Source organism: Sparus aurata, chromosome 5, assembly GCF_900880675.1.
Source record: "Sparus aurata chromosome 5, fSpaAur1.1, whole genome shotgun sequence".
NCBI classification, from domain to species: Eukaryota; Metazoa; Chordata; class Actinopteri; order Spariformes; family Sparidae; genus Sparus; species Sparus aurata.
The window spans coordinates 26,135,919-26,374,821 of record NC_044191.1 but is presented as its reverse complement, the minus strand read 5'-3'; the positions used below and the strand labels follow the sequence as shown (position 1 = coordinate 26,374,821).

Here is a 238,903-nt window from a genome sequence, read left to right as displayed (position 1 = left end):
CTCCAGCTAACGGGGGCAGTTACAGGTCATCTGCAGGCTCATTTTTGCATTAGGAGAAAATTAGGCGCGAAAAAATAAATAATTCTGTGTGTTCAGAATAATCTCTGACTTCTTCTGGCAGCTTCAGGGGGGAAAAAAAAAAAATCCGCTTATAACCCTTCAAAACCAGGCCTGTGCTCCAAATGGTTCAACAACAGCTTTGAATTTACTTCAGGCTGGACTGGGATGGGCGTTCTAGGATAATTATAAATAAACCTCCAGGAACGGTAACTTTATGGCTTCTGTAAGTGTTTTGTTAGACCTCAAGGACACACAGGATCTCTTTTGGTGGATGTAAACATGACCTCTGTTTAAAATGTAAAGAAATCATGTTTATTAGCTATGAAATGGAAATATTCTGACTAGAAATAACCAAAATATTACCTTTATACTTACTACTATGGACAGTTTAAATATTCCATGATGCTGATATCGGGGCATAATGACTAAATAATATCTGACCCATTCTGTTGATAGTTTGCAGATATTTTTCAACACTACAAAAACATTTGCTCAGGTTATATCACTGTTCTTTTTTATTACATCCGTACATTTTCTGTATATAATACATCGATTTACACAATATCTTCATTATAAAATTAGAATCATCTGATCAAATTCACATTTGCAAGAGTGAAGAAGGGGGGAAAAAAGTAAAAGAGTTAGATGTGATATTTGTTTTTGTTTTTTTTATTAAGCAGAGGGAGCTTGTTCAATCGTCTCACACCCTGACGTTGTTAAACTCTTTGAGTCTTTTTGAAGGAAAATAAGCAGTCAGATAAAACTTTATTTATTCTACAGTTTCTCTAGAAGTACACATAGTTTGGCTTTGATAAAAAGTGTTTTATTCTCAAGTTACTGCAGGAGAACACATCATTTTCAGAACACACTGATGTGCGGGGGGGGGGGGAGGAACAAACAAGAAAAAAAAAAAAAAGCTATGTCGTTGTTCAAGCCCACATTAGAAAATGATACAGAAGTAAAAGGTAAACCAATAATGAGTGAAAGAAAAACAAGCAGGAAATACGATCAGTCTAGAATCCTAAATATGAACAGATTTCATAAATATACCTTTTATTTGTACACTGATATTCTTCATAGAATGGCTTTATGTCGTCACCCACGGTTCTAACACTAGCAGTAATGATTGCGCTGCCGTTAACGAGAAGCCTAGTCTATGGATCTATGTCTATACATAACTGCAATAAATCTGCTTCATCTAAAAGGTTTTCCTCAGTTTGTCCTCCCTGAAAATCAAACTAATGTACACTTGTGTCCCTACAGCAGCACGACACGGAGTTTCTGGGTAGTTGTCTTACTGGATTATACTTCTTCAGAATAAACGGTTATAGGACAATCTGAACCTCTCACTTCTTTATGTGGAAGACGCATTATATTACACACCAACCTAGATTACATGTACTGAAGGCCATGTGCTGCATTTTGGATGATATATAAAGAAAAAAAATGAAGCAAAGCCAGGTCACAAAATGAAGATGACTACAAGGTAAACAATATCATTTATCATCAAGGCAGTTTTTTTTTCTCAATCATGGTCCGTGTGGAGGATGAAAGTTTGGAGTCGAGGGAAAGAGAAGTGCATTGTTATATTGGAATAAAACACGTCCACAACAAAACAGGATATCGATTAAAACTTGTTTAACTGCTCCGTCTCGCCCCTCCTCTTCATTGTCAACAGCAAAGTTACCTGCTACATGTTCTCGAGCTTTACATCGAACGCTTCAAAACTAAATCAGAACGCAGCCAGAAAAAGCCATTACTCATGGTGTCCCATAGCAACGAGGGGCCTTTGTTAAGTTAAAGCTAGTTTGTGCAACAATGATCAATATTATCAGGATCAATATGACTGCAGTACTGAGCCAGAATGGCAGAAGTAGTTTTCAGAGATTAAGGACACTTAATAATAATAGTAATAATAAAAATAATACCACCATTGGTTAAATCTAGTCCAGGATTATCACACACTACATATCAATCTTATTACCAAAGGCTTGGACTGCTTTACTGCCGTCCAGCTAGTGTAGCTCTACGCATTGCACTACATATAATTTAGCTTAATTGTTTTTATGTGCAAATAGAGAAAGAGAAATGGCGCATTCAGGTAGTCCATGAGAAAAAAAAAAGGGAAAAAAAAGCAGCCCACATGTGAACTCGAGTCACAGCTTTAAGAACGCTTCTACGTTCCGGGGGAATTCGCTCTCTCCCGGAGAGAAGATGCTGGTTAGAAGACCGACATCACTCTCGTCATCTGCCTTGTTCAATATGAACGGGTTAGCTTAGCACGGACAGAGTAAGAGGGAACTGCTTAAACTCACTAATTAACACTTTATATTATTTGTTTTGTGGATAGACTGATTACCAGCAGATCCCATAATCAGCATTCGTCCAGTTTAATTGCGATAAATTCATTAAATTCAAAATGCTTCTCTTCTGCTCTGATGACGCCGCCGCCTCTCTGCGATCTCACTCAGCGTGCCTCCTACGATCCGATTGGTTGCGCGTCACAAATAATCCATCATCACTGAATAATTACGAATCTAGTGAATGTAAATAAATCACGTTCTCAGTGGAGTGGAAGAAAAAAGTAGAACATGATTATTGAACTCCAAAAAAAATAAAATAAAAAATTTAGAGTCAGAATTTAGATCAACAGGCGAGAGAATGTAACCAACTATTATTTGATTTAATTCAATTCAGAGGTTCTTCACTCGAATGTTTCATTTTTCTGCTACTTTATGCTTTCACTTCACTACATTTATTTAACTTTAGTTACTTTTCTTCACTTTGCTTGTGATCGGGTTGTTGGCTAGACGCTGAGTGGTGACTACAGAAGAATAAAGAAAGCTGCATCAGAGTCAAAGTGGTGCATTTTGGGCAACAATTTATATTTATCGGCAATCTGACACCAAAAAAACAAATAAAAAAACAAATGCCGGTGATTGGAATATTCTGAATACCGACCCTGATAATCTGTCTATCCTTAATTACCACTGACTTGTATCACTGTCGGCCCAGAGAAAATGGTTTTGCTCCATCTCTAGTTGGTTTATTATGCACGACAGTCTCTGAGCTGACGAGCCTCTGGCTGTAGCTCTACATGTAAGGGGACTGACATGTGAGAGATATCAATCTTCCCTGCCAGAAGCCAAATGTCACAATTCCTTAACATTTAAGATGCTTTTTATTCTTCACACTTTTATAAAATCAAAGTGTGTATTTCAAGTCAGGCTGGGAAAGGGCATCAGGCAAAAAAAAAAAAACTGCCTAAAATGAATATAATGTGATATGAAACTGACATCCTGTAATTTCTTTAAGTGAGGTCTAATGGTGACAAACACCGGCTCCTCTGCTTTTTTATTTGTGTTCAGAAATTGACATGGAGCACCAGAATGCGCCGTGAGTTCCTTGTGACCGGATATAATGTGCTTCGTATGATGTTCGTCGGCCTTTGCATTGTGCTGAGCGGGTTCAACAGTGGGCCTCCACGTGACGCACTGCACTAACAGTGTCCTGTCCTTTACCACCTCAACGCTCCAGCAGTGATTCCAGAGGAGCTTCCACCATCACGACCGCCTTTCTAACGTTAAGAAAAGGTGACGCTGTATGAGAAGAACAATGCTGCACAGTCTCTTGTCGCTCCCGCTTCTTCTACAGCTTCACTTCCTGTGCAAAAAAAAAACAAAAAAAAAAAACCTCCTGGAAACTCCCCCCACATGCTGTTCAGTAGACACGGATCACAATCCGTTCGTGTTCTCAGTTTGATTGACTGTGCCGTCGGTCGTTACCCTGTGGCCATTTTTAACTTCCACCACAGTTTAAAACACTGGTAGAGGCTCCTGCGTTTCAGTGCATGTCTCACACAAATCACAGCAGATTTTCCGTTCACTGCCATCCTCGTGGCCTGTGCATCAGACGAAAACGCTCTCGCTCAGTGACAGTCTGTAAATCCTGTGAATAATCCCCCCTACATCTACACCGATGACATCATTGTTCTTTCAAAATGAACCCATGAGGGGCTTCTCCTCCAAGCGTTCCCGCAGCTGGCATCGATCATAAAAAGCACTTCACATTATTCATTAAATTGCTTTCAACACTTTTTCCATATTTCTCTATATGATGAACTTGACATCGTTCTTGAGGTTGCCGTGGTTGTTGTTGTTGTTGACAACACTGTAACGGTTGGGGAGGATCCTCATCTTCATGGTTCCGTCGGCACCGCAGGAGAAGATGTGATTGGTCGGCCCCACCTCGATCTGCATGACGCCCGTGCCGAGGTTCCTGAACAGCGACTGGCGAGCGTGCTCGCTGGGGAAGGTGTAGAGCGGACACTGTGTGGCCAGACTCCAGACCTGCAGAGTCGGGGGGGGGGGGGGGGGAAGAAGGAGATGGTTAATGTGCTAAAGAGCTAATGTGTTTTTAAACTGAATGTTGAAAAATAAGATACTTTACATTTTTTCTTATTGTCAACAAATCCCATGAAAACATCACCAAAGATTTGTTCCAGCTAAAAAGTGTTGTTCACATGCTTAAAGCCTGAAAACATGTTTTATAATTGTGTAGCTTTGTAAGTGTAGCTGTGAACGTCCAACTGCAGGAGGAGGAAATGGAGGATGTCAGAAATTCATACTAGCTGAAGGGAGGTTGTTAACTGCCGGTGAGAGGTGGAAGGAGAAGGAGAGGGTTGGACTTGAGCTGTGACCAAAACTGATCAGAAAGGAGAGAGAGGTGCAGCCAGCGTGGTGCAACACCAGTGTCTATTCTTGTGGGTCGAGCATTTCAAGACAATCAGTACAATTTCACTTCTTCTCTGACAGTTTGAAACTTTTAAACCTCCTGGCTCATCACTATGAATTCTGAGGGCGCAGGAACAAGCTCTGGTTTTCTGATGTTAAAAACAGAAACGCAAGACTAACAATTAGAAACATAAGTAAATTAACATCTGGTGTTTCTATTCTTTTACAAACAGCACTTCGTTGGAAAGTGGCTTTCTAGAAGATGATACGTACAGATTTCGGAAGCGGTATGACGTATGACAGCTTTAAATACGTGCTGCTACACATCCACGGTTTTAAATAGCGCTCATAAAAAAATGAAACTCTATATTGCGACCTGTTTTCAAAGGTTTACATCTTCAGGAGCCGATAAGGGCCACGCTGAGCTCTGTGCATTATTTGACTCGTGTTTCCAGCCGGGGAGGTTTATTATTTGATATGTTTTTTTCATAGACGGAAGTCTCTACATATTAGCTAATCTCCCACTTCCATGGACTCTCATCAAACACTTTAAAAGCTCATATATTTGCAGCACACCCATGTAAAATTTTTAATCTGCCACTATAATGACTTCAGATGAGTAGCATCACACATGGCTTTGAAAGTTGTTTTTTTGTGTGTGTGCAATCATCCAGAATGAAAGTCATTTGAATTTCAAGAAGATGTGGCACTGCACCATTTCTGGTACGTCTGTGTGACGCAGCAGCTTCATCCTTGGAGTGACAGCTGTGGGAGCTGTGCCAACATATTCAAGTCTACAAGATGAAAGGCCCGCTGTCTCTGGAAATATACGAGCTGAAGACGGTCACGTCTCCAGCCTGCTCAGTCAAAACACAAAGTCTTTCCCTTCTTCCCATGTCACTTTAGTTTGCATTGTTCCGGCTGTTGTCCTGAGCAGGTGGTTATTAAGAAGTGTGACAGTGGATTTATTTGACTTATATGGTGCTAATCGTCTTAATGTTGATGTGGAGGAGAGACATTCACACCTGGGGGGGTTAAACACCCCTCAGGACTGTCATCCAGCGGTCAACTGTAAACAGGAAGTCATCTAAACGGTGTTCATAATCCAAATTTTTAGAATTACTGTTCCCAGTTCTCAAAATAATGCCTTTTTTTAACTCAAACAGAAAACCATGTGGTTTCTACAAACACTAATAAAATATTCATACATTCCTCTGTCTTGAATATACTTCTGAAAATGTCATGTTTAATTAATAGAAAGTTATCTAATGATGACGATGAAAGTGAACTCCGTCATAAATACCCTGATGTTGCCCTCTGATGATCCACTGATGAAGCAGTCCTCGGTCGGATCGACAGCCAGCGCTTTGAGCGAGGAGTCGTGGGCCTGGAAGCTCTGGCGCTGGTGCCTGTGGGGAAGCTCCAGGATGCTGATCCAGCCCTTCCTCCCGCCTGTGATAAGCAGCTGCTGCCTGGGGGCCATCGCGAGCACGGTAGCTCCAGACTCGTGGCAGCAGAAAGCTGGAGAGCGAGAGAGACGTTGGGGAAGGATGGGTACATTAGAAAGAACGAATCGACAGAAGCATTAAAGATGGAAATAAAACAGAAGGACAGAGAGGAGAGTGAGTAATACCTAAGGCTTCATTTGACGTTATTGATAGCCAATTCTCAAAACATCAATTAATCATTTGGTGGGTAAAAACGTTTACGATTATAGAAGATGAAGAAAAACAGCAAATATTTACATTTCAGATTTTTGCTTAAAAAAAGCAGCAACAATTAGCAGATTAATCCATTATAGAATGTGTCAAATGTTAGCTGGTTTCAGCTTCTTAAATGTGAGGATTTATTGCTTTTCTTTGTCATTTGTGATAGTAAATGAAGAGTCTTTGGGATTTGGAGTGTTGGTTGGAGAAAAGAAGCAATTTTCAATTTGACTGTAATTGTTCAAATAATCAATGATGAAAATGATCGATAGTTGCAGCCCTACTGAAATATAACCAGAGATTTGATTTGAAAATGAGTTCTTGTCTATTGCTGCTTCTTACTGTGTACAAGGCTGTTCGCAGGAGTCACCAGAGTGTCCCACAGACACACGTTCCTGTGGAGTCAAAAATCACCAAATTACTATCCATTCTGACACTTTCATCAAAAAATGTATCATTATCACAGCTTCATGTTTTAATTACAAGTTATGAAATAGAACTCATTTGAGGAGACTGGAGAGTCTCTCGCACCTGTTGTCTGTTGAAAGACCCGCAGTGGCGATGAGGGACGAGGAGCCCACAAAGACAAAGTCGTGAGCTGTCTTGTTGTGGCACTGCAACGTCTGGCACACAGAAACAGAGGAGACGGTTAGTGATGGTGACAGTAATGGAGACACAGGAGAAGAGTAAACAAAAAATGAGAATGACAGGAAGAGGGCGCGACGACACCAAGAAAAGTCTAGACAGACAAAACTCAAAACAAACCTGTGGCCCCCTGAGTTTCTTACCAGATATGGTTTGGGTGTGTTCCCGCTTGTGTTGGTCTGCCAGAGGCTCAAACCTCCATCGGAGTCTACGATACCGAACTACAGAAAACAATCAGAGAGTAGTTATCAGAAGCTGCTCAGAATAGAATTACCCTTCATTTTCCATAGACTGACAAAAACATATCGTCAGGTGCTCCTCCTGTGTTTGCACACCCCAGCTCCCCACAGGAGATCTAGATTGTGCTCAAATTATCTTCCACAACATATCACCAGTCCCATTGAGTCCAAACACCACTTACGTAACGGAAATCAACTGCTCTGCATGTCTGCTCTGTCCAATTCTTTTTAAAAAAGCATATTTCACTCTTTTGGCCAGTACAGGCAGATAAGATAGCACTGGCACAGGAGACGCGCCATCTGAGAAAATTATTAGCTCGAGGCGAGTGCCCGAGTTCAGAGCGGTTGAATCACTCAGCTGAAGAACAATATGTGCTGAAGCCAAACTCCCCACTGTGGTTCGTGCCTGAATGGCAAAGTGATGAGAGGAAGTGTGAAAATGTTGCTCAATCTGACAGGCTCCATCACTGTCCATGTTAACATGCACAAAATATTGTTTTATATTTCCGAAGAGGACAATATCCCGACAAAGCTGTCTGCATGGCTGATGAAAATGAATATTCCACCAATATTCTTGTTTACATACAGTCACCCATACACCCATTAAAGAACACAGCCTCTCTCTTTCATTCATTATCTGTAAGACTCTGTGCACCAGCGGACATTGTGCGAGCAGCGGGGTACAACCTGGACAGGTCGCAAGTTCATCACTGCTCTGACATATAGCACTCACACATACAGGGCGATTTACAGTCACCAATTAATGTGCATGTCTTTGGACTGTGGGAGGACTCTAGACAGAGAGGCCCCCAGCCGGGAATCCAACCGAGGACCCTCTTGCTGTGAGGCAACAGTGCCAACCACTGTTAATAATGGCGCGCATGTAAACATAATCAATGCAGCTTTGTTTGACGTCTGTATGGTGGCAGTGAACTGTTCAAAGTGAGTGTGAGTGTCATTTTGTAACCTTGTTCCCCTGGTGGTTGAATCGTATCCTGGTGACTCTGGAGTTGCCAGGACTTCTGAAGCAGATGATCTGCTGAGAGTGACCCCACTCGAACATCCTCACGCTACCATCCTGAGCTCCTGTCAGGTCTGACAAACAATAACAAAGAAAGAAAAAAAAAGGTTTGGTTCATTTTCCAGTGCACCTTGATGAGCATTCAGGTCCCAACATGTTAGTTTGGCACTTCTTTGTTCCACAAATCACCTATTTTATAATTGATGGGAAAAACGGTTTATTACACACGCACACACACACACAAACACACACACACACACACACTTGAACAGCCGTTCTTGCGTCCTGTTGGGAACTGATCCGGCCAAACACCTCACAACTCAAACCCTGCTCTGCGGTTTGACTGGAAAACACAAGGTCATAACAAGTAGGGCTCGTTCAGCCTTCTCTAAACATGAGAAATATCTCCGGATAACAAATTTAAGATGCGGACCCCTCTCTAAACTACTGACAGATCTGACTCGTACTTACAGTAAGGCAGTGTGGGATGGGAGGTCATTCTTCTCACATTGTTGATGTTTCTCTTGATCATCTGGGAGAAGACGAGTGAAGAAGAGAGGCCAACATGAGTAAAAATGCAGAACTTCATTATGATTCAATGGAATTCCTTATATATTCTTGATATAATATCATAAGAAATAATATTAATTATTATATATAGTAATATAATATAAAAATGCAATACTAACACAGTATTCTGAAGTCTCTTTCACACAGAATATATTCATTGCTGGCTTATTCAATTGTTAAAGTCATGGCGAAGGATGTTAATGATTAATCATCAGAAATCGGAAAAACTGCATCAAAAAAATGTAATAGCGACAGATGGATCACTGCATCTCTAATATAATCTATAATAATCTATAATGAAGTCATTATTTAGTGTTATTCAGTTTATTATTCAAGTAACTTGGCGTTTATATTTTATATCAATATATTATTATTGATTAAAGGTTATAGGTTAAAGAAATTGCTTCAAATTTGTTTGGTTTATTTGTCTTACATGTAAATAATACGTCTTCATTCACACATTAGAGCAGTGCTGAATTTTGTTCTACTAGTTTTAAGTGAGGTCTCAGCGAGCTTTTGAAGCAACTGACAACTTTTATGACCATCAGGAGGGCTGGAGGGAACAAAAAAAAACATTGTTTTGTGTCAATAATTGGACATTTAAAACCCAATTCTTGACAGTACGTTCACTTGAGACAGGTCTGTAAGGCCCCTGCCTGCACGTTCTTAAAAATGTAATATTGGAGGCTGGTAAGTAAAGGCATAAAAGACGTGCATCATGTTTACTTTCAAAGCTTCTTGAGATTTGGTGAGGGAGGCTGAGCATAAACAAAGATAAGTAAATGTACCTGTTTATTTTAATTTTGGATCATGCTTTGTTTTAAAAGTAGGAAGTAGTCACAGGGAGAAAAAGTAAATCATGTATAGAAATTGAAAATGCTGACGCATAAATATGCACGGATGACTGTTTTATAAATCGCATCGTAGCGCTGTGAGGTTCCTTGAGATTTCGTCTCCTACCATCAGCTGCATAAAGGATGCCTAACCCTGTTCGGAGTCAATCCACTGGTAAACTTTCTCATCAGCTTTCTCATCAATTATGGAAGTCTTTTACATATTTTATGAAGTCAGACTTTGCATAAGCATAAAAAGACAAGACATTACATAGGGACTCTCATTTAAGTCCCATTTTCTCACATGCTGTTTCAAGCTTCTTGTGGATATTAATGATATTAATTATTCCTCTCACGTGTATTGCTATTTAAACTTTGTTTTGGAACTAGATGGCACTGGTTTGTGGATCTCAATGTGCCGGAAACATACATTTGAAAACGTCAACAGCAAAGTCTCTCTCCAGAAATAATGACAAGATAATCATGTTTTTCTTCTAACAAACAGTGCTGACCAATCATATCACCAGGTGGAAGGAACTGTGCATCAACTCATGGATGAGAGACTTGTGCTCATGACATCACGGGATGCAAACGTTAGTGGTGTCCTCCTCTGCTGAGCTGTAATGTAATGTTATCGTCTAGTTCCATTATAATCAAGATAAGGCAGACAACTTTACGGCCGATTTCTCCAAAACTCTGGAACTCACACCAGTACAAGCACAACAAGCACTACAAGCAGGAGGGGAAATCATTTTTGGATTTTGGGGTGAACTTTTGCCAAGGTACATATTTAATGCTGGATTTAAGTCACAGCATGAATAGATGGTCGTCAACAGTTAGCATAAATTGTCCTAATATTCTGTTCATTTGGTGTTTACTGTCCAGGTGGCTGGAGAGGCGGACATTAACAGCCGTGTCTGCCAATTATTTTATTCATTATTGTCTCTGAATGTATTCTGCTCCAACCTTGAACACACTGGTTGGTAAAATAATTACGATGCAGAGTGGCTCTGCATATCGAGAGCAACAAGCGAGCTGGTTAATATCAACAAACATGACTCACAATTACTCGCATCAAAGACACTGCTATCACCAGAATCATATCAGTCACCATCCCCACCGCCAACGCCAAGTTTCTCAACTTAGTAAAACAGCTTTCCCAGATTTTCCTTTAAAAAACTCTAAAAAATGACTGAGGTTTGGGCTCCGTGTCGCACATGATGTAGTACTCGGCAACATCTTTGTTCCTTTGTAAGTCAATGAGGGAGGCCAATGTTCACAACAGGCAAACTGAACCCACATAAAGATGAATTATTTATCTAAATCACTTAAACTGCTACGAGGGTTTTGCTATGAGTATGAAAAAGGACGGATCCAGAGCAACAGACAACATAGAGGGGTACACTAAACATTTAGCAATCATCACTGTGTGGTCTATGGAAGCTTAAGGGACCACACTGATGATTTTTGAGGTTTAGTTGAAATATAAACTGAGTTGACTTGATAATGCAGCTGACCACAATTATCCAAAGTGTTTGTATTTTCAAACCATAACACAGCATCTTACTGACATTAAGTAGTTAGCCAGCTACAGTTTCTGACTAAATTCTGGTAATGCCAGAAGATGAATTATAGAAAGGGCATTTGCTTAATCTGCACCCTTGGTATTAGATATGTTGCAGAATGACTCGAAACTCAAGGACCAAATCTCAATAAATGCTTTTAAATAAAAAATGTAAGAACAAAAGCCAGAATCCTTAAGAGGTCAGTGTTTCTAATTTACTTGGATACACAACTGACTCCTAGAAATTAGCATTTCAAAATGCGACTTCTATTTGCTTTGTGTGCTTTTATGATTTTATCTCTAATAACAGTATTTGTTTTCATGCTGCTGAATGCCTCCCTTAACAAAGAGATTCTTAATCTCAAATTCTTTCTTGAAGCATCTCGTAGACCAGAAAGCAACTAAACAAATGTTTTGCTGTACAACCTCATGGCATCCATACAAAGCAAGAAGTAAAAACATCTGTTAAAAAAAAAGTTTACTGCGCTTATTTTGTTATAAGGCAGTTGTGTTGGCTGATATGCAAAGTTCGGGTATAAAAATAAAAGCGTTATTAGAACACCTTTAATTAAAACTCATACATTAAGGGATGCTCTAACATCTGAGACTCTAATTCTTTTCAATATTACGATAGCTTTATGGTCCAAAGCAAGTTTTTCCATACATGTGTCTCCAAACTGTGCCAGGATTAAATGAAGCAAAATTAAAAGCTTGAAAAAAAAAAAAAAAAAGAGATCCAATTATTTTTTTCAAATAATCAAATCATTGTTTGATGTATAAGATGTCAGGAACATAGAAAAAAAGGTTAATTACCTTGCTGAACCCCAGAGTGACGTCTTAAATATGTTGCTTTTTGTCACACCAACAGTCTGAATACCAAGATATTCAGCTTCCAATAATATAAAGACAATGAGAGGCAGCAAAAACTCACAATGGGTGAGCTGCAACCAGGGAATATCCTTCCTTTTTCCTCAAAAAATGACTTCAATAAAATGGACCCTATTAGTATGCTAGCTCACAACCCACATAGAGTTTAGCTCCCAGGGTGCAAAGTCGTTTTCTTGGGAAAACGGCTGTCATCTATGTAAAGTATTAGCAATTTGCAGTTAATGGCCGAAAACATGCAAAACAACTCATGTGGCCATTTAATCAAAGACGGAGGAGTAGAACAAATTGCTCATGTAGTATCATTGGATACAAATTGAAGTCTCACCACAGATGCGCCCCGGCCTGTCTGCACTCCCCCAAGCCAGGGCATGTTGATAGGTGTGCCGGGGCTACTGTGAGTGTACGGTGTGCTGCCGTGGATGGCGGCAAAGTCATCGCGTGCGTGGACCACCAGGAAGTCATCACCACCGACACTACAGAGACAGAGTCATAATGAGGTACTGTAGATTTTCATGAGAAAAATAACATAATAGAGACAAAATTGTGCTTTATAAGATATCAGTACTTTGTGTGCATATATAGAGACGGCTATAGAGAATGCACAACAATAATAACAGCGTATACTTTCAGCAAGATGATAAAATACTACCGTTGAATGGAGCAGGCATAAACAAACACAAATGTAGATTGTGCTTCACACCTAAATATAGACACACAATGCAGAAGCTTACTTAATATGACACCTACACGACTTCTACCGTTACTGAACCAATCACATTATCCGACGCCCACACTCAATTTAACTCTGAGGGTGAAAAGGTGAACTAATGTTACCCTTAACACTGGCCTAAACAAGTACAGTATGCAAACACACAAACACATTACTCTCCTACCCTTTTGTTTCAGCCTCATCGTCATCGATCCATGTCAAGATCTGTGTGGCCAAGATGGATGACACATCCAACTCCTGAATGTCATGGGTGGAGGCCATGACTAAACAATTACGATTTGCCTGTGAGACAGAGAGACACAGGAAATAGAGACAGGGAGAGGGGCAGGTGACAGAGAGAAGGGGAAGACAAAGGTTGAAGGTTAAATGTATGTGAAGGTCCATATGAGTGAGACAAAGACTTTTCAAAACTCTATTCTGCCCTTTAAACAACTGCTTCAAACAAGAGGATCACAGTGAAAGACAACAGGGGCTAAACAACAAAGGGGTGAGGATATGGGTTGTGCCACTGGGAAAAACAATAAATACTTTTGAATTGTATGCTTTGAATTTAAAAGGTGCATTTGCCCAAAAAAAGACGCAGTTTTCTGATATGAGTAAGGTTTGGAAATATTTCCAGGCTATATTGTGATACATAATATCTTGATATTTTACTTGACAACAAAATCAAATATCACAATATATTTTAACTAATATCTTTTATTTGTATTTTTTATAACTAGTCATCATAAATGTTGATATATTGACAAAGTGGATAAAGGCAAGAAATAGAATAGCTAGAACAGTCTAGTAAGTTCTGAAAAATAAATCACTGCTGTGATGCAGCCTTTAAAACAGGAAAAGACTACGCTAATGCCAAGTCTCTCACAATAATGACATGATACCGTTTTATTGCCAAGGGCTAAAATACACATTGTTACAATTTTTTTTGTGACATCTGCGTTAAAGAGCTGTACCTTGTTGATGGCAAAGGCTGTGATAATGTCAGATTCCTTGTGGATGATGCGTGCCTTTCCTCCAGGGCTGCCCAGATCTGACTCGGTCTGCACAGAGAAACCGACACACATACACAAAAATCACCACCATGGAGATTCAATCATTACAGAAGAAAAATTGGTTAACATTGCTGCAGACTAACAGCTACAACTTCAGATAAATTCCCCTTCATGCTACAGAACCAATGACCTGAAGAGATCAATGAGACCGGTTGATAAATGGATTGTCAAAGTATTTGCTGTAGAAGATAATGGAGTCGATGTTACAACAAGCCTACACTTTGTGTTTCTGTCAGGGTTAGGAGAGGACATGTGAGGTGCATCAAGCCACACAGTTAACCACAGCCACACACTTAACTGGGTTAGGGCCGTTAGATAGCACAAGAACCCTTGAGCACTGAGCACAAGCACACACTGTACCATAGAGGTCCTAGGGGATGTATGCAGAGTAGGCTATGCTGTGGCTCTGCATATTGTATAGAAGTTTTGATGCTGAAGATACTCACAGGCATCCTTTGAGCACGAGATTGAATTAAAGTCTTTATTGCATTTATTCGAGGGGAAAAGACCATGTCTTTTTCTGTCAGATGGAATAAAGTAAAACTTGACTTGCAGAAATCTAAATGTGGTGGTTTGCCATTTTCGCCAAGCACATAATCCCAGTGGAACGCAGATTCACTGCGACAGTGTTGGGCCCATTAATCAGAAGCTATTCAGCTTCATAGCTCGTCCTCTGAGAGACTGGGTTAATTAACACTGAGCCAAATGGAGTAGCTACAAACGTGGCAGCTTGCGCAGCGAGAGCCAGCAGATTAGAAAACCTCAGTGTACAGTGCAATTTAACATTTATGCTTCATATTCACATGAATATTTAGACAGTAAAATGTAAGATTAATATCAAACACTGACAGGAACATACAGAGTTCATGGCCCAGAAAACACACAATTACACATAATTTTAAGGTTTCTTAGATTATCTGACAGGCAGCATTAACTATTCCACACGATGTGCATGTTCCCGTATCTAATCAACGGTAAAGTTTGTACCGCCCACACTACAGTATGGTATGGTGATGTACAGAATGTTTCATAAGGTTTCATAACATCTGTACAGACTACAAGATTATTTATTAATTTATCGTGACAACTCTGAAGTGTTGTTAATAATTAAAAACATCACATATATTGTGCAACAAAAACTCTGATAAAATGATACGTACTGCAAAGCACCTCGTTTTCATACAGTTTTCAAAACCACAATCCTTTTGTAAATTGTGACCAAATAACCTACATTTTTCGAGAGATGTTTTTAAATCATATATAACAAAAATAGATAAACAACATTGTTTTATTTATAAAAAATAACATTCTTATAATAATATAATCTCCCAGACCCTCTCACACACAAGGCTGGGAATTATCAGTGCCAGTACCTTTATTTTTAGTGAATATATTAAAAAAACATTCTAAAAACAATAACTTTTTTAGAATAACATTGGAAATGTATTCTGAAATCAGGCAGTATTATATCAACGACATATCTCTAAATAAATCATACTGGTTCTTCACAGAGTTCGGTCAGTAATCAGATTCGTTACCCAGCCCATCCCCCATCCCAGCACCATGAGTCACAATTGATCTGAAGCAGCAGTACCTGATGGTTTCCTGTCTCCTCCATCCCTGAACATTTCATATTGTCAGTCTGGTCCTCACCCGACTTTAATGATTGGGGAAGCAGCACAGGGTAGTCAAACACAAACACGCACGCACGCACAAATCACACACAACATACAACAACAACAACAAACGGTGATGAACCATGCAGTCAAAGACACAGAATTATTGTGCTGTTAATCAAACAGGGTGTAATTATTTCAATAAAAATTACAGCATCAACATGCAACTGGAGGCAGTAATAACACATGTGGTTGGCATGCAGAACAAAAAAGCACAGTCGCGCCCACAGGCATATGAAAGCAATAATGATGCAGTTTGCTTGGGGGTAATTACAGAGACATGTCGTGGATTTTATCATAACAAAATAGTTAATATGTTATTTCTTACACAATGTGCCCGCTGTGCAACATGGAGACAGTTCATGCAGTGGGTTGGCATGTTGTAAACACAGTGTACCTCATTCGGGTCCCGTTTCTTGGTAAAGATGTGTCGAATGAAGGTCTCCTGTACTTCTTCCTGTTTCACCAGAAACTGCCACAGACGCTTCACTGGCAGCGCTGAAGAGTGGCTAGTCCTGAAACAAACAGAACACCTCCTGCATTTTAACACTAATGCTCATTTAATCAGCTGTATCAGTTCACTGAAGCACGACAAAATGCATTAGAAAATATTATTTCTGACTTGGGCCATTGGTGCTGTTCTAAAAAAACTTCACATATCTGGTGCTTAAAGCAAAACACAAACACGTAACCGTTGTTCCTCCAAGAACAGTAAATCCCTACAGTGTGTGCTGTATGAGACGTGGAAATCCACAGGGGTCATATATGCTGAAGGCTAAAACTTCTTGAGGAACAGCTTCGAAATACATTTTATTAGCATGGATGTGTTTTACAGAAATATTCGGTGCTGAAGGCAATCTGTAACCAACTGAACAGCGTCACGTTAACATTAATTCAAGATGTTAAGGCTGAAGGGCATATCTTGAAGCGACTTCATCAAGGGTATTTTTTTTTTTGTCTATGCAAAAACATACATACATACACATGTATATATACAGTTATCCTTTATTTAATCCATTTAAAACTGCTGTAAGCATTCTCCTTGTTTTAGCGTTGTCCTATTCGTTTTGCAGTAAGCAATCCCCACCCTCCTCTTTATGTAACCACACCGAGTCCTAGATGAGTCCTTTCTTTTCTTCAAACATTTGCCTTCAATAGTATAAAGGCTCATTTGCGCTCTATGATAGGTATGCATATGGATACAAACGGAGCCTTGTGTCTGTGTTTTTCGTCTGTATGTCTGCTTGTTACGTGAAAGCTTACAATTTGGCACAACAGAGCAGTACCTCTGGTAGTCGTGGGGGGCAGTATGGCAGGGTAGTCAATAGTTCAAGCAAGACACAACTACGGGACAAGATGAACAAGTTTAAGGTTATCAGTTGGTGAGTATCTGTATGATGTTACTTCACCCGGACGCAGAGACAAACAGCGACTACAGAGCAGCTGGGAGGAGATCGGATAGGAATTAAATGTGAATTGAACGGCGGTGAAGGAAAAGTGGAGGTTTGTGCAAGACCTCTGAGCGGCAGCGCCCTCCAGAAGTTGTATTACCTAACATCCATACCAGCGTAAAGGAGGCATGGCAGTATGTAAGCAGTGACAGCTATATGTTTGAGAGATGTAATTTTTTTCCTACATAAAAAGGGAGCATAAAAAGGTGTCACCAGAAGTGCCGGAACTAGTAGCTTAATCTGTAACCCTTACAGGAGGATCCTGCTCTCTGCATGTTCCTGTGCAGCAGTTTATTTTCTCTGTTACTGCATGAGCAGGCAGAGGACAGACATGAGATGCTGACCAAACACTCCAGCAGTGATTGATGTTGGAAAACAGAGCTAATTAACATTTTTTAATGCGTAGATAACGCTTACAGCTGCTTTAAACAGGTAAAAGCCTCATTAAGCAAAATGTTTCCTTCTCAAGAGTGAACAGGCCAAGAGGGTAGCATGCATTTTAAAAATATATATATTTCAGTGAAAATTCAAGAGCAATCACTTTTGCCAAGAGTACAATTTTTGCATTCTTTTAAAAATAGACCTCGATTCCCCCAGAGCAGCAATTTCAGGTCCTTCTGCAAATGATACTAGGAACAATGGGCAGTGTACTTAAAAGCTATTTTGCCTAAATCTGTTCTGACTCTTGGTACCAACAACAGTAGATTATCTTGAAAGCAGAGGCCATATTGATTTTTACACACAGATAAGATGGTACCAGCCCAAAGACAGATTAATTTATAAAAACATACCAAAGGGTATGTCTGTGGCTCTACACAACAGTGATAGCAGCAGCATATCGAGTACAGTGGTGTACGAGATTTCCACAGACAGTAGTAAAACTGAAAGCACAACAGTATACAATATCAAACTTCTTTAGGCACTGTTCATATGGATCCATGAAGAACGGATCGCAATAATCCAACCTGAATATTTATGAGGCCACTCAAACCTTATCATAAAATTTCTTTAACATGTGTTACCCAGCTCATGTTGTTACCTGAATGGGGTGTTGGATGGTTCAAACAGGGCCTTGTGTCTAAGCAGGGCAGGACCGGGTGAGGTTGTTTCATCCTGGAGGTGGGTGCAGATGTACTTGGAAGGGGGGCCCCCGAAGATCTCCAGCCTTTTCTGCAGCACCTGCTCCCAGCGCTGCAGCGTCTTCAGCACAGTGTGACACAGAGGAGAGCCCACGGGCAGATCTGTGGTAAATCCAAGCACAAACAAGAAGGCAATAAGATTAGCTAAGACGGGCAGTGAGATATGGAGCGCCCCTTATCTACATCTCGGACGTTAGTACATCAGAGGATGTGTGGTGCGTTTTAGTGTTTACCCAATAGATCATATCCTGCCATTGGGTAAAAGGACTTGAGGTTGACCAACACCAGCTGAACCATCGCCAGACGCATCAAACACCAACTGGAAGGAGAAAAAGCCATTTAGAAATCAGATTAGTTGGACATAAATGCTCTTAATGGGTCCAAAGCTGCCTTCAATAAAACTGGGAGCATAAAAGGTGAGTTCAGACTTAATGTGGAACAACATTTAGAGGCACAGAGATCAACACAAAGTCAATAGAAAGACATAAACACATGCAGGTTTACTTCAGGCTGCTTGAATTGAGGTTAAGATGAGTCATCCTTTGCATGAATATCCTACAATCTAACTGCTATTCCAAATCTTTCATTCCCTCTGCGTTTTGTCTTTTAAATTCTCTGTAGATTCCTTGAATCCACTGAACTCCTTGACATATTTCAGTTCATTGTATTTTATTCCTATCTTATGTATTACTCATCTATTTTTGTGTCTACATGTTACTGTATGTTTATAACAACAATAACATTGTCTGAGTCATTACCTGTATGAATTGTGGTTCGAATGTTCTCTTTGTGGAGAGTTGGGGTCAAACGCATATTCATATTCATCATCGTCGTCTTCTTCATCTTCACTGCCCTGGCTCTCCTCTGAATCGTATTCAATTCTGCTTTCTGATGGTGGCAGCGAAGGCTAAAAGCACCATGAACACAGCAACAATAATGAATATGACACACAAAAAGGAAATATAATATGATAATATGGTTAAAATATAATAATGCTGTTAAACTTGCATATGAAACCAAAAGAAGTGGTACATAATGTCGTACCTTCGCGATAAAGTAATCCCAAATGCTGAGGTCTGGAGGAACAAATCGTTCTTTAAAAATGGAGGTAGCCTCTTGCTCCACCACAGGGATAGGCCTGGGACTGGATGGACCCTCCCGATCGATGCCAGACTCCTCCTTGGATCCACTGCGCGACGAAAGGAGCCTGAATCGTCGCGACTTCCTGTCTGAGCCACTTGGTGAGGCTGGAGGGTTGAGACCAAGTGATCATTAAATTGCTGCATCTTTGATTTCAGCTGCTGTCACAACCATACCCACTTATTTTTTTATGAAATCATATACGAAACAACTACTTCAGTTTTAATTATCAACAGTAGTTTAAATGCAAACACTTCGTCAAATAAACAGGAGTAACAGTTATATTACATCAGGTTTCCTCTGCCAGCAATGAGGGAGTAGCACAGACAGGGTGTGAGGCAAATAGCTCCCACACTAATAGGTTGATGGATTTCACTACGACCTACAGATGGGAACCCAATTAATCTAGGTGGGCTGATTTGATTTAGCTCCTGGGTCACCTCCAAAAGAAGAACCCCACACAGAGAGACAGCCACTCAGGCAGACAGTCAGAGAGAAAACTAGATCAGCCAAACTAAACCCTTCTCACCTGGCGGAGGAGTTCTCATTGGGCTGTTGGGTTTCTCTATGACAGGCATCCGGGCACCTCCTCCGAACACCGTCACCCAAAGCTTGCTGTTGAGGGGGTGGGCCACGATGCGAAACAGTTCATTGCTGGAGTGAGTGGCCATGCCGTGAACAAACAGACTGAGGTAGACAGCAGTCAGGATTTCGCAGAGCAACACAGCTAAGCCCGGCTGGCTCTCCTCGCCCGCTGAGCTCAACAGGCGAATCAGAGAGGCGATACCTGAAGAGGGGTGTTGAGAAGAAAGGAGAGAGGAGAGAAAGAGAAAAAAATTAAAATCAATTACAAATTAACATAAAACATTATGCATTTGAAGACACAAAGAGCAGAATATACAGTCACTGTAAGTCATACATATCATGCTAGATATCCAGGTGTCGGTGAGCTCCTGGATCTTATCTTTTAAAGTTCACACATAGTGATCACTGCGCTGATTTGCCTCTGATTTGGGGCTTTTAGTCAGTGATCTCCAAAAACCACTACTGAATGGCAGATCAAGTCTAAAACCCTGTAGTTTGGCTTCAATTACAGGTGCAGGTCACGAAACAGCAAATGAATGATAAGTAGAGGTTGTCCAGAAACTGCAATTACAAATACATTTTTGACTTGATGTTTCAACCTATAAGGCCTGTTGTGAGTTTGTTTTTTAATGTTGTCCCCCTCTCCTTTCCTTGAAAGGAAAATGGAGACTATTTCTTGTGTCATTTTACTGTCAAGAAAGTTTATCAATCGACCAAAACAAACATAATTCTATTTTGAGTCAAACCCACACACACCGACCTGCTGCAAAAAAAAAAAAAAAAATCATTCATTCAAATGCAAATGTGCAATTATCCACAGCTGAGACTTGTCCCAGCAAATGCAATCTTTACTCATGTTTGAGTAACTCCTGTTAAAAATTAGAATGCTCAGCTATTTGGGGAAATTACAGAGCCTTCTTGTTTTTTTTTTATTTTTAAAGAAACAATATATTCTGTTTAAAATAATTAAATTAAATCCTCAGTAGGAATGGACAGAAAAGGCAGGGGAGTTGATAAGTACAGAGAGATGGACAAACATCTCACTGGGTCTTTTATTATTGACAATGAGAAATATGTGTTTTGTTTTGTTTCTTAGCTTCTGTGTCTGTTTTAGAGTGTTGTATCATGTGTTCTATTCCCCAAAAGCTTAACAAGTGACAAGGACAGCAAATTAGCCATGGCTAGAAGTTCTACATATATTGCATCAGTTGCATTCTGATAAGATGTAACAATGTCTAAATGTGTTGTCCCTGTCAAATAATCTGATAAATAAATAAAATTGTGTTAGGTCTGGCTTTTTTACCTGGCCACTGTGCAGGGGAGGTGTTGGGCTGAACAGACTCATCCATGCTGACGGTTCTGACTGGCTGCTTTTGAGACAGCAACACACTCTGATACACGATTCCTGTGAACTGGTTCACATGGCTGTGGGAGATTCAACAGACAGAAAAAAGAAACCACACACAGTCAGTATGAGAGCACAAAGAATAACACCGATGTCAAAGATGAAAACCCTGGACTGAAAAGTGAATTTTTAAAAAAATAGGTTAGGTGGTGTAAATATATAATGTGTAAATGTTTCACTTTAAATGATTTAAATTTGTTCTGAACTCTGGGATGATGTTTCTAAATATGAGGCACCGCTGAAAAGGATTGTTCTGTCAGAAAATGAAAGACTATCGGGTAGCACTGAAGTTTAGCCTATCTATGCTGTTTGCTGATAGAGAAGAAAGTGGCTTTTCAACACGTATAACAAAAACCCTTTCTATTGTTGCAGATAATATGGAAACCCACCAGGGAGACTGTTAAAGCTTCGACGAATAAAAGAAATGTGCCTCCACATCAAAAATATTTTCAAAGCCAAAGTGAATATAATGAAGAAACGGTTGTAACTGCAATATTAAAGCACTTCTAACAATAAGTTTTCACAGCCATGACTCCAGTGCTTTAGGGCTTCATATGGATGAATCTGTTGGTTGTTTTTTCAACAAAATTAACCTGAAGTCAACATGACAATAAAAAGAGAAAAGAGCACAAACCTCTCACACTCGAGAGGAAAGAAGCACAATTTCATCAAACCTCTGCAGCGACACACCAGGAGAGTTTAGATCATGATTACCATAACAAAGAGGGTGTTAAATTAGAAATAGCCTTGCTATTTTAGTGAGACTGTTCAACTCACAGTGTGTGATACTTGGTTGTGGGTGTGACTAACGTATATGGTGGAAAGGAAGTCGTAAAACCAGGTGCTTGTTTGTAAGGTCTGAAAGGGCAGAGAGCTCGCTCTGAAAAATGATGCATGAAAAAAAAAAACAGTTTCCATTTGATAAATCACTTATCTGAAACAAGCATTTCTTTCCCTGGAGTCGCATCACTGTTGCTTTAAAAGGTCACAGTCTGGTCAAGCATAAGTAAAAATGATTCTGCGCAACATCGAGCAATCAAACAGGCAATCTGGCAGAACGGTGACAGTAACTCACACAGCAGCACAGCTGGAAGCAAAATAGCTTGTTTGGAAAAAAGATTCCGACACACACACGTACGTATTCATTCATCCAAAGTTTAAATCCTACTGGGCTGTTGTCAAAGTGATTGGAAGTTATAGAACATACTTGTCTTAAATAAACAATATTCCTCCCTCCCATCTGTCAGAAACAAAAATCTGATTAAGTATTTACAATACGAATGATAAACAGCAGCCGGGTGGTTTTCATAAATCATTTTCAGCTCGGTCAAAACAGACTAGGGCTGTCACATTTTTGATAAGCAGGCTTCCAACATATTTCTCTTCCCCCATGCCTTAAATCTCACCACTATGGAGCTTTGCTAAACCTAAAACATGTGCAAAGAAGCTCCCTCATTAAAAAATCTAAAACAAATCTTGAAAAGCAGCTTTGGTATTACATTTGTAGTATTTGACTTAAGATGTGTGTGGATTACCCTTTCATCATAAGATGTGTGTATGACCCTCTCATCATAAAGCATGCTTGGTTCCCAGTAGTCATGTCCCTCCCTCCCCTCTTATCTCTTATCATTCTGCTCCAATAAGTCTAAAAACCTTCTAACACACACACACACACACACACACACATACACACACACACACACACACGAAAGCAAACCTGAGGACACAATTAACAATATTTTTGCCAGCATTTTGTGTTTTAAATGCTAAAGCTAAGAATAGGAAAACAAAGTCTGATCACTCCTGACCGGTAAATAATCTTGTGATGGCTGGTGCAGTTGCCAGGTGAATGTGGTGGAAAATGAAAAGTCGTATCAAAGAATTCAAAAAGCTTGCTCGGAGAGATGCTGCACTGTAGATACGCACTATGAGCGCAAACCTTTTGGATTCAGGCTGCATGAACGCATTTATTTTCAAATGATGCGTTGAGATCTGCAAAGATTTCTTTCTCCAGGTCCCCAAAACATTGGGGGAAAATAGCTCAAGGTTTGTGCCTTATTAAAAATAATTCTTAAGCTGCTGAGAACAAGAGTGCCAAGTGGAACAGTACATGCAGCAACAGTCTGGAGGGTTAAAAGCTTAAAAATACTAGCAACAGGTGAGTCAGATGAGACACTTACCTGTGGGTGTGTTCACACAGACACTGATATATACAGGCTGATAAGGAGGCGGCCAATGTGTGCAGCACATAAATCTGAAATAAAGCACAGGGTACAAAAATAAATTAAAAAAAATTAAATTGATATATTATTAAGACAACTAAGCATGGGTTAGCGTGTCAGGAGCAAGAACACAATCAAAACTTATTACATCTAAAAGAACAAATCAAACCTATACATCTGAGCAGTTGGTAAACATCAGCTGTGTTTCCTTTAGCATATTTGTGTGCGAGTTTTGAAGAGTTGCATTAGAAAAGGTTTATGGTGATGGAATGACATGACTGATCACTGCCCACTGTCTGTGTTTTTTGGTTATTCCTATACGATTCACATTCGCAGATTTATTCTCACATTCTCTCATAGATAGCTAAGGCAACTAGTTTTGTTTCTTTTTCTCTGAAGTTAATTGGTGGTTGAAGGTTCAGGAGCTCGAATATTTGTTTCAAACCACCTAATAGAAACGCACCTTATTCGCATTTCCTTGGTTTTCTTTTGCCAGATTTCAGAAGTTATGTTTAAATTCACTTAATAATTAGATGGAAAGACAACTATTGACACACAATAGTTTTAGTTCTAGTAACAATTATCTGAACATAAAATTGGTCCCAATAACAATTATTTTGATTTGGATTTCTGTATTGAATTCAGCATTTTACAGTTGAAAAAATATCTTTACAATGGTGTCCCTGTATCCAAAACTACTTCAAACTTCTCTTTGGCATTTTAGAACTGCAATTTCTTTTAAGTTACTGGCTGACATGCATGCTCACACAGATATAACTGCAATAAGCTAATATCATCCTTTAGATCCACCTGGATATAGACACTAAAATCCATGCCAAAAAAATAGGCCTCAGAGTTTCCTGAATACCAATGTGAAAAATGTATATATTGCGATTCAAGTTTCCCATGATCACTGGCCTCCTTCAATAAACTCAGATTCATGGCCTTTCTATCAGGAGAAATGGTCACTTTAAGCAATCAACCGTACTGGAAGAAGAGATGCATAAATAAGACTGCCTTACCTCATTGTTGACAACATCGGGATGAGGAGGAGAGTCGAGTGCATTAATGGTCTGCAAGATGTCATGAGTCAGGTTGGTCAGGTAGACCATGGGATTGGCCACAACTGTCTTGACGTTGGCTGTGCAAGCCATCAGAAGTGGGATGGAGGTTTGTGGACAACATGGCGTCACCGCTGAGTGTATGGAGTCATCCTGTGGGGAGAAAAAAGAAAGACACATACTGAATGTGGGTTCGGTCATTACAATAGGTCTGCACATGCGTTAACAAAATTGATAATTTATTACACAGTAAATAAAAACATTTAATTGTTTAGTGTTCACATAACACTCACACTATACACTGGGACATATATTCAACAACACATTGCACTTGCACCACAGCAAACTTAAAAAAATAAGAGTACATATATTCAACTTTCTCATTTCTTTTTTTGGAGGGTAAAAGTAACAGCTCACAAAGGCAGCCGAGAAAAGAACAGTGCTGCTTTGAACTCTGAAGCAACAGCCTTTTCCTTAGCCATAATAAGTCACACATGATCCCATTTTTTATAGAGTGCATAATGTCTTCTCCAGTGTATGTGTGAATGACGTTTAAAGAGCTAAAAAGAAGAGGTTGGCAAAAAGGGATGGCTGGCTTTGTTGTGTCTATGTTTGCGAGACTCTGGACAAGACACAGTGTGTAAGAATACCACAAGCTTATGTTCGTCACGCTTGATGAATCACATTCAGTTGTCACAAACCTCCTCAACTCACTCTGCACACTGGCTGAAGTTGAGACAAAAGAAGATGCTGAGAAATTTCCTCGACAACAGAGGAGAAATCTGACAACCATGGGACCAGAGCTGTGACAAAAGGAACTGCTTTTATTTCAAAACCAAAGCAGGAGAGTAGAAAGGACTCCCAGTGCCCATCGACTGTGCTAACATTTAAGAACCGTTGTTCCCACGGCGGCTCATTGAGTTGTTTACCTCCTAAAATTTGACTCAACCTTCTAATAGTCAGCCGAAGGCGGGATGTCCCTCAGGAGTTCAGAGAATCAGCACAAACTGTCAGCCTATTGCTGGAGGCGTGCCGACGATCGCCAGGGCAGAATAAGTAGGTCTGAGTGGGAGTGTGTGTGTGAGTGTGTGTGTGTGTGTGTGTGTGTGTGTCTTGAGAATCTGGTGGCATTAACACCACCTTTCAGATGTCGTCATGTTCGTCTTTCATTTGTACTTTGCCCCCTCATCTGCTACGTATCCTTCACTTCAAAGAGAATATGTGATCGCTTAAATAATACTGCAGCTCTGCTTGCTGGATTGTTTCTACGTGCAGCTGATGGCTGTTATTGCAAATCTATATTCTGTTCACATTATTCTTGTTCCCACTATAAAACCCATAATGTCACCTCTGACACAGATAAAGTCTGAGCAGGCTGCATCACATTTATTACCTCATTGTGATGAAACATCCTGGTTACAAATATGAAACAGTGTTCACAGCAGTTACTCTATTGTGAGACTGTTAGCTAGGGTTGCACCAGTCGTTATTCACTTCAACAATTATCTATTATTGGGGTCACGTGATGGCGCCGAGTAAGATGGCTGCTTAGGTTGGAGGCTGCGACACCACTAGTTTATACTTTGTGTGAATATACTGGCATTCGCTATTTTTCACATTGTTTTTTCTTTCGCAAGTGGCCGAATATTCACTTCTCCTGCCGACGACATGCCGTCCTCTCGTAAAAATGATGCAAACGCGTCTCAACAACAGCAAGGTGTCAGGGCTTCTGCTAGCTCCCGAGCTGGCCAGGCCTCTCCTGTATCGGCGACTCGAGAGGCCGCGGGCGACCCTATCTCTACTGCCCAGATACATGAACTTCTTCAGAAACTAGCAACTGACCAAACGAGAATCCTGAACGATCAAGCCAAACACTTTGCAGACGTCCATAAGGACGTGCTAGAAACAAGAAGAGCTGTTGAGGCGATGGAGGCTAAGCTAGCCGACATGCTAGCGAGAATGACTAGCGCAGAGGCTCGTCTGGACATGCTGGAGGAAGCAGAGAGGCAGCGCTGCGACTCCCCCCCGGCTTTGGCCTCCGAAGTGGAAAAATTGAACGCCAAACTAACCGAATATGAGGACCGGGAGAGGCGAGTTAATCTACGCATATATGGTTTCCCAGAACGTGTTGAAGATAAAGACACCATATCGTTCCTGAGGGCTACTCTCCCCGAGATCCTCCGGGCTGATTTCGAGGGGGGCCTGGATTTGGAGCGTGCTCATCGGTCGCTGTTACCAGCTAAGCCCGGAGCCCCACCAAGGCCCTTCATTGTTCGTTTTCTGAGGTTCCAGCAGAAGGAGAGGGTGAGACAACTTGCTAGAGAGATTGGGGATGTCCGCTGGCAGAACCATAAGATTAGCTTCTATCAAGACTTCTCCAAGGCTACACAGGAGCGTCGACACTCTTTTCTGGAGTGCAAACGTCTGCTTCACTCGGCCAAAATCCCGTTTGGCATCGGCTATCCTGCTGTGCTTTCATTCACAACTCCAAACGGGGTAAAGCATCGCTTTGAAGATCCTAAGAAGGCTTTGAAATGCATCAAAACATTTAATTGACCTTGCATTATGATGCGCCCCCCCTTTTTAATTTTGCACCTTGCAGAGTGACCTGGGTAAGACATCGTAACTTTTTTCTCTCCCCATCTCCCACCCTGACAGGCATCTAGATGAACATTTCGGTTTATATCACTGGAGGGTGGAGATGTTTTTTTTTTTTTTTTTTTTTTTTTTTTTTTTTTTTTTTTTTTTTTTCTCTTGCCCGGTCTACAGATCTCATGCCTTGCTACCTGTAACTATTTTTCAATACAAGGTCTTCTACTTTATCCTTTAGATTGTTATCATTTTTGTAGTTTTTTATAGGCCCACGCCTTTTCATACTTTGAGGACCATATGTGTGTTATTAGCAGGTGAGCATGTTATGCCTAAATTGCCGGTGGGGTGGGGGCCACGTCCAGATGTGCCTTGGTCTGTTGAAGGTGTCCCTTACTGTTTTAAGGCAGATGCTTTAATGTTGAAGAAAATATTCATACTGTTGCTGTTTAGCTTTTTGATAATTGGTGGTGTCGCTGCCACGCTTGAGTGGCCGGAAACTCTTAGTTCTTTGAGTTAGTTATCCAGTTGTGGATTATCAGGAAGGTTGATAGTATGTTGCTTCCTCATCTTCCTCTTTTTTTGTGTGTTGTTTTTAATGTTTTTTGTTGTTTTTGTTTTGGGGTGTTTTTCTTTTTTCGATCCAGAGTTCTCTCTTACCACTATTGGGGCAACTCTTTTTCTCATTTTATTTTTCCTCTCAGCGCATGACAGCTCTCAATCTCATTTCAGTCAATGCCAGGGGTCTTAATATTCCTCACAAAAGAACCAGTGTGCTAGAGTATCTCCGTAAGAAAAACATAGATTTTGCTATGATTCAGGAATCACACTTACTATGCAAAGATGCGGGTAGATTAGCCAATAGGATTTATCATCCTATTGCAACTTCATCTGCAGCCACTAAGTCTAAAGGGGTAATGGTACTGTGCAAACGCAAACTAAAATTTGATGTGATTGGCTCTTGGGTGGATGATGCGGGTCGGATAGCTATTGCCAAGATCCGTATGGATGGGAAAAACATTGCACTTATTTCCGCTTACGCTCCCAATGTGTTTGATGTCGCTTTCTATGAACTACTAACTAAATCTTTGCTTGACCTCACAGGATTTCATGTGGTTCTAGGGGCAGATTTCAATGCGGTGTGGGACCGCAGCATGGACAGAACAGGCGGCATTGAGAGTAGGGACCAACGTCTTGCGTCTGAGGCGCTCCGCCAGTGGGCAACCGATACAGGCATGGTCGATATTTGGCGTATGCTTAACCCCTCTCTAAAGGACTTTTCATTCTACTCAGGGAGGCACGGGTCCTTCTCGAGGCTGGATTTTATCTTCGTCTCGAGGGATCTGTGTCAAAATACTCATAATGCGTATTATATCCCGGTTGCTTGGTCTGATCATAAGCCAATATATTGTTCGGTTACTGTTCGCCCGTCTTCCACTAAAGCCCCTAGGTGGCGATTTAATTCCTCTCTATTGAGTGACGAAAAATTCAAAGCTCAGTTTGAAAGTAATTTTAGAGAGTTTTTGGAGTTTAATGTTGGCTCTGTTTCGGATCCAAGGATACTTTGGGAGGCAGTGAAGGGCTTTGTAAGGAGTAATACCACCTTATATGCTTCAACACGAAATAAGGAACGTGCAGCCAAATTAGAAGCTTTGGAATTAAAATATGCGACCCTTGATGCGAGCTTGCAACTTAACTTTAACGTTCATATAGCCCTGCAGAAGGAACTGATCAGGAAGGAGATTAACTCTCTTCTGAGGCGCCGCTCAGAGTTTCTTATGCATAAAACAAGGCAAACTTACTATTTCAACTCCTCCAAACCTAGTCATTTACTAGCAATGAAGCTTCGGTCTGACGAGCACTTTGCTGATATTTTTTGCATTAAAGATAAAGATGATACTCTTCAATCTGACCCAAAAAAAGTAAACGCTTCCTTTGCCTCCTTTTATCAGGAGTTATATAATTCCGATAGCAATTTCAATAAATATGTTTGTAATAATTTTTTGGATAGCACTAAACTGTCTCGCCTTAATAATGATGACTCCGCTAAACTAGATGGCCATATCACATTGCAGGAGTGTGAGGCGGCTGTTAAGGACATGCGTAAAGGTAGATCACCAGGGCCAGATGGTATCCCACCTGAATTCTACCTCGTTTTTTGGCCCTTGATTGGCCCACTGCTAGTGGACATGATTCAGTACTCAATCAAGGAGGGTTCATTTTCTAGGGATGTCAATTCGGCATTAATCTCACTACTCCTTAAAAAAGGAAAGGACCCGGTAGAGTGCTCCAGCTACAGGCCACTTTCACTATTAAACGCAGACCTAAAGATCTACGCGAAAGTATTAGCCCGGCGGCTTCAAGGCCATATGACAGAGTTGGTTCACAGTGACCAGACGGGGTTTATAAAATCTAGACTGGCCACAGATAATGTTAGAAGATTATTACATGTTATAGATGGCGCTCAAGGCTTAAGTACCCCTGCTGCTGTCCTTTCACTAGACGCGATGAAGGCTTTTGACCGCCTGGAGTGGCCTTTTTTATGGTCAGTGCTTGAGTTTATGGGGTTTGGCACGCCGTTCATTAACATGATTAAAGTACTGTATAAAAATCCAACAGCCGTAGTGCTCACAGGCAAAACTAGCTCTCCTCCCTTCCCTGTTTCGAGAGGTTCGAGACAGGGCTGTCCTCTCAGCCCTCTGTTATTTGCTCTTTCTCTCGAACCGCTAGCACAAGCTATCCGCAACTCGCCTACTATTTCTCCAATTTCTATTAACGGAACTCATCATCACATTTCACTATATGCTGATGACGTTTTATTATATTTAAACAACCCAGTGCAATGTATCCCACATGTTTTGTCAATCTTTGAACATTATGGCAGCCTCTCCGGTTTTAAAATAAATTGGCAAAAATCCGCTTTGCTACCTTTAAATCAGGCCATGTGTGGTGCTCCCATCCCTGCATCTATCCCAGTTACTAAAAACTTTATTTATCTGGGGATAGATATTTATCCCTCAATACACACACTAACTAAAAACAATTTTTGTAATACGCTTAACAAAGTTGTGGCGGACCTCGACAGGTGGTCTGGCCTCTCAAATTCACTTCGTGGTAGGGTGGCTATAATTAAAATGAATATTCTGCCCAGAGTCAATTTTGTGAGTTCGATGCTCCCCCTTCCCCCGCCCTCTCAATATTGGAGTAAATTGCAATCAGCAATAACAAAATTTCTTTGGCGTGGTAGACGACCTCGCATTAAGCTCACCACAATGCAGCGGGAGAGGCAGGCCGGTGGCCTGTCTCTCCCGAACTTCAAATTTTATAAGTGGGCCTTTACACTGAGGCCCTTATTAACTTGGTTTCGACCTGATGCACGGGTATCATGGCGAGCTCTGGAGGAGCAGAAATTGGCCCCATATTCTTTTGCTAATATCCTGCATTCTAACATTTCAGCTCGCCAGTGCCGCTTGAGGTTTGGCCCTATAATTTCATATTTGCTATTTATATGGAGGAGGGTGGAGAAATTAGCTGGTTGCTCTCCTGGATGGGGCCCATACTCTCCAATATTTAATAATGATAAGTTGCTGATTGGCAGTCGTCCTATTTGTTTTCCTGACTGGGAAAGAAAAAACATTTGTACACTTGGTGACATTTTCGGAGAGGGGGGACTACTTACTTTTCAGAACATATGTATTAAGTACGGTGTACCACGTACCTCCTTTTTCTTTTACTTGCAGCTGAGAACGGCCCTAAAAAGCAATGGTGTTCCTTTAAAGGGCCCTCTTAGGCCACACTCACTTCACAAATTGTTCCACTCAGCTAGAGGCACAAGTGGTTTTGTTTCGAGACTCTACTGGTTCTTGTTACAGCATTCTTACAGACCCCTGGCATTAGACGCGGTGTGGAGGAGAGATGTTCCAGATCTGAAACCCACATTTGACTGGGATAAAGTTTGGGCTAATGTGAGCTTAGCATCCAGAAATCCTGATCATCAGCAAATACATTACAATTTTGTACATAGGGTATATTTAACTCCTAGGAAGCTTCATTTGATGAAGGTTATTAATGATCCAACATGTACTTTATGTTCTTCCAAAGTGATTGGCAGTTTTTTTCATATGTACTGGGAGTGTTCCCCAGTGGCTGAATTTTGGAAGATGGTTGCCTTTAACCTTTCAAAGTTGTTTAAGATCAGGTTGCCCTGCTTGCCTGCTACACTAATTTTGAATGATTTGACAGAGCTGGGTTTGACACTGGACAAGAGAAGAGCACTGTTGGCTGGTCTAACAGCTGCGAAAAAACTAGTTGCCACACGTTGGAAACCTCCACACTCACTTTCTTTCCGAGTATGGGTTTTGACATATTTGGACATTGTTTATCTGGAGTTGTCGATTGCCAGAGTTCACGGAGCTAAGGAGTCGGCAATAAAGGCTTGGCATTCACTTCTTACTGCCCTCCGTGGGTTTCGGGTGTAACATGTGACTGAGGTTTGGAGTCCTGGATCCAGGGAATGGGTGGGTTATATTTGGGGTTATGATTTCGGCTCTGATTTCATTGTGCATTTGTTTTTTTTTATTTTTTTTTATTTTTAATTTTAGTTGTTTACATATGTATTTAAGCATGTGTGTAGGTATGAATATATTTTTATGATCTATTCTTGTAATGTGCAAGTACATACTTATGCCTTTCTTTCTTTAAAAATAAAATAAAAATTTGATCACAAAAAAACAATTATCTATTATTTTTCTTAATTCACTGTCATCTTTGACAAGGAATAAAAAAATCCCAAGTTTTATTTCATGTAATAATAAAAACCAGAGTGTTTGTGAAATTGTAAGTAATCAAGGGATCAACTGTGTGCTTCTTTGCCACCTGGCAACCACTTTTAAACTTTTATAGCAAATATGGACACTTAGCACAGTCACTCAGCTGCAGCAGCTACAAAGACAGACAAAAAATTATCTTACTCTGTCCATCAGTGGCCTTTAGTGTGCATCTGTCCATATTTTTAATTACCTGGTGAGACTCTTGTAGCAACAATATGAGCTCCATGCGTACAGAGGCCAGTCCTCCACCGTGGGAGCCGTGTAAGCTGCAGTAGCTCAGAAACATCCTCAGTAAGGGCTGGTTACTCTGTAGCCAATGTCTCCTGCTCCTCTGGCTGTCAACACGAGGACTCCCAGGCTGGAAAAAACAATTTTACTTCATTAGTAATGCAGACAAATCAGTCAATTTCCCTGTAAATATGCTGACGTTATCATAATGGCTACTGTCCAAACAAAACAACTGTTTTATAACAATACACATGAATCTGTTCTGTCAACAATAAACAAATAAGTGGATCTTCAAAATGCATTTTAAATGCGTAAATCAACAGTAAATCTATTTAATTTTTTATAAATGTATTTATTTTTTGTATGTATAATTTGATTTGACACAATCGAGAAAAATTTACAGCAGCATGTAAAAAGGAGATTGGTGCAAAAGTCTTATCAAACAAACACATTTTTTCAAAGTCTCTCGCTGTGCAGTTGTCTTAATTTTTTATTACAGCAAGTGTTGCATCGATTTTTCCTCATGAACATCTGACAGATCTAGAAGCAGCCAGCTATGCACACCCACCTGTTCCTCCTCCACCAACCCAGAAACAGGGGCCTCACCCTGGATGCACAGCTCTGGCAAGCAAGGCTTGTAGCTGCAGCAACGCTGGAGAGCCACCACCTGGGGAAAACAGAATTTCATTTTAGATTCATTATTGAGTACGAATCTATCTCGCACGGTGTGGGTGTAGCATTTCGCCAAATTGTCAAACAGTATTCACAGGGAAAGACAAACAATTTCATAAGAGAAAACCACTGGAGTCATTACCAATATGATGTTTATGTGCACTGACACAGAACACACGAAACAAATCTTCAAAACGTGAACATGAAGACGGGAGTTATGTAAGTTATAAAAGTCTTATTGAGTGAACCTGAGGTTGCAGCAAGACAGACAGATATTATAACAATTTAAACTAAATTACATATTATAGATTTGAGTCTGTGACGTGTTTAAATGTTTGTGCCATTACCTCTCTCTCTAACCACTGATAGAGTTGGTAACGTAGTTTCCCTCCATCTAGTTCATATCCTGTCGACAGCGTCCTCAGCTCATTGGTCATAATCTTCAAGCAGGCAGTGAACTTCAGCTGAGCGGCAAGGATGTCATTAGATGGTTCTAGGAAGTCACTGCTGTTGTCACTTTCCTCTCCTGTCACCGTCTCCATTAGTGGCGACGTTGCATCCTGTGTGTCCTGGAACACACTGCTGCTGTCTGCAGTTCTACCACTCTTCCCATCTTTGTGTTCTTCCTCATCCTCATCCTCTTCCTCATCTTCATCTTTGTCACTGTCCCACTTCAGCTCCAGGGACTCGTCAGGGAGCGTCAGTGATGGCTGGCTCCAGTCAAAACTTAACACTGAATCTGACTGGCTGTTGGATAAGCTGTTTCCATCAGACTCATAGCCGTTAAGCGCTGGCTGAGACCAATCCGGATCTGATGTTTGTCCATTCTTGCTGCCAACACTCAGATCAGTGGCAACGTCTGCATTGTTCTGGTTAAGGAGTTTGGAATGTTTGCAGACTTTGGGCATCTTGGAGAGGACCTCGAGAGCTAGCATGGGGCAGCCAGCTTGCAAATGTGCATATGCAGCCGTGAAAAACAGTCTTCTCTCCTCCAGGCTAATAGAGTCAGCCCTGCGACCCTCAGCAGTTAGGCCAACTTTAGCCTTGTCTGACGAGCCAAAATGGCGGCGAAGGAGGAGTGGGTGGGTGCGAAGGTAGGTGTAAAAGTTGAAAACCTCAGGATTACATGGAGACACGGGAGAGTTACCTGTCATAGATATGAAGAAAGAAAATTAGCTTTTATCGGGAAAAAAGCCAGAAACCTTCACAACTTTGACAGTACCTACAAGGACAAGCTGTGTAATTGGATCATACACAGAAATAGAGCTATAGCTGGCCTGACTGAATCTTTGTTGAAGAAACTGAGGCATGCAGCCGTAAGAGCTGCATTCTGTGGCTTATAGGTGAGTGGGGTTTAACGGTTCAAGAAGTGACAGGTTATTGAGAGCTGCTGGTGGAAAAAAAAGTAGAGCATAAAGTTCTCTCTTTTTCTGTCCAGGTCTGAACAATATCAGAGGAACAGACAACTGAAAAATCCCAGCCGGGACAGCCCATAATCTATCGAGCAGAAGAACAATTTCTGATGCTCTATAAGCTTGTGTTCTCCTCTGCAAGCATATTAAATGTGCTTTAAGAACATCATTTATGAAACATGTGTAGCACAGTGATGTTGATCTGGGACTGGTTTGGCTCTTTAGTCAAAGTAAGCTTCATATTATGTTCAGTTCCCCAAATATATGATCTTGTGTCCAGAAGGCAGTGATTTCAAAAACTTGAAAAAGGACCAAAAATAGTTGCAAGGCTGAGACAATTTATGAAAGCAGAGGGTTTAATGTTACAGTGTCAAATTACAATCTGCAGCACAGGTCACCCTCCTGGTTTTGATTTTCACAAAGTGTGAACAGGGTATAGTGTGAGACATCGAACTTTCATGGCACTGACCAAATTGCCTTGATACTATTGGGTATTGAAATAATGTCGTTTGGTACCAAATTTCAATATCAAAGGAGTTAATTTCATCAGCTTCAGTGAGCAAATATGCATGCAGTAAATGCTTATCTGCTACACAGCACTAAACAGTACCATCTTGATATTGTTTTTATATAGAAGTAAGAAAGAAAGCCCTGTGGACCTACCAGACTCACACTTGCTAGCAGCCGACCCAGAGCTGGTGCTATTAGTAGGCTGTTCGAGTAGAGTGTCCAATGCCCTGCTGTAGTCCTCCAGGACCCAGTGAGCCATGCTCCGCAGGAAGGGGTCGTGGTGGGCGTAAATCTGAAATATACAGAGAATTACAAGGGCTCATTCTGGTTTCTGCAGTGTATTAATTACAGAGACATTGGGGAATCTGATTAAACAGTGCATCTTCCGCAGTAAACACAACAGCTTGCGGAGGCTGCAACATACACAAACACTGCACCTGTTTGTCTTGTCCCAGAACATGTCTCTGGAGGATCTTTTTGTAGGTGGATGACGTCTCAAACTCAGACTCATACAATCTGGAGATCACCAGGGCCAGCTGGAGGTCCTGCATTTTCTCTATACACACCTACAGGCGGGGAAAAAATGCAAGCTATCACAGTTGGCTATGATTTTAAAAATGCTTACTGAGATTCTGGTGCATGACTAAAGAGACAAATGATACATATTCTGGATACATAGCTTACTTGTTTATCCATAAAAAAGGAAAGAACCCCAAAAAAAATACAAAAAGGAAAAGTCTGCACACACAGCAAAGAGTTAGACGATAGCTGAAGTTGTTGTATTTGCTCCTAACTGGTTAGGTGTGAGGTGCATTTCAATGAGACTACCTCCCAGCTAGAGAGACTGAGCAAAGTCAATGATAGCCCTTTGCTTGGCCGCTGCTCATTTCCATAAAATGCTTAGAGAAGCCCCAGTTACTCATGCAGATGAAACAATGACTCATTGCCACAGGGACTTTCAAAACAGGAATAACCTTGATGAATAAAAGGTTAAGCAAACACAGTGACCCGACGCAGCCCTCTTGATATGTGAGCAAAACGACGGTAGCTGTATATTTTTTGTGGCTTAAACTAAGTCGGATACAGTAGTTTACACAAAAACCAAAAATATACAAATATATTGTTCTGATATGAAGGCAGGAGGTGGTGTCCCAATTTACGAAGCTTCAACAAGAGCGTGGCGCTGCTGATTTATGAATGTGACCGCATGCTATTGAAAATTTGTACAAAAGGAAGAAAGACAGAAACACCCAAGAGTCAAGTGCCAACATCAATAATTCTTCAGCTCATTGTACTAAAAGACACCGCTGTGAAAATGTATCGAGCTGTTAATAATAAAAGGGATGCTGCACACCAAAGAAATACCGGTGGTGAGGTCTGTTTGTGTGAATGTGATCTCTCTGTCAAACACTGCAATTGACAGCGAATTGTTGGCAAAAAGAAATAACATACAATGCTACAGACATTTTGTTGCAATTGACAACTGACAGCAAGGTTTCAACTTAGGATTAGCTCGCTGCCAAGTGGCACTTACAGTTGAAGGAGCAAGAGCTTCTTGCAAACAGTGTGTCATGTCTATTTTCCACTTGCCTCCACAGCATCCTTAAGGGAGCCGGCTAGAAGGAAGAAGGCTGCAGAGTGCTGGAACCTCTGCTTTCCCAACAGAGAAAAGGCATTTTTGAGTGCTGCCTTCCTCCACCGATCCTCGCTGAAGTTGTTGCGGAAAAAGTCTGTCATTTTGGCATTCTTCTGAGACCTGCAGAGAGAAACAATATGGATTTAACAATACTGGTGTCACAAGTCTTCAGTAATCCTACAGAACTAATCTTTGGTTAGCGGTAGATGCAAACACTATGATGACTGTGTGTGCATTTGTATTTCATATGCAAAATTATGTCAGTTTTGCCTACCTGTACAATCCCCAGACCACTGCCTTCTTTTTCAGAGCAAGGTAAAATATAGCTGCGTCCAGAGGATCGTTGTTTATCAGTAAAGACGCCCTGGCAACCTGACAAAAAAAAAAAGAAACAGAAAAAAATACATTCAGCTCATGCCTACTCAGCCCCTACAGTTTTATCTACAAGTTGTAATTTTATGGGTCGTCTCAGGGAGTAGCTCAAGCTCAATTTTAGTGCTATATTTTATAGCAACCTCAGCAAACTTTCACTTTCACCTAGAAGACAGCACTTCATTTATAATTGAAGTAATAAATATGAGGTACACAGGGCTAACACACTAATGACCAACCTTAAAATCCTCTAGTGCAGATTTTTTATGTGATTATAGTAGCTTTAAAATGATGTTCCGTTTAACTAAAAAGGAGAAAATACTGATTAAAATGAGCTCAGTGTGTTGGATAGTATCAGACCATCAGTCCAAAGGACAAAGCTAATCTTTTTGCTACTGATTAAGACAGAGTGCAGCAGCAAATCCTCAAATTAGAGAAACTAGAACAAGATGTTTGGTATTTTTGTTTGAAAACTGACTAAAATCATGAAGTGTTTATCAAAACAGTTGCAGAATCATTTCTTTGTCAGCTGACTTACAACTATAGTTTTAAATATATTTTTTAAGACTCTGAACTATCTAAAACATGCATTTGGTGATTTAAAAAAAGACAACAATATCTGACATGAAAGCAAACTGATTATCAAACTTCCATATACACCATGTCCTCTTTTATACTCATCTGCAACTTTATACTTTAAATCAGACAATTTATCTTAACAACTGGGTCACTGTTTAACAACGACACTGATATTGCTCACTGACTCATTTTCCGCTTTACCTTCTCAATACACCTGCGTAGCTTGTTGGTGCTGCGCAGCCACCAGCCCACACCCATGGAGCGCAGCTCAGGCCAGGTGGGCTCTCCCTTCTGCAGGGCAGGCAGCATATTCAGAAGCTCCTCCTCAGCTTCAGAGTGGAAGGCCCAGGCATAATGACATGTGGACAAGCCTGCAGAGAGGTGAAAAGCACATGTGGAAAATGGGGAATGTTCTGCATTTTGTAGGGATAATATTAGCATTGTCTAGTGATTTTAATATGCATTTACATATTTAATAAAACTGCCATACCTTTGATTATTTGGGAGAAAACATGTAAAAAGAAATCTGAACCACAGGAAGCTAGGAAGTGCGTTTCTCCCTTGTCGTTTATGTAAATCTCAAGTCGTGTAGCACAACCTATTATAGCAGCCTCCAAGAGCACAAGCTAATTGCTGACCTAATATGTAAAATTTCTAACTCCTAACCAAAAGCAAACAAATTCATGTAATTCATTTGCGTGTTAGCATGATGAATGACTGAAACTTGAGACATTTACTTTCAAAACTTTACAACTGAGACCATGAGTCTTTAGAGAGTTATTGCACTGAAACCTAGGTGGGAGCACTGGAGCTTGATCTAAAAGGAGTGTAGGGAGACAACTCCTCCTAAAAACACATTTAAACCTTTTGGAAAAGTGTGGTAAGTGTGGTAATTCTGAGGGTCTTGAAAAATAATATGTCTATGAATGTGACAGTTTCCTTACAGTTTGTTGAGTGCTACAGTTTTTGCCTGCTCATTTTTGTCAGCCATGACATGCACCCAATGAAAACAGCTTGAAAACAATCTCACTGTACCTTGCCGCAGAAGCTGTGCTCGGTGTGCTGGAGGCAGGGAGGTAGAGAGGAAGGTATGCAGTCTGACAGCCAGCAAAAACTTCAGACCACACTCATCCAGAGTTTCTCCACCTGGTGAATAAAAGACAGACAGCTCTTATTGTTCAATCAAAACATACTTCCATGATGGTGCGGAGCAGAGCCCTTATTCTATGTTTTTATTTCCTGGCAATACCTTTGCTCTTGCCCTGGCTATCCTTGAGGTCTGTGCTTGTAGTAGCAATGGTGTCGGCCAGCGCCATGAGTGACATCTGCTCCATACGGGTTAAGCCAGGCAAACTGGAACTCAGGAGGTGACTGGACAGAACCTGGGCATGTTCAGGACCAAAGTATGTTGGACTGTACTGGGACAGGTCAATGACCTACAGACCAGGAACAAGACAGGACAGAGATGGTAAAATCAATTGTGTGGCATTTCTAATCAATAAGACAACACATAAAGAGAGGTGGGAAATAAAGTTAAAATGGAGAATGTGTAAACGCTGGATTGAAAAAGCTACACTAGAACACCAACAGAATGCAAAATGTTGCTATCCACTCTCATTCTTATAAACTCTCTTTGAACAAGGCAGGAGCCAAAAGAATCCAACCTTGTTCCCGGTTTCCTCTTGATCATTGTCCAGGGGGTCCAAGTCCGCCATGCTGGGTGTTTGAAAGAGCTCATCATAAGCGTCAGTGTGACTGGAACCGTGCCCACTGTCTCCACTCACACTGCCCACTTTATCTGGAGGGAGGCACAAGACAGAGCTAAATTATAAAAGACATGCATTTCAGGAGAGACACGCAGAAAAATCCCCTCCTGCTGGGGATGGAAGATTAATTTAAAATACCAAAGAGCAGGAATTATTCTAAACATGTTTCTGCTTTCATTCTTCTCACTTTATATCCCCAGAGACACAATGAACAGAAACTAGAGGACGAAAGAATATTGGTCTTAAACCTCCTGGCAAGGTAGCTGGTAGTTTCTCTTTCAATTTTAAACACTATTTCTATTTCTGTTTTCATACCTGCTTAATAATGTATCTGAATGACCTTTTTGATGTTTCTCAGAATTAACGAACTCTAATAAAGTTACGATCTTCATTTTTCAATACAACAATACCATAGAAAATGTATCTACAGGCTACTTTATTTTTCTAGTTGTTATCTACAAGTCTGGTCTTAGGTTAGCATAGTCCAGGGGTACCGAAACTACTTCCCATGGAGGGCAAAAACTGGGCCAATGACAAACACCTATTGTACTATATTGTAGTTTTCTTAAATTACTGACTTTCCGCACAAAATGTCACTCTGCCCGCCATGCTCAGATCATGAAAAATAATTAATCATTAACGATCCTGCAGTTTTAAACAGCAGTTTTAAAATAAAGTAAAAACTGCGCAAACAGCAATTTATAATATCATTTTTAAATTAATCTTGTTCTATTTTTTACTTGAAACATTTAGTTGGCCAAATTGAACCCTTTGGCAGGCTCCACTTTGAGAAGTCCAATACCTCAAAGCATCTGTAACTAAGACATTTTAAGAATTTTTCAGCTGCTTTTTAAAGTAATGTTTGGTCGGCTTCAGCTTTATGCTCAGGGCAGGCTGTTATTACCTACAGCAGAATAGTCAAATTTTGTGTCAAAAAGAAAACAAAAAAACATGTATAGGCAGCAGCACCTCTATTCACCCTCTGTGTGAATGCTCTGATTTAGTGCTCAAAAAGCCTTGTCTGCTCTGATTGGTCAGCTCTTGAAGGACTGAGCAGACACCACCAACTGTGTTTTACAATATGGGACCTTTAACTACTACTGAAATAAAAAGTTAACCATTATTTCAGTCATTAATGAACACCATTATTCTAAATTCATGTGTTGTTTACCCACCAGGGTTTGGTGACGTATCCTCATCAGCTGCCAGAAGTGCGTACAGAGGCAGAGGAGGGATGGAGCTTATCTCTGTGTAGTCGGGGGTGGAGTTCTCTGCTTTGCTGAACATCTTCCGGTCCCTGGCTGTGCTGCCTCCAGCACTGATGGTTCGAGAGCGAACACGTTTCTCTGGATTGATGGTGCTGTCTTTAAGAGCCACAATTTCTCCTGCGATGCATTTCACCAGGTGGGAGAGGATGGCTTTGGCTCGGTGAACCTGAAGAGGTACAAATTATGTTACATGTTTATTCTCAAAACTTAAGTAAACTATTATTACTTCTTATGGAAAGCAAACACATAAATGTTGACTTTCTGTCAAATGCAATCCTTTCAAATATTTAGCTACAGCTTCAAACTGTATGAAAATCAATTATATCAACTGATAAAACTGGTTGTCTATACAACTGATGAAGGTGGCTAAATAATGAGCAACAATTAAATAAAATATATGACAATATAAAAGCAATTTCTTTAACTTACCTTTCCAAGATCCATGAGCTCCAGTAGCTGTACAGGATGATACTGGGGCAGAGTGGGAAAGAGTTGGTGAGCTGCTTCAAAAAGCCCCGAGTCCTCCATCTCTACAGGCAGGTCGTAAGCTGTTCTCTTCCCACTGAGCTTCTGAGCCAGGCTCATCATCGATCTGGTCAGGGCCCTTTTGGGAGGGGCCAGTGATGACATGGGGGCCCCAGAGCTGAAACCCTCCTCCTGGCTCTGTCTGACGGCTGAGACTATTGAGGAGATGCTGCTGCTGATGTCTGTGTCTTGGGCAACTGTAGCATTGGGTTTGGGTGGCGCTGGGGGCTGCCACTGAGAGTAGACATGCATCTCACAGTCCATGCCTACTACCAAGATGCCGTCTCGTACCCAGGAGAGGGAGACTGGAATGGGTAATGAGCCCTCAACAGAGGAGACCAGATCAACTGATCGTAGCAGAACCAAGCGAGACAAGCTCTGGTCTCTGCTGGCATCAGATGACAGACAGAGTTCCGGCGGTTTCCCAGAGAGACGACCATACATATAAATCTTTGTGCCGATACCAACAGTCAGAACATGTGACCCATTCTCTTGGGAGACCCAGTCCAAATGAACCAGGGTCTTACTAGAAGAACCTTGACAGTTCTCGTTAGGTATAGAAAAGTCTGTGTTACCTGGGATATTGGCATTTCCAGTTGTGTTACTGCCAATACCATAATTAGCTGTGGGATCTGTGCTGTCCAGTACTATAGTCTGCTCTAGAATCCACTGTGAACCACCAGTAGACTCACACTGGAAGATGGCAATGTGCACCAGTGGTTCTCTGGTGTTTGCTGGGCTGGGGCTTGGAGTGTGATTTGGGCTATGCTGTACAGTCAGGGTTGGGGTCAAGCGTGTGTTGTAGTGCACATGAGGGGAAGAAGTCAAGGTGGGAGGAGAAGTCAGTCTGAGAGAGTTCAGATAAGGTGTTGAGTTCAGAGGTACGTTTGGCGTCTGTCTGTAAGCTACTGCAATCCGTCCAGCATGACAGCAGCTGACCTCTATGGGGCGACCCTGTACGCTGACTATGCTGCTGTTGGGAATTGTCTCCTCCACCAGCATAGGCCACTCCTCCCATTGGTACACCAAGTCGTCCATACTGAAAGGCTTTGTCGCAGTGACATTACACCTCCAGAAGCGTACCTTTCCATCAGAGCAGGAAGTAGCGATGAGGTAAGGCACAAGACCAGCTGGCAGAGAACAGGACGCGCTTAGGTGACCTAGGAAAAGAGTTGACAATATGCCATTAGTGAGGATGCTCTTTCTCAGCCGCTTAATTTCTAAAAATGTATTCTGAGGAATTTCTTTGTATCGATAATTTTTTTTTGTCATGTCGTCATCATGAGCAGTAAGTAAAGTTTATAAACAGGCTAAAGTGGTCTAGGACTGGAGCATAATAACAGTGGTTGGTGTTCTTAATAGTTTCATCTTCCAGATAATTTGTGGGCTTCATAAAATTACAGTTTTAATTATTATTCTTATTAATTTTGAATACTTCACAATAATTTGCTTACTGAAGGACCCCTTGATTAGAAATAATTAAATACCTCAGTTGCTGTTTTCTGCTATTAGACGGGCACACTTGCACTAAGGACACCACTTCAATTTCATAATTATAAAGTGTAACAAAGAATATGTAATTAATTTTGACCTCTATAATTAATAATAACACTGCTTCTGCTGCTACCATCAATATTTACTTCATACATGAGTCGCCCTGTACTGAGCTCAGGGACTGTCTAATTGTCCTCCATGAATTTACGTCATTTCTATGTGAAGGTCGTCATTGTCCCTCACCTGCTGAGGGTGTAACACTGATGGCTTCCACCCCTTCTGGTAAAGACATCTCTTGGCTGTATAGCCTGCGTGTTGTGAGGCTGAGGCGACAGGCACTCTGCAGATTGGAAGTGCAGGCTTTACTCTTAGGGGCAACTGGAGAACCGAATGTGTCAAAGCTAAACTGAGAGCTGTTCATGGAAGAGGCAGTGGTGGGTTCCTTCTCCGTGGCAGTCTCTTCTGTGGGGACATATACAGGAATAGGAAATGTTATGTGTATTTTTGCAACATCCTTTGAACGGTAAGTCCTTCTTTCAAAGCACCCACCCATGGTGACGGGTCGAGCAGCAAGATGGAGATGCCACATATGGAGAAGCGAGCGACCTGTTGGGGTCAATTCGACGACCACAAGAAAAAAACGTGCGGAGAAGGCCGGCTCGCTAGAAGCTGCAGGAAAACACATAGAATCGCGAAGACAATATTATTGATCAGTGCTATGGTAGTGCAAATACGAAAAACATCTCCATTTTGAAGCGCCTAGTTATAAAAAAATAACTTTTCCATACGTGGGTGAGGGGAATCAGGAGGTTCCTGTGTGCTCTCTGCTCTCTCACTACCAAGGATCAGATCCTCCTCAAAAACATGCAGGAGCTGGGTCTCCTTCCCCTGCTGTGGAGAACAACAGCAGCCATCGTCATTCACACTAAACAACATGCTTCACCCACTGTGGAGCCAAAATGCAAACAGACACTGATGCAAGTTGTGTAAATCTTACACAAACACACGCACATGCACACATGAAGACTGCCTGAGGGGATAAGAGAGGGTTTGTGCTGCACCTCATTTTCTGTTACATCATGGCTGACCTCTTACAGAGACTCAGGTCCAGAGCAGTATGTGTAATGTTACTGATGGTCTACTGGTAGATCGAAATGGATCAGAGAGAAATTTGTTTGAATACACTTCATTTTTCTAGGTCTTTATGCATACTTACAAAGCAGGTAATGGTATCCAGCTCTATAATACAGCCTGGTTTTGCTGTGGATTGCTGACTAATGATGTTGAACACCTCCCCAACATATTTCTGTAAAACAAACATAAACATTTTCACATTATTTTAGCAAAATCGCACAGTCAAAACATACATTTACGTGTAAGAAAATTAAAAATATGTAACTATTATCTGTGTTGTCATTGGCAACACTATTCTGAAACAATTAGCTGTTTATAAGCAATGCAAGAAATATTTAGACAACTATTTGGGTTCTATCTCTAGAAGCTAAATATCAACCATCACTTCTTGCTGGATTCAACTCTGCTATCTTGGGTTAGACGGATCACTGCCATTCATCTCAGTTCTCACGTTATCTTATTGGCATTGGCAACTTTTCAACCGAGTCATTCAAGGCCGACACTAATGAAGAGGCAAGACTGCAAATTAACAACACTTTACCCCACTGATTCTGTTGGGGTCCAAAGGGTAAAGAGTGATGTGTTGTTATTGGTGCGAAAAGAAAATAATTATTGCTACTCTGACTACACCCTGCAGAGATTGAGAATCCTGTTGGATCACTTACTGATATCTCAGGGTTGGAGAGCTCACTCAGGAGTTTCTTAGCTTCAATAACAGCCTGATATAGCCTGAGTGAGTGGCCATCACTGGCCACAAAGCAAGCACTGGGAGAGTTACAGTACACACCTTAAGAGAGGAAGAAAGAGAGAATCCATGTATTCCTCTATTATGCATTTTTTTCTTATCAAACATTAAAAAAGACATATCGAGAGTAACAAGGTAAATTGCTTTTAAAACACAAGCAAAAACTAAAGATGACAACAATGGACATTTACAGCTTACTTAAATATTATGAGTTGAAACTAGTTGTTTTCACCAGGATTGTTTATTTATATACAAATTTGGGTGAATGGACAAAAAAAACAAACCTGTTTTAAAAATGAAATATTTGGGGATTAAATATCCCAAAGCTAGTTTCAATTAGTCATAGTTATTCATAAAAAGATAACTGCATTTCTGACAGTTTATTGAACGAAAAAGGCTGGAATTATGAAAATGAAGCTGTGTTAATTAAAATGCCTGATTGTTTGATCAACAGAGAATAAAGTCCTCAGAAATCTCCAAAAATATTTTCTCACCTAAACAGCTGCTGGGAATGAGCGTGGGCAGCCAGGCTACATTAGAAAATGCTGATGCATGGAGAGAATTGATGCGAGCAAGCTCAGAGACGCCGCCTGACAAAGACAGTGGGCCAACAGGATCTACTCTCCATAAGATCAGCTCGCTGTAGATTGCATTGGGATCCTGGGAAACTGCACCCAGTGACACCCGGCTGGGACGTCCACGTGGCAGAGATGCTAAATTAGGGAAACCAGAGTGCCAGGCGTCTGGGGGAGCAAGGATGCTGTCTACCTCTGGCGTCCTCAAGGCGTTGTGGTGTGAGGTGGTGAGGAGGAGAGGCAGTAACGAGTGACAGGCCAGGTCATTGAGGTGGAAGCGGTGGCCACAGTACCGTGACTTGTGAGAGACACTGAGCACAGTAGAGAAAGCAGAGTCCTCCGCGAAGCTGACTGCCCACTGGTTCAGGGAGCCATCGGCGTGTTTGGAGATCATGAGGACATTAGGGGTGAAGATGCTCAGTCGAAGACTACTGCTGGTTGCAGCTTTTCCTTGGCCTCCGTAGCTTATTAGAGCAGATTTGGTTTGAGGCAGCGTGCTCCCAGGCGGTCGCTGTCTGCCATGTTGGATAGCCAGATCCACGTTCTTGTTGCAGGCGTACATAACCACACTGTGGCTGAGGGAGATGGCATCGCCTGTGGGGAACGCAACAGGTATACGGGACACAAATGACACCTGGGAGAGAAAGAGAGACATCATAGCAATGAAATACAAAGCGCCTCAACATACAGCTCTGAGGATGTGATTATAGGGACTGTGATAGGGAATAAGTGTTGTCTTTTTCTGGTTTTAAAGGTTTCGTTACAGTAAATTGATGTAATTTTCTGAACCTAAACTCTTATATATATCATATCATTATGGAGATATCCGGTAAAAAGAAATATATAGTGATATTGGAAATGATCGCCCAGTCCTGGTATTTATAAAGTGCTTTTGAGGAGAGTTCAACTTATTGAGATATTCATTGTTTATCACCATAAGCCAAAAATCTCACATTATTATCTCAAGGCCATAGACTCAGTCGATCAAGTAACTCTAAGCTTGAAATAAGCATTTGAAGATCAGGAGTTCACTTAAGCTTAAAACAAAGGGCTGAAGTTCCACTATTCTTCATTCAGAAGTCGAAAACTGACTTTCTAGAATTAACAGCATCAGTGAAGGCGACTCCAGGGATTAAGGCTTCTCTTCACTTACCGCTTCATATATGTAAAAAAGAATAATGTTTAACAATATTTATGCTAATAATAATACTAAGATCCTGTCTGTTTCCTCTAATTAAACCAGCCAGGCATAATCAACCTGAATGTCAATGAAACCTGGGATTCTTTTAGCTGCCTCGCCTGACTGACAAACTGCCATTCCACAAGGTTCTCATTATTTCAGTGTTAATAAATATACATCAGGGGACTTTTGAATTAGATTTTTGAAGTCACACATAATTAGAACGTAATTGTCTAAACGGCTGGATGAAAAGCCATTAGAATAGGAGCTAGGCCATCACAGCTGTCAAAATGATTCACAACCTTATTGAGATGACAAATTAATTATTTCTTCAAGAAGCACTTGAAATGGTGAATATAAACAAGTCATTTGAAAGAGTGACCAAAGGCAAGTCTGCTCATGAAATTATAAAGTAATATTTGATTTACTGTAGTTTCCATTATAACATTTCAGTGTCTTTGTGTTTCTCTATTAATCGCTGAAGTGGGACCATACAAATTAGGATGATTATTCAATAAATATTCATATTTGTAGGTTGTAGTGAAAACACTGAATATTTCATAATGAACGTAAACAACTAATATGCTTACTGTTAGTACTCACTGCTGTCAAACTAGTATATTAGCATTGGGATATTTTGGCAGCACTTTCCTGTCCATTCTTATGCCAGTAGCTTGCCAATAGCTTTAGCAACACTGGCTTCATAGTCTCTCAATAATCAATATTTTCACACGGCCGAAGAAGATGATTGGATGGTCTTATTAGAGGCCTGCAACAGCCATAGTACTGTTTTTTATATTTGTCAGAGCATGTGATTCGAATTGCTTGTTAAGATGTTAAGAGATTTTATACAAATAAAATAACTGAGTGCAGCTTTTGCACCTTCAGGTCGACTGCGCGGGAGTCTTTTTCCTGATTTAGTCAGCCTTCAGTCTTTTCCTACGCTTCACAGTGCACACTATTTAACTTCATTACAAGCGAAGGGGAAAGTGTGCAGGATTCTTTTTCTTCATACAAATACAATAAAAAAAATTATTCTATAATAACTTGGCAACTCTTGCTTTAATATGCTACTGTTTTATAAAAACATTCTTCATATCAACAATGGCAATACCTGAGCTTGTCTGAACATGCCCGGCTGGTATTCATCTAACCAGTCCACATGCCAGACTAACAGAGAGCCGTCCATGGGATGGATACTGAACAACATGTCCGCGCCTTTGTTCCACTCCTCTAACAGCACGTCCACTTGGTGCTTCACTGCTGCCAGAGGAAGCTCCACAGCCTCAGGTCCTTGGGGGTCACTTGGCCTGCTGCAAGAATCTTCATCATCAAAGTTCTCCTCATCTTCAGGCTCTGGAAGAGAAATCATAGCGTCTGACGTAAATTCTGGAAATCAGTATTGAAAAGCATGACGCAACATTAAAAAAAAGTCTGACTTTTAGTCTTGCCTTGACAGTGTTTTTCCTGATTCATATAAGCAAACAGATCAAATAAAGTGCTATGGCCTGATCAAAATGTATTTCTGTACCTTCCTGGGAGCATTCGCTCTGTTGCTCCAAGCTGCCTCGGAGCTGCTGCAAGAAGACTTCCATGGCTAAAGTGAAATGAAGCTCTTTGTTGTTGAGCCAGTGGACAGTAAAAGGACCTCCAGGTTCCTCATCATCCACAGCACTCAGAGAGGAGATGGAGGGCAGCAGAGGAATGTCTGCAATTAAGAGACAGTAAGAGAAAAAGATGTCACAAAGTTTGGAAAAAGATGGCAAAGTAATTTACACTACATGAGATTGGGGGCACGCAGGACAAAAAGATGTCTGCTGGAGCAAATTATTTTTCACAAATAAGAGCATGTCTTGAAGGATGCTAAAACACAACTCAAGCATACAAATACAATCCTGAAAGACTTCTCAGCCTCAAGGCTCAAAGATTTTGCCCAGATTACCCTCTAAGTCAACAAAATATAGGGGAACAAAATGAAAAAGCCTTACAATTACTTTAAGCAGCTCGCACTGGGCACAAAAAAAAAAAATCACTGGGATGTTAAATAAATAACCTCAGGCAATCTGCATGTACAGCATTTTTTGCCCTTATTAAACAGAGGTGAAGGCCTCTGACCTCAAGCAGTTTATAATCAATCCCAGTTAACAATACAGGCAGTAGTTATGGTGTAGGAGTAACTAATATGTAGCTGTGTCACATTATTTCCTTTTCTTTAAAAAAAGAAATGTACTTTTTTACCATCTTGCAGCTTCAAGGTCTTAACTAAATTAGTTAATAACAATCTGTTTGTTGTTCAACACAATGCTGGTTACAAAGATCAACAGTATTATAAGTTTGTTATAGAAACTTATGTGCTTGACTCCAACCTGTTGCAGGGTTGATGCTGGCAGCAATGTGGAAGTGGCAGAGAGCGTTGGCATGGGGCATGTTGCTGCTGATCTTCTTGTGGTTGTAGTGTCGATTCTGATTGTGAGGCAGGCAGCCAGTCAGAGAGGGCTGTGGCCCAACCCGAGAAAAGGAGGCGTGCAATGATTCTGGGAAATTAAACTGTGAGGAAAAACATTAATTATTCAAACTAATAATCAAAGCAACATTATGAATGAATGGTGTCTCTGTCTCAGCCACTCTGCCCCCTCATCACTTTTTCCTGCCCTGTGTAACTTCAGTGAGAGGGTAGGATCACAGTGTTACTGTTTACTTCAAGACACAAGTTTTGTTATGATTACGGTAATGAGTTTCTAGTAATGAGTTGTAATGACAAAATTGTTACAGAGATAGGACTTGTATTTATGACGATTATGTTGTGCTCAGTGACTGTGGAGGGCGCCAAATCACACAAAATGCCAATTTCTACATAATATTGCTTTGATAAATTGTATTTAATGCGTTTCTACTTCTAATTACCCTTCTCAGGCTTAAAAGCAATACAGGTTAAACATGCTCTTCAGGACTGATCTTAATTAATTCACTGGTGCTTATTAACAGGGCTTCACTCCTCTCCTTCCAGCCTTAGCTGAGTGCTCTTCTACTGTGAAGGAGTATTTCTCTTTGAGATGAAAATTCAATTTACGTTATTGACATGTGAACAACACTCAAGTTTAACTGCCCAATCTGTCTAAAAAATAAGAGCCAGAGAGAAGCAGGCAGCTTGGAGGAGTGACTGAGCAAACAAGGGAGGCGTGTATAGGGAAGTGCACTGAAACCTTAACTTAATTTGGTAGTAAGGTTATGTAAGTTGTTTTTTTTTCTTTTGTTTCGATTTACAGTTCAAGACTTGAGCCCCTTTGAATGCTCACGACAAGGGATTAAGCAGTAACAGCAGTCTCATATGACAGATTGCCCAGAATTTGAAAGACAGAACATCTTTCATTTAATGGAGATTATTTCATATAATGATGGGTTCGAACATCACTGATTTAATTCATCTTTTTTGTTGCAGAATGAGTAATAAACTAAAGCTCTAAGGCTGCCATTTCTCCAAGTATTATTGAGATTAATGGGCTCATCACACCCGTAGACATCCTTTTGTCATTTTGATGACAAACGTGTATAAAATTACTATTTGAGTAGCTATGTGCCAAAGCAGATAACCTTACTTTTGAATGGCTTTAAATCTATGTAGAAAAATGAGATTGTGGTGGAAATCTCACATCACTGTCTCCTCTGGAGGTTTTCAAACAGCATCCTTATCAAGACACTTAATTAACTTCATTGATTTAGAAATCTTGTACTGTTCATCCCACCCCAAGGCATCATATTAAAATTGAGTTTAAAACATGGCTCTCTCAGCATTGTCCGTTCAGTTTTGGAAGAAGAGATTTACCTCAGACTTCAGCCTGGATCATCCAGAACAGTCTGTGATTTTTAATGAATAATTCCACACATGCACTCTTGTCTACGGTGCCTTGAGGACAGTCTGTAAATTTGCATACCTATTTTTCCTGTAATCTAGTGTGCCCTGAGCTCTGTAAGTGCCAGTGAGACCCACAACCATTTACATGTTAATATTCAAATGGATGGAGGTATAATGTTTCAGGCCTCGTGGGGCTGTCAGCAACAACATAAGTCACTTAAAGCAGAGGGCACCACCACTACAAATGTGAGCAGCAAAAGGAAACAGAAAAACAACCATCAAAAGTTAGAATTTTGAGTCGCTGCTCAGATTACAGAAAGGAGGCCAATATTTTTCACTGATGCTCGTCTTAAGCCCCGCAAAGCTTCAAAAACCATCTTCATGTCTGATAGCCAATTAATTTTCCCTTTTAACTCCACTAAGCCTCTGTTTTTTCCATCTTCTTTCTCAGCCTCCCCTTTGCTCTTGTTCCCTCATCTCCGCAGCACCCTAATGTCCTACATTAGCGTGGGTAAAAATACAGTAGCCTGGCTTCTAGACCACAAAAACCAGAGATCACATCAATTGTGGTATTTACTCTCCCTCTATTGATAAAATCATGGTGATTCATATGGCAAAATAGACACAGTGCAAACACTGTGATACAGCTTAAAATAATGCTTTTGATTAAGACCAAAATAATTTGTGTTGCCCTTAACAAGCACTTTTCTGAAGTCTTTTTGATGTGGTGCTTCAAGATGACAGCTATTCAGATCATCTCAATCTGGGTGTTACACTGTCAAATTATGGCAATGATATCTAAATATGAAGGAAAGAAAGCAAGACATTTGTGGGCCTGCGATAAAAGATTATTATTTTCATTGTTATTATTTTCTCGATTGATCAATTAGTTTTTTGTTCAATAAAATGTCAGAAAATAGAGTAAAATTCCCAAAGCACAAGATGACGTCCTCAAGTGTCTTGTTTTGCTCACAACCCAAATATTATATATTACATTAAAGAAGCTGGAATTGTTTCAGTTACTGGCAAGTTGAATTTTACTGTGGTATAATGAGAACTGTTCATAATATTTTGTTCCTCCACATTCATATTAATCAGGGCAGACAAAATATTAGAAACACCACTCAGTATAACACAATAAAATTCATCAGCATTGCAAACTACAGCCTCCAAAATGACCATGAAGTTGACTCAAAATCCCTCTAAAACAGTATAAACACACACTGAATGTTAAACATCCAACAGGCATTTATATTTATTCAATTTAATGAAAGACTTTTGGATCAGTCTGCTTTAATTTCACCAAAATAAACTGTCACTTGCATATATTTATCTTTAACAAACACTACATTAACGTATCTTACTTCCTGTGTTGTTCTTCCTTGCGTCTTCCCATTGCAGTTGTTTTTCTTAGAAGTGCTCGCACATCTGAGCGTGTCACTGTGTTGACCACCGTTGTGGTTGTTATGGTGACCGGACAGGAGGCTGTCACCAGGCAACAACGTCTCTGCCCAGAGCCGGCACACGCTGTCCTTACAGCAGGTGAGCAGAACGTTACACACAGCACCTCTGTTAGGAGAGAGGAGGGGAAGGATAATAGTAAAGGGATTAGGAAGTTCGCTGCAGGGCACTGAACCTTTCTGTAATGTTTTGTTTTTTTTTTAATCATCCAAAGCTGATTTTCAACAGCAGGTCAAAGGGGAAACTCCTGTAGAGAAATAAGTTAAAGGTCAAAAAGTGTACAAGAGTCATAATGACACTGATGATAAAGAGATGACAGACTCTAATCTTGTCCTTAAAGTAGGCCTTGATTTCACAGCACGACACACCAATTTGCCTAAAGGGAAAGGTTAAAAAAATTGAAATATACAAATAGAGCAGGTTGCCAAAACCTGAAGCCTAATTTCTAGCAGCAAATAAGCTTAGTGAGAATTTTGTCTTAATATTACACTGCCTGCCTTTCAGCTCGGAAAATTAACTGACAGGAAGAGTAACAATAATCTCTTCCTAGTCAATTACAAAATAATATATCTGTATGCTGAACTGTGTCACACAAGAATTTCAGTCAGGGAACAATTACAGGTCATGTAAGATTAGCAATGCTGTAACAAAGCAGGCACAACGAGGAGCTACAGTGCAGTGGGAGACTGTAATACAGTGCAGTGTCTAAACCATTTTTAATTTGTTCCCTTTTGATTTTTACCCAACCTTCGAATACTGCTGGGTGGCTAAATAAACTGACAAAGAGACAATACCTGTCTACCCAGTAAAACAGCCCTTAAAAACAGATTATGCCAACTGAATGTTGTTTTCGCCAATGTTAACATGTGTTTTTCTTGTTGTTGTGCTCATTTGTGTTAGCTTAAGCCAAAATAATGAATGACTGAATGAATCATCGCTGCAATTGATAATGTAACAGTGTCCTCACCGTGGCATGTACTTGCTGGTCTTCCTCCAAGAGAAGCCGGTAACAGAGCGGGGATGGGCCAGGTAGACAAAGGAAAAGGCCAGCTCTCCCTGAACACCGACACCGGGCTCAGGAGGCGTGAAGAGTCTGGAAACACCTGACTTCCACTTGCTTGTGCTGTACCAGACCTTTACAAGGCAGTCATCCTTAAGAAGAAAGACAAAGGGAGAAACAAGTGTGCTTTTACAAGTTAAAGCCATACGTTTGGAGGTCAAAACATAAAAAATTACACCAAAAGTAAGTGGTACTTGTCAGTTTCTTTAGCATTACACATGGGTTTACAGTGTTTGTCACTGTTAATAAACATGCAAACAAGACTCGCAAAAAACTATTCTGCATCAACATCAATAAAGGTTTAGGAAGTACCAGTAAAAGTCACTTACCTGTCCAGCAGTAGCAAAGAATTCCCCGTCAGGAGAGAATTTCATTAAACTGACAGGAGAGGCCGTCCTTCAGACAAAACAATTACAATTATGTATTTTTATTACTCAAAACTGCATACGTTTGTATTTTCAGATAAAAATACATGATGAGTAAAAGGCAGCTCCTTTAAAAGGCACAGAGGTAAGCAGTATTATGTGAAAATTTTGTTCCGTGTTATTGCACTTACTTGCTCTGCCAGATGCACCTCCAGGCAGAATGAGCGTCTCTTATGGTCATTTCTGTCCGTTTTCCCTCTTCTTCAGCTTCATCTTCCACTCCATCAACATTAGACCACAACTGGAGGCTACCAGAGCCAGTTAAGAGAGTGCTGCCTGTAAACACAAAAACACATTCACTCTTTTAGGACAGATACCACCCATGTCACATATTATGTAATTTGTACTTGTTACTTTCATGTTACTAAAGGAGAGCTGTATGTTTGAAAGTACCTGTGGGGTGCCAGGCCAGGTTCCGTACCATAGAATCTAATACAAATTGACCAGTCTTCTGCCATTGGTAGTTGACCTTCTGTACAGAAAAAGAAAGATAACTTTTATGAAGAAACATTAATGATAAAAAGGGACAGATTCTGAAAAAAAACAAAAAACATTTTCTTTTGTCTTTTATATCGGTAGTAACAACTATAAATGAACCAAAACTGAATCTGCTCTCATGTGACACACATGTGATCAGTCCACACAGACAAGCAGCTGAACTACACCACTGGACTATACTGGGAACTTCTGCAATGAAAGAGATACTGGGTTGTGTTTAAGATGTGTAAAACCCTTCCCTTCCTTATGACTAATGACTATGACTTTGACTCCTCTAACAACAGGACTGTTCAGCACTGACAAACCAAACAGAGAACTTGTGCACAAGCAAGACAAAATACTTGTGCTTCCCTGGTGACTTTGTGATGAGTTTTTTGAAACAATGTTCTGCTCTGTTTCAAATAACAAGCAGCCTCAAAAAAGGAAGGCCTCATTTTCAGGATGATCTGAACACATGCATGGCCACACTGTGACTGGAAGCCAACGAAGTCTACTCACAGTCAGTGGTGTGTCTTTTGTATCCGGGTGCTGAACAGGCTCAAAGACGCACACAATGCTTCCATAGGAAGCTGCAATCTGTTGGCAGAAGAAAAGAAAAATAAATTATTTATTTATCGAATTATAAAATGATTTGTATTGTTGTACAATTACAATTTGTAAACACATTTTAGAGATGTGTTTCATTATCAAAATTGTCAATTGTATGTTTTTTTTGTTTTTTTTTCTTGTTTTTATTCTTACACTTCAGACAGTGAATAATAAGTGTAAATCCTTATTCAAGATCCTAATTTGGAGTTTAAAAAAAATCTACAGCTTACTGTTTAAACCATGATATGTCGCATCAGTTAATGAGTATAGTCTTTGGATGACAACAACAAAACAAAAACCTTGAGCCTATAATCACCCAGTATTGGGCCAACATTGTCTGTATGTGCATTTCCCCTTTCATATGTTGGTTAAGGCTACATGCTCAAGTGCTTTTCATGAGAGCCCAGTCACAATGTTAGACGTAATGACTGATTGGGTGATGTTTCTGTGGCAATGACCATAAATACCAAACCTAATGAGGTCCAGGTCTTGGATTATACAAGCTATGTCTCTGTTACGCTAAATAATAAGCAGACTGTCAGAGAATGAATACCGTGAAGCTGTGTGTCACACACTGACACGTTCAAATGTGCATGTATTATTTGACACACAAGCCATCACATGGCACAAGCACGGCCTCAGGAAAATCTTTCTAGACAGACGATTGCTTGTGACATGATGATACATAAGGAAAATGTCCTTTTTTAAAAAACACATCTACAGTATGCTATAAAACAAGAAACTGTATTGCAGCACTAGTCCAGGGAATAAAGTAGTCAAGCCAAGAGAGTATCAAAAAGAAAAAGACTTATAAAACATTGAGTATCCTTTTTTGTGGTTCTAATGATGAATGTTCTTTGGTCTGATTTTCACTAAACCCCAACTTAGATTGTGTGATCGTATTATGTTGCAAGAATATTGCGACATCTTACAGCTCCAGTGAAACTGTTTAACTAGGGACCACCTGCTGTTTTAGCTTGCTGAAGATAATGGGTGCAGTTTTTAAAAGTTGATTTAATGTTAATACTTTGTAGAGTAAGTTTAAGATTTCTCTGGCCTGTTTCCACAGTGTTGCTCTGCATTTGAACCCTACAGAGATATACTGTACTGTATGGCCCGATGCAACAAATTATAAATAGGCAATCAAATTGTGAAAGGGGTTATACACACAGTTCAAAGTATTTGAATATTTGTGCTTGATAATTTGTAATATTTGTCTTGATGAACTTCAACGAAAACTCCAACCTACTGCAACACAGCATAACATGTAGTGCATATGCTCTACAAAGCACATGCACAGAGGATGTGTGTGAACAATGCTGTGTTATCTAAAAGCATTGCAAATATCAGAGAGGGGCAGTGAGGTGGAACTCGCATGCATAACAACAGAGCATGCTTAAACAGATGCTAGACCATGCTGGAGGCATGTGAGGTTACTTCTGGCTCTACTAAATTGGATTAAATATCACATGAGGGGAGGTGAAGAATTGGTTGGTTGGATTGGAAGGACAGCTTTTTTCTCTTTTCAACTAAATCAATCTTTCTGCTACTGTTTTTTTTTTTGAACAAGGCTGCCACCATTCCCAATTTAAAAAGTGAGGGCCTGGCAATGATGACTTCTGCATCTAATAACTTTATGAAGTAATGTATGCAGTTAAAGTAATCCTGGAATGCTGCCTTTTTAATTTGATTGTAGCTTTGTTGTCAGACACTAAAGATGATTTGCAAATTCTGTGGCTGTAATAATATTGCAGGATGAGTTGCTTTGGCTTCAACTGGTTAAAAGCACTCTCAAGCTCGAGAAGAATGGACAATCAATGTTTGATTGTTTGAGTGCGGTGATTCATAGGTTTTTATTTAGATATAAATCCTGATTAGATCACTTGCAATCACTACCAAAAATTAAAACAATACCAGGTGTTATTAATATTACAAACAATCCCTCCAGATATTTAACACACTCATGACAGAGCTTCAGATCTGACCTTTTGGAGCTTTGCAGTTACAGTAGATCGGAAAAGGTCCAAAACTTTAGAAAACTCTACTCAAACAACCTAAACCAGCCTGAGTTGTGATTAACAGTGGGTCAGCTAGAGTCACCAAGTGTTGAGTTGAATCGTGGCCAAGTTTGCCTTCATATCCAAGTTTTTAACCTTTAAAACTTGAGAATTTTGGACTGTTTAAATCATAGACTGAGCGAGTTTCAAACTTAATTCCTGTGCTTCACCAAAATGTGCAGCACATTTCTTCATTCATGCTCCGAAATCCTTTCTGCACATGGGGATAACCTGAAACACCACATTCTTTCACAAAGTGTACCAGACAATCCACTAAGATTGATAATTCCAGACCAACCTCCTCACAGTTGTATGCCTCTGCCAGCCAATATATTTAGTGAAAACTTGTAAAGAATTTAGTAAAACTATCCCTGGCAAAATTAAAGTTACCACTTTATTGACATGTTTGATTCCAGTGAAAAAATCCTAATGAGAATCATGTTGTCTTTACTTAAGAGTGTATTTTTACAGAGTAGTACAGAGGAGTGATTGAGTATCTGTCGCAAAAACAATTTGTGAACACTTCACAACAGATCTTTTTTCTTTGTGCCTCCAGGTAAACAACTTTAATAATAATTACAGGGATTATTGGTGGCATTACAGGGGCGGCTGTAGCTCAGGAGGTAGAGCAGGTAGTCCACTAATCAGAAGGTTTGATCCTCAGACTCCATTGCCAAAATTGATGTATCCTTTGGGAAGATACTGAACCTCAAATTGGCATCATGGATGTTCAAGTGGTGTGCGAAACGGCTGAGCATAGGAATACTGAGGAGTGCTTTGGATAGGAAGCAATGATGAGCAGGTCAGCTGCTTGCATGGTCGTGTCTGCCATTAGTGTAGGAATACTGGATGTGTATGACAGCATGAATGTTACAAGTTGTTGCAGAGTGTTCTGAGTAGTCCGTTAACAAGACAAGCAATATACAAATGCAAGTCCAATTACCATTACATTAGTGAATGTGCTTGTTGTACCAATGCTTGCTTTTTTGGATGATTTTTTCCCCCTCACTCAGAGTTGATGACAGGAAGCTCACCATCATTAAAACATCCAATCAAATCTCTTTTCAGAAAAGAAAACTTAATAAGAGCGCAGCAGAGCTTACTACTAACCCTAACCCTTCAGAAAAGGTACAAAAAACATATGACAAAATCTAAAAATATACAAGTCAGGGTGGATATTTTAGCTTCATTTGGATTCATTACATAAGTATGACAATATAAGTATTGGCAATACTCTGAAATGAGCTTACTTGCCACACTGGATCAAAAACACATTTTACCAATTCCAATTGTGTGGTCAATAAAATCTAGTGAAGTAATAGGAAGGAGAAAAGTACGACATGTTGTTGTGCGGAGCTAAAGCCTTCTCTTTTTTACAGTTTGAACACTGTTCATTCATAAAATGGGATTGTGGGCCTGTAATTAATAGGGTGCATTATTCATTAAACTGCAATGTTTGTACTCAACAAAATGGTATGTTATTTGAACAACATCCTGGTTTGCACATCAACGTTAGGACCCCACATAACAAAACATCTCTCCATTAGTCTTACCTGTCCACCCTGCAGTGAGCAGTCGACACAGCCGACCTGAATGTTTCCATGTTTGGCCCCTGGGATGATCTGCAGTCGCTCAAAGTCACTGCCCAAAATCACCACGTCACACCCTGATGCGTAGGCCTATCGAGAGACAGAGAGACAGGAAGAGATGAAGGTGACACTCAAATGCGCCCGAAGAGAACTGCATGAAGGGTTACTTGAGGTGCAGTTGTCCTGGAGTCAGTGTCACTGCATCAAATATGCCACCATATGACAGCTCTGCAGTACAAGTGGATAAGATTAGACTCCTATGCTCTATTTCTGTGGCTCTCAGAAGGAGATCTTCACATGAGCTGTGATTCACGGTGACTGTCTCCTTCACAAGAGGACAAAAAGACAGAAATAGTTCTCCTATTGATCCATTCTCTGCATAGCAAGGGAGTAGTATCTGGCTGAGTTTGCTGTGAGATCAAAATGCATGAGCAGTCGGCGATATTGTTTTGTTTTTCAGATATGCAGCACAGTCCTAAAAGATAAACACAGCTTCCTGAAGTAGCTGGGCCCTAAATTATGTAGTAGCTAACATAACACAATGAAATTAGTTAGATTCTAATGAATGTTTAAACTTGCACTGATGCGATTACACATTTGACAAAGCTAACACCCCTGTGTGTTAGAATGATGGAGAGAGCTCATTTTGGTCTATTATGCATCAAAAGGCATTAAGTAAGTAACACATAACATGAATTTCATATTGGCAAATGCATCGGTCCTTTTAATATCATGGCTGTGAACATTTTTGGCATGGGGGCATGAGGGCTGGGAAAACTTTGACTAGATAACTGATATTAATAATGTGGCAATATGTTCTGTCTGATTATCATTGAAAACTGAACCTGGTAATCGACAGCTTTTATGCTTCAACGTATCATCATGAGGTAAATGTTGATTGCACAAGATAATGGATAAAGAAACTTGAAACCATCAGCGTTTACTTTGGTACCCATTAAATCTTGGGCAATACAATTTTGTTTGCCACCAACTAGTGGTTACCAGGGAAAAGAAAGGTTAACTGGTGATCTATTTCTTGACTAAATAATTTAATAAACTCATATTTTATCCTGTGTTGTTATTTATGACTGTGAGGAAAACAATCCAGTTATCCTTACAACAGCGACACAAACAACAAAAGCATTTGGAAATGCTAGGTGGGAAAAGGTGTCTGTTTCCACTTTCAAGAGAAAAAAACCTTGTGAATTCGATGATCGTTGCAAATTATACACTTATACATAAGGTTGTTTTTAAGATAACAAATCATATTACCAATTTTATTTATCATATTGACACAACCAGGACCGTTCTCAAGAAGTGCAGGATCTTCAACAATGACATTTATTCTAGACAATTAAAAAACAAGTTTGAGTAAAATGTAATTAGAACTAATGAGAGTTAGACTTTTGGGGCAGTAATATGTTTTTGTTATAGGGAGACTTTCCAGTCCTGGTAGTTTGCCCCATTTTTATTATTATCATTATTATCACCATTATTGTTATTATTGTCATTTTTATTATCATCATCAGCATCATGGACGGACTGAATGGACAGACTTGAATTCTGTGCTGCTGCAGCGAGAACAAACCTGTTCACATATTGCACACGCTCCATCAACAGAGCTATTAAGGCGTCCTGTTTGCTGATCTTTTTAATCAGAAAGCTGAAACTATTACGTCTTACGACAGTGTAAGATGTTTTATAAGTTGTAAAGCATACTGGCTGTGGTAAATGAATGTCCTTTACTCAATTTTCTCAGTATAGAGCAGTACTTGAAACTAGTATTGGAGGCTTAAAAATACCTGACATATAAAACCAGTTAGACTTAGCTTTTAGCCGATAGGGTAACACTACCCTTAGCAAGACCTTCATAGAATCGCTGCTTTTTCCATACTGTACTCTGGCTCTGCTTTCTACCTTTCCATTTAAAAGCAACTCAACAGAAAAGAAGAAGAGTCCTAAATAGCTGGGAGGGAAATTTTTCCAGAGCTTGAAATAACTTACCGTGAATGGCACACTGTTGATGCTGCCTACAGAGAAACAATTGTCTCCAGGGTTGACGGCCCCTGTGAGGACCTGATGGAGATTCATGACTCTGGTTTATAGTCGCCTTGTGCTTCTGCCTCCTCTCTCCTTTCTCACAACACCTTCCCCCTCCAGGTGAGATTCATAGGAAACCATGGGAAGGGTGCGTTCATCTTCATCTGTAGCCCGTAATTTCACTTCAGTGTCTCCATAGACTTGCTCTTAATAGGAAGAGAGAGATATAAACAGAGAGATGTAAACAGAGAATGGTTTGGCTCGGTAAGCATCAAGCCTACAGCACATTACTGACTTGTGGATACTGACTGTAAATTGATTTAACACTAAGCATATAAAATATTATCAAGGAGGAAATATATGATTTGTGAATTGTTTATGCTGCAGAATATTGTGCATATAGGGCATCAAGTGTCCTCAAACCTTTTCTGCAGGAGTTCAAAGCTGCATATTAGTCTCACAATGGGACCATGATCCCCAAGCACATACTGGTAGTACTGTCAGAGGACCCACTACAAAAAGCATTAAACCTATTAAGCATGCCCACAGCTGCAAAAGGCCTATCGGCATCAAAGCTCATTTGATCCTGGTGGCCTATCTTAAAATCGATGCCATTCATTTAGTGAATCAGCCGTTTTAGAGTTTATCATCCAGAGCTCTTTAGTGCAAAATAAATGCAATAAGCGTATTTACTGACAACCCAATTAGGAAATAAATTAGCAATTAGCAAGTAAAGGAACTGTGGACCAGAATGGGTAGAAAACAGATGGGTAATATGGGAAGGGAGCTTTCAGGGGGCCATTGAAAAAAAAATGGGACCTAAGACAATCAAGGTGATGTTGTATAAGCTGATGTCATGCAATTCCAATGTCACATTATCTCTGGAGGACAAGAATTTCTAGCAGCGTTGCATCAGCTTATGTGCTCTGCGCAGCTAAAAAGGGGGAAATTATTGTCATCAATGCAGAAGTGAAACAGTGTATTTAATATGAAGACAACTGTATGACTGTCATTGTGAGAGAAATCTATTCAAGTTGTGAATTAAAAGTACACTACGACCTAAAAAAAACAATGTTTAGACCGATACAAAAATATTTTTTCTCAATCTTGACATATGAACGACTAGTGTGTTGCAGTGTCTGCCCTCTGCCTGCATTTTCACTTGTGCTCATTATTTTTGCTGTGTTCAAGAGGTTTGCAGGTGTCAGCGATTCTGGAGAAAGATAGTTGACTGTTGAGTCTCAATCCCAGGTCGCCAAATACCATGTCGTCAATTACCGAGTATATGGGGTGCTTCAATAGCTCACAATTCGTACGCCATGTCTGGCTCAGAGTTGACGCCAAAACGTGGCCCACTGCTGCACATCTTTCCCTCTCTTTCACTCTCTCGCCCCCCTTTTCCTGTCTGACTCTCCTAGCCGTCCTATCAAAATTGAGGCAAAAAAAAACCTGCAAAAAGAAAAGAAAAAAACATAATGGCTTGCCATCCCAAAGCATCTATATTTGATGACCTTGGATTGAGACACAACAATTACCTATCTTTCTACAGAATCGCTTACTGCCCCTGGTGTGTTTACAAAGCACAACTGACAGGTACTGCCTTGTGTGCTTTCAATGTTTGTTCTAGCATAGATAATTGATAATTCCTCTGGTCATTTTCAGACACACTTGTAACATTTAAAAGACACATAGCCAATGTGGTCTGAACTGTCTGATGTTTTTGCTGTGCCTCTTAGGCAGCGTCTTGTATCTCTACCAAACAGTGATATCTCAGACTAACTAAGCTGTCATTTTATTTAGCCTGTGACATTTCAGGCATATAAGGCCCCCCCACCCATTGTTGTGAAAGTGTTTGCAGTCAGTAAGATGTGAAAGCATCAGAAATACATTTACAATGAGTGAGATGTACAGGAAATGGTGAAAAAAAAAGACTATTAAATTATATGCAAACAGCACCGCGATTGTTTCAATAAATGTATCACAACTTCCACTGGGGGTACAGGACAAATTATGGGTGGGTAACAACAGAAATGCCTGAATACAGGGTCGGCAGTGTTCCACCTCTGTAAGCTGGCAGTGAATCAAGTCCAATGGATATAAAAGGGCCATTATTAAAAAGAGTGCAGAGCAGGTGCTAGTGAGCCAAGTGGGTCACCACAGAATAGGCGTACACCTTAATATAACACTCCAAACCTGCTAGGTGAATCCCCTTGTGTGTCAATTTGTCTCGCCTGTTTAATCACACTAATATTTGCTGCAGGTACAGGTAAGGTCGATATAAGAAAACTGAACGCACACAAAAAATTAAATCCATATTACCAGTTTAAAGGTGCTGCCGATTTAGTTACATCTCATTTATGTTCAGGCACACAGTACACAACTTGCTGCACAGGATAACGTTGTGAGTGAAAGCCCCTGAATGTCAAAGTTTGGCCTAAAACATTGACAGAATAATTGCAGCAGCAGTTAAACTGCCTTATAACAAGAGAAAATGTGAGTTACCGTTTTGTTTCCTGTGCTGTGGCAACTCACGTGATAACGCTTCACACGCCAGCACATTAAGACAGAAAATGTCACCACACATGACCAGCAGTGTGTCACCCCGCTCAGATACACTGTGGTTGTAATTTAATACGTGTCTCAAAAGATGTTGATGAAACACTTCATACATTAGCTGCCTGTTTCCAAGTCCTCGAATCAGACGCTAACTTAGCCGTCAAGTTTAGCTAGCCGTCTGCAGTTTACACAACAAACAACGTAACACGTCCAGCGTCAGAGAAAGTAATTAGCTACTTACTTTGCGATGAAAAACGGACACCAGTCACTGCTTTCAATGGCTGTCTTTGATAAATGTAGCTCTCCGACGTTAAATGTTACAGATACGGTCTCCACAGTTAGCTAGCGTTAGCGCCTACTAGCTTGTGAAGCTGTCTTTTAGCGAGCGCCTGAGCCAGAAAGCTAGCTGTAGATCACTTGTGTCACACATTCAGCGCCTGACAGTGTCCGCTCGCCAATACCAGGAGCCTTTTAATCACTTCTCAAAATGCTAACCATAAGAAGGAGCCAACCTCTCCCCAAGGTTAGCAAATAAAACGCTCCCAAGGAGGAAGCTTTTCCTTATGTTGAAGATGTGTCATGATAGTGACTGTTTCGCTGCAATGCATTGTGGTCCTTGTAGTTGCGTTTTGACAGCAGGGCGACAGGACAGTTTTGTGAGTCCTGCCCACAGTCGCAGTCGTTATTCAACCTGTGCACAGGACTCAAAATGATGTGCCAGCATCTGTGAGCTTAGTATAGTCAGATCTGTGGAGAAGCATAGACTGACTTGGCTATCTACGGTCAGGTGTAACACGACCAACAGTGATAACAAAATAGTGTAATTATAAAAACTCCTGTACACAATATGTTATTCAAAAAGCTGCGATCTTGCATAACACGGTACGAGAATAAACCTGACTATCTGCTTCAATGTAGAAAATTGTGTTTATTTGATTTCTATATGGAAGTCTATAGAGGACTTTATTAAAATGAATATGTAAACTTGGACGATGAAATGTAATTCCACAATATAATTATAATTGTGTACGCGTGTGTGTGTGTTATCTGAGTAAAAATAAAAATGACGATGCATTTCATCAATTTAACATGATTATTTTCACATTATGTATGGGTATATTAAAATGACAGTGGAAAAGCTGTTTTACATTTTATTCACATAGACTCTGGTCTACAGTGGACAATGTTCTGATTATGATTAAACAGCTTCTTGCATTGCGCCCATGCTATTATGTGAAAATGATAACGCAAATTGAAATAGTTTTTTTAATTTAAATTTTCATTCATACAACATATACAAATGTGGGAAAATTACAATGCAATTAGAAACTCACAGCTTCATTTTTAAGTTTACATATTCATTTTCTTACGGGCCTCCATATTTTTGGATTGGGGTGATTTCTGTGTGTGCACTCTCATGTGTACTTTGTGTCAACAGGTTCGCCTTTCGTGTTTCTGTGGCAGTCTTAATTCTTTGTTGTGGGTCTAGAAATGTAAGTCATTGATGAACCGAGGTCACTAAATCTGTCATTTTCAACTTCTAACTTTTCTAATGGTGTGAAGATTTACTCCACAACATCTGGTCACTCCGTGTGAGGTTGAATCTGAATGTATCTTCAAATGACCCATTCTTCTAAGTCCTGACATTAAGCCTAAATAACCACAGGGTGTCACTCTTGCTCAATACACCAGATTCCAGTTTCCTTTTGACCGGTGCAAATGGATGAACTGGATCATCACTGCTGCACTTCTGATCTAATGTAGTATTTTTTCTTATTCCGGAGCACACTTCCTCTATTCAACCTAGATTTAAGCTTGTGTAAATATTTTACAATATTAATATTTTGGCAGATAATAACATTCAAACTAATTCATTGCAATATGACATTTAATGAACACAGAATAATACAACATAACAATGACACTTATAACACAACATAATACGTAATCTCATATATCCTCAATATCATGTGAAGCCAGCAGCTCGCATCTTGACTTCTACCTGCACATTCCGGGGAAAGCACTGTTGAATGGGCAAGTGAATGGGGATGGGGGGTTTGGAGCCTTCAAAGTCAATTAACGCATGTGGAGTTAAATGGGACAGACACTGTCCATGAATAATTAAAGTGGCTGACATGTCAGTAACATTAGGGGAGGTTGGCGACATTTATTGTCGTGGCAGTTGCAGAGTGGTGATGATGAAACTGTTGACTCCCCAGTCAGGAAGTAGGTCACAGCATTATTAAAGATGTAGCTCCATAGTATAACTCTGCTAAATATTACATCGCCTTTCAGTTTTGACACACACACACACACACAGACACACACACACACACACACATGCATGACCACGGAATCGCTTAAGGTTACATTTATGTGCATTAGATGCAAATTAAAAATTAAAAATAACATTCATGCACTCACACACAAATAGGCACCCACACACACCTTAGCAAAACAATGTCACCTTATCTTGCTTTCCAATATCATTTTTTTCATCGCTGGGTTTGACTTTGAGCAACAACGTCAGAAGAAGTAAAAGAGAATACTTTCATAGGCAAACTCCGGTGTTTGAAGGATATTGTTGTTCAGTGTGATATTGAATTCTCTGTGTTTCTGAGTGTGTAGTTCTCTGCCAGCAGCAGCAGCCGCTTCTTAAGACACCAAAGAGAAAGAGGGAAAAAAAACACTCAGTTATACACCCTGCTGTTTGAAACTTGAGGTTAGTTATGTGTTAAAGAGCCCTCCTGTGTCACAACACGGTTTACAAGATACCTCAGACTGATACCGATTTACTGACTAAAAGTGGTACCTTGTTTAAATAGTTTTCAGTTATAGTGGGCATCATGTACTCTCAGGCCAAGTTGGTATTTCAGTGTTAGAGGCAGAGAGCTAGAAGTTAGAAGAGGTCCTAAATATATCTCATCATCTTTGTGCTCGGTCCAAGATTTATTTGGCAGCATCCCTAAAAACAACCTGCAGAACTGTTAATCTGAAGGAAATGGGCACGAAATGTCAGCACTGTTTTAAAATATTAACAGTATAAATAGACTGTGGATGTAATCCAAGTAGCTGACGTAATGGTTTGTTGCTGGAGTTTAGGGTTCACATCATTTTAGCCTTTTACTCCAATTTTACACATCCTGTTTCTGCTACTACAAATGCGGTTACTCTACTTCATGCTGCTAACACTGCTGTTGCCGATACGAGACACTACACCCACCACTTGTTTCCATTCCCTCAAGTACAGTTTCGTTCAAGTGCAATTTCTGTATATTTTTTGTGTGACTATTTTTGTCTCAAACAATTTGAGTGAGTAGTATTTAATACCTTTTATGCTTCAACATAAAGTTCGATTCGGCCGCTGGAAAATGATAATAGAAATCAGTGTTTATGTTGCTTTGTTTTTTATGAGGTATCATGTATCAAGAGCCCTATTATTAATCATTTTCCCTATTCTGAGTGACACTTTGTGTGGTAAGTCAGTCAATTAAGGGATGTGGATCATCATAACAATACAATCTAATACATTATGTTACGTTTGCCCATGACCCACTATTCAGTTTTGGTGTTGGCCTGCTGAAAAGAAAAAAAAAAAAAGCATGGGCACCCCTGGGATTCTAGTTTTACTTAACTATGCCTGTGTTCTTGTCTTTCTGCTGCTGTGAAACATTTTCCAATGAATCATTAAAGTCCATCTTTTATCTCTTTAAAAGGGAGAGTAGAAAAAAAAGTGAATAAATTGTTCTTAATTTTCATGAGCTTTGTGGTTTTTGGCGTGAAGAATTTATTATCATTCGATCTAATTGGGAGAAGACATGATTAAAAAAAAAAAAAGAGTAAAATTGAAATGAAAGAATTCCGACATACAAGACACAAGAGGGCAGTGTTGAAACATATTAAAAAAATCGAGTGTGGCGAGGCTGTCTTATCCGTCAAGGCGTTGCAATTTAACTTCAATGCTAAACTCACACTTGGCTGCTGCATAATCCTGTTGTTACATGTTAAATAAGCATTGCATTGCAATGCAAAATACAGGCTGGTAACAAAAAAAAAAAAAGCCCAAACTACTGGCCCGCTCAGTTTTAACAATCATGTAAAATTTATTTTCAAATTAGACCAACATAGATGTTGATTATTAAGTTTAGGTTTCGCTCAAGATAACATGAACTGAGCCCCAGCAGCTCTGGAAGGTTGAATCAGTCCTTCCTAATGCATAATCCATGAGTTTTTATTTTCCCCTTGAAATGTGAGTTGTCTCTTTGAAGTGTTTTGTGGTATTATTATACTGTGGTTTGACGAGTAATAATGTTGATGTCTTGTATGAGCTGTAATTACTGGATCTAGAGGTAGGAGGGCAATGCCAAAATGGGCTTGAAGTTTCAGTGTGGCCGTGCTTTGATGTTTCATGGCTGGTGGTGGTGGTGGGGGGTGAAGCGAGGCAGCTTTTCCACCGGAGAAAAAAAAAAAAAAAAAGCCCACAAGTTGCTGAACTCTTTCTTACAGAGGGGGACATGTGTAACCATCCATAATGAAGCATAATGGCAAATAAAACAAGGGGTTCTTTTGAAGAGACTCGTCGTTTAGCATTTGGCTTCAGTGATCACAAAATGATAAATACTCTCATCTCGGGGTAATTATGTGTATCCTTTAAACACTCGTCAAATGATAAGCTTTCATTTTGGTGCATGTGTAAAACTGCATTGAGAGGGGATAATGGGCTTTGTTTGCAGTCAGTAAACCGAACCAGCTGCACCGCTCTGCACGATAATACTGTTTTTGTTGGTGCCATCTCTGGCGGACTTTCTGTGTTTGTAATCCACCAGCTCTTCCCTCCTCTGTACTATGATTTCAACACTATCCCACATTTCTGCGTAACGTGGTGACCTGAGTCAAAGCGTCCTTGGCTGCGAACGTTTGTTGAGTCAACTGGAGGTGTGTTCGTACGCGAGTGTTTTTTGGCTGTCAGCACGTGTGAAGGCCTGCGTACATCATCCATCTGCGCGCCTATGTGTGTGTATGTGTGTGTGCACATGTGTACGTCATCGCATGAGTGTGTCTCCTGTGTGTTCGTGTCACAGCCTCGTCCTGCAGAGGTGACTCTGAAAGCGATGGGAACAGACATTACTGCAGGAGGAAGAGGGGTTAGCGGGCAGACGGCAGGATTTCCCATCACATTAGGATTGGTGCTGCGCCCACTTCCTTTAAACTCTTCCCTCGAAGCCCGGAGAGGTCAGCAGAGGTCAAACACGCTCCTCCCTCCGCCATTATCCTTCCATCACCTGCCCGGGCCTCTCTCTGCTGACAACAACTTTCTCCTCTTTCTTACTCTCTGCGCCAGCTTTCGCTCCCCTCACCCCTCCTCTCTTTCTTCTTGTGTGACTCTTCCTTTATGATTTTCACATCTTTTTGCTCCCCATCTGTTCCCCAGTCTTCTCTCTTTTCTTAGCCGTTTATTTGTCTCCTTTTTTTTTTTGCTCTTTTCATAGCCCTGCGTCACTCTCAATTTCCCTCTGTCATTTTCCCCTCACGGAATTCAGGAGAACTCAGGGGTCCCAACCTTTTGTTGAGTCGGCAGCTGATCTCGAGATTGCAACAGAGATACAATGCTCCCGCCGCTGCCTCCACACACGCAAGCAGACTGCAGAGTGAACCGAACTCTTTCAGGGGAGTATCTCTGGTGAGTTCTTAGCGAGAGAGGAGAGGGCTATCTGTGTTGTTGTGAGTCTGAGAGCGCAGCCCTAATGTGTGTCAAAAATACAGCAAAAATCTGGGGCGTGTGGTAATGCAATATAGATGTTATGTCATCGCGAATTATTCATGAGACACACAACAATGAACTGTAATGGAATAAGGGATGGGTGTTGACTAAATTGAGCAACAGAGGTGATAATTCGATGTCTTTATGTCCTGTGTCAGGCGAATTTACGGTGACATCTTTCAGCCATCTTAGCAAAGCACGGCAGCTGCTGAAACAGAGTCAGACTACATTCACTTAAAGGGGCACTATGTAGTTTTGGAGAAAGAAATTCGGACTCAGAAATGTAATATTTTGTACTGATACAAAATGGAAATATCTGTTTTTGCAGAACTGCATAAACAAGCTGTCGTCCGAGGAAAACAAAGTCCCCAGAACACTGCTTGAAGCTAGAAAATGTGGCAGGGCCCGCCGACTACAAACAAAGTTAAACAGTAGGAAATTGTGTTGCCCTATAAGGTCAGTTTGTTAAATCAGTCTATTCAATCGGTAAAACAAAGAGTTTGTTTATTTAGTTTGTTAAGGCATAAGAAAAATCAGTCGATGAAGATCTTTCTCTTTCTCTCAGAATGTCTTCCCCGAGTGCACCTTTGATTCACCTCCTGAGCAGCGCTTCCGTCTCCTTGCATGATGGTTCAGCATGTCAGTATCCAACTGAAATCTGAAATTCAAACTTATCAGACTCACAAAGTTGTACTTTACTGCAGAGCTCCTTGTTTTCAGCACTCCGATGCTCCGTGGTTCACACGAATTCGAGCTGGATTTGCTGAGATGAGTTCCGACTCTGTTTGAGCGCAGGTCTCTTCATCATCTGATGCTTTTCTGGCATCAGGCTTTGTCTGACTGCCTTCCTCCTGTCTGAGGAAATTTGGAGTGAACTTGCTTAATGAGGAGACAAGAATATTTTTACATGATTTTAAATCAGATCACAGAGCGGACGTCCAGAAACACGTCTCCTCTCAAACGACACACATCTGATAACAAATCAGATACAGTGTCGAGACGCCGCGGATGAAAACACTTACTATGGGATATCTTTTCTGCTGTCACAAGAAACTAGACTCACACATACAGAAAGAGATGTCCAAATAAACGAGGTGGGAAAGAGATTCGAAGTGGCTGACGCACGAATGATCCACGCGTGAGGTGGGTAGCGCGCTGTTAGATACAATTCACTCCAGCTGACCTCAAATCAAGAAGCACATCATGTTTTAACGCTAAACTCTCCATATTTTCTACAACATCTTATTATCTCTTCGCAGTAAAATGTGCAATCCAGCGTTCAGTGACTATGACAGATTGTTGAGCTATGGCCGTTGAATACACCTGTAATGGTTCTGGTTTGGCCATTATCCTCAATGATATCTGGTTATCATCCCAGTCTGATTTATACCGCTCCAGTCGACCCTCACCCACGGTGACCTACATTCACTTTCATCTCGCCCATCAATCATTTAGCAGTTCAAAGCCGAGATCTGTCTGTGGAGGAACGCAGGGAGCTTGATCATAATTGGCATTAATTCTCCAATGACACCGTAAAAAAAAAAAAAAAAAAGGGCCCAATATTATGTATCTAAACGTCCTGTCTCTGCGCCGCTGCGGATGAAACGGAATACAAACCGACCATAAATCAAGTGGTGATAAACGGGAAGCAGATTGTTTTGACAATAGTCTTCAGTGAGCGGAGTTACGCGGCTGTCGTTGAGGCCTGCAGTAAACACAAAACGCTGTGGTTTTTCCGAGGTTAAAGTCCGATTTCAACAAACGATTTCACTCTCCTCTAATATGGAACAGCCATCCAAATAACCAGTGCGCAGCGATAATTCAATAGACAGACAGACAGACAGACAGACAGAGACAGATAGACAGGCATAGACAGAATAGGAGTGAGAGGGAAAGACAGAGAATTGCCCCGGACTGAAAAATAGATGAGCACTATGGGTGTGTAAGAAGAGGCTGGATGACTTATTCAGTAGGGACTGTGTCTACGTGTTATTAAATCAGCTGCTACCCACATCCATTCTGCCCAGGTGGAGTTAAAGCCGGAGCTCTGGGAGGGACACCGGGGTCGAATCTGGACCTGGTTTTGGATCTGGATCAACGTGGCTGGGATGAAGATGGGAATAATAAGGGGAACATCTGCTTCCACTTTGTATGCACGTTGTAGTTCTTCCGAGCTGTACAGTGCTCGGCAGCATCATTTCCTCATAAAATCAATTCCACTCAACACCTGATACGCAGTCGTATGGTAAGCAGGGGTACACTTACGTGGCGGGCACACAAATATGCTGTTGGTTCATGTAGACGGAGGAAGGACACAAACATCAATTATGCTTCCTGTGATGATATGTGGACGATCTTTTTAGATATTCCCCCGAAAAAATCAACAATTAATCATGTTGTCGCACTGACTTATAACCAAAAAAACACCTTCAGAATATGTTTTGTTGGTTTGTTGGTTTGTCAGAAGGATTGCACTAAAACTACGGGACAGGGTTCCATGAAATTTGGATTGAGGTCAGGTCTTGGCCCCATTAAGTTTTCATGTGGATGTGGACTAAGGGGCGGATGCAGAAACTTTTTTTCTAACTTACTTTTACATTGTGGGATTGGGCAATTTCTCATATTAGTAGGAATGGCTCTCGATGAAATAAATCAAGCATATTCTGAGGGCTTACGTGACTACCGATTTGATGCAGATCCAAACAAAAATCCGGATCAAGCAGATTTAAATACGTTATACTCGATATTGGATTAGGCTTCATTGAATTAAAGGGGACTGTTGAGCCTTGGCGGATGGTAGGTGCTCTACCGATTGCCACTGTGGCATTAATTCTACTTCAAAATTGTTTTCTAACAAGTAAAACCAGATGCATCTTAACCGACGGAGCATGATAATTGGATGAGAACTGGTGTGTAGACAGAGGACAGATAGATTGCCACAGAAGAAGAAAAGCTTAGGAGCTGGTTGAAGCGATGTTTGTCTGGACACAGTTTGTCTTCAACCAGATTTGGGCTCCAAGTTTGTTTGCAAAAAACTGGCAACTATGCATTTTGATAAACTTTATTTTGGTTTATCTACTCCCCCCAAAACCAACTAATGGGGGTGGAGGACTCTGTACAATGTTGTTGGTAGACAATGCCTGCATGCCAGTTACACTTGAGTGATACAGACAAGCATGTTGTAGGTAAGATGTCATGGTCCCAGGTTTTACTTTGGTTGATTTCCTACTTCATGTTGAAAGTTTATCCTTGTGTCATATTGATTTTCACTTCCTGTCTTTGTCTATTTTCCAACCCTTCTTCTGTGTGCACCTGTGTTTCATTTGCTCATTTGCCCTTGTGTTTATACTGTCAGTCTGTGTTCTTCCTTTATTCTTCATCGGTTCATCTGTTTTTGTTTCGTGTCTCCTGCGTCTCTTGTCTTCCTTTGCCTCTTTCCTGGTCCTCGTGCGTCCTCTGTGTTACCGCTTTGTTATCTGTGGCTTCTGATTTCTCTCCAGTTTTTTATTTCTCCTTGGATTTTCCATCCTGCTTTTTGTTGTTTACCTTTTTGGGTGTTGGATTGTTGGATATCAGCTCATCATAAAGCTCACTTTTTGTTGTTCAGCCTGCCTGCCCGCCTGCCTTTGTGTCTGTGTTTGAGTCCTTTCTTGATGAACTGTTACATGAGATAGAGATATATTAATGACTAAATACTATACCAATAATTTTATTTAACACATTTTTGGAAATGGTTAAATGCACAGCATATAATTTTTGCTGCTGGGGGTCTCTGAATCAAAACAAAACAAAAGAGTGTGCAGTGTGGGATCATGGGAGGAGGTTATAGCGACGGGTGACCAGAGGGAACACACCAATATCTTGAACAAGATCGCTGTGGGTTTGAATATTATTGGAACCATCTGGGATAATGTTAGTATGCAACACAATAAAATAAACAACAAACGTTCTAGTTGGTTTAAAACATTTGAAGGCAGAAATGTTACATAGTATATCTTTAAAAGGATGAAGTGTCTCTCAGTGAAATAAGTCATTGGTCCATTTGTGTCCAGAATCCCTAAATCAACACAACTGAACAACAATATCAGACCACGGCGACTTATTGGTGACCTGGTGTGCACACAACACTCATTAAATATTCTAAGGGCTCACAGGGATTTCCCTCCACATATGTATGACTTGTTATCACCCAACCGAAGTTCCTCACTTACATCATGTGAAGACACAAAAGGGAAGTGAACCTCAACTTTACTTTATTTTGTGACAGATAAAGTAAAATAAACCCAGAAAAATGACTTTGTTTTTATGTGATGACCCAGTTTGTTTACCTGAACCCTCAGTGGTATTCTCTCCTCCACTTTACGGCTCCATTTGAAACTGACGTCAACAACCTTCCTCCTCTGTCTTTCAGGCCTCATCAGCAGCATGACGTCCATTTGTGAGGTAGATGAGGGAACGGGGACGACACAGCGTCACATGCACATGCACAAGCACTCAGCCCCCACCCGCTAACACCCAAACACACACACACACACACACACCCACACACACACACACAGACATGCACACATGCTGAGTCCCATCTGAGATTCTAAGGACTGTGCTCTCTAACTGTCACTCCTAGTTACAGACCTATCATGCAGAAATGTTGACTTATTCATGGCTTTCATGCAAACCTGGGTGCACAGAGGAAACTGAAGCTGGCTGGGGCGAGGCCAGGCATTACTCGTGTGTGTGTGTGTGTATGTGTGCATGGTCTGTCTTCCAGTACTTTGCTTACTGTATCTTACTCAGCCATGCTTTACATCACTTTGCCATTACAGGTCAAATACACACACACACACACACACACACACAGCGCACACACATGCACACACACACACACTCAGGATGCTGACATAGATGCCTCTGGCTTTACCCGGAGCCAATTCCAATAAGGCTTTTAATATATTTGGCAACTGTTGACTATGTATTGGAGATGGGATAGGAATACAGTTTTTTGCACTGACTAAGGGAGAGTGCAGTCGAGACCTGCTTTATCACATCATATTTTCATATTACAGATATTCAGAGTGTGGCTTACAGATGACGTCACACCTTATAGTCAAATAAAGAAGGACACTGTCAGTGTGGAGCAATATAACAGCATGAAATTGATGCCAGCAGCAGGTTAACTATAATGAATGACAAGGAAACATCTCAAGGACTGTTAAAAGAACACACACACACACACACACACGCACACACACACACACACACACACACACACACACACACACACACACACACACTTCAGTTGTTGCCTACATGTTGACTTCTCCCGGCAATGTTTTGAGGTGAAAATAGCGATAAGGAGCTGATGTTTGCGTCTCCGTGTAGAAATTTAACAGCAATCAATCATCTCTGAATACAAATCAGTTACTCAAAAACCTTTTGCCACCAGCACTTTCTGCTTGAGCTGGTAGTGCTGCAGTAAAAAAAAAAAAGGTTCACTCAACTAGAATTTTCTTGGAGACCAATTAAAATGGTGTGAAAGTGTTGCTTGCCAGTTGGATGGCGCTAAAAAACGTGGATGCTCCTCGTGTGACACTGGGGGATTCTTAACCCCTGTAATTCTGAACTATTGTCTGCTGATTATCATACAGAAAAAGCACTAAAACCCTGTGTGTATGTGCACATGAGTATATATACTGTAAATATGTGTGTTTGTGTGGGCGAGGAATCTTTACATCATTGAATTCATAACTAGGGCACCTCACTGTCACTCTCTTCAGGGTTTTTTTCATGTGAGACATCGCAAAAATGCACTTACTTATGAATGTACGTGTGTGTTAAACTGTGTCACATGCGTATCAGTGCGTGTGTGAGTGACATCTCCCTGTTTCAGAAAACTGCCAGGCATCTAATGATCATTATTCACCTGCTCAGGGGGAACAGTATCTCAGATTTCTTTCTTTTTTTTTTTACTTGTCTTTATGTTGCAGCTGACGCTCTATTATCCAGGATCTCTTGATGTAGATTTTTTGACAGTTACCTCACACAGAGGAGATGACAAATCAGACAGGTAAACATGAACGCACTAACATACATGTATCGCTGGATATACACAGAGGAATACCCGGTGTGTATATGCCAGCATTTTCGTAGTTTTCTGCAGCTTTGTGCAGAAGTGGGTGGCATCAACAGGCCGCAGCTTCTTAATCTGGAGGTTAAATTAAGCTTTTCTATTGTCAGTAGCTTCCCCTAGCATTGGGGTGGGTAAATGATTTTGGCCTCTAAAAGGAGGGCATGCCAGAAAATGTTTAAGAGCCATCGTAACAGGCTGTTTCTCATGTACGTACAACTACTCATCAGCATGTGTGAAAGTTTCCTTCTAGAGTGGAATCATGCACCTTCCATCCCCCCCGTGTGTTTCCAATTGGTATTATTGTCAGCGTTGTTTTTTTCTCAGTCATTTAGTCCATAATGAAGATGTGAAAGCAGATAAAAACGGTACCAGGCTGTCAGTCTGACTGAATTGCCAATTAGCCTTCATTTTCTGAGAAGATTTCGTGCCCGCTGGCTGACAAGAGAGTGCAGTGAAAGTGAGATTTATGGGGAACTAATCTGAAATGCTGATGGTGTCAATAATCTATAGCGGTTACAATGTGCAATCAACGTGCATTTAATAATGACATGTTTTAGCTAAAATGTGTCTTTTGCCAGTTTAATGTAGTTAATTGAATCCGGTTTGGCTCAGTGTAAAACAATAGTTCTTTAATCATTTGGACTCGCGATCCTGTTAATATTCAATTAATCACTGCAATTCTGGGTCTGAATTATCATCATACCATTTCCTCAGTTTATTTATTAGTTCAGTTCTAATAGTGGCCGATGAAGCTCTAGGGTCTAAGTGCTTGGGACACCTTCGTAGACTACTGGGCAGCATATCTAACTGTTGAACACTTCATTTTCATGTGCTCGGTGCAGGTTGTCACGCTGCTCATCTAATCATTTTGGGTTCCACATTTTCAAACAAATGTGTCCTTTGCTGATACGTGATGCTTATGAGCCAAACAATCTAATTGTATTCATTTACATACTTTTCAATCCATCACATTGACTCTGGGAGCTCGGTAATGTACAGCACATAAAGATGGCAGTTCCTCTAAACATCTACAGTACGGGATGCTTTGAGACTTTTATAGAAAATTACATTCCGCTCCTGAGCGAACTAAACTGTTTCTAAAATGATATGCTTCTCTGGAGAATTGCAGTGATGAACAAACTTACAGCAGTCACGACGTATACTTCATTAATCCCCACAGGATAAAGAAACTCTGTTCATATTTCACAATTAACTCCTCGGGCAGAAGCGTTTCATTCCAGTTATTCTTGTTAGCGTCCCGTGATTGCAGTAGTTCAGCGCATCTCCTTTTTTCTTCTCCTTCTCCTCCTTCCTCCTCTCCATCCTACTGATAGATACTCATATAGCTTGTGACACGTTAAATCTCGACAGATGGATTTTATTAACTGTGCAGCTGTCCAATCCAATCCAAAGACTCTTCTGTTGATAAATTGGCCCGGTGCCATTCACAGTGAATGAACGCAAACAGTAGTTTTGCTTTAAATTTCTCTTCCGTACTTCCATTTTTGTTTTGTTGCTTACTGGGGCTGTGCTGGACTAAACACCTGGCAAAAATAGCAATGCTTCCACTTTAATATAACATTATGGTCCCTATCAGAATCCCACAAGTCCTGCAGACTCACTGTACAGTCAACTGAATCCGACAAGTTTTCCAAAACCCAACAGTATCACTTCCAAGCCTGTAGCTGTTTACCAGTCTTACACTAGATCCTCATAATCCCCACTTTCCTGTCTGTTTCCGACATGCTCCATGAGTGAATATCAATTCTGAGATGACAGTAACTGCAGAATACAATCCACGCTTTGAATGCAGACACAGCTGCCGCACTCCCAGAAGCCACATATGGAACGCTTTAACAATGAGCAGTATGTTAGCCACAAATTTCAGATGTAACTACATGTTTACTCTCTTCCACTTCACACCCTTTGGGGACAATAAACAGGCTGCAGTGCCCATTAAAGTACTAAGAGGAGAGGTGGCAGACAGATTCGGTGATTGGCCTGCAAACAGCACAATGGCAGTTACCACTGTAAATAGGCCCTGTTCCTTCCACAGGTGAGCAGCAGCCATTAGGACTCTGGCAGCAGCAGCAGCAGCAGCAGCGGTGGCAGTTTTAAGAAACAATGCCCCTTCAGCTTCGATCCAACTATAACACACATCTCAGCAGGCTTTCGCTTAGACACCCTAACACCTACATCACATATATATGATATAAGGGCACAACAAAAAACTCTTGCGACTCCAGCAGGCTGAGACCACGAACAACCGGCTGTCTGCAGATTTTGTTATTTGTTTCGAAGCATTTTCCTGAACATTTTCCGAGTAGATGATGGCAAAATTTTCAGCTGTGGGTGAAATTATCCTTTAAGCACACCTCCAAATGGGAACATTACTCGAGTGCCTCGTACTTTACTTCTCTAACACTACATTCTACTGCAGTTAGTTCACAGTGAGCGGCTTCCAGCTACTTTTTCTGATTCCGATGTCACACACACACACACACACACACACACACACACACACACACACACACACACACACACACACACAAGCCATATAATGACCTGATAAAACATGGTGCATGTTTAGTCAGCAGCAGCCCCAACAACAGACTCTTGTCTCTGCTGCCTGAGGGCTAAACAGAGACGATGAGGGGTTTCTTCACTCCAGTGATCCAGCGATTATGGAAGATTTCACCTGATGTCATATAATTATGAATTAGTTATATTGTCCCATTTTCATGAGGCTCATTATTGGCTACATTGCCTCATTGTTTCTCTGTTTGATTTGTCTCGAAACGCATATCCTCTTTATTGTATTGTTTATTTGTTCGACTGTTTCATTATATATCAAGTTTATGTATGGTTATGTTTATTTGTAGACTCACCTTCTATTTCACTGTTTTATCTTATCTCTGTTTCATTTATTTAATCTATTTTCAAAGATTTGCTCTGGAACGAGACATTTTAGACTTCCTCTATGTGTTGTACTGTGTATAATCGTGTGTTTGCAATATAGAATATAGAACTAGATATAAAACAATAAAAGCACCACTCTTTATATCAAGCACTTCACTTTTACTAAGCACATTTAGCTGATAATACTTGTAATGGAGTATTTGTGGTGTAGCTACTTTAACCTTCACGGGTAAAAAGGATCTAATGTACTGCATGTTGTTGTCACAGTGTATGTGGGTATAAGTGTGGGTGCTAACAAATATATAAATCAATACATGGTGTGAGGCTTCTTCGACACATTGCAGCATCTGCATGTATCTTGCAGCATGGTCCACTGCGAGTCTCTACATTTTACATGACTGCTTGACAGCTCTAGTTACTTTTCAGATAACTGATAAGATTTGATATAAAATACATTTTTAAATTTTTTGGTTGGTTTACAGCAAAAGGTACCGTCTAGTTGGGTTCCCTCGCGACTTTTCCGATGTTTATAAGCTGTTAGCAGCTCCATCAAGCAAACTTTTTCCCATTCTATGATTGTGCTCTCATTATAATCTACTAATCTACTAATTAAAAGTATCCAATAACAGCCATACAAGCATACAAGAAGCAACTCTGCTCATGTCTTGGCAGCATCCTCGCTAGCTAGCTGACATCGTCAACATTGTTTTGACAGCCCCAATTTTTCTACATTTTAGTGTTGCATTCCTCCTCTATGATGGCATATGACACCGTAATGTAACGTCTAGCAGCAAAGTAGGGTCCCGCTCCTCTAGTATCAGTGTGTGGAGCCTGAGTTGCAAATGTTAGCCTACAAAGCGCTGGCAGGGTCCAGGTAATGAAGCAGCTTTCCCCAAATGGCAACGCGATGATACGGGGGATTGTCACAGAGACGCAAGAGAAATCACCACAGCTGAAGACGGCATACTGGAAATGTCCGGTCGCATGCGATTACGTGAACGCCACCAACGACAAGTGATGATGTGTAAGGCTCTGGAAGAGTCGTCCCATTTCCGATGGATATATTTCAACTACTTCTTGTGACTCTGCTCTGAGGGGCAAGGAGTCACTCAAAAACAAGGGGCAAGGGGACAAAATTGGAAAATGGGGTTGAGCCTTTGTGTGGCAGAAGCTTTCCTGTCTTGACCCCAGACAACTGGGTTAAGAAACACTGGATTACTCTATTAAATCTAAAGCATCACGACAAACAACAGAACACAACAGTATAATGCCATATAATAATAATATATCTCTCACAGGGGGCCATTTTTGTGCAGAGTGAGACTTTCTTTTAAATTCTTCAAGTACATTTACCTGATTATAACTCTGTTTTTTAACTCAACTAGCATTTTGAAGGACTTTTACTGCAATATGTTTTCATAGCTTTCACATAAGAGGGACCTGAGTGCTCCTCTCAACACTGGCATGGTGTGACAGCTTTCCATCGACAGGGTAGGGGGAGAGGAAGGAGGAGAGGGGTGAAGTGTCAGAGGCACAGGAAATTGCTGCATGTTGTTACAAAGATTTAAATGTCTCGGGGAAGGTGGGCGCCCTTTCCTTTAGTATCTCTTCACGCCAGCACAGGGGTGTGAATGACTGGAAGCCAGTAAAACTCAGCAGAAGACGTCGGTGACACTTGAGAAGGTAGCGTTTAGATCAAGTTCCAGGGGTTAGAGAGGAGACAGGCGGGTATAGGGAGATGAAAAATAAAAAAAAGTCTGGGTACGGAGCTGAGCCGAGTCCCCGGAGATCGCCTGGCGCGTAAAAGCTGTCTGTCCCAGCCGAGGATGTAATGGTTGCTCCATTTCAACCGCCTCTTCCTCCACACAGAGTCCTAATGCGCCTGGGACAACTTTAGCAAGATAAGTGAGATAAGCTCTGACACGAGCATATTTCCAGAGTTCAAACTAACTGGTGTGTATCTTGACATTATTGAGCTCGAATTATACCCACCCCGCCTCCCACACTTAGCAACACTTCCACTTCAAAGTGTGTGTGCGAGGGAGAGCGAGCGAGATGGAGAGGGAGGGATTAAAGAATGTAAAGACGGAGATAGATAGTGTGTGAAATACAGACGGGGTTAGATGTAGTTTGTTTTGGTGTGAGGCCTGCAGTGTTCGCAACGCTTCTGATGTTGGCTGATCAAAAAATAAATAAAAATGCTACCCCTTTCTCATCTGGCCTTGTGCGTATAGTATCCATAATGATTCACCTGCATGTGCCATCGGTGGAAAACTTGCACTCGAACACGTCCCTCACGCAGAATTTTAATGAAGTCGAAGCGAGCCTGCAATACATTATACTGCGAGATGAGATGTATGATATATATGAATGCACTCCAGGCTGTTAATTGCCAAAGAAGTGCTCCTATTTGCATACGCCTCAGCCACATTTTCAAACAGTCTGCTCATAATCAGGCACCTTTAAACAAACCACACGAACAGTATTGAACAGACAGAAGAAACAAACGAGTGCTTGTGTCTTCTCCATCATGTGCACATGCCCCCTCGTGATGGTTCAGCTGCGTGATGGTAAATGACTTTTGTTTTTTCAAAGCAAATGGAAGGAGAGCGGGGGGGGGGAGCACTGGTAGACACAGGTTTACATTAAAGAGCAGCAGCACAGTGTTTGGCATCGGGCCTGTGGAGGCTGCACTGCACCGAGCAGTTACAGTAACAAGACAGCAATAGTGCCTGACAGGCCACTACTCAGGAGCACAATTACAGTACACACACACACACACATACACACGTACACCTACACACACGCTGCTGCTTTAACAGGTGGCCTGTTATTATATAATGATAAGCCAAAAGCCTCGCACACATTAGCTCTGTCCCTCTGGAGCTGTATATCTATATCTATATCTATGTCTATATATCTATATCTATATCTATATCTATGTCTATATATTTATATATATATAGACAGAGAGAGAGAGGGCCGCTCAGGTGTGTGCGCCCTGTTACTTAGTGTGAGTTTGTGTATCTGAGAGCATGTGGAAGCAGTTATGTTTGTGTTTTGTGGCAGGTTTGCAGTTTTCAATCTGACAAATTGATGTTGATCCTGGCTCTGTTTAAGCCGAGGGATGTGTGTGTGTGTGTGTGTCAGTATCAGATTGTAGCCTCAATGTTCCATACATTTTTAAGCAACAACTTTTTTTCTCTTCTTTGCTGTTGTTTCCAGACTTTTTTACCTGATGGCCCCTCCTGATGAGCTCAGGGCCCATTGAGCGCGAGGCATGTGTTTTCTGCGTGCGTGTCTGCGTGCGCGCGCGTGCCAGCCTGGGACCATGCGGGAAGGGACCACCGGGGAGGGAAGGGCGGTCCACTGACCAGAGACAACAGACAAGAGAGCCTTTGAACCTGCTGACATACCGATTCGCATCGGCTGTGCACAAAAAACAAAAACCCCCAAAAAACAAAAACGCACAAATTGCAGCGATGCGGGCGGCACGGAAGAAGGACCCGCATCTTTATTGTGCCTTCAAAATGACCCACGACAGTTTTGGCATGACAGGCAGCCTGCGTGCCTACAAAACACCACTTAATCTCATTCGAATGTCCAACTAAAGCACTTAACGTTTTCTTTTTCTTTTTTTCTTTCTTTTTATATCCAGTCTGTATACAAACTATTAACCGCCTCCTTCTCCGACGCGCATTCTTATGAAATGCCGCCGCGTAAAAATAGAAAATACAGTTGTCCATAACTGGCACCAATTGACACAATACCTCCCGTTCCAGAGACGTAGCTCCTCCCAATGTATGTGTGAGAGCGTGTGTGTGTGCGTGCGTGTGCGTGTGTGTGTAGCGGGCGGGTGACAGCTGGGCTCGCTGCGCTGCGCTCCAGTCTGGTAAGAAGCTTCATCTCCAAATAGGATGACCGTCGGCTTTTGTGGAAGGGACCGCGTTCAGCTCCGTAGCTAGTTCTGGGACACCCGTGCTTTCAGTTGTGCGCGAGGGGAGTTTTTGTTATTATTATTATTATAGAAAGCCACAAACCGTTCGCTTTTGTCTCTCCAGTGTGGATTTCCGATGGATATTCCCATTTGAAGAGGTGTGATTTCAGCGCGGCATGTAACAAAAAAAAAAAAAAAAAAAAACAGAAGAAGAAGCGCAAGAGAGAAAAAGTAGCGCTCGTATTGTTATTCCGACACGAGCACCGTCTGAACTGCTTTGAGAAGCCCCGTATCTCATGGATTACTAAAAGACAAGAGCTGTGAAACCACTCCGGGGCACATCCATTCATGAGCTGAAGGTAAGATTTCTTTGTTTTATTTCAAACTTTTGGTGCGCTTTTTTACAGCCCGTATCACCCGGTCCTTCTCCTTCTCCGGCAGCCCCGGGGTGCTCTCTCTTCGTGCGGCCAAGGCTGCCGGCGACAAGTGCACAAGCTTCCCAGGGTTATTCTCTCAGGACGATTTCGCGTATTTCATACAGCGTGTTTAAAGTTAGAGAAAACCCCCCAAAGCTAACAGTGCTTATTTTCTCTATTCAAACGTGAGCTGTGGTCCTTTCTGGTGAGGGGAGGGGGAAAAAAAAACACCTTTTGTCGATATAAACAGAGCGTTATTTCGTGCGTAATCCCTTTTATGCTGTTTACCCACACACCTCTCACTGCGGATGGAAACGCAATGAAAGCGATGTCCGTTGAACGTGTTTTCGGGTGGCAGGTACAAGAGAAGGCGAATGAGAAATGTGCTGGTGGGGAACTTGGAGGGACTCGCACCGACTGTTCCTCCGTATATCACCGGCGCTGCTCGACTCTCTGAAGGTGTTGCAAAACTACGGTCAGTCGTGGCTTTAGAACAAAAACGAAGCGTTTCACTCAGTGCATGAGCCCCAATAACGCAATCACGCCCGATTTGTTGTGGAAACGCACAAACATTGAAGCTCTTGCTCCACCACAGTGCATGATGGGATTTTCGTTTTCCCCCATTTTATTCTCACATGGTTGGAAATTTTGAAATTAGAGCAGCAATTTACATGGAGACTAATGATGCAGCCTGTGTGCACAGTCTCTCTCTCTCTGTTTTCATCACTGCTATTCGTCAAACGTAATCTGAAACGATGGTGTTTGCTGTGGATTAATCAGTTATTTTAACATGCTGATTTGTATTGTTCTTAAGTGAGTTCCTCTGGAGGATCAGACTCTCTCTAGGGTGTGTTCGTGGATGTCAAGCTCCGCCAGGAGTGGTCACCATTACTCTGCTTCCAATAAAGATCAATCAAATGTTTGTAATCGGGACCAGGAGACAAAATTGCACCGGCCTTCAGAAGTGGATTTGCCATTAAATGAAGTGCTGCTGCACATTATTTTCCTTTAACAAGCTGGGAGAGGAGATAGAGGCCTCACAAGCTACAACCAGCAGCCCTGACTGCCAACACCCAGTCATTGCCAGTGGTTTTCTCCTCTCCCCTCTTCGCCTCTCCCAGTATGAAATATCCCCACCCCCCCCAGAGGCACTGGGAAAAAAGCTGGAAAAAGGACTGAGCAACTCTAAATGTAGGTTAGAGATTATCAAGTGTGCAAGGGTGATGATATAAATGGGTGAATCTAAGGAGAATTCAGTGCCCACAGCAAAAATGCGCTGGTTGCCAGCTGATTTTCAGCAGCAGGAGGTGGTGTTTCAGAAATTCTAGTATCAGCCTTTATGTGAAAAAAAAAGGAAAAAGAAAGATTTCAGCTCTGGAGGAAAAGGGTGTTGTTGTATTTCATGTTACTTTTCCCTGAAATCTCTGGAAATCTTTGGTGCTCCTGAGTGTTGCAGGTTTTTTTCATCTCTGAATTTATGTTTTTCTTCCCTTTTTTTTTCCTTAAGTCAGTATACATGCCGTGCTTTGTTGTGCTGGGGATTATAAATCCTGAGCGCAAAATAGCAGAATGTTTTAAGAATTTACCGCTGCTCCTCCTACAACATTAGCCTCAGGGCATTCAGATGTCCTGGGGGCATTTTTTTGAGATGCTTGCACGGGGCTGTAAATCACCACCACACAGCTTCTTAAAGGCTGCAACACCACCAGCGCAAAAGGGAAAAAAAAAAACAAAACAGTGTGCAAATCCTGCCATTAACAATTATACAACAATGACACGTTGTTGTGCCGATACATGTATTACAGCATGATTACCTTTGTGACAGCAGCCTGCCTGTTCTCCTCCTGAAGAGGCAGAATAGAGCACAGACACCAGAGTTGTTGCTTGTATTTGGAGCAATGCTCCGTGGAGCGTTTGATCCACCGATCCCCTAACAATAGCAATGAGGATGGCATTGTGTGTGACTGATGTGGATTTGTCACACTGTATGAGAGAGAGAGGGGGAGAGGGGGAGAGAGAGAGAGAGAGAGAGAGAGAGAGAGAGAGAGAGAGAGAGAGAGAGAGAGCGTGTTAGTATTTACCTTTGTCAGTTAATGACAGATGCAGCCTGAATACAGTAGCTTTAAATAATTGATAAAGGGCTTTGCTGCTGTTCAAATAAATTGGCTTTCTATTATAAACAACAAGAGCGGTCAGCTGCTGTTAACCACTGGTCCTCATTCAGTCAGTGTCAATACCCAGCATTCAGTAGTGTGTGTGTTTATGCATATTTTATAAAAGCCATGTTTTATTGATGCACGTCCTTCATGTGTGGGCTGGCGGAGGTTTTTTTTGTTTTTTTTTTCAACCAATTTGAGTGCGAGAAAAGCATCAAACCCCTCTCACTCATCTGGATGTGATTTATTGATGCTTAACCCATTTTCCAGTTCTTTTTCTAAATTGCTGCTGCCTCAATTACAGCGCCTAAACGCCAAATGACAAACCCCTCCTCTCTGGTGGCGGGGCATTAAAAAAAAAAGAGGATAATGATCACGACTGTGCGTATGCGCTTTAGCACCTTTTATTTTGTTTGTTTTTTACGAATACGGGTCAGCACATTCAGAGAAGCCGGGGTTTTTCTTAATGGAACTGTCCATCACAGATGTTACACGGCACTTCTGCTGATTTTAGCTGCACTCAAGTTGGTGCTCTTTCGCTCCTCGGAATCTGTTGTGATTCAGAGGCAGGAAGATATTTTAACCTGCTATAACAACTAACATAGCTCCCCCATCTGTATAAACACTTTACTTAACCTTCCGCTGCTCCGTCTCTTTCATTTCTGATGTTCCTAAACCTCTGAAGTTGAACTCATTTTTTGATAAATGCCTTTCATTTTACCTAAGTAAATATACCGAGGTCTGGATGGGAAGAAGATGGCAGACCTGTGTCTAAATCTTCTTGTATCCGCGTATGTTATAGTTGATTTTCTAAAGAGCCAGCAGTTCATTCGCTCACTACCGCCCCTCCCTTCCTGTTAAGTTGGAACAAATCGGCGACTGTTTATAGGAGATGATAAATGATACTCAATGTACTGTAGAGATCTAATATATCTCACCATGCAGTATCGTCCAATGTGCTCTATGCACAGCATGGCTCATTGAAAATGTAATCACTCGCTAATCACTTGCTTCAGCGTGTTGTTCCATGTTTCTCTGTATCTTTCACACACACAAACACACACACACACAGGCATGCATGGATGCGGTGCGTTCCAGCTTCCAGGTTTCATTGTGTTGTTCTATCTGGCTGCTCTCGCCCACTTAGCCTTAACCCTTCCGGCTCCCTATAAATGACTCTACAGTGCATCCATTGAATTAACTGTCCATGTGTTAAACACTCTTCATACTCGTTACATTAGCATAATTGATTGAGCGCGTTGTCTTTGCCAAGAAAGCCAGAGGCATGAAGGACCAGGCAATAGGCTTATTTGGGCTGGGCGCCGCAAGTCAGTGGTAGAATTGGCCGAGTGTCTGTTGGTGTTTTGGCTGTTGGTCCTTGGCAGAGCCTTGTTGTTAGAAATTAAGTGAATTAGAAAGTGATAGCCGGCCCATCTCGGAGAAGATTGTTGAGGAGCCAAACTTTAGCGCGCGCTTGCCAAATGAAAAACGCAGCAAGAACATTTCAAAATCAGCTCATAATGTCGGATATCTCTCCATGGAGATGCTGCATTTTAAATACTTAGCACAGACAACATTAGCGCACGGTAATACCTTTTGTCAGAACAGAGTTTGGTTGCCTGTCATTACTCAAATGGAATGGAAGGGAAATGCATTTGCAGGGATAATCCAAGAGCAGCAGGGCTTTGTGTGATTGCCTGGGAGATGGATGAATGACTGGCCTTGAAAGGAGCCAAATCTTGTAGTACGAATCAGATGATGTAAATTGCGGTACACGGCGTAAAAATATGATGTCCTAATTCCCGTCCTGCTGTTGTGCTTTTTACAGGTGATAGCAGCCGGCTGTGAGTCATGGAGACAGCCATAGTCTGTTAAGACTCATTAGGGCTGTGTCCGCTGTTGTGGTTGTGGTTATTTCTGTGGTTAGTTTGCTTGAGGGCAGCCAATAAGCAGGGAGTGTGTGTGTGTGTCCTGAGGATGTTAAGCATCAAAACTCTGCTGCCGCTTCCTCGTTCTTCGCAACTCTGCCTGTGTGTGTCTCTGAGTGGTGTATAAGTCAGACCCTTTCCCATTTTCTGTGTGTATATTACCACAAAGCGCAGAGGGTGGCTAATGGTGGGGAGGGGGTTTGTGTATGTGTACTCAGTGTGTGTACTATGCGCGCGTGTTTGCGTGTCATTGCTCGAGTGCATCTGTCCCTCCTCCCCAGGCCCCAGCGATTGGCACTGCATCTCTCATCTATTAATCATAGAGAGCGCTTGCTCTCTCCTTCCGTTGCCATAGTTTCAGGACCTGAGACAGTGTTGGGGTGCCTGGCTGCCTGGAGAGAGGAGAAGTGAGAGGAAGAGGAGGAAGAGAGGAAAGGAAAAGGAAAAGGAAAAGGAAAGGAAAGGAAAGGAAAGGAAAGGAAAGGAAAGGAAAGAGGTGTGACTATGGAGGAAAGGAGCACATTATATAAACAGAGTATCGAGGGGAAGGCGGAACAGTTGAACTAGAGCAGAGGAGGAAGTGATTGAAAGAGCAACGGCAGGCTAAAACACCAAGCAGGTCCTCACACCGTGGATGAGTGTGCTTCAAGAACCAAAATGGATTCCATTTTTATCTCAGCGGTGAACCCTCTATCTCCTCCTGTTTGTGCATCTTTTCGGTCTCTGACACACACACGCACACACACACACACACACCAATGTATAAACTGTCTCCGTCTCACTGCGCTCTCCTTCCTAAAGAGAGCAGAAGAATATTTTCACAGTGGGCATCATCTTGTGAATAGCGCACTCATGGGGCTGCTGCATCTCCAGCGTGTTACAGTACATTGAGCGGCTGTTAGTCCACCTTGCTGTACAATGGGGAAGCCTTCCACTGAGCTGCGGTGGAAGATGGGCCCGGGCCTCCTGTTTCATGCTCGGTTGGATGTTTTGATGGTAAATCGTGCTGAATTCATCTGTTATTCAGTGATGGATTACTACGGAAATTGACCACTATGGAAATTTCAAAGGCGGGGGAATACCTCTCATCCCTCTGTCTCTGTCTCCCTCTCTTTATCTCCTTGTTTTCCTTCTCCCAACCTTTCCTCCATATTTAGATAATTTTCCTCTCGTGCAGAGGGAAAAATGAATACACGCACTGAACGTTATTTTCACAAAGAGGAGGGTTCTTGTTTTGGCTGTAGGCTTTTGTACGCCCATATGACCTCATAATCTCATTTGGGTGCTTTAATGGCTAACCATGCACTAATGTGGTGGTTGTATTATCGCCTTGTCTCATCACATCATACCCTGCCTGTGAGCGTTTCTAGTGGGAGCTTTCGGAGCGCAGGCGAGCAGCAGCACTGTAATCATGGGATTCTCAGCACACAACCACCTTTGACTGAGATGCACAATTATAGATGAACTCACTCATACACACTCGCACAGAAGACACATGCGAGTGCGCACAAATTTGCGCACCAGGGCGGTTTCTTTTATGTCAGAAAGAGGGATAAAGAAAGCTTGTCATTGTTACAGCGGCGCACAGTGAGTGCCAATGGGCAGAAACCCAAGAATACCTGATTGTAGAGTACACTGTGTAATTCTCCCCTCACCGTGTATGGACTTTCTGCAGGGGAATTACCGTTAGGGGACAGAAGGACAAAGGAGGAAGAGATGGGGGTGCGTTTGCTCTTTGTGCTGATGGCACCGAGGTGCTTTTGTGCCTTTGAAGTGATGGGATTGCAGGTGACATCATAGTGGGCGCATTCTCAGGTGCGGCAGGTGAATTAATCCAGGTGTGTGTGTGTGTGTGTGTGGGGTGAGGGGGTGAGGTTAAGGTGTGTGTATGTGTGTGTGTGTTTGTGTGTGCAAATCCAGCATGTTAATGCTCCCGAATATCTGTGGAGGCAGGCATGCATGGGAGTGTGTGTGTACGTGCATACGTATGTGTGTATATGTGCGCATCCGTCATCAAAGCAGAGGAAAGCCAGTGTGTAAGGTGATCTGTATGCTCACGGCAGAGCAGCAGTCATACTCTCCCAGAGGCTATAAGCCTCGCTGAATGTGGAACAAGCAGCTTCTTCTTCCAAAAGCCGCGCCGCTGGTTTCCATGTGGGGGCCAAACGAGTCTATACAGATTTGTTTATTATCCATGTTTCTGGATTTCCTCCACAGCGAGCGATCTGTCAGCAGGGATCTAGTTTCACAAAATCTAATATTGCTTCCTAGCTCGTGATGCAAACATTTACGAGCGGGGCCCTAAACCTGGCGCGATGAGCTCAGCTCACACAAGCATCGACTGATATCCTAGACAGCAGGTAATTTGGAACAAGCATCCCGGAGCTCATCCGACACGCTGATGATGATGATAGATTGCTTGTAATTGGCCCTGGGTGATTATTAATTATTTCCAGGTGACTGGTAAATCCTGACAATGACCTGACACATAAACATGAAACATAAATAAGGAAAGACTTTCGCATTTGGTCACGTGAAAGCAATCAGTTTGGATGTGTTTCAGTTGCGGATAATAGTTGGTAATGTTCGAAAAAACAGCCAATGTTATTCCAGTTTATATTAACACTGTTCCTTATAGAAAGTAGAGAAATACAGACTGCGTGTGTTTCTCTCGGACTCGGCCTCAAACCTTGTTAAGAAATCAGCCCTCTCCTGGTCACAGTGGCTGGCAGACTACAAGTGATTCCCCCGAGGGTCCTCTATTTCAGAATCCAATCAGGCAGAACTCGGAACAATATTACCTCTGTGTGTGTGTGTACATTTATTACATAGCTAATGAACAAATTGCAGCCATGTGGCATGGCCTGGTGGCGCGGCTGCTGCAAAAAGAAACACACACGCACAGAGGCTCACACACACACACACACCCCCCCCCGCCACACACACACACACACCACCACGCACACACTCCAGTCCCCAGTCTTCCCCTTTCCCTCTTTTCACCACAACACACACACACGCCCAAACCACAAGGCCCCCAGTGTTCTTGGCCTGTCTGTCCATCAGCTCATGTGGAGCGCTGGGCTGGGAGTACTTATCATCACTCTGCTGAGTGGAGGCCTCACAAAGGCCCACTCACATCACACACACACACGCACACAATTCAGTCAGCACAGGGAGACTGCTCGGTATAGCCGGCCTGATTAAATGTATGGTGTGACAGCAGCCTGAGCCGACACTGGGAGGAAAGGAGGCTGATAGGCAAATGGAGACTAGCAGGCAGGTAGACAGGCAGGAGGGTAATCCTATCGCCAGTGAAACACATTCCAATACTTTTAATCTCTTTTTGCTATAATACCTCATAGAGGAATGTAATTGATGCCTAAATTATATTAAGTGAAGTGTAACATCCAGATGTCACATTGTTCAGGCTAATGAAACGCTTGGTTGAGGTCAGGGAAACACTCTCTAGCTCTCTTGACATCTCATGCTTCAAGTCAGCGTTGACGTTTTCAGCATTTAACCAGACTCCAGACATTTCTTTAAGTCCTTTAGGCTACAAAACACCCTGTAAAAACCACCAGGTTTCTCCAGCTTTTGTGCAGGTTACACAAACAGGATATAAATGTGTTAATAAGGCAGATTTTATTAGTTTTTGACAGAGCCAGACAAGCTGTTTCCGCCTTTTCCTAGTATATGCTCTAGGCTGAGTAGCTACTGGCTGTAGTTTCATATTTACCACACTGACATGAGAGTCGTATTGATCCTCTCATCTACCTCCAGGCTATGGCTGCAAAATTAAGTGAAACGGTGCAATATCCTTATCACCGGGGCTAGAAATTCTTGATAAAGCCTTTTCAAATAGAGCATTTTTGGGTGCTAGGGAAGCTCCGGTCGACAATTCACATTCTCCAGTTGTAAGGGAAAATGCTTATTTAGTATGGACTTCAGCACAAATCACATCAAAATGTTTTTATTTATTGCAAGTCAAAATGAAACACAAGGTTATTCCCCGAAAATTTAAAAATTTAAATGTTTATATAATCACGCGTCACTTGCCAAGGTACAATATTAAAGCATCCAGTATGAACATTTCCTCTTTGTATCAATGTCATCAAAGTATTGGTATGTTTATTCCAAAGCACATTTCTCAATTAGTGATGTAATTTTAGGAAACAATTTGCTAGAGAGACAGGAAGAGAAATATTGAGTGATGGAGATATCCAGCAGAAGCGGAGATTCTTGGTTTAGGCTGCTTGGAGGACTGCAAAGACTCACAGAGGTAACCGGGATATTTAAGTAGACAGGTGGGGAAGAAGACAGCCTGCCGGAGAGGGAGTAATCGAAGGAGGCTGGGCAGTTAGCAGGGGAGGCAGGCAGCACTCGCTGCGAGGCGCACCGAGCAAAGAGACTCAACACGTCTCCTTCTCAAAATGAATTCCTGTGAAAAGAAATAATATTTCACCTCGCCCCCATCCGTGCCCCTTTAATCTGGACAAAAGCTGCTCTGTATGTGGGCAGGTAATCAGGCGAGCAGGTTGATAGGCAGGAAGACAGAAGCTGTGAGGCAGGAAAAGCGAAGTTGTGCCTTGAATAGTAATGTATTCATTCACCCCCCCACTCTGATAATGTTCGCAGCACACTCGGCTTGATTCATTCATCACAGTCTACTGGGGGCCTTTTTACGTTGTTTGTTAAGAAGCGTCTTTGCTTTTCTAAACCTGTTAAGGTTTTGATTTGTGTGCTTACTGGATTATTCAGGAGGCGACTGCTTCTGGGTTTGCGTAAAGGTGTGCGAGGCTATGCGCGTGTACTCGAGTGTCTTGTTTGTGTTTTGTATGTATGCACTCTTTCACAAATTGGTGTGTGTAGAGACTGCAATGAGGCCTATTTTGGTCTCTGAGTACTTTGGTTTGATTGGGCAGCGCGGCAGCTGCATACTGAAACGCCGTGTCTTTTGATCTACTCCCATCCCCAACTAATCTGGGACCGTCTCATCTGTTTCACTGATAAGTTCTCTGTGTTTGCTTCTCGAGGGATCTGTTTAATTTCATCCAAATAACCAAGAAATCCTCTGTTTATTGATTGTGGTATTATACAGCAATTGAACCCTTGATTATTTAATTGGGTTTGGAGTCTGAGCGAGGAGGCATGGCTATGCGCCCAGCTCCCTCCGACGAGAGTTTGAAAACTGGTCAGACATCATCGCGGACAATTATTCCTGCCTGCGTTCGGAGGAGATCATTAGGACACGTGTGTGTTTTTGCAGCGTTGTCTCCTGTTTGCGTAAAGTCTTTACGCCGCCGCTCAGCTGTTCAACAGGTAGGAAAAACACAAGACAGCCAATTCATTAGTCACCCCTCTTCAGTTTCCTCCCCGTCTTTCTTTCTTTCTCCTTCTGCGTATTTGTGTCAGAGTGCGTGTGAGTTAACGCCGAGCACATGAGATCTAGTAATGCCAGCTAGTCTAGTAATGCTAGCCTGGTAACTAGATAGGAACACAGGATGGCAGGTGAGGCCATCTGTCTGTTAATCATTTACACGAGGAATGGGCTCTTTTTACAACTTCACACAACTGATCTTCTTTCTTCAAGTGATGTTTGGTCATTTGTTTTAATCGAAATACAAGGGTTAATTGCATTTGGAATAAGAAAAACCACAATCTCTCAAGGTTTTTTTTTTTTTTTTCAGAGAGCATTATGTTTTAGTTCCTCCTTAGAGACTCAGTTATTAGAGAGAGTGGAGTGTCTTTTTTAGACGCATGGCTCCACTACCTGGCTCTCCATCGTGAGTTTTACACGGCAAAGTTACAGTCTGTTACATCACCGCGCATGACAACAAAGAAAGCGGTGCGCGAGCAAAAAAAAAAAAAAAAAAGGAGGTGGGATGAGTCCGTGGAGGTGCAGTTCTGACCTAGATAAGATTTAGAGTTCGGAGCGTTCAGTTGATCCTGCGGTGTAGTCCTATTGTTGTCATTCAGTCTGTACCGTTGATCCTCCTCCTCCTCCTCCTCCCTCGTCGTGTAGGATTTGCGTCTCTGCTTGGTCCTGCAAGGTGCAGCAGTCATCCAGGGCCAGGCTGAATTCCCTCAAGCTGACGGGGCCGATTGTTGGGAGACTCTATCTAGAACAAACAGGTTCTCATGCAGCCGGCCGATAAGATGGGACATGGTGGTGTGATCGCACAGGCGCCGCTGCAGCAGTCATTTGTTTCACACATTAACAGGTGAAGGACTTAGTGTGTGTCGCAAGTGTGCGTGTTTGCCTCTCTCTGTGCGTGTGTGTGTGTGTGTGTGTGCTCTTGTGTTAGTCAAGCTGTCTAACTCCGGGGTGACCCAGACTTTTGGTAAATGAACAGACACAGATAGCACAGAGCCCTCGGACAAAGACGTTTGATGTCATTACAACGCTGTGAAGAATGAGGATGTGGCTGCGGTGACTTAGATCATTTGTGTGCGTTGCTGATGAGGTATAACCACACTCACACAGGTCTCGGGACTTCTTACCCGCATACATACACACACACAAGCACGCGCAAACATAAACACGCGAGCTCAATAAAGCAAGACCTGAAGCCAATAACCCTGTGACAGCTGAGCAATTAAATGATAGGTTTGAAATACATCCCCATACATGGAAGAATTTAAGACATAAATGGGATTCCACCTTTTTATGGCCACCATGATTTTATGTGCCTCTAGTATTAGGCTTCATATAAACCGTAACTTTTCCAGTGTGCCTGTCAGCTTATGAAAGATTGACGAAAAGCCCGCCTAAGAATAATGCGGGAGCCATTTGAGCCCCATGTACAGATTTCATAGAGGTGAAATCACTCACCGACAGTGTAGCCCAGTGCACACTGCATGAGAGCTAGCTCAAAGTTCAGCTCGCGCGGATTAGAATGGAACCTGTTCATCGATCACAGTTTTGTATTTTGAAGTTCACAGTCCCCAAAAATCAAAAGCATTTTTTTGGCCTTTCACGGCTTGTTTTGACAGGACAGCTTGAGAGTGGATAGAAATGGGTGATAGAGAGGGGGTGACATGCAACAAAGGGCCACAGGTGGAATTTGAACTCTGGGCAGCTGCAGCGAGGACAGCCTCCGTACATCAGCTGAGCTGCTGGGTTGTCCCGCTCCTCGTCTTTGTTAATGTTTTTTTTGCGCTCAAATTGTATGTGATATTGAGGTTAGATATCTCCAGGATACTACAGTTCGATGTGTCATTTCAGATTTGTTGTGGCTGTTGCTCTGACTTCCTTTTTTTTCAGACATGTCTGACACACTTTGCATACAAATGTGAGACTTTCCATTGTAATCTGTCCTGATTTCTTCATAAAAACTCCTGTAGATATTGAAGGCGCAATGGGTTTTAAGAATTTTAGTTGAAAACAATCAAAGATTGATCTAAATGTGAATTCGCGTTCATGCACAACTCTGGTGTAACCCACTCCTAATTCCCCCACTCTTCATTTGAATAGTTCATGTTTTATTCTGGACTGTGAGAGGTGCTGATCACAGAGGGCAGACCGCTGCAGGGTTTCAGGTGTTCTTTCTCGTTGAGGGTGTTTGTCTGTAAGTAGCAGCCTACGTGGCCTCAATTACCTTGGGAGGCTGCACTTCTTACCTCCACCACTTGCATAACAAGGCGTGACTTTCTATTTGAGTGCCCTCATCGCCTGTCCCACCCTGGAGGCAGTCAGATAGTGATTCCTTCATCACAGGGATTTCCATGCTTGTAACACTGGGCTAATTACTATAGTAAATACTGCCTGGGCTGTGACTACAGCATCAACTGACTGGAAGGGGTGAGCACAGGGGAGATGCGTTTAATTAATTGATTGTTATTTGGAATCCTCTGCGAATGATTGGACTCAGTCTGACACGACGGAGGAAGAGTGGCGCTATATTTACCCTTACCAGATAGCAACAGGGTGGATGTTTCAGCATGGATGAATCGGTCCGAACCCGTTAGCATGCTGCTGGCGTGTGCAAACTTTGGATGGTGGCAGTGCTTCAGTCCATTTAGTGTAATCCAAAAGGAGCACAGTCTCCCGATCTGTTCTGACCGAGCAATTTCTCATCCGCTTTTCATCCTTAATTCTTTGTGCCACTATATTGAGATTAAATAAAGGTTGTGGTTGGGGGGAGATATCGATTTTAGTGAGTGGAACGTTAGCCGATTCTCAGGAGCTTTTTATAGCCATTAGCAATAGTTATTAATTCCCTGGGATGCATTGTGTTACATCTAAAGAGGGTGTAGGAGCGGATGGAGATTGTGATCAATAGAAGCATTAATACTGTGTCTTTCCCCTTTCTTCCTTTTGACCGCTGCCTTCCTCTTTCAGACGAAACCACACCTATCATGAGTTCAGCTCATGGTTCAAATGCGCGTGGATATTGCATCATATGACGCGGTCATAAGAGTGAATACACAAAACTATGACCGAAGGTTAGTCACAGGAACAGCTTGCTGACTACAGTAGGCCTGCCATATGCCTCAAGTAAACAGAGCTAAAAGGAGATATTATTGACAGCGGGATGTAATGAGGAGCTGAATGCAGAGGAGAGGGGGGGGTGTCCCGACAAGTGAAGAGGCTTTGGTTACCCTTTTAACTGATGGCTATCTCTCAAATGGACAGAGAGGAGCGCACCTGTACCGCGTCCATTTGTATAAGAGGACAAACAGTGTATTTTATTACCTGGAGGATGATGGAACTTTATCCACCTCTCAGGGGTTTTATGGCGGAGTAAGATGAACAAATATGTGCGAGAGATAACAAGCTTTAGACAAGCTTTTATGGCACTGTGACGGTTAGCTGGGAATTCTAGAGGACCTGCGTGCACACACACACACACACACACACACACACACACACACACACACACACACACAAATGCATGCATAGCTACACATCTGCAGATACACACTCTCAGGCATGCATGTGTGTGTGCACACAAGCAGTTGTATATCATAGATATCGCCTCAGGGTGAGGACATGCTATGCTATGGGCTGGGGCGTGTCCCTCTCTGGTGTCCACTATCTGGTTTTTGGGCTGGGTTCTGTGTATCAAGTGTCGGTGGGTCGGACATGTTCCTGGAGTCGGATGACTTCGTGGTCAGATGAAGATCTGATCCGTGAGAAGCCTGATTGTCTGACTCAGGTTTTCTTTGTTTTGTTGGCGTCAGATGCCAGCTGGAGGAGACCGAGGTGGACCAAACTGACACTATTAGTGAATTAAACGATTGTTATCATGCTTTTTTTTTTTTTTTTTAAGATAGTGAACTGAATGTCTTTGGCTTTTGGATTGTTGTTCTGATAAACCAAACCATTTGAATATGTCACCCTGCGCACTGGCAAATTATAGTAGCATTTTTCTTACGACACAGTGGTTAATTGACTAATTGCAAAAATGTGTATTATTTTGCAGTCCTAGAAAGGAAACAATACCATTAATGTAATTCAGGAGTGACTGATAGATTTTTAGTTGAACCATTTATAACAAGGAAGCTTTCCCTTCATTGTGAGCAATGATGGTATATTGGACTTGCAGGAATGTTTTCAATTACTGTGAAAACCCAATTACCCAAAAACTAAATAATCAGGTCATTGATCATGTAAAAATGTCCTAGATCATGATATATACCCCTATTATTATTATCGAGATACAACACTTTATTCATACCCTCCCACCCCAGTGCAATATAATCAACCTAATGCCTTCAAGAGACTTGTAAACCTCACACACTAAACACAATCACAGTATCGTTCTGCCTGGGATTTTTTGGCACCATCATCACTAAGCACTAAAACAAGGTATGACACAATATTGCTGCACAATATAAAGCTTTGTCACACCATCTGTTGTTTCCAGTTTCTTTCAATTACAATATGGTCGCAAATTTGAACGTGAAAGCGCGGCCAAATTAAGAACGTTGAGTCATGATTTCTAACAGCATGACTATTTCTTCAATTACAGATATTTGGCAGCGAGGTGAATACAGCGTTTCTCCCTCTTTGTGATGTGATGCAGAGACAGCGGGCTTAGGTAGATCTGATGTTGTGTTTGCTGGGTTGAAAACACACTATAGATCTGATTTTTCATGTTCAAACAAAGCGGAACATGATTCCTCTGAGTGTTGAGTTGAGCGCTCAATCGAACCTATCTGATTGTGTTTCTGCCCACCCACCCTGCGGGCCAAGGATGTAAGCTATAGTGGTCGATCACAAAGAACCATTCAACCAAACCTCCTCCCCCAAACAGATCAAATGTAAAGATAAGACAAACAAACTCGTGTTGGGTGCCCGACCGAATCATACGATATTTCCCTCCCCCCGCTGTGTTTCAGTCGATACAGCAGTTCTTTTGAATGTTCTCTCAGCCTTTAAGGTATGGAGATGCAGAGGAAAGGTATCGGGTCACGGGAGAAGCTGATCTACCTGCTCGCAGGGTGTGAATCACCACAGGAAATGTTACTCACATTTAAAATTTGCCCTTGTGCGCATGCAGATATTGTGACCCAGGAAAGACAAGACAGCAACATTTAGCAACATCTCTGGTAATGGCTCTCGCTATTGATGTGTTTGAATGAAAAATTGGAGTCACATCAGTTAAGTGACGGCCTTGACTCTCCAGCAACTCTACAATAACTGTGCTAATTGCCCAGTTTTTTTTCTATACAGGCCCGTTATTAGAATGTCATCAGTTCCTGTGCATGTTTCTGAGAAAAGGTTCAACGTTCAAGTCTGTAGAGAAGCACATGGGAAAAGAAAGGCTTTCAAAAATGCATTCGACCAATCTGCAACAGTAGCAGAAAAAAACATTTATTTACATGAAAATGTCTGAAGTTACTTTGAAATAGGGAAAGAGGTGGCTGTTCTCTTCCTTCTTAAAGATTTCAGCTGCTGAGATACTGTAAGATTTGAAGTGTTTTCTGCGAGGATGAGGAGGAGGATGAGGAGAGAAAGAGAAATAGATCTGCCTTTGGTGGAGGTTGGCCTCTCAAGTGCACAGTATGGTGCTCATGTACTTGAAAGTGTGTGCATGTTTTTCTGTGAACATGCGTGCGGGTGTGTGTACATCAAAGTTTTTGTTTCATGTATTTTCTCTGTGCCTTCGCCCGCCCCGCTGTGAGCTTGTGTGTGCTTAGGTGTGCGGGAGCGAGCGTCTTTGCTGCTCTGTCAACCCCCTGTGAAGTAAATATTGCAGCGCTGGGAAAGCAAAACCACGAGGACCCGGCCAGAGCAGCGGAGGCAAAAAAGGGCAGACAACCTGCACACAGACCCTTCTCTATACCCCATTAATAACACGGTTCCACGAAGGACAGCCCGAGGCCAGAGAAGGTCTGTCAAGGTAGTTCATTGTGCTCTAGGAAGTGAGTTGTTCATATGGTAATAGCTGCTGGAGCGGGTTCCTTCGGAGCCCGTTTGTTTTAGTGTAAGTTGTTGTCACTCATTGAAGGGGGCCTGGATGGAATGTGACAGGGTGCACTGCTGTTTAGTTACTGTAGCTTAATTGACCCTGAGAAAGGCGAGCGAGGGCAAGGAGGGAAGGAGGGCGGGAGGAGGGCTGGCGCAGAAAGGAGCAGAGGGAGGATGGGAAACGGACAGAACCAGTGGGGTGCAGAAACCGAAAAGCAGAAATTGATAGAGACAGAAGGGAAAGAAAGAAAAGAGAGGAGGCTTCATTATGGCAGAGCCAGCTCTCCGCTGGAATCTGTTTATCTGTTCAGTCGACAGGAAGAGTCGAACGCGCAGCACAATGAGATGGATTCCTCTGAAGTCCACTCTGCTAATGAGCCAACATGTCCAGAATCATCATCTTTTTAATTATTTACTTCATTTTTATTTACGGTTCCATTTATGGTTTTTCTATTTATTGCATGCTGAGTCGCTGTTTTATTTTCTGGGTCAGAGAAAAGCTGAGTCTTGTCTTTTCTCATTAAGCTACATTAAGATAACATTCACAACCATGCTGTGGCTCAGCAGGGAAACATATTCGAAAGGTTTCTGCAAAATTGGGATTTCTCCACCTACATGGAATAATTAACCTGTAATTACAATATGTGTAACGCTCCATAGGAGCCTGGCCGCATGGGAACAGATACTGTGGACCTAGTCTAAGGCCCCTGTCACTGAGGAGCACTGGAATGAAATGGTGCTCGCGTGGTGAGGGGAAAAAAATTCTGCACAAGGCTTTTGATTGACGTTAGCTAGGTAGCCGACGTACCGCTACACAGCTAATAACAAGCTTGCAATGTGCAGAGTGATGAAAGTAAAAGTCCTTCTAGGCAAGTCCTGAAACTCGGCAGCCATCCCGGCAACACCCTCAGGCAGTTATTCCAGGCTAACAAGACCAGGACCCCATCTAAATGAATCTAGAGAGAGGCCGTCTTCATCACTACATGTATAGAACCAACAGTGAAAAAACAACAATTATTTCTGCTACACGTGCACATGGTTTCACAACACAAACGGCTTTTACAAGTCAATACAATCAATACTTCGACAAATGCGAGATTAATATCTATTGGTTGAATAGTCTTTTCTTGGTTTTGGCGTGATATCTTCCATTTGCTTATAAGAAGTTTGTTTGCAGCCGCTCTCAATCAGTTGAACGTTAGGGGAAAGGGTGGGATATGTGTTACTCAACCTCCATCTCTGGTGTTACTGATCGTTCTATTCACAATGCTTTTAGCAGCATAACTCTCACCAGCAGGCCATATGCTACCTCAAATCTGCATTTCTGTCTCTGTTATGACTGCCTCTGTCTGACATCATATAAAGCTCAGGACAGACGGACATAACCAGAACAAGCTAATCCTCCATTTACTCATATGGCTCCATAAGGCTGTTCTTTAAGCACACTGGTGCTCTGAATTAAATGCTTGTGTTCAGCATAATGTTTTCCATATTCTCCATTTTCGCTGAACTTATCAGGGGATGACAAACAGTTCATCCTGTGGGGGGCATGGACGTGTGTTTTTTATTGTGATGGTCCATCTGATGCTTTTCAACTTTTCACTCGAGACCACAAATGTCAACCTTGTGGTGGGCTGGATGAAAAGCAAAAGCCAAAGTCATTATGGTTATTCCTTTGCGGACCAGGAATGTCTGCGCTAAATAATTTTTGAGATATTTCAGTAGACAGACTGATTGATTGACATCCACATCCCTTGAGATGCGCCACCTGTCTGAGTTTAACTGAACCACGTTTCACAGTTGTGATCTGAGAGTCATCATTACTGTTTTTTTTTTCTGTTCATACAGTAAAGTACACTGAGATCATTAAAGTTTAAGCTTATCTTAATGTGTACTCAGTCTCGGCTGCACCAGTCCGTACGCAAGAGGGGGGCTTTGATAATACTTTATTTGACTAAGCTTTCATATTCAGTGTCAAGCTGTTTGCTTTAGAACATCTCTCTAAAGAACACAAAGCTTTAAGTGGACAAAGATATTGTGTGTGTGTGTCTGCGTTTGTGTGTGAGAGCGAGTGTGTGTCTGTCTGTGTGTGGGTTGGTGGGTATTTGACTGTCTGACATTCCCCTGGAGCCATTACTAGGTAGGTTTAATCTGACAGATGTGATGGATGATGACACAGAGGCTAGTGCGCACACACACACACACACACACACACATACTTGTTGTGCGTGGGCTACATTGCCAATTTACACCCTGATCTTACGCTTACACAAACGTCACCAAATCACCAGTTCAAGGCCACAGACAGAGACAGAAGGCGCCAGATACTCATTTTCGTCACTCTTTTTTTTTTTTATCTTCTCAGTATGAAATCTCTGTCCTGTCTTCGCTCTAGCCCGAGGTCACAAGCTAATCAAAAATGTAGAGACCTCCACAGACCTTGGTCAGCCTCCCCATTATTTGGGTTAAAGTGGAGCTGCAATCGGTGGAGCTATTTTAAGGCGCTGGCTGCTGCCTGCCCTGTACTTCCTATATCTCTCAGTGGGAACACGGAGTCATTGATCTATTGCCTAGCAGCCCTCCTGCACCCCTCCTCACTCTTCCTCCTCTCAGTGAGAACCCACAAAGCATCTCTCCCCCGCAGCATTCACCTTCGGATGGCACACTTTCTATACTGTGAGGGAAAAAAATATCAGCGTGAAAGAAAATCAGATGCTTTAAGTGACACCAGCAGCCTCGCATCACAACCACCTTAACTTCCTGAAAGACGTTTCTGCTTTAGTGATTGCCGCGCAGACTCTCTGAATTGTTGTTCATAAATTACAGACCCTGAGATCCTGGCCCTGCGAAGTGTTTGGGAATAGAACAGTATTCCTCAGGTATGTGAACTGAGACAAAGATAAAATGCTGCCTGACTCTCCAGCCAAGCATTAAATAGCCCGGCTGAGCACTGCTGCTGATGATGATGAACAAAGAGCCCGTGCGCTTCTCTTTTAGAGGAGATATTTTCTGCTTCTGTTCTGCTGTGTTGCTGCTGTTCAGAGGGGAGCTGGTGGTTGTTTTTTAATATAACGACTTTTTCGAGTGGATCATTTAACTGAAGAGTGACTACACGCATTTTCTGTGCTGGATAACCCTTTACCGAGCTCGGGAGTTGAAGCCGTTTTTATGCAAATTTACAGTTGAATCACTGATTGCGGAAAGTTTCGGAGAGAGATTTGGCACCATGGGCGGGTTTCTGTTCAAATGTGGCGCAAATTTGAGTCAACGATGATATGAATAAATGTGCATTTCCATCCACCACCGTTATATGAATATTAGGAGTCAGGGGTGCGTTAAGATTAACAGCTTGTTGGTGCTATTAAACTGCTGCAGAAGAGGAGGATGCAACAAAATGATGCACTTAAAAGACACCAGCAGTCAAACCTCAAACGATGATTAACTGTTATGTTGATGACCCAAATGCAAGACACACTGAGGCTAACAGTAGCTACAGATCATGGACATATAAAAAAAATACACTTAGCATCAGTTAGCTGTTTTTTTGTTGCTGTCCCTATTTGTTGGTCGTATGAATGTGTCCAAAATCCCCAGATTTCCAAACCGAGCAATAAAATGACAGGCGACAAAAAACTGGCAACAAAAAGGCAGTCAAAGGAAAATGAGTCATGATGAGTAAATGAGTACGACAGCACTGACGATAAAACCAGAAGCCACAGAGAACAAAGCAAAGCAGGAAGGCCAAGGAGACCCAGAGGAACCAACAAACGATGAGGGGAAAACACAGGCTTACATACATAGGAATGATCAACTAATTGCTCACAGGTAAACACAGAAAAAAGGCGGGAAGAAGACAAAGACCGGAAATTTGTCAAATCTACAAAATAAAACAGTTTACAACTAACCGAAAACCCAAAGCATAATCACTACACATGTCGAAAACAAGATGGAAATACGGAATTTATGTTTAATGTATTCATTTGAGGAGCGTCAACATTTATCCGCAGAATTGGTTTTTCCCTGATACGTGGACCTTTTTCTCACCTCAGCCGGGCATAATATTTTTACCACTCAAATTTCTTGCTTGCACTCAAATAAAAATTCTATACCTCACAGTGATGTATTTCCTAAATGTTTATTTGAGGGCAAATGAGGTCATTTCGCAAGCCTAACCTGTTCTGGCTTGTCTGCACTCTGCTCACTCTGGAGAGGAGAGTGAGCAGCAGGAGAAAACAAACACAATATCCCAAATCGTCCTCTTTTTTTGCGTTTCTCGCTCTGTAAGTTGTGTTCCCGAAGCTTTCTGCCGATGGTCATTGTAGCAAAGGTGAGAGGAGAGAATGGCACGCTAAATCCTGGAATATGTGCGTTTGTATTAGTCCGCCTGGTGGGGGTTAGCGCCAGACTGTCTATGAAGCTCGTTCGCCTAATCTCTCATATAAAAAGTCAATAGAATCTAACTGTTATTCAAGGAGACGAAGAAGAGACTTAGAGGATGTTTGAATGCTAGGTGAAAGGCGTAAGCGAAGCGATGCAGATGAAATCCTCTCGAGTCTGAGTCGAGATGGATCATTTTACACTTCTCTGAGTCAAAATGATCCCAGCACCCAAACTTCCTCCAGGGAGGATTTTGCCTTTTTTTCCTGTATGTGCTTGCTACTGAAAGTCATCAGATGTCTTTCAAAAACCCTCGTCTATCCCTTAAAAGCTAATCCAGCACTAATAAGCATTGGGGGAGGGTTCGGGCTGGAGTGATAATGCAACTATTGAGATGTCTCGTCACTCTGACATGTGTTTTGGTTCACCAGCAATCGGGGTCGTTCATTCAGAAGTCCCCCCTGCGCCTACTCAATCACCACTTCAGTTTACATAGCCTGTCCCTCCGTCTGAGGCTCCTGCTGCAGACTCTCCTGCTATGTCTTTGTTTGTTTTGGTAATGGATTCCAAGTTGGTATTGTTGTTTATGTCACTTGGTGATTGATGGGAAAAATTCACCTTCGCTTAACCCCTCCCCTTCCTCTCCGAAAAAGCCATCCCTGTGTAGCCTTCCAGGATGAACGCACAGCGAGAGGAACAAGTCCCATCCTATTCTCCGGACAAAATCACTCACTGGCATCCGGATGCTCGCTTTTTTGGACCAGCGGGCCGTGCCTTTAAATCAACAAGGAGACCTTTCTGAAAACAAGGTTGAATCTGTGTGGCGATGACAGTGCGGCCTCCAAAGGGAAGACTGAGATTATATGCGTGGACGGTTTGGGGGTCCCTCTATTCATCGCCCATGTCACCCCATGGGGGAGGACTAATTGGTGGCCCCTGTTTTGTCCGCGGCGCTCACAAAGACATCGGGGTGCGGTCACGTAGGGGATTGGGGGTGGAGGGGAAGCAGCAGCACGGATGGAGAGAGGAGCAGGTTTCCCATAGAATAGTTTGCTGGGATGAACTGGAGGGGGGCCTCGCCACTGGGTTGCAAGGGGACATGACACACTCGTTCACACACACACACACACACACATATACACACTCTCAGTGGGGGATTCTGGTGCCAGTTGCTGGCCTCCTCCTCTACAAATGATCCAAGGCTGACCCACATAGTCAGCCATGTGTGAGGCTTCCCTTTATCCCACAGCCCAGTTGAAACATTGAGTTATGGGTGTTCTCTGGTGCTCCCTGCCTTCTCGGCTGGGACCGCACTGGGGCCCCATGTGGGCTGACATTGTTCACCCCGACCCAAGGACAATGAAGCTGTTGGCTGGGCAGAGAGAGTGAGCGAGAGAGAGGAGGAGGAGGAGGGAGAGAGAAGGAGGGAGACAGGGAGAAAGAGATTGAGATGGACGGAGTGAATAATTGAGAGAGGAAAGGAATGGCTGATGGAGAGATAGGAGGTAAAGAAAGTGTTTTGGGGTAGAAGAGACGGAGATAGATTGCATCTTTGGTAACAGAGAGGGAGGAGATAAGAAACTTAGATGACAGAGGTGAAGGGAGAGCAGAAGATTGGCATGAGAGATAGAAGCAGTGAGACAGATGGTGGGACGGACAGCGAGCAGAGGACCAAGGCAGTATAAGAAAGTATTGATCGCAGTGTGCGCTGGGTGTCTTCAGCTGTCGTATCTGGATCCAGAGCGGGGTCGTTAGTGTCTGCGAAGCATGGAGCCACGGACATTAGTGGCTCTTTAACAAACTCTGTATTGATTAGGACTTAGAGGAAGACTTACATGTATACCGAGGGATAATGTCCTGTATGTAATTAGCACAATGGCTCTGATAGTGACATTGTGCAGGATATAAGGGGCTGGAGTAAAGTGGGAGACCACCATTTCCAATCAGAAAGATGTTTTTTTTTCCTGAAACTAAAAGCTTAATTTCATAATTTCTCCCCCCGGCAGTTTTTACGAGCCTTTTAGCCTATCCGCCCTGGCCGACATCCAATCTAGATTCGGGGCGTTTCATGCGGTTAAGAGCAGCCGATGGAGCTAATACTAATAGTTTATCTTAAAGGCATAAAGAGGATAAATCAAGGAAGCGGAGCTACGACTTGTCATGGATCATTTAACGTGTTCTCATTCTCTCCTCTCACCGCCATCGCTCCCTCTCCATTTAACCATGATTAGTGACTGGTCCGGCCCTCGAAACAGAGCAGTATAATTGACAAACGACTTTGGCTAATCAAGTGATTGTGGTGATGATTAGTGAGAGAAAGTGTCGCCCCGTGTGCGCCGCAGCAGGTCACGCGCGCACACGATGAAAAGGTGCGAGTTGCGTTTTCACTTATTACACTCTTTGCTGCTTCCATTAAGAGGGGATCTTTTGTGTACACCATGGGGTAACAGGGAGGATTTCTGCCTGTCCACAAACAAACCGGATAAGCTTGTTTACGGTACCCGAAGACAAACAAAGTCATCTGTCGGATCCATTTCTCGAAGAAGTCCCTCAGAGCTATTTGTTTTGACGTTTCGCAGTGTCGGTGTCCACAGTTATAGATGAAAGGTGGCGCCGAATCGAATGATAAAAGCTCCCGTGGATTTCGACAACTATCTGATGTACGTCAGCTGTCATGTTTTTAGGTATATCTTCGAAGATCAAACACTTGTTCATGTAGGACAGTAAAGACTTTGTGGAAGTGTTAGGAGTTTGGTATCAAAGGCTTTGTTGCAGTTAATTGCTCGTAGCATTAAAGAACTTATGGCAATGTATTGATTTACACGCTTTTTGTGCCCTTCAGTCGGCAGCCGAACACTTTCATGCCGCTTCAATGAAGTTCTTGTTTTATTCTCGGCTCCCATTCCTGCTTCCGCTCAGCTTACCTCCCAATTTGACTTGTTTTTTTTTTTTTCTTAGATGGTTTTGGTTGTCGCTGATGAGCCATCCTCGCTTGCATCTTCCAGGATACACACACACACACACACACACACACACACACACACACAAACCAGTAGCGAGTCATCAGAAACTCAGATTTAAATGCTGTGCGTATGCAGCACGCTCCCTTCTGGAACCCATTTTAGAGTGGGGTAAAACCACATGAAAGCTCTGCCCCTATCCTTCCGCCCATATCCCCCATCACTCCTTTTTTTTTTTTTACCCCCTTCCCTCCGCTGCTGTTGGAAGATTAGACAACTTTACTGGATCTTATAATCAGTGATGTCAACCACAGATGAAAATGCCCAGCCAAATGCATTTTGATAGCTCCCAAGAAGAAGGAGACATATGCGGGCCATTACGCTTTTTCCTCAAAGACAGCTGCTGCCTCTGGATCTCTGGACTCCCTGAAAGTCTCTGGCATAAATGGAGGGTAATTACCATATCAGAGATCAAGACTCTGGGCTCTGACACCACTTTTTCAATTACGCAGACAGGTTGTTAAGATGCAAATTCAACAAAATGGCTGAAACCCCAAGAGAGGGATAGTGTTTCACACCCAAAGCTGCGTCTTGAGTTTCTTAGCTCATCACATTTTTTGACAAACAGAGAGAGCAAGAGGGAGAGATGGAGGTTGGGTGGGATGATGCAGGGTGTATCCATTATTCATTTCAGCCGTGACGACCCAACATCTCATCTGAGCATGTTTTCCCTTCTAAGCGTGCACAATGCGCTCATTCAACCTTGATTCAGGTCTAATTCTGTGCTGATATCGTGCATTGTGTTTAAAATCCACAACCCGGTGCATGTTCATCTGAGTGTTTCATTCATCAAATATACATAAGAAACTTTGTGCATTCTTAAACAAACACCTGTGTTTTCCAGTTAAAACCTTGCACCCGTATTGAGCCGGTCCTCGCCATCTGAAATCACCTCATTTAAGTTAAATCTGTAGGTTTGTTTTTCAGAGTTCTAATATTTAGTTTCCCTTTGTAACGCAGATGAATTATGCAGCAGCGATGCACAGAACGTCGCTGCGCGTCTCCTGCCATAGTTATGCAAATTCTCGGAAATTCTGCCTTCAGCACAAGCTCGGAGGAAATGATCCACAGTATATGTAAGGGAAGATGTTTGGGAGATAGTACACGGAGAACATGTATTCATAGCAAACAGATGAGAGAAAAATTGTTTGTATCGGAGGACAAAGCAGCTTCTTTTGCTCATTCTAAGACCAAACGACTGACCGGCATTGGCATCCTCAAAACTCAAAAGCTCTTCCTTCCGTGGAACGAGCAAAGATACAGACGGTATGACGACGTGGTGAAACTGACATTCTGCTCTTGATTCATTTCACATTTTTTGGGGGAAGCTGAAATAAAGAAGAATGTACAGTGTTTTTTACCTCCTGGTTATATTTGTAGCTAAAAAAAACCCTCTGCATGTCCTCAGCAGATGTGACTGGACATTGTATTTTGTTAAGGCTCTGGATGGAATAATTATGGATGCAAGTAGAAAATATAACTGAAAGATGTGGAAGAGCAGCCTGGTTTGACTGGCGCTGCCAGGAACGCTGGGAACACTGTGTGTATGTATGTGTGTGAGAGTGTGTGTGTGTGTGTGTATGTGTGTGTGTGTGGGTGTCAGGGCCTGGAGGAGGGAAGTCTCTTGCTGAGGTCATGCCATGCAAGCCTCTCCTCTGGGGCCCACCCTGCCTGGCAGCCACACATACACACACGCACGCACACACACACACACACACACACACACACACACACACACACACGCACACACTGGGGTAGGTGCCAGATAGAGACTTGAGGAGACTCCACGGCTCTGTGTATGAATGGCCGTCTGTTAACTCCGTGTTACTCTCATCGTGATGGTCTCATTATGATGGAGCTGAATTGTGTTGGTATGGCTGTATATGTGTGTGTGTGTGTGCGTATGGTGTGTGTGTGTTTGTATAGTTGGAGAAAAGGCGAGAGAATGACAGACTCATAAAGACCTTCATGTGCGTTCATGTGCAGCATGTTCATTTAGTATATGCGTGTGTGTGTGTGCGTGTGTGTGTGTGTGTGTGTGTGTGTGTGTGTGTGTGCGTGTGTGTGTTTGTGTGTGTGGCCTTACTCCCCGGGTATTCCTATGTGCTGGCTTGCTGGACTGTATCAACAGGATGTTTCTTCTGACTGAACACTTAAGGTAGGATGTCTTCATGCTGCGAAGGAAGAGGACTCGTTAGAGTTTCTAGGAAAGCACCGAAGGGCTTATGTAATAATTCATTAGGACCACATATTATGCACATATACATAAAGTTCGCTCGCTTTCTATTGTTGGTGCCGTGCCCAATTTTCCCCCTGACGATCTATACACAGAGCTCATGCATAATGCAGATCGCACAAGAGGACCGTAGTTTGCTATATGAGAAGTGAGAGAGAGAGAGAGAGGGGAAAGTATGACTCCATGGTGAGTTATTACAGCGCACACACACTTGCCACATTGCTGTTTACACATTCTAACATATTCAGACAGAAAAGGCAAAAAGGAACGCAACGATTGGAGCGGGGGTTTATTTTTTACGCCTCCCTTGCCTCCCTCCATCTTTCATGCTGCCTCTTGGAGTTAATAAAAACACTCTGGTGGCAAGGGGGGGGGGGGGATTTATTTGCGTTTCCATGCCATGCTCTTCCGTGCCAGTCTTTGTTTTCCTTTAAGTAAACACGAGTGTATCCTGTGCGGAGCGCCCTCCCTTGCCACCCCTACCTTCACCATCTCCCCCTCCTCCACCTCGAGTCTATGGCACTTATCCCATTACTCCCATGTGTGGATTATTTGTGGTGCCTCCTCTTCATCCCGCACACATTCATGAGAAAATGCTCCCTTATGCCCTACTTTCGCCTCCCTCTTCTTTCAAGCAGTGTCACCCCCCCCCCCCCACCCGTTCCTCTGTATCCCATCTGCACACTCCCCTGTTTCTCGTCACCCATTTGTGCTGCTCCCAGTGGATGGAGGCCCCCCCCCCTCCCATCACGTCTCCCATCCATCGCATTATAACTTTAAATCGCAGTCCTCCCCGCGCTCCCAGTGTTTCATTATGGCCTTGGCTCTGCTCTCTGCTCGGCCGATTCTGAATTTTTAGCCGGAGCTACCCTCAGCAGGCATATTCCGGCCTCCTAGTTGATCAGAAGAAAAAAAGAGAGAATGAGCGCACGAGGAGGGAAAGTGAGGTGAGAAAGATAAAGACAGACAGCTGAGCAAAAGATACATTTGCTTGGGGAAGAGCGCTCTGGGGAGAGAGAGAAAGAGAGACAAACAATCAGAAAAAGGAAACGGCATCTCACGCAGAGTTGGAGAGCTTTGGCTGTTCACTGCACAGCGAGCAGGCGAAAGACGTCACCTTTGCTTTTAAAATAGTTAATCTGCTCCTGGAGGGACAATGACTGCTTTAAGTCCCTCTCTTCTCTCTCTCCCTCTCTCTCTCTCTCCCTCCTCCCATGAGCTAAACCCCTCTGAGGCACATTGCTCGGATTAGTGTGTGTTGTTGTTGCATCTCTTCGGCACCAGCTCTAGATGCAAATACAGCAGTTATATGTACTGGGAGAGCCAGTAAATATGAGAAATCCGTGAATAGGGGGAGGTGACAATTTACTAATCTAAAGATGTATAAAGAGGATAAAAAGGAAAACATAAATCTGGTGATGTGAAGGCTATTGAACATACACAGCTTTGAAGCTTCAGACTCTGGCTTCGTGGACAAAGATGCAAGAAAAACTGTTGAAACCGCAGCTGCGTTGTCATCTGTGTAATCTATTTTACTCTTAATTCACCTTCAATATGTGCTCCATTAAAAATAGTAATCAGTGTTGCAAATAGAAGTCTTTGGATACGCGCCCGGTGATGTTCTCTGGCTCCAAATGTTCTGTCATTTCCATCAGACTGTACCCAGGATGTGTTTTGAGAAGGTGATTTTACCCTGACCCACCTGAAAAACACAAGACAAATGTGTTGATACCGTGCAGATTACAATGTCCTGTGCTGGTTTTGCTGTCATTTGAGAGACCGTAATATCATTGGAGATAATGAAATGAACTGTGCTGACATTTCCTGTTTTTTTGAAACGCAGATTATATCTTGATTATGGGAGATTATCCCGTCCATTTGGATTAATGTGATACCCTGTGTGCATTTTAACGATCCGGCCGTACACTTACAGTCACAATCACGTCTAAATACACTGTAGGGAGTGTTGAAATGTACAAAGCCTGTCCTGAAATGGCTCCCGTCCAACCCTGTCTCCTAGAAATTACGTCTCTGTACTTATAATTTGTTTTTCCAATTATGATTTGTACAGCGGCGTAATTGCAGCTTGGATTATGTTCCCTGGCAACGTTTTTTCTTCTTCTTCCAGGAACTGCAAACGAGTCATAGTCATGGTAGGCAAGAGCCGATTTTACACAAGAGAAGGGAAACAAATGAAATATGTTGTCAGTGCTGAGACGTCCAGCATCAACACACTCAGATGCTAAATTGCATTGTGGGTAATGTAGGCACCAGATGTTGAAAAACAGAAACAAAACTGATACAGAAGAGCCAGAAATTTCACCTCTTTCATTCCACACATTCCTCTTCCGTTTCAAAACCTGGAGCCTGCATTACCCACGATGCGACTAAGCCAATGAGTGACATCAGAGGAAGTAATTTATCAGATTACGTGCAGCTTCCTCTGGAGCCAAAAAAAGTACTCCCAGAGACCTGTAAACACACTTTAATGTGTAGTAGAATTGGTGGAGTTACCCTTTAAGCACAGTTCTATGTGCACCGCTGTTAATCTGACTCATTTAGTATCAACTGTGGGCCATAGTGTGATTTCTCCTTATGGTGAATTGCAGGGGATCAGAAGTATTTACCAACAGTAATAAAAGTTAGAAGAAGACATTCTAAATGTTCCCACTATAAGACAGATTTCCACATACATGGTATATAAAGTTGGTGCTACTTGCGTGCCAGTGTTTGTCTTTGGAACCTGTCACCTTTGACCTCTCTCCTCGCCTCACCCTCCTCCTGTGGGTCAGCTGTTTATCCTTGTGGCATGCTCTGTTGTTATGGCACGAGGGGATTAGCTGCTGCTGGCTGTTGCTGTTGTCTTGTCCACCAACCAATCTCATCAGCCAATCAACGGATGTCGAGGAGGCAACAGTGGACTTGTAGTCAAGAGCCCGCTTCACTTCACAAAGGCAGATCTGACAGGACTTCAGTTGTCAGCTTCAGTCTTTTGACAGATGTAGAAACGGTGTCAAAGGTCAAAGCAGATGTCTGTGTGCTTCATGAGACATGTCAGACACAGGAATACCTGTGTGTCCTGGACTGTTTCTACAAAAATGTCTCAGATTAAACATGACAGAAAAAACTGTGTTTTTTTACGTACTTATCACTCTACTCCCGAGACTGATAGTGCTTCGAAACAAGCTTCGCTGGTCTCTCTACAAGGCAACGTTTGACATTAAAACTGCTCTAAAATACAGTAATAATCCCTGCCAATTACAAATATTTAATTTAGATCTGTGGTTGGACCTCCCAGTCAAATCTACCTAAATACCTTCACTAAATCAGCTCATAACCATTTGGAATAATTGTCTCCTAACCTGTCAGCGTGTGATTTTAATTCATCACATTAATATGCCACAGGAGAATGAATCTCCACAGCATCATTTCACAGATGGCTTATCTTTGCAGAAGCAAAAATGACAATGAAATATGAAGTCTTCTGGAATGCTGCACTGAATTGGCTCCGTTGGAAACTGAAGTGACTACCAATTAACAGCCCGAATTGAGAAGGAAACAGAGATAGTGATTAGATGCACAGTGTATTATGGGTTACTACTACTACTACTACTAAAACCACTACTACTTTACCTTGTTTTTACAGCAAACGTATTATGCTTTTTCGATTGTTTTCGTGCATGTCTGCATGAACGGAAGCACCTCTGCTGTTCCTGAAGTGCCTGAAATGCCTCGTCAGTTGTCCCGCCTTTAATTGTGCGACATTGTGAAATCACACTACGTCACCACGCCACACATTTTGCATAATGAAATTCCTAAATTCAGGGGCGAGGTGAAGCTAACTGCAAGCTGTAAGCAGGACAGAGTCGCATGGAGACACAGTGAGCGGCGCTTGCTCAGGCATGTGTGAGCTGACCAATCAGAGCAGACTGGGTATTCAGGAGGGGGAGGGGGCCTTAAAGAGATAGGAGCTTAAACAGAACACTGCTGCACTGGACAGTATGAGAAAACATACTCTAGTAGGAACCCAGAATAAAATTATTAACCTGAATATGAGCATAATGTGTCTCCTTTAAACTAAGCCTAAGCTTAAGCTTCTCCTCCATGTACACTTTGGAGTTCAGCGAGGTGTTCGTAATATAGTGGTTGGCAACTATCAGGCTGAAATGACTAATAATGTTAATAATAAGGCTATTTTTAGAACGAAAAAAGGAAAAAAACACCACTTGATCCGTTTAGATGTCATAAAATCCCCTGCCTATATAGCTGTCTTTCTTCTGTCTTTTAAAGAAATAAATATGTATAGAAGTTGGCGGCTAAGACAGAACCCAGGATAGGTACTGTATTGTGCCGTGTAAGACAAAGTCCACAAAAACCTCTCAGCTGTAATGCTAATTATCCCATTGTTGTATTATCCCTGAGATTTAAGGTAAAGATAGTAATCCGCAGATCCTCCTTCAACAATGAGATGCTGTGGAGGATCCGTACTGCAGCGCCGTAGCTTATAAGTCAATTACACCAAGTCAGTGTTTGCATTTGCGGTAACAGACTACTATCAGTGATGGTTTCAGAGAAAAAGAAGCAGCTTTTGGAGTCATTATAACAACGTATAATAGTGAAAGTACACAAAGATATAAAGAAAAAAAAAAGCAACTTTATGATTGCTAAGTTTCTAAAAGTCCCTCTCGCATAAGCAGTCGTCTAAATTCCGCGGGAGTCTTTTCGTTAAGCCAGCTTGATCGGGGTATTAAGCCTTAGCATTGTCTGACAAGATAGCTCGTTTGCATTGTTTTCTGTCCAAAAATTGCATGTCGTCGGAATTAAATGCACAAACAGTTAAATGGTTTAAGTTACCGGATGAGCAACTTGATCCTCTTATGTCTTTAGGGGCCCTAACTCTGTCAGTAAAGCGCAGATTTCATTGTTGCAGCTAGCGGGCTGTAAAGTGCCGTCTTTCTGCGGACGCTCTCTCTCTGATTGCGTGCGCTGGAAAGGTGCGCGATTGCTGTGGGGCCCCCCTGTCCTTGGATTAGAGATGCTGGTGGTACTGGTTAGGATGGGATCATATCTGGATGGATGATTGGTGGGATGGCGGGATGGATGGATGGATGGATGGATGGAAGGGAGGGGTGGGTTACTCCAGGGACTCATCAAAAGGAGACAGAATGAGGGAGACAAGAAGAAAGAGTAAAAAGAAAAAAAGGTAAAGGAGGACATAGCCTATCCTCCCTATTTTCTCTCAAAGGCCAGTGTGACAGCAGCTGAGGCCTGCTCACTGTTGCTGCCTTTTAGCTGAGTGGATATTTGAACCCCAAACAACCCTCTCCCTCTCCTCTATCTGCGTCTATCTCTTCCTCCCTTCGTGCGCCTCCACGCTCCTTCATTTTGTGTCTTCAATTCCATTAAGTTGATTTACATTATTCAGACAAACTCATTAATCACATTTTCCCCTTGGATATTATCTGCTTGTCAATCTGAACCCTGGCGACGGGGTGAAGGGGAGGGGGGGGGGCAGGAAAAAAAAGAAAACGATCGAGGTAAGGAAAAAACGAGGTAGACAGATGGATTATGTCCTGCTGGAGGGGTCGCTCGGACTAAACAGCCGGACCAGCTCGGTTCACCGTGATTACGCTCATCTTTATAGATATTTTGTCTGCGTGAGGAGAGCCAGACTTGTGTTTATCTCAAGAGCCAGATGGACGCGAGAGTGATAGAGAAACACCAAGAGAGGAAGGGAGAGGTAAAGCCAGAGACGGGGGCAGAAAAATGGGAACAGAGAAAAGAAACTGGAGAGGGAGATGTGGAGTCGGGGGAGGCTCCAGCCACAGTCTTTTAGTCGATGATGATGAATTACTTTGACAGAGACAATCAGGATGAAATGTTAATGCGAGTGTGCCAGAGGATGCAGTCACAGCCAGACTAAGTCCTCCTATGGGGAAATGAGATGGTTTGTTAGAGCACACACGCACGCACACATGCACGCACGCACACACACACACACACGCACACACAGACGCAGACACGCTCAAATGTTTGCCCAGATATACAGTCATGGAGCAAAATCACCCGGGAAATGGAAGTTCTGTTTGCTGGCTGTTTGTTCATGTATATATCGCCGCAGTGAGGGATGAAATGTATGAAATGCCACTGCTCTCCTGACCTTTGTACACAAGTAGGTGTGCGTAAGTCTAGGCAGTGTTTGCTTTTGGAGTTTAGAAGAGAGATTCATACAGTGTGCCAGAGGCTGCGTGGGCTGCCGGGTTTGCCTACAAATCCATATTTTCAAATCTCAGGATGTGCTGTCGCCAAACCATTGAAAACTTTTGGGGACCAACATCAGTTGTGACCCTGTTTTCCTTTATTCTGACTTTTCCTAATGATGGCAGTTTTGCGGTAGCCCAGTGTCAGAAATAATGTCACATTGTACATGTCTATTGATAAATACTGGAGATGGGTGGATTTTCTTAGCTATAGCAGTGGCATGGCTCTAACGATGGTGATATCATTCTGTTAGTCGGTTGTTCTGGACTGAAATATCTCAAAAACTTTTGGATGGATTTTGAGGAAGTTTTGTACAGACATTCATGGTCCCCAGAGGAACAATCCCTAATTACTTTGAAGATCCTCTGACTTCAAAGTGTCACCATAAGGTCGAAATTTTGATTTCCTGATCAAATACTGGCAGGGCTTATTACATTCTTTGCATTTAATGCAAATGAGCAAAGGTTACTGTGCGAAACTAACATTTTTACACCAGACTTAACAGGCATAAGCAAATGTGTATATGCAAGCATATGAAACTGCTTATAATGGCTGATTAACTTGTTTCCCACCACTGGTTGGACAAGTTTGCCTTTCTGTTTTATTTTTGCTGCATCATGGACTTGAAGAAAAACAGGCAACACTAGAAAGAAACATGGAGGCTGCTAACAATGTTGAGGTGGTTACCTTTTTATATATTTTTCTTTAACCTCTCTTTGAAACCCAGTCCTCGATGATGGATAGCTGAGTGTTGCTCAAACAGAGATAATTGAAAACTAGCAGAAAACGGGGCACACATGTGTATGTCCACCAGAGCCAATAGGACAAGAGCCAGGCTTTGAAGCAAGTTTAGAATAGAGACCAAATTCTTTTCAACATCCCGTGATGCACTGGAGCCCAAAAGGACTTATTCTCATAAGGTTGCATTGTGAAAGTAGCGGCTGTTAAACAGTGGATGCATGTTTTTGTGCGTCACAACCCCAAAATGACTTTTCTCACTGTCTTAATTTGATCCATTTTGTCCGATAAAGTATGTAGATTTCTCTTAATTTATCCATGGTCACATTCCTATCACTGCTGAGCAAAATGAGAGCCAATGACTACATGACTACAGCAGAGTCATTTGACCCGGGAGTGAACGCTGATCGTACCCTTTCCCACTGAAGACAGAAACCAGATGTTAGTGGTCGTAAGTGGATTTGTTTGTCCAGTAGACAAAGAAATAGGATGATGGACATGATAAACATCATACCGGCTAAACATCCGCTTGTTGGCGTCACTGTAAGCGTATGCTGGTAGCACGATGGCCTGCCTGTGCCTGTGTACAGTCACTAGCACAGCTCCTCTTGTCTGAAACAACGGGCAAAATCACTACCTTTAAAGGAATGTACTGTATAATAAAGTTGTACAGGCCTGCTGCTGCGGTCATGAATCAATGTCGCCCGGCTCTCAATCATTTAGGTTTGAGTGAGAGAGGCTGTTCTTTTGTCTCCTTCAAACAGCAAAGTGTTTGAGACAAAAAAGGGGCTTCCCTCCGCACGATTCATCAAACTCTCCTGAAAAGTGAACTGACATGATAACTCTCCGTCCACAGAATAAACACTTGATAGATGATAGATGTCTGCTTTTTTTCCCTTTTTTTTTTTTGCTCTCTCTTAAATCCACCCCTTCGCTCACACACTTCCCAAACTTCTCGTCAGATGTTTTCCCATGAACCGTGAGAGCTTATGATTAAAAGAAGCCGGTTTGAGGCGTTCTATACCTCACGTACTTTAGGTTTGTAGTCTGGCAGTCAGTCAGTCAGTCAGTCAGCCAGACGGAGCTGGAGACAGACAAAGAGAGAAGCAGACGTAGAACTATAGCGAGACTTTTTTTTTTTCTCTCTCGGTTTTGATTGAAGGGAGGCAGTAATCTTGGCATTAGCTTAACATCACGGTGAGTGGGCTTGACAGGCTCCGGTTTCCCCTCTGTGCTTCCGCTGTGTAAAGCCCGGGAGCTGCAGGTACGCACACGCCCACCATCTGACTGGCCGACCGACTGTAACACAACACCTGCAAGGGCAAGCACATAACCACACGCTGGATCGCGCAGCCATCCCATCGTCACTGCAGCAGTCCTTCTCCCCTCAGTCTGTCTCTTCACACTCCATCCTTCATTATCACTCAGACTGACGAACAATAGGTTGGGGCTGAGGTTCTCGCCACCTTCTGTCTGGCTCCTGTCACTTTTATTCCCCCCGTCTGTCCTTATGCTAAGAGGAAGTCGTAAATGCAGATCTTTAGATGCTGCCCGAGTGGGGAAGCGGAAGAGGTTAGCGGGTTACAAGGTCGAAGATGAAAGCCGGGGGGGGGGGGGGACGGGACTGGTTGAGGTTTTCAGACAGATGCCTTGTGTGTGGTGTAGTCCTATAAACTCTGCTGATGAATGGCTGAAATAAAGAGACGTTTTTCTTTTTCTTTTTTGAAGGGAAAAAGACACGAAAGAAAAAAGTAATCATGATTTGTAAGCGTGAAACGGGAGGCTGTTAGAGCTTTTATCACTCGAGAGGAACAACACTTAGTGAGTGATGGTGTGAAGAAGAGAAAATAGATAAGAAAGAATAATTGTTTCCCCCACCTTCCAGATTGCAAGTTTTCAGCAATTATGCAGAGTTTTCACAAACTATAAACAAGGTTTTCTTCCAGTTCACTGCTCATTTATGCTTCTTCGACATGTCGCACTTGAATATTTTGAATGGATCATGACGCATCAGTTATTTACTGTTGACTGCACATGTTTTTCCTCATTGTTGTTTGCATTTCTTACATGCGTGTCGGCCTGGATCAGTAAAAGAAAGCAACCTGGCTTTATCATGGTGACAGATTTGTTTGTAATGTAATTTAAGAGGTTCATCCAGTGACTGTAGACAGTTAACCTATTCAACTGAGTGAGTAATCCTTTAATTGGAGTTAGAATATGAAATTTCCCCCCAAAATGATCAAATCTGACAGAAGTCTTTTGTTTTCCAGGAACCCAGAAACAAATATTTGGTCCTCTCACCATATGATATGATTTCAATTGTTGCCTCATCCTTGAAACGCTAACCTGGTTTGGCCTGGTTCAGCTCAGCTTGGCTCAGCTCTAAGACCCCACAGGGGAAATTTACGGCCATGATGTATTGCCCTTACCAGTGAATTAATGCAACATTTCCATTAGAAAAATTGCATGACACAGCCGATATAAGAAGTAAGTGATCACAAAGACGCTGTGACACAGCATGGAAAATTACTTATCGGAGAACCGTCATCTGCGCTTTGCTGAAATTTGTGACGGGCGGCAGGGACTGCAATATATATACACTCCTGAGAGGGACGCAGACACCGAGGAGGATCTTGTAGCTTGTAAAAGTCTCAAGTGACGCTCGAAATAAATTTCAAACATAAATGTCAATTAGATCCTGCACACACGAACACTTTTAACATTGAAAAGAGGTGATTTGGATGTAATTTCATACTATTCTCCACCAGTTAGAACGTGCTTTTGAAGTCTGTGAAGTACAACCAGCGTTCACGAAACCACACACTGTAATTACAGCATAATTACTGTGCATATGAGGAACAATGACGTGGGTCTTGGTTCCAAGAGCTGTTAAACAAATTCAGGGTCAGTACGTGCTGTTCTGTGCGTCTTATCCTTCTCAATGCTGTTTTCTTTTTTATAAGAAAACCTCTCTTGCTTGTCAAGCCTGCTTCCACGTGTACATCTTCAGGAAACAGCATGTAGTTTTAGTTGTCACACGCTGTTACATTTACAATTAGCATGTGTTTCGCTCATGCTAACCCAACCAGTCAAGCGCCTAAAGTGCTACGGGCACTTACATTAGCATTACATCACATACAGTAGGCAACAACAGCGGGAACATCGGGAGAATTGTATTTCTCTCCCCCATGCTGATCACACAACATTTTTTACTTGATTCACTCTTATCCCGGGGCTGTCTTTTACTCTGCTGCATAAATGAACTTCGGCGCTGCAGAGCTGCTTCTCCGTATTGATTTTGTGGTCTCATTATAAAGAATGCACCTCTCTTGTGGCACCGGTATTCATACAGCTCATTACATGAACCTGGCATTCAGTGTTTATTAACTCACGCTTCAGTGCCAGTCATGCGAACGCTCTCTCAGTTTTATACCGTGTTTGACATTAAAAAAGCATCCCATTTCTATTTATAACTTGTCGTTGCAATGTTTATCACTATCAAATGAGCTCATCGGGACACAGAGGGCTATATGTACAGCAGCCGTAAACACATATTGAGTTAACGGCGGTTAGCTAATAATCCAGTAGCATGTGCGTACAAACCTAAAGGGATTTTGTTTGCAGGCTCATAGCTAACTGTTAATAGATGATTAGCCTACACTGCTAAGACGGCTTTGTAGTAAATGGGTTCAGCATCTTGCATATAGATTTTATTTCTCATTTATGGAGGTCATGGCCATGTTAAAGGAGACCTATTATGGTCTCCTTTAACCTCTAATTCTTAAAGAGACAGGAGCTGAACCAGACAGAGGGGGAATACTGTGGTGCAGCAGAGGACAGGATGAGAAAACTGATGTGTTTTTTTGAACACTAAAACATGTAAACCTATTCTAGTAGTAGAAAATAAAACTCTGAACCTGAAAATGAACATATTATGTCTCCTTTGAAGCCATAAATTGCCATCATTTATTACATAAGCAGAGTCCGGATCAGGAAAAGGCTTTAATAAGTCAATCTTCCATTAAAATGTTACATGACCACAGGCTGTCACTGTGTGGGTGTTTGCCTGTCACTAGTCCTGTTATCCTGTGTTGTCATGTCTTACAGCTTGCTAGTACCAGACATGCTAGTCTACAGCATTGTGGGTATAGTGACACACTAAGTGGCTGAATCGCCCTGATTGGCTTGGCTCTAATCAGGTTAAGAGACAGAGACATTGGATTCCTGCAAGATTACATGCTTATGTCACTTCTCTCATGCATCTTTTGAGAGACTCTCTTGCGCCGAAAGTCTTCTGTTTCTTTGTTTCTGCACATCTTTCCCTCCTGCCGTGTAGTTTATTGGCCGTTAAACCAAAACCCAAGCAAGAAATAACCTTCAAAACTGGCTCGCATGTCACAGTTGATCACCGTACGTCTTGTACCGCGTAACCTAATCTTGTGGCATAACGGTAATGACAATCACCATCCGGCTGCACACCGACACTTTATTTGCAAAGGGTTGTACCGCATGTTACGCATTTGCTTTTCATATGTTTCGTTTTGCACGTTGCCGCAGCGTCTCAATGATCTGCCTGCCTGAGCATTGTCATCTCGTTTATTAGTTTAGAGCTGGATGTGAGCTGCATCACTCCTACAATGTGGTGCGCGGAGATAACAACATTCAGACACATTCATTTTGTGCGTCGGCTACACAACAGCCGCTGTGGTACAGTGTGTTGTCAGTCAGCCGCTGTGGCCTCGTGCAGCAGCAGCAGCAGCAGCAGCAGCGGGATTGAATGTCCTGGTTTATCGGAGATGATTCATAATGCTATTGGATATGATGCACTAACAGAAAACAAGATACTCTGTTATCAGTATCACAATATCACGGGCTAACACTGAATGTAATTGTGTTTAGTTTATTCTGCGCTCCATTATAAATATATGTTTCCTGTCATGGAGGAAAATGGAGAGAAACAGAGTCTGCGGGATGAGGTTTTATTCCATTCAGAAGATGGACAGTATGTGGTGTTTAGTTGCGGGGTTGGGGGGTGGCTTGGCAGGGGAGCGGCGAGACAGAGGCAAAGGAAAGGAAGGAGAAAATGTAATGTACAGAGACCGAACAAGGTGGTTTTCTACTAAGTGAATAAGAAACAGAGACAGATACTGAGAGAGAGAGAGAGAGAGAGAGAGAGAGAGACTCTCCCCCGACCCGTGGCCAGCACATTACCTTAATAGAGATTAGCATCATGCTCAGTCAGATCTGATAGGCCCCGTTGCCGTGGAACGGAAGGCCAGCTAGCCAGTTATCAGCAAGGACAAAGGCTCCATCACTTAGCATAATGGAACCTGCATCAAATGAACAAGAGAAATGCCATTAACAGAGCTGAAATTATTTTCCCTGATGGCAAAACAGCAAATGAAATCACGCTACATTTGCAGGCTCCATGACTGAACCGAATCCGTATTCCTTTCCTTTCTTTGGCCGCAAGGGTGTTCAGCGGATGACATGTATATACCGATGTCTCCGGCGTTGCACTGCTAATCGCGCAGGTACCGCCAAAAATGCACAATTGAGGGATTGTTGGAAAGTGGCACAGTTCAAGGCGCTGTAAAGCTCGCTGAACAGCAGCGGAGAGAGAGGGCTGCAGCGGGTGCACAATGAGGCACAGATAGAGATTGTATCACACCTTTTAAAACTCTGAAGCACACCTATTATGAAGATGCAGGAGGCTGCGAGATGTGAAAACCGCACCAGATGGATACAACAACAGAAACACATCACACCTCTTATTCAGTCCCTGCAGGCCACCCGCTTACATCCTGCGTCTGCTTTTCCAGTTTAGTTGCACCGAGAGGGGACGAGCACAACAAGAAAACAGCTGCGTATGCTGAGTGTTCAAGCACATGCAAAGAAATATAGGATGTAGTCGTCCACGTACGGTCTTCTCTGAGGCATTTAGACTTTTTTGCCAGATGTCTTGACATCCCTGCCACAGAGTTGAACCGCAGTACAAGGTTAAACACAGGCGCTATTTTTATCACCAAGGTCTCTCTGCCTCGCTCCAGGAACAGCGGTCATGCCGGTCGCAGATACAGATGCACATGATCTTCACGACTTCTTACATTTACATCGCATGCTGTATTGATTATAACTTTGTGTATTCTCAGTGAAAGTCCAGTAAGGATGAAAATTTCCATTTCTTTCCTCCAAATCTCCTTGAGCCTGTAATAGCCATAGTAAAACCACTTAGTGAGCCACCGTTGAATATCGACTTCGAGACTTTTCTCATTTACAGTCTGGGCCTGTCGAGGAAAAGGGTTTGTAACTATCCAGCTCTGGGGCCAGACAGCTATTGTTTTATTGATTGCTCATCCTCTTTTATTTGTGGGGAAAACTACCCTAGGAACACAGTGTCCCTCAGCTTCTTCTCCGATACTCTATTCTAAATACCCAAACTAATTTCTGCTTTGACTCCGAGCAGTTATGCTTGACTTGCTGCAAGTCTATCAAGCTCTCCCATCTTCCCCTCAGTGAACCCTCCTAGAAATTACACAAAAAATCATTTTAGGGCTCATGCATTTTGGATCTGGAAATACTTAACTGGAGAGCCACTGAAATGTTTTTTTTTTTGTTCTGCTCCTTCCAGCTGATGACTCAGCTGATGCTCACTGAGGACGAGACCCCGAGGAGGACGCACTTAGCCCGTTTCTTGAAGCCTTACCCGCCCCTCGTGTTTACTTCCTCCTGTATCGGACACACATCTCTAAACATATTGTCGTAAGTTTACAACCCCAGGCAGCCTGTTTTAAAGCATTACTTGACTCACCAACCTTGCACGCTTGAAGTCCCAGGTCTGTATCATGACTAAGCATAGCGTGGCGTGGCGCAGCATCGCCTGAAGGCACCCCGCAGTTGGCCTTCGTAGTGTGAGTTTCGAAGTAAAAAGTGCATTATGCCGTGTGACAGTTTCAACACCCCCATCGCTGCACCACAGGGCGCTGTGCTTCAGTCATTCCAGCATCTTTCTCTCTGCGGAGTTAATGTGGCATTTAGCTCAGTGACATTCTGACATTTTTTGCTGGTATTTCTTCTCTGCTGCTCCTCGGGAGAAACACCGAGTCTCACTTTGTATCCTTCAGCTCTCTCTGCTCTTTTTCGACCAGGGTCAAACTCAGCACCAGGCGAATGATCTTTATTCAAAGTGACCAGCTGCTCCGCCGGGCCTTATGTTATGTTACGAGGTATATAAGGAGAAAAGGGATAAACAGCGTGATGTCAAACAATCAAAAAAAAGGCATGCGGAGTAGCATCGGGCCCAAGAGATAATTGGATCAAAGAGGAGAGGGAGGGAAGGCCGTGTGCTACCGAGCGTGTCCTTATCAGCAGCAATTTTCTCTGCTTTGCCCACACAGCTTTCTATCAGCTGCTTCCAGATTGATTAAGTTGCCCCGCTTGTATCATAGCGAGCGATGATTGACAGGCCCGCAAAAGGTTTTGATATTTAAATGTGTAACCTCGTTCTCTTTTCGGGGTCAATCTCTTAAGCGCCAGTTGTGTGTGTGATGTGAGTCGGGCTTTTGTGTTTTGCGTGTGTGGCTGAATGTGTGTCACCGAGTGGGGGGCTTGTTTTGATTCATAAAGGTTTTTTTCCCAGACAAAGCGGAGGAGCAGCCCGCGCCGCGCTCACCTTTTTCTTCTCCGCTGCCATTCTCGAGTAGATGAAGAGGAGGGAAATGAGAGTTAGGAGGATGAAGAGAGTGCAGAAGGAGGGAGGGACGGCGGTGATACCATAACAAATGTTTTCATTAAGTCTGCGAGAGGCAGCATAGAGGATAAATGGCTGTTTGGAAGTGATAGACGAAGAGCAAACAAAAGAAGAGCAAAGAAGCTCTCTGAGGCTGCACTTTGGCACTGCAGCTAGTTGCTAACGTCACCGTGCTAACATGTTCGTGCTGATGTTTAGCCAGTTTGTTTACCTTCGTTCAGCGCATAAGCATGGAAGCATTTGTTAAGCTCACAAAGTATGACTTATTTAACAGAGAAATACGACTGTACACCTTCTCAATTCATGTTTCTTCCTTTCACTGAACTAAGAATAGCTTAACTGCCTTGTTAGCTCAACATGAAACACACTTCAAAACTCAAAACTGACAGAAACCAAATAAAACTCACCAAATTTGTCTCGGGTTAGTTGTCTCTGTTCCAACAATCACTAGCTCTGGTTTGCTCGACAAAAACCCTTAATTCAACCAACTATCAGATGTGACAATATTTTTGTTCTCATGTTAGTCTGTTTGTGTTTGCCTTAGTTAGCTCGCTGGGCAAACGACTAACTTGCCCTTCAGAGGCAGATTATTCATTTTGACCAAAAGTTGTTGCGATGTTTCTGTCTTGACCAATATGGTGGATCTACGACCGACTGACTAACCGACTGATGCAGCCACAGCGCTAGCAAAGCTAAAAACAAGGGTCTTGGTTGTAATCGAGAATGTTTTGCAGGTATGCATGCCTGATTTCACCTTCAGACTACTCCTCTCCATATCTGAAAACCCCCTTTATGGCCATGTTTTTTGACTAATCTTGTCTGTCTCCTGCTCAACCATGAGCCGTTGGAGGTTTTCTAGAGTAATTTTGGGAGCTCATCTCAGCCCCGGCAGCATAACAAGTTCTTGACCTACTTTTAGAAACAATGAAGCCAGTCGTAGGTAGTTATCTCCTCGCATTTTTCTCCCTCCGTTGATTTCTGCTGGTGGCAGGGTTGGTGTGATGTCAGTTTACTTTGGATCATTCTCAGACAGCGAACGACCATTCACCCCCCCCTCCTCTTCCCCTCTTTGCTATCTTTTCCGTTCCATCCCTCTCTTGTGAGACTCTTTACTTTTACTTTTTGGTTCTCCTTATTTCTAAATCTATGATAATTTGCTTCAAAGGGTGCCCTCAATACATTTCGAAAAAAGGCTATCCCGTGCCTTGCAACAGATAATTGTTTTTAATGATAAAGAGGCACAGAGGCATGTCAAGGCCTAATGGCTTTTAGATCACAGAGGCAGAGTTATAGCGATAGCAGCTTATCTCCAGTCACTGAATGTCTTTGTTAGCTCGCTGTTGTTCCAAGTTGGCGCTTTGCCTCTGTTCTCTCGCTGTTCTTATGTCTCCCGTTTTCCCTCTCGTCTTTTTGATTCGTTTTTGGCCCGCTTCCAGAATCAATCCGTCACCTCTTTAAAAGGGAGACGTTCTTGCATTTGGGCTTCTGTTTCAATGAAAGGGCCTACAGCGACAGGGTGCCTCATTCATGTCCACTTCATTGTCTTTTATTAATCAAACCATGATGGATTACCTCCATACTGATATTCATTTGAAAGCAAAATCTGAGGGACGGGAAAGTAGGGGAGGAGAAGGAAAACACCGGTATGCTGATAGCTCAAGGACGATTTGCCGGAGTGTGCATGCGCGAGTACGTGTGTCTGTATCTGTGTGCCTACGTTGGGCGCTAGTTTGGCTCTTGTTCTGAAAAAGACAGGCAGGTTCCTCCAGCTCGCTCCCTCTCTATTCCCATCTCTTATCGTTGCCTTCTGGGTCCAGGCAGACAGCTCCTCCTGTCTTTTCTCTGAGATTTATCAGTCCAGGGCTGACAAGTGTAAACACCTGCCAGAGTATCCTCCCCATTTGGGGGCCTGAGGTGGTTGGATGTGTTCCATTTTTTATCCCCATACGGTGGATCAATGCATTATTCCCACCTGGCTTTGATTCCGAGGTTCTCTGCTTGGTCTTCGTCCACTTTCACACTGAAACCCACTTCCTCCAGCCAGCCTGTGAAAAGGTGTTACTATGGATGGAGGTCTAAAACTCTATTAGGTGTAGCACTCTGGTATTTATATGGCTGAGTTGTAAAAGTGTACAGTTTTAGTGTGGTCTGGTGTTTGGAGGGTTGTGATCACACCCATGTGTAAGCTCTGTTTTCTGTACTCAGACGCTGTGAGATTTTCACCCAGCAGAAAACTTCTGAAGTAGCAGGAATTCCCCCGCTGTCATTCATCCACCTGTAAAATCACTTCGGCTTTTATTCATTTCCAGCAACTGTGAAAAGCAAAAACAATGACATCCTCCTCAGATATCCTTTTTACTACTTTTTATCCGTGTTCGGGTGGTTGGTTTAAATCTCTGACAGTATTGAGATGTGCAGCTAGATTTAATATGATTTTATCTCTCCAGCTTTTTGACCTCTGCCCAAACACAGCGAAGATGACTGGGGTGGCTCACAGGACTACGCAAAAAACTAAACAGTAAGCTCTCTTTCCAGAAACAATGAACGGTGAGTTATAGATTCCAAAGAAACTGCGACAGTCTGTGATTGTCGTGAGTAACAGGAAGAAATATATTTCCTCATAATTTGGCAAAACCGAAACTTTTATTACAACACAAATTCCCGGAACTGATGCAGAAACAGAGACACTCTTCATGGCATCCCGCTTGCATCATCTCTTGCAAAAAAAAAAAAAAAAAAAAAAAAATCACAATTCAAGAGACAAACAACTCCTCCAAATGTGGTGACTGGCCGCGGCTACAGACACGTACCAGCACATTGCCAGTAAGCTACCCCCTCACTTTGGCATTCCTGTCTTCTGTAAAACCTTCAGCACCAATCTGCGGACACTGCCCAGACGGCCAAATATAAACACAAGCAGGCTGCAGTTGTATCGAAGCTGTCAGACGTTATTTATAAGAAGCTGCTACTTTAAAACCTTCATGTGAAACACGTCCTCCAGTCCTCCCTGTGATCAGAAACACAACTACAAAGAAGACAAGGGAGTGGAAAGAATGAAAACACGTTGGCGACGGCGCAATTTGATACCACAACGCAGCAATGTCTGAAGACAGGAGATACGACCTTATATACGTCCTCAACCAACAGGTCAGATATTCTGTACAGCTGTGCTATGTTAAGCCACTTACTGGTATATACATAGCAGCCACAGAGTATATGACAGGGGTTTAAGACTGATGAAGCAGGGAGCGCAACAAGATGATGAGTGTTTTCAGATCATCTGTTGTAAATCTCAAAAATAAAACTGTTGTCTGATCATTGGTTAGGGTTAGGGTAAGGTGTGGTGTTGCTAAACTATAGTAATTCACGTGAGCGCCACCTCAGGTCAGAGCTCAGAACGCTGGCAAAAGGTTTGGACACGGCCCGCCAACTCTGAGGTCATATACGCTGTAAATTTTAAAAGTTGATTTTGGAAGAGATTAACTCAGAACTACCAAGTAAAGCAGATTTTCATGAGCTAAAAACAGCTTAATAAAAAAAGTTTTGTATAATCAACCAAACATTTGCTTTGTGTTTGTAGACATGTAAAATCTGACAGTCCCTCTACTTTAAAAAATCGGAGAAACCGATGACTTCGAAATCAATAAAGTAAAGTAGCCCGATCATTTCAAATTGTTAAACCTTTATAGCTCTACTTGGTAAATCTGAGATAAGAGGCTTCCTGACTTTTTAAAAGCACGTTCTACTATTAAATTTACAGCACTAGACGCATTAACCCTCAGGTAAAGCACTATTCTTGTGGTTTTAGGGGAATGTGCCGGGGCGGTAACAAGTCTGAGACAAAACCACTTTGCAGTACATCACATCTTCTTTGTAGCATCCGGGCTGTTTCCACATGTTTCTGCCTGTAGGCATTTTTTTTTCTCACCACTGTTGCCAAGTGCTTGCTCATTGGGGGAAATGTTGGGTCTCTATAAATTACAGTAATTGATCAAAGAGGGAAGTCTAGACCTGCTCCAATAGAAAAGTGTCATGATAAAACATTTGTTGTGAATTGGTGCTATAAAGATACAGTTGACTTGGCTTGACATTATGATGTAAAGCTCATTAGCTCAACAAAGTTGGAGGAACAACTATGGGAAGTTTCTCTTTGGTTGATTTGATTTGTCTGTTTAGGTTTAGGCAAAAAAAACAAAAAAAACTCACCTTGGTCAGGGAAAGAAACAGCTGTCTCAATTTCACACCGCTTCTGTCTTTTCTTCTGATGTACAAGGCAGCCAGATTGCACGGTCACGTGAGCGTAAACATGTTGTTTTTGGACATTTGGAGCTGTCTTTTTTGTCAGAGGAGCAGTCGGTCTGTCATCAACAGGTCTGCTCCGGTGTAATTAAACGGCAGTCTCTCACTTCATCGCGCGGTCTGATGGCTGTGGCACAGTGGGGGCCTTCAGGAGATGAATGGCCGGGACCTTCGCTAGATTAACTACTTGTGCGTGGGTGATCGTGCGTGTGCATGTGTGTGAGCGAATGGGAAAAAAATTGTTTTGCGTTGGTTTGTGCACTTAACCAGACGGACAAATTAAATGACGGGTGACATTTCCTTCCTCTTGCCTCACCTGAAGCCTGCTGCAGCTGACCCTGTCACTCTCACAAACTCATGTTATTGTGTGTATGTTTAAGCTTCCAGCACCCGTAGCTAACATGTTGACGCAACAGCAGCAATTACATCATTAGGCCTGATAATATGTTTATTGTTAAGGCTAATGCGGTTTGAGTCGGCGGCCCTCGTGGGGCTGCTCAGTCCGGGGAGGGAAACTGTGTTTGTGATCGTCCATCAGCTTCCAGTTGAATCTGTTTATTGGTAATTTAGTTTGAATTTATGTGTGTTTATTCAAGTTTTCTGGTGCTTTTGCTTCTCGCAAGGATACGGAATGAGTAAATGTGTGTGTGTTTGTGTGTGTGCGTATGCGCATGTGTGTGTTCATATGTAGAGGGATTCTGGGGGGTCCTTGTGTTTTTATTACCTGCTGGTGGCCTCCTGCCAGCATCCAGCTTGATTAACTCCCTGCTTTTTTGCGTTACACACACTTATGTGCACACACACACACAACCGGCCACTTTATCACTGAGAGTGCGCGGGAGGTGTGAGGGAATCGCAGCTAAGGTTCTCAAAATGTTATTATCTATTAAAAGCCTGAGGAGGCGGAGGCACAGGGTGCCACTGTTACTCTCTCTGTCTTCTCTTTGGTTGATTTCAAGGAGAGTTTTTTTTTTTACAAGAGAGGAAATCCACACGCTTCCACCTGCGTGCGTAAGTGTGGTTTTTGGTAGTCGGTAATTTATTGTTAAACTTTGAGACTTGATTCCTGGATCCTGGGGTTGCTCAGCTCGCACAGGCGTCTGCAGCGCTGTATAAAAGCAGGATTTCACATCAGGATTTAACACACACACACACGCACGCAGTCAAACTCACAAGGAAGCAATTTGCTCTTCCACAAAAAGAGTGTAATTCGGTAAAGACAGACTGTGTCTCGCTGCCTCCTGTTACTCGTGTGTGGCAGCTTTTAAGTAAAGGGCCACTGGAAGGCTCAGGGGTTTCACTTAAGTCGTTTTGTGCTCAATTTATTTTCTTCATCACAGGAGACAGTGTGAGATGGTTCGGCTAACCCTTTTTAGCATGCTATTACACCTCATTGATGTAGATGGAGGATGTGATTCGCCTTCGAGCAGCCGCCGATTCTCCTCCAACGCACATGCAAGATAAATGTCTGGAGCACAGTTAGCCCTGTGTGAATCATTCGGTGAACATTATTAAAGGTGCACTGTGTAAGGATCGGACGAACAAATAGGGGGCAGCTTGTCACCAGAGTAACTACTAACTGCACGCACATGTAGCCATTAGCTGCTTAGCTCGGTTGGCTGTGCAGCTAGTGGTCTGGGCCGGGAGCTCAGAACAGCAGGGGTGTGTCGGTGTTTACGTCACGAGTTCAGGAGCTTTGGATCCTGGTTTAAGTTGACTTTTGAATGCTTTCAACCACATTACAACTACATTCATAAGTAAGTAGCAGCAGGTCCAATCTAAAAATCACATTTATGAGACCCTAGCGCGGATCATGTGTCGTTTTCCTCGCTCATTGCAACCTCCATCTGTCTTCCACTGTGTTAGCTCCCTCAGGGCTAAACCTCTCTGCCTCATGCCACTTCCTGCTCATCAATCAGTCAATTACTGAAGGACTTCCAGGTCAAGGTTCAGGAGGAAAACACATTTCAGCCTCCCCCCCTCAGAGGGTTCCTCTACTGTACAGAGAGAAGAAAAAAAAAGAAACATTTTGACAAAGTTGGAATGCACACAGGGCGAGCGTAGCGCCGTCAGCCTTCGCCGCATGATAAAGGTGAAGGTGAGGGAAAATCCATTTTAGTATTTTTTTTCTTTTTCTTCATAAAATATAGAGTGCAGCTGAAAAAACAAAACAAAACAAAACAGTGTAAGGATAAGAGGGGGAGGCCAGAGAGGGAGAAAGCATAAAAGGGGGGGGGGGGGGGGGGGGGGGGACAGAGCGGCTTGTGAGATCAAGGTCGTATCCAGGCTTTAGTATTGGTATTCTCCTCAGTGTTAAAGTGATTCTCCCAGTGAATAGTGTTTTCATTCCTCTCCTGAATGAGATTCACAGGAGCATGGAGAGAGAGGGAGAGAGAGACATGACAAAGAAAAGAGAGAGTAATTCCCTCTCTCTCTCCCTCTCTGTCTCCCCCCTCTCTCTCTCCCACTCCCTCTCTTTCTCTCTCTCTCTGTCTCCCCCCCCCCCCCCCCCGTTCGTTCCCCCCTCGGACATACAATAGCGAATGAAAATACAGCGTGGGATAAACAACTTTTATCAGACTGGAGCAAATGAAATTGACTATTTTATTCAATTCTTCATCCCTGAAGCATCCCTTACTCTATCTACCTAGCAGGATCTCGCCCCTGCAGCTTCGACTGAGAGAAAGAGAGAGAGAGAAAAAAAAGAGTTAACGTGCTTTATGCAAATTAAATGCTTTATTCTTGATTAGATTACAGACGCAATAATTGTCTAGGATGATTTATGGGTGTAATTTGTTGCCACAAACTGCACCGCAAAAAAAAAAAAAAGAAGCCTGGTTGCCATGGTTCGTGCGATGAAGACGTTAGATCAACACAATTTAGGGGCATCCGCTATAAAATCCACTCCAATGGGCACATATACGTTACATTAGAAAATTAGCTGGTGTAGGACGCCGCGCTTTCCAGGATTTAAAGGTAAATAATCAGGAAAAGGGTATTACTTTACCAGGAAATGAGCAGCCGTCACGCTTATTGAGTCAGAATAGAGAGTCAACAGTTGGCATTTAAGGTAGAGAAGCGGGTGCAATGAGAAATGAGGTGAAGAGAAAAGAATGGAAAGAGCAAGCCTGCAGGTGGCTCTTAAACTATTGCTGTGGTAAATTGAAGTGTTCAACAGCCACACTGATGCACCGATTTAGTCTGCGGTAGTCATCGGCCTGTAGGAGTTGGGATGTGGGATTGCTACCCTTGTAGCAGACTGACAAGTGGGAAATTAGGCACTTGCCATGCCATCCCACCCCATCTCCAGGTACTGCTGGTGCTTTACAGCAGGCTAATCTCACCAAGAGCTCACCCACTTCACTAAGACCTGTCACACACACACACAGAGAGAGAGAGAGAGAGAGAGAGAGAGATAGAGAGAGAGAGAGAGAGAGAGAGAGAGCGAGAGATGGAGAGAGAGAGGCTCTTCTTCTTTTCTGCCTGACATCGATCTATGACGCATATTACCACCCTAATCCAATTAATTCTGTTTCGCTTGCAACGCGGCTCACTTGAGTCATCGAAAAATGCATATATAAATATATCTCTGACAGATTGCAATGGGCTGTGCAAAATGCACAAACAGCTAATTCAGGTGGACTTGAATTTGTTTGGCTAACTCCCTTCTTTTCCTCCGCCTCTCCTCGCTCTCCCCCTCCAGGCTTCTGCGTTTTCTTTTGTTTCACACAAAGAATGCACAAACCCGAGCAGGGGAAGTAATTGAGGAGGCATTCAGGTGAAAACAGATTTGTGTGACAAACTTTGTTGTTTTTCTCTTTCCCCCTTCATCCCTCCCCGTCCTCTTCCCTCTCCTCCACTTCTCCCACTCCTTGTCTCTTTGTGCAGGCTGAGGTAAACCCTTAGCAGAGGACCAGCAGCAGCAGCAGCAGCAGTGTTGGTGCGACCATGAGGTCAGAGGCCTTGTTACTCTACTTCACGCTACTGCAAATAGCCGGGGCGGGCTTCCCCGAAGACAGCGAGCCCATTAGCATCTCACACGGCAACTGTAAGTATATCCTTATTTCTTCCTCCCTCCTCTTGGGCACTGTCCCTCCACTCATTACAAGTCCTCCCTCACTCTCTCCCTGCACTCTCTTCCCTCTCCGCTTTGTCTTCCACGTCGCAAATCCCCCCTCTCAGTATCTCTCTCACTTGTTCTATCCCTTCTGCTGCTCCACATCCCTCTCAACCCCTTGCTTTCCTCTGCAACCCCCACCTCCCCTACATTGAATACATTTTGAAGGCACGGAGTGTAATTTGGCGCCCAAGGATAGCCTCTCTACGCACACAAAAATGAAGGACTTAAAGCAGCATTTGAAACGGAGCCCACCCCACATCAAAGGATAATCCGCTATTTTCCTGTCGGGCTCCTAATGCTGTGTGTGATAGTCTAAACGCTGTTGCAGGCTATAAAGATAGGGTCATTGTTTCCTCTGTTTTGCTCGGTGTTTCTCACTCTGTCCTGCCCCGTCTTACTGTCTCTCCGGGCCTTACGCTGCGCCCAAACGCTCCTGGGCAGGAGGGCTGAGAGAGAAGCCGGCCAACCTCACATAGACCTGCTCTGTCTATCAGACTGTTTGTTGAAACCAGGCGGCTTTCATCCAAAGCCACCAACAATAGAACGACTGCACGGTACAGTGCAGAACATTTTTAAACTACAATTTATGGCCGCAGGAGGAGGAGCTCAACAAACAACAGTGGGTTGTGGGTTGATGTTTGACCCAAAGCCCATGAGACATTCGATAAAAAACTCATAGTTATTGCAAAAAAAAAAGGTTACAGCCGTGTGTCCTGGAAATTATGTTTATATGAAGGGCTGCACAATTAATAAAAAAATAAAATAAAAGTGCCTTTTTTATCATCTTTTGACAAAACTGCATTTTCAAGAAGAACTGTAGTGCAGATGGTGTTCTCATGATGTCACGTCAAGACGTGTTTGTTTGGTACAGACCCCGACACATGTCACATCTTCACAATTTATTTTGTTTTTTTCAGTAAAAGGTAAAATTGTGATGCAAAGATGATCATAAGTAATTGCAGTTTTTGAGACAATATTGTGCAGCCCTGTTCAAATACTTAATAATTTGCAACAGCAAATGTGGTTTCTTAAGTTTTTTTCCCCAAAAGTCAATGGGAGCTCCTTTCTCCCACAGAAAACACTGCTCCTGAAGTGCACACCACATCAGCATGTCACACATTGGTATAATTTCTGCCCATATTCACAGCAGAAGTGAAGCTAACCCTGACCCGAAAACACGAGAGAGGACAAGTGGTGAGTGGTGCTGGCTCAGGCGTGTGTGAGCTGACCAGTCAGAACAGACTGGATGTTCGAGTGGAGAGCCTTAAAGAGACAGGAGCTAAAACTGGTGTTTTTGAGCACTTAAGCGTATAAACCTATTCTAGTAGCAACCCAAAATACATTTCTGATGAGCATAATATGTCTCCTTTAACATAATGAGGAAATGTTTTTAATGTCAAAATGTTTTGTGAAGACACTGACAGCACTTTGTTTTAAAAGGGAATCAAATACAATTCTGAGTGTAATTCAGGCAGTGATGCTCGAAAACAGTTTAGTAAAAAAGATTTGTAATTTTGAGGAGACGTTGTACAAATTTAACACACAGGATTCCATTTCTGTCCTTTTGTTCTGCAGACACAAAGCAGTATCCAGCGTTTGTAGGCCACAAACCTGGCAGGAACAACACCCAGCGGCACAAACTGGACATCCAGCTCATCATGATCATGAACAGGACGTTATACATCGCTGCCAGGTGAGTGATGATAGCAGCTTTTTGAACATGTGTTCCCCCTCGAATACCATTGCTGTGTCAGACGGAAACATCCTGCAGGTTTTCTTGCTTTTCCTTGTGGAATCAAACAGGCCGCAGTAGATTTGGGTTAATTAAACTGAGAGAGTCTGGTTCTGGCGGGATTATTGAATCCTTCATCACCCTCTCTCACATTACTGCCACTGATTGAATTTGACTTTCATTTATGATTCTCATCCATTGCCACCAGTTAAGGATTGTAAACACGTAATTCTCCTTTTAACTCTGCGATGGCTGAAGGCTGCGAGATCCACTGGGTCAGGCGAATCGTCTGAACCTCGGCGCCACGCTGTGCTGTTTTCTGCTTAAAGTTTTGAGAATCAGGAGAAATTGATTATGAGACGTTTAAAGCACTTTTGCAGCAGCCTGGATGTTTGTTTTTTTTTCATCTTTCATTAGCTCTTTGTTGTTTTCTATTTTTGGCTCACCGTCTGCCAAAACCCTGTTTACCTCGTACAACGTCCCCGAAGACTTGTGCCCTGCTTCGGTTTAACATCAAGGCAGACAAACACACGCCCACACACATACAGATAAAGATAAATTAAACACTGATCACAAAGGAAAGAGTCTCCAATTTTTTTTCTTATATGCCACATTTAGGTTCTAAATGCATCATCCAACCAAGTCTTGGTGCACCTTCTGTGTTGCCAATAAGCATTAATACACAACTAATACAGAAGTTTGGACTCCTTAGCCTAGTTGCCCTCGCCAATCGATTTTTAAAACTCTGTTCTTTGTTTCTGTGCCAGGCTGTTTTCTTTTTTTTTTACCTCCCCTTTCTGTCACCTGCCTTTATTGCTTTCTGTCCACCAGTCAATGTGTTTCTCCCCTTTACTTGTGGTGACTCAACTTTCACAGATAATACAGCTCAATTACAGCATCTGGTGCCATGGAGAAAACCGATATTGATTTTGACTTCTCTCTTGTCATCAGTATTTTAGACGTGTTCATGTTGCTTCACCGCTGTGAAAAAAAAAAAGAAAAAAAGAGAAACAGTCAGGGCCTTGTCCAAAACAGGCAGGTTTGCCTTCAATGCAGCACTGAAAAAAGTTATATAAAACAGCTCCTTTTTTTACGTTTGTTCTGCGCCGTCCGTGGATAATTGAGTGGCAGGCTTGATTGGATACTGTTAGACGCCACAATAGGGGTCTTTCTTTGTTTTCCTCCCAAGCATGTCAAATTAAGTGGCTAAGGGAGACTGCTGCTTTAAGTGGCAGCGCTTTTTAACATATCTGAGGTCATTAAGAGGAGGTGTGTGGAAGGAAACCGAGCAAAAGAGAGAGCCTGTGTGAGTGTGTGTGCTGCCAGAGGCTTTGGTGTGCCTGTCGCCCACCTGCTCCACATGGGGTGGCAGGGGGCCTTGGGGGGGCAGGGCAGGGAAATGAGACACAGACGCTTTATTGCAGGGGTGTGCACATGAGAGGGAGAGAGTGTGTGTATGTGTGTGTGTGTGTGTGACCAGTTGTCGTGTGGATTTAAAAGTGATTCCCCGAGTGTGATATGTGTGCATATGGATATACATTCGGGATGGCGAACATGTGTCGGTGCGCATGTGGGCGTGGGTGCCACAGCCTGTGATCATGTGTTTGGGTGTGCATGTGCGAGGTCACCTGGTGCGCCGATCCCACACTTGCATACTTGCTTAAAGCAGACGGGAATTCAGACACATGGCCGGGGTATGTGACCCCTGAATAACTGGGATGGCTGCCTCAGATTAGACCGAGCGGGATGACCGGCATTGATCCCGACACTGAGAGGAATGTTGGAGTCGATTACATGGCAACACAAATGACGGCCCGTGCGCGGAAATCTATCGGCTCGAGCGGGATATCGATGAAGACATGTAAAAGTTGAATGACAAACAGTTTAAGGCAAACAGCGAAGACAATCACCATCTCAGAAATCAATGTGAAAGGGAGCCAAGACTCAACCCAGCAAGGCTGAAGCCACAAAACAACGGACAATGCTGCAGGGAGGGAAAAAAAAAAAACTAGGCGACATCAATAGCGGCTTTTATGAATGTTGTCCAGTCAAATGACTTGTTTATTCTGGGGCCAGCATCACACAGCTTTGCCATCATGCCTCTAGACCAGTGAGCCTCAGTTCTTGGTGTGCAGCAGCTTGCAGATGGCCACTGTGAACGCAGTCCAAAGCTCAACACTGTTTCAGGCTGTTTTTTGAATGGCTGCTCAGTGTATTAAATCCCTTTGGCTCCTGTTTTGTCGCTGGCAATAAAATGACAAGATTTTTTTAAGCTACGAGATGCATACAAACATAGCAACTGATGAGATCGTAAATAGACAAAAGTAGTTTAATCCAGAGAGGGAAAGAGGCAAGTCTTTGGCAACGGAGGAACTCAGCAACAGATGCAGTGATTGATAATTCATCCTCGGGTTGGAGCTAGAATTAAATGTATTGATTTGATGGAATCAGCTGCTCTTTTTGCAGCCCTGTTTAAGCCTTTACTTGTAGACAGATATTGAAAAAGATGGCACCTGTTGATGAGGTCATACGGCTTTTCAAGTACGTGTAAAATATCATTAGCCCTCTCAGACTCATACCTATTGAATGTTTATTATGAATTCAAAACATGTTTGCACAAGTTAAGTCCTTTAATATTCTGAATCGTATCCCTCCACTCAGTTTCCATCAGGTGCTTTATCTGGAGGGACAGAACAGCCTGATAAGATATCAGACTGCTGTCTTTTCATATGCAGGATATCAAAAACCCTCTTGTTTGTTCAGTTTTAACAAGACAGGCGGTAGACTGAGCAAAGTACTGATTTCTCTCGATTTTCATCAAGAATCTGCTCTTATAAAGAAGGATGCATGGCACATTCTCTGCTCACACGTCCCTCTTTAAATCGCTCTCTGCATACAAATGCAGCAGCAGACAGAGAAAATAAGGGGGCTTGTTTGTGAAGTCTTTTATGAGCATGAGATTCAACCTCGTACCAAGTTGCATTGTGAGTTTTTTTTATGGTAGCTATCAGCTCTACATTATCCAAGATAAACTGAGACATGATGTAAATTAAACTACAGGTAATGGGGATAAAACTTCCCCGTGCACAAGCTAAGTGGTGAGTGTGTGTCTGCTGTCATGTGTGTGGTGTAGGTGTTTAGTAGCAGAGTCACGTTCTCTAAAAGCAATAAACTGTTCTTGATGCAGCGAGAGATGGACGCAGGAGGACTCCTATCCCAGCGGTCCATATTTCATGGTCAGGGTACACTATGTACAGCATTCAGAGGGAATTCATCACAGTGCAATGGAAGATTTATCATCCTGATCTCGGGAAAATATATCTGTGTGAATGTGTGTGTCTGTGGGTGTGAGGATGTGTGTGCAGGAATATGGGTGTGTGCAGCTGAAAGCATAGCAAGCCAGGCCATGTGACTCCTCTCCACACTGGGTGTGCGTGTGTGTGTTCAATCAATGGCGTTGATTTAAGTCACTTTTAATGTAGCAGTCAGGCGGATGTATCCAAGCTCTAATCTTTGTTCTCTTAATTTAAGATCATTGCTGTCAGTCCAGAAGACGCCAGTATAAACTGTGTGTGTGTTCCTGAACCTCTACCATTGTGAGAACTCCCCTTAGAGTGTTCCAGAGGCTTTATCGCAAAAAAAAAAAATCCACTCCTGATTAGGTCGAGCAACATCAGTAAGATGAGTTGCAGCAGATGAGACAACCAGTCTCATACATACCCTGCCAATGCGGCACATAGAGGCTCGGCTGGTTTATAGTTATATGGCTAAAGGCCAGTCACATACCCAAAGCGGCAGAGAGGCGAGGGATAATGAAGATGGGTGACTCCCCATTTGGTTCACAAACAGGGGAATTGCTTCTGTGGGGCGGCACCTAAGCTTGTATGAAGAGAACAGCTCTCAACTATTTACACTGTTGAGATGTAATTTGGATTGAAGTAACAGTTATTATTTGCTTACTGGATTTCATTTTAGTTTCTAACTGGGTTTTATTTCTGTAGTTTTAGCGATGATTTCTATCACCAAAGTTATTGCTAAGAGCTGGTGATACGTTATGATAGGATAGGATAGGATAGGATAGGATACGGTGCATTACGGTACTATACAATACTGTGTGGTATGGTACGATGTGATACAAGACGATATGCTAAAATACGGTATGTTACGTTAAAAAATACTTCCCAGGAGTGTTATCATACATAACGGACAGACATTATTTGTGGGTCTTATTTCTGCAGTTTTAGCCATAATTTCGATCACCAAAGCAATTGCTGAGAGCTGTTGATACAATGTGATGCGATGCAATGCAACCACAATCCTCAGTGGGATCACAGTTCAAGTCATCAACATCATTAACAGCGACAATCAGCAACAATGTTCATAAAAAAAACTTGGACACGAAAACTGCATGCACAACTACAATAGCTGAAGGTGAACCAGGAAGTCAGTCTTTAAACTTACAAACCATGTTGGATGAATACAACGGAAAGTAAGGATCATAATCTTCCCTTTTGCCTTTTCTTTTCCAAACACATTTGGCTAACATTGTTTTATTTCAAACATTATCTGACTGCTTCTTTTAAGCAATGTCACAGAAATCTCCACAAATTAACGTGATCCAATATTTTTGTTACGGATGGAAATGATGCCTAAAACCGAGGTTTGTTCGAAACGAGACATCCCTCTGAGATCAGTCCAAGGTTTGAAGACATGACAACATGCGGTCAATGAGACAGACAGTCCATACATAGCTGTGCATGTGAAAATATGTGTGTGTGTGCGTTACTGTATAGCCTGCCTAGCAAGTATGCCCCAGGTCTCTCCACATGCGGGGCATAGTCGCCATTCCCGGCCCTCAGTCGGCCTTCACCATGGTAACACCAACCACACTCTGTTTACACCCCTCTATGAGGCTGGGAAGCATGGGAACCAGAGAGAGAATGTATGTGTGTGTGTGTTTGTATGTGTGTGTGTGGGTGTGTGTGTGTGTGTGTGTGTGTGTGTGTGTGGGGGGGGGGGGGGGAACCCAAATTTGTGGTTGCTGCACACACACGCACACACACACACACACACACACACACACACACACACACACGCTCACCTCCACACAAACACACACACTCAAAAATCCAGATTACCTTCTCTCAGTTGAGTCCTCTGGAACAGTCGAGCCTCTGTGGCTGCTGTTCTTCCCTGTCGGGTCTCTTTGGGTCTCTCAGTGGAGGCCACTAGAGTCTCCATTATTGTAGCTGCACCAAATCCTGTTAAAACCCACTAATGACTGGGATTACACGGTCGCCTCCTCTCTCTCTCCTCGCAGCACCAGCGACATCCAGCCACGTCCACACTCTGAAACAAAGCTTGCCGCCCCAGCGATCATAATCACCTGAATTAAAAGTTGGAACAAGTTTTTCACCCAAAATGTAACTCTGAAAATACGTAAAATGCTGTTCTTTCCAGCAAAAATATATTCAAAAACCTGGACATAGTCACTCATGCTCTGGAATTAGTGGTATTGTTACAGCAGGAGCTGAAGTTACAGGTTGGGTTAGGGAGGCACGATCAGAGTTTTCGAAGCAGGCTAGAAGTTTTCATATCGAGCGGCCGACAAAAAGCACTCGCTCTTTCCTTTATATAAACTTTACTAGGTTATAACATTGATTACTTTTGTCCTTCTCCCCTTGAGACTTGTTTAGATGCTATATTGCTGTGTTGTTTCAGCATTACTGGCTAGGTCTGGCTGCTAGCCTAATGATAATGCAGTGCAAAATAAACAGTGAGGCATAGGCAATCTAATCTAAATGCAAATACTGCCTGGGTTCTGATTCTGAACAGACATATATGGGTATACTTAGAATATTGCGTATTAAGATATGTTGTAATCCGTGACATCCCTTTACCATGTTAGCACTACTGCTTAATGACATTTTCTGTGAGTTGCTGTGCACAAATAATTAATTCATGTACATAAATTAAGGCATTCAAATGCACGTTCTCATTTTTAGAGCATCGATTCGTAATTCCGAGCAATTAAAATTTAGATCTTTTGAGAATCTTGGGCCCAATTTAATCATTAAATGTAAAGAAAACCCCGTCCTTTATGGTCTTATTATGCATGCTGGTCTAATGGAGCCGAGTGGACGCTGAAAACTGACCCAGCCACACACACAAAACACACAAACACTCACATTCACATGCACACACTCACAAAAAGGAAAGGAAGAGAGATTGTAGAGCTTCAACCTTCCAAAAGAACAACCTGCCTCAGCTTTAGGGGTGAGTGAACCCTGGCTTGTTGTATTTCATGCCACCCCATCACTGGGGGCCTCTCGGTGCCCTCAGCCCATTCAGAACCCCAACAACTCCCTTCACAGCCCCAAAGGTGCCTGCTGGCTTCCCCCGGTTCCCTCCCATCCACTTTGTGAAGAGGATTTGAACCAGGGAAAGCCAAAACAATGTACAATGGAGCCTCCTCCACCACCCATGATCCAGTTATGGAGAGAGAGGAATATGGGTGAAGAGGGTGACGAGAGAGAAAGGGGCGGGAGGTGGAGGGGAAGGGCTGGACGTGCAGGCATTTAGTTTGCGGAAAAGAGGGGTGGTGGCGAAAGGTGCGGGGTGCATGCTAATCGCGTTCCTCTCTTTTCTGCCATCGGAGTGCGAGATAGTTTGACAAAGGCCCAGCAGATGGACCAAGCTGGCCCGCCGTCACCCCAGAAGCAGTGCGCTGTTATAATAACGACATTCTTCCACACAAAGCCGCTGTGTTCTCATGGCCACGCATGGCTACATGTCCGATGGAGACCCTCCATGTCACTCTATAGCTCTCAATCTCACACTCTCTCCCGCGCGCTCAGTCGGTCTACTGTCTTGCCTCGACCATTCAGCTCTGTACCCATCCTTTTTTTTCCCGCTGCCTCCATATTTGTGTCGGAGAGGATATTTGCATACCTTCCGTCCTACTCATGCATTTCTGTCGCTGAATTTCGGGGAAATGCAAGCCCCACGCCAAGTGATTCACTTGACAGCTGATTGTCTGCACCCACTGGCCGTCAAAGCTTCTGTTATTTCGCTTTCATCATCATCGGCACATCCCCTGCATACAGCAGTGGACTCTTTTGTGTGCAGTCTTCGAAATCTTTTTGAGTCATAGTTTACAGTCAAGAGTGAGAAAATGATCTGAAAGAGAATGACACAACCCAGCGGCGCGGATAAATGTTAGCCAAGTATTGTGTGAAACCGCGGGTAAGATCAAACTGGACGTTTGTTTAGGTCGAATCTTTTCTATTTTTCTTATGTCACGATGCTTTGTTACGGACTTAGGCACAAAGCCAGTCGGCCGGGGTTCAAAAAGCGTCACGGTTTGGCTGGCACGCTCATGGATGGAGATTGTCTAGCTTCTCGTGAAAAATTAACCACAGATCCTTAAAAATATGCGGCGGTGTGACTGAAGCTGTGGACGTCCGTTTGACAGCCTTGTTAACAAGCAGCTAAAACATCTTCGGATGGATTAGTGCAGTCAGACCTGGTAGAAAAAAGGCAAATTCTCACTGGGCTGTACATTTGAGACTGATTTAAACCAATTAGATGCATGTTCAGCCACACGGCGAAACTTGTTTGAGGAAAAGGACAGTTGCATGCTGATGCTCTTACACCCGACAGGAGCTGAGTTATTGTGGTTCCGTGCACTGATTTCACAAACTCACCAACCCGGTCAACGGTGACACACAGCTCATTAAGGAAATGAAGCTACTCTCAAACCCTCGGCGCCTGATCGCTGCAATCTTTGTTGAAAGTGACACTTCAGATCTGAACCCACAGACATGATACACATGTCAGTATCTGCACCTCTTTACTGTACGTTCACTGCAAATTTACATCATTATGACCTCAGAACTTGCACAAGAATTATAACGTTAAGTATTCCAGTGAAAGCTGTGTGTTCATCCATCGGTGCACTGCAAACAGGAGCTGCTTGTAGCTGATTCCATTGTCGGTGCCAGTATGGGTTAACAAATGGGTCTCAAGTAGGAGCCCACAGCCTACATTGATGGCACGGTGTCAGACTTTGATGACCTCTGGTGCAGATTAATTATGATGGAGTCTGAATGGGCTCAGGCTGAAGCTTCCTGACACTTCCTGATAATTTCGTTGGACCCAGTCTGAGACCTGTGGTGTGAGTGGTTTCGAGAGTCACCGTGAAATGTGACATTAACCGAGGAAACACTTAAAGGCAGTTCATCTCATGGAAAAGGAGGAGGGCGGATGGGCTGGCATTTACATTGTTTTTTTACTAACAGCAGCTATCTTTACCCATACAGTACTGCAGATGGTATATATTGTTAGATATGCAGTTCATTGTGTACTGCCCTTTGTGAGTTATTACAAATATTCTTTAAAGGATTTTGAGTGATCCAAAATGCCTGGGTTTATATACCCAAGTATACGTATAAGTATACAATATCCTCAAATAATTCTTTACTCATGAATGTTTATGTGTACAACTGCTGCATCTGAATGGATTCTATTCTAGGGAACAATAAACAATAGAAAAACTCCTTTTATGTTCACACTGACCTGCTCAGTACAAACACACAAACAGGCTGTTGCACAATAGAAGAATTAGGTTGTATCATTACATTCCATAGAACAAGACAGCCGCTCTTACTCAGGGCGTTTGTTTAGTCTGACCGATGCTCAGGGGGCCAATCCTGAACTCTGACCTCAGCTTTAGGCTGCTGGTCAGCGGGATGCCCCGTCTTCTTTTAGATTTTAAAGACTCATAAGGAGAATAGGAGAATATTTTAAATAAAGCTTACAAGCTGATATGCAAGTAACACTAACGACTAAGCTGAAAGTGTGCTAAAGTTTAAAGTTTATATTCTACTTTATAGTATATAAACTCTTGTTGATGCTTCACTGGTTCATTTACCAGTAACCATTTAACTTTTCCCCTCTACTACAGGATGGTTGGTGAATTTCCTTTTGTTTCTTGCATTATTCAATGAATAAATCAGCCAATTAGCTGATTTTCAGACAAGTAATCAGCATCTACTGAATAACTGATGAATTATTTCTATGCCAAATATTCTCTTGTTAAAGTTTTGATAAACAATTGATCTATCTGAGTAGATTTTGTTAAGAAAAACAAAAGTCAAATGATCTGATTTCTTCTCCTTAAACACAAATGTATTTTGGTTTATTCAATCCTCTGTGACAGTAAACTGAATAATGTTGGGTTGTGGACAAAACCTCCTTTGAGGACGACCATTCCAGCTTTGGGAAACACTTATAACTTTAAATCCCCCCTAGGGACAAATAAAGTTTTTTGAAATTGAATTGACTTGAGAAAATAATCAACATCAATTGCAGCTCTACTCTTGTTGCTGCTTCTCTCTGGTTAAATAACTGAGTATCTTTGGCTTTTTTCACTATTGGTTGACATTACCTGAAATAAATGCTTAATCAAGAAAATGAAGAAGTGATCAGCAGATTAATCAATAATGATAGATAAATGTTAGTTTCCCCTTAATATCCTGTGATTTATGATCCAGTAACTACAATAATCATGATACTGTAGTACTTGAAATGCGTTTTGGTCCAGGATGTCGGGTCATACCTCATGACAGCAACGTAACTTTGCCAGGAAATAAAGGCAATGAAATTTTGTCCATGATGGATCAAGTATCTGAAGCAGGTTTCAGCTCGCCACAAGTAGATGTTAATAGTTTATTCAATAAATGGAAACCACTGGCTGCCTGGAAGGTAGGAAATCAATCTTAAGACTTCAGGTTTGCTTTTGGAAAACGGTCGGCAATAACGTCAAGTGTATTTGCTCTGTAGTTAACCTTCTACAACATACAGTACCAGCAGTGTAGTCCTCAAAGTCCCCGTCTACACGTTCTGTCAGTGAAGTTATCGAGATGTGACTCACGCAGCGGAGGGAAGTGAGCGCGTTGTAATATGAGTTCAGGTGCAGCGGTGAAGAGGTGAAAGGGTGCGTGTGCGTGTTTGTGCGAGCATGTCTCCTTACACACATGTGTGTTTGGAGAGCTGGTGTTGACACAGACACAGCCGCTCCATTGTCCTCCTCCATCTCCAGCCAGGATGTTTGAGGGACGCCTCATCGCTTGGCTCCCTCTAATCTCTGCTGGAACCAAAAACCCCGCGGCTGGAAGGCCTCGGCCCTCGAGGACGCTGTCAGCGCCGGGACGAGGGAGGCACAAGGCAGGGAGCGAGGCTGGGAAGGTTACTGCCGAAAATTATGGAGCAGTCAATTATAGATTTCTCATGAGCTGTTTTAAAATTGCCAGCAGTAAAATAACCCACGGGATTACACTAAATCCGCCAAGTAATCCTCTGATTTAATAGCTTTTGATTTAGTTTTGTCTTTTTAATATAAAGTTTGAATTTTAATATAAAGATATAAATGGAGCTAAATGAACAAGTGGCTGAACTTAGGGAGGCATAGTTGAATATTATACTGATATCATCCATCAGCATTATCACCCATCATCTTTCTTTTTCATTTGAATGTTTCTTCTCCCCTGTCTGTCCTCTATCTGTGACAAATTACAGTTTCCAGCCTAACAATCAAATCTACTGTAGCTCCACGAGACTGTGGCTCCTGTTACCCTGACAGCAAGGTGGAAGAAACACCGAGACACAGTTGGGCCGTTCAGGAACCCCTGGAAATTCAATCCAGATCAATTAGCTTGAGTAGTGCAATGGTAGTGCCACCAGAGAACCTTAATGAGAAACATTTTGCAGCAGAGTTTGCGGATTTAGCCCGAAGTGCTCGTTTTTTGTTTTTTTTTAACCGGGGCAGAGTGACAGTCAGCATCTGGCATTTGCTCAGGCAAGTGAACCTGAGTGGAGGAGGAGGTGCACGGATCGCATCTCACTGACCTAAAGTTGACTTCCTTCTTTCGTTTTTTTTTTTTTCTTTTCTTTCATGGCTGAATGTTACATTTAAATGTTGCGATGGTTATCCATATTGAATGAGGCATGAGGAATCGTAGGTGGATTATATAAAAGATGTGTTTTATAAAACGACTTGCCTTAGCTGTAGGTAACAGATCGGGGGACTGTGCACCACTCTGTCCAGTCAATGTGGTTCAGGTGCTGGTTTGGAGCCGGTGCCTACTTTGGAACCAGTTCTTTGTGTTTCCATGAAAACTGGTTCCAGAGCAGCACCAACACTTTGGTGGTCTAGAACAAAGAACAGCTTACATCAGTTGCTATATTGCGACCAAGGACCAACCAAAACCGCTAATGGGCCCCATTTAAAAGAAAACAGAGCTTATGGCGTGTGTTCTGACTAATCCACTGAACATAAAAAATTATGATTTTAGCTATCGTCGCCAAATTGAAGCAACAGCGGTCCGAATACCAGTCCGTGTAGGCACACAATGCCAGAAGCCGGAACATTTGAAAAGAGTTGATGTAGTCTTCCATAGCAGTTCTTAGCAACGCGTGGAAATTGGAGACATACACAGTGACTGAATGATGTGACTCTACGGTGGCTGTCAAACTCTCTAGCAGCAGCTCTGGTTGCTAAAGAGCAAACTGAAGTGAGCTTGCCTACAGGGAACTGTGCAACGCCCTCCGTTAATAATTGATGATCGTTGATTACAATAGTTCAGCTCAAAACTGGTAGAAAGTGAGCTGATTTTCCAGGGATCTCGAACAGAAACGTCTCGAGAACCAGAGCTAATGTGCTGGAAAAGTGGCTTGATGAAGGCAAGATAGCAGAAATTGTTTGTTTGAGGTGAATAAGGCATGCTTTATTGTAGAGGGGTTGTGTGAAGTGTTATAGTTTTCAGACTCTGGTCTCGGTGTAGACGAGGACAGAAGGAATCCGTGGCCTTACCGGAAATGTGTCCTCTCCCACTGAGAAAGCAACGCTGTTTTCTTAATTTCAGCGACTCTCAAAGATTAATTATTCAATTTGAGCGTCATGGCTGATAATGTACAGTAGACTGGGTTTTATCCTCGAGGAGATGGCGCTGGCCCCCAGGAAAGCGATATAAGTGGATTCATTTCAAGATGCCTGTTCCTCCAAAGACTTTATTAGATTTAGTTAATGAGAGAGCAAAGCAGGCTGACTGGCTGAGCGCAGGTTGGGGAGCTGGAACGTAATTAAGCCGTGAGTCTGACGATGCCACTGTTATACACTTTGATTAAAAACACGTTCAACAGCTAATCTCCAACAAATTAAAGCAGTTACATCGTTTGGCACGGTCACCTTTAGTTCGCTCCTCCTCGAATGAGGAAAATCTCTCCTTCTTGCTGTCTCATCCGCTCAACGTCGCTTCTTCACCTTCTACCCCCCCTGCCCCCTGCTGCACCCTCCCCTCTCCCTGCCTGCACCCTAATTCTCCTCGGTAAGTAGGTGCGGCTACATGCAGGGTCCACCAGCCGGTCCCTCTGTCTGAAATGTAGTTAACCCTTGTGGGCTTTATGTCTTCCATATGCCCTACTGGGGTCTGTATGGCTGGACTGTGTAATACAGGAGAAGCCTGTATATTTCCAGGCCAGCACACACAAGTCTTCTTGTCTGAGCTATAATGAGTGTTAGTATAGATTTCCTGTGGCTCAAACACTAGGCTTAATTGACCTGAACAGCTCTGAGTGACTTGGCACCTCCCGTCTCAACCTTCCCCTCCTCCCCGACACCCCCCAAGACCTTTCTCCGGGACAAAGAGGCTTTGTCCCTGGGCCTGCGCCACAGCGCTCTAAACCTTTGTTGACTGTTTCTGTCTGACAGAGCAAATAGCTCTGGCCTCCTTTTGTTTATTGTCATTTTTTGAAGTTTGAACAAAGTTTATACAAAGCCCCCCTTTCTGACGTTGTTTGCAGCCTTGGGGGAAAAAACAGAGGGAAGAAAAGAAATGGGTTTATTGTTTGTTGAATTTTTGACTGTCTGCTGATGTCTGACCTTTATGTCCTCATCTCTCTCTCTCTGCCTCTCCTTCCATCGCTCGCAGGGATCACATATACACGGTGGACACGGACACTGCCAACAGTGACGAGATCTTTTTCAGTAAGGTGAGTGAGACGTCTGCCTCTGCGAGGACGCGGTGTTCTCGGTGAGCAGTGATTGACAACGTAACCCTAATAACCAGGCTCCGAGTGTGTGTGTTTTACGCGCGCACGTGATTGTATACGTGTGCCTGCCAGCGGCCTTACTCACCCACTCACCGGTTGGAGCCTGCCGTGCTCTCCGCGCTGACCCCGTTAAGAAGATTATCCAATCAATCAGCTCGCCGAACGCCTGCGTCATCCACACTCATCAGCGGGACGGCAGGAAGGTCTGAGCGGAAGCTGAGAGGACAGGAGAGGAAGTGAGAGAGGAGGAGGAGGAGGGAGGAAGATGAGAGGGAAGAAAAGAAGGGAAAGGAGGGTACGGGTAACATGAGATGAATTGCAAAAGGGCGAGAAAGACAAGATGGATCCCCTCGTATATTTTCAGATTATTCTAAATGGCCTCTTATATTTACATAGGCCCTCAGATGTAATAACCCACTCTCCATCCCATTCCAACCACTCCTCGCTGGCATCACTTGCCCCTTAACATAATGCATGCAAACAGAATTCAAACAAGGCCATTCTCGTGTATACAACAAACCGCCTTCCCTCCACCTCATCCACTTCAATGTCAGAGCGCGGCGAGTGGGTCCTAATGAGAGCAGGCTGCAGATGAAAGGCTGGTGGGAGACGCGCTGATTGATTGATGACTGTGGGTCTTTAATCAGTGGCCTAGCCCCAAACATGTTGTACAACAGCGGCGGCTACGCGGCGGTCTGAGCCGGCGGCTGGTGCTGACCCCCGGTATATAACTTAGCTTTGACTGATAAGTGTGTGTGACGGTGAAAGAGGCCTTAAAGGTTTGTGTGTTTGTAGTTGACTGGCAGGTATTGGCCGGCGTTGACCTATAGGCCAAGGCAGTGTGTGCGTTTGTGTGTGTGTGTGTGTGTGTGTGTGAGTGCACAAGGATGGACAGCCTATCAATCCACAGAGACGAGCTCCCAGCTCTAAGGCGGGATCTGTCCTTGTGCTGATCCGGGGTCAGTATCTGATTTCCTCCTCGCTGGCAGAGAATTAGAAGTTCAAGGAGGTAAAGTGATCTCCGATCGGCGCTCAGAATAAAGTTCACCTCGGAGCAGGTGCCTCATTAGGGGAATCGATGATGGAGAATCTCAGATGATGATTATTGATCACAGTATGGATTGGTTATTGAGCTCTACATTATTCTCCAATGTGAATATTTGTCTTGTCTGCTCACGCTCCCTCTCGCTTTAAAGAGGCATTATGTAGTTTTGGAGAGAAGATGCAAACTCAGAATAAAAAAAACCCAAAACATTTTAAAGTATTTTTTTGGCCTTTTATGGCTTCATTGATAGTCTAGCTGAAGAGGTGGTAGGAAACAGGGTGAGAGAGAGGGGAGCGACACGCAGCAAAGGGACCCAGGCCGGGAGTCGAACCAAAGCCTCTGTACATGGGACGCCTGCTCCTCCAACTGAGCCAAACGGCGCCCCAAACTCAGAATTTTTATATTCACAATACTAATGATAATGATTACTACTAATATTAATATTAAAACTCAGATATTTATTATTTCCATAACCGAATAAACATTCTGTTCTCAGATGTTTACAATCAGGTCCCCAGAGCACTGTTGGAAGCTGGAAAGGTGGCAGGGTCCGCCACACATGAACAAAGTAAAACAGATGTGAAGTTGTGTTGTCCTTTAGGGTCAGCTTGTTTATTCAGTCATGCAAACAAAAGAGTCTGTTTATTTAGTTTTAGTTTGTTGAAGCCTAAAAGAACCTCAGTAACTGAAGATCTTTCTCTTCTGATTAAAAATTCCTCCGTAAAACTACATAGCGCACTTTTAGATATTATTTGGCATTATAAGGGCACTTAAGGACTTAGAAATCCCTTTTGCTGATGTGTTACTCTAATTTAATTGACATTTTTGTTTTGTAGTAAGTGAATGTCTATGTTGTAAACCCATTATGACTTGTTTGAGTCTCATTCTCTGTTTTACTCCTTCTTTTTCCCCTCTAGAAAATGACATGGAAGTCCAGACAGGCTGACGTCGACACTTGCAGAATGAAAGGGAAGCATAAGGTAGAGAAAAAGACACAAACACACTCAACGTACCGCGACTTCTGCGCTTACACCCTAACTGCATTTATAGAACAAATGTCACCATGTTCTTCTTCGCAGAACACTTCTTTAGCGAATCACACGTTACACAATGCAGACATCCTGCAACAGATGTAATTTTCTCACAGCTTCTCTGTTTCCCCGTCAGACGCAGGAAACCCTGCAGGTGTAATAACAGACGCCCGCAGTTTATAAAACTTTCTGCCGTCACATTTTACAGAGCGCGGCAGAGAGAATCTTCATATCAAATAGCATTTTTATGATATTTACAGTAAGCCTTACCAAACCTGTGCAACCTTTTGCCTGTAATGATATCATTATTGTTCCTCGAAGAGCATTGAAACAGCCTGTGGATATGTCTTAATGTGCCACGAGGAAACACATTTTATCATTATGTGCTCGACGATGCCTCTCGCTGGTCCGCGGAGCACTACATGCTGCACTTCAAAAGAAAGAAAAGAAAGAGCCTCTCGTCTTATAAAACCACATGTGGCTTTCAGTGTAAGAGTGTCTGTTATTAAAAGGCAGAGATGTCATCACGGACTTCCTTTCTTCTCTCTCTCCCGGCTCCCTGCAGGACGAGTGTCACAATTTCATCAAAGTCCTCCTGCAGCAAAATGATGACACTCTGTTTGTTTGTGGAACAAATGCTTTCAACCCCTCCTGTCGAACCTACAAGGTAGAGACACACACGCACAGGCACACACACACACACACACACACATAAAGAAACTGCTCTTTGGTGCTCTTTGCCCCTTTTCCACCTTGATCACAGGCATTCGTCAGACATATTCTGCGCACTCACTCCTTTCTATCTTCTGTGTCTCTTTTCTTTCCTATCCTCCGTCACACACCCGCACACACACACACACATGCTCACGCACACACACACACACACACACACACACACACACACACACACACACACACACACAAAACCTATATTTTTCACATGCAACCTCAAGCATGTGGAAGTTCTGGGTTGAGCTATCAAGCGATGGACATAGATGGATGACTTTCACAACTCAGCGGGTGCTCCTCCTGTGTCTTTATCACCAGGTGTACTTTGACACGCTCGATTTCCAAGGCAGAGAAACCCAACTACCCGCCTTCTTGCGTGCGCTCACACGCCGCAGTGAATGTCCTGAAATTCGATTCGACTGTGTCCTGTAAACAGACACCTCGCCGGCCTGTATTCATGCGGACACGTCTGGAATAGATTCAAGATTCCTTTTGGAAAAATGCAAAAAAAAACCCCCAAAAAACAGCCCTGTGAGGATGCATTTCGGAGAGAGCAGGTAGAGAGATTCAGATTGACTTGACAGACAAGAATAGAGATGTCAAGAAAAGATAGACATGGGAAAAGAGAGAGACAGAGAGATTGGCACACAGGGAAACAGATGGACAAAAAAAGAGAAAAGCATACAAAAGATGAGAGTTTAAGGCTGCAGGCAAACAGATAGACAAACATGAAAAGCAGGAGGGCTGCCTTCAAACTGCTGCTGAAAATGTCCCAATTTTTTTGCTTCCCTAGTGACATAAATCTGATGTTTTTGTTGCCTTGGTTCTGAGAAGTAGGCTGCATTGCCATTACACTGAGTAAATCTCAGCCCATTCACAGGACAAGTTTAGCCACTTCTGCAAGCTGCAACAGCTGTTAAACACAACATTGGAGAAGATAGAGTGAAGTTTAATTGGCAATTACCAAACTTGTGTATAAATTGTATATAAATCATGCTTTTTCAGTTATTTCCTTTCCTGCATTTTATATAGATCCCTGTGTAAGTCAAAGATCTTGTGTTCGCGTCAGTGGGCGGTCCTCTCCACAGAAAACACGCTTCATCAGTATCTGCATTTAATTCCAAAACTTAATTTAAGACTATATTCACAGCAAAAGTGAAGCTGAAAACAGGACAGAGCCGAGCAGAGACACGGTGAGCGGTGCTGGCTCAGGCGTGTGTTAGCTGACCAATCAGAGCAGACTTGGCATTAAGCAGGAGGGGCTTAAAGAGACTGGAGCTAAAACAAACCCTTTCAGACAGAAATTTCAACACAGTATTGAAGCACCAGTCAGTATGAGACAATGAGTGTTTTTTCAACATCAAAGCATGTAAACATATTCAAGTAGTAACCCAAAATAAAACGCTGAACCTAATTATTATTATATGTCTCCGTTAAGGCACGCGCTGTGCCTGAAATATGAGCAAACGTGATTTAAACAACATTGTCATTTCGTTTAAGTGTCTGAACGGGTTTTATGAGCTAAACAGATACGAGCAATGCCACAAACACAGAGAGAAGGAAGCAACCAGACAAACAGTGAGGAAGGCAGGAGGGCAGACAGAAAGGCTCTGTCCTGAAGGATGTTATTGTTCGGTTTGTTTGGATGTGATGCGATGGTCACGGCACATCTAGATGTTATCAGGGCGGCCTGTGGGGAAAAAAACTCTCCCGCTTTGGTTCACTAGATCTGTTTACCAGAGAAACAAGACATCTCTGCTCCGTTGCCTTTGTGGCTCGGCATGCTAAGCACACAGAGTGGACGTCTTTCAATTCACCGACTCCTCCTGCGGGGAGAGCGGAATTTATGTCTCTGCATTTATCAGGCGTGGTTAGCTTTTACAGCTCCTCCGGTTATGGTTTCAAGGTTTGTGTTTTAGCTGCTACTGCACTGATACTGCTGCTAGTCTGGCGGTGTTAAGAGGGAGCGCTGTAAAACACAGCGAGGCTCGGTAAAATCCATATACGCACACGCACCCTCGCTTGTGCAAACATGAAAATAAAAATCAATGCATGCTTTACGTAAATTACCGCACACGACAGGGCGATGTTGACATAACCTCAAAATAAATGGGGGATGTTTGTTAACACATCCGTCATGACAATATGATAAAACACACGATTTTATTCAAGTGTTCATTAAAACATTTTTGCATGTTTCCAATTTGCACCGTCCAATTAGCCCTTGCATATCTGAGTGAGTCGGTTTAATGTGCTCGCCGCCGCCCTTTCCCTTAAAAATTAATTCCACCGACTACACTGTAATTATCTTTCGTTGAATGACTGACTGTTCGCCTGACTGGAAAAGCTCGGATGAATGTGACACGACTGAATTCAGATTAAATGTAAAGCCTTTTGAGATATCGACATCATTTCAAATGTTCTAAAAAGTGCCCGCTGATCCCTCGCACACAAACACGCAAATGCCACGTACAAACGCCCGTGCCCACGTTTAGCGAGGGGAACAGCAGTGCGTATGCATCCATACAAACAGTGACAACTGTGCAAACAGGCAAACACACACATTTTACAAAATCATCACACGCATACACACACTGTACTGCTGGCAGGCTGGCAGACTCTCTGGGCAGATACCAGGCCTTTGATGGCGTGCTGGGTTCATCCACTCTGCTTGGTCAAAAGTGTGTATGTGTGTGTTTGTGTGTGTGTGTGTTTGTGGTTAAATCCACCTTGGCCACAGTTTGCCTCTTCATCTCCCCAGTGTGACAGCGCTGAAAAGAGCTTCTGTTTCGGGGCCAGCCTCATCCCACATTAATCAACAGCGCTGCAAGGGCGAGCGGGAGGGAAGGAGGGATGGATGGGGGAGCAGAGGTGGAGGCAGACAGAGGGGGGTGAGAAGAGACAGAGGGGGCAGGAAGGTGCTCCCGCCCCCAAAACCAGCGACATCCCGCGCTGTTCTCTGTTCCAACACCTTTTCCTGCCCAGATACCTCTTTATTTTTACCTCTGTCTGATTCATTCTTTTTTTAATTTTTTTTTTTTTTAACAAACCCACCGATTTTTTCTCTTCATTAACTTCCCCTCGTAATCCACCTCTTCACCTTGTGTTGATAGTGTCGACCTAACACACCCCCTCGTACACACATGCATGCAAACAGAGAAAAAAAAAAACACCAGACAGACACCCTGGCAGCCATGGCACAGTACTCTCCCTCTGCACCTCACAGCACCCAACTCTCTCCTTCTATTCATCCCCCCTCCCTCCCTCCTCTCCCTCCTGCCTTAATTCCTCTCCCCCCCTCCATCGCTCCCACCACACCGCCATCTTTCCCCTCTGTTGCTTTCTCCCTCTGTCACTCCCTCGCTGTGTTGTAATAATAAACACCCCATCCAGCTGGGCTGATATATGACTGGAGTCAGTTTCATCGCCTGTTGCCGGGCGAATCGGGGGAGAATCAGTGGGGAGGCTTGGAGGCAGTGGGTCCCAGGTGATGCGTCCTTTTGGGCTGACACTCCTGGACCGCGGTGTTCTGGGAAATTTAATCCGTGCCAAGGCTTTGCATTTGAAATATGATTGAAGCGCACAGAGGGATGACATCATTGTAGGTGACATTTCATCAAAACATGCCTTTCGATTGTCAGTTAGAGCACATAATTATACAAATTATTGTCCTTTATGTGCAGTAGTTGACTTTCTGGTTCCAAACGATTAATCAAGGTTGAGATAAATGAGGTTATTCCTCTTTTGGTTCAAGTAACATATTTTCTTTCAACAGCTGCAAACACTCCAGCCTCCTGCTCGGGCGTAAAAGGTGGTCAGGGAAAGGGTTCATCCTCGCAGGGCTGAGAAACAGGTTGCAGAGAAATGGGCCATGACTATTAATCTCCTAGGGAGATGTGTCCTTGTTTGGTTAATATAACCGCTCCTGGCCCAGGTGTGATCCTGTGCTCTTGACCTTTATGGATGGGGAAAGGTTGAGCAGGTGGAAATATGAGCTGAATACCAAGACATGTGTGGGACACTTTCAAATGCAAGGTGTAGGACACAGGTCAGAAAATTTTACAATATGGCAAGAGCTGTAAAGGATATACAGATTTTCTGTTTTCGGCTGACCTTCATGGCACCAACAATTAGGACAAAATCAGGTCAAACAAGTGGATTATATTGGAGCTGCTGTCGTCACAGACATTAGATTTGCATGTTCGCCTCAGAAGACATGCGCCTTACCGTTCCTATCCTATAAAATTAACAAGGAAACAGTTAATAAGTGGCACACTGCCTCGCTTTACCCTAATTTTGTCCTCGGTACGATCTCACAACTCCCTCAGCAACAATAAATAAAGCCCATAAAAACAACAGAGACACAGAAGCTGAACGCGTCCCTAACCCCGAGTACTGAAGCCGATGCTGAACCAATTATAACACTCCTGATGGGCATGTTTTGGATCTACATTGTGTTTGTCTAATTAATTAGCATATAGCCTATGGAAAACACCAATGAGCTGTTGTAGTAATTAATTCATCTTGATGCACTGCACCGCGAGCCAGGGTTGCTGTACATTCGTCTACAGTGGATCCCTACAGAACAGTGTGCCGCTGAGACGGCGCTGACCAAATGTGACAGCCTTCCCATTACTTTGAATTGTGTTTCTACGAAGCTTTATTTTTTAGCAGCCAGTGGAGTTGACAGCATAATAAGGTTTCCCTGGTAAACACTGTAGAAAAAAATCTCCATCTTGCTGTTAAGACATCAAATACCTTTATGGTAATGTTTAAAAAAACATTGTGGTTCAGCGTGGCAGCTTTATGGATCGCTATTGCCTGTTTTTTTAAAATATTGGATATTGCTTTAGACAAGGCTAACAGGAGCGAGCGAGCGAGTAAGTGCTCGGCTGTTGTTTTTCCACACATGTCAACTTCACAGGAGACTGGAGCCGTACGTATATCTGCGGCCCCGGCTGGAGTGTCTTCCTCTGTTCAAACGGCAGGAATAGATCAGTGACAGCCGGCCAAGCCCAGTAGACAGAGGTCACTGCCTTGGTGAAATCAACCAAAGTGGGGACGGAGGGGTGTGGGTAGCCGCTGTTGCGTGAGAGATATGCGAGTGTGCGTTTGTGATGTGTCAGAGGAGGAGGGAGTGTTTGTGTTTGGTAGCCGACACAGAACCTGCTGACGCTTCAAGCTTAACCGAGTTGGCCTGTCGCTCTGCTCTGTACATCCTCTGATTCAGTGGACGCACCTGACCTTCAGCTACTCACGTCCCTTATGATTAACTCAGCCTAATCTATAATTACAGTCTGCCCGTCTAATAACAATATATATCTTCAAAACCGCCTCGCCGTCTCCGTATATGATCCATCCTATAATTTCTGAAGAAACAGAAGGAATGAGGAATCGAGAAATGTGCTGCTGCTGCTGCCGCTGCTGCTCGTTCTGTGTTTGTTGTAAAAGGTCACTTGTAATTTTCGCTGCCAAATCAGCCTCAACAATTTCTCTGGCAGGGATTTCCAGCATTGCGCGCGGAGTGTGTGTGACCTTTTTAGTGGGCAGATGATAACCGTTTCCGCCGAGACAGGAATAGAAAACAAAATGACCTGTTTAGAGACCAGAAAGGGCGGCGTAAGCAGTTTGCAGCCTTGGCAGGCTACGCTCCTCTTTGTCGAGAGACGGGGGAGAAAGAAGCGAGGAAGCCAGGGAAGTAGAGTACGAGAGAGATAGAAACAGAGATAGGGAAGAAAAATGACTATGTATCGTGAACTCCGAAGGCAAACAGTGTGTTCAGTAATCTTCCCTGACCTCGGCGCTTGGCCGGTGGCTTCTCTTCTCTTCTCTCTTGTGTGTTTGTGTGCATCTCTGGTCTCTCGCCATGGTAAGAGAGAGTGTCTTAAGGCGTGCTGGGGAAGACAAGCCAACCCACGGTGGGATGATAGTGACCTTTCACCCACATCTGATCCTCCGCCATGCCCTGCCAGTCGCACTGCAACCAAACTGTGGCGCAAAGCGAGAAAATGTTGTCTGAATTCCAATTCACAGATATCCTCCCACTCAGGACTAAACGAGAGCAGTAGTGCTTCGTAAACAATGGACGAGCGCTTAAAATAGCTCATGGAAATGGGACTAGTGAGTGATAGAATGAGAGACTTTCGGAGAAACGACCCTCCCAGCGCTAAGAAAAGACGACTTTTACATTGTCTTGGTGCCAAATTAAGAACCAGGATCTCTCCCAGAGAAAAGCAGCGCGACGCAAAGCGCAAAATAATGACAACTGTATGATCTACTATTTAAAAACTATTGCGGGTTAGCGAAACATTTCTTAGGGCCGTGTGCTCGGCCGTTTTTCCTATGGCCGTTTATTTCCTCTTCACACAGCAAGAGAGAACACACTTTGGAAACGAGGGCGGAGGGGAAGGTCTGCAGTAAATGGGTTAAAGATCTGTCTCGAGGGTTGTCAAAAGTCTTCTTTAACACCAGTACTGTTGAAGGATAAAGGATGTCATGGGGGAAGCTAACCACATCCACCCATACTGTGGAACATGTTGCTCTGGAAAATGTCAGTTTCTTTTCTATCTCCCTCCATGACAGTTTCCCAGATACTCCCAGATGGGCTGCTTTGACAGCTCTCAGCAGGCCGCTGGAGTGGCATCCACGGGATATTAGTTTGGGTCAGAGTTAGATGGACACACTCCTGGGCTGGGTACCACGGCTATTTGGGACTATTTTATCCTGACTCACGACACATTTCTCCACATTCACACAGTGTTTTTTCCATGGTAGACCCTTCAGATTGTCATCGTTTTGACAGTCGAGCGCAGTACTCGCGTTCCTCTTTTAGACCTTTTCCTCCAACTGGGAGCTGACATTTCCTGTCTAAGTTATATTTTAAATCCATTGTTTGGTTTGACAACACTACATTGTTTTGACCCTCCCCTGACCTTTCACCTCATTTGTGACCCTAGACCGACACCCTGGAGGCTCTGGGAGAGGAGATCAGTGGGATGGCACGCTGCCCGTATGACGCCAAGCACGCCAATGTTGCCCTCTTTGCTGGTAAGGTTCAAATGCATCTCTATTCATCACTGTGAATTTCAATCTTTGAAGGATGCTTTTTCTGTTTTTGCTTCATATTAGATATTATGCATGTAAAAGATCTTGAAAATTATCATAATTTCTGCCTAGAAGCTAGTATTTAAGATTTAATTTAGCACAGCTGCTCTGCTGTTGTTAACAGCTCTGGCTCAGGCTTGTGCGAGCTGACCAATCAGAGAAGACTGGGTATTCAGAAGGGGACCTTAAAGGACAGGAGCTAAAACAGAGTGTTTCAGACAGAATAGGAATACAGCGCTGCTGTTTCTTCAGCATCAAAGCATGGAAACCCATTCTAGTAGTGACCCAAACTAAAATTATGAACCTGAAACTGATTATCAAATGTCTCCTTTAGGTCCTTTCCTGTGGCGTAAGATGAATGCAACGACTACCATGAGAAAAAAACAGTCTTCCTATCTGCGCATATTAAACATTGGAAAATGTTAAAGCAGCTGGGAAAGTTGAGTCTATTTCAGCAAGGGGATTAGTTGCGGTTGTATTTAATATTGTTCTTAATACCCTGCGGTTTATTCTAATGGCAACACTCTGACAACATGTCAAGAGTGAAACATGCGCGAGAGCAAACCGTCAAACTCGAGGCCACATTTGCGTCTCAGAGCCATTTGGAAATACATCAATGGTGTTGACAAAAACAAAATAATCTATTTTCCCGCTTTTATACCGCTTTGCCGTCGTCTTCTTTGTTTCGCGCTCACTTATTTTCAAAAAACATGCGATTAAAAATAAGTCACAAACAGCTGGGACCGGAGTGAGTCAGTTTTCCGTTGGCGTGGTGAGATTCTTCTGATGCCACGGACCCGCAGGCGACTAGAGACATCCAGTCCCATGTTCATATTTGCTGCAAAGCGATTTATGGCGGTATTGATGAGCCATCCCCGCCCGCCTAAAGCCGAGGTGGAGCGTAAACGCCTAGCTTGACCAGTTAATGTGTAGCAGAGCTGCTTGGAAGGAGCTGGAAGCACTGAGTAATCAAGAGGGTTGCTCCGGCTGCTATCCTTTCAATTATGTAGTTTGAGTTTCCACTGTGGTTATAGCCAAGGCAGGCTGAGGTCATGCTGGTGGTGGATCGTGTTCGTGTGTACGTACGTGCGCGTAGCTGTGGGTTTCTGTTGCGCTCTAAGACTCTGTGTGTGTGTGTATGTGAAAGCAGGCTTCCAATGTTTGTTTGTGCTTTTGAAGTGTGTTTGCGAGTGCGAGCAATTACAAATGTGCAACATGTTTAAGTGTGTGTACAGCCTGTGTGTTGTCCATCAGAGAGTCTCTTCGGTTTGTGTGATTCATTCGTTTTCCATCTGAAACATGTTTGTGTATCCAGCAACAGAGGAGAAGGAATCTCTGATCGGCTCTATGTGTTTTTTTTTTATCTTTTTGACTGAGCTTCACTTTCCTCACCTTTTTCTTCTTCTCCCCTCTCCGTCGCCATTTTTCCTCCTTATTGCTCTACTCCCGGCTCTGCGTCCCCCCCTCTCCAGATGGCAAGCTGTACTCGGCCACCGTGACAGACTTTCTGGCGATCGATGCGGTCATCTATCGTAGCCTAGGAGACAGCCCGACCCTGCGTACTGTCAAACACGACTCCAAGTGGCTCAAAGGTGAGTGAGGAGGCACACAAACACAAACAAATTCTCTGTGGTTGGCGAGCACCGAGCTGACGGACAAGTTAGAAAACAAACTCTCGGTTTTTCGACATGCATGCTCAACTGTGTGTTTGTGATTTATGACTCGTGCGTGTACATATGTGCCTTTTTGTGCCTCTGTGTACGGATCTAGGTACGAGGCGCAGCAGCACTTATGCTAATGCCACACGCTCTGTTTGACGCAGTACATTTTGCCAGCCTGCCCCGGTGGAGTTGATGTAGCCAGGAAATTGCTGTGCCCCGGGGAGAAACAAGCACAAGTCCATCCTGTCAAATCTCAATAGAGAGATCCTCCTCTCCTTGCATGCAAATTGTTTCGCTGATATGATGGATGATAGATCGAGGCACTCAGGGCTCGCAGTCGGTGCTTTTTCTGCATAATGTGACAGATATTCCGGCTGTTTACTGTGAAATACGGTGTCAGAACTGTTTTGTCACGGGCAGAAAATGTCACTTTAACTCATATTTCATTTTATTTATTTTTCCTCCCACAGAGCCATACTTTGTCCAGGCAGTCGATTATGGGGACTTCATCTACTTCTTCTTTCGGGAAATTGCTATGGAGTACAACACAATGGGAAAGGTAAGCGCAGCCCCTTCTTTTCTTCTGCTATTGTTTGATCTCTAATCGGAGGTGACTTCCTATTTACCAGGAGAATCAGGAAGTGCCTGAGGAAACTAACAGGATATGGGTGTATCACATAACTGGAAGGAGGCTTTCAGGAGCTGTAAAGTGGCCAAACATTTTTTAAGTAACAGGCAGGATGCAGGACCTAAAATAGATCCAAAAAGGAAAATTCTGTGGATGTCGGCAGATCCATTTTGAAGTCTAAATATACCGCTTGAATTGCACATCCGGATCCGTCCGGCAAACGCTCCCGTTTGACCTATCGTCTCAGTGTTCCCCAGGAGGATTCCCACCCAAGTGTCTCAGAGAAATGAAGAAACACCAGAGGGACAGCAGCAGACATATTTCCCATTAATCTGCTCAATTGCATTTTGGACCCCGGTCTTCACAAAGTTTAATTGGATACCAGGTAGAAGGAAATACGTTATGGAAATGTATCGCTCAATATGTATTTTTCAGAATAAATGAAAGGGAAGCATACAAAAGGGAGCAAGAAAAGAGAGGGGACGAGATGAGAACAGAGCCGAGGTGGGGAGAAACACAGACTTAATGGATTCGCCGCCAGAAGTGACAGGCATGTGTTATCCAGAGCATGAATGCAGATCAAGCCTCTCAATCTGCTGGGTGTTTTGAAAGCAATGTCAGTATAATTATGCATGTTGTGCTGGAGCTGATGGTGCGGAGAGCAATTTAACATTTATTGAACGATATCGCTTCATTATTCTAGAAGCAGATTGGCCTCCCCTGACAATGTCGTGTGTTGCTTTATGTTTAAATTGATAAATCTACGGTAGCAGGGTCGCGTCTGCTAGTTTTTTAATGTCAGATTGTTACGTTTGTTATCTCGAAAAACGCAACGGGACGAATACTTCATCGCACAAGTGACTCAACAAGCCTTGACTGAGGTGTGTGTGATCTGTGTGTTTGCCTGTGTGTGTGTGTGTGTGTGTGTGTGTGTGGTGGCGGTGCCCAGGTAACACACAGAAGAAGCCAGTGTTCGGTTATCTGTAGCGTGGAGAAATGTGAGTGAATGAAATGATATATGTAAAGCTGACATAATTCCACATTCAACTTGACAGTCTCACCTGTTCAGTGTAATACGTTTTCTGTAATCTCAGCTCTCTATAACCTCGCAGTGAAACAGGCCCATGTGGCTGTGTGTGTGTGTGTGTTAGATAGTGTGGATGTGTTTTTTCTTTTTTCTTTTGTTAACGCATTTTTTGGGTGCGATGTTACGTGGGGGTGAGAGCGTGTTTATATGTGGTCGTATGTGGGTGTGCGTTAGTGCGGAGAGATCGGTTTTAAAATGCATGTTCGCTCCCATTCACACTGTTTACTCTGGGTTGCAGTTTCGGGTCAGGGTTAGATTTATTGCCGTTAAGTATAGTGTGACAACGACTAATTGCAATACTGACTGTGCGATCGTGCAGCAGAGTTGTAATTAGAGCCGCCGGCTCCTATTTGAAGCTGTATACTTTAAATTGTCTGTTGCCAGGTGGCGACTCTTTAACAGCATATCAAACACGCCCATTTACTCTTCTGTGTCTTTAATTTGCCTTGAAGTGATGAAATGTTGGATTGAGACACTGCGGTGTCCCTCACAGATTTTCGGCGAGGCACTGTCGGTCTATAGTGCGTTGGAATAAAATTCTTTCTCACCACAAGGTCCATTTAGCGGCTGTTATAGAGCCTTCGATCGCATCACCTTATCTTTACTGTAAGTGGGAGTTTCAAACTTTCAAACTTCCACTTTTGTCTGATCACTTTAAGGACGGCTGGCATTAAAACTTATAAAAGGTAATCAATTTTGGTGAGACTGTTTTCCTTATTTCTTATCCTCATCAAATTGCAGAGTGCAAAAAATAAAAGATTCAGAGAGTCAAGTGTGCGTGAAAAACCCTTTATAAAACAAATTATGGTCCATTATGGGTTGCTTGTAACCCATAACAACAAACTATTAGAGGCTCTTCCAATGCAGAAAAAAGGAATTCATTTGTATTCAAAAGATGAAAAAAGTGTTAATGCTTTGGTAAAGAAATTTCTTGCATCCAGGCCAAGGTCTTAAATGTCTGTATGAGATGCACCAGGCTTTGTAAGACAGTGTAAAACCATCTGTGGCAATATTAGACGCTCAGAACAAGTCAGGCGATGTAGCCTTATGTAAAGAGAGAGAGAGAGAGATATGAAGGAGGTTGGGGTGGTGGGATGGATACAGGACCTTCACAAAGGGTACTGCTGTGTCTGTGAAACCATGAAGCATATGCTGAGTCTTCAGTTTAAACCTAACCAAGTAGTTTTGGTGCATAAACCTAAAGAAAAATGCAACCCGGTCACAATGTTAACCCATTCTATCAACAGACAGATGTTAAACAGCGCCTTTTGCATCAGGTTTTGATAACTTGGCAATTGACAGTTTGTTTATCAGTCTATATATATGTTCTATGAGGAAAATGTTTTTTGGCTCCAGAGGGAGCTACAGGAAATCTGATAAATAGCCTCTAGGAATGTCACTTGAGTCAGAGTCAGGTGGGTTTGAAGATGATAAAAGTCTGTTGGTGCAGAGTTGGAAATACGACCTGTCTAGCCTGCTCCTCATCTGTGCTTGAGGTGAAATTAACATCTGTCAGCATAACACTCTTCAATCTCCACAACGCAACACACTGCCCTTGGTCAAGTTGCATTTTTGGTAGTGTTAGAAATTATTTGTATGGAACAAAAAGACAGTATTTCTGGCCATACTTCTTCAATTCTTATCAGCTTTTTGTTTTAAATTGGCCGTCTTCAGTTAGACAGTGTTATAGCAGTACAAGAGTAGTCTGTTGATAGACTGCAAAACAATTCAGTCCAGGAGACCGAGACTGTTGATTTAAAAGCCTGCGCTACCCAGATGTAATCTTTCAACTGTGTGTGTGTGTGTGTGTGTGTGTGTGTGTGTGTGTGTGTGTGTTGGTCAGGTGGTGTTTCCCCGGGTGGCCAGGGTTTGTAAGAACGACCGCGGCGGCTCGCCCCGCGTCCTGGAGAAGCAGTGGACTTCATTTCTCAAGTCTCGCCTGAACTGCTCCATCCCCGGTGACTCCCACTTCTACTTCAACATCCTGCAGGCTGTGACGGATGTCATCCACATCAACGGGAGGGACGTAGTGATGGCAACCTTCTCCACGCCTTACAACAGGTACCCTGAAGGACAGAAGGCTAAATAAGGCAATTCAAAATCAACACATGCGTACCAACCCACAAGAGGTTTGAGGTTAGCAACAGATGCAAGTGATCCGTCGAGGTCATTCAATTCAGCCGTCTGCTTCTCCCCCGTGGCAAACAAGTTCATGTGTGACTGTTTTACACTTTACATTTATTAATCCGATCATCTTTGTGTGTTTGAAATGCTCTTAAAAAATACCCTCAATTCATCAACATGATGACAGTGTGACCTTTGTTAATGTTAGTAGCGTGCGCCCCTGATGTGCCTCTCGGCGACATGTAATTTGGGAGACTACTGGGTCAACATTTACATCTTCTGTCAAAACAGCACTGTTGGCCTTTTGACACGCAGGTGTTAAATCTTATTTTTCCCTTTTACAATTCATATTCAGAGCTGCTTTCATATTCATAGGCTGGGGGAGTTGCTATCTAAATTGAAAATTACCACAAAGCCATTGAGCTCGGCTGATAGCTCGCACATATTGTAATTTTCCATTTTATGGCTGCTTTTTAGCAGATAAGACAATTGCTTGTGACAATGCAATTGAGCATGGTTAATGGACATTAAAACCCAATGAAGCAGTGCCTCTGAAAATTTCTATAAGCGCCCGTTTTGATCCTGGCATTAATTTTCTATTTCATAGTCGGGGTGAAATTGGAAGGAGCACATTCAGACTGTAGGCAACGCTCGACACTTTGTGTTGTATAATTGTCTGTCTGGATGTCTGGCTGGGTTGCTGCCCGGCCCAGTCACTTGCTAACTGGCTGGCATCTATCTGCCTTGTTAGCAGCCTGATATAAACAGACATATGACTGTCTAACTTTCTGTACATATCCAATACAGAGGGTAATTACTGTAATTCAGTAGCTAAGCCAAGAATCAACAGCTCTCTGACCTTGCTCTCTATAATAGTGCCCTTGTGTGCGCTATCTCCCCGGTGGCTACATGAGTTTAACCCATGATGCAACTGCAGGAAAATCCAGCCAGCTGAGAGCGATTTTCTCCTGAAAAGAAAGTCTGATAAAGAATAAACAGTTCCTAGTTTCAAATCTACTTTCTGAGGAGAGATGCATGAAAACATAGAAAAGTGACTCAGCAATCTGCTATGCATTGATTCCCCACAGACAGAAAGAAGCCAGTGGCTCCACTGCTATCACAAGATGGGTGTTTTTCCCCTTAACTGAATGGCAATGAAAAGATAATCTGTCCGCCATATTTCTTGGCCAACAGTGGACTTGTGATGAACTTTAATGCCTGGAGGCTTTTGGGGAAACCCAGGCATGGATGGAAGGGTTCGGGAATGTGTGTCCGTCATGAGGCTCAGCAGGCACTGGCACTGTAAATCACAGACTGGTAATGCATTAACACGACCCTATATAGCAGAGATGTTGGCCCGAGTCATTGGGACTTCAACTGAGGTCGACTCAAGTCACAGTGTTAAAAAAAGAAAACTGACTTGAGACTTGGACTTGGAAGTTAAAGACTCATTACGTGATGACTTGGATGACTTTTCTGTGGTCGTTTTGTTGTTGGTTTAGTTTTTATCTAAAAATCATCAAATGGAACCAAATGCAAGAGACCACAGTCAGGCAGATCAATGGCAGAACTTAATTCCAAAGTAAATCACACAAACAGTTTGATAAAACTGCTACAAACTCAAGACCCACAGAGGCAGGCCGGTTGAAAACAAAAGGCAAGCTTCAGTGAGCTGAGGTGACAAATCCAAGAGTATGAGCTGTAAAATGACAGGCGACAGAAACTGGCAAAAAAAAAGGCAGGCAGAGACAAAATCTGACATCCAAAAACTGGGGACAAACCACAAAATCGTGGAAAACAAATCAGGAACACATGAGGACTGGGGAACGGGCACAGGAGCACAAAGGAGACACAGGACTTACACAAGACGAACCAACAAAGAGTGAGGGAACAATGTAGGCTTGAATACAAACTAAATTAACAAGGGGATGAGGTGCAGGTGTGGAGTCACTGGGAACGAGAAGCATAGGAAAACAGCAGGGAAACAGAACACTGGGAACAAAGGTGAGCAGGAAGTAGAAAGTGACAACAAGACAGAACAAGACATAACAGCAATACTCAACAGGCAAATTGACAAAATCTTAATTGAAGACCGGACTTAAACACCAACTCCAGTAACAGCACAGAGAAACACAGGTGGGGAGAATGAGTTGAGAATAAGATGGGGAAAACACTGGGAACAGGACTGGGCTAATGAGGCTGATGTAAGACAGGTGCAGAGGGATAATCAGGGTAGGGAAGAGCACAAGAACACGGGAGGGAAACCGAACACCGGGAACACAGGTGAGCAGAAAAAAGGTTCGGTATACAGACAAAGACAGGAAATGGAAACGTAAAACGTGACGCACAAGGAGAGAACCTACAAACTAAAACTGGACATAACTGAATACAACACGCAGATGATGTTCAGATGACTTGTTGAATGCATTTGCTAATGATACCTGTATTAGACAGGTACTGTACTAACACCTTTTCTTGTGTCTTTATGAAGACTAGAAACTGCTGGTAAGAATGCAGCACTTTGGTTGGAGGGAAAATGACTTGATTTGCCTTAACTAAGGATTTGACTTGACTCGCCCAAAAATGTCAAAGCTTTTAAAATCCTACTTTAAATGTCTTCTTGTGTGAGTGAGGGAAGACAACTGCTATTTTTCATGAATTGCAATACCTTGACAACATGGTGCATTGATTGCTTCCCCCGATGTAACATGCAACAGCTAAAATGAGCCGTCCTCAAGGGACTCACCCCCCTCCGAAAGGGGGATTGTAAATCCATTTTTTCTGTCTCCTGGTGATAGTCCAGACTTGGCAACATGTTTCTTTGAAATGTGCAGCTGAGGGGATTGTTGTTTATGTGTTTTTTGTTTAAATGTGTTTGCGTTTGTGTGTCGTGGCAGTATACCAGGCTCTGCGGTGTGCGCCTATGACATGGAGGAGGTGGCCAACACGTTCACAGGGCGTTTCAAAGAGCAGAAATCCCCAGACTCCACCTGGACGCCTTTTCCTGAAGAGAAGGTTCCCAAGCCAAGGTACAAAAGCAGTTAATTAACCACAGTGCGCGCACACACACACAGACACACACAAACACACACACACAGGATTTACAGTAACACAGTAGCTTCAGTCAAACAGTCTCCCTCTCTTCTTCCCTTTCTTCTCACTGCTGGCTCTCCGTCTCTCACCCACACAACCACGATGTACGTCCTCTAATTAATGCACAAGACTTGTTGAATTTACGACGCGTTAATATCGCCACGTTTTTTAACTCCTGTTGCGTCATCGTCCTATAAATCCCTACTTTTTCGAAACCAGGGATTACACATCCTATGTCACATTGCGTCACACCCGCACAGTCACACACACACGCCACCTCTTTTCGCAGTTGCGCCATTACCTCACCTCTCTCCCCCCCCCCCCCGCGCAGCTGCATCAAAGAAGGGCTCGGTATCAACAAATGAAGCATGAGATCATTTTACAGATGGCTGGCTAATTCCACAAATGCACCAGCCTGATCAATCTCCCATCTATTGCCTGCTAATTAGTGCGCAAAGAGCTGCTCTCCTATCCCCCAGAAAAAAAAAGATTTACTTCAAAGATCTGGGCCATGATAATTGTTGGTATCCTTTGTGTGTGTGTGTGTGTGTGTGTGTGTGTTCCCATATGGCTGAGGAGGCGGTTCCTCACCATCACAGAGCCTGCACTCTACTCTCTGTGCATTCATCTTCACGCATTGTGTGAATACCTGTGTGTGAGCTCGCTTCAATTAGCACGTAATTACGTATTTATGTACAACAAGGTCACGCGCCTAAAAAAAGATCAGATTCGCGCGCCGTCATTTCCGCAGCGATTGACGCGATTGATTTCATATCCATCCTCCGTCTTGCGTTCAGACCGCCTATCCGCAAACCGGCAAACAGACGGGGAGCTGTAACAATGCCACCCAGGTCCGGCCCCGCAGCAGACTGCTCCTCCATGTGTTAGACTCTCGTGCTGAATCATTTACAGGTTTTCGCATTAAGAGATGTCTGTTCCCGCTCTGCCCTCCATATGTCTGCCGACATAAATGTAGCTACGACTAAAAAAACGTTATAGGACTGGCTGCTACTTCCACTTTTTTTTTTTTTCATCTCGTAACTGGTTCCGCAATGGTATCAATTTGGAGGGTAATTTAAAATCGGAGCGTCTGAACTCATCTGTCAAGGGAGGCTTTTTTACAAATTTAATTTGCGGATGGAAAAGTGGACCCTGAAGGGTTAAAAGATCCGTTTTCAAGAACGTCTTCAGTATAGTTTTCTTGCAGGGTTCCATATTTTCATATAAACTAAATCAAACTATATTTTTCTGTAAAATTTCTGTTCTTTTTTGTATGGATATGGATAAGGTGTAGAGATAGATGCAGAAATGCACAGAATGAATGGAAGATTAATTCTACATAAATAAAGGTTTTCATAATAAGATAAGTGCACATTTTTCTTGGGCACACACATAAATTTTTTAGGGTCCATGTCAGTCATGTCAGGCATTCAGTGGCCAACTGGCTAATATTTCTAGGACCTGGTGTGGATTATGTGGTGTGGCAGGGTATCAGAGAGCGTGCAGTAAAGGGGTTTTACAAGCTCTCCGAGGTGAGATGCCTGCAAAGGGGATATGCTATCAAAAGCAGCTTCACTTTTTACAAGCAGCTCACCAACCCCCTGTAAAAGGATCAGATAGATAGGATGTCTCAGTGCCTTAGCCCGAGTCCACAGAAAAGAAGACATCTTGTGTCCTCTGCTCAAACTAAAGCCTCTTGGAATGAGAGTTTAGTCATTTAAGGTTGCACTCGTATTGATTTTGTGGAAGTAGAACTTTCTGTTTTCCATCGGAGCTCTAGCCTGAGAAATTGCTCATTCCCTCTGCAATCAATGCAGAGGCTTTTCTTTTTCTTTTTTCCTCCCAATGCTCACCATTTATTTTCTCCATCCTCTCCGTTTGCAGGCCTGGCAACTGTGCCGGCACTCCATCCATGGAGAGGTACAAGGTATCCAACGAGTTCCCCGATGACACACTCAACTTCATCAAGATGCATCCCCTGATGGACGAGGCCGTGCCCTCCATCGCTAACAGGCCCTGGTTCCTCAAGACCATGGTCCGGTAAGTGTTACACACTCCAAAGGCGGTCATCATCAGAGGTCTATGAGCCTCTTCAGCCCAGGACAATAATTACGTGAAGTGCTGCTCTGAGAGTGAGGCTCATTAAAACACAGTAGTACTCCACCACAAACCCACCGCTGACCTATTTTCGCTCTACTAGACTGATCCACGCTATACTATCTGTCTCCCAGAGTGTCCGCATAGTGATGTGATGAAGACAGAGTAAACAATTTGGCTTTTCAGTGAACAAACAGATTTCATATTTACACTTACAGGCTCTTATTAAGAAGATGACTCCAGCTTTGTTTAGTCTTTGTCGCGAAGTGCTTGTTTAAACCCTCGGAGGGTATTTGAAAGAGAGGACACTGGAGGAAAAAGTGTTGCTTTTTTGTTCTGCAGTTGGCTTTTCTCCTGTTTCTCTGGAATTGAGCCCATTTCCCAAAAGCCAGTGCTCTGTGGCTGATGCCTTTTGATCATAAAGTTCTGTCTGGCTTTTAGCTTCACTACGCACAGACATTTCAGTCGGCCTCTGGGGGAATATATGACGGGGCGCCGCCATCCCAGCGGCAATAAGGCATAAGTAGCTGACAGAGCATTTGGTCAAATTTAAGAAAAAAATCTAGTTTTTAATTTGAACCTGGTTCTGAATTGCAGCTGCTTGAGATTTAAGGTTTCCATTGCTTGCCAGACTCTTGTCAAGCCTCAGCGGTGGCACCATCATTTTAAAGATGAGCTACATAAAGAATTCTTCATCGGTTTTACAAATGATTTGCATCGTATCACATCTCGCCGCTACTTCGCTGAGCTCTGACCTACATACTGCGCCAGCTTAGTCAGAATATGAAGTACTTTCATCAAGGTTATCTCTACAACTCCCTCTGTTCATTAGTGCACTATATCACATAACCATATTATGAATAACACAGGGTCTCTGACTTTACATAAGCAGCAATCAGAGTTTCGTATTCGATTTGAAACGACACCACAGTGAGCAAAGCCTTGCATGCAAGTCAGAGGCAGTAGTTAAAAGCATTACGTAAGCTCCGAAAGCATCATGGAGGCATATGGAGTGGATGTGGTGCAAGGCCATTTATGATATCTGTCACTGGCTCCGTGTGGAATTCTATTCTTGAACTGAAGTCAACTGGAAACAAAACCAGTAATAGGGTTTGATCCTCGGATCCACCCTGGAGAGGACACCCTAATATCCAGAAAGAGTCGTAGCTGCAAATTTGAAAAAAGCTTTTCTGTCCCGAGACGTGCCGAGCTGCGGCAGGGACCTCAGCTGGCCGGGCACGATGAATGAATTGAAGGGAGAAGACACTCGGAAGAATCCCCCTCTTGAGATTTTCATTATCCCGAAAAAGGAAGCACAGTGAATGTCTGAGTCCTTGAGATTGTGTTATTTCGCTCAGATCAAATCTCATTGACACAGTCCTTGGAGATCCTGATATGCTTGAATAGATCAAAACCACATTAGACCTTCAGATTGCTGTTATTGTTGATTGGGTGAAGCCAGTGACATGGAGCATGTTTTAGGGATATTTGAAGAAAACAGAGAGGGAGATGGGATAAGAGGATGTGGCCTTGTGTGTGTGTGTGTGTGTGTGTGTGTGTGTATGTGTTTTATCAGCCTCATGGAGTAAACTGCTCTCTCCAGTAATGTTAAATTCCCATTCATCACAGCCAAAATGAATTGCGGACCTTTTCATGCAATTTCCGCGTGGAGCACATGCAGTAAACCATTAACGAGAGTGAAAGTGGACTTCCTAGATTCCTCGGATAAGCTCTCCTGTTTAATCTTTAAATCCCATCCTAAAAAATAATTAAAACAGGCATTTGCATAATACGCTCTGATGTGCCGATATGTACCTTTTTGATAACTTTAACAGTTTCCTGGCCCTGAAACTAATTGAGAGATAGATGCCAGCATCTGTGATGCAATGGAATCAGATGGTAAAAAGTAAATAGCCTAAAGAGGTGTTTTCTTCAAACCTGTTCTTCTAATCTGATCCGTCTGAATTCTCCTTGTAACACCCACGAGCACAACAGGGCACGGATCCAGCACGCCCTGACTGGCAGGTGTCTAATTTGTTAACTTGAATCTGCCTGGTGTGCTTAGCTTTTTCTTTCTTTTTTTTTTTTTTACGAGTAATGGAATGAAAAATGATTCTCGTGCACGTCAACCTCATGTGGCGCCAAACTGTATGATCACCAGCTGTCAATGAGAAACTAACATGTTTTTCTTTTAGGACTCACCTGACATGCCCTTTGGCAGTCTGATTAGAGTATCTAATGAAATAACAATTAATTAATGAGATAATGTGTAATCTCCCCTGCTGTTCTTTTGTCTCCTTTAGACATATGACGTGAATGATGGAAGGGACATCAATTGATTGATTGATTACATTATTATTATTTAGGATTTTCTATCCCTCTTTTACTTTTCTTACAAATGCAAATTTATCTCACATGTTTTTTGTCTTAAAGTGATGTAGTAGAACCAGCACAGTACTAGGAAAGAGTTAGAACATTTACTTCGAATCCCTGCGGGTGTTCTCCATCACCATCTGTTGCTCTTCTAATGGGCAGCAAGCTAATTAATCGACTAATTGATTGGTTGGCTTTCTTAAAGGTGCTGTACAGAAGAACTGGTCACCTGTTGGAGTCATACTCGTAACAAATGGGGAGCCATCATATCACCAGAGTAACTGCTAACTGCGGCTAATTATATCTCACGTTGGCTAAGTAAGCTGAGTTAACCATGTAGCTTGCTGTTATATTAGCTTTCTATGTCCAGACTGGGAGCTCGGCGCACCGGATGAGTGCTGGTGTTTACTATTGCACAATCACCTCTTGAGGCTAGCTGGTTTTCATGCTAACTCTGACCTCTACAACACAATACATATTCAACATGACGTCAACACTGTTATTCCTCCACATCCTGTTGATCATTTCAGTTATAGTTCAGATGATAATTTGAAAGTTTTTTACTTAACAAACGTGCAAATTACAAATAGTACCTTTAACTCCGTATTTCTTTTCCTAGGTATCGTCTGACACGCATCGTTGTGGACGACGAAGCGGGCCCCAACAGGAACCACACTGTAGTCTACCTGGGATCTGAGAAAGGCATCATCCTCAAGTTCCTGGCCAAGATGAACAATGGCTTCCTCAACGATAGCCTGTTTCTGGAGGAGCTCAATGTCTACAACCCTGACAAGTATGTGGCTTTGGGTGAACATGTGTGTGCATGTGTGAGCCGGATGGATAGAAATAGAGAAACACATGGATACAGTTGCTAGAAACAAAGGAAGGTCACTTATTGCATAGAGAGAGAGTGTGATCGTGTGTGTGAGTGTGTGTTTGTGATTTTGCATGTTTCCAACCATCTCCAACCTCAGCCAACCCACGAACCCACCAGCTCCATCAGTACCAGTCAGTTCCCCCGACCCGAGCTATATAGTGAAGCCAGCCAGCCAGATGGCTACTCTATCATTTAAAAGAGTTTTATCAGGTTACACTCTGCCCAACCGCAGCTACTAAATTAAAGACGTAGACCCTGAGGCTCTGGATAACGTAGCGCTGTGGTTCCCAACCACAGCGGAGCCCAGCTCCTCCAAAACGTTGGCTGATTAAAGGAAACACACACACACTTACACTAGGGCCTGTGTTTGGCCTGGGTTCTCTGGCTAATATATTACACGGCTGTTGGTGTATGTATGGACCTAAGTGTGTGTGTGTGTGTGTGAGCTGGGCACGGTGGGGTGAGTGAGTTGAGCATTGTTTCTTATTTGGAGTAGAAGTGAATAAGGAAAAATCAGCCACAGTATAACCCTGCCAAAGCAAATATTTAGTCGTGGGGTAATGGATGAGGGAGAACGAATGGCAGCGCAGAGGAGGGAGCGAGAACAGAGGAGACGACCAGAGAGGAGAGATGAGAAGGAGCCGGGCGGCGAATGCGTGATTGTGTTAGACAGCCGAGAAGAAGAAGGGAAGTAGAGTGAGGACGTGACAGGAGGGCTTTCAAGGTTACCACTGTTTGTTATCCAACATGCTGCGGCCATGTGATGAGGCGTATGGAGGGGATGAAGAGCAGGCCCTCCAGTCCTGTCTCCTTGCCTGTCTCCTCTCCTCTCCTCTCCTCTCCTCTCCTCTCCTCTCCTCTCCTCTCCTCTCCTCTGACTGGGACTGAGCATTCGTCGGCTGCTGGCCATCTGGCTTTAGGCGAATCCAGTAAGTGACTTTGCCCGCCTGCTTCTCAGGCCTGGCAGACTGGATCAGCGCGGGCCCGATTGTCGTGCATTACCCAGTGTAGATGGACTCTAAGCCCTAATTGAGAGCGTTAATGCGGGACCAGAGCACTGCGAAGGGGAGATTAAATCCCAGGAGCTGGATGGCGGGATGGAGAGAGGAATGGATGGAGGGAAGGGATAGAAAAGCTTGACACGCCCAAAGGGATTAGAGTGACTCCTGTGGGGCCGAGCAGACAAAGAAGCGGGGATGGAGGAGTGGAAGAATGGTGGAGCGGGGAGGAGGCGGGGGGAGTTAATGTTGGTGGGTTTTAAAGTTAAGTGCGGTGTTATTGCTGACTGCTCACAGTGCCCATCTGTCTGTTTATCTGTTGTATCTGTATCACCCCTTTCTTTATCTCTCTTTATCTCCCACTCTGTTGCTGACCCCATGTTCTCGAGTCCAGCATCATCTCCGCCCCTCCTGACCTCACAGTTTGTCTCTCTGCCACATCTTAATCGTCCTCTTATTCCTTTTGTCTCTTCAAATGAACTGTTTAAACAGATTTTGTGACCTCTTATATCTCTCCTTTATGTCCCTAAATAGCCTGGTAGTCTGAAGGAAATACAGAAAAATCCTCATTTCATCCTCCCCTCTGTCTTCTCTTCTCGCTCCCTCCAGGTGCAGTATTGATGGCGTGGAGGACAAGCGCATCATCGGCATGCAGATAGACAGTAAGAGTCACGCTCTGTGGGTGGCCTTCACCTCCTGTGTGGTTAAAGTGCCGCTGTCTCGCTGTGAAAGACATGGAAGATGCAAGAAGTAAGTTTGAAATCATTGCCTCTGACAGGGGGGAAACACTACTCCAGTAAACAATACGATGAGGGGCTGATGTGTGTGTGTGTGTGTGTGTGTGTTTGTGTGTGTGTGTGCGTGTCACATCCAGGTCTTGTATAGCCTCCAGAGACCCGTACTGTGGTTGGGTGTCAGAAGGAGCCTGCAAGCAGGTGGTTGGCAACATCAAGTAAGTAACTTGTTTATACACAATCACAGTGAGCTGCTTTCACAGATATTAAGACACTCACAGAAGGAAAAGCACAGGTATAAATCATAAAATTAGTGATGGCTGAATTCCATTTAGCTGCCCCATTTTCAGGGTCCTGGTGTTGTGCATGCTGGCTCACTGCCATGACTTACTGGGACACTTGAATAAAGCAAAACCTGCGTTTTTCCCTCTATGGCAATTTGTCCTAAGGGTGCCAAAAACCTGACTTTCTGAAAAGACTATGACTATACTGCTTTTTCCCCGCCGGACTACGAGTCAAAACATGTCTGCTGTGGCGGAAGTAAAAGTCCCATTAATTTTCTGCAAAGACAATGCGAGGTGACTGGGACGCGAAGCACTTTCAAACGTGCACTATGTGGTTTTGAGGAAGTAATGTGGATCAGAAGAGACCTGTATGGCCTGGATAAGGATGAAACTCCCCCTGTAATATAAATGAGCTGCATTTGAAAATGTCTGGTCCTTTGATCAAGAAGTCAAAGGTTCACATTTTAAAGGGGAAAACCTGAATGTTTTAAACCTATATGTTTATATAGTAACAAAGAAAAAGTTTTGTAATTGGTCCAGTAGATCGCCGCAGCTGGCAGCCACAGCAAGGTCTGCAAAGTATTCATTGAGGGAAACTCAGCTGTCAACGAGAGCCCACAAAAAAGTTTTTGTTTTTTTTGGCAGGCTCAGATTGTTATTGTTAATGTCTGACAGTCTAATAAAAGGATCCTTGCAGAGAAATAGACCTTTTTGTCGAAGAATAAAATCAATTTTGTTAAAGAAGTACTTCACTGCCAGAAAGATGGCAATTGCATCAAACCGGACTGTCTCTGCAGCTGAGTGACACAAACTTTTTTTTTTAATTGGTGCTGCGAGCAGAGAAATAAGAAAAAAAGAGACGTGTCTTTGCCTTTTGCTGAAGAATGTAGAAGGCCTACGATAACTTTAAAGCACTGCAACAAACCAAACCAGCGAAGACTTCTGCTGATGGGTGATGTACTTGCGAGCCGTTAGTTTTGAAACAATAAAGCTGGTAACAAACAAAAATGTAATACAGATCAACAGAACACTAAAATATGTTTTCTGAAAACATTTTCGGAGAGAAATAGATGACGCACAGGATCTTGATTCATATTTGATGAACAATGCCTTGTTTTACCTTTTGGTCTGAGTTGAGGCCTCAGTTTTCACTATAAACAACATCTTTGTCAAGCCAGAATTTTTTTCACATCAATTCCAAAACCATTTGTTGCTATTATTTATATACACGCCAAAATACATACGCATTGGGCTTGGGATTAAGAATACTCTAACACCCCTTTAAGTCTTAAGAAAGAAGACGAAATAAAAAGTCAATTAAGACTTCCAAGACATCCAATCAATGTGCTTAAAATCCAGTTGCCTGCGCTGCTAAACTAAACTTTTCACTTTGAGAAACCTGATTACACATTCAGCAGTCTGAATGGAGAGGCACGTGTGTTTTTCTAACAACTTTTATGAACAGTTTCCCACCTTCTTTGTCATGCCTGGTGGCATTCGTCTCTCGATTTGTCGTGCCTGTGATCCTTCTAATTTTATGGTGTGTAAGTGCAATTTCCTCCAGCTGAAAGGGGCCTATTGGAAGGATGAATGGAAGGAAAGTGTTGTTCGCCCCAGGCTCGGGGGTTGGGTAGCGGCGCTGGAGAAAGCTTGATGGCCGCGGTAACTATAATTTGTGGCCGTAGTTATGACACAGAACCAGATTATGCTTTTTGAACAAACAGCATATGGAGTTCTGCGGTGGGAAAAAACATTTTACAGATGAAGTCATAACAAAAGGACCAGTGCTCCAGTGGCCATTTGACGCTGAATGAATTTGATCCCCCTGCTGCAAAATGATTGGTCTGGCAGGCCAATACACCAAAGGCACACATGCACACACAAAACACGCACACACGCAGCCCATCCTATTATTATTCCGTAAATCTGCAGTCGACTGTTCTGATTGAGTTTCCACTTTGGAGCAGGAGCCGACACAGAGGCATTAAGAGGGCAGATGACCTCGCTCCTTTACTGTACAATATTTCTAAGTGAGAGAGGGGTGGAGGGGGGGGGATTAGGGCCGGCAGGATCTGTTGGTCCGTGGTGAGCTATTCAGAGCGTTTGCCAGGCCGGACAGAAGGCGGGAGGGAGAAGTCAGAGGCATTTTGGTGATAAATATGCAGGTTTGCTCATATAAATAGGTCCGTGCAGAGAACAGACCTTCTCAACATATTTCTTTTCCCTCATTAAAAATAAAAAAAAAACCCTCTCCAGCACCATCTCTTCCTGTTTACTTGTCTCTCTGTCTATTTGTCTATCCGACCATCAACCTATCCAACTTCTTACCTCCGTATGCCCGTCCCGGTCTGTGCATCTATTTTTATCCGTCTTTCTTTTTCTATCTTCCCTCTGACATATTCTTTCTCTCTTGCAAGCCTCCCCTCCTTTTTCTTCTTCCATCTGGCCTCAACACTTGTGTGCCAGCTTTCCCATGTGGAGTTATGCCTCTCATACCTACTGACTACGTGCAGCTTGCACTCTGGTCCCCTGCAATATGGTGCCCAGTCGGCCCCTGATCATGCATATAATCCCGTGTGAATCTGTACGGTTGTTATTATGTAAACTAGGTAAATTAGTGTTTCGCTGTCACCAGATCAACATATTGGTAATTAATTTTTAATTATTTAAACCAGATGTCTTCAATGTTTTTCGGGCCGAGGACCCAACAGCTGATATAGAGATAGAGCAGGGAACTCCGACTACATATATTGTATAAAATCATTTTGCATATTAACCTGGGCCCACAATAATGTGAAGGTTGGTCTCTAGTGCCATGTACATACAAGTTTACAGCAGTTCTTTGTGGCAAGTGTTAGCCACGTTAGCCTCATTCTCTGCACATTCTCCAGTGGTTTCTGTAGTGGGCTGTGTGTCACAGTCTCTTTTGCTCGATAAAGTTACCAAACAGTTAGCTGTGGCTCACGAGAATGTCCGCAAACTCTGGATGATAATAGAGATAACTAGTTCGCAAAATCTATTAAAATCAATGATGCTAACTGTAGATTTCTAACTCCAAACAACTAGGGGGCAGCATATCACCAGAGTAACTGCTAACTGCAGATAGCTGTAGCTTCTGTCAGTGAGTTAGCATAGTTAGCAGAGCAGCTAGTGGTCCTATTAGCAACTTTTATTGGGCCGGCTTGAAACATGTTGGTGTTTGTACCGTGAGCAAAGGACCACCAGAAGGAGAGGGTTTTCAGGTCGGAGGTGGGGGGAGGTAGGTAGTTAGCATGCTAGCTTCACAGACTACCTTGACATTATGTCAAACTTCACATTATGTTGTCCCGAACCCCATGTTGAAGTCCTATGATTTAAGCCATTCTCACAGCCACCAACCCTGTCTCTTCTCTGGATCATGGGTGGCGACTCTGCACGCAATACTGACTTATTTCCTGGTAAAAGCCCTGATTAATACAGTCTCACTTTACTGCAGGTATTTCTTTTTAAATCAAAGCCATAAAATCAAAATGAATGGGCGGCTTTGAGGAAACATTATGCAGGCTTACTTTACACTGTATGTACAGTACATTAGGTCCCTGGTCACCCATTCACTTCTGATATGAATAATTAATGCCATTCTGGCTGACCTGCATTTTAGCAACCCCTCTGTGCAGCCACACATCGCACATAATAATCACATCTGACGCGAGATAATACAAAATGCGGCCCTTAGCTGCCTCCAGTTAAGCCCAATGAAGTTTGAATATGATTTAAATATGCATTACGCGGTTGCAGTGGGATCTTAACCTCAAGCTGAACCGTCTGTAGTGTCACATTCGAACACACTGCACTTCTCTTGCTATATTGCACTGCGGGTGCGTACTACGGTTCAATCACTTTCGCATGTGCCAAGTAAAGGCCAGACACTGCATCTGTAGTGTGGCTGCTCATTGTTAATTCATCTCGAGACCAATGGGATTTAGACCTTGTAATCTTCATCTCAACACAGTCTCACCGCAGTATGTAATGTTATTATCAACCATGGAAACAAGGTCCGCGAGGTCGCCAGTATTTAGGTCTCATCAAAGACGCTAAACAGCATTTCATGGCAGTGCGGGACGTGGTGGCGTAGTCTGCGAGGAAAATCTGGCAGATAGCGTTTGTGCTGCTTGGACAGCATTTGTGCTTCGACAGGTTTTAATTGTGCAAACTCTGCGTCTGCTTTGTGATTATGACTGTTTATGATAAGCAAATCAGATAAGCAGATTAAACGTACCCCCAGATATGAGGAGAGGATGCCACTGTTGTTGTTTGTGAGATTGTTATTGTGCGTGCTTTTGAAGGGAAATTGTTTATCAGGAGGGAACGTTTTCTCCATCCTAATTACAGTCCTGTCAAATAAGAGGACATGATACTGAATGACGACAAGAAAATGCTCAATAATCTCCAATCAACATTTAAATATACATGAGGGAGTGATTTTGAGCACCAAATCCAATTTTGACTTGCCACCTAAAAAAATCATCTGCACTCGTCCCTGTTTTCAGGTTCACGCTTTCGCCTCTGATCAGGGGGATAAGGGGGTGTGTGATGCTGTTTCGGAAAATCATTCTTCTTCATGCTATAATTGTGACCAGTGGAGGGTGAGGAAGATGAGAGGCGGGTGGACAGGCAGGAGGAGGAGGTGTAGCGAGCAGGGTTGGGAGCTGAGCAGGACTGTGAAAAGCTGTCATGCGTGACTGTGATCCTGGTTGACAGTTGGTCCGCTCTGTTTCACAGATCTCCTTACTGCCTGCTTGGTGGTCTTTCAGGAAGAAAACAGGTCTCCGTGCAGATTGCATCAGAAAATAACATCTCCCAAACTCTCTCTCTCTCTCTCTCACCCCTCTTTCTCCCCCCCGTGTCATATGATGGCCCTCAAGCACGGTTACCCCTCGCTGCCCTGTTGTTGGCCCGTGTGATTGGCACTACAGCCTCATATCTCTACTGAACCCAGCTGATGTCAGATACTGAGAAATAGTAGAAGGGACGGAACAAAGGGAGGTTCTCATAAAAAGAGTTTGATTCCATGTTTTCTGGAGGTGCACCACAACATTGTGGGGACATTTTTTTGCTTTCTTACCAAGAGTGAGATGAGAAGATACCGCTTCTCATGTTTGTACAGTAAATACGAAGCTCGAGCCAGCAGCTGATTAGCTTAGCTTAGCTTAGCACAAAGACTGGCTGGTTGCCCTGTTGCCTGCACAGAGCTAGTCCCACTCAACGGATGTAGAATTAGCGCCATTCTCTTCCATTCTGCTCTCTGCGTGTTACTGTTCAAACAACAACCCCCAAGAGAACAAAGTCCTGGCTGAAGGCAAAAGATACAGAAGCAACAGCTGCCGTATCACTAGACTAGAGAGCAGCTTCAGTCCTCAGGCCGTGGCATTCCTCAAGTCATCATCAACGCTCAGTTTTCTATTATAGATGTAGCACAAAGGGCTCAAATATAGTTTTGTTTTATAATTTAAAGAATGCTAAATGTACCTTGTAACCTTCAAAATGGCCAGTTCTGATGCATTCCATTTATCTTGGCAATTGGAAGTCGGTGGTGGGAATGACGTCATTCCCAAGTAGATTATGTTCCAGTACAAGTTGGAAGTGATTATAACATTAATTCATTCATTAATTCATTCAACATTTAAAGCTGGTGGTTTGTGAAGAGGCCATCTTGGGTTGTTAGGTTGGGATTGGTAATGTGCTTCAGACATTCCGAGTTGGGAATCCAACTTCAGGGGGCTTCCCAGTCAACCCTAATATGGTTGCTTACAGTAAAACCATAAACTGGCTCAAAATTCTTACATTTAGACATTTTATTGACAGGGTTTGACTCACCACGTGCCAAAAAGGTCACATTTGACACTGTTTTACAGGACAATGTCGCTGCAACCTGGGTATGTGTGATTCTTTAAAGCGAATGTGATTGGTTTAAAGAAACACAAACAAGTGTTTTTCCTCTATAACTGGCAAGGTCTGGCTAGGCACGACTAGAACAGAGCCAAGAAATAGTCCAGCACATAGCCTAAAGCAAAACATTTGCATTTTAATACCATTGTGTTTGTGCAAATTGTACAAAAAAGTATTTCAAGTTAATTGGCGATCATCGGTCAGGCTACCTGTTTCTGTCTTTGTGCCAAGCTAGGCTGACCGGCTGCTTGCAGTAGCTTTTCTCATCTAACTCTCTGCAAGAAAGCGAAAAAGTGTGTTTCCCAAACTGTGGTTCTATCCCTTCAAGCTATAAAACAAAAGATTTTTATTACAGTCAAATAAAACATTAGTCTATTTGTGTCAACACTACTGGCAATGAGTCCTGAGCCAGCTATGGATTTACTAGCCCGCCAGCTTTCTTCATAACCACTGATTTTAGGCCTCCGGGGCACCTGTTAGGTGTTCTTTGATTTTGTTCCAGTATTGGGCTCTCTGCAGCCTACACTGTGTGCGAGCATAGGGTTTGCTGTGTTTGGGGGTGCTTTTGTAGTAGCTTTCCTTTAGCCTTGTTGCTCTGGTAGGCGTGGCGCGCCTGCATGGCCTGGCCTGTTTTCCTCTGCTGACCATGATGTCTCTGTTCCCCGCAGATCGGCCTTTGAGCAGGACGTGGAGCATGGTAACACAGATGGCCTGGGAGACTGCCAAAGTAAGCAGGCCCTCTTCACTCTTATCTTTCCTCCTCTATTCTATACCTCCCCCACCAACACCACCGCCGCCGCCACCACCACCACCACAACCACAATTCCTCTCTTCTCAGTTAACTCAGTCTCCCTCTTCTCTCGGCCCTCCGCTTCCTTCTTCGCTGCTGTCACCTTTTTCTCCCCCGTCTGTTCCGCCCTCACAATCCTCTCTTTCAGCCTCTTCCATCCATCTGTCCCTATCGGCTCTCATCCTCTTCTGTCCTCCCCCTGCTGTTTCTCTGGTCCCCCCGGTCAATAGAGTGTTGTGTCCACTTGGGCAAAAGACTGGGCTCCTTCTTGCAAATGGCCACGTAAACACAACACAAACATTCAGCGACGCACAGGGGAAAAAAAAGATTTCGCTTGCGAGCAGTCACAGGGCTCATTTAGAAACACTAGAACAAGACAGGCCTCTCAACCCAGTCAGCTTCAGACGCCTTGAACGGCCTCTTTCACTCCACAACACAGACAGGGGCTAATGTGGAGCTTGTATATTTGATCTCTCCATGCCAGTAATAACTGTTTGGAGTCATCAAATGCTTTGCATGAGAAGCTTCAAAACAATTTGGCATCATATCACTCAAAGTGTTAAGTCCACTGCATCTCAGCTTCAACTAGTTACTCAAACACTGTATACTTTTGCCTTCAATTTCATCAGTATGTTTAGTCAAGGGAAGCCATAGTGTTGAGCCTTCATTAGCCGTAGAAGCCATTGATCACCTCTGATTAAAAGTTCTGAGAATATCGAGCAGCCAGTCGATTCCGAATTACTTTAAAAGTCACGGCCTTTGATCGTGTTAAAGCATGAGCCCATCTTTACGGCAAGCAGTAACATGTCTCCCCTCTCTCGTCTCTCTTCTCTTCTTCTTGCAGACACCTTTGTGGCGCTGAACGGTAAGTATCCCGCATATACTGTAGAGGTAATCAAATAAAAAGACAGGAGCTGCATTTCATCTCCCCTGACTTTAACTCCAGCCACACCTCTTCGTCTAGTCAATCAATCATCCCCTCTCAAGGAAATGAAAACTCCTCCCACATGCGTAAAGACGGGTTATTAATGACTCAGGGTTTTAACTGAATTCATTTCATCCCTTCTTCTTTTTCTTTTTTTTTCTTCTTTTTTTTGATAGACAATCCTTCCAGTTACGAAGGTAATGAAACATTACAGCACGGTCGGTCAATTTCACCCCTCGTAGTGTTTCCCCCCCCCCCTCGTGCAGCCCCTCTTGGTGTTTAGAACAGAGGATGTAGAATTAGAAAATCAGAAAAGGTAGAAGTCTGTGATGCTGTTTCTGATTTTGTTAGTTCCCCTCTCCTTGTCGCCCCTTCCTCTATACCCCCCCCCCCCCTGCAATATCATCGATTAGCCGTGACCTTTTGCTTCGCTAATTGGATGGATCTGCTTGTTGGTTGTTTGGGGCCTTGATGGTGAAGAAATGCCTCGGCGTGCACATTAAACAGGACACGTGTTGACAGAAGGAGTGAGACGGAGAGAGATTATAATGGTTTAGAGTAAGGAATGATCAGATATGTCTCCGCCAGCTGCCGCCACGAGTGCGCACGCTCAAAAAAAAAGGCTAATGCAAACATGCACAGAAGACACGCGCGCTCGTTCTCGGAGCTGCAAACATTCTCCTAATCGCGCGGCATTGAAACCAGCATCACACTCCACTGCCGGCTGATAACATTTTCATCGATCAAGTCTCTTTAAGGAATGATAAACAGACGTGATTAGCCCGCAGCAAAGTCACTCTCATCCTCCACCTATGCTCGCATCCACCTTATTTTTTATCTAATCTGAGGGCACATTTAGTTTGCTTTTCGGTGGATCTCTTTTTCTCTCTCTCTCTCACACACACACACACACACACACACACACACACACACACACACCCATACCTCGCAGCTGCCAGATCAAAACAGTCAGATCCATACAGAATGACAAGAATAGATATTTTGAAGTCCTTCCAGAAAGCCCATCCCTCCCTCGCTCTCTCTTTTCCCTCACCCCTGTGGCTGTACCCCCACTGTGATTCTCCCTCCCTTTTGGACATCCAGGGTCAGAAAAAAAAAAAAAAGAAGGCATCTGTGTTCGGTGTGCGCCCCTATAGTGCTGAATACGCTCCCACAGGCTCGGCTGTGTGTCTCCGCACATACACACACACACACACACACACACACACACACACACACACACACACACACAAACAACACCCAGTTTACAACCCTCCCCCCCAAACAAAGTCTCAGCCGGTGCTCCTCCGTCTATCTGTCAGTGGTTGATATGGATTTGAAGATAAATAAATGCCCCCTCTCCATTCTCTTCTCCTCTACTCCAGACTAGACATCCTCGCCTAGCTTTTAATCTGTAGAAAGAGAGGGATGTGCATCCGTCGGCAGTTTAGGGCTTTTTCAACCCCCACCCACCCCCACCCCTCCACCCCTCGATCCGCGGAGGAGCTCTGAGGCTCCGAGCTCTCTCTCTATGTGTGTCATCTGCCTGAATTGCACTTCCCCTGGCGGTGGGGGAATGAATTATAAAATAGGCCTGTCACACTAATCTCTCAGCCTTGGGCCAATAGTTAAATAAATCATTTTAATGATTGCCACGCCACACGGAGGAGGAGGAGGAGGACGAGGACGAGGACGAGGCGGAGGCTCTGGGTGGTGTTGTGTGCGGGTGTCTGTTGTGCCTGTAGTCTACCAGCAGCATCAACTTTAGTCCCCTGGATTGCCCCCCCACCTCCCCCATCTTCAAACATAAGCATAAACACATATTGAAGAGGCAGTCGCACAGCTGCAAACACACACACACACTGCTCTCACCTCCTCTGTGGAGAGAGAGCATGTCAAAATGGGAATCGGGGGGGTTGAGCTCCACAGAGGTTTGATAAAAGTGTTGCCACTCTTCATCGCGGGTGGATTTTTCTTTTTTTCTTTCTTCTTAAATACATTATGTTAAATACAATATATAGCTCGTGCAAAATTGTGTAGGGAGGCTTAAGTGTTAGCACGTGGGATGGTAATGTGATTAACATGGTTCAAAAATAAACAGTTCGACAAAGCGTATGCACAAGTGGCGCCCGTGAAAGAAAATGAGAAAAACTGAGAGAGGCGGATGCGGGAAAACACTCAGTTTGTTTGAGAGACGCGCGGTAATGGACAGAGATCTATCATCCACAGACGAAGGAGTACTTTGTCGCTTTTGTCACACAACGGCGGAGAGACCCTCGCGTGTGCTATTCTCGCTACAGTCTCATGAATATTTTTTTACTTTCCGGCTGTGTTATGATTGTTGGCCAATAGTTCATTTCGCCATGGAGGAATTTAATTACAGGGAGGAATAAGATCAGAGAAGATTCATTAACGCTTAATGACGTATTTCTGATGATTGATCGGGCTCACGTTGCTGAGGGCCTTGCTAAATAAAGATTACCACTGGTGCAGATATGAAACATTTGTGCGATCTTTGGTTCAAAATTAAGAAAGGAGGGGAAAAGTGGGAAGAAATGGGAAGAAGAGGAGAAGACAGGAGTTGAGAGGAAGGAAGAGAAGAGGGGTTGTAGGGAAATGAGGGAATTAGCCAACAAAGCGGAGGACAGAAGAAACAGACATTTATTTGGCCCATTTTTTTGGGGGGGGGGATATTTAGTTAAAGTCGCACTATGAAGAAGAAAGATATTCATCGATTGATTTTTTTATTTCTAAACAAACTAAATAAATAAACTATCTTTGTTTTGAGGATACACTGAATAAACACACTGACCTTAAAGGACAACCCAATTTCATACTGTTCTACTTTAAAAAATGACTAAAATGATCAAAAAATCAAAACAGTTGCCGATTTAAAACCAAGTCTATGAATCAAAGTGGAAGAAGTTAATGGTGCACATCAAAATGAATTGTACTCCGCTTGAAAAGTTGGATTTAAAGTAACGGGGAGCTTGAGAAAAGGTAGCGGGGAAACGTTAGCGGGGAAGCGCGTTAGCAAAGTTAAAAGCGCTTTGGAGTTGAAGAAAAAGTTGCAGGCAGACTTCTCGACAGGAACGATGGAAGGAAAGTTTGTCTCTTGTCCTTCATATCAAAGGTAGGCACCCTATGGTGAGTGTGGAGGAATACGATTGTGCTCTGCTCCGCTCTGACAGGCCCGACGGAGCTTTGACATGTCAGTCAGAACAGGAAGGGAGAGAGTGAGAAAAAGACAGAGAGAGGCTGAGAGTGACGGGAAAAAAGAAAGGACACGTCGATCCTGAGAAACACACACACACATTTGCTAATGAGTTGCCCCTGGTCACGAGGGAGGAACACTTTGTTGCCTCACACAGCCCAGCAGCTGTCCTTGTGTGTGAGAGTATCTGTGTCTGTGTGTATCCCTCAAAGAAGAAATGGATGTCTATGTGTGTGTGTGTGTGTGTGTGTGTGTGTGTGTGTGTGTGTGTGTGTGCGCGCACCCCTGCTGGCCCGTGCTCACATGCACTGCAGCCTGTCACCCTGTCTGCCCCCAGCCACAGTTAACCTGTGTTGTGTCCGGCAGGCCACCATCACCGCCACCATCACCACACCCTCTCACTCCCCACCTCGGCCCTACCCGAGGCCGCCGAGGGCCCCCTGGGGCGGGGCCGCATGGTGGAGCGGAAGGACCCCCCAATCAGCTCAGACAAAGGGGAGGACCCCTACGTAGCCGTGCCCTCTCAGACTCAGCCCGAAGCCAATGGTAAGCCTTGGAACACAACAGTGAGCAGACGAACTGGTCCATTGTCACCTGTGGCAAGGGAGGGGAGAGGGGGAGGGAGGGAGGGGAGGGGGAGGGGAGGGGTTTGTGTAATTGAGATTTACGGCTGCCTTGCTGCTTCCAGCTGAACGAGGTGTGGAGATAGTGGATCACTTTCTCTCTAGGGGACAAATTGCCTCAAACTGTGCACGTAAACCCCCCGCTGTAGCAAACACACCTACAAGCCACATACATATGCAGACGCATACACACCCTGTGCTCATTGAGACACACGTACGCACACACAGACACTCGAGCGCACACTCCGTACGATGGATTTATTATCCATGGACCGTAATGTCCCACAGGAGATGTAATATCCAGACCATTACACTCTGAAAAGGAAGATGGCGATGTATTTATTTCCTGGAGAAGATGGCCCGGTCCCCGGCTCTGTCATGCTTTGCGACACAGTGACATGACATTGAACGCCCTTTTCTCCTGTGTTAACAACCTGCCTAATGCTGTACCGCCTCAAGGACGGCTCGCTGAATAAATGAGATGGTGAGAAAAAGGAGAGAAGCGAAGGAGACGAGATGGACGACGCACATATGGGAGGGGGTGGGAAGAGGTCACTGCGGTGCTGCTGAGCTACGTTTTGTCCCTTAATAAAACAGATCGGCCTATTATATGTTCTCATAAAAACAATATGCAACATGGCCTTGCTATACTCCATAGTTAATGCTATTAAATGCATGGCCTTGAGGACATACTGATTATTAATAATGGTGAAACATTGTGAGTGCCAGCATAGGAGGGACTTTCTATAGAAAGAAATACTTTCTGTTGTATATAAAGAAAGAGACAGATAAACAAAGCAGCAAAAAAGAGAAATGCTATAGAAAATGAATATGCTGCGGCTCATAAAGTAGCCTTATTGATGCCTCTTATTTATTAACATTACATTTGAATCACTTTGTCAGCCTTCATTTTTCTGAAAAGGTCATATTCCACTGAAGTTCTGAATACATTTCCAGAATTCACTTTTCCGTTCGATTAAAGAAGTATTCTGTCTGTTGCAGCAAAGAAAAGATTGACGTTGGGCCTCTTTTTCTTTCTTTAAATCCAAACCAAACAATTGAGACCATAAAGTCAGATGGTTTTACTAAGGTGATTAATCACACGAGAAGCATTGTTATTTTCTCATAAGCTTGCATACAATTTTGCTTGTTTTTGAAACCAGTGTAGTGGCACCCCTCTGGATACCAGAAAGACTGCAGGTTTAAGGCACGCCTGCATCAGCTTCACTTTTTTTGAGCCAAAAATGCTGTTCATATTTTATACCATCGACAGTTGCCGCCTAAGAAACAGGTTGGAAATCTTTTTTACGCTGCAACAGATGTGATATTTTCTGATCCAGATTGTTCAAGGAGTCTTTGGAAGGTGAGATCGACGGTTATATAATATTTGTAGCATCAGATATGAAGTTTTCTACTCAACCGTAATGTTAATACACAAGAGGCACAAACTGGGGGCTAGCTATAAACCTACCGTCTCCCATAATTACAAACACTGAAATGAAGTCGTCCTCCAGCAGCTCCTGTCTGTGGAAATAAACAGAGGCAGTGACTGCAGCGTGTCAGCTGGAAACAGAAAGGCACCAGTAGATAGATCCAAGCACAATGGTGGCAGAGACTTCAGACAGCATGCCTACAGCCAGCGTCACAACATGCTGTCGCTCCCCTTGTTGCCTTTACCTGAGCAGGAGCGATATTACACGGGGCCTCACGAGGGATGCTGTACTTTGAGAATCACACGGAACAAAAAGCCAAAATAAAACTGACGTGCATTCATAAAACTTTCAGGAAATCTTATTTCTCAATTCTTTTTTTTTGAGGGGGGGGGGGGGTATTCCATTCTCAGGTAACGGCAACAGGGCTTCACATTTCAAAACAATGCTTCCTGCTGTTTTTTCTGTATGATTATTGTTATTATAATTTCTATAAGACACCTTTGCAGCTTGTTTCAGTATTTATCAGTTCTATTTTCAATTTCAGCTCAACAGTCTTCTTTTTTTTTGTCTTTCCTATACAATCTGATGAGATTTGTTTGATTTTCCTGTGTTGGTTTTCTTGTGAGCGGTTCTTGATATTTTGCATGGCTTGGTTTGTTTTCTTTGCTATTTATATATTTGCCTTTTTTCCTGCCTTGATTGCTTTGATGGTATTAGGCACAGTTTTGCCTCCATGCAGCTTAACGCTTTTTCAGCATGGCAAATCGAGCACCACAGTCAACAGCGCTCATTTCCCGCTCCACCCATCCTGCCTCCTCTTCCTTCCTGTCGCCCCTCAGTGTTACTGGCTTCAGGTGTCAACTGTACTGTGAAAACGTAGCCAAAGCGCAAGTGCGAAAGTGAAAATGGAATCGATATATGAGAAGCGATTACGGAGTCAGAAAACTAAGTAAATGAGTCATTTTATCTCCATTTTAATGCTTCAGAGATAAATCCATGCGGCCCCATTTTACAGAAGAGCTGAGGGATAACCATTTTAACCACGCCATCAATCTCTCAAATTAAGTAAAAAAAAAAAAAGAAAAAGAAAGTTTCTGCTTGAGTGAAAAATGCATTAGCTCGTATCCAAAGTCGTTTGCGAGCCTGTTTGTGATTTAAAAAGAAAATTACAATTACTCTCCAACTTTTCTTCATTTGCAGAGGAGACATGGTGGAATCTTATCTGCTAATGAATATTACAGTGCCGCCAATATGTATTAGCCCGACACCACCAGAGTAATTAGAAATGCTTGCAAAGTGATGAGCATTCACACGCTGGTGATATTTAGCACCCAACAGCATCATTATCTGACATTCCAGCGGGGCCGCCGCCGTCACCAGGTGGCCGCCCCGCGTTTCACAGTACACTTGAACACCGTGTTTGTTCGCGTCTGTCTCTGTTATGTTTTTCCCTCCTCTCCGTACACCTCTCCCTTCCACCTCGCATCGCTCGCCCTGCCTCCCCCCACCCTGAACACCACCAGCCACTGCCACTCTCCACCATCTGCTGCCATTGTGATCAGTCTCCCTTCCACAGGACCTCTCATCTGACTGGGATGGCATGTTCCAAGGCTATACCTTACCTAGTGCAAATGAATTCCTGAAACCAATTTATGGAGCCTCCCCTCCCCCCCCTTCCCCCCTGCCTCTCTCTGTCTCTCCTCCATCTCTGCACCTCCTCCTCCTCGGTCTCTCCCCTCGTAGTCTGTCTCTTCTCCAACTGGAGTCATATCTCTTCCCCTGTCTGCAGGAATGAATCCATGCCCTGCTCCCCCCTCCCCTCCACCCCTGCTCTTTCTCCTCCCTCTACCTTTCTCTGTCAGGCTCAACTCCCCCCCCCCCCTTACATCCACCCTCCCCCAACGCGACCTGTAGCCACCGCTGTGTTGCTCCAATTTATGGGTTCATTACGGCAGCTATCCACAGTAGAAGGAGAAGGGGGAGAGGTGAAAGGAGATAGGGATGGAGAGAGACAACAGGGAAAGAGACATGAGGAAATGAGGGAGGTGGAGAGAAGAGGAACACGCACGATAAAGATTTATTAAACAGAGCAGGACTATAATGCAGCAGTGAAGGTTATAAAGGAGAGAGTCAAGAGATAGAAGGTAGATTGAACAAACAAATGGATAAAATGGGGGGAAAGAAGAGGATATAAGCTGTGGTGAGAGATTGCCGCCTGCACAGGGTGAACAACAGTGTTTCTCTCTATCCCTCTCCGATCATTTGTTTTCATACTGGGCCACAATTTCAACCCCCGAGCAGTCTACACTGTTTTTTTTTTTTTTAAGTCTAACCAGCCTAACTCAACTAATCTTGGCTGAATCAGTGTGGGGCTGAATATAAAACATCTACAAGTGTGTCTGGTGGAATCTTGTCTTCTTAAAATTTCATAAGGAAAAAAGTAAACTGGATGAAATTCCGCTTCAAGAATAATGATGAATGCAAGCTATTTGTTGCCTGTAATAAGAAGAAAATAATAACCTGCCAGTGGTGCAAGAGAAAATTGTCTATCTCACTGAAATGTTATTTTGAGTCTTAAATTAGGTGTGATAAGATATTTCGAGTAGAAGTTAGACAAATATACTTGATAAGATATTTAGTTTTGGCAGTGTTTAATGAGGAAATGATCTACCTGAAACAGTTTTTTAGCAGTATAATGAGGTTGTTAGTTCATGTATTTGGCAAACTCACTCAAATCATAAAATGATGATACTGAGCGTATCGGCAAATGTTCCCTGACAGGTTACTCTATTTGTTTTCCTAGAATATCTGCTCACAGCATCAAACGCATAATTTAAGTTCTTTAAAGGTTATATTAAAGGACAAGCTCACCCCAAAATGAACCTTCGGTCACTATCTACTCGCCCTCATGCTGATGAATACATGTGAAGTTTCATTGGTTGAAAAACATTTCCGGAGCTTCATAGCAAGAGCGTCGCGGCATTCTCCTGAACAACTGAGGCAGATGGGCACTTGTTTTGACTTTTCATTTTTGGGTGGAGTTAGCCGTTAAGATGGTTAAAACATTCGGCCCAGGTTAGGAAAAGAAAGTAGTTTTCGCTAAAGACTTAAAAAGTCAGCGGTGACTTGAAGCACTAGACAGGAAGTGTTTACTTTAACCTAAACCTATAGATACCCCTCTGACTGCGCCAATCAAAACTGAATTAATTAATTGAACTGCATGTTCATTATTTAGCTTGTAGTTTGCAGCAGTGTTGAACTGAATAGCAATGAATTGTAATGAGATGTGATTTGAATATTCCGTGCAATCTGGTACAACACATCCACCCACTGCGACCTTAAAAACTGAGAGATGAGTTTTTCCTAAAAAAAAAAAAAAAAAACAGAATTCATGGCGGAGCTGTTGTACTGGATTGCATTACGGGTGTACCTAATGAACTGGCCGCTGAGTGTATATGTAACATCGCCTACTCTAGAAAGAATGAATGTAATCCAGGTAGCAATTACTCTTCTAAACAGAATGTAATTGGGAGAGCAAATTAGGTATTACATAAACGTCTGGTGTCTGGCGAGATCTGTTTTCTTTTTTTTTTTTCTTCCTCATACTCATTACAATTCACAGGATGAGTTTCCACAAGTGTCAGCTGAGTGAAGAAGATGCAGCGGTTACATCTCGATAAACAGAAACTTGATGATACGTCGTCGCCATTAGACGAGATCCTCTGTAGTTTATTGGGGGATGTGATTTCCCTCCGTTTCAGGGTTTCATGCTAATACCAACTGTCTGACAGCTGCTCTGCAAGGGTTATTTTCAGCTGCAGGCAGCTCCCTCTGACACCTGTGTGCCAAGGTGTTGTGATAGAGGGAGAGTATGACCCCCTGCTCTCATAGGAATACTTTTTCTGTCATGCCAAGAAGTCACTTTTCTAGAAGGAACATTTCACCATTGTTACGGGGGATGCCATGTCAATTATGACTTTTACCCGTAAAGTCCGACAGCAGCAGAGAAAATAGAAATATAAAACATGTTTACAGTCAAATTCTGGTGTCAAACTTTTCTAACAATGCACAATATCAGCTTGACCCCGTCCAACCACACGCCCCTACAAGAGCAGAACTCTAGCTTTTGATTTCTGGCAAATTTTGCGAACACAGTAATGCCTGTACTGTTAAAAGAACACAAAACACAAAAATCCAACTTGTGTAGTTTGGAAGGGTCTGTTTAACCACTAATTCATCCCAGTATTAGCTCTGCAAGTTAACCCAAAACAAACAACCAGTGCCAACTGGAACAAGAGAGCGGTGATTTCTCTTAAATGTGTCCAGAGTAAAACTATCACACATTACCTTCCAGCTGTATTTTTTCTACCACTAATGAGTAAAAAGAAGGATGTCTTGCTTGTCTGATAATGGAGACATCTCTCCTTTCAAATCACCCTCCCCTGGAGGTGAGCCGACAAGATGTAAGGTAATAGACGCTTTAGTTCGACGTGAACTCTGCTCACTGTCAGATGATGCATTTGGCTGCTGAAGTTTTCCGGGAGCCTGCGAGGGAAATTTAATGCCGGTAGTTTCGTACTGTATGTCCTTGCAGCAGAATGATAGGATTTAGGTTAATCCTGTAAAAAAAAAAGGATGATAGGATTTAGGCTAAAAAGTTGGTGAAGTGGTCCTTTAAGGCTGCACTGTGGCAAAGAGGGAAAAACAGCAGAGTCATTTTTTGATCGGCTAATCCTTTAACTCATTTTCCTGTCATTATAACACCTTTAATATTGTACTAACAGCAGGGTTCTGGTTTAGTGTTTTTAAATGGCCAAAGATTGTGATAGGCCTTTGTGAGGCCGATAAATTATTCGCAGCTCATTGTGAATCATAATAGAAACAGTGGACTGGATGTTTTCCCGGCATTACGCACTTCCCGCACTGACGTCAAGCCATAAGCCATAATTTCCTTCACTGATTAGCTCATTGTTCTCTCAGACTTCTTTTGTTTTCTACACACATTTGCTGCTTACTTTTCCATTTTCATGTTTTGGCTATGCTTTTCAGCAAGGACCTCTTGCCATTGCTGGTTCTTACAAAAAGCTTTGCCTTTGTCTTTTTGGCCATGAGAGACTGAATCTCATATCACAGCAGCTCATCCTTTTGTGCTTTTGAAGCTTGTCTAACCCACATTCAGCTGTCATTACTGGGCTTTGAACTGATTTTTAAATGGCCACGTTCAGGATGTCCGTGAGTGAGCCGCTCATCGAGGAGATACAAGCTGGGCTTTTGTTCTCCGGTGGCACTACGCGGGGCCTTTTGTGTACTAAAACATTTTGGACTCATCATCCATGCCTGCATTTAAAACTGGATGAATTTCAACACATATCACACCACACTTAGCACTTCAGTCATCCATACAAATCACAGGCCTGTCACACATTTTCAGTAGCCGGAGCATATTAAATGCACTCGAATGGGTCACCCTTTATATAACAGTGACTCATCGGGATTGATTAGTAATTAACAGGAGTCAACGTTAAAGAAAAAAAGAGTTCAAACTGCTGTTTTTCCGCTATAGAAAAGTAGTTTGCAGCCGACCTGTGCCGTCAGTGACATTCAGAAATAATTGGATTAATTGTTTGCGCTGTGTTATTCATGGTGGGCAGTGCTTTTTTTAACAAGTCAGTCACTCATGAATACAAACAGTAGAGGCGTCAATTTAAGGCATCAAACACCTGCTGGTAAATGTTCCCAGGGATGTGTAATTTATCCTGATTTCCTGCGAGTATTAAAATAGTACAGTTTGTATGCGGGGAGGTGGATAGGTTAGTACATCAGTGTTAATACCTGAGGTGCAGAACGATATAATTAAGGGTTTAATTATATCTTAACTGGCTCATCAGTATGCCGCGCGCCGACTCGCGATTGTCTGATGAATGCTTTAATATTGAATAACACCATTAATGCGAGTGCCTCTCAAATATAAACATACACAAGACTTAATGGGATTATACCCGAACAGGAGATTAAATAGAATTTAATGAATTGCTGTCATCATCTAAACAGCAATGTCCTTTTAAAGAGGCGACAACAAGCGAGTCCCTGAAAGCAAATAAGAAGTTTTTCTACAGCTCTCGTGACGGCGGAGCCGCCTCGAACGTCTCCTGCTCCTCTCTCCATCTTTTTCTTCCTCCCCATTAGCCGACAAGGTCCTCTGTTCTGACTTTCAACAAGTGACACGTTCAGGGAGTGCAGTTGAGTCTGATTAAGATTTTTATCATTTCGCAGACGGCGTCTTTGTGCGGCGGCCTGGAGTCAGAGGTGAGAGCCCTCTCCGTAACCTCTCTGTGATGTTTAACCACCTTTGAAGTTTCCCCAACACCAACACAAAGAGCAGCTCTGTGGGCTTAAGTCAGTTGGTGCTTCTGAAGAGATTAAAAAAGCGAGTATGTGTGTCAGACAGACAGAAAGAGAGCATTCACAAGTTCCAGTCACAGCAGATTACAATGTTTCTGATTTACAAGTCAGTGTTGCCGACCCAGGCTGTTTTGACAGCGAGCAATATCTGAGTATCTGAGATATGTGTTTAATATCTGAATGTTGAGGCCCGAGGCGGTGTGAAATTCAAATCAATTCAGCCGCCGAGAGAAGTGTCGAAACTGCAGGAAGCCGTGTGAGGCATTCCGGGGGCACGGCAAGAGTCAAAACCAGAAAGATTACAAGTCGCTGTATAGTCGGAGCCCCAACAAGATGAGACTAAAGTAGAAAATCTGCGGGTTTTAGCAACACTTTGATACTTTTTTCAAGGTCGCGTCGGGAAAGTTTTTGAAAAGTTTTTGCAGAGATCGCAAAGAGGCCTTGGAAAAAAAAAAAAAAGGGCTGCGGAGCCACCTTGATTCAAAAACCCCGAAAGTCCTGTGATCCGACGGAGACACCTCCTGTGTCCTCTGTGGCTACTTTCATTCTCTTTGATGTCAGGATGAGAAACAATTCCTCACATGAAAGATGAAAAAAAAAAAGTCTTCAAAGTTTCCTCTCTTTCTCTTTCCCTCCGTGTTTCACCCGAGGCCTTGGGCTAAGTACACACACCGAACCGGGAGGAGCGTGCGAATGAAAAGAGACGTTAGTGATGGATGGAGGGAGAGAAAAAAACCTGAGAAGAAGAATGGAAAGAGTTGCACAGGATGAAACCCGCAGTGTGGGTCAAATGGGGCTCTAACCTCGACTCCCGCACCAGAAATAGAAGCTCTGGCTGCGCAGTTCAACCAGAATGGACGCTCGCTTGGCTCCGCTTCACTCCCGCTTTGTTATTCATGTGAAATCCAAATCCCTGGCTGGAGAAAGTTAACCTTTAGCAGCAATAAATTCACTGTCATGAAAATTCATCACAGTTTTGACTGGCTCTTTCAGCATGTAAGCAACCGCGGACAGAGATAGATGAGCACATTTACATTTTCACAAAGATTATGGAGAAAAAACAAGAGATTTGCCAGGGTATTTGTTTATTCTCGTACTTGAATTCGCTTAGATAAGTGGTTCTGGGAGCTTTTCAGGTTTCCTCTCCTCAGCTGAAGCGACGTTCCTCTTCCTTTTTTCCCTCTTTGTTCGCAGAAACCCTTAACCCAGCAGCTCTCACCTGTCACCATTGTCGCTCCTGCCAGAGGGTGATAACTCACGACGGCCGCGAGGTTATAATTACAGCCATTCCCAGTTTCCGCTGAATAGGACACTTACCACATGGGAGCTGAAAAGTGTGAAAGAAAACACTGCGAGACAAGAAGAAAGTCAAGAGAAGTGATTCATTGTTTCTGCGAGTGAAGGAGAGAAGTAACAGAAAAGATCTAAGCGAGGGCAGAAGACAGCCAGCAAAGTGAAAGATAGCGGCGAAGGAGAAGCGTCTCTCGTGTTCGCAGATGTTACAGTGCGAGATGGGAAGCAGATGTTTCGTCAGGCGGGCGGGCCATTTGGTCACACGAGTCCACGGCATAACACATGTCAGACCCTAATGCTTCGCCGCAGATAACACTCATCACTTCTGGTGCTATCTACACGGCAGGGGCACTTCCTCGATAAGAAAACCAGTAAAAGACGCTTTTAACCTTTTGTTTGACGCTAAATGAGGCACGGCTGAGCTGCATCTTGTCGGCACCCTATTAAGGGGAAAAGTGAAGTCTGTTTGAACAATGAATGAGGAATGATCTGAGCAAAAGTAACTGCTTTTTTTCCTTCCTTATCCAGGTTGAGCTTTAAACTCAGTGCAGAGACTCGCTTTATTTCGCCCGGGATGACAGATTCCAAGTCGTGTTTTTGGACTAATGAAGTATGGTTGCAGCGAGCGAGGATTATGGATGTTAGTTTAAGAGTGTCTGGATTACGGTTCCACGAGAACAGATTACCATGTTGTTTCTGTGTCTGCGTTATGTCTCTCGCCGAGGAGACACAGAGGGAAGATATTCTCAGAGTACGTCCTAGGTGAGAGGAGCAGAGAAGCCTTAAAGTGATTACCCGGCCCCTTCAGGATTTTACAGAATTACTGCAAACGTACGCTTCAGTTCGAGGTGCCTTATTTGGGAAAAATTACAGAGCAAATTGAAACACCGCTATGATGATGTACGAGAGATGAGAAGTTATTTGTGGGATGAGACCAAATTGCAACAGTATGCTTGTTTTGATCGCCCTGTGTTGTTGAATTTTGCTGTCTGCAGCTCATACTTATATATTTTTAGTCCCGCTGCCAACTACTAATGCAGTAGCTGTTGTGTTTAAACATATTAAATCTTCTTTAGGTATTTGTTTATACAGTAGCTCATGTCTCTTTTCAGAATATATTTAGCTTTGAACGGGAAGAGACGAGACAAACAAGGCAAACCAAAGCACAAAATTCTAAAAATGCAAATCTTTAACAAGTGAAGCAAAAAGAGAGACAGTCGGCCATTTTCAGAAATTCTTTCCACTCTTATGTAAATTCCTCGTGAATGAGACTGTCTGCGATTTCTAAAAGCTGTTATACAAACCCAGTCACCCACACAGTGCTCGTTTTAGCACATATATTCACTGTAAACACACAGGGGGCACAGGCATGGTAGATTACTTGAGTTGGATTCCATTCATACAGGTTCATACATACATACACAGAGTGACTGAGAGCTTCCATCTTCTTTGAACATCCTCCAGGTTTTTATGACCCTTCTCAGGAAACAAACAGTGCGAACATTGAGCTTCGAGGATCTTACACCTGTACGTACCGTCCAGTGAATAATACATACCTCCGCGGTGTGACACAATGAGCGCAGTGCACACGTGTAACTGAGTCACGTTATCAAGACCAGCGGTGCTCTGTGGGAGCTTTTTTACGTGATAGAGCACACCTGCCTAATCCTTTGTCGGTGGTAACTGATCTGTCTTGGCCGCAGGTCATGTGAGAACACATTATAAATCTCTCTGCTGTGGACTGGTGTGTTTAACCCAAGGAGCAGAGTGCTGCATTAGATGTCCACATTCATCAACAGGCTGAAGGTTATCATCCGTATGTATGTGTGCATGTGTTCGTGTGTGTGTGTGTGTGTGTGCATGTGTGTGTGTAGGTGTGTTTGTATGTGTGTTTGGGGTGGGGTGTCCACACTTGTGTGTATGTGCGTGCGGTTTATTGCCGACCCCATTTTATTACCCACAACCTGCTGCTCCCACTCTCCCACCGCCAGAATCCTCCATAGCTGCCTTTTATTGAATTATCTTTTATTTGGCCGTATCACAGCGCGTCTTTGCCAGTCTTTGAAAGTGCCGCTTTCATAAGACATCGATGACACAGCTCATTGGATTTAGCGCCTAATCAGAGGCTTTTTAATGTATTCTCTGTGATTCATGAGATTGGATCCATTTATGAAGATTTATGAAAAGTCTCCCATTTGCATCTATGTGAAGAAAGGGTTCGGATATTTCAGGCTCCTTTATCTGCGCTCATATCTTTTTTTCATTTCAGCGGAGGGGTTTATCTGGGATTTAAAATGTGAATCATAATCACCCCTCCAAAACACATTCTCAGTATAAGATTGGATTTTCTGGAAATATTGAATGTTGCTACTTCAAGCAACCATTTGTGCCTGTGTTGAATAGGTGTTCCCTATGATGGGATAAACACTTGCTTCATTTGCATGTTTTTCATGAAATGAATTAAATGACTAATCTTTTTTCCCTCAAAAATATATTTCAATTATTGAAATTCTATATCCTTTTAAATTTTTTTTTTGGTTAGTCTTAAAATAAGCATCTTTCCCTACAGCTCTGTTTTTCTTAGAAACAAAGAAACAACTTCCCAGCAGCAGCTGCAGCTGCAGCAACAGCAGTGTCGTCTCTCCTTTCTTTTGTCTGAATGTCATCTTCACGTCTCTCTGCAGGTGTGATCCGTGAGAGCTACCAGAAGGGTCGTGACCAGCTAGTTCCTGTGACCTTGTTGGCCATCGCTGTCATCCTGGCCTTCGCCATGGGTGCCATCTTCTCTGGCATCATCGTCTACTGCGTCTGTGACCACCGACGGCGGGACATAGACCTGACAGGCCGCAAGGAAAAGGACAGCCACCACCTCCACTCCCGCCGGGGATCCATGAACAGTGTGACCAAGCTGACGGGCCTGTTTGAGACTCAGGCCAAAGATGGTCGGCCCGAGGCGATCCTCACCCCTTTGATGCACAATGGGAGACTTACACCGAATGGGAAGATGTTGATAAAAGCAGACCAGCATCACCTGGACCTCGCTGCTCTGCCAACGCCTGAATCCACCCCCATGCAGCCACGGCGTAAGCCCAGCCGGGGAAGCAGGGAGTGGGAACGGAACCAGAACCTCATCAACGCCTGCACCAAGGACATGCCACCGATGGGCTCCGCCGTTATCTCAGACCTGCCCCTAAGGGCCTCACCGGGGCACATCCCCAGTGTGGTGGTCCTGCCTCTGCCACAGCATCAGCACCAGCTGCAGCCTCATCTGCAGCAGCATCAGCAGTCCTACCAGCACGAGTACGTGGAGCAGCCCCACCACAGTGACCTCAGCATGGGTCACGGTGTCATGGACGACCAGGGGGCCACTCTGGAGTACAAGACAGTCAAGAGCCCCTGTCACAACCTCAGCATGGGGGATCCAGATGGGGTGCTGCCGCCACGTGTGCCCCAACGAGAGGCCTCTCTCACTATCCCTCCAGCTGTCCCACAGATGGGCAAACGTCTGGAGGTCCACTCGTCAGTCTACGGGCTCCGGAAAGGATCGGCTTCCGGTGCTTGCGGATCGTCCGCCCTAAAGAAGCACAACACCAACTCCTCTAACTCCTCCCATTTGGCGAGACATCACAGCTTCAACCGCGTGGAGACTCCACCCCCTGCACCACAGAGGGTGGACTCAATACAAATGACAGCACAGGGCATATCTCTGTCACGGCAGCCTGGAATGAGCTCCTATGGTTCACTGCCTCGAACGGGCATCAAATATCTCAAGCCTGATGTCCCCCCCAAACCCTCCGTAGTCTCACTCTCAACAAAAGTCAAGTCCAGTGACTCCTGTACATAGTCAGCTCGTTAGCCAGTCAGTCCAATGTGAACGGACAGTAGTGAAAGTTATTTTCTGAAAGCGAAAAAACAGGGAATACTGTACAACTTGCATCTCCTTTTAGTGTTTTTGTTTGTTTGTTTTTGGTGTACAGTACAGTGGAAAATGCAACACAGTTTTTTTAAGGAAACACTTTCTTTTTATATAAATATGTAAATATTATACAAATGGTTGTCGTCATTTGTTGCCGTCATCGAGCTCTTGCTCTGGCTGCCTCCCAGGTCCTCTGCGAACACACATGGGAACATGTGCGACTGAAACAGAGGAGGATGATGCTGTCCTGAATATTTCAACTAACGGCACCCTGTAGCATCCAAGGCGGTGGCTCTTTCATTTGTGGTGTCTTCTGCCACTGGGACTTGACTTGATACTTTATCATGCTGGTAAAAGCACATAAGAAGACAGCACGGGGGGGTTGGAGAGTAATCGTTGTACAATACCTTAAGGACTGGGAGATCTGAGCGAGCGAGCAAGCAAGCACTCAGAGGGACTGGGCTCGGACTGAAAGGACAGACGGCTGCCTGACTTCTGCGAGAAACTGTGAAAAGCCTCTCAGTGTTACAGCAATCAAGTCCTGCCTGGGTTTGACAGAAAGCCTGGGCCAGAGAAATCTTCTACTGTACTGGTGACTGAATAACACATGACTGTTAATACTAATAGCTTGTTGTATTTATTTTTATGAAGTGCTTTTGAAAAAAAAAAAGACTGACTTTCTAGGCTCAGAGAGAGAGAGGACAGAGAAGAGATCTTTTAATATTAATTAATCAAGTGTGAGAAAAAAAACAAAAACGTATTTAAAGTCATTAAACTGGAGCCCGTAGAACTTTTCTTGATGACTGAAAGTCCACTAGGTCTTACTGTGTGCTCAGTGGGACCAGCAGCTTGAGATATATGTGACCTCTATGAAGAGGAGGAGATATTTATTTAAACTGTGCCAGACAGGGACTTTTAACTTCATGGACCAGAATTTCCATTGTTTTAGAGCAATCATAAAGGAAAAAACAAAAAAAGACTTCCTGAATCTCACCCTTTCACTCCTCCAATGAGCATACCCCCCTTCCAATCAGCACTGTGGTTTTGTGTGAGTCAGTAACATTTGTCCTGATTGGTTGCTGGCTTACCGGTGCCATCGAAGCTCACTGTTGCATGTTGCAAATATAAGAGAAGCAGCTGCAGCAACAGTATCTGCACACACACACACACACACACACACACACACACACACACACACACACACACACACACACTTACATACAAAAAGAAGACGTTGCAAGCAAAATGGGGCGAGTGATGCCTCCATCTTGGGACCGCATCGTCTTTTCTCGACGAGCAGGTGAAAAAGAAAACTATAAAAACATCTGTCTTGCCTGCTTCTTTTTCCACATGTAAATTTGTGCCTTACACCCTAAAGTAGTGACAATGTTTTCTTTACTAGCTGTTAACTTTGTCTCCTTGTAGTATTTTTTTATTTTTCTTACGTCATGATATTTCCCTGGTTTGATAAAAATGCAATTAAAGAATGTAGGTGTTATTGTTGTAATTCTGGTCCCTAGACATAACACACTTACAGTCCAGAGGAAAGAGAGGAAGGGGGATTTCTTCTTCTTCGTCTCTCTTTCACACACACACGCACACACACACACATTAACACACGCACACACACACACGCTCACACACACACACACTCATCTTTGTGGTTCATTTCTGATTGTGCCATTAATGCGCTTAAAGCAACCCTTTATGTTGTGCTGGCAGTGTCGATTAAGACGTTGTGAGTGTTGTTTTGATTTTATATTTTATACAATTTAAACGTCCTGGTATTTGTTTTTACTTTTTTTTTTTTTTTTTTTTGCTGTCTGTTGGTTTGGAGTGGTGGTTGATTGACTGATTAACTGAGCAGTTAACTTTTGTTACTTGAGAAGGCCAATGTAGGTGTATCTCTCTGGTGCACTGCAATAATAAAAAAATGCAACGTCAACTCTAGCAAAACATACAGTATGAGATACACATAAGCACCCAGTGTACTAACACAATCCTTGTGTGCATCGTAACACTCAGAGTCAGCAGGCAGTTGCTTAAACAGGCTGGTTCCTGTGAAGCTGACATTTTAAAACAACAATATTAAAAAAAAATGTACCTTATTTAACCCCTTTTTGTAAGAAAACACAGTTTTGATGAAGCCTAGAGTTTTTATTTTGCTTCACTAACTCTCATGATCAAGGCCTTATGAATGGCAGAGAGTTTGACTAATCTGATCTCTTTTATTTTGCTTTTTTACTTAAGGATTTTTATTGATCACCCCTCCCCCCCTCCAAACACTTAAATCAATGGAGCACTCCCTTAGTGTCGTATGTGTAGATAGGTAAAAGTTTTCTTGATATCAAGCAATTTCTGTTTCTCAATGGAGGAAAGCCAACTATGTCTCAATCCACAGTTAATGTGAGGAGGACGTGTAGGATCTGTGACCTGACTATAATGTGTGTACATAGATACCCGCAGGGTTTGGTTCAAATGACGAGGTCATGGGCGACCGGTGAGTTCGGGAAGAAGCTGCCACTTCAGAGATCCGGGGTCGGTTGAGACAGAAAGATATGATCTTCAAAGTGCAAAAGGCCCAAGATTGATCTGAAGGTGTATGTTTACTCCAGACTTTCAGAATACCACTGCTTTGTAGACTAGTTACTGGCCACTACAAGGCCCTGTTTACACCTTGAGGAGCGCATGAACCAGCAACTTTCCCTGATCGACAGCTGGATATTTCTTGTCTGGAAATGTTCAGTTGTGCTGACTTTGTGTCCACACCGAATGTGAACAATAAAACACGTCGAGGTCAGAAGGTCGATTTTAGCTGCGGGTGCGTTTAAGATTCTCTAACATCCAGTGGGGTTCAAACCCTTTCAAGACTGGATTGGGTTTGACTGTGAAGGCTGCTGTGGACTGTGAGGTTCTTTGGTGTGTGCCTTTTTTGTCTCTCACCCTTGTTATAATACACTGCTATTAGATGCAAATCGACTCTCTTCTCAACTTCTCAACCTTTTGAACTTTGTAAGCTTGTAAGATATTGTGACGTCACAAAGTTTTTTGCCCTACTCTCTTCACTTCCTTAACATCTGATTCACAGCTTAATGTATGTTGTAAAGAAAAAAACTCTTTAATTTAATGCAAAATGTAATTAAAAAAAAAAAAAAGAAAATAAAATTCTTGTCATGAAGACTGTGATATGTCCTTGACTTTTTCCACTTGTTTCTGTGCCTGAGGTGTTATCGCTGTACTAGGAACTTCTTTAATTGTTTGGGGAAAACCAAGCCGGAGTTTTTCACTGGCTCTTTCTGAACGTTCTTTCAACTGAGAGGGAAAAATATTGTACTAGTATAACCTCAAGTAGAACCACCGCCAACCCCTTGAGATCTGAGAAACTTTTCCTCGGCATGAGATTCTGATACAAAGCACATCTAAGTGGATTAAAGTACTTCAAAGTGAAGTGAAAATGGTTTCTTTAACTTCATATCTAATAAGTGAGGGTATCTACGAGCTGAGGGAAGAGCCCCGCACTCTGTTACACTATCGATCCTCTCGGTTAAATGAAGCAAACAATTTGATGGAGATTGGGAGTAGCTTTGTATTTGGCGGATTGGTACAGAAGGCACTCCAAATCACCCTTTAAACTGCAATACATAATCGTCCACAGAGGCATTAGGAGTTAATAATTGTACTGCAGGTTTGGGGTAAACCATTTAATCCCAAATAGGAAATCAATAAACTCAAAGGCGATTCTTTTGTTTGAGTCCAATTTAAAAAGTTAATAAGCAGAAGTTCAAAAACAAGATCGACATATCAACTTTATAAGATTATAATATGTCAGTGAAGTGTTCACACCTTGTTTTCTCCCGCCCGCAAGTGGTCAAGAGTATAGTGTAACACAAGTTTTGATGCCTATATACTTAGCAGTTACAAATTAAACTCAGTCTTGTCCTAATGGAGTTCAGTTCAGGTAAATTATGACAGAAAAATTAGGAATAAAGCTAATGGTATGACCAGTGACTTTAGTCTTTTCACCCTGGATAATTTTTTCCCATGTTTTATGTCTAAGGGACTATAATTTCGATTTTGTGAGATCTTGCTCGCTGCAGCCAGTACCTGTAAGACGCAATGTGATCCTGGCCAGCAAGTATCTGACAACATGATGAAAAGAATCTCTGCGGAGATAGACCTTTTAGTTAAAGAATAAGATACATTTTTTGTTCAACCAGAAACAGTCACTCTTGCTTTAGACAAGGTGAAATGAAACGGCATTCTATCGCCTAAAAAAAACAGAGAAACTCAATTTAAAACTTCTTTGGTTCAACTTTCCACTGTTCTGACGATTACCACCTCTGGTTTGGTTAAAATAAACCCTTAACTTGGCATGTTGGAGAGAAAATATTGGGAGTGGGAATATTGGTGATTGTTGAAACTGTGGAAAGATGAACCATGATGTTGTGAGTTTTTTCTATTGAGTTTGAATGAAGTGTGCTTTACGATGATAAAAATGACTGTTTTCTGCAAATGGAGTCTGGTGGCTCTGGCAAAGTGCTGTTTCTGGTTAAAAAAAGTCACATCAACACAGAAAACATATTAGATAGGGTCCGGATTGAAAAATACAGACATTACCCTTCAACAGAAGGGTTAAGTGGGTGTTACAAATAGAACGAGCCATGGTACATGCTCTCTTAGTTCGTTGCTAAAGGAAGTATGAAAACCAAGCAAACAATACTTGTAGGGTTTGGCAGGAGGAGTAAATAAACTACTGAATGCAAAGGAGGAAATTTAAGGAAGAACGTTAAATATAAGGAAGTGATGATACCAAGTCAAAGCACCTCTTTGTCTGTCTCACATTAGAATGCCTGTGCTATTGCTCAAAATCATGTCTGATGATTAACACCAATCTTAAGAGCAAATCTCTTCGCCCGCAGAGCATTAGCAGTGACTAACACTGACCAGAATGGCTCCTATTTCAAATGAACGTCTCCACTGTCATATGTTAGCACGTCCTTGGTATCATTTTGACAGGAAATGTGGCTTTGGCAGGTAGCTTGACACTCGTGCCTTTGATCCAGAGGTGAGTCATAAGTTACAAGCATTGGTACAAGTCAGACTGCGCATGAAGATCAGATAACCAGGATGTGGTGCAGCTAATGAGGCCTGTCGCTGCCTTCACAATGCTGCATTGTGCCTCTCCATTCAGAGCACCCGTGTGTTGTTGTACTGCTTGGAGATCAAGATTCAGATATTCACCACTGAACTCTTTTCCGACGTGACAAGAGCACAATGATATCTATTGGTGACTAGTGAGAGCTGGTATTAGCACAGAGTGAGTCAGAGTGTTGCTTGGTGACCTCAAATGTCGTAATTTAAGGGGTCAGAACAGGTGAACCCTGTCTTTGTTGAAGGATTCAGAGATAAAAGACAACATGTCGCAGTCAGGAGAGACAACGGGTTAGAGCTTTCAGACACATACAAGTAGTCCAGCGTATGGGACTTGTTCTGTGTCGATACTAATGTAATATAAGCCATAATCCTAATGTAATTGAGTGGTAACAATATAATATCATAGCGTTAGTGTATAGAGCCTTTTATATATTTATAAGTTCTCTTAATGTTATTGATTTCAGCTCGGCAAATCTGCAGTTATCTTGATTTTAAATGCATGTACAGAAGTGAAGTGTGCTTACAGTGCACAATGAACTTGTGTGTGGATACATATATAGTACGAGTATCATAATTATAAAAAAATGTCATGTTGCTGCTATTTTATTCAGATGGGATCATGGAAAATGAAGTTTCTGTGCACATAATTGAGGATAATTCAAATGGACACTTGTTCGTTTACTTTTAATTGCACTGTGCAGGTGGTGAGTGGGACAAGAGATTTTCATATTATATGTTTTTAATATTACTTATTTTAATTTGTGTCATGAATCTCCTTCTTCAAACTTCAGTGTCCAATGTTTTTAGGGCAAATATTGTAATGATTCCACTACACTACCTCCTCTATCACTATAATGCAGTTAATTACACAATTAGAAATGCTTTTCGCACTCAATCTACCTAAAAACAATGACCTCTGGTATTTTCATTACATGTGAAGTTTATTGTAAAGGGTCAAGTCAATGTGTATAAATCAGTTAGATGTGTAATGTATTGATTTAAATGGAATAACCAACTTGATTACGTACTTTAATGTATTTTACTTGAATGATTAACACCTGAAATGCACATTATGTTGCTTTCAATGTAATAGTTGAATAAAACACAAGGTTCATACATAAGTCTGCAAAAAGATAAATTTAATCAGACAAAGTTATTTAATTCCATTCACATTAAAATCAACATGATGAGGAAACTTTGCATTAAATGTGACACTTTCATGGTAAGTTATAAAATAAATTACATGCAAACTTTACATGTGATTAAAATACTTAAAGTAATTGTTTGATGTGATTTTTTTCTGGAGTTAATGTTATTAGGTGTTCTCACATGAGAGGTGTTTATTTGAAAAACCTGTCAGTGTAACACAACAATACAAATGACAGAGAAAACTACGAAAATGACCATGAAGGGTATCCGGCACCTCTGAATTATCACTGGACATCAAACCCTTTCATGAAAATTTAATTTATTACAACGTTGTTAAACTATTAGTTCTGACTGTACTTAATTTATTACATTTCGAGGTGCAACCAAGACTGCCTGAGAGAGAGAAAGAAACCTTTTAATGAAGAATGACTTGATGTTAAGTGTCCCTGTGCAGTGCACTCTACATGAGTGTAGACTTTACTAAAAGAGAGAGCTGTGTAATGTCGCTGTGGTTTTGTGATCTCATACACTTAAACAACATAATGTATTTAGAAGTAAGTACGAAATGCTCTTTGATTAGCAGTTGCTGTAGGAGTACCGTATGCTGCAAAGCTCTTAGTGTAAATCAGCAGCAGTCACTCTGGCCCACGATCTGACATCATGACCCATCAATCCGATAGCTCGACGGCTCTTTCCCCTGCCAGCTACAGCTACAGAGGGCAGCCTGCCAAAGCTTCAACAATCCCAGCAGCAAACCAGCCAGCTGACCAGCTGACCAGCTAACCGGTCAGCCAGCCATTAAACCCTCCAGCCAGCCTTTAAATAAACCACATAGTCACTCACGCTGCCCCGCCCCCACCAGTCCAACACAGCTCTAATCCGCCCTGGCCTCGGCCCACTAGTGCTCATTTCGAGTGCCCCGGCAATCTGTGGTCACAACAAGCTTAGCCGTGTGCTAATCCTCGCCGTCCCATCTAGCTATCATTATCCCTGCACTGATACTGTCTACATCCGCCACTGCTCTTTAATGGCACACATACAAGGTTTATTTTTACATGCTTTTGTCAGCCAACAACACAAAGAAGAAGGAGACACAACAGGATAGACAGGTGAAAAAAAAAACTAAAGATAATTATCTGCCTTGTCAAAAAAACCCTGCAGAGATCCGATTGAAGTCAGACAGACACATATATTTGAGCACACACACACACACACACACACACACACACATTAACATATTCCATTGTAATGTGTCCCTGGTGAAATATGAGTCTCTATGAGTCATTAATGGAGGTCAACAGGCCCCTTAATGGTCATTCACCATGTTGGTTGGTTTGTCGTTAATGTGTCATGGTATAAGTATATGTGAGCTTAATAGTGGAGTCTCTGTGTCTGTTTTACAACCATCTGAACATGTGTCTGCCGGTGTGTGTGTGTGTATGTGTGTGTGCATGTGTGTGTGTATGTGTTTGTGTGTGTGCGGTCCGTCTGCTTTGTGAGTCTGTTTTCTACAATTAAATATGTACTCACGTTCGATATTTCATAAGCTGATTCCAATATTTTTAGACTGGTAAAAATATGATAACTTTGAGGCCAATAAATAAATCAGGGATTCAATATTTCTCAAACAGTTAATTCTTGGCAGTAAAGGCCACATTTAGGCTGTCATTTAGGGAATACAAATTTAAAGAAATTATGTCAAATTATATAATATTTGTACTGAGATATTTTTATTTCACAGAAAATATAATTCAACTGATAATGTAATAAGGGAGCAAATGGTGCATCTGTTTGCTAAACCGCTCTGCTGGGCATTGAATGTCCGAACACGCTGTAGTTTAGCAAACATAACCAGGCATGGCAGGTCCGTCAAGCTTTGGTTGTCCCCATTTATTGAAGTGTCATGCATGGGGGCTAGTAAGAGTGGTACTGTGCATTTCAAAGAGTTTGAGAAGCCTTTAACATCAAGATGAAATGAAAAATGCATTTTTAACAGTTTTACATCACATCCCATCTCATATTATGCACCTTTTTAACAATTTAAGCCAAAAATAATGGCATAGAGCTAAAAGTCATAGCTAGTAACATGGTACCTTATCTTCAGGTGTTCATACCCTTAAACCTTGTTCCATTTCCCCCCAAATACTGTGGTTACAGGCCCACTGGTTATAAGTTATTTACTTTGAGGGGGGTGGCATGGTGTGACAGCTCCAGATTATGCACAAGGCATTTCAAGTTGACTGCTTCAGCAACTACACGGAGCATATAATTGACTGTGTCTCTCTCTCCCTGACTGAAAGTGCTCATTGGTGTTCAAATGTAGTTCCTCCCAGTGTTATGTCCCACCTCCTATCCTGTTTCACTCTGAGATATGACAAATATGTCAGCTTGAATTAAGAAATCACGAACAGAGGAGCAAACGTGTAAGGAATGGACTAAACTCTTTCTGCTGTGATCAATAGCATGTCTGGCTAACTAGGTTACTACTTACAATAGCATTACAAAATCTTCCAAGTCTATATCACTAACAACTAAAAACCAAAAGCTTGAAGGGTTTACAGATAAAGTTTATGTTTATGACGAGGAAACTCCAACCAACTCCTGTATCCAGTCCAACAGATGTTCAGCAGCTCTGTCCTGCTGTTTTTTGTTTTTGAGTGAGTTTATTTTACAGCAACTCCATCCATCTTCACCCCCGATTACATATTAAATATAATATATTTCGCATACACATTGGTTCGTCTTCATCCTAAAAAACGATTATCTTTCAATGTTAACAGTGAAAACGTCACACATGTAAACTGAGCTGCCAAACAGGTTTATGTCAAAACAAAAAATATATATATATATATATATTTAGGCTTGTACTTTTCCACATCTATCTTTAATGAACCAATTCATGGAGCTAATGTTAGTTAATTAGCTGCTAGCTGGTACGGCTGATAAAATCTGCCAGCAGCAGTGGTCCTTTTGCAGAAATCAACAGTCATCAGCTAGAAATGAGAACACTGCTGAGATCTGATTTATCATAAAAACAGCTATGAATTTCTTGGAGTTAGTCTGCCACAGTTGTCCTTGCAAACTGCACAGGCCTATGAGCAGAGCTAAAATGGGAAGCTTCACAGGCACAGCGAAAATAAACTACGGGGGTCATTGCTTCGGGTCAACTGGGGAACTTCTGTTCTGTGAGGTTTTCCCCTGTCAGTGCGTTATGCCGCGTGTGTTTCTGTGGATGCGTCTCTCTGATCCTGGACTCGGAGGGAAAAACAATCTTCCAGAGGAGAAGCAGAGCTTATTGTTGCTCTAAACCTGTCCCAACAGACCAGTCTTCACAATGAACTGGAATATAACAAAATGAAATACTGGATACCGTCTGCACTTTTGTTAAGTATTATAATGCGATACAATGGCAAACTTTTGTCTCACTGTGAAATAGTGAACAAAATGATTGAAAATAAGACTGCGGTCATCTGGAGATCCCCGTGGTTTAACAACCATCAACAACAATCTTTCACGCGGCACCATATGTCTCGTGCGCTGAAGAATATCTGCTGCACTTCATATTATGCTGATTTAAGTCTTGCAGTAATCTGGATGTGGGCCAAAAATTTAGTGCAGAGCAGACATTATTGCCTCATCGAATACATAAAAGCACACTGGAGACATTTTACCCTTGTAGGAAGTGCATTAACACATCCAGAGCACTTAAGCTGCGCTAAGTGTACCTTTAAGGCATTCAGGTGGCCTTGTTGTGAAGCGGAGAGACCTGTAAAGGTGTAAACAATGAAATAGGCCCTTCATGCTGATGCTGCTGTTGAGTCACGGTGCCTGGCAGCAACAGAGAGAAATGTAATATCAGAAATAGAGATAGTGTCTTAAATGATGATGTTTTCCAGATATACTGAGTAAAAGTGAGCAGAATAAACAAACAGAGTAGAGTTGTTAAAGGAGACCAGTATTACTCTTTGTTTTTTTTTTCCTTTCCTTCAGCATGTTGTATAGGTGCTTGAGAAGCTCCTCTCTTCTCTCTGAAACGCCTCGTCAGTAGTCCTGCCTCAACCTGTGACTTTGTGACATCACAGTATGTCACCATGTAAACCAACATTTGCATAATGTATGCCTTTATTCACTGTTTAAGTCAAGCTAATTATAAGCTAAAAACCGATGAGCGATGCTGGCTCAGGCGTGTGTGAGCTGACCAATCATAGCAGACTGGGTTTTTTTTTTGGGGAGTGGGGGCACGTAAAGAGACAGGAGCTGTCTTAGACAGAGGAGGAATACAGTGCTGCAGTATGAGAAAATGGATAAAAGCATAAAAGCATATAAACCTATTCTAGTAGTAACCCAGAAATAAAAATCAGAACCTGAAAATGAGCAGAATGTGTCCTTTAATCTTTGTATAACTGATGACGCAGCCGTCTGATTATGTAAGTGTACCGTCATGCATCGTTGTGAAAAATGCAATGCCCACACTCATACAAAATTCAAACCGTGTGTCATTTTTAGTATCCCATTAGTGATAAACTTGCATTTGTTCCACAAACTTTAACCAGGAATCCATTAAAATTTCACTGAATGGGTCTCATGATATGATGGCTCACTGAGACAGCAAGATGCACTGAGGCGATGGGTGGCACACTGAACACTGTGGGTGATAACAGCCTATTCTTGTCTGATATTCCAGCGTACTAAAGCATGCATCAGTCAGCTCAGACTTCTCAGAAAACCGAGAAGAATCCAGAAGAAGATTCTCAGCGAGGATTCACAGGAACGAGGGCGAGAGCAACTGTCTCTCACACTTTGGGAGAAAAAAAAGCCTTGGGCTGTGAAGAAGCAGCGAGAGGAGTATACCTCTGAGACTTCTGATGGCAGAGTGAGCAGGGGGAAAGAGCCAATCCTTGTTCTGCCGTTATAAGCCCTGCACTGCATACATTGACGAACGAGCAGGGGAGAAATTGGCATTGGGAATAAGGGCAAGACGGTGTAAATTTGGAGCACAAAAGGCTTAAGGGGGCACTGTGCATGCATCCCTGTAGCCCCCCCCCCCCCACACACACACACACACACTCCAATATGCACTGGGCTTAAGAGGTGGCTGAGGAGAATGACTGGCGAGGGGATCAAAACAAAGCCTGTGGGTGATGTTGGAGGGGAGCTCAGGGACTTGGGAGGGAAGCCTGCTCCTCATCTGACGCTCATGCGCACACCCGGATGTGCACACACTCACACACTTATTAGAGAAGTCTAAGAGCATAATGACCATAAGAGAGGGCGAGATAACCCAAAGAAAAAGGACACACCACCAAGAGAGAAAAAAGTAAAACTCACAAGCATCCATGCACACAGACACACTGCAGAAGGCCCCTAACTGGCTGATATTGCCAGGAGTGCAAGGATAATCCTGTGAAACTGTGTTTGTGTGGAAAAAAAAAACAACAACTTAGTTTTGGTGGCCAGGAGAAAACACCCTCCAAAAAGTTGAGAGGAGATGCCAATCAACTTTATACCACAATAATCTGTGACCTGGTTTCTCAATGCTGTCAGCCTCTTTGAGGGGTGAAAATAACAACAACACGGCTACATCCAATTATTTCTGTTTCAGGGCATTTCAACATTTTCTGTAAACACGCTTGCTATTTTCATAGTCACAGTTTAGAGCTTGCGATTGGCCCGATCAAAACACCATATGGGTATATATATATATATATATATATATAGTGTGGAGCAAATAGTGTGAGTTGTGGATGCAAAACGGCTTTCGTGTGATGCAGCCTTCCTCCTACAGCGGAGGCTCAGCCGGGTGGCAGGAAAATGTGGTGATAATTTACGGAGAACCAAAAAAAGTCAGAATTTATGGGGGTGCAGCTCCCATTAACGGTGTCATCCTGTGAGGAGCCCGGAGAGTCACAACTGCGGGGACAAAGATAAAGATGGGGAATGACATTTGATTTATGACTTCGCATATGTTGTTCATTTAGCACAGGACAGACTAATCAGTGAGCCTGAGTATAAACAGCCCTCTCCCAAAGCCATAAACTGGAGGAGACTTCTTTTTCCAGGCTCTGAGCTACTTGGTAAAAAGGGATTCCAGGACAGATTTTTGTGTGAATGACTATAAAACTACTCTAAAAAGAAAACTGATCAATTCGAAGTCAGAAAGCTACTGGCTGAACCCTGGCTTTTCAAGATGTAACACAGAAGACAGACCTGAGAAACACATCCACAAGAGCTTCATTTCTGTTGAGATTTTTTTCTTCCTTTTCTTTTGTTGTACATGCTTAACCTTCAACATGCCAAAAAAAAAGTCTGTGTGGTTCTAACCTTCAGAAGAGATGGTTTGGAGCATTACATCAGCTTAACAATGGCCGAGAGTAGTCAGGAAAACATCGGTGAGTTCTGGTGTTCTCTGAGATCCAAAGCGTTAATTATTAACTAAGTGAATAAAACATTATAATTCGATTCATTTTTAAAAACTCATCTTTTTTTCATCCCTTTTCTGTTGACAATAAGAGATTCGCGCAGGTGACTCTTTAATTTCCGTGCAAGGACGGTTTTATTTCAAAATGATTTCATATTCTTGTTTCAAAAAGTCTTTATAAAATGAGACGAATGGAGAAGAGCCAGCGGTGTAAACTGGCCGTATGCTCATTCAAACCAGACCAGCAGACAATTTTTTATACAATACATATGTCTGGCATAGAGAGCATTTCTGATCAAGTGCAGTTTAAATCTAAATCCATGGATCACTTTTGTGAAAACATCTTTAATATTACAAATTCCCTTCTGGTCCCTGACCCAGAACGTGTTTCAGTGTCGCTGTAACCATCAAAAACATGTGAGGAGGAGGTCAAAAGGGCAGCGTGATGAAAGTCTCACCTCCCTCCCACCTCTCAGGCCACTGCGACAGAGGACGGGAGTGAAAACAAGCGCGTGTGAAAGCTGCCACATACTTGTTAATTTGCTGACGGGGTTTCATCCATCTCTCTCTGGATGAGGGGATAGACTTTGTCATCTTGTTTTGCTTTTCCAAACCCGTGGATACGTCCTGCAACATCTCACTTTGCTTTTTTAATGCCGAGGTTATTTTTAGTCCACCCGTCTCTCTTTATTTTCAAATCATCGTTCATTTCATATTCATTCCGTGCAGCCGTTGTCCCGCTGGTGCCCTCCCTGTTGCGTCAGAGAGTTTGAAATTTTTTTTTAAAAAGCCGTTCAGAGTAACACCAGCATGGAAAATTAATGAGCGTGTCACCATCAGCAACAGAGATTCATGGAGATTCATGAATGTTTACTTTCTACTCCTCTCCCTAAGTGCTGGTCATTCAGGAGAGCAGACCGTAATGAAGGGATGAAGTGGAAGTGAAAAGATGGTTCATACTATCAGACTGACAAAGTGGTTTCTGCAGAACATAATGTTTTTTCACTCAAGACCATTTAAGGACAACATTTTTTAATGTGCAAATAGATTCTCCCAACAAAGGTACGGAGGGTCAAACGCTGTAATAATTATTGTAAATATGTAGCTGCAGTGCATCATGATGATGATCAATCATCATTCGTATTATACTGGTTGTTGTTGTTGTTATATAAGTGTTTGCATTCTCCTCTGCATGTAAATGAGGTCTTTTCTATAACTTTGTGATATCTTAACATTATTGCGGCGGAGGCTTTAAATACCGCCCACCAGGTTTTCTGCCTCTTCCTGCACTGAATATTATTTGTCATCCTGTGACTTTGTGGACACAAAAGTGTCTGGAGCTAGAAACAGTCTGCAGCCAGTAAAGCTCTGTGTGGCTGTACTTGAACCGCTAACTGTAGCTGCCATTAGCTAGTAAGCTCAGTTAATTGTCAAGGATCGTAGTTGACTCTGCCGTGTCGCCGTTGTTTGTGCTATCAGTCACTTCTTAAAGTAGGCTGCATAATGCATAAAGGCAAAATTTCCCATTTTTTTGCATAATTCCAGTTCATTTCTAAAAAACTGTTTTTACCTAAAACTGAACACAAAGCGTAGCTGAGGTTGATGAGAAAGTTGTAAGTTTTGCAGGTATCATATCAGAGCCCAAAGTACTGATAAATTCTAATGTTGATGTGGTGATTGTGCAAAATGTATGGTGAAAGAATGTCCAAGATTTCAACAATTCATCATATTGAAAACACAAGTTGAATTAAAAGTGTGCGGAGAAATATTCTTGTAGAAACCTTTAACTATAATAGGGGAAAAGAGGATCACCAAAGTTATTTTCATCCTCGAGGGACGAGGAAGGACTGTGCTATCATGTGTAACTCCATCCTGTTGATGTTAAGATGCTTTACAAGATAGAGTTAACATTTTGACTCCTAATGCCGCGAGATGAAAAGTCAGCATATTACCACATTTATTATAAATCATCCTCTGGGGACCATAAATGTCTCGACAGTATTTCCCGGGGATCAATCCAATAGTTTTATGAACAGAAGTGGAGTCCTGACAAACCGTCATTTTCAACCTTATTGTTGCTAGCTGCCAAAACTCCAATTATCTAAAATTACAGAAACATTTATGGAGACGTTTACGCTGGAATTCCACTGAATAACATTCAAGATTTATACGGTCCCACATTTGAAAAAGATAAGATGTCATCTCGCCATTAAAGATAACCATCATTCATCCATCTCGCATGCTGGTCGTTCAACCAGGACTTCAACTTGAAAGACGTGGCGCCTGATGGCTGCTGATAGCTGTTGTCAGAGGGGATTGCCTGGGCTTGTCGGACACAAAAGTAAGGTGAAAGATGTTGGCCCAGTGAGTGTGATCACGCCTCTCTGTCAGCAGCAATACCCAGAAAACTAGAACATCCAACTGAGATCACAGGGGGATATGTGAGCATGTTACCCCTGACCCGACACGTGTGTGTTGAATCAGCCAGTTAAGACAATATAGTTTCCTGACTTAAACTATGATGTCATTTTGGATCAACTAAGGCTGTTAACGGGACAAATAAAAAGTATGCATGCTCCCTTATGTGCAGCGCTGCTGATCCATCCAGTTACTGAGTTATGGAGATATGGGCTGTGGAGGGTAAGGTCAATTCTTTTTTAATCTAATGAACTTAGATGGCACTCGGTTCGAGGTGCTCAAAGCACCCAAACAAAAATACATTAGAAAAACTCAACAGGACCGTCCCTTTCCAAAAGTCATGACCCACTAGCTCAAGAGAGACCTCACTGTGAGCGGTTTCACATCGGAACTATTTTCTATTTGTATCAGCGCAAAAGAAAAGCATGCATTTAAACAAAGCTAATTAAGCTAGCTAAAGTTACAGCTCAACCGAGGAGGACACCATTAATGCTCACATGCACACTTTTAGATGGTTGTTTGTTCATTTGTTTGGGTTTTTTTTTTGCCACAACCAGAGTGGCATCTTTTTCCATTCTAGTCGAGAGAAGACAGACATCCCTCCTGCCAAATCTCCAAAACTCACACCATCTATCATTGTAGATGGATAAATAGCACTACAGGTAAGATGAAAATATTTGTATTTTTGATTTGGGAGGTGAATTGCCCTTTTTCAAAACATTTTAGATGAATTACAAGCTTGAAGAAAAAAAACACACCTGACACCCTGACAGCTGTTGTCTGAAGAGATTGTCGGGCTTGTCTGATTCAGACATCCGTGTCACTCCGAAAAAAGACACCTGACGTGATAGTCTTTCACTTTCTTGTCTGAGATACAACCTGAAAAGGACAGCCTTGACAGTAAGACAGATAAAGACAGAAGAAAATGATCTAAATGAATAAAGGTTGAGGTGCAGGTGGAGCCACACTGCATAGTGTCTGGTTTGCTGGTAATAAGGCCAAACATACGACGTCCGACTGCAGAGTAAAGCATCCTGTCATTACCCACAATCAGAGCTAATGTAGGAGACAACCAGTTCACCAGCTTGGTGTATTTAAACAGCAGCAAGGGGTGAGGAACAATATATACGTGGGAAGAATGGATGCTTGTGTAACATCTTTGGCTTCGACACTGAGGGAAGACCAAGCTGGTGCTGAAACACGCCCACAAGGCTGCGCTCACTGTAATGTACAGAGAGGAGGTGAAAGGTCATCGGATGTCATTCTGCGCGAAGATGCAAAAGAACCCGAGATGTGATGTTATCGCTGGTGGTGCGTAAAAAAGAGATGTCGGAGAGGAAGAGCTGTTAAAGGGGTAGTGTAAAACAGAAATGATGCGGATTACCATAAAGGGACATGAGAGGAAGAACTCCACCGCTTAGATTTATTGTGCATATGAAACAAAAATGATGTGTCGGAATAGAATACGGTTCTTTCCACGTACAGAATAATGGATGCCTTAAAAGATGACACACTTATCTTTTTATCGTCCTACATCCCTTTAAGTGTACGTGCACATGAGACGGTTTAGGTTTATATCCCCAGAAGTGCCTATCAAGTTCCTTTTTTTTCACCGCACGACTTACTAAAACGCTTCCCCCGACAGATATATATATATATATAAACAGTTTTCTTGAACCACAGGCCTGTGTAAGCACTTCCCCTCTGCCAGATGAACCACCTCCCATATCTTCACACATTACAGCCTCTCTGTGGTATCAGCCCAAGCGCTCTGTGTGTGTATGCAGACGTAGCTGGGTGGGTGTGCGTGTGTGTGTAGTGGTGGCTGTCGTCCTAAACTGCACTTCTGATATGAAAAAAAAGGGATATCTTGCTGAGGCACAGATGTGGCCACTGAAAGCAGTCTCTCTCTCTCTCTCTCTCTCTCTCTCTCTCTCTCTCTCTCTCTCTCTCTCTCTCCACTCCCCAGAGGAACAGTACTTAGAAAAAATCCTCCAGAAGTGCTGCAGCACCGGGAAATGTGAAGAAGAAGCTGGCCAAGCAGTTGATAGCAGGTGTAGAATCCATTTATACAGAGAGCCATTAAACAACAAATTACTCGGCTTCCCATTTTTGCCATATTAATAACTTTATTTTTATCACACGTTTACTGAAAAGATGCAGCCCTAAGTGCTTCAGATAAAAGGATTAAATGGAGACTAAAAGGGACACCAGTTCCACAATCATTAACTTGTTTGTATAAAATATGGATCTCAGAATAGTATAGGAGTGCAGTTACTCCACAGAGGGACGGCGGTGTACGATGTCAGCTGATTGTTCATTTATCGTATCAGTATTTTTCCCTTGTGCTGTTCTCAGTTTTGTGCAGTTTAAAGGACCATGAGACACGTATGGCAAACTAGCTCAGGCTACTTTCCGCCAGTGGCTCATGCCTTGTACTTTGCCCTGTACGGACAAACACCACATAAATAAATGAAAAGGATGGAGATGTCACAGGCTAAAAGAATCTGTAAGATAATGTGGAGAGAGGGGTGTTCCCGTAATGTTTTTGAGTGCGTTATGTGTGTTTGGTTTCCCCTGTTATCGAAAAAAAACATGGACGCTCGCTGCAAACGGATGTTTGAATGGCAAGTCTGCTAACTACGCAAGCAACTACAACAGCTGGTTTAACAGTTGAGGGCACTCGCTCACAGGGGTCGTCACACTCTCAAGGACTTCTACTCAGCACAGATCAACTAAATGAAAGTGAAAATGAAAACAACAAAGTTGCGTTTACTGCACGTTTCAGATACACAGAAAAAAAGTGTTTCAGAAAGTGATGCAGAGGTAAAAAGTAATTGTTCACTATGTGCTGTGATGTCATGTGACTTTGCGTCGGTGAACTCGGGCTGCATGTATTGTTTTCTTGCCGCATTCTGAGTGCAATGGAGCGCACCACAACTCCTCTTCACTCCTGCCGTTGCTTGCCGCTGGCTGTGTTTGGTGTTTTGATGGTATCCTGGCTGAACCCTTGTGTATCACAGTCGCATGGTTCTCCTTCCTGCCTTTTTTTCTGAGTGATCCCTTGTAATGCTCCATAACAGAGGCGGCTGACCTACAGTTGAACTTCTGCTCTTGTCCCATATGGTTTAGGACTTTGTTAACTGGTTCTTTTTGTATTAGTTTCTTTCTTTCAGTCAAGCCGAGTGCCATATTGTTGGGAGGCTAAGCACGCATTGCGAGGTCCATACACTTGATGCAGGTGTGTTGAAACCACTGGGACAGGAACACATGCCCGCACCACTTTTGATGTGAGGTTTTCTGTGTTGTGTTGTGAGGTGAGTAAGTGATATCGGCCTCAGCCTCACCTTGGACTGGCAGCTTTAATTATAATGGTCACTCAAGCTTTTAGATTTTGTATTTAGGCCTTTTTGTAGCTGTTGTTGTAATAAAGAATGACTTCAATTCCCCTTATTTGTTCGAGTAAACGTTATCTGCCCGTTAACCATCCTTCCTCTCCAGCAGCTCCAGCCCCGCACTAATAAATCCTCTTCTGCTTGATTACAATAAAATGTTTGAATTCTTTTGAAAATATATCCGTCTTACATCAGTGTGAGAGTCTGTGTGCCTTATCATCTATTTTCAATACAGGCTAATATGAGTTTTATGTTTAGTATTTCCTGGGATGTATTCCTGCCCTTGCAACAATAACACATAAATGCGTATTAACGTGCTATAAACACCTTCAGCTCCTTAAAAGCTTTTAGACAAGCGATCAGAACATTTGTGCAGAAAATGTTAATGTTGACTGTATTTGCTTTGATGACTTATTTGGGGGATTTGCAATATTTTCCAATAAGCTATTGCCTTTTTACAGTTTGTCAGTTTGTTGTCTATCATGAAATTTTGGCCTTGCACGGTCATTGCTCTGTGTGTGTGTGTGTGTGTGTGTGTGTGTGTGTGTGTGTCTGTGTGTGTGTGGTGTCTGTCCCTGTGTCTGAGCTGGCTCCATGTCCTCTGCTCTCATATCAGCTGGGATGAAGAGCTGTGTACAATCCATCAGCTCACAGCTGTGACTTACAGCCTGTTGGTTGGTCAAGGTCGCCTCACTCTCACACACAGACACACACAGACACACATACGCGCACGCGCACACACACACTGTGTCCTCGCATAAACATCCTCATGACACTTACAGCCTGTTTGCGTTGTAACTTCACATCACTGAAAAACAAAACAAAACACACGTCTCACAGCTAATTCCCTTCATTGAGTTACAGGCGCACTAAATTATGCAAATTTGAGTTGAGGGAACTACCGATGGGATGTCTAGTTGGCAAGTTGACGTATGCACCACTAACATTAAAGGTCGTGGGGTTTAAGTGTGGTTAATTTCTTTCCTTCTTTCCCATGTGTGCATTCATACTCCACCATATGTTGTCTAACAAAGCATAAAAATAGCTGAGAAAAAGTAGACGAAAATGTTCTACTTTGAAGCAGACAGATACTCACAGCTGCACACCTTTTTGTTGACGGGTTGTGCGAACAATCACTGTGTCATCCTTTCACTGGAGGCACCCGGGGCGCAATCACCTTTAGGGCAATCAGAGCCCATATTTCTATCGCATAAAGACAAAGAAGGGACTGTGTCAAGTTTGAAGACTCGAACAAATTGATTACGTGTCATAATGTCTGTCTAATTAATTTACCTTTTCCAGCTGAGCCTTTGTGGAGAGGTTGGCAAATTGCTAGAGCCTCTGTCAGAGCCATCACAGCCCCTCTGCAGGGAGGGAAGCCAGCAGATCCTGAACCAGACGAGGACTGGCCATCTGGAGGGACTTTTTTTTCAATAAGGCTAGTCAAATAGTGGAGCAGTGGTGAATTAAAATCCACCAACATGAAGTAAACCCTAAAGGTTTGGGTTCGGTGTTAGACCAAGACTTCCTTGGCTCCATCTTAACTGCTTAAAAAGCTGAAGATGTGTTTTTGAGAGAGTAAAAATGATGAAACAACACTACATGTGAGTCATCCACAACATGAACATGTGTGAACTTAAACTGTATAACTGGTTTGATCGGGTGTGATACTTTAATACCTGAAGCTTATAATTGTCTTCACAGAAAAGAAAACACATCTTAAACTCAATCCGAACACACACAAAAAAACAGCTCTCGCTTAAGCTATTAATTTGCCTCTGTAAACATCTGGCTGGTGAGAGCAGTTGTGATTCATTCTATTTTGAGATGTGAGAAAAAAAACAAAACGCTATTTTTCCATCAATTTCACTGGTTCACCTTTACCCGTGCTCATGCTGACGTTGTGTGGCCCTTGACGGGGCACACACTCCCTGCTGTTGTTGCCATGATGCTGCGCTTCTATATTTAATTCACGCTGCACAACTCTGTGTTGATAATAATTACATGGATTACCTGGAGCCATAATCACATGATGTGTGACGAGGAGGAAGGTAAAGCATAGGCCATCTGGTCTGCCTGGGCGAGACTGAGCCAACACACACACACACACACATTTATGGTATGCATACAAAGCCAGCGGGCAACACACACACACACACACACACACACACACACACACACACACAGAGTGACTCACAGTGTCAAAAAGCAATGCTTACATAAGAACAACAACATGAAACACTAATATACATTATCATGATTTAAATGAACTTGTAAATGCACTTTGAGGAACACATACAATACATCCATATATCAAAAGGATGTTGCTAATTTTTGCATATGTTCAAATATTGCATGTTGTTGAAATCTCAAATCTGATGACCTCACAGTTATGTACACTGTGATTCAGCTACATAAACAGTAAAACATCTGTAAACCCTCCACTGAAAGAGTGTCTTCTTTGCATACCTCTTATTATCTTATCATGTTATGATCATATCAGATACACTGCAGCCAAGAACAACAAAAGTGGGTAATTCCATGCTACTGCACCAAAACACATTTTATCAACACAAGCTTACGTTTATCTTTTTCTTAATTAATTTTTCGGTACTTTCTTTGTGCCATTGTTTGTTTTATTCCGGCAAGAATAAAAATATTATTTTATAGTCACATTTTTAACAATGCCACAAACGCCTGCACAACACATGAAAAATCTAAGATGTTTGTCCACAGACAGAAAAGTCAGGTGAAGTTTCGTCGTCCTCAAAACATATCCGGAGCTTCACTGAACTATTTATGACCCTGAAGCACTGTCAAGCTCTTGCACCTACTTCAGACAGGGTGTGTGTGTGCTAATGCTTGTAGCTTAGCAGCTACATTGGAGATTGTGGCTTAAAAGGGATGTAAGTAATGCCTTCAATTTGGGATCTCAGGGCTTCTGGAGACTTTGGTCACCGGATGAGCCACTATCTATTTCAGTGCTGCAAAACTGTTTTGCCGTGAAGCTCCTAAAATGTTCTGTGGACTGCGAAACTTCACCCAGCGCTTCACCCCCATGCCGATGAGTTGATTATGACTGAATTTTCATTTTGGGGTGAACATATCCTTTAAACCTACTATTATTAGTACTGTTGCTTTTGTATCCATCCTTCTAGGTCCCCTCCTCCACCCTCTCACAGTAACTATATGCATTGTTTCCTCCCCACCTTCCCCCCACTAACGTGGCACCATCTTTTCTCCCCTGCTGTCCATGCCCCTGCACCCTGCTTTCAAAACCCTTCATCTCTCTCTCCTCCTGCCCATCAGCTCAGCCACCGACCTGTCACTTAGACCTCAGAGCTATGGGACACAGCTGCCGGATATGCGTAACCTCTATGCATACATACACAAATACAAGCACACACACACACGCACACACACACACACACACACACACACACACACACACACACACACACACACGTGATTGTCAGGTGCCGCCTCTCTGGACTGTAATCAGCGAGGTCTCAGCTGCAGGTCTGGCCATCTCTTCTCTGAGGGCTGGAGGGATCAGTCAGCCCTCCAGAGGCAATGACAGGGTGTGTCTGGATGTTTTGTGTGTGTGTGTGTGTGTGTGTATGTCTGTGGAACATTTGGGGACACATTTCAAATTTAAACCAGTTGATTGGGGACGGCTTGTCTAATTGAGGACAAAACCAAATTGTGTCCCCCAATTTGTTTTTTAGCACAGCTGCAATCGTTGTGAGCTCAAACAGCTTCAGCTCTGTCAGTACTTCTGTGGGAGCGTTTGAGTAGAGAAGCACCTGAACCAAAATAATTTAAAAGCATGTGTAGTGTAGATGTTTGTCTCACATCAGACCGCCAGGCTGACTCAACAAAGTATGTGAAGGGTAATAAATTTACCATCGACCTCATCCTGCTGAATTTACGTACATTTAACCTTTATTTATATTGTACACTGAGCTGACTGACAAACTGTTATAGTTATATACTAACTTCAGCTGCATCATGTTATCAGAAATATTATCTCTACAGTTGAAAAAGTTTAAAATAAACATCCTAAATGTGTCAGGAATTATATGTGTAAATATGGGAGCAGTATTTTTTTTTAGCCCTGATGATAATTTGTTTCCAATATTATCAGCCATCAGTTATGAGAGCGCTTAGAGTGAACCAATACAGTATCAGGAAAACCAAAACAATGAGCTGAAAGATGCAGAATCGCCTCGTAGGGCAGACTTAGTTGACAATCCACTGTGTGTTCATAACTATGAGCCAACCCTTTCTCACACAAGTAGCTGTGTGTTCCTTTATTAATGTTATACATTAATAATAAAAGGCTTCTGAGCAATAAATATGTAATAAATGTGTCATCTTGTGAGAACCACGATAAGAGGGGAGTATCTGTCAGTGAGGGTGAATTCACTCCAGGGATTTAATTTATAAGTCAATGCAGTGGCCCCCAGAGGAGACTTAAACCAACAATATGTGTCTGTCTGTGTGTGTGAGAGAGAGCGAGATAAACTCAACGATCTGAACGTTTGTGTGTGTGAGTGTGTGTGTGTGTGTGTGCGCGCGCGCGCGCGCGCGCGCGTGTGTGTGTGTGTGTGTGTGTGAGAGTGTGTGTGTGGACACCTGTGTATTCGTGCCAGCCCAGCATATGTGTGTGCAGTACATGTGCCAGGTGCTGTGTTCAGCATGTAGTACTGTAGATGCATGTATGTGTGCACGTGTGTGTTTGTGTTTGTGTGTGTGTGTGTGTGTGTGTGTGTGTGTGCTTGTGTGTGTGTGTTCTCCGAAGCCCTGAAGGTCAGTAGAGAGGTGATTATACTTCAGCTGCATCCAGATTTGGAGCACAAACGGCTGCGCTTCCACATTGATTTCCTGTCACTCCAGATGGAAATTCATACTGTACACCAGATTGGACCTGCCCTCCGCCTCTCTCTCAGTCTCCCTTGCACACACACACAAACTTATCATCCTCAAACTGATGAATGATTCCCAAAGTTGGAGGTTAAAGGGTGTGGGATCAGGCTGTGTTTTTGACAGGTCACTGGGGGTTTCAGCGGATGGCTGGAAAATGTATTCTCTGGGATCTGGATGAACTGTCAAATGAGGTTATCGGAAAAAGGTTTCATCTGGAATTTTAATTCTCAAATTTAAATCAGCTGACAAAATATTGAAATTCAAATGACCACCTCCCCGGTATTTCTCAATCTTACCGCATGAATATGAATGGAGTGATAGCCTCCATCTGATTTGTCCTTAATATGCATGAGAAGAGAAGACTTGATGAATTGCCCGAATCTGTGTACTGATCCCCATTTGCGATTATTGGACCAAGAAACCAATTGTTCTATAATGAGAAGCATTTGCGCCTGCACTGGATGGACTTTTAATGTTATTTGGGTTCCATCCTGACCTGGCCTTGTTACATGAGGGGTCAAGGGTCGCACATCTTGTGAGGGGAGCATCAGTCACACTTGACATTTCGCGTTGACCTCTGCAGAGAGTGGAGGCTGCGAGGGGCGCCGACACATCATCAGCAAAAGGTGCAACGAATGGAAATGCAGACAAGCAGAGAGAGAAGCATGTTATATGAACGTGTGCGCACACCCGTTCCAATTTCATCCGACACTTCCCCCCCATACCCGCACATGTGTTTAAAAAGCTTTTTAGTTCAGGCAGTGATTGCGGGCTTTAAACATTACTTGTGAATGGGGACCACCATTAAGGCTTGTTCATTGGCGTGCTAACAGCCTCATTCACGGTGACAGGTCAGGGCTGCGTAAGTGGAGCCATGAGTGATGAAATCAATGCCTGAGGTTTATGCAAAACGCTGGACTCTAAATGAAAACCATAATTTGGCGTCACGCCATGTAATGGATTTCAATCCATTGCATTTGACCTATACTTTTCTTTTTTTGACCATGACTAGTCAATTTCTCAGAAAGATTGGCTTATTTAGAACATAAAATCAGTGGTATGAACTGTGTTCTCGTCCAAAAGTTTTGCTCGTATTTTACATGAGTAAGTTACTATCTACTATCTTTATTTTATCATATGCACAAATAAAAAAAAATGTAACTCTTATTTTGCTTTCCACTCTGAATGATGTTTTACAATTTAAAAAAACAAGAATATAAGAATCAATTAGAATAATGAGATAAAATGATATGTAGAAGATGCACAATGCACAATACACAAATAGGCAGACATATAATACTAGTATACAGTATCATGCAGTATAAATATTTACAGGAACAGTGCTGTCACTGATCACTGAGTGGTAGTTGCAAGAGCATCTAATACCACCTAAAAAAATTATTTCATCACAAGTAAAGGTTCTCTATTTAAAATGTTACTCAAACTCTGCTGTAAAAATATTTATGAACACAAAATGCATTAGAGAACAGTGTAAGGATGCATTTCATAAAATCAAATGTCTATGACCTGTGCATCATTTTCTATCAGCATAGCAGCATTTAAATGTTTGCTGGCTGGACTGGAACAAAACTAAACTATTTATATCGACTAATGTTGATTAGCTTGACTTATAAAAACATAATGTTTTATAACCAGAGGCAATTTTGGCACCCCAAACATAAAAATGTGTATAAAATTTATATTATAAAAGCTTCATTATGCTGGCGAAATCCTAAAAAGGCCATTTATCAGAAAGTAAAAAGAAAAAAATCACCAGGACTGGAAAATAATGAAATAACAATATTTTGTGGCTGTTGTTACTCTAATAGTGAGGCCACACTGTGTTGTTTGTTGTGTGGCGCCCTGATGAAGACCTTGTTGATGATTTAGCCACTTTAATTAAAGCTAGGGTCTACAATCCTGGAGAGCTAGCAAGATTTGAAAGTGGCACCTCCTCCAAATTCCCCCCCCCCCCCCTTCCCATCCCGTCAGTGCTCCGTCCAAAGCCACTCCCCCCCAAACTTGAACGCTCATCTGTTAAGGCCCCCACACACCGCCCAGACGTCCAACTGCCTTATCCGACCACTCTCCGACCACTCCGTTGCCTCTTGTCTGACCTGTTCGGCAGAAAAGTTGCATTGAACACACCGCTTCGACGTGCTGCCTACTCCACAGTAGCGTGTACGTTCTGCGCTTGCGCGAGATGCAATAAGCGGGTGGCGCTTGTGTTGTGAGTTGTAAACGAGAACCTTATGCACGCAACTCTCTTTACTTTCGATCAAAACGAAACTTAACTATTTCCGATAAAAACAGCTGCATACTAAACAACTAGTCTGTGCCAGTACTGCAAAACATGAAAACGGGGAATGACGGAACGGAGTGCATAGAAAAACAAAGCGCACACAGTATTCCGTCCCTCCCACACACCGCGCTGATTCGCTAGCACAACGCCAATCAGAACGGCTATTCAGCTGGCACACAACCAATCAGAGAATCCAATGGCTCAGACGTCCGACGGCCCTCCTCCTCAGACTTCGCATGCTCAGTCGGATCCGACAACGTCCGCGCGGCTCCGAAAGCTTCCGACGCAGCTGAACACACCAAACATATTTGCTCCCGACCTCGTCCGAGCCTCTCCAAACGCTTCAGACGTCCAACGGTTGGGCCGGTGTGTTCCAGCCTTTAGTGGGACTCAGCAGGGAGAGTGAGATGCCGGAGCAAGACGCAGCAATTCAGCTGAATTTAGCACGGAGCAGACCGGAAGTCAAGCGCCAAAATAACAAACTACATCCGGGTACTTTTCAAAATAAAACACTCCGTGTTGACATTAGCACACATCGTGAGGTCAGCTGTCTACCATACTGCGCCGTTGCGGACTCAAACCGCAAGCGGACCATATCCAGTGGAAATTGGGCCGACTCATTAGCTATTCTCATGGCTAAACCAACACAAAGAAGCTAACGTTAGCATTGGGCTAACACGAGCTACAAACATAGCCAAGTTGGCAAACCTCACATATTTAATGAAAATAACAAATCCCCCTGAAACAAAACAAATAATTACCTGTACAATAGAAAGACAGCAACCTCTGCATCACTTTTCAAGCCCTTCACATGCCCCAGTTGTCTCCACCGCTCAAACGCCAAACCGATGTTGACTCGGTCCGACTTCTTTCTTTATCCAGAGCCTTTCCTGCCTCAGGCTTTCTTTTCCTTGCCTTTTTAGCGGGGTGAGCTGTTACAAGTAATGCTGGCTGCAATTGCTCTGCCATTGTAACCAAATGAACGTCTTCTCCTGCAACTCGTATTTCTGCAGAGGAGTGTGCTGAATATTTCCGGAATCAGTGAAACTTAACGTGTGCGCGCGCGGAGGAGGGAGCGACAGAACGGGACATGAAGGCATCTGACCAGTCCGTGCATCTGACCGGACGGCAGGGATTGGTCAGATTTTTCTCAGTCCTGCAGCTGTCACAGAGTTCCGATTATTTTCGTTCCTTTTTCTGAATACATAATGTATTGACTACTCTCAGGATAGCAGCATCATTTCACCCAGTATAACAAAATGTGTTTCTGAACAACATTACAGACCCTAGCTTTAAGTCTTTTCTAATATTTCCTTTCTCGTTTAATACATTTACTTGTATTTGGAGCACCTGGATCACCAGGAGTACCCTTGTTTTTCCTTTTCTAAGAGCACTCGCCACAATTTTTTATCTACATTGAGCAAACAGTCATCTCCTTCTGTCGTCATAATTTATAAGGTCAATATGTTGTGTAACCCAATCTGAAAAGTACCTTGTAATTGCAAATGTGCTCATACATGGGGTGGGTCAATAGTGAATTAATTGGCTCTAAAGTGTGGTGGAGTAGAATTTTAAAGTGGCATAAAATGGAAGTTACTAAACAAAGTGTATCAGCCTTGTACTAAATACAGTACCTGACCTCCCACTACATGTTAATTTTCTACATTATGAGAACTTTAATTTTTCATACTGATAATGTTTATTACCAGCACCAGGGAGGATATGTCTTCACCCATGCTGGTTTGTTGGTTGGTTTGTCAGCAGGATTACACAAAAACTAACTGAACAGATATCCATGAAACTTGGATGCAGGATGGATCTCAGCCCAGAATAGAACCCATTAACTTTTGGTGTGGGTCCAGATAAAGAGATTTGAATCCAGTGCATTTTCTTTTCCGAGATTTTTCAACATTTTCATTAACCTCTCGGGGGATAATGCACGGATGCTAATGAAAACATCAAGCGTATGTAAGTGGCTGGTATCTACGAGTGAGTAACAAAAGGGGAACCAAGACGTTGGCGGAGGTATGAGCCCCCTGAGTGCTATTTTAGTATTTTTCAAAGTGGTATTCCTAATCTTACTTCCATCGCGAGATATAATAGCAAATTTCATCTGTTGTGTCTCTGTGCAGTGATTCAAATTACGCGTCGGATGCTGGGCTGAGGTTGATTAGTGTGTTTGTCTCTGCACAAAGGAGGCTAGCTGGAGATGACCAGTGGATTTGTTGAGCTGTTTTCCAGCTGCTAAAGTGTGTGTGTGTCTCTCTCTCTTACTCCCACACACACACACACACACACACACACACACTTGATTCTTCCATAATTGATGTGGGAGATGAGGCTCCCCAGGGGTCGTCTCTCTCTCTCTCTCTCTCTTCATCTCTCCCATTTTCCCCAGCTGTTCTTGGCTCTCTCCTGCTCACCTTCTCCTCTCCTTCCTCCTCCTTTTTCCTCTTCTTCTACTTCGTCTTTCATTTCGCCCTTCCATCCCCTGCCTTTCATCTTGTCCAGCCATTTACATGCCCGCTGGCCCTCATCCATTTAATGTGCTGACGGAGTGCTGGGGGTTACCAGTTCGGTTCCAGCGAACCACTCACAGCCAAGGCACCGTTCTCTTTCACCTCCTCCTCCGTTTGCCCTCTTCCTGTGTGTCTCCATATCTACAGCTGTATCTCAGGGCAGATTCGCCCATCCCTCCCCCAAGCACACACAAAACCCTCACTTTGCAATTGCCACACACACACACACACACACACACACACCTTGTGTTCTCTCTCTCTCTTGCTCTCTCCCCTCAGAGAATTTTATCACACCGTACCTGGGTCCCTCTCCAGATGTTAAGTGTCTTCCTGGCTGCTTGAGATAGTAAGGAGAAGGCACACACACACATATGTGCTAGATAGAGATGTATGGCAGGGGAAAAGCTGGATTACCGCGAGACCATCAGAACCTCCTAATGGAGAAGACACACGCACACACACATTCACACACATTACGACACATATTCACATTAGCTCAGACCTTGCTGGTCACCCTTTGGTAATCTTATATTCTAACACACAGCACAGGCAATATATCTCTCCTCATATAATGAATTTACATACAGTGTGTCTCCATTTATCAAACGTGACACTCGTGCACTGTTTCTAGGTAATCGTCGCACAATGTGACTTTATGTCATCTTTATTGGATTTATTATTGAGGTTACTGGTACAGAACATTTTTTTATTGCACAAGTAAAAAAAAGGGGGGGAAAATACACACTTCATAAAATCACTTCAACTGTCCTATAAAAAAGGGAGGTCTTTTATTCTCTCTGCTATTCATATATTGAATAGAATATCTTATTTTATAACCTCTCGCACGGATGCCAATGCCTAAAGAGGATTTAGGGGAATGTGATTGGGTCAAATTCTGAATAATAATCAGTTTGCAGAGATGATTAAAGAGTGATTAAAATTATACTATCATGAACTTATTATTTTTATTTTCTTATTATTTTTCAGATTTCTGAATATTAAATATAAATCAAGTCTGTGTCGTGATTGTTCAGTTCAGTAAAATGAGCAAAACATGAAAATCTCAAGCTCTTGTAAATGACACGGTGGACATTTTCCAACGAGATCATGCTCAGGTGGGAAGCTCAAATGTTGTACGAATGTGTCCCAGGACGTATAAACGCAGTGAATCTGCCAAATTCTTATCAATTCATTATTTCCTGATTGAACAGCAACTGAAAAGGCAAAGAATAGTGACAACCTGGAGGGACGTCAGCCATATTTCAAGGTAAGACAACATACATTATTTGATAACATCCTATCAGCTTCAGTCAGACAAAAGCTAATGTTAGCATCTAACCACTTCCTGGATAACATTACCGTTTGATTTTGTGTTACACGATAAGAAAGGAAAGGCATAAATTAATTCTACAACATCTTGGGGAAATTTTTAAGCCAGGAAATAAAACGCACTGCATATTATCGAATAATAACATTAGCCAGGAAGTAGTTGAATGCTAACATTTGCTAATGGTTTATCAAACATGTTGTTATACTTTAATCTGGTGATGCTCCTCTGGATTTTCACTATCCATTGTCTTTTTAGTTGCTGGTTAATCAGGAAGAAGTTAAATGATTTATCAAACTCCTGAGGTTTACACGTCAAGCAACTTGGAACAAAGCATCATCACATTTAAGCTCCCCACCCTGAGTGTGAAATCAGAAGAAAATGGCCGCTGTGTGAATATGGTCTACGGTGTGTGTTAGGGGTCACGCGGTAGCCTGAGGAGGCTGTCTGGTGGCTCTGTCTGGTTAGGGTGCCTCGCAGGCAGGCCCGAAGCCCAAAGACGTCCCCCCCCCTGCTCCCTCCCTGGAGATCATCCGACCATCCTCCAACCACCAAACCAGCAGATGGTGATGGACGAAGAACTGATTGGCGTGGACTGCTCTCTAAAACGTTCTCTGAAAACAACAGGGATGTAAGTACGATGAATAAAACATAGGGATGTGACTCCTGTTTGACTCCTCCCGCATTACATTTCTCTTCCCGTACACAACACGGGGTCTTCCACACATGAATCACAGCCTCGAAAATAAAAAAGAGGGACCGGATGGATTTACATGCAGCTGATATACTGAAATGATTTTATGTGGCAGGAGAGATGGACTATTTTGAGACATCTCTGCTTTAATACCAGACAGCATGGGCAGAGGGAGACATGAAACAGAGTCTGTGGGCTGAAATCAAACCTGCAGAGCCCAAGAGTACATGTCTTTACATTGTACACATAAAACATGAGGTCTGCTCTGTCAAAACAGGGAGAAATCGTGCTGGGGTGAGCAGGAAGTGTTTACTTTTGCTTTCAGAAAGTAAGTGACCTCTTTTGTCAGTATTTTATGGCTCATATAGAATGATGTGAATGAACGTGATTTGTTTTCACATAGGAATGAAAACACTTTCATCGTGCTTAATGTTTCATGTTAGCACATCTTTTAGGCCAACAGGGCTGTTAGGATGGATGGTGAAGAATGGCTGGGGCAATTTGAAGTTTTGAGAGTGTGATGGCTTTCAAATGCCCACATGAACAGAACTGATTCCATTATTGCTGATCTGTTTTGCATGTTTACTCACTCTCTCTTTTGTTTTTGTTTTTATCATCCGGACGATCATCTAAGCTTTTCTGGCTGCGTTCGTGGGTAATTTGGTCCTGCAAATGGTGTTCAGCTGTGCCCATTTTACCCACCATCACTGATACAAACAAAATTGTTTCAGATGGGTTTTGTTTAATAATTATAATGAATACTGATTCAGAACTACAGAACACATAACAAGTCCAGCACTTCAATGTTTTGGTGATCCCCTGACTTCTCTAGCACCACCAGCAGGTTGAATTTTTTTGGTTCCACGCGTGGCATTTAGCACAAGGAACCACTGTGCATTACGGTTTTGCAGAGCCACAAGCATGGCTTCAGGGTTTTTGTAATTGTTCAGAAACTGCTCAGAACCCAAAAGCATCACACACAGACAGTCAGGTTGTGATGAAAGTTCAAGTTCACTTGAGTCAAAAGGCAGGTAGGAGTCAAAACAAAGTTAGCAGTCAGATAAGGCAAATGTATCCAAGAAGGGGTTACGTAGATATTCACCAAACTGTGGATCGGGCAAGTTGAATGGACCCTAGAAAGCTGAGCAACAATCTGAATCACATGTCGACGGGCATTTTGAACTTCCCACGTTGTTGCAACTCTCTCTACTCAAGGGCTCTGGTGTATGGCAAAGAGAAGGAAATAAAGGAGCAGGTGACTGAACGAATGTTAGGATGAAATACTTCACATTACTTACCAAATTTTAGAAGGACTTGTTTTTTTTTGCCAGGGAACCTGCCAACAATAGCCAGTTGACACCTTTCCCATTGCCAGTAGTCAAGTTTGACATTCTGTTTCTGTTTGTTGTTGCGTCACATTTGACGTCACAAAGAAAACCAGAAAACAGGGAACAATTGAAAGCAGCATGGAGGCAGGTAACAATTTTGTGATGGCTCCCTTTTGTGTCCCGATTTTCCAGCGCTGCTTGAACGTAGATGGATACAAACTATGCACACACTGATTTCTGGAACACCAACAGACCAGAAGAGGAGGCGAAAAGTAAGTGTCACGTTTCCAATACTGCCAATCTGTGTTGGAGCTGATACATACCTGTGGCATCTGCAGAGTCATTTGACCTGGAATTGAACACCGATTGAACACCAGTCGAACACCTTTCCCTCTGAAGACAAAAGCCAGATGCTGGTGCATGTTAGTAGGGTTGTTATCGCCCAGTGTGAAAGGGGTCGTTGTCATGTTAAAGTAGAACGTGTGCTAAAGCAATGGAACCATTAATGTCTACATGCAGAAAACACTTTTGAGGAAGCAAAAAGAGACCATTTTTTTTGAGACCGAGTCAAAGTTCTCCTGTTTTTCTGGTCTCTAAAAGCTCTGGCAGAGGCTTTTAGAAGGATTCAATCCAGCTACAGAACATTACATACCAACCTGGAAAAGACAAAAGGTTGATCTCATCAAGACAACAGGCTGTAGAAACAAAAAACAAAATATTTCACTGCAGCGACTTAAAAACTCATGCACACATAGTAACTCCGTCATCTAAATGAATGCCAGAAAAACAAATTAATTTTGCCTTCGGGGGGCTTCTTGAGCAAATCCCGGTCTGGGAACCAATCAGCTGAATATGTGATACTATTATTAATGCTGAAGAGATTGAATTTGAAAACACAAGTAGGCGACAAGTATAATGGAAGTGAATGTAATCTAAAAAAAATCAACATTTCTTTCGCTCAACAGTAAAAACAAAGACATTGGTATAGATCTTTCTTGTAACACAACTTGGAAAAGCCCTCAGTATTCGTACGCATGGCTGCCTCTACACTATCTTAGTTTACTTATTACTAAAGTTTGCAAAAATGTTTTTGGAATACTGTTTTGAAGCCTCGGGTTGGTTTCACCATTCTTGTTTCTGTGAGCCAAAGCTGACCACATTTGGACGAGTGAGTGGAGATGGGGAGGATACCGACTGGATATTACTAAGAACAGGAGGACACGCTGTGGTAGCAACTTGTCAATAGCGACTTTAAGCTGCGAGGGTTGAACGGACAGCTACAGTGCTCGAGAAAAAAACAAAGTTCCACTCTGTGCATTCCCGATTCTGGTTCAACACTTAGTGATTTTGGAGCCTGGTGTGCTTCACCCAGCAATACATCAAGAGGAGTTAGAAGGTAGTTCTAGAAGTAGGGTTGGTTGGATTGGTTGGTTGTAAGAAAAGTCGATTTTTGAGTCTCACTCCAAACTCACTGAATGCTGACGCTTTTGGATGGTAGGTCGGGATGGTCGCCACTCCAAGGCGTCAGTTTTTGAGAAGATAGGAATAGACACAGAAGTATGAGCAGTCTTAGTGATGTTCGTTTCCACTCCTACAGTAACCTGTTGGACTGTTAGACCGATAAGCGTAGCTTCTCTCTACCATCACTGCTTAAAATACCAAATCATGAGATCGCCATGGTCCAAAATCATACCCTGCTTTAATGTCTATTTTAATGTAAATGGGACCATAATTTCCTAAAAGAACATAGAAGATTTGAAACTAGTGAGTCCAAAAACTCATTCAGAAGCTAATTTATTTACCGAGGTAATAAATCAAGTGAGAAGTAGCAACATTTTGCATAAGCTTCCATACAATCCGAGTTCTTGTTGTAACCAGTGTAGCAGCACCCTGCCAGCCAGCAGAAAGAATGCAAGTATAAGGCACCACCTCACTTTTCAGACCTGTGAACTCTGTCAACATATGTTCAAGCATGTATGACTGCAAACAGATTTACCTGGCAGGTTGACACAGAGAAGCCCCTCAACATGAAACCCATCAGATGGCAGAGTCTGAAACATCTTGCGAGCATATAGCAGCACAGCAGCAGCCGTTCCCTTCGGGTCCCACACATGGCTGCTGCACATGCTGCGCATTAGTCGATGGATCACACGATTACAGTAGTTCACACCGGTTGAATGGATGGTAATCATGCATGTTGCAAAGTGTTTTTCATCATCATGAACCCTGCATCGCTCGCACGCCACACATCTGCTAAGCCTGAGAGAACAAATGGCTCCGTCTAAAACACTTCGATCAGACAGGCAGGCTCACAGACACACAGGCATTCAGGCACACACACACACACACACCCACACACACACACACACCCACACACACACACACACACACACACACACACACACACACACACACAGATTTAGAGTGAGACTCAGTAGTAATGTTTACTCCTCTGAGACAAGCTCATTTACAACAAGTGCAGAGTAGCTTTTACCAGCTCTCACGTAGTTCACGATCATCTAAATATTGTGACAAGCGTGTGAAGAGGACCGCGGCACGGTAGCACTGATGGATGGGGTGAAGCTCAGAGAATCCTTCTTCCTCAAATTTGATTAAGACAAACACACAAACACAGCCTCCCCAACCACCGACTGGTCCCTTCGCGTGTGATAAATCTGTAAAAACTGAACGCGAAAAGGAAGTGATGGCTTGATTATAGCTGACACCGGCGAGCGTCGCTGTGATCTAATGATGGAGAGGCGAAGTCTACTCGATATAATTTGGTTCAAACGGCCATTTATCTTCCTCAATTTGCCCCCAGTTATCAGGGAGGCTTTTGTACCTCCATCTCAGCTGCCATGCACCCAATTAATTAATTTTGCAGAGGTCGATGAAATGTTTTAGCTTCAACAAGTTGGTATGTTAAAGTCTGTGAATGCGCGTTTCCTCTTTTTAAGAATAAGCCACATCTGCAGGGTTATACTGAGATGAAACCTGATGCACCTGTTTTGATATCTGAGACCTCTGAGTGAAAACAAGTTGAGAGGGTCAGACTGGAGGTTAATGAAGGAGGAAGAATGAATGTGCCTCAGTGTGTACTTTGTGTATAGTGTGTCTGAATGACATTGGCGGTTCTAGACCAGTTTTAATAGGGGGGCCAGGTTGGTGCCGGCTTTTTTGTTAGGGGGCACATACAACCAGGAAAAAAGGATAAATCCCTCATTCAGACAAAGCAGTGTTTACAATTTCAGCAATTTTGATTGAGTAGTAAACTGCTGAGACACTTTATTTCTGCCTTTCCCTTCAGAACAAAATCATTGAAAGAAATCTGTCATTGTATTATTAATGCAGACTCCCTGTCAGGGGGGCCACAGGGGGGTCCAGACTCAGAGTTACGGGGGCACTGGCCCCTGTTGCCCCCCCCCCCCAGAACCACCCCTGCTGAATGAGTAACTTCCGCTGGCGATGATCGGGGCATGTTCCCTGTTTCAGTTTCACTTTCATTCACTAAAAGAGCACTAAACTGTGTCCTCTAACCACCGGAGTCCAGATGGGAGAGGCCCTGAGGTGATCAAAATGTTAAAACCTAGATCCTCAGTTATTACATGTTAGGGAAGCCATGTTTTCCCCTGGATTTTGCCTCTTGGACAACAAACAGGCTGGCCCACAAACCCACTTTTTGGAGATGACTGCAGACACTAAGGGCTGAAAAAAAATATAGGGATGGGAATCACAGTGAAAGTTACAATACGATACTATCCTGGTGCATTGCCCATGATAAGAATGATATCATGATACAGTGATTCTGCAATACACTGTAAATATGCTAGTGAAATATACTAGTGAAATAGCTCTCCTTGCTTGAAGAAGTCCAAAGTCCAAAGTGCAGTCCGTTTCGATGTGTGTGAAGAAAGTCCTTTGGATATATTCCAAGCACACACAGTTCAGCATTTAAAGGGACTTTAAATTTAACACTACTTTATAGCTTTAATAGTGAAGCTTAGTGAAAAATATCTAATATATTATCTAAATATAATAATATATGTCTGATCGCCAAAGACTATTGACACTTTTTTACAACTTTACTTCTTGGTTAATAATATAAAGTCTGTCCCGACTCGACTAACTTTAATATGGAAAGACACGCTTGCTAGGTGTGCAGCAGTGAGGAGACAGATTTGTTGTTGTCAATCTCATTAGAGCATCTCTTTAAGCCGCCCCTCTACCCACAGCATCTTCCCTTCCATCTCCACACACGCCTAGGAATATCTCGAACAGCTACAGGAAGACATACACTGAGAAGCAGATGGTTCCTTGCGAGCACACGACTAAACATGCGACCTTCCTGAAATCCCAGGATGCCGCTAAAGCACTTACAGGTATTCAGTTGAGCACGGAGCGCAAAAATATCCATCGCACACTCTCACTTACACACGCAGACAGCTTAATCCATGCTGCTGGCACAGGAGTCCTAGACCAGCTGCCTTGCAACACACGGAGAAGTAAGCATCATCTGGCTGCTGAGAAAAGCCTGTCAGTTATCACACATTTGGGCGGACGTACAGTCCTGCAAGCTCAACCAAGTACACGCGAGCACGCACGTCACACAATTAATTATGGAGTAAGACGTGCAGATTGGATGGAGGTGATCTGACAGCCCATGTTCTCTTCTCTCTTAGTTACGAACACTCGAGTTTCACAGCGAAGTAATACGGCCTCATGAATTCTTAACTGAAACTCTATCAATAAACAAAAAGAGCAATAAATAAACCACTGAGTTAGTTACAGCAAAACAACAGGGCTGGCAAGCAGCGAGACTGTCTCCTTTGTCTGTGTGGGTTTTATTTGTCTGCCTGAGATATTCGGCGCAACAATGCATGCTATAATAATCTCGGGACATTGTCGATCGTGGAAGGGGTGCCGGGATTTAGATGGTGATTTACAGGAGAAAACATCGGGACGGCAGGCTTGAAGGAGACAAAGGCAGTCTGGAGGACAGTGGATTCCTGTATGCTAAAGCGTATGGAGAGATGCGCAGCACCAATAGGATTTTCTCAGTGGAGTCCAAGGTGCTGGGATTTGGGAAACAGGATTAGCTGCTGTGTAATAATGTGGATGTGATGGGGGGCAGCGTGCTCAGAAGAGTCAGCCCATGTGGTGTGTGTGTTTGTGTGTGTGTGGAGTTGGGGGTTGAAGAGAGCAGTCACAGGGATTAGGAGGATCCAAAGAATAAAGTCTTCATCTTCTTCGTCTCCCTCTTCTTCGTCTGCCTCTTCTTCTCTTTGAGTTTAAAGATTTGATGCAATGTCCTGATTGTAAGTGCAGAGGGTTGTAATTAAACATGAAATGACGCTGGTTGGGGTTCGGATCTGTGGGACTATTCACACGCAGACGCACACAAATCAACACAATGCCACTAACAGGCATAGTCCTCAGGAGAAGAGGACTAAGCATATAATCAGTATTGTTAAATATACAATGAAATAAAAAATATCTTGCTCCCCTTGTCTGCTGATTCTCCACACCACAACAGACACATTCAGGGGGGAAAAAAATGCTAAATACAATCATAATCTAAATCTTAAACTATAATTTGTCTGTTTAATGATTATGCAAATGTACAAACCGAGAGTACATTTCTCTATTTATCTTTCACTAACCCAAATACAGATGGCATGTTTTTGGAAGACGTCTGAGCCGTGTTTATGCTATCAACACAAAGCTGCAAGGTCAAATTCGACCCTGGCAATTTTCATCTGAACTGACCCCGTGTTTCTCCAACATTCCCCACATTATCAGGTTATATATTCATAAAGGCTAAGCCATAGATATCAAGATTGCAGCAGAGAGAATCTTTATCTGGGCTCAGTGCCATGCTGAGTCTTTGGATTATTTCCTGCCTGACCTCCGACAATATATGGATGGAATCATCCTGCAGGAGCCGCAATAACGTTTTTTTTTATTTACACAGTTTATAATTTTTCCCTCTTAAATCTTGTCTGTACAAATAAGTGAGCACCTGCACTAAACTATAAGTTGGTGCGTCTGGCCCGTGGTGGGTCAAAGCAGACACCATCATTGACCTCAGGCTTAGAAGCTCATCGCTATGTTCAGATAAGTGTTTGCGGTTGATAGGCATCTGCTAGTTTTTGAAAAAAAAACAGTGAACAGGAACTCTCCCTGGAATTATTTATAGGAAGAAGGCTGCAAAGACTAACTGTGCCGGTACTCTCTGTGGGGTAAAAACAAGAGCAAAATAAAAGAGGGGTTGGAGGAAAAACACAATTTTAGATCCACACAGCTATTCCTATCATTCCACAAAAGCTGAAAACGAAACATAGAAAACTTTGGCACATCTAGTCCTGCCATACTCCTTTATTACAATAGCTGTAGTTGTTCCTGCTGTCGTTCCCATTGGATCATCCTCTTTAAAACTCCGGCTGCTCTCTAATGCTTCTCATTGAGTTTTATTCATAGCTTCCAATGAGAGGTTGACATTTAATATGTGTAGCTGTATGATTGTCTGGGTTTAAAGCTACAAATTCCTTTTTTTTTTTTTTAAAGGGGCTCTCAACAGATTTTCCACATCAAAGTCAGTTTCCAGGTCTCGGGGAGTATTACTGCATATGTGAAACAAGGTTTCTAAAGCCTATTGGGGGCTCCACAGGGCGCTAAAGGAAGTCTAATAAATTGTTGATAAAGTCTGATAAATGTCGGTTAGGCCTGAAGTCCTCGAGTTGGAAAAATGAAAAAGAGAGAAAGTGATATTACCAGAACCTCTGTAACCCGCTCCTCACCTCCGCTTAAGGCTAGCAGCTTAAAGCTTCATTAGCTGCTACAAGCATCAGAACACAACAGAATATCACTCTCCACTGTTTTAGGTGATGCATTGGCAGATTTTCGACAAGGAATCTACCCTTCTTTTATTGTCCCTCGTGAGTTCCACAGCGTCGCAGGAGTGTAGTGTTAGACCCGTGGAGGACTCTTTTGATTCAGCTCGGAAATGTATTAAAATATACCCCCATCGACAAGCTGTTCCCTTCTGACTTTAAGTGCTCTTCAAGCTAATTAGAGACATTAAGGAAGATTGGATCCTTTGCTGATAAGTACCACTTTCAAAAACAGAGACACTCAACAGAACACTGGACACTTTGAATGCATAAATTCAGCTACTAAACACGCCATAGCTTTTTTTCTTTTTCTTTTTTTTCTTTTTTAAATAAAGCAGCGCCTGTCAAAACAGACAAGTGCGTGACAAAAGTGTCTGATAACATTTTAATTAAAACACATCAAATATAAACAGGGTTTAAAAAGATTTAAGTTTCTATGTTGCACCTGCTTGGCATCATTTCAACTCATGAAATCAATAAAAAAAAGAAGCTTCTTGTAAATACATTTCCTGCCCTAATATCTCCTTCAGACTACCTTTCATTTAACTATTCCAATCCACAGCAGACGATGAACCAAAGAGCTGTGACTCCTTCTTCAAGGCTGCAGTGAGATTTGTGGAGACAAATGTTAAGGACACGACTCACTCTTGACCTTTGCATGTTACCACTTCCATCCCTCTCTGTACAGATATATCTCTTTCTTTCACCACTGAAAAACAACCTAATAAAACTCCAATGTCTTACAATTCTGGATCTCAAGAAAATTGACTTATTCTCTTTCATATTTACTGTTTACCATTGCCTCCGCCTTGAACCAAATATAATAAAATGTGAGAGGAATATGATATTGCTGCATTTTCACCTCAAGATACCTGAAGACAAACAAAAACAGGCACGAGGAGAATATAAGCAGATGAATGGGGAGGAACAAATGAAGGTCCGTCAGTTTGCATTACTGCGGTCTAGACAATAGTTACACGCTTGTCCCCGGATCCTCTCTACCTCTCTCCTCATATGTGCTTCATTTAATGTTACTGCGGGAGGAACAGAGAGCATTGTTTTCAGACAGCGGAACGTAGGAGCTCAAGGATTGCGGAGCTGCAGCACCGCCGTCCAGCTGAACACAGATGTGGAGTGACAGCTAGGGAAAGGAATAGTTCCTCGTTGTTGCTTAGAGCCCTGACCCCTGATCCGTCATCTCATATCTGCAGTATGTTCACTGGACTACAAGTCTACTCTTGTTCCAGATCACACAGAGTTCAACTCTCTCTCCTGAGAAGTCAGGAAATATTTTACCTTTACCAAATTACTACTGGAAAGAATTTCATCAGTTTGCACATTTTCCATTAATTGAGGCTGTGCTGAGAAAACTCAAGTGTGACGAGGCCGCCAAACGGTGCAATGAGTGCCCCAAAACTCTTTTCTGTTAACCTTTACTAATGTTTCACCTCATCAATGTGCGCATCAACATATATATATATATATATACACATACATATATATATATATATATATATATACATATATATATATATATATAGATATATATATATATACACATATACATATATATATATATACATATATATACACATACATACATATATATATATATATATATACACACATATATACACACACATATATACACACACATATATACACACATATATATATATATATATATATATATATATATATATATATATATATATATATATATATATATATATATATATATATATATATATATATATATATGAAAGTAGAATAGACTACAGTTTATTACACATTACTACATTCATAGTTTATATATTATATTATATTTGAAATGTATATATATTGTTATACAATATTGCTACATTCCACCTTCTACTATATCTTTTACAGTATCTTTACAACTACTAGACTTAAATCATACTGCCCTACATTACCATATCGTATCAACATTTGACACTGCTTATCATATTATACAGTATACCAGATTCTTATTACATTTCTATATTAAATGTTCTATTTGTATCATTTCTCATTAATTTATTACAGTGGTGCAGTCTGTTTACATTCACTATTCTGTTTTTATGCTCTCGCTGCTGCAGCAACTCAATTTACCCTCTGAGAATTAATAACGACTCATCTTATCTCATCAGCATCGAAATTGTCATATTTAAAACCCTTAATATGCAAACATCCCCAGGCTAGATTGGGCACATGACAGGGGTTCAACATCAAGGACTACATTTATTCAACCATAACATTTTATTCATGGTAACTGTTTATTGTTAGTTTGACTCTTAGTTTTTCTACAAATCTGCAAATCAACATGGCCTAAACATGACGTGTCTCAGAAGAGGCTCAGATTATTTGACTTAACATGGATGTATTGTTTTGTACATGTCAAACACTTCTTATAACAGATATCCATAGTGTCAGTTTTAGCTGTCAGGGACAATAAAAACGATAGAATCTCTAGATTAGGGTTCAATTGAATCGTTTTGTTGATTAAAAAGGAGAAACTAAAGCGACCGTCCCAATCAGAGAGTCACGGGTGAAAAATTTTCAGGCTGGAATCATAAAACAATTGACTTCTTTTCTGAATTAATTATCTAAAAAAAAAGATCGATTATCAAAATGGTTGTCAATTACTCTTCTGCTGATCACGGATGGTACGTGATGTTTTGACCGTTCATATCAGGACTAGAAACAATTTATCAAAACTAGGCTCCATAGTCACCACAAACAAAGCAATTCATCAGATGATTCAGAGCTGTTTGGTCGTTGAGCTGATATGTTCCCTGTTTATAAATAACCACCAAGTTATCTTATTCCTCATTCCCTTTGGCAGAGCGGAGAACAAGGTCAAATGCGAGCATGACGTGTGCTTGAATTTTCTGTGCTGGCCAGGCACTGAAAACCTGGACCATACATAAAAGATACAAACATTGTATTTCAGTATTTCTAACTGAATATAAATCAAAGTGTTTTTAATTAATCTTTGCTGCTTTTGTTACTTCAAAAAGATTTATGGAGGAAGTCCTTTATTCCATCTTTCCAATTGTCTTAGATGAGGAGTCAACAGAAACATAAAAGATCCGTCTTGACAGCATCTAATCAGATGGATGAAAAGTCATCATTGCTCGTCAGAAAACTTAATTCCCTATCGGTAACTCCAGGACACCTGTGCTGAATCGGCTGAATCGGTTCGTGACACACCGTGTTCACTGAACTGGAGAGCAGAACTTCCCCATCAGGTCCAACACAAGACAGGGCACGGCTACAAACTACCCAGAAGGCTGTATCAGTCAGTCATGTCTCTGTCCTACTTTCCCTCTTTTTATCCTCCTCCTCCTCCTCCTACTCCTCCTCCTCCTCGTGGTCTCATATCTTCCCTCCCTCTATAACTCCATCCCTCCATTTCACTCCTCCATCGCGGGAAAGGAAATAGCAGCGCTGGTCTGATTGCTTTAAAGTACCATCGATAAAAAATGAAAACACCACTTTCTGGATGTATCTGGGAAAATTCAGCGCTGTATTGAAAGCTGCTCTGGCCGGCTCGGATCGTTGGATATGATCAATTACAGTTCACCCTTGATAGGAGAAACACTTATTTAGCAATCCATAACAGTCCTGAGTTTCCATTTCACGTGTGCAGTATTTTTTGCATACGCAAAATGAAATGAAATATGTGCAGAGGGAGACCAAACAGTATGAAACAAACCAACCTCCAGGAATTAGATCTCAGTTTGAACATGCGGTAAAAGCAAACAAGCTTCCACTTTTTCCATTTCCTCGTTCCATTTGTCCATTACTGTCGACGAGCAGAGCAAAGCAAAAAGAAATGCAGTGAAAGCCGGGTTATAAAACTAGTGATTACACAGATCGTAGATTTTCAGACAGTAGAGACACTAGAGGGGTGACAATCGAAACAGAGACGCAACAAAGATCCCCTGCCAGACTCGAATCAGGGACGTTGTTGTTCAAGGTCAGCATGTTAACCCCTACGGTACATGTTCAGGCCTCATCATACAGGTTTTAGATACGGGGGAAATGACGCACAAGATGTACGAATGGTTTGGTGCATTATCAGCATTCATGTGGGCATTGTAACAGACTGATCTGGTCAAGACATAGTTGAGCTCTCGATTTACCAGTCGATCTACGTTCCAACCTTCACCTATGGTCATGAGCTCTGGGTAGTGGCCGACAGAATGAAAATGCAGAGGCTGAGGTGGTTCAGGCATCTGATCAGGATGCTCCCTGAGTGCCTCTCTTTGGAGGTTTTCTGGGCACGTCCAACTGGGAACTGACCCCGGGGTGGCCCAAGAACTCACCGGAGCAATTACATACCTCATCTGCCCCGCGGAACGCCTGAGGGTCCCCCAGGAGGAGCTGGGAAGCGTAGCTGGGGAGATGGATGACCGGAAAACAAGGCTTATCCTGCTGCTACAGACCTGATCCTGGATAAACTGAGGAAGATGGATGGATGGATGGATGGATGGATGGATGGATGGATGGATGGATGGATAGATGGAAGGTATTTGTTGATGTTTTGATATTAAAAATACTGGTATTGCTTTACAATGAGATACACCAAAAATATGAATAGGAAAAGATTGAATACAGCATTGAACCAGGGATTCCATAAAAAATAATTAATCAATAATGAGTAATCTTTAACTGATAATTAATAAGTAGTCCCTTGTTACTTCGTGGTTACTTCTGGTCTATTATTACAGCAAAATATCATGAACTCTGTTGGAAAACTTAAGCAATGAAGGACTACTGAGTAACTAATAATAATACTATATAATAATACTCTTGATAATACTAATCAATTTACTTGATATGATAAAAAGCAACTAATGATTATGTAATAAGCCATTAACTAGTCTTGAGTAGTTTGTGCCTCTCAGTGTGTGATTCATAGATAATCAGGGACAACTCAAGAAAATATAAGTTGTCTATTCACAGATATTCATGAACAGACTATTACCTTACTGTATGATTTATCTATATAGTATCTTACAATAAAGAGTCTCGTCATTATCTACTGTTTATGCTCCTTGAATCACAATCACTAATTCCTGATTGTTTCCTTACTCGCTCCTTCATAACTATTCACATTCCTGTGTACCTTATTTTGAAAATGTTTCTAAAATATTATGTGTTTACTTTTGAAACATGATTTTTCAATAAACGGAACCGCAGCACGTTTTATACTTTGCGTGAACATCATCAGCGGGACAGGATGCTCGACAATGTCAAAGTGCTCTCGCAGCCATCCATCTCCCCCCACCACCTCCCCATGACTTGTGCCCCGT

General features: G+C 42.7%; 2 protein-coding genes across 7 annotated transcripts; one reads left to right on the top strand and one right to left on the bottom strand.

Annotated features, from left to right (window-relative positions):
* Positions 1-552: 552 nt before the first annotated feature.
* On the bottom strand, positions 553-62,971 carry dmxl1 (Dmx like 1). 3 transcript variants are annotated; one of them, XM_030416166.1, is made up of 51 exons: positions 62,606-62,971; positions 59,773-60,014; positions 57,733-57,858; positions 54,033-54,110; positions 53,430-53,508; positions 53,168-53,312; positions 52,941-53,007; positions 52,519-52,703; positions 51,455-51,659; positions 48,604-48,784; positions 47,769-47,945; positions 47,352-47,593; positions 44,977-45,691; positions 44,403-44,524; positions 43,820-43,909; positions 43,392-43,494; positions 43,153-43,272; positions 42,847-43,065; positions 41,014-42,269; positions 40,492-40,750; positions 39,215-39,348; positions 38,800-38,986; positions 38,586-38,696; positions 37,752-37,921; positions 36,874-36,971; positions 36,554-36,719; positions 35,401-35,529; positions 35,117-35,255; positions 33,389-34,188; positions 32,938-33,036; positions 32,332-32,499; positions 24,685-24,876; positions 23,621-23,694; positions 21,339-21,460; positions 19,980-20,237; positions 19,355-19,557; positions 19,069-19,217; positions 18,544-18,629; positions 18,211-18,412; positions 16,118-16,235; positions 15,639-15,701; positions 13,946-14,032; positions 13,153-13,271; positions 12,585-12,732; positions 8,876-8,936; positions 8,351-8,478; positions 7,288-7,365; positions 7,031-7,122; positions 6,842-6,894; positions 6,097-6,314; positions 553-4,409 (listed from the first exon to the last, which is right to left on the bottom strand). In XM_030416166.1, exons 2-51 carry the CDS (start codon positions 59,857-59,859, stop codon positions 4,170-4,172), a joined length of 9,348 nt encoding a protein of 3,115 aa, XP_030272026.1. In that variant the 5' UTR covers positions 59,860-60,014; positions 62,606-62,971; the 3' UTR covers positions 553-4,169. The 3 variants fall into 3 exon arrangements, with proteins under 3 accessions (XP_030272026.1, XP_030272028.1, XP_030272027.1); XM_030416167.1 differs by having other exon boundaries at positions 4,170-4,409; positions 35,126-35,255; XM_030416168.1 differs by lacking the exon at positions 15,639-15,701.
* Positions 62,972-81,000: 18,029 nt separating this feature from the next.
* sema6a (sema domain, transmembrane domain (TM), and cytoplasmic domain, (semaphorin) 6A) lies at positions 81,001-196,872 on the top strand. 4 transcript variants are annotated; one of them, XM_030416849.1, is made up of 21 exons: positions 81,001-81,467; positions 120,291-120,421; positions 129,597-129,756; positions 131,404-131,521; positions 144,550-144,610; positions 146,633-146,695; positions 147,312-147,413; positions 154,432-154,522; positions 156,052-156,171; positions 156,711-156,799; positions 159,799-160,016; positions 162,977-163,108; positions 165,057-165,212; positions 168,262-168,435; positions 170,127-170,267; positions 170,392-170,469; positions 177,132-177,190; positions 178,098-178,118; positions 178,355-178,375; positions 181,759-181,938; positions 193,828-196,872. In XM_030416849.1, the coding sequence occupies exons 3-21, from the start codon at positions 129,657-129,659 to the stop codon at positions 194,985-194,987; spliced, it is 3,084 nt and encodes a 1,027-aa protein (XP_030272709.1). In that variant the 5' UTR covers positions 81,001-81,467; positions 120,291-120,421; positions 129,597-129,656; the 3' UTR covers positions 194,988-196,872. The 4 variants fall into 4 exon arrangements, with proteins under 4 accessions (XP_030272709.1, XP_030272708.1, XP_030272710.1 ...); XM_030416848.1 differs by lacking the exon at positions 120,291-120,421; XM_030416850.1 differs by lacking the exons at positions 120,291-120,421; positions 178,355-178,375.
* Positions 196,873-238,903: the final 42,031 nt, after the last annotated feature.

What these genes read in the sequence shown, in the direction of transcription:
- dmxl1 (XM_030416166.1), bottom strand. Translation starts at nt 59,859, where the DNA reads ATGAATCTCCATCAGGTCCTCACAGGGGCCGTCAACCCTGGAGACAAT. An exon ending in GCATGTTCAGACAAGCTCAG is followed by an intron (nt 45,692 to 47,351) that starts GTATTGCCATTG and finishes TTTCTCTCCCAG; the next exon opens with GTGTCATTTGTGTCCCGTAT. An exon ending in CAGGCCGGGGCGCATCTGTG is followed by an intron (nt 8,937 to 12,584) that starts GTGAGACTTCAA and finishes GTCTTCTCCCAG; the next exon opens with ATGATCAAGAGAAACATCAA.
- sema6a (XM_030416848.1), top strand. Translation starts at nt 129,657, where the DNA reads ATGAGGTCAGAGGCCTTGTTACTCTACTTCACGCTACTGCAAATAGCC. An exon ending in GAGAAGGTTCCCAAGCCAAG is followed by an intron (nt 163,109 to 165,056) that starts GTACAAAAGCAG and finishes CTCCGTTTGCAG; the next exon opens with GCCTGGCAACTGTGCCGGCA. An exon ending in CACCTTTGTGGCGCTGAACG is followed by an intron (nt 178,119 to 178,354) that starts GTAAGTATCCCG and finishes TTTTTTTGATAG; the next exon opens with ACAATCCTTCCAGTTACGAA.